General features: G+C 53.5%; 6 protein-coding genes and 1 pseudogene across 25 annotated transcripts; 3 read left to right on the top strand and 4 right to left on the bottom strand.

Annotated features, from left to right (window-relative positions):
• Nucleotides 1-18,162: 18,162 nt before the first annotated feature.
• On the bottom strand, nucleotides 18,163-30,628 carry LOC125101531 (translation initiation factor IF-2-like). Its single transcript, XM_047731955.1, has 2 exons — nucleotides 29,457-30,628; nucleotides 18,163-21,419 (listed from the first exon to the last, which is right to left on the bottom strand). The coding sequence occupies exon 1, from the start codon at nucleotides 30,527-30,529 to the stop codon at nucleotides 29,690-29,692; it is 840 nt and encodes a 279-aa protein (XP_047587911.1). The 5' UTR covers nucleotides 30,530-30,628; the 3' UTR covers nucleotides 18,163-21,419; nucleotides 29,457-29,689.
• A 44,695-nt stretch (nucleotides 30,629-75,323) lies between these two features.
• Nucleotides 75,324-87,509, bottom strand: LOC125101918 (uncharacterized; annotated as a pseudogene).
• On the bottom strand, nucleotides 81,582-103,724 carry ERMARD (ER membrane associated RNA degradation). 11 transcript variants are annotated; one of them, XM_047732490.1, is made up of 18 exons: nucleotides 103,588-103,724; nucleotides 102,071-102,226; nucleotides 100,498-100,637; nucleotides 99,211-99,312; nucleotides 98,840-98,929; nucleotides 96,641-96,738; nucleotides 96,072-96,208; nucleotides 95,008-95,122; nucleotides 94,293-94,395; nucleotides 91,428-91,457; nucleotides 90,021-90,089; nucleotides 89,345-89,518; nucleotides 86,928-87,011; nucleotides 85,176-85,240; nucleotides 84,521-84,646; nucleotides 83,939-84,157; nucleotides 82,998-83,111; nucleotides 81,582-81,770 (listed from the first exon to the last, which is right to left on the bottom strand). In XM_047732490.1, exons 2-18 carry the CDS (start codon nucleotides 102,216-102,218, stop codon nucleotides 81,587-81,589), a joined length of 1,998 nt encoding a protein of 665 aa, XP_047588446.1. In that variant the 5' UTR covers nucleotides 102,219-102,226; nucleotides 103,588-103,724; the 3' UTR covers nucleotides 81,582-81,586. The 11 variants fall into 11 exon arrangements, 10 of the variants coding, with proteins under 10 accessions (XP_047588446.1, XP_047588448.1, XP_047588442.1 ...); XM_047732492.1 differs by having other exon boundaries at nucleotides 102,101-102,226; XM_047732486.1 differs by having other exon boundaries at nucleotides 102,071-102,269; nucleotides 103,588-103,719.
• A 227-nt stretch (nucleotides 103,725-103,951) lies between these two features.
• On the top strand, nucleotides 103,952-122,234 carry DYNLT2 (dynein light chain Tctex-type 2). Of its 4 annotated transcripts, none has more exons than XM_047732505.1 (5): nucleotides 103,952-104,229; nucleotides 112,994-113,200; nucleotides 115,751-115,909; nucleotides 117,815-117,935; nucleotides 119,898-122,234. In XM_047732505.1, the coding sequence occupies exons 1-4, from the start codon at nucleotides 103,993-103,995 to the stop codon at nucleotides 117,923-117,925; spliced, it is 714 nt and encodes a 237-aa protein (XP_047588461.1). In that variant the 5' UTR covers nucleotides 103,952-103,992; the 3' UTR covers nucleotides 117,926-117,935; nucleotides 119,898-122,234. The 4 variants fall into 4 exon arrangements, with proteins under 4 accessions (XP_047588461.1, XP_047588460.1, XP_047588462.1 ...); XM_047732504.1 differs by lacking the exon at nucleotides 119,898-122,234 and adding an exon at nucleotides 119,791-119,874; XM_047732506.1 differs by lacking the exon at nucleotides 119,898-122,234 and adding an exon at nucleotides 119,624-119,760.
• Nucleotides 122,235-126,883: 4,649 nt separating this feature from the next.
• PHF10 (PHD finger protein 10) lies at nucleotides 126,884-144,665 on the top strand. 6 transcript variants are annotated; one of them, XM_047732497.1, is made up of 12 exons: nucleotides 126,885-127,050; nucleotides 128,938-129,044; nucleotides 131,352-131,482; nucleotides 132,095-132,172; nucleotides 133,336-133,469; nucleotides 133,567-133,716; nucleotides 134,335-134,444; nucleotides 135,561-135,714; nucleotides 138,377-138,532; nucleotides 142,876-142,984; nucleotides 143,269-143,457; nucleotides 144,461-144,665. In XM_047732497.1, exons 1-12 carry the CDS (start codon nucleotides 126,964-126,966, stop codon nucleotides 144,544-144,546), a joined length of 1,491 nt encoding a protein of 496 aa, XP_047588453.1. In that variant the 5' UTR covers nucleotides 126,885-126,963; the 3' UTR covers nucleotides 144,547-144,665. The 6 variants fall into 6 exon arrangements, with proteins under 6 accessions (XP_047588454.1, XP_047588453.1, XP_047588452.1 ...); XM_047732496.1 differs by having other exon boundaries at nucleotides 132,089-132,172; XM_047732498.1 differs by lacking the exons at nucleotides 142,876-142,984; nucleotides 143,269-143,457; nucleotides 144,461-144,665 and adding exons at nucleotides 140,878-140,891; nucleotides 141,217-141,656 and having other exon boundaries at nucleotides 126,884-127,050; nucleotides 132,089-132,172.
• Nucleotides 143,701-146,535, bottom strand: C6H6orf120 (chromosome 6 C6orf120 homolog). 2 transcript variants are annotated; one of them, XM_047732507.1, is made up of 2 exons: nucleotides 146,406-146,535; nucleotides 143,701-146,023 (listed from the first exon to the last, which is right to left on the bottom strand). In XM_047732507.1, the coding sequence occupies exon 2, from the start codon at nucleotides 145,984-145,986 to the stop codon at nucleotides 145,432-145,434; it is 555 nt and encodes a 184-aa protein (XP_047588463.1). In that variant the 5' UTR covers nucleotides 145,987-146,023; nucleotides 146,406-146,535; the 3' UTR covers nucleotides 143,701-145,431. The 2 variants fall into 2 exon arrangements, with proteins under 2 accessions (XP_047588463.1, XP_047588464.1); XM_047732508.1 differs by having other exon boundaries at nucleotides 143,701-146,037; nucleotides 146,408-146,509.
• Nucleotides 145,985-254,985, top strand: WDR27 (WD repeat domain 27). The gene is given in 29 exon segments (XM_047732035.1): nucleotides 145,985-146,213; nucleotides 146,535-146,615; nucleotides 155,921-155,971; nucleotides 155,974-155,998; nucleotides 156,173-156,368; nucleotides 165,471-165,612; nucleotides 168,902-169,026; nucleotides 170,510-170,623; nucleotides 171,618-171,669; nucleotides 173,070-173,140; nucleotides 174,529-174,646; nucleotides 175,650-175,770; nucleotides 176,847-176,950; nucleotides 177,879-177,946; nucleotides 178,161-178,282; nucleotides 178,696-178,752; nucleotides 178,754-178,779; nucleotides 181,205-181,283; nucleotides 182,040-182,112; nucleotides 183,924-184,026; nucleotides 185,251-185,340; nucleotides 188,486-188,607; nucleotides 189,527-189,657; nucleotides 193,298-193,395; nucleotides 194,713-194,834; nucleotides 203,551-203,648; nucleotides 204,531-204,633; nucleotides 221,277-221,375; nucleotides 254,626-254,985. Coding segments are annotated over 29 exon segments (3,006 nt in total). The 3' UTR covers nucleotides 254,812-254,985.
• The last annotated feature ends 26,895 nt before the right edge of the window (nucleotides 254,986-281,880 follow it).

Genomic DNA, 281,880 nt, shown 5'->3' with positions numbered 1-281,880 from the left:
AACACCCAGAAAGACCCAAGAAGACTCAGCAGCTGCTTGTCCCTTCTGTAACGTAGGTGTTCTGGGGAGAGCGCAGCAGTCATCTGAAGCGCGCCCGGCTGTGGGCGTGTGAGGGCAAACACTGTTCCGTGAAGAGCAGATCCTCTCGGGGAGGGCGTGCAGCCCGTCCTTAACCGGGGGTGACATGCCGTCAGATCGGGAACATCATACAGAGGAGCGTGGCCCTGGGCTTGGCCAGCACATGTCATTTGGGATGACTCAGGATGGGCTTTCTGAGAAGTGGTCTCATCTATGCAGCCGGTAAGCCCAGTTACAGGCAGTACCTCCCATGATCATCCACACAGCTGAGCCCGTTTAGACACAGCTGAGCCCATGTCCACGCCTGTCCATGTCTGTCCTTGTAGCTAAGCCCATGTCCATGTCTGTCCACGCAGCTGAGCCCGTGTCCACACCCGTCTACACAGCTGAGCCCGTGTCCACACCCGTCCACGCAGCTGAGCCCACGTCCACTCCTGTCCATGCAGCTGAGCCTTTGTCCACACCCATCCATGCCTGTCCAAATAGCTGAGCCAGTGTCCACACCCATCCACACAGCTTAGCTTGTGTCCACGCCCGTACATACAGCTGGCCCATGTTCACTCCTGTCCATGCAGCTGAGCCTGTGTCTACACCCGTCCACACAGCTGAGACCATGTCCACACCTGTCCATGCAGCTGAGCCTGTGTCTACACCCGTCCACACCCATCCACACAGCTGAGCCTATGTCCACGCTCATCCACACAGCTGAGCCCGTGTCCATACTTGTCAACACTGCTGAGCCCGTGTCCACACACATCGACGCAGCTGAGCCCATGTCCTTGGCCGTCCAGGCAGCTGAGCCCATGTCCACGGCTGTCCACGCCCATCCATGCAGATAAACCCGTGTCACTGCCTTTCCACAGCAGGCGTGGGCCAGCACCTTACAAGCCTCACCTCCTATATGGCTGTTTCCCCCACAGTAAAATGGCCTTATTGTTCTGTTCTGGTAACAAATTAAAAAAAAATTTTTGTATAAAAATTCTAACAAAGCTTTAAGGTATGAGAACGGAAAAATCACCAGAAATCCATAACTACGGCAAGAAGTTTGATGACCAGCGTTTACGCATCAGCGCACACGCGCACGCTCGCACCATCACGTAGACAGGATAGCGTTGACGTGGAGATGTCATCACGGCCATAGGAGTCTCCCAGAAAGCCAGTGATTGGCCTCGGGCCCACCTCCCCCCGCACCCGCACCCCAGATGTGCTCCGGGCTTTCCCTTGACTCCATGAGTCTCATGCAATGACACACGTGTGCACACGTATGTGTGTAGGTAGACAATGGCATATAGAGGCTGTTTGTACCTGGTCCGAGACAGAGAACTGCATCGTGTTACTTTTGCAGTGTCTTTGTTTTCCTCCCTTAATGTGTTCCTGTCCACTGGGACAGGTACCGTCACCAGAGCATTGGCCGGAAGCTGGCCGCGGCTGGGACAGGTCCCATCACCAGAGCGATGGCTGCACACTGGCCGCTGACACGAGCCCAGCCAACCTTCCACTTCCCTGAGGCGAACGTGCCCTGAGGAGAGGGGCAGCAGGTCTCCTGGTCTGCCCACCACTCGGGGCTCCACCTGCGCCAGGGCTGTCCTCGACATGAGGCCCCGCTGGGGGGCCCGGCGCCCTTCGGGCTGGGATTGCCCCTTGGTGGTGGCCAGACCCCGTCTTGGTTCTCACTGATGGGTGTGGGGTGATGTCTCACACTGCCTCGGTTGTGTGTTCTGAGTCTTCACGGCGTGCTCAGATCCCCCTGACAGTCGCCGTGCCGGCCTCTGTCCTTTTGTTCTTGTTGGGTGGTTCGTCCCGAGCTAATGCATTTGCTGACTCTCTTCCTAGACTGGATGTTGTCCTCTTTGCTCCCAACTTTGGCTGACTTGGGTTACGGCGCCATTTTATGGGAGTTCTATCATCTGACAACTCAGCTTTCTGGCCCCGGGCTTGGCGTCTGTGCCAAAGTTGCCCATCCTGAGACGGCCCCACATACGCCCCTAAAACCTTGTGCGCTCATGTTCACACTTCTGCCACTGTGTTGAAGGTCGTCGTGTAGGAAATTTCCATCCATCTGGGCTCTTCCTGAGACCTTTGCTTTGTCCCACTGATCTCTGGAGCAGAACACGGAGGGTAGCACCATCCTCAGACGCACACGCAGATGGGATGAGCAGTTTCAAAGCGATGAGGCCATGACAGCAGGTTTGGGGAGGGGCCCCCATGAGCAGGACGAGGCCAGGATCGCACAGGCAGACCCAGTGGGGCTCCATTCTGGTTCTGGGCTGCAGGGCCCTTGGGGTTCACTGTGTTATCACGATGTGCGCCCACGGGGAGGCCATCCACATTCATTTGTGTCGAATATTTTTTTTTTTTAAAGATTTTATTTATTTATTTGACAGAGAGAGATCACAAGCAGGCAGAGAGGCAGGCAGAGAGAGAGGGGGAAGTAGGCTCCCCGCTGTGCAGAGAGCCCCATGTGGGACTCGATCCCAGGACCCTGAGATCATGACCTGAGCCAAAGGCAGAGGCTTAACCAACTGAGCCACCCAGGCGCCCCGAATATTTTGTTTTAATAAACAGAAAAAATAACTTCTCATAATGCATAAAATCCTAGAATCTTCCCTAAACTTAAACCAGAATTTTTCTTAAAAACAGATCAACTATACGGATGAGTAGGTTCCAGGGATCTGTTGTCCAACAAAGTACCTGCGGTGACAGCCGAGTACCGCACGCGTCCTTCCCCACGTGCTCCAGATCACATGAGCGTCACTGAGGATGAAACTAGAACGTTTCTTTTGGTTTGATCGTGTGTGTGCATGTGCTGTGTGTACACGTGTGCACGTGTGTGTCTCCTGTGGCACATGTGTCCTGTTTACAAGCCTTGTGAACATGTATGTGCATGTACCCTGTGCATGTGTGCACACGTGTGTCCAGTGACGCATATGCGCACATGCTGTGTGTACACGTGTCCAAGCATGTGTGTCCCATGGCACATGTGTCCTGTGTACAAGCCCGTGTGAACACGTGGGTGCATGTACTCTATGAGCATGTGTGTACACGTGTGTGTCCTGTGGCACATGTGTGTTCACAATCCTATGTGAACAAGTGTGTCGTGTGCATGTGTGGGTGTGAATGTGGGTCTGCTTCTCCTAAATCCTGATCCGATGGCCACCTCTCCAGGTAGGAGGAGAGGACAGCACCTTCCAGGGGATCTAAAGCACTGATTCCATGCAGCTGGCCACCACATCTGGTCCCCGTGCAGGATGGCCCTTGGCCTCCTTTATGAGGACCCGATAAGACCCCATGCCATGGCCTGATTCTGCTCCACAGGATCCGCAGCCACAGGCTTCATTCTGCAGCAGAGCCCGGTCACGGGGTCCCTCACAGCAGCACAGTGGGGACAGGTTCTGCTCCGCTGGTGCCAGGCCGGGGGAGCTGGGGGGCCCGGCACCTGGGCATACTCCCATGACAAGGGCGGGGGCTCTGTCCCAGGCCCAGGTCCCTGCTCCCAAGCGAGGCAGCCTGGGGGACACAGGGCCTTGTGCACCCCGGGGGTCAGGAATAGCAGCTCCCGCTTTCCTGCCCAGAAAAGAGTCCAGACCCTGAGCCCCGAGTCAGCCTCTCCAGGGAGCCTCCAGACCCTGCGCCAATCTGCGGGTGTGCACACTGTGGTGTCCAGACCCACGCTGGCCTGCGGTCCCTGAACTCAAGCCAGCCAGGGGTTCGACTCAGTGACGCCCCTCAGCAGGTGGTTTCCCGAGGGCCAGCGCTCCAGAGCGCAGCTGAGCAGGGAGGGGTCAGCCTGCAGCCAACCATCTGCGATGCTTGGGGAGGCCGGCCTGGGGGAAACAAGGCTGTCTGGCCCTGGCGTCCACCAAGGTACGAAGACGCAACCCACCAGTCTCTCGTGGGCTGTGGGTCCAAGCCACAGGTCTCAGGAGGCCTGTTCTTACTATAGATCCTGGAAGGGGCTTAGAGACGGTCTTCGATTCCTCGAGGATGTCGATCCCTACCGTCCCCCTGCATGAGAGAAAGAGGCACCACTCCACCCCACTCCACATATCACAGATAGTCTGCAAGCCCTGGGGCTCTCCTGCCCCCTGGCTACCTGGGACTTCAGGAGGGAGGAGGCTGGGGGCTCCTGTGTCTAACGAGCATTGGCTGGGCTCCCACCCAGACCCAGAAAGCCTCTCCAGTGCCTTTCCCCTTCCACCCACCCAGCAGGACCATGGGGGCAGCCCTGCTCCTTCCAGTGCGACCCAGAGCTCTGGCCTTGCAGGGGCCGGGGGGACTCCCCCTGGAGCAGGGCCTATGGGAGCCCGTGGGTCCCCTGGTCCTGGCTACACTCCTAACAAGGCTGGCTCCCAGCTGTGAGCAGGGCCATCATCTGTCCCTCCTACAGATGCCACCCGGAAAGACCTCTCTTCACGCAGACCATGACCTGAGCCTCACCCGCCTTCTTCCTGGTCACGGGTCGGGACCCAAGCATTGGGGGATGCCAAGCGCTCAGTCACTGTTGTAGGCTCAGGACACGATGATAACACCTTCAGGATAGGGGATTAGGCAAACCCATTTCTGAGGCAAAACCCTTTCCGTGCGGTGCTTTGAGCAGCAGACCATTCCTCCAGCGGTTCAAGCTCAGGAAAGTTACTCTGTCTGGAAACCTCAGCTCTCTCTGGTTGACGATGGACCATCCAGCTGGGCAGAGCCCCCGTTTCCTGGGTTCCGCTCCGACGCTGCCCTCGGCCCCTGGGCTTCGAAGGTGCCGGTGACACCCTACTCTGTGGCTTCTTCTTCTCTCTGTTATGTGAGACGGACACTAGCCAAGCAGGCAAGCTGCTCGCCAGTGCCCATCCTGGCCAACACGTAAATGACCTGTGTGTCCATGGGGCTCACGTCTGTGTCTCCAGCTGGATGCTTGCTCCGGGAAGAAAGGTGCTGCTTGTCGACCACGACATGCCTGATGCTCAGAAAGTTCCTGGCACTGGGAAAGCTCTGGAAGGCAAGCGTGGACTCTCGGCTGAACTGAGAATTGGAGCCGCCGCTGGTGGCCCCAGGGACCGTCACTCCAGCATCCTTGTGGGCTGGACTTCCAAAGGAATGACCAGGGTGGGGGGTGGGAACAGACGCATCCCGACGGATCATCCGCCTCAGAGCCCACCCCACAGAGGTGACGCCCCTCAGCCTCACGCAGGCGTCCTCCGAGGGTTTCAGCGTCCCAGGCGGCGGGGTCTGCGCTGGAGGAGAAACGACTTGGCCAAGCTCCCACAGACCCCAGACACCACAAACCTTCGGGGGTTTCACACTACTCGGCCTGCACAGGAAGAAAGCAATGTCCAGTCACTAGAATGAAGAAGTCTGTAAGAATGGCCTCGGGATGGAGGACAGCGGGACTGGGGCCACGGGGACGAGGGGCATGTGAGGCCACGCCACCTGGGAGGCTCCAGTGTCACGTCCCAGGGGCTCCCACCTGGCTCCAACCCGCTTCGTGGACCGTGAGTGTGTAAGCTTCAGGTGATATGTGGGTGCCGACCACTTCCTGACCACAGAGTGACCGACACAGACAGCCTCCCTATAACCCGGGGAGGACACAAACGTACACACCATGGGCTGCCCCGAGAGGACATGGACGTCCACACTGCAGGCTGCCCTGGGAGGACGCAGAGGTGTACACCGCGGGCTGCCCGCGGGAGGACATGGACGTCCACACCATGGGCTGCCCCGGGAGGACGCAGATGTCCACACTGCAGGCTACCCGGGGCAGGGTGTGGAGACCTTCGGCTGTGACACACGCTTTTCCACTGGCCGCTTTTCAAGGCCTCTTTTTGTTCCGTCAGCACAGGAACCGTCCTGCAAAGGGCCTGAGTCACACATTGATTCCATCAAAGGGTGTTTGTGTTGGTCGGTCGCCCGGTTGGGTCGACACCAAGATCAACGGCGATCTGGCTGAAGCTGCTCCCCAACACGCACGTTTGCAGGGGCTCCTGGTGAGGCATGTGTGGTGTGCCCAGGGCTTCCCGCCCCCTCCTGCCGTTACTCAGCGAGGGGTGACCGACAGCCCAGTGGAAGGCTGTGTGGCGGCTCCCTGCGGGGTCCACGGCGGTCCTGCCATCTGCTGGCGCTCAGCACACCCTGGGCCGTGCGGGACATGCAGTGTCACCCTCCAAAGCCAGAGGACGGAGGGGCAGCCAAGCCACCCAGGGCCCCCGCCATCTGCCCCAGGCTGCCCCGTGGGACCAGAGCCAGCACCGTGGTCATCGGGGCGGGCGAGCCAGCAGTCAGGGCTCCCCACAGGGTGACTCCACACCAGGCTCTCAGCAGGCTGAGACCACGCTGCTCCCTCGTGCTGGGGGGACTCCCCGCCCCAGAGCACGGGGCTGGGGCCCCCTCTGCCCCAGGCTCCTGATCTCCACGGGGATGGCCCTCAGCTTTCAGCCTTGCTCAGCTGCCCACAAGCAGACGTGTGCAGGGAGGTCCTGGCCTCTGTGGCAGCCACCTGCCCGGGACGACGCTGCTCCTGGGATGCCAGGCCACCCGGGGAACCTCCCTGTCTCGGTTCAGCTGCCTGGGACCCCTCCAGCCGCACCTGCGCCGGTGTCTGGGGAGCTGGAGCAGGACAGCAGCTGCAGGGCCACAGAGCTCAGTCCCCACGCCCTCCAGGGAGCCGCTCTGCGAGCTCACATGCCCCAGGGCCCGGGTGAGCAGGGCCTGCATCACTCTGGGGACCAGACTGGGGGGCGAGCGTGTGCAGGGCGCCGGCTCCCACGCCCCCGCGTGTGGGTCTGCTCTTCGGTAGGGAGCTCTGTTGCTCGTCCGGTCCTTCTCCTGTTCCAGGCCAGGGTCACGACAGCCCTCGCCATCCCAGAGGAGAGCGTGCTGCCCGGGGGCCATGGCCCTCGCCTTCACTGGGGACGCTGCAGCATGGGCTGTGACGCCAGCTCAGTGACCCGCCACCGTGCCCCTGGCTCCCAGCCCAACCAAACCACCACCCGGTCGGCGACCCCACTCAGGCTGCGCAGGGACCAGGACTTCCCGTGGCAGGGGGAGGTCAGGGGTCATTCCATGGCAGAGAGGGGTCAGAGGTCACCCCTCCACCCACCTCCTCCCACCACATCAGCCCCAAAACTCCAGACCCCCAAACACGCCCAATCACCAGCTCCTCCTGCGAGACGTGTACCGTGGCTGTGGTCAGGGTTCGGGACAGAGCAGGACACCAGGCCTCAGAGGTGCCTCCCCTGCCGAGTCTGGCCGGCACGTCCCTGCATGGGCCGATGAAGAAGTGGCGCGAGGGCCGGGACCCTGATGGAGCCCTGTCAGGAACCATAGGGCAGGAGGGTTTCCACCAAGACCGGGGTGGGACGAGCTTGGAGTCCGGGCCAGAGACGAGGCCAGGTGGCTGGATCCTCGGCTGGAAACGGAGCCGGCGTGGCCTCAGCACTTCGCAGCCTGACAGGAGCCCGGTTTTATCCAAGGGGCCCATCCTGCCAGGCAGAGAAAGGAGTCTGAGCCCCTCCAGCTCCCACCCATCGCCACGGCCACGGGCACACACCCCGTAGCAGCCGCCACAGCCCCCCTGGGCATCCACACTGGCAGAGGGGTGAGCACAGGGCCCCTGGGAGCCTGGCGCCCGGAGGATCCACGCCCAAGGCTGGGAGGTGTGCCAGCCCCAGGGCAGTGGCTCCGGGCCCCCAACACTCCAGGCAGACAGCTCCAGAGAGACAGAAGAGCCAGTCCGCCTGGTGTGGGGGCTCAGGGTGCAGGATGTACACTGCCCCAGGCCCAGCGGGACCACACGTGTGGTCAGAGGGAGGGAGGAGAGGGGAGCACGTCGGACATGTGTGGCCCCCAGGGTCCTGAGAGAGGGCAGGATCACCCCATCCTGGGGCCCGGGGCACATTAAGTGGGGCCCTAGGAGGCTGCCTGGACGGGAGAACCCAGATGTGAGGAAAACCGTTTTCACGGAGCATCGTGGAGCTAAAACCAGAGTCTTCCCGCCTGGGGCCACGTGGGGGCTCGGAGCACAGAGCAAGGAGGCCTGGGGCACGCGGCGTCCCCGGAGTGCATGGTGTCCCCAGCCCACCAGTCCTCCTCCGCACCGTGGCCTCCCCGGGCGTACCCCGCGGGCGTGCAGTGATAACTAAGAAAGAAGGCAGGTCAGTGGGCACTTCCCCCCATTGTATGTCCTTTTTATCGTCGGCCGAACAACCACAGCTGTGCCCCCCAGGCCGGCCGGGCGGCTGAAGGCAGGAAGCCGGCTCTCGGAACCAGCTCTCGGCGAAGGCCCCAAACACAGCCAGAACCTATGACCGCCCTGACCTGACAGACCTTGTACCCTCCTGGTCTGGAAAGGTCAGGCTGGGGCGCGAGGTGCAGGGGCAGGGCGTGGGGGCCACCCCTCGTGCCGCCCGAGGGCGACCCGGGGCCCCCGATGCCTGGGTCCCCCCGGCCCGCACTCTTCCGGCAGCTGACGCCTCTCTGAGCTTGTGTCTCAGCGGAAACCGTGCCAAGTGTCCCACGTGCCCTCGGGCGCAGGGCCGCAGGGAGCCACACAAACTATGAAGTGGGCGTCAGCCATGAGGCGGCCACCAGCAGGCGGGGTCCTGAGCGCTTGGGCACACCGGGAGGCCACGGCTAGGACGCCAGGAGGGACTGTCGTGGCTGGCCCCGGGGCGGCGGGGACACTCCTCTTTCTGATGAGCCAAGCGCGCGACCCCATTTTGCAGGGCATCCCAGTGCCACCTGGTCATTCCTCCGCCGCATTCCGGGCTGTGTCCACAGGGCCCCGCGGTCCTGGCGCGATGCTCGCCTGGAAGGGCTTTCTCTTTCTGGAGACGGCGCACGGCCATTCGCTCCTGCGCCCCACCTGCGGGCGTCATCAGGCCTCTCGGGGGCACGTGCGGACAGTGCCAGGCCTCTGACTCGCCAGCCCCTGCGGGTTCAGGGTCGGCAGACACGGCAGACAGATGACGCCCGTGAGCTGCTCTTGTGAGACACTGGCAGTTCCGAACGAGCGCCGCGCCATCCTGTGTCCCCAAGGGCTCTCCAAGAGGAGCGCAGCATCATATAGATCGACGGCGGATTTGTAATAGCAGGAACGGGACTGACAATGGTGGCAGACAGACACACAGACAGGGATCCCTGACGGAGTCCTGTCTCCAAGACAGCTTGGGCTGCGTCGAGGGTGAGAGGCCCCGGGAAGCGGGGCAGGGAGCTGAGTCCAGGAGTCCAGGAAAGCCCTTGGAGGAGGAGAGACACATGCTGGGCGCCCGAGCAGGCTCTTCTCAAAGCCGAGCGAGATGAGACCAAGAGCCTTCGCTCCCCCAAGAATCGTGGATGGAATCCTCCTCACAGCCCTGGTCTCTTCCTCCCACACGCTGATTTCCCAGGTCAACGTTCAGAACGGCTCACTGCCCGCTGCGGCCCACCTGCACTGGGTGCAGAGGCAGGGCCTCAGGAGCCGAGAGCCGCCCACGGCTGCCACGGCACACTGGTGTGGCAGGGTATATGGCCACTTAGGGACGTGGGTCACCCCGTGCCGGGTGTCCACACAGAAGGACACGCCCAGAGCTGGGGGCCCAGAATTCCTTGTGGGAAGAGATTTCTGGGCACAGACAGGTGTGGAGGGTTAGCCAACCAGCACCAGGGTCAGCAGGGACCTCAGATAAAGACGCAAGGGCCAGAGCCAGCACAGCTGGGTCGAGGAGCTGGGAGGTGCTCGGTGTGGCTGGAGTGTAGACACAAGGGCACCTTCGGGCGAGGAGTCATGGCCAGCAGTGTCTACCCCCACAGGTCAGGTTCACCTGGAGACCCAGGACGTGGCCGCGGGGGTGTTCTCAGCGAAGGAGTGACATGATGGCATTTGGGGCACAGCTGGCCACGGCCTGGACATGGGGGACATCAGGACGGGCCAGGAGGGTAGGGCCAGCCCCCAAAGGAGCCCATGCTGGCAGGCAGGTCTGCATCTGTGCAGGGCAAGCTGGAGAGAGCTACAGGCTCACGGATTCAGGACTATAAAGGAGGGAGGGGAGTGGAGAAGCCAGAGGCAGGAATGGGGCCCCTGCTCCTGTTGGTCCGCAGGGCTCAGGGCGCTTGGAAAAGGCACAGTCCCAGCGAGAAGGACCTTTGATTCTATTGGCCTGAGATGTGTGGAGACACTGCCAGAGTCAGAGCAAATGCTGCAAACACAGGCCTCCCTGAAGGGGGAGAGCAGGGGACCTTAGGATCCCAGAGTCCCCTCAGGGAGCTGTGCAGGGGAAGGAGGGGACTTGTCCGCTGCCGCCACAGTCACACACACCACACTCCAGGCCCCGGTCACAGGGTCAGACCCTGGAAGTGACTCTTCCTCAGCCCTCTCCTGGCAGCCAGCCAGTGCAGACACCACACAAGGTCAGAATGTGGACGGCCTCCAGCATGCAGCCCACTCGGGGCACAGTAATCCTGTGGGGTTCCCAGCCTCTGGGGGCATCTGTGGACTGGGTCCCTGGGAGGAGGGGTTCCTGGAGTGGGCTCCTGGGGGTGCTGGGTTCTGGAGGTGGGCTCCTTGGGGTGATGTGTCCTTGGGGGCAGGCACCTGAAACGGGCCCCTAGGTCTGGGAGGCCCACCAAGAGCACGAGGGCTCCCCACCGTTGCCCGTGCCTGGACCCACGACCTTCTGCAGCAGTCCCAGTTCTGCTAAGAGTTCTGTAATCCCCATAAAGGGAGTCTCTAAACACCCAGGGTGGCATCTGTTGTCCTGATGGCCACACGGGGAAGGGTGGGGGGGGGTTGTATGAACATAGCTGGGGCGAGAATTGAGCCACAGGGCTGGCAACAAGGGGCCGTGGGCAGTTTAACCCAAGCGGCTTTGGTGGATGGCACAGAAGGAGCTCACAGTTACACATGGAGGAGAGTCCCAGGGAAGTGGGACCACTGCCTGGACACCGCGGTTTGTTTTCTGCAAAGGTGAGGAAATAGGTATGACACAGGGATCAGAGGAAAGGCCTGTTTGGTCCTGTGCTCAAGCAGTAGCCCTGAGCTCTGGAGTGCACAGGGCTGGATAGGGCTGGGGCCACCAGAGGGACGGGAAGGATCTGCTGGAGCCGGGTCCCAGGACCTGCTGAGCCCAGGAGCCAGGGACCAGGGTGTCCAGCGCTGGGGTCCCACGGGATGGAGTGGGGCTGTTCTCTGCAGCAAGGACGGGTGCCTGGGGCCTGGGGCTGAGACCACAGTGACCACCCAGGGCCACCACACCGCTGGCAGAAGGGGCGAGGGGCCGGCCTGTGCCGTCATCCATCCACAGGGTCAGCAGAGCTGACCGCAGGCCCGGCCCTTGGCAGCTCAGGCCCCAGCTACACAGGCATCTGGGTTTGCCCAGCCCAGGAACAGGGCCCGTGGCCGCCTGAGCACTGGTGCTCAGACCCCCAAGCTCGAGCTCACGCCTGGAGGCTCCCAGACCCTGGCCATGCCCAGTCAGGGTCCCCACAGCCTGGGGGCCCCCTGGTCTGTATTTGGGCTAACCCACCCTGCTCTCCGGCGAGCCCATGGATAGCACCCTCCCTCCCCCCGAACAAGATCCTGCAAGAGACGCTAGACCCAGCCCAGCTTCCCCAGGGAGGATGAGTGCGTCTGACAGGGCGGGGAGGCGTCCAGACCTCTGCTCTGGCCACCCTGTTCCCACCGTGGCGGGATCAGCGCAGCCCAGGCCAGAGCACAGCCCACTGAGAGGACCCGCAGACCCCGGGAAAGCCCCCTTGAAAGTGTCCTGCCACCCACCGCGACATGTGTCCATGCTGCACGGGCGCTGACCCTGGACCGCCAGGGAGACCGGGACTGGGGAGAGGCGGTGAAGGAGGGGTGCACCGCACTGCGGCCCTGAGTGTCTCGGGGGGTCCCTCTCCTCCTGAGTCCCTCTGCCATTGTCACAAGACAAGACTCCACATTCGGAGCAGGTATCTGGAGGGACACTGCCTCTGGGACTCTGTCCACGGCCCCATCCGTCCTCCTCTTCTGGACACCAGGCCACGCCAGGCCCCGTCCAGCCTGACTCTCACGGCCTGAGCGGCCTCTGCTCACCAAGGTTCCTCTACCGCCTCCACTCTAAAGCCCAGGGGAAGTTTTTACAAATAATGCAGAACCACTCCCAGACCCTGCAGGTCCTGTCACCAGCTGCTCTCAGACACTCGGAGCTCCCTGAACCACACAATCTCCGCTCCTGGCCCACTTTAATACCTGGACACACACGAAACAAGTCTGGTCCTTCCATGTAGCTGACTACTGTAATCTTACTAATAAGCTCTTACAACCTGGGGTCGGTTAATTCATGTGTCCACTTGGCTAGGCCACAGCACACAGGGTTTGGTCAAATCCCTGTCTAGATGTCCCTGTGAGGGTATTTTCAGGTGAGATTAATATTTAAATCAGTCAACTCTGAGCAAGCTCATGACCCACTGTCATGTGGTGGGCCACATCTAAGCAGTTGAAGATACCAAGGGGGAAAAAAAAAGGAGGCCTTGGGAGGAAAAGGAACTCCCCTCCCGAAGGCCACACTCAAGCATCTACTCTTCCTGGGTCTCCAGCCTCCTGGCACACCCTGTAAATTTCAGGCCTGATAGACTCCACAATTTTATGAGCTGTTCCTTAAGATAAATTTCTGTCTATCTCTCTGAACATGCTCCTATGTTCACTCAACGAATCACTGTCAGTCTTTTCTCCGTGATTGTTATCTCAGGACCTGTAACATTACCTCATCCATAGCTCATGATCAAAAACCTACTTTGGATAGATTTCATCAATAAAAGAGTGAGGGACTGAGTGAATGAGTGAGTATCCCTTTGCCGACACTACACCAGGTATAGGAGACACTTTGATGTATGAGAACGACTAGGTCTGGTCTCCAGGAAACTGACTGTGTCCTTCGTCTGTATTGACCACAGCCGAGCACAATGCTCCAGAAGTTGCCTGAGTGTAGAAAAAAATGGTTCTCTCACCTCCTTTCTTTGGGACCCTATACATTTGCTAATATGACCTAACATATTCCCCAGGGCTGGAGGCTGTTGTTGACCTACCCCACTGCTTCTCTAGGTTTCATTTCCAGCTGCACTCAGGGAAGGGAGCAGCAGAGGACATGGGGAAGGAATAATGGCAGGGCTGGGTGGGCCAGCAGTCCCAAGCACGTTCTCTCCCCAGCACTGAGTCTCTGGTCCTGTGTCTCACGAGCATTTTGTCCTCTTTGTGTGTCAGGGCACGATTTTCAGTCTTAAGTACAGAAGGTTTGGAGGAGACAGGGTAAGGTGGGAGGCAACCCTTCAAGTGACAGCCCAGCTCCTCGAATGTCTGCATGGGACGGGGTGTGGCCTGCTCCTGGGGTGATCTCCCGCGTCCTCCCACTGCCCATCCACCTGAGGCCTCCAAGTCCAGCTGCCTGAAGGTGGCACAGCAGCTGATTATTTAAAGAGCAAAGAAGAAATTGTCCAGTGGAAAGGAAGCCTGTATCTTTTCCTACCCAAACATTCACGATACGACAGAAATAAAGCCAGAAGGTTCAGCCTTGGGACATTGTGAAGCCGCTTCCCGTGAACCTGGCAGGGCAGCAAGACCTCGGGTTGCCAGTGCTGACCCAGGCAGGGTACAGAGACCACCAGCCCAGGGGCTTTGTCCTGCCCACGCCTTCCCGCTGGGCCACTACGGACCCGCTGGCAGGCTAGAGGGCCCCCACGCCCCGACCTCCAGCCGTGGCAGGAGGATACACTGGCTGGTGTGGGGCCACATCCAGGGAGGGGCAGGAGGCAGGGAAAGGAGGGCGTCTCCGGCTCCAAGCAGCCCCCACACACTTCTTTCCTGACCCCTGCCCCGACTCCCGGATTCCTGGCCTTCATGCCGGGCCACAGGGGGGGACCCGCCATCTCTTTTGGTGGTTTTAAGACACTAGACCACAATGTGATGGAACCAGGCCCCTGGGTGACACTTCCGGAAGGTCACCATGCCACACTGATGCCTTCAGGACTCAGCCCCCAGGGTCCCCGCACAACGCCAGGGACAGAGAGACCCGCCAGGAGCGCAGCCTGTCCAGGACCTCAGCAACAGGGGGCCCTGAGGACAGGGAAAGAACATGTTCAGGGAGGACCCAAGGGAGGCCAGCAGGGTCACGGAGACCAGTGGGACAAGAGCTGGGGCAGGGGACTGGGTCAGGGGTGGGTAGATAGGGGCTGGTAGGGTGGACAGGGGTTGGGGGGAGTGGACAGGGGCGGGGCCCTGGGACAGGATTTGGGGGTGGACAGAGACCTGGGGGTGATAGGGGCTGGGGATGGACAGAAGTCAGGCTCAGGACAAAGGTTGGGGGGTGGACAGGGGCTGGGCTCAGGACAGGGACCAGGCTGTGGGGTAGGGGCCGGCCGGCAGAACACTGTAACCCCCGACAGTGAAATCGAAAGTGGCTGAAAGGGGACAGGGCGTCGCGGCTTCCTCCCGGCCCCCTCTGTGCACCCAGCTCCCCCGGACGCTGTGACTGGCAGGCCCAGCTGTGGCGGCTGCCGCGGGCCGGGCCCCTCTAGGCCCTGCTGACAGATGTTTTAATCTACTGTTTGAAGAACGACTTCTGTGCAGTTCCGCCGCTGAGACATCTGCTTCTGTTTAGAACTAACGACGGAGGCGTTTCAAACGGTGCTGCCTGTGCCCCCCCAGCCCCAGCCCTGTCTAAATGGCAGCCGCATTGCTTACATTACCCATTACGGCTGGGGAAGGATTTACTGCGGGAGGGCTGGACATCCTTTGCAGCTCTGTAAAATAGATCACTCATTTCAAAAAAGCGAAGTTTAACTTCCTAAACACATCCTTTTTTGAACGGAGGAGTCACTTTATTAGCCCATAAAAAGCATCTGGGAACATAAAGCTTCCAGAAATGGTCATACTTCAGCCCCTTGGAGCTGCTGAAAGGGGGCAGCCTTTGGCTCCATGCACTATCACGCCCCTTCACGCTGCTCACAGTCCCACGCTCCTGGTCGCGTGGTCACCCCGAGGGGCCCCACAAGAGGACGGTTCCCTCAGGAGAGATGCCGGGGGCAGGGAGCCATGGCATCTGACCAGCCCTCCCGCGGGCATTGGACGTTTCTGCGCAGCCCGGTTCTTACTTGTCTTCATACCCAGGCCTTAGCACGCACTAGGCACAAATGAGCAGGTATTAAAGTAATGCAGAATGGCTTTCCACATACATTTCAGCACAGGAACCCGAGAGGCGTGTGTAGGTCGTAAGGAATTGCAGGTTAGTCCTGAGAGCATCAGGCGGGGGCACCCCCAGCTGTAAATCGGGCCTTTAACCAGGGCGCAGAGAAAGGGGAGAACTTCTGCGTGAGTGCTGTGTGCTCGGCCTCCCTGTCACCAAGGAGACTCTCGGGTCTTCCTTCCCCTCCTCCATCAGGCCCTTGACCCTGTGTCGGGGTCCCATTCCGTGCACGTTTCCATATAGAATCCTCCAGCTACTGTGCGGTGGAATGACCCCCTTCAGCAGGGAAAACCCAGAGTGAAGTGTCCAGGCTGCGGTCCCTAAGCTCGTCAGCCGGGGCAGAGAACTGCGTGCAAAGCCCCATCGCCCCCACCCACTGCACAGCAGCTACAGACCAGCCTGGCCCAGGACCGAGGACCTAAAACAAGTGGTCCCCAAGGTCACAGCACTGGCCCGGGCCCGAGCACCCGAAAGGCATGATCCCCAATTTCACATTCCAGCCTGGGACCGAGGACCCGAAATGCATGGTCCCCAAAGTCATGCCCTGGCGCGAGACTGCTGTGGGCTTCGAACCAGAGCCCAAGCTTGAATTCAGGACGCACACCTGGGGACAAGCTGAAAACACGTCATGGGTATCTGTGCCTCTGGGCAATGGCATTTCAGTGTTTTTTCCCCAGTTCCGAGAAGAAATGCTTCTTTTTTCCTAAACACGAGCTTCATCTTTCATCTTTCCACGGGCACATACACAAAGATGCCAACGCGGACATGCGGCTCCTCGGCTCTCTGTGGCACCTCTTGTGCGGCGTGCGGCGGGGGCAGGACTTCCTCAGGCCACTCGCGGGCAGACGGCAGGCGTGGATCCTGAGCAGGGCCGATGAGCAGAGGCGACGAGGGGCTGGGGGGGCCTCGGACTCACAGCGTAGGTGGCGGGGCGTGGTGCTGGACGAGGACAGTCTCCTCCTCACTGTCTGCCCCTCCTCAGCCAGAGACGACAGGTGCCTGCCGATATCTGGCCCCAGCCACGTGCTGCGGTCCACCAATACATGCCCCACAGAAGCTGTCGCCTCTGCTGGGTTTGTCACAAGCCGGACCCAGACGCCACCCCAACCAGTGTCCACTCCAGAGATGAAGTTCTCCACGCCACTCTCGGAGGCTCTACTTTCCAGACCCATCCGTGCGGGCACTCCGGGTGTTTTGGTGCAAACGGTGTGTGCCGTTCACGCCCCGGAAACGAGAGTGCCCACTCCCTACGAGGCACAGGCAAACACGTACTCACACTCCCAGAAGGAAAAGCGTGTTTTATAAGGAGTGATGGCACATCCTGGCTTTCTCGCTTTGAACCACCGTGCAGGAGAGCAGGTTTCCCACCGAGGGCTGTCCGCCGAAGTGAAAAGGTAACGCCAGCTTGGAGTGACCCAGAGGACCCAGCGCTGGGGGGGACACGGTCCCACTTCCTGGGAAGGCACGGACAGCTGGGGAAGGTGGCTCAGAGAGGGTGTCTCCCCTGCCTTGAGAAGCCCAAGGCCAGCATGGTGGAGGGCAGCCCGGCTGTGAACGAGCCGCGCATCCCTCTCACCCCGTGTGGGGCCCTGTGGGGTGCAGTCCTGTGTGTCAGAGCTTCCAACACACCGTGGGCTTCCGCGGGACACAGGGAAGCCAGAGGCCAAGGTCTAGAGAGGGGCAGGGAAAGCCGATGGGAACATGGGATGCTGGCGTGGGGAGGAGGAGACTGCCCCGTGGATGGGGGTCCACGGATCACGAACTTGGGACGGGACATCCCCGAGTGGAGTAGACGTGGCCGCCTGTGTCACTGCGGGTCGAGTCCAGCACCACCCAAGCCCTGCACACCCACTCCCTCACGAACTGGCCACAGTCCCAGCACGGCTGCTGCGAGTCCCCGTCCTGCGGCCGGCAGGAAGGCGGCTGTGTCCCACCGCAGGGAGGACACGTCCCACTGGGCCACCATACAGAAGCACGGACACTGAAAGGAGGCCCTGGGGAGCGGCTTTGGGCTTCGGAAGGCAACGTTAGGTCTGTCAATGCCAACAGATATAGGAGCTTGCCTCTTCTTTAGGAACTTCTCTTTACTGTACTTTTCAAAAGTGAACAACAAATAGAAAGTAAGATTTTGAAATCTCTGGTCTTCACCCCACGTGGCTGGGGAGGTTTTGATTGAAGCCACAGGAGTCGTCAGGTGTAAGAAAAGAAGGTGAAGGTGTTCGGTCCATTCACTTAGGTGTCAGAGACCCAGTGGGTCCTACCTCAGCAGAACCAGAATCTTCTTTGTCAGTTGCTCCCAGAATCCATGTCCTCACCTTTTGGGTTCCGTTCTCGGTTCCAGAAGGACCTACTCGGGAATGGGCTCGGCGTTTACTGACTCTGTGGGGCAGGCAGCAGTGGGAGGTGGTACGAACCCGATACTCGAACCTGGGGTTCCAGAGGCCCACGGAGGACGCGTGGGACCAGCACTCTGGCTAACTAGGAAGCTTTATTTTCCGAATATTTAATAAGATCCACTTGAAATTTTTAAAAATTAAATTAAAATGTAGCTTTAGTCAGATAAATTTGAACCTAGATTTTGATATTAATTAAATATGATTAATTTGCATTGCCTCTTTTACAATATAATTTTGCATATTTGGAAGAAATATGTATTTTAAGGCAAAATTTTTAAAATGTTTTGTTTGTTTATATTCAATCTTTTTTTTTGATGTTTATGCATTCAATTTTGGACATGATACTTGAAAGTAATTTTTTATCATAAATTAGATCTTTAATGGTAATAGACTGTACATAGGAGGGAAATCTTGATTTTTACAGCAGTGACAAACTGTATGACTTTACGAATTTCATATGCCTCTGGTTTTACGTAATCGAAACATTATCGAGCCATCAACAGAAAACCCAAGCATACATGATAATCGAATTCAGTTGTCTTTGATATTTTGCCATTTTTATGAAATAATCACCACAATTTTACACATTTAATTCGCTCTGTGAACTTCTCATCAGGGCGGACAGACGGACGGATGCACTTTATCGCACACCTTGTTGATTCAGTTCACAACCTTCCAGGATTAAGGCCTGCGCCACACACTCCTCCTTATGTCCTTACCCTGGGCCCACACGTAGGGCCCCCTTGACGTTAAACACATCCTCCCAAGGCTGTTTCTGTCTTTCCCAGGGTCATTCAACTTCGGAGCCCAAGGAGCCTTTCCAGCCTGCCCAGTGTGGGTCCCGTCCGTTCGCGGGGGAAGGCGGTGCTGCTCCGTGGGCGGGAGACTCTTTCTGGAACTGGGGCGTGTAGCGCCGGCCACAGCTCATACTCACCCCCTCCCACCCAGCAAGTCCCTAGCTTTGCAGGACAGCTTGGGGCCTGGCTCACTGAGGCTCGGTGGGTGAGGTTCTCCCAAACCTGAGACAATGCTCCAAGGGATCCCCAGGAGCAGGGAGAGAGCCTGGAGCAGGTCGCAGGCACTAACCGTGCCGCAGAGGCTCTCGTGTCCCCGTCCCGAAGCCCAGCAGGCCTCCCTCTCCCAGGGCTGCGCACTCTGGCCCCGCCGAACTCGCCACTGCGCAGTGAGAGCACAGACGTCTGGGCTGGCAGCTGGCCAGGCCGGCTACGTGAGTGGGTGGCCAGGCCCAGACCCCACACGTACCGCCGGACCCCAGACGTGCGTGAGCGTGCACATTCCGTCCACGAACTAGGACTTGAATGCTTCGACACGACGGCCTGGGGAGAGTTCACGGGCAAGCCCCACCCGCGCGGATGGGGCAGCTGTGAATACACGGGAGGGCACATCCTCGTGGTCAGGGGACCCAGCTCTGGGCACCGTCCACCCGCGTCCCGTGTCGGTTTCTGCCCCGCGGGAGAAGCAGCCGGGCCGGGAGGGCGGGTGGGGGTGACGATGAGACAGAAGAGCCGGTGGCCGTGCGGGAGGGAGAGCGAGCCCCGCTTTACATCTCCCCGGCGCTTCCGAGCTGCGAGTGACCCCAACCCCGCCAGGCCGGGCCGCACTCTGTGCACGGTGGGGCCGGGGACCAGGCGCAGCGCCCGCGGTCAGACGGTGACAGGTGGGGACAGGGACATGCTCATGAGCAGCAGGCTTGAGGCCACCTGGAAAGCGCAGGGCAGGTCTGGAGCCCTCCTGGGGCGCCTGGGTGTGGTCAAGCACGTCCCCCACCCCGGCCACCCTGCCGTCTCCCGGTGGCAGGCGCGCATCCTCATGCTCAGGAGCAGGACTGGAGAGGCCGGCTGTCCCCAGCCTTCCGACGCGGGCGCTTCCCTCTGCGCACCGCACCTCCTCCTGCCCCCATCCTTCACAGACGCACGTGGCTGTCGCCAGCTCGCCGTTGTCCGGAGCCTGCTGTGTGGCCGCCCCGCGTGGACGTCCTGCCCAACACACAGCCAGAGAAGCCTGTGGCCGGGTGCCCCGAGCCGGCGTGCGTGAGGCTTCTGGAAGCCGCTCCTTGGGGCTGAGTGCGGGAGACGCTGCTGCTTCTCTGGGCTCATCGGGCTCTTCCTCGCTCCCGGAGACAAACAATCTTAAAATGCAACACGCACTCGGAAATATCTAAACTGTTTTGTGGGAAGAAGCGAAACTGTGTTTGCTTTCCTTCTGTCGCTAAAGATAGCGGAAACCGACAGGGACGTGGCCTGGGGGCGGCGGGGCCTAGAATGCCGAGCCCAGAGGAGGAAGCATTGTCTCCCGGTTCTCTCTGTGGGGAGCCCAGGAAGTCGCTGATGGGGGACATGTGGGAAGTGGTGCTTCAGGGACCCTCCGTGGCCCCAGGGCACAAGGCGAGTCCCACCGCAGAACAGGACGCAGCAGCCACAGGCGCAAGGCTGGGCTGCTCCCCGTCCAGCTGCGTGGGGAGGCCGGGTCCCCGTTGTCTGCCGTCTGCACCCCGAGACTAACAGTGCCAAGAGCATCCCCCTTGCCGCGGCCCGCCGTTTCGAACTCTGGGTCTGGCAGTCTTGGCCTTCAGATGTCACCGTCCCGTAATCAGTAACTTGTCATGCATGACCAAGACAAACACTACCTAATGGCCCCATGTTTATTAAGTCACTATATGGCTGGAGGGAATTCCTCGGCCTTGTTTGCGCGCCGCGTAAATATTTAGGGCTGCGCCAGGAACAGGACTTTCTGTGTACATTACAGCGCTCGCCAGTCCGAAGAGGCTGTACGAGGCAGCGGATGCCGACTGTGCAAACAAACATTGTTTCTTCCTCCAGCTGGCGGGGGGCCACCACCCCCTCCTGGGAGCCCTGGTGGTCCCAGCACGTCCTCACAGGTCGTGCACTGCTGCGCTGCGGTTGGAGGAGCACAGGGTGGGGGCCGTGCGTTGTGTGGCGAGGTGTGCTCTGGTACTGAGTGCGGTGCTGTGTGGTGAGGTGTGAGGTGTGGAGAGGTGTGGTATGTCATCTGAGGTCTGGGGCGGCGTTGTGTGCTATGGTGAGGTACGTTGTCCTGCGTTGTGGGTACCCTGTCGTTGGACAGCTGGAGGAATGGAGAGGTCTGGCTGGTGCCCTGGGAACGTCCAGAGTCCCTGGAGAAAGGGGAAGCACTGAGCTGTGAGAAGAGGCTGGCTCAGCTGCTGCTGGTGACAGGCTCGTGTCCTCAGCCTCCCTGAGAAACCGGAGCCGGGGCAGCAAAGAATGCGTTTTGACCGCAGAGAACCAGTCCTCACTTCAGTTCTCTGGGTTTCCTCATCCTTATGTCCCAATAACCCAGAGGACACCAAATTCTTGCCTGAGCCAACTAACAGTCAGTGACTTCTCCACACTTGATCTTAGCCAAAAGGCCGAGAAGCGATTCAGTGACTTCTCTAGAACGGAAGGTTGGGCTGATCGGGGCGGGCTCAGGGTCTCTTGTCAGAACTCAGCGTGACACACGTCGTTAGGAAGCCCTTTCTCCACACAGATCGTCGCTCTACGTGCAGCAGGAGGTGGTCACCCTTCACTCGGCTACTACCGAGGGTGTGGGACACATGACGCACGGGGGGAGGCCGTGTCCAAGGGGGAGGCCTCACCGGCGGAATCCAGTGGGTCCTCTCCTGGCACCGTTCGACGGGCAAGGGCCACATGGAAAGTCCCAGCAAGTACGTCTCAGCCATGCCTGGCTTTGTCCCACAGTCTCGTCACCTCCCTCTTGTTCTCTAAGGAAAAAGGAAAATGGAATAGATGAGTTACCAAATGCGGGACCTCGAGAGTCCCCTGCGGGGGGACCGGCCACCGCTGGGCAGGGTCCGCGCATCTCCCGAAACTCACGCCTGAGGCCTCACCACCACCACCGGGTCTCCGTCCTTGGGCCCGACCGCCGCGCACAGGCCGCACACGAGCCGCCCGTCGGACGTGGGGTCCGGCCCAGGCCGCATGCCCGGGGCAGTGCGTGAGGCAGTAAGGGACAGCGGCCTCTTCTGCGCAGCGAATGAGCAAGCGGCAGCCCTCAGTGCCCGGCCCTCGGCTCTCACAGGCCCCGTGTCCAGCCCTGCACAGAGAGAGACCCGTGGTTCACACACCAAGTACTAGGCCTAGAGCGTGGAGGGCAGGAGCTCCTCACCCAGACCTGTCGCCCAAGGTAGCTGCTCTCTCCACACAGGGCACCCCACCCCTGGCTCAGCTGTCTCCCCTGTACAATGACAGCACCCGTGCTCCTGTCCCCCAGTGCTGCAGGGATGCGGAGAAGCAGGGTAGCTGCACCACGCTGGGGCGGAGACTGGGGTGAATGCAAACCCCACTTCCAGGGTGTGTGTGGAGGTAGGGAGGGAGAAGGGGAGGTTAAGGGGCCGGCTCCCCTGAAATCTGCAGGGTGGGCTGCTGGCCACTCCAGGGAGCCCATCGGGAGAATCCCCTCCACACCCGGCCTCAGGCTTCGCACTGGGCATCTTCAGCTGATTGGGTGAGGCCCACCCACACATGGAGGATAACGTGTGACTCGGTCTGGTGATTTAAATGTGAGTCTCATCCTCACACACCCGCAATACGACATCCACAATAATGTGTCGTCATGTGTCTTGTTGCCGTGGCCCAGCCAAGTGGACACGGAGAGTCCGTCACATGTAGGCAGCTTGCTGTGCGGTCTGTCCTCCTGAGGGAAGGTGGACACGGTGCACTCGTCTGACCCCATCCCCTGCTGCACCCCATCAACCGCTAAGAAAGCCTCCAGGAGAGGGTGTCACGGTTACTCTGTGGTCCGCTCGGCCAGCCGTGGTGCCCGTTAGGTTAACACTGGTCTGGGTGTTGCTGGGACAGGGTTTACAGACATGATCGACGCACTCAGTCGACTTCGAGTAGAGCCGACGGCGCTCGCTGCTGTGGGGTCTCCTCTAGTCGCTGAAGGTCTTAGGCGTGAAAACAGGTCTCCTTCTGCCACACAGGTGTCACCCCGAGATCCTGCAGGGCTTGGGCAGGCCAGCCCCACGGTTGCGTGCGCCTGTCCCTCGCAGTAGCTCCCGCACCGTGTGTCCCGTTGCTGTTCTTCTGATCAACATGGCGGGTAAGGTGGCTCTCCAGGGGTCAGGCTTCCAAAAGGCCCATGACCCAAGACCCAAGGAGAGGCCACGTGGAGACACAGCGAAGGCAGAGCTGACGCCGTTCCTGCCTGGAGGATATTGAGACCAGGTATACCAGGTGCCACGCTGGCCACGCAGGGCCTGCCCCATACTGACAGCCAGAGAGCACCGCTGCACATGCACTTCTGGACAGCCGGGCGCACTGACCTACCACCACCTAACTGAACAGCACCTGCTCCCAGAGACGGTGATTCCAGCATTGCTAGGATTTCGGTCGTGCTGTTTTCCTGCCAAGGACAGCTCTCTGAGGACGGTGCCCTGACCACAGAGAGAAGCAGCTCTGTGCGTGAGACCGGACAGCGCGCCAGCACTGGCTTGGCCTCCACACAGTGTGGCCGGTGTCCAGGCCATGCCAGGCCCTAACTTAAAAGATTTTTCAACATCACCTCCTGTTGCCATGGTAAAGGTAGAGAATGGACGTGTCTGTTCCAAAAGCAGTATCGTTGAATTCTGTGGTTTCCATTCCGTCCATTTGCTCATTTGCTTTTAGCTCGTCGGAGCAGGTGTAAGGCAAGCCTGGTCCGGTCATCAGGACCGCCTGAACATGTGCCCGGCGCCGTCGCCATCATGGAGCGCACTGACAAACGGTGCTGCCAGAAGTGCGTCCTCCGTTCACGTGGGGCTGCAGTGGCGGCCTACTCCCCACATGCCTCCGACTGTTCTGTGTACAGACCTGATTTCCATGGGAACAGAGGGGCTCCCTTGGGAAAGCTGCCTGCTAGTCCATAGTTAGCATTCAGACACACGATCCGGGAAGATGTCAAGAACAGGATTCAAAATGGCGTGAAGGGACCTGGAAGCAGGAGGGACGCTGCCCACCGGGTCGGATGACGGCATGGTGCCAAGAGGTCTGGGGCATTCAACGAGGGCCCCACACCTGCCCAGAGACGAGCACTCCAGAGCATGCACGTGTGTGCATGCACATGCAGACTCGTGTGCGCACATGTGCACATATATGTGTGCGCACAAATGCACACGTGTGCACATGCATGTGCACTCCAGACCCATGTGCACATGTGTGTATCCACACAAAGAAATGTGTGTGTGCACGTGCAGACCCATGTGCACGTGTGTATACATACAAAGACAAGTGTGCACATATGCACAGGCACATTCACGTGCAGACCCGTGTGTGCACAAGCACAAGAGCACACACAGGCTTGCACACATGCACGTGTACCCCAGGTGAGTGTGCACATGCACACATACATTCATACACGTGCAGACCCGCACGTGCCCAGGCCATGTGTACACTCACACTCGCACAAACACGTGCACACATCCACAGGACGCACACATGACTGTGCGTGTGCTGCAGGAGTCATTTCTGTAAAGCCTGCAGCCCTCCTGTGGGGTGCCCCTACCTGACGAGCCTCCGGTTTTGGAAGAGACGGTCAAGGAGTTCGTCCTGACTCGTGAGAGCATCAGCACCAGCAGGAAGTCTCAGGGGAACGGGGACTGGACCGCAAACCCAAGGAATAGCTGAACACCAAAGCGAGGGCTCCTCGGGGCGCTCGGCTGGGGGGGGGGTGGCCCCGGGCAGGGCCGCAGCGGACAGCAGGAGTCACTGAGATGCGGCCTCATTCCTGTGCGGCCGCACTGGGAGACGCAGGTGCACAGATTTGCTCCCACACCTCCGCTCCTCGATGCCGGTGTCTGCCGGGAAATTAAAGTGACTTTCAAGGAATCCCAGAAGGAAAGGGGAGCTGTGGCCATGTGAGGCTGAAGAAGACAGTGCAGGACGAAGAGCTGGGGGCTCTGTGGACAGCGCAGGAGAGACAAGAGAGATGTCCCCACCTGCACGCGCAGGGGGCAGAGGGCCAGCCAGGCGTGCCCGGCAGAGGCAGTGGGCGGTCCTGGGCCATGCAAGCTACGGGGGAGCTCCTGGGCACCAAGAGCAGCCTCCTTGGCCGTGGGGTGCTGAGCATTTAGACCAAGGCCCCAAAGTCCTTCTGCAACAACTGTGTGCAGACCAGCTCCGTGGGGGACGCAGGCACACAAGCAGGAGAAGCCAGAAACCGGGTGGGTGATCAAGGGAAAGCAGAGTCTGCAGCAAGGGAAGTATGAAGAAGCCAGAGCAGGTGGAGCCCAGCCCGTTAAGGCCGAGGTATTACTGAAGAGGTGTGAAGTCACAGAGCTGGTCTTTACTGCATTTGATAACTGTGGTGGGCTGAGCAGTAGCCCCTCCCCCGGGTCTGTCCCAGTCCAAATCCCCAGAACCTACGATCGTGTTGGCGCATGTGGCAGAGGGCGGTAAGTAAAGGGTCCTGCAGTCGGGAGGTGATGGGTCCTCTGTCCAACCCATAGGAACCAGGCAGGAGGGTCCTGTCAGAGAGGGCCAGGTCCCCCTGGAAGCAGAGGTGGGGTGAGGGGCCACAAGCAGAGAGCACAGGTGCCTCCAGATGTCAGAAAAGCAAAGACGCAGACGCCCCCCCCCCCCGAGCTTCTGGAAGGATCCAGCCCCTCCGACCCCTGAGATGACCTCAGCCGTCTCATGTCTGCTGTGTTAACCCACGTGTGGCATTTATGAAGCATCAGGCCCGAAGCTGACTGTTGTATCGAACAGTGAGAAAAACGAAGATTAAAACAATCAGTAAGGACTTTGATGGGCCACATTGAACCTGAGACGCTAACCAGAAGCGCCGTGTCTCCAACTACAAGTGCTCCTGTCGTGAGGGTCTGCAGACACATGACCGCAGACTCAGGAAGCGGTCAGTTCACGGGACAGTTTTCAGTCTCTGCGTTTCATCCATGGGACCATCCTCTACCTTCACAAGATCCTGGTTCTGCACCACAAAGAGCGGACAGTATGGGTCCAACGAAATCCAGCAGCATCGTGGGCCAGATTCCCGGAGGGACATGCGGAGCCCTATGGCTTCACGGACTTACAACCCACACGCAGCAAACTCAGGTTCCAAAACCAGCGGGGAGTGAGACTTCCACGCAGGTCCCCCATCTTGGGCCACGGCATCTTGTTTTTTGCAAATGGGAGGGATGCTGTTCTCTCCGCGCATTTCCTCCTTGGCACCACGCCCCGGCCAGCGAGGGAGTTGGAGCGGACGGGAGTCCTCGGGACCTGTTACAGCGTGGCTGCCCTCTGCCAGGCCAGCCTAGACGCGGTCTCCACGGGCACACGTCCTGGAGGACAGACCATAGCCAGGCTCTCGGCTCCTAGCCACACCTGTGGGGCACGTTTGCAAGGACCACAAGCCCAGCGGTGACCGAAATACCGACGTGTGCTCACTGTAGGTGGGACCCAGCAAAGGGCCAGGCTCGAGGGGGAAGCTGGTGAGTTCAGAAACGGGATTTTAAGTTCAAGATGCCTGGTGCTATCCAAGCAGCAACATCCAGCACTCTTGAAGACCTCAGACCTCGAGAGAGAGACCTGGGGCAGGAACGCGCACTTGGGAACCACTGGAGTATAGATCTCAGTCAGAACTCCAGGAACGGATGGGAAGGATGTGCGGGCAGGAGGGAAGGTGGCCGAGAACGGAATCTGGGGAAACGGCAGCATGAGGACCCGTGAGGAACAGCGTCTGGTCACAGAGAGGAGTGTCTCGGAAGCCAAGAGGAGAGCTTCAGAAGAGAGAGCGTGGGCCCCACACCACTGTCCCCAACACCCTGTCGGATTATCCGCTAGGGCTCCCCGTGGCCATGGTGGCAGCAGCTACAGGGCTGGAGCCAGACAGAGGGCCAGGCGGTGGTGTCCCCCCCTAGTTCAGGGGGACATGAGAACACAGGCTGCTTGATCGATGGGGTCCACAGCCCGCCGGGCGCCTGAACAAAGGTGATCCTTGATGTCCAATCTATGCCAGCTGAAGGAATACAAGCGAGTAAATGTCTTTGTCTCTAGAATCCTCAGCCACGGCAGGGAGAGCGGTCCAGCCTGTCCGCTGCAAGGGGGAAAGCCAGCCGGCCGGGGCGACGGGGGGGCAGATGGAGAGGGCAGCTCTGGTGGAGGCGGAAATGGAGTCGGGGAGACGGCTTTAGCGTGTTGCTGTGGATGGAGGGCCTCGGGCGCTGTGCCCGTGTGCGAACACACGCACCTCCCACGCGTGCGAGCAGCAGCGTCCGACTGGTGTCTCATTCAGAAACCACCTCCCGCCGATTGTCCACATGACATCCTGTCCTGGCACGAGGGGGAGCAGAGGGCACCCCCTGAGGGCTTCCTGCCGGAGACAGAGCCCGGGTCACACCAGATGAGTGTCGCGCCAACTACCCAGTTATAGGAAGCGGAGAAGAGAGAAAACGGGGGATCCTATCAGCCACGTCCAGAACGGGGAGACTTCTTCAGGAAGAATAACCGAGTTTCTTCAGCAGGAACACTGTTGACGGGGAGGGATGAGGGCCATGTGGCCGACGGGCTCCGTGTGGGCATGTTCCTACAGCGTTACGCTTGTGTTTCCGACGACCTAGTGACATTGGGGGCTCCTTACAAAGAACTCACTTGTCAAGGAGACGAAAGGAGTGGTGGCGGTATATGCCGGGATCGATTTAAAATCCGCCCCTCAGAAACCACGTGGGGCACGGCCCAAGCCCAAACAGCATCGCCAAGTCCGGACCCGGTGACGGCGTTCCCCGTGCTTCTGGCTCTACGTGGGGTACGTTCGAAAAGTGAAAGGCTTGGAGATAAAGGGTTTGGGAGGAAAAGGGGCTACCGTCGCTGCCGCACCAGACCTCCGTGTGACCTCTGTGTCCGCCTGTTCTGAGCTCCGTGTCCACGCGGACGACCTTCCGGTTTCCCCAGCAGCCTCCAGGGGCCCCCACAGGGACCCGGCTGTGAGACACAGGAAGGAAGGAAGGACGTCCCTGCACAGACACGCCCCTCCATGCGCAGCCCCTGCCCTGCGCCCAACAGATGGCAGGATGAGGTCAAGCCTGCCCAGGGGAGGGTGCTGCAGGGACCGGACTGTGCCCCGTGAGCCCAGGGCCCTGCCCACTGGGGCAGCTTACAGAAGGCTGAGCCGCGCTCTGTGGGAGGTTTGCCAGGGGAAGCGAGTCGGAGGGGACGGGAGGGCTGGGACGGGAAGGAGGAAGGAACCTGGGCGGGAGGGTCAGGATGGAAACTGCGGCTCCTGACCGCTCCCATGAGCTTCCTGTGCCTTTTTGTGCCCGAGACCAACTGACAGAGTCCGGACGGCCTCGACGCGCGAAGGCAACGCCGTCAAACGCAACAGGTTCGGGGCTGCGGCTCACTCTTCTTGGGGGCTTGGTTACATGCGACCAAGTGACATCACAGGCCCCATGGGGCACGTGGGCGGGGCAGGAGCGTGGCGGTGCCTGTCCTGAACGTGCCCGAGGGGCTCCGAGTGCCACAAAGCGCCAACGCCAGCGGCTGAGCTCGGCTCTCATGGTGTCGGGAAGGCCAGGGAGGGTCCGCCAGAAGGAGGAGCAAAGCCAAGGGCTCGCGAAGACTGGGGCTCCGGGGAGCCTCATTTCGTCAAAGCAGGAACTCCCAGAAAACGTGAGGGTCGTCTGTGACCTGTGAAGTGTGTATCTCCTTGGCTCATTCTTCAAGAAAAAACACATTTTAATTATTTTTATTTTTAACTGACGTTGGCCTGTGCACTCCGTGGATACCGGCGTGGTCCCTGCTGCATCCCTGCACTCCTCCCTGGAGAAGCCCTGCCCTGGGGGCATGACCACAGGGACACCCCAACCGTGAGGAGGGGGCACGGGCAGATGCAAGACAGACCACCTCACCTCTCCTGACAAGCACCCAGGGAGACAGGGTCATGGGACACAGGATCCCACCGGAGCTGTGGCTTCTCCCGCCCAGATCCTGCCACCCCACCACAGGGCACTGTTCCACGGTCGGCGCTGGCCACCAGGCTCGCGGGCTGGGAGTGGAACCACCTGCCGGAGGCCTGGCCCAGTGTCCTGGGGTCTGAGAGAATGACCCGACACTCCCACAGTGAGTGGAGGGACGAGCCATTCCAGACGAAACGGGAGACGGGAAAGTGGACCGCGGAGGCCTTCCGGAGAGATGAGGAGATACACCACGGCCCTGGCAAGAGACAGAGCGTGTCCCGAGCGCCCTCGGGACAGGTCCTAGACTATGTCGGCCTCCGCTCTGACCACTGGAAGAACCGTGGGCACTTTGCACAAGCACAGGGACGGTGTGAGAAAGCCAGCAGGGCCCCCGCGAGTTCGGAAGCAGTCGGCTCTGCCACAGCCTCCGTGGGCCCACAGAATGACTAGAGGGAAACCGGGCAGGGCCAAGCCTGGGAGGGACAGCAACCAGCCCCAGTGCGGGTCTTTCCAGAGCGAGGACAAGGAGAGGTGCCCACCGCTGCCTCCCCCGAAGACCAGACTGGCCCTGGGGGGTCCTCCCTCCCCTTTCCTGCGGCCTCGTGACTGCTCTCCGCACCCGGCCCGTCGCTTGTGCTGGAAATGGATTTCGAATTCGTCCTCCTCCCTATCCCGGCTCAGCCTCGGGCTCTGCTGGTCCCGACAGCGACGGGTCCCCAGAGGGACCCAGAACGGGCGTGAGGTTTCCGGAGCCGAGGGGCCTCGTTCGAGCCGCGGGAGAGCAGGCCTCCACCCGGGGATGTGGTGGCACCTCCTCTTCCACTTCATGGGAGGGACACATGGGGGCCCCCACCCAGCAGCTTCCCTTACCTGACCTATTGTCCCCCGTGGCCAGCTCGCCCCTCTGCCCTCTCCTCCCTGGGGACGAGCAGGGCCCTTCCTTCGGGGTCTGTGGGGCCTTGTGTCCGGACAGTCCCTCCGGGAGAGTCAGCCACGCTTGCCTCCGTGAGCACCTGGGAATCTGCGGCCCCAACAGCTCAAGGGGCCGACAGCTGGGGGCCCTGAGCCCGGCCTTCTCTGGGTTACCGGCAACACTGGGAAGGTCAGGACAGAGTCGGAGGACGGCCTGTTTCTTCCCAGTGGCGGCCGCCGGCCCCACATCCTGGAGCAGCGACCCGCGGGGGCCGTGCTGGGTGGCAGGACCCTGCAGCCCGGGCCAGGTCCAGGTGGCCAGCCGCCCGCAACAGGAGCCGGCCGCGAACTCGAGTGTACGCAGACAGGGCGACAGAAGACCAGCGCCGCGCCCACACCTGGGACGGAGTCACTAAGGGCTCAGGGCGCGGGGGCGGGGCGTGCCCTGGTACCCTCCCCCGGGGCCACCGCCAGGAGCACGGAGAGGCCACAGTCTCTGGTCTCCTGTGGCGTCCACGCCGGCTCATTCGGGAGGACTCGGGGGAGCAGGAGACCGCAACACCGCGGGCCCCGGAGTTCAGCGAGATGGTCCCGAAGCTTCCGCACCCACGGACCCGCCGGAGAGGCGAGAGGAGCGGCGATTCCAGGAACGGAAGTCGACCCTTTCCGGAAGACCGGGGCGCGGGCGCGGGTGCGAAGCCCGGGAGACAGGCGGGAGGGGCGGCGGGGCCGCGGCGCAGCGCCCGGACTTCTACGAGGCGCCCCGCGGGGGGCCGTCGCTGCAGAGGCGAGGCGGGCGGGGCCCTCGCGGGGTCCCAGGACGGGGGCGTCTGAGGGCTGCAGAGCGCGCAGGCGGCGGCGCGGGGACGCCGGGGCAGAGCCGGGCCGAGGGGGCCTGTCCGCCGGCGCCACCGTAAACTCCGATCCGAGGCGCCGAGGACCACGGCCCCCGCGCAGGTCCGCACACGCGGCCGATCCGGGAGCCTCGCCGTCCCGCTCTGGGAGAAGCAGCGCGGGGGCGCGGCCGGCATCTGCGGGTTTCGGAGGCTCTGGGCGGGGCCGTGCCAGAGACAGGGCGCCGGGAGGGACGGACGGCTCACCGCTGAGGGCGCGCTGGGGGCCGGGCAGCCGCCATCTTCGCTCCTGGCCTGCAGCGGTACGGAAAGCGCTGCGGGAACAAAAGCTGCGAGCGCGAACCCCAGCGGGCTCCCAGCGCGGCCGCGAGGACTCGCTCTTGGGCCCTGGAGCCGCTGCAGCGGCCCCTGCCCCAGAAGACCCGCAAGGACGCGGACCAGGACCTGCTCGCGGCCGGGCGAGAGCTGCGGACCCAGAGAGGGGAAGCACCACGGAGAATTCATGGCTTTTTCCACCTGATCCTTTAGTCTTGCAAAGTTCAATTTTTTTAATTTTATTTTTTTTATTCTATTTTTTAAAATTTTCCTCTTTCCTATTTTAACTTTTCTAAACTATTTTGTCTTATCTATACCTTTTAAAAAAATCTTTTTAAATTTTCATCGTCATAGTCATATTCTATCCCTTCATTGTATTTAATCTTATTTTTTGTATACATAGAGGTTTTTCTTTCTTTAAAACTTTGGGATATAGTTTCTTCTAATAGATCAAAATATACCCTAAATCTAGCACACGCTTTAGTTCTAGTCTCCAGCCTGATCACATTCTTTCCTCTTTTTTTTTTTTGAGCCAACTTCTTATCAATTCCTTTTTTAGCATCTTTTAAAATTTTCATCTTTACAGTCATATTCCATTCCTTCGCATGATTACCCTTATTTTTGTGTATATATAAAGTTTTTCTTTCTTTAAAATTTTGGGAAGCAGTCTCTTCTAACAGGCCAAAATACACCCAAAATCAAGTGTGTGGCTCTATTCTATTCACCAGTCTAACATATATATATAATATAAATAATTTTTAGATATATATATATTTAATATATATTTATTTAAGTATATATTATATAGATTTAATATATTTATTTATATATTTATTTAATTTATATAAATATGTTTTTACGTATATGATGTATAATTATATGATATATGATATATATTTAATTTGATATATATTTATATATTATATTATATTATATATTTAATATAAACATTTAATTTATATATGAGTTAAATATATATTTAATAAATTAAAAGTATATATGTATGTATAATTTTTTTTCCTCCTCTCTTTTTCCCCCCAGTTTTGGGTCTCTTCTGATTTGGTTAGTGTATACTTTTCCGGAGTCATTGCTACCTTTTAGTATTTTGTTCTCTCATTCATCTATGCTTATCTGGATAAAATGACAAGGAGGAAAAACTAACCTCGATGAAAAGAACAAGAGGCAGTACCAACAGGTAGGGAACTACCAATACAGACATTAGTAAGATGTCAGAACTAGAGTTCAGAATGATGATTATCAAGGTGCTAGCTGGGCTTGAAAAAAGCATGGAAGATATTAAAGAATCCCTTTCAGGAGAAATAAAATCCCGTTCTGGAGAAATAAAAGAACCAAAATCTAATGAAGTTGAAATAAAAAAGCTATTAATGAAGGGCAATAGAAAATGGAGGCTCTTTCTGCTAGGATAAATGAGGCAGAAGAGAGAATTAGTGATCTCGAAGACCAAATGATGGAGAATAAAGAAGTTGAGCAAAAGAGAGACAAACTAGTGGGCCATGGGGGGAGGATTCAAGAGATAAGTGATACCATAAGAGGAAACAATATTAGAAAATTGGGATCCCAGAAGAAGAAAAGTGGGGGAAAGAAGCTATATTGGAGCAAATTATAACAGAGAATTTCCCTAATTTGGTGAAGGGAACAATCATCAAAATCTAGGAGACACAGAGAACCACCCTCAAAATCAATAAAAATAGGCCCACACCTCATCATCTAATAGTAAAACGTACAAGTCTCAGTGACAAAGAGAAAATCCTGAAAACAGCTTGGGACAAGAGGTCTATGACATACAATGTTAGAAATATTAGATTGAGGACATATCCATCCACAGAGACCTGGCAGGCCAGAAAGGACTGGCATAATATACTCAAAGCACTAAAGGAGAAAAATATGCAGCCAAGAATACTATCTCCAGCTAGGCTGTCATTGAAAATAAAAGGAGAGATTAAAAAGCTTCCAGGACAAATAAAAATTAAAAGAACTTGTAAACACAAAACCAATACTACAGGAAATATTGAAAGGGGTCCTCTAGGCAAAGAGAGAGCCAGAAAGGAACAGAGACAATATACAGTAAAAGTCATCTTACATGCAATACAACGGCACTAAATTCATATCTTTCAATAGTTACCCTGAATGTACATGGGCTAAATGCCCCCAATCAAAAGACACAGGGTATCAGAATGTATTAAAAAAAAAAAAAAAAAAAACCATCAGGGTGCCTGGGTGGCTCAGTGGGTTAAGCCACTGCCTTTGGCTCAGGTCATGATCCCAGCATCCTGGGATTCAATCCCGCATTGGGCTCCTTGCTCGGCGGGGAGCCTGCTTCTCCCTCCACCTCTGCCTGCTTCTCTGCCTGATTGTGTGCTCTTTCTCTCTTTCTGATAAATAAATAGAAGCTTTAAAAATAAATAAATAATAAATTTAAAAAACCAATAGTCTACAAAAAACTCATTTTAGACCGAAAGACACCCCAGATTTAAAGTGAGGGGGTGGAAAACAATTTACCATGCTAATGGACGTCAAAAGAAAGCTGGGGTGGCAATCCTTATATCAGATCAATTAGATGTTAAGCCAAAGACTATAATAAGAGATGAGGAAGGACACTAGATCATACTCAAATGATCTGTCCAACAAGAAGATCTAACAATTTTAAATATCTATGCCCCTAGCACAGGAGCAGCCAACTATATAAACCAATTAATAACAAAATCAAAGAAACACATGGACGATAATACAATAATAGTAGGGGAATTTAACACCCCCCTCACTGAAATGGACAGATCAAGCAAAAGATCAACAAGGAAATAAAGGCTTTAAGTAACACACTGGACCACATGGACATCACAGATATATTCAGAATATTCCATCCCAAAGCAACAAAATACACATTCTACGCTAGTGCACATGGAACATTCTCCACAACAGATCACATCCTGGGTCACAAATCAGGTTCCAACCGGTACCAAAAGATTAGGATCATTCCCTGCATATTTTCAGACCACAATGCTCTGAAGCTAGAACTCAATCACAAGAGGAAAGTTGGAAAGAACTCAAATACATGGATGCTAAAGAGCATCCTATTAAAGAATGAATGGGTCAACCAGGAAATTAAAGAAGAATGTTAAAAGTTTATGGAAACAGATGAAAATGAAAACACAACTGTTCAAAATCTTTGGGACAGAGCAAAGGTGGTCCTGAGAGGAAAGTACATAGCAATGCAAACCTTTCTCAAGAAACAAGAAAGATCTCAAGTACACAACATAACCCTACACCTAAAGGGGCCTGAGAAAGAACCTAAGCCCAGCAGGAGAAGAGAAAAAGTAAAGATCAGAGCAGAAATCAATGAAACAGAAACCAAAAGAACAGTAGAACAAATCAATGAAACTAGGAGCTGGTTCTTTGAAAGAATTAAGATTGATAAACCGTTGGCCAGACTTATCCAAAAGAAAACAGAAAGGACCCAAATAATAAAATCGTAAAATCAGGAGCAATCACAGCCAACACCAAAGAAATACAAACAATTATAAGAACATATTATGAACAACTATATGCCAGCAAGTTTGACAACCTTGAAGAAATGCATGCATTCCTAGAGACACATAAACTACCACAACTGAACCAGGAAGAAACAGAAAACCTGAACAGACCCAAAACCAGTAAGGAGATTGAAGCAGTCATCAAAAATTTCCAAACAAACAAGAGCCCAGGGCCAGCCGGCTTCCCAGGGGAATTCTACCAAATATTTAAAGAAGAATTAATACCTATTCTCCTGAAACTGTTCCCAAAAAATAGGAATGGAAGGAAAATTTCTGAACTCATTGTATGAGGCCAGCATTTCCTTGATCCCAAATCCAGACAAAGACTCCATCAAAAAGGAGAATTACAGACCAACATCCTTAATGAACATGGATGCAAAAATACTCACCTAAATACTAGCCAATAGGATCCAACAGTACATTAAAAGGATTATCCACCACGACCAAGTAGGATTTATTCCTGGGCTGCAAGTTTGATTCAACATCTGCAAATCAATCAATGTGATACAATACATTAATAAAAGAAAGAACAAAGACCATATGATACTCTCAACAGATGCTGAAAAAGCATCTGACAAAGTATAGCATCCTTTCTTGATCAAAACTCTTCAAAGTGTAGGGATAGAGGGTACACACCTCAATACCATCAAAGCCATCTATGAAAAATCCACAGTGAATATCATTCTCAATGGCAAAAAACTGAGAGCTTTTCCCCTAAGGTCAGGAACACAAGGCTGTCCACTATCACCACTGCTACTCAACACAGTACTAGAAGTCCTAGCCTCAGCAATCAGACAACAAAAAGAAATGAAAGTTGTCTGATGGCTGATTCAGACTGCTGGAGCTCATACAGGAATTCAGTAAAGTGTCAGGATATAAAATCAATGTACACCCCGCTCAAATAAATAAAATAAAATCCTTTAAAAAGAAAAAAAATCAATGCACAGATACAGTTGCATTTCTATTCACCAACAGCAAGACAGAAGAAAGAGAAATTAAGGACTTGATTCCATTCACAATTGCACCCAAAACCATAAGATACCTAGGAACAAACCTAACCAAAGAGACAAAGAATCTGTACTCAAAAAATTATAAAGTACTTATGAAAGAAACCAAAGAAGACACAAATAAATGGAAAAATGTTCCATGCTCATGCACTGGAAGAACAAAGATTGTGGGGGAAAAAAAGTCTATGCTAACCTAGAGCAATCTACACATTTAATGCAATCCTTATCAGAACAACATTAATTTTTTTTTCAAAGAAATGCAACAATAAATCCTAAAGTTTATATGGAACCAGAAAAGACCCCAAATAGCCAGAGGAATGTTGAAAAAGAAAGCCAAAGTTGGCAGCATCACAATTCTAGACTTCCAGCTCTATTACAAAGCTGTCATCATCAAGACAGCATGGTACTGGTACAAAAACAGACATATAGATCCATGGAACAGAATAGAGAGCCCAGAAATAGACCCTCAGCTCTATGGTCAACTAATCTTCGACAAAGCAGGAAAGAATGTCCAATGGAAAAAGACAGTCTCTTTGCCAAATGGTGTTGGGGAAACTGCACAGCCACATGCAGAAAAATGAAACATTTCCTTACACCACACACAAAAATAGACTCAAAATGGATGAAAGACCTCAGTGTGAGGCAGGAATCCATTGAAATCCTTGAGGAGAACACAGGAAGCAACCTCTTTGACCTCTGTCTCACAAACTGCTTCCTAGGAACATCGCCAAAGGCAAGGGAAACAAGGGCAAAAATGAACTCTTGGGATTTCATCAAGATCAAAAGCTTTTTGCACAGCAAAGGAAACAGTTAACAAAACCAAAAGACAACTGACAGAATGGAAGAAGATATTTGCAACGACATATCAGATAAAGAGCTAGTGTCCAAAATCTATAAAGAATTTATCAAACTCAACACCCAAAGAACAAATAATCCAATCAGGAAATGGGCAGAGGACATGAACAGACATTTCTGCAAAGAAGACATCCAGATGGCCAACAGACACATGAAAAAGTGCTCCACATCACTCAGCATCAGGGAAATACAAATCAAAGCCACAATGAGATATCACCTCACACCAGTCAGAATGGCTAAAATTAACAAGTCAGGAAATGACAGATGCTGGCGAGGATGCGGAGAAAGGGGAACCCTCCTACACTGTTGGTGGGAATGCAAGCTGGTGCAGCCACTCTGGAAAACAGCATGGAGGGTCCTCAAAAAGTTGAAACTAGAGGGGCACCTGGGTGGCTCAGTGGGTTAAGCCGCTGCCTTCGGCTCAGGTCATGGTCTCAGAGTCCTGGGATCAAGCCCCGCATCGGGCTCTCTGCTCAGCGGGGAGCCTGCTTCCTCCTCTCTCTCTGCCTGCCTCTCTGCCTGCTTGTGATCTCTCTGTCAAATAAATAAATAAAATCTTAAAAAAAAAAAAAAAAGTTGAAACTAGAGCTACCGTACGACCCAGCAATCACACTACTGGATATTTACCCTAAAGATACAAATGTAGTGATATGAAGGGGCACGTGCACCCGAATGTTTATAGCAGCAATGTCCACAATAGCCAAACTACGGAAGGAGCCTAGATGTCCATTAGCAGATGAATGGATAAAGTAGATGTGGTATATATACACAATGGAATACTATGCAGCCATTAAAAGAAATGAAATCTTGCCATTTGCAATGACTTGGAGGGAACTAGAGAGTATTATGCTGAGTGAAATAAGTCAATCAGAGAAAGACAATTATCATATGATCTCTCTGATATGAGGAATTTGAGAGGCAGGGTGGGGGGTGGGTGTTGTAGAGGTAGGGAGGGGGAAAATGAAATAAGATGGGACCAGGGAGGAAAATAAACCATAAAACACTCTTCATCTCAGGAAAGAAACTGAGGGTTGCTGGAGGGGAGGTGGGTGGGAAAGATGGGGTGGCTGGGTGATGGACATTGGGGAGGGTATGTGCTATGGTGAGCGCTGTGAATTGGGTAAGACTGATGATTCACAGACCTGTACCCCTGGGACAAATAATACATTGTATGTTAATTTTTTAAAAAAAGAAGGACTTGAGGGCAGCTATGCAAACCACGAGCTGCCCTGAGCCCCAGCGTGGGCCTCATCCTCTCTCCTCTATGTGCTCCGATGCCTCACTCAAATCTGACCCAACACATATCACTCCCCTCCTACTTCATTTCTCTCTGAATTTATCCCTAGATTTTCACTCACGTTATACTTGTTGAGCCCCATCGCATTCTCCATGTGCACGGGGACAACGGAGCGCTCACTCAGCGGCACAGGGGTAGCCAGCAGCTGAGCAAAGATGTGTGTACCTGAGTTGAATGGTGGAAGCAATGATCCCACCCAAAACTCTATTCTGTCCTGGATGCTGGAACCAGGGAAGACGTGTGTGACAACATAGTAAGTTCCTCTTCACGCTGTCCTTACAGAACTCTCTGAACAGCCCTAATGGCATCCCAAACACCTGTCATCTTCTCTCACCACAGATTCTGAAACCTGGGTTATCACCAAATTACACACTGCTGCTATACCATAGTGTTTGGAACCACTTCCTAAAGTCAATATTACTTTCTCGAGGTTACCTCACTTACTAGTTATTCATTCGTTCAGAGCAGGTGTTTCATGGGTGTCTACGACACTTTGACACTGTGCCAGCCATCTTGGAGCGCACACCTGAGATGAGCTGGAGGTGCTGGAGCCCTGCTATCCCAAACACCCGTCCCAGGGCATCATGTGGGAGCTTTGGGGCCTCACTCCAGACACACCGAAGCTTTCTTCATTTTAACAAGATTCCCAGATGACCTGTTGCCCACCAAAGTTTGAGGAATGCTGCCCTAGGGAAGAGATGATCTGTCATCTGTGTGGAACTCGTCAGTGACCTTTCCTAGACTCTCACAAGGAAACTGTGACTGTGGAGACTGACTGGGCCCATGAAGGAATGAGAAAAGCAGAGGCTTCATGAGCAGAGCGGTTTGCTCAGTCCGCTTAGCTTGTAAGTAGCACAATGGGCAATCGAGCCCGGGTTTGTCCAAGCCTGACGCATGCCAGGAGCTGCCGTTTGGTGACCACGTCACCACTGGTGTGGCCATAGTTTACAGGAGGCTCTGTCAGCCTGGCTAGGTGACGTGCTTTCTTGACACGTGCTCCTGTCTGGCTTGTTCCAGCCACTGGAAAGCTATCTCCAAAGCACTTTCTTCATGTTCAGTCCTGACCAATATGACCACTGTCCATTCACTTCCTCCCAGATCCCTCTGGGGTTGCCGAGGCCACGGTGATGGCTGTGATTTCATGTCCTCAGCAAAGCCACCTCCCAACAAGTGAGGCTCAGGAGGACCAAAGAACCAGAGAAAGGAGGATGTTTTGAACAGGCCTTCAACTTCTGCAGAAAATCAGACACTTTCCCGCATCCTTCAAATGACCTTGCTGAAGCGAGTCTGAGAGCTCTCATTCCCCTCTGAGCTAATCGAACATGGGGTAAACATTTTCAGCTCTCTGGCTACAAGGAGAAGAAAAGAATGGTCAACAAAGAGAAATTGGGACCTACGCAGACAGAATTGGTGTTCAGGGAGGGGGTGGCTGCAAGAGAGACAACGCTCGTCCACAGAGTGACCTTTGAATGCCAACCTCCAGCCAGGCAGGTGTCCCCTCCTAGAGGCTCACACGTGGCCCTGCCACTCTGGACCCTGGCCGTGCCACCCGCCAGATAAGGGTATTCACTCAAGGGAAAGAGCAACTTGCCCCACCTTTGGGGGATCCGTCGCTGACTGCCCCCGCGGAAGTCCGCTGCCTTGGAGAGTGAGCATCTGTGTGTGGGCATAGCTGGTCCCTTGAGGGCTCGTCTCTGCCACAAAGTCTTACTGACACAGAATCTCCCACAGGGGGTGGGGCCACTCGTGACTTCCCGCCCTCAGGGGACAGGGTCTCTGAACAGAGGGCAGGGGGGTGGCAGGGGCCTTACGTCTCGGCTGGCTCCTCAAACGGCCACATTTCCCACAAGCGGGAAGCGTTCCAGAGGCGATGCCCGAGGTTGGGGGTGGGGTCCTGGGATTGCTTCCCCAGAGGCGGGTGAGACCCCTAGGATGGGCACATTCCCGGAAGGGAGTCTTGTGGCTTAGGAAGGAGAGGACAGGGACACGTGCAGCCAGAAGCCGCGTGCAGGGAGCGGTGTCGCTCTGTCCAAAAAGAATAGGGTGAAATGAAGCCAAATTCAGAGCAGGTGCAGTATTCTGAAAGGAGGGAGGGCAGTGGCTACTGAGTTGAATGGATCCTATCAGATCCTTGCCCTTGGCGCTGAGGGTGCCGCGTGGTGGTGGTAAACTTCAGGGAGTCGGCCGCCACCGCCAGAATGACCAGGGGCCGCGTGAATGGCAGGAGAACGACATAATGAAAATACGAAAAATCATACCAAAATGTTGGGATGATAAGACGGGCTGAATGCCCATCCCCGAGGACCGGGAGGTCGCGGGGAACTTGGTGTATTTGACACAGAGGCTACACCAGGCGAGGAAACAGAATCTGATCAGCGCGGGCTAAGACACAGCGGTGTCAACCAAGTCGCTGATGCACAGAGACAAGAGAAAGAAATGGTCCCTAAAAACAGGAGAGAGACAAAGATGATTCTTTGCAGACGAGGTGATGAGTCTGGTGTGAAACCCTGTCATAGCCGAAAATGCAGGAGAGGAGCTCCCGTGAATCGGCGTGTGCAGACCCCCTGACGCGTGTGAGGTGGGCTCCCCCAGGGCCAGCAGCGGAGCGGTGGGGACAGGCTCCAGAAGAGGGGCCGTGGGCCCTGTGGACGCTCCAAGCTGGAAGGCAGCACGACCGACTCACATCTCTCAAAGTTCACTCCAGCTCACATTCCAGCTCCTTCGACAGACAGGAAGGTGCAGGATGAAAGCCTGATGTGGAGAGGGACATCTGCCAGCCCAGCCGGGGGTGGGCGGGTGGGGGGCCGACGGGGTCATTGACCGTGGTTGGGGAGGGCGAGCACCCCATCTTCCTCTCCCGGGGCCTGAAGGGAGCTCATGCCTCTCCAGCAGCGTGGGGTCCTGAGGTCCACAGTAAAGCCTGCATCCTCCCTCTCAGGACACAAAGCTTCCTCGGCCCTCCGCTCCTCAACCGTCATTCCGTCCCTGCCACGTGACCCCACCTGGTTCTCCTCTCCCTGTCTCTGCCCACACCTGCCGCAGCCTCAGCGTCTGCAGGTGTCTGGCCGCCACACCTGTCTCGGTGCTGTCTTTCCATTTCAGTGAATTTAGACACTGAGTCCCCCACCAGGACGCCCCCCCCACCGCAGGCCCCTACTGACCTTTCCAGGGAGAAGTGGTCCCTCTGGTGGGAGGTGCTGGATGCTCCCCAGCCCACAGATTCCAGAAGGTTCCCTGCTCGGTTGGGGGTCCACGCACACTGCAGTAACCCACTGGGGCCGTCCTGCCAGCCTGGCGCTTAATTAACGAATTACCCGCTCACAGGAGCGTGCAGAACATGGTGTTCAGAGCTCAGCATTACCTTCCAGCTCCTTCGTTAGAGCTCCGGAACACATCTGATAGGCTCTCCCGAGGGGATGGAGTGGTAATTGGTCCCTCCATCTGGCAGCGAGGCTCTGCACCCCATCAGCCCTGCACGCCGCATCAGGGACACGCGAGAGGGAAGGCAGCGGTGGCCGAAGGGCACAGGTGGGACCGGGACGTCCGGGACGTGACTGGCGCTCCGTCTCTGTGAGCTGCCGGGGGGACCCTCTCAGGCTGTGACTGCAGGGCGGGGAAGATGTCCTCTCGCAGGCAGACGTGCTCCGTGGTGACTGTGTCTTCGGCTCACGGGCAAGCCTACACCTTCACCACCATTAGGGCGGGTGAGCTGTGGACCTGGTCACAGGCGGCATCCTGGCCCTGGACTGAGGCTGGTTTTCTCATCATCTCACAGGAAACCAACACTGCTGTGGGTCATTTGTTCCGGATCCCAGAGATGTGGGCCTGGAGAGCTCCCGGGGGTGGCCTGGGTCCCCATCCACGCCCCTCCTCCTGGGTGGGCCAGAAACCATCCTGCCTCTCTGGGCCCTGGGCCTTGAGCTTCTGAACCCCCACCCCAAGTCTGCACCGGGCTGGAGCCCTTCGTTTCTCTTCACAGCTGAGGGTGCCAAGGATGGGGCTCGAGGCCAGACCCGGAGAAGCCGGGAGCCGGTAGGATGCCATGTCAAGTCACAGCAACTCCGTGGCTCACAACAAGGCAAAGGTCGTGTCTTTGTTTGGCAGCCAGAAGTCCTACCTGGGCCTCACTAGGTTCACACCTAGGGCCGGCAGCTCTGGGCTCCTCTGCTGGAGCACGACCTTCCTTAGATCTTCTCCAGCTGCTGGACGCTGCCCACGGGGCTTGTCTCCAGTCCTTCTCCACCTGCAAAGCCTGAAGAGCTATGGAGCCTGTCTCCCATCCCACCCCTCAGACCCCCCCCACCCCCACACACACATTTGAGGATGCTGGTAATGGCCTTGCATCCACCCAGATATTGGGGGACTGTCTCCCTAAGGCCAGCTGATGGACAGCATTAGCACAATCCATTCTCCCCTGTCGTGCAGACTAACAACCGCAGGATCTGGGGATTCATACGAGAGCCTCTCCAGGGGACACTTACTCTCCCATCACACACCCTAAGGACATTTGAAGACCAAAGTTTGAAAATTGCAGGGAAGAAACTCCATCAGAGGCTGGTAAGAGCGGCCCCATTTTTCTGTGCGGCTGATCTAGAAATCTGTGCCTCACGCGGTGTGAGCTCCAACACATCGTTGTGCTGGAAAACAGAATTCGCCAACGAAACCAGTGGCTCATGTTTTGGGAGATTTCTAACAACAAAATCAGTTTCCTTAATAGATTTCAGGTCTTTCAAATTTATCACAGTTTGCTACAACCCCAGGTGGCTTACTTCGTGGACATTTCACGCACCCCTGAGAGCGGTCCGTGCTAAGGCTGCTGCTGTAGGTACAGAGCTGTCCGAGTCTCAGAGGTGCAGCTGCTGGTCTGTTCTGCTCTTCTTGGCGCTGGTCCTGGTGGATCTTCTCTCTGCTAGTTCTCCCAGTTACCGACAAAGGAGTGTTTACGTCTCCATCTGTGCTCACGGACTCCTCTTGCTCTTTTCAGGCCAATCAGGTTGTGGTCCATGTATCTCGTACACGTAAGTGTGTATTCGTTTAGGATTTTAAATTGGTAAATGGACCGTTTATCGTTATGTCATCGCCCTCTTTACTGACGGTTTCCTTGCTCCGACGCCTACTTGTCGATATCAGTGTAACGCCCTGCGGTTTTCCTTCCCTTTTACTGATGCTTGCATGGTACAGCGTTATGTGTAAAGGAGGCTTCCTGTAGGCAAGATAGCTGGGTCTTTTTTAATACAATCTGATAATCTGCCTTTTTCAATTAATATGCTTAAGCCATGTACGTTTAAGTACTAATATGTTTGGATATGTTTACTACTTTATTATTTGTTTTGTTTGTCCCTATATTTTTATGGCTTTATTTCCCCCTTTCTGTCTTTTTTAGAATTATTAGAATATTTTTTCCTATTCCATGTTAATTTTTCTGCTGGAGTCTGGTCTAGGTCACTCTGTAAAGGTGTGTGACTATGTTGTTGCTGGAGTTAATAAATCAATTCACAAGTTTAACTTTCCTAAGTCTCTACTTAGAAGCAAGACTGTTTTGCAAAGAGGCTGGGCTCAGGGAGTAACATACCCAGGGAGTCCATGCTTAGGGGATCCTTGCTCAAGGGGACCATGCTTCTGGGCAGGGAGGATCCATGCTCAAAGGGTGTTCATGCTCATGGGGTCCATACTCGTCAGGGGACCACACTTAAGAGGAAAACTGTGCTGGGGGTTGTCCATACTCAGGGGGACCATGCTCGGATGAGAAAAACTGACATGCACAAATCCCAGCATTTACAGGGTCTTGTCCCGGGATTTAGGAGATCCTGGAAATGTCTAGATTTTGCATAGCTGGGTTTGGTTTTACCAGTGGGATCAAGGTCAGGACCTGTGACCCACCCTGTGACCCACTGGCATTTCTACCAAATGTGTTTGAATTCCAGGGATCTTACAAGAAAACTCATGGCACATAAAAGAAAATACTGTTTTGATGTGTATTTACTTTGTGTCTTTTCACATGTAAAATTCTACATTTTTCTATATAATGTAGATACGTTAGAACAGTTACTTACGGATACCATTTATGCATAAACAGGCCTCGCGTAGCAGTGCTCGGTCAGAGTACTAACGGGGTGGGTAGTCAAAGAGGCGGGAGGCCACGCAATGTCTCTGAGCCGCTACATCCCAGAGGCCGCTACTACATTTGGGGGTTGCCTAAAGTCTCTTGGCATACCCTTGGCAAACATCCAAGATGCATGGTTAATAAATAGATGTTTCTTTAAAACAAAACAAAACAAAAAAGTGAAACAGAGCACTATACAGCACAGACACCCACAGACACACACGTGGGTAGAGAGCACGACAGCCTCGTGGGATAGGAGGCTTCTCTCTAGCTGGAGAGGACAGTGTCCTGGGTGGGGCCAGTCAGGGGAACAAGGGCTTGGGGGTCCTGGCATCCTCAGGCCAGCGGTGGCCCTCAGGGCTGGAGTCTAGATGACGGGGCTGGACGGTGAATCCCCCACACCTTATAGCCTAGAGCGAGGCCGGAGGCCACTTGAGTGTAGGGGGAGGGGCCCTCAGGGCCCATTACACTTGTTTTAACATGGCCATTGCCTGTGAGAGGCGCAGTCCCAGCCCAGGGGACCACCTGGCAGTTCTGGAACCAACCGCTCAGTGAGTACATCAAGCGTGTGCTCAGACACCAGCAGAAGAGGTGTGTCAAAAAATCAAAAACATGGAAAGATGAAGAAAAGTTGGCTTTGGACAAACCAAGAATTTCACAATCAGAAGACACAGGAGGATTTATTTTTTAATTTTGTCATACTTAAAAGTATGCTTTGCTCCAAAACACAGTTTGCATTTGAATTACATGAGGGAGAGCCCTGAGTGCCCCCAGGGGCCCTGCACAGGAGGATTGGGACCAGGTCACCACCCTTCACCCACTGTGCCCCCCAGACGCCAGGCCCCGCAGGACAACCCCTCTTCCCGGGTTCTCAGCTCTCTCTCCCTACAAGCTGGTTCCTTGGGGGCCTTCCAGGGGCCTACCCCCCCCACCTCAGGTGTCTGGCCAGTTCCCACTGTGGGGCTAAGGTGAGCGGGCCAGGTCTGCCCCACTGTCATGGTGGGCCAGCCCCCCACCACCCTCAGCCTCCCTTTCCCCTGCACTCACTAAAACGGGCTGAGGTCATGGTTGATTGTTTGTGAGACCCGGGGAGTGGAGCCTTTTGCCACCTTGTCCCCAGACAAATTCTGAGAGCTACCAGGACTGCCTGGTGCTCAGCAGTGCTGAAAACATCGTGCTGACTTTGGGACGGGGGGCGGGGGACGGGGGTAAGGGCAAGGGGCAGATTTGGGCCAATGACCGTAAGCTGGGCTGTAGATGTACTTTATTTGGACTCTGTTTCTTTGGGGGGGGAAAGTGTACATTAACATCAGGAGATGTCAGGCTGGAACCCAGATTTTCAGATCCTTGTGCAAACTTTGCTGGCAGCCTAGTCTGCTCCCCCAGCACAGACCCTCCACACCCTCGGGGCCCCTTCTCCTGCCCACAGTCTCCTGCCCATGGTCCCCACCCATGGCTCCTGTGCAGAGGCCAGGAGAGGTCCCAGGATGCCCTGTGGAGGCCACTCCCCCTTCTTTTCTAAAGATGAAGGCCCTGAGGAGACATCGGGCAGGGAGGAAAATCCTGGACTCTGCCATGGGAGCCACCTGGGCGGCAGGAAGCAGACCCCTGGGGTCCAGGACAAGTCCATGCAACCCAAGCAGTGGCCGGACTCAGAGTCGCCACTAGGACACAGCCTGGCAGGGGTGGGCCCCCTTCTCCTCTGCCAAGAGCTTGGGGCCAAGGTGGTGGTGCCTTCTGCAGGCCTCACACAGCCACGAGAAGCCAAACCTCCCCACAGTCCTGAGAACCAGGCCCAAGTGCCCCACGAGCAGCCCGTAACCACGCGTCACAGGAGAGTCATGGGTGACGTTTTCATGGCTCTGGTTTCGGAACAAAACAAGCACCGCCAACACCAGGACCTCAGATGAGGTCAGGTCATTCATCTTTTTTTCGTTTTGTTAATTTAAATTCAATTAATTAGCATATATTGTATTATTCGTTTCGGAGGTAAAGTTCAGCGACCACCCGACTTACACACCCAGTGCTCATCACATCTCGGGCCCCCCTTAATGCCCATCCCCCGGTGACCCCGTCCCCCCCTTCCCTCCAGCGACCCTCAGTGCGTTTCCTGGAGTTAAGAGTCCGTCACGCTTTGTGTCCCTCTCTGATTTCTTCTCATTCCATTTTCCCTCCCGTCCTCTGTGGTCCTCCGCACTATTCCTTACATTCCACATGTGATTGAAATCACTTGGTGACTGTCCTCTGGCTTCTTCGTCAGCAACTTTCAGCTCCAACTACGTTGTTGTAAAGGCAAGATTTCATCCCTTCTGATGGCCGAGTCATCTTCAAATTGTGTGTACGGACCGCATCATCTTTATCCACTCATCTGCTGAAGGGCATCTCGACTCCTTCCACAGTTTGGCTATTACAGACCTTGCTGCTATGAAGGTGCACATGTACCTTCTTTTCACTTTATCTTTGAGATAAATACCCAGTAGCGTGATTGCTGGGTCATAGGGCAGCTCTAGTTTCAACATTTTGAGGAACCTCCGTGCTGTTTTCCAGAGTGGTTGCACCAGCTTGCATTCCCACCAACAGTGTAGGAGGGTTCCCCTTTCTCATCCTCGCCAGCATCTGTCATTTCCTGACTTGTTAATTTTAGCCATTCTGACTGGTGTGAGGTGATATCTCATGGTGGTTTTGATTTGTATTTCCCTGATGCCGAGTGATATGGAGCACTTTTTCATGTGTCTGTTGGCCATCAAGATGTCTTCTTTGCATAAATGTCTGTTCATGTCCTCTGCCCATTTCTTGATTGGATTATTTGTTCTTTGGGTGTTGAGTTGGATAAGTTCTTTATAGATTTTGGACACTAGCCCTCTATCTGATATGTCATTTGCAAATATCTTCTCCCATTCTGGTGGTTGCCATTTGGTTTTGTTCACTGTTTCCTTTGCTGTGCAAAAGCTTTTGATCTTGATTAAGTCCCAATAGTTCATTTTTGCCCTTGCTTCCCTTGCCTTTGGTGATGTTTCTAGGAAGAAGTTGCTGTGTCTGAGGTCGAAGATGTTGCTGCCTGTGTTCTCCTCAAGGATTTTGATGGATTCCTTTCTCACATTGAGGTCCTTCAACCATTTTGAGTCTGTTTTTGTGTGTGGTGTAAGGAAATGGTCCAGTTTCATTTTTCTGCATGTGGCTGTCCCGTGTTCCCAGCACCATGTGTTGAAGAGACTGTCTTCTTTCCATTGGACATTCTTTCCTGCTTTGTCAAAGATTCATTGACCCTAGAGTTGAGGGTCCACTTCTGGGCTCTCTATTCTGTTCCATTGATCTATGCATCTGTTTCTGTGCCAGGACCATGCTGTCTTGGTGATTGCAGCTCTATAGTAGAACTTGAAGTCCAGAACTGTGATGTTGCCAGTCTTGCGTTGTTGTTTTTTTTTTTTTTTAAGTTGTTTTGGCTATTCGGGGTCTTTTGTGATTCTATACAATTTTAGGATTGTTTGTTCCAGCTCTGTGAAAAATGCTGGTGGAATTTTAATAGGGATTGCCTTAAATGTGTTGATTGCTCAAGATAGCATAGACATTTTAACAATATTTGTTCTTCTAATCCATGAGCATGCAACGTTTTTCCATTTCGTTGTGTCTTCCTCGGTTTCTTTCATGAGTACTGTATAGTTTTCTGAGCACAGACTCTTTGCCTCTTTGGTTTGGTTCATTCCTAGGCATCTTATGGATTTCAATGCAATTGCACCAAAAACCATGAGGTCAGGTCATTTAACTCACCTTCTGGAAGCAGGGTCTTGATGCAGGGGTCTGGGAACTCCTGGTGATTCTGAGGTACACTGGGACTAAAATGCCCCTGGCTACAGGTGAGGGGTGACAGGAAGACAGTCTCCCTACCAAACCAGGAAGGGGGCACAGGAGGAGGCCAGCTATGAGGGCTGGCAGGGACTGTGTAAGGGCCACAGACCACCTGGAGCCTGGGGAGAAGGTAGGGGGCCTGATTACATGGGGTCCCTCAACCCCTTCCAGCTCTGTCCCCCAAGGCTCTCCACTGTGAGACCCTCCCCTTCCCTCCGCCCGCCATTGAGGCTCAGGAGGAGCAGAAACCCAGCGACCCTGTCATGAGGGGTCCTTTCCCAGGGCTCTTGTCGTCTGCCCAAGCTGCCAATGTGCATGTCCCACTGCCCTGTTCCAGCGGGACAGGGGCGAGCCCGGGTGCCGGACCAGAGTCTAAAACTCCCTCCAGTTCTGTAGTTTCTGCCTTAGCCGGTCAGCAGCACCGAGGGCCCTGTGCCGTTGCCCCTGTCGGCCCCTGGATGGGGTGCAGGCCACCTGCCCACTCGCGCTGCAAATAGGTGGGCTGTCACCGGTGGGTGCACAGAGCTCCAACATATGGGTATGGCTTGCACCAGCATCCGACACGTGGGTGTGGCTCACACGGAAGCCAGTGTGAGTGCGGCTTCTGGGGCCACAAGCAAACGTTCATCCTGGAGCCCGGAGGCCCCATTACAGCCTTCGAGCATGGTTCCCCAGAGCTCCTGTGTGCAGACTGAAATGGCCATGGACAGAAACACGGTCTGGTCCCACAGGCTCCCCCCGCCCTCCTCCTGGGTGTGAACTGGGATCACATATGTGCTAACAAACTCCAAGAAAATTCGGGTTCAGAATTTCAGGGGATAATGAAGGTTTGCACTCCTCACTACACGTCATCCAGGCTTATTCAGACAAGAATAAGTAAATAAGAGAGACAGCTTGAAAGACGGTAAATCTCAGAGACGGTGCCTTCAAGCAGTGTTAATCAGAAGACATCTCGGGGACACACAGTGGCTGCCAGTGCCCGGGCCGGTCCACGTCCAAGGAGGCAGGAGGCAGTAGGGAGGAGGTGAGCAGGGCCTGGTGCACAGCGGAGCTCCTCGTAAGAGACGAAAGTCCAGGAGGAGCACAGCCAACCTTCACGCGAGTGAGGAGACCACCCGTCTTCCTCAGATAGCACCGGTGACATCAGGATGCCATGGGAACAAGGACATCCCAAAGATGCCACGGCCAGTGTCCCTCCTTCAGCCATGGACCCATCAGGACAAGGAGGGTCAATGTGTTCCGTAAGGGCTCTGACCTGAAGACCCCAGAGCCTCTCTCATCTGTGTCACCAGTGTGCTCGATGGGGACCCCTACACAGCCTCAAACACGCAGGGCCATGGAAAGGACTCTGTACCTGTGACGGGTCTGATGGGCCACATGTGCTGGAAAACTTGCCTGCCCGGCCCCAGGCCGGCCAGCAGCTCCCGGGTCCCTGGCAGAATCCCAGCAGCTTTATCTGGTGGTATACAAGTCAGCGTCCTCAACAGGAGGACCACCGACATCGGGAGCCCCTCTCCCGGAGAGACAGGCTGAAAAAGCTTGCACGTTTGTGTTGCGTGGCTGACTCAGAAGGTCACAGACACGTGTGTGTACACGCCACATTCCCCAGCTCTGCGAGGACAGGGTGCCGGCTACCAGTGCAGGCCCAGGCTGTCCCGCGGCCGGCCAGGCCCCTTCTCGAAACCAGCCTGCATTCCTGACAGGCCTGGAGCTGCCCGTGGTGCCTGTCAAGACATGGGGCCCCTCACAGTCCTTGTCAAGATATACATCCCCAGGCAGAGCTCACGGGAAAGCACAGGACCCCGCGGTCAGTTCACACATGACGCTGACCCAGTCCCGGGCCGTGTCCTGCTCTGAAGGTGTGAGCTGGGGTTACGTCCCGCGCCAGCGGCTCGTGAAGGCACATCCCAGGGACGAGTCCGTCTGCAGGAAATCACGTAACTGGGGATACACACACTCTCCACCGTCGGTGAAAAATCAGAATTCACGCCCAGTTCTCGCATTCAGCCGTGATGTCATCACCAGTCAGCGGACCATGACCCTCCGTGGGTCCACACCCTGCCTGGCCCCACGCCTGTGCAGGCCTCAGGGGGTGGGGACAGCGGCCCAGGACCACAGCCTGGAGCCCACGTGTGGGGATGAGCCATGGGGCCCGGGTTCGGAGTCTCAGAGCTGGGAGGATGCCAGAATGGAGCCCTCTGTTCTGCGGAGGGGTCACATCCAGGCAAGGGGAGAGCCCCCAGCCCCTGAGGGCCCAGCCAAAGTGGGGGAGCCCTCCCTGCTTCGCCCCGGCCTGGCTCCCACGTGGCCACTGGCACAGCGCCTAGAAGCCCCAGACAACTCTCCTTGCAGGTGGACAGACAGACAGAGGGGAGCTGATGGCAGCCGTGCCCAGGTGACCACCCGCAGGTCCAGGATCTGCGTTCCGCTCGTTTTCCCGGAAAGCGGGAGCCTCGTGCCCGAGGGCCGGGCTGCCCCGCCTCCCTCAAGCGTCTGGAGCCCGCGCCGTCCACCAGCAGGGAGCAGCTCTGCCCGAGGGTCCCCGGAGCGGCCCCCACCAGCTGCCCCCACGGGCTTGGCGAAGAACGAGGTGGAGAAAGCATCACGCAAGCTCCCGGCTGCAGAGAGGCTCCCAGCACCCTGACTGGAGCCCAGCGGCACTGTCAGGGCCAGTCTTTGTGCTGAAAATGCGGACGGGGTCAGTGGGGGTCGGGGCCCCTGTGCGCTTGTTGAAAGTGAGGCCACGGGACAGGCCACAGGGGAGGGGGTCTGTGAGCCTGAGTCTGAGCCTCGAGCGGGCAGCACCGCACACCCAGGAAGGTGAGGGCAGCACCGGGTGCTGGGGAGGCTGGAGGGGGGCCACGCGGGAAAGACGTGGCCTGTGCGTCTTGGCCTCACAACTTTGCTGCTCAAGTGACAGCAACTCTCATGCTGTTTCCCACTCGGAACAGGAAGGTCACCAGCCCGTCCACCATGTCTCATCCTGATTTCTTGCCTTGTCTTTCTTTCTTCTTTGAATCAAAGCACCTTGCAGTTTCATGTCTTGTGCTGGCTCCCATTCTCAGAGGCCCTGGGGACCCTGCCCACGGGGTCAAGAGGAGGGGGACAGGGCAGGGGCAGCAGCCCTGGGCAGGGGGCGTCCCAGGCACACAGGCAGGGAGGGCGCTGGAGGTCCCTGTGTCGGGACCGGGTCGGCTGTGAGCCGGGAAGGGACAGGCGGGTGGCAGGGGGGACGGAAAGCTCACGGCGAGGACAGGACCCCGACGGGAGGCTGGTCAAACCCGCGCTTCGAGATGAAGGAAGACTGTGGAGGGGCGGCCGTGGCCCCTGTGTCCGCAGGGACAGAGGCTGCTCAGGACACGGGCAGGCAGGACGCCAGGCACGGGGAGCGCTCACGAGGCCGAGTTCTGTGCACAGGGACCGACAGCACCGTGGCAGTTCATGGCCGTTCGTGCCGCCACGGCTTCCTCCAGGCCCGTTCCCACCCGGGAAGCCTCCGTCTGCGGCAACAGGCCCGCCACGTGCGCACACGCACACACGCACACGTGCGCACACGCGCCGGCCTTCGGGGAGCAGACCTGAGGCCACACTTCACAGGGAAGGGGTTTGAGGCTCCGCAGGCAGAGGATGGGTCCCCGGTCACGTGGAGACGGGGGCAGCGCGTGAGCCCCAGGATGGGCCTCACTGCCTGCTGCCACCCCGTCTAAGCAGACCCCGGGGGCTCTGAGCGTGAGGTGGGGGGCACAAACACCTGAGGGCATCTGAGGGTCCCTGCCAGCCCTCAGACCCCTGCTCCACCCTCGGTGCCCCCTGGGGATGCCAGAGCAGCGAGCCCCAGATTTCACTCATTTGTCACCTGACAAATCCCATTGTCTGGCCACGTCGTGGGCAAAGCTGTGAGAATGCCCCCGAAGCCGCCGGAGGATCTGGGTCCAAAGGCGCAAAGCCCACCCCCAGCCCCCAGCCACATGGCCAGGGCGGCCCCAGACAATGCAACCTCCCGTCCCCGGACCGAACCACAGGCCTCCGCTGCTAGATTAACACGCTAATCCGTGCTCCGTCTCCGGTTCTTTGAGGCCGTTTTTGAAGGTAATTCAGGGCTACCCATTCGGGGACTTAGACAAAACCGTGGCCAAGAGTGACCTTTGATTCCCTTGGAGGCGCTAACGAAGGCTTCCACAGGTGAAGGCTTTCTGTTCCCTCCGGGACAACGGACAACACTGACTGATAACACAGAGCTAATCTCTCGCCTTTGTTCCCGGGGGCAAAGGTTCCAGCCGCCCCCTTTGAATCTGGGCCTTTCAACTATCCAGTGAGTAAATCGTAACAGGACCGGAGGCCCGGGATTAATGGCCTGCAGGAAAGGCTCTCCTGGGTGCCTAATGACCACGGCCTCACTGGGAGGGAGGACGGGTCTCCCTTACCTTGGAAATGGGGGAAATGTCGCGTCTTGTGGCCAGTACACTGTGAGTGAGGGATGGAAAGTCAGAGACTAATTATCTGCAGTGTCATGCGACTGATGTGGACCGGGTTGATGACAGGAGAGGACAGAGGCCTGACGTGTGTGACCTGCAGCAGGCTCAGCGCCCTGACCTCCTCATAGAGCAGGTGCACAGCCTGCCGGGAGGACGGACGGATGGAAGGACAGACAGACCGACAGCCAGCGGGGGAGCTGAGCTCCCCTGAAGCGCTGCCTCCAACTCTTGGGGACGCATGCAGTCCAGCTGTGTGTCCCAGGTGGCCCCAAACGCTGCCTCCCTGAGCTTCTCACTCCGACGGGGGCCCTCCGGGGACACCAATCCTAGCACCATACTTCTTGAAACCAACACATCCAAAATCTGTCCTTTCCACAGGCAATTGATAGAAAGTGATGATTAATGAGATATTTCACTGCCTTTTTTCACATTATGTCTTCAAAATCTGGTGTGCGTTTTCTGCGTACAGCCCATTTCCACTCCGATGAGTTGCGTGGCGGGCGGCCACCAGATCGCCAGGCCTGCTGTTCCCCGTGTCGGCGTCCCCTGTCCACGCGGTGCCCACAGAACCCCATGTGCGTGTGACAGAGGTGCTCTCGCAATGCGGCGAGAGACCTTTCAGAGCTCACGGCGTATGAAGAATGACCTCCGACGCGTATGCCACAGGAATGGCGGACGGTGGCGGGGTGCCAGCAGCCCGTGGGGACGCTCAGAGGGGAGGGAGTGAGTTTCGGAAGCCCGCGTGCGCCGCCATACCATTCCCGCGTGGGGGACACTCCCAGACACCGGCTGGGGGCCCCACAGCGCCACTCAGCTCTGACACAATGTGCCTGGACACACGCCCCACAGGTCAGGGGCTCCGTCCCACCGGACTGTCTGCCCTGGAGAAGCCAGCCTCGAGTCCCGGGGGCCGTCTGTGCGTCTGACCCAGCAGTCCGGATCCCAAGCTCCCATGACCTTCTTCTCTGGCGGTTTGCGAGCGCTGCTCGCAGGACTCGGGGAAGTGCTGGAGCTCGTGGACGCGCAGGACTCACGACCAGCCCCGTGGGAGACACAAGTGGGACAGGTACGAGGACGGGGTGTCCTCACCCCTCCAGCAGCGTCTCTCTCCCCAGATCCCCACGTGTTCCCGGACCAGAAGCTCTCCCCACCCCATTCTCGTGGGTTTGCACGGAGGCTGCATTACAGGGGCCTGACGGATGAAACCCTTCTCCTCGCTGATGGAACCCAACCTCCAGCCCCTCCCGTCCCCAAGGTCGGAGGCTGGGACTGAAGGGTCTGCACCTCTAATCACCGGATTGGTTCCTCTGACAACCTGCCCCCACCCTCCGGGGCTTTCCAAAAGTCTCCTTGTTAACAGAACAAAAGACACCTTTGTCACTCTCATAACAGAGACCTTGCCGACTTCCTATATCACAGCATCACAGGAACCAAAGCTGTGAACTGTGGAGCCTGAAGATCCCGGAGGACACGAGAGCTTGTGACCCGAGTGACCGAGGATCCCCTGAGGAGAGAAATGAATAGATGGGGACAGACCAGGAAACCTCTCCCTCGCAGAAGCGTCCCCCAGTGGGCGACAGAGGAGATGTGCCACCCCCGGGAAGGAGAGGCTCTGGCTGGGACGGGCCCTGTCGCTGAGGCTCGTGGGGGCAGAAGACCCCCCCCATGGGCCCGGCTTAGCCACACAAACGTCTCTGAGCCCCAGGGTGGCAAATGTCCTTACTTCCACGGTCAACAGTGAGGCCACCAGACAGATATCCCCAACGTCCTCATGCCTGGGGGCCGGGCCGGGGGCAGGGACTCCCTGGGAGGAGGAGCCACAGACCCCAGAACTGCGTGGTCGGATGACCCCCAAGGCAGGAAAGGGAGAAACCCCGCTGCAGACCGTCCCCCATCGACATTCCTGGTGACGCGGAGAACGGAACACTGGGGACGGCCGACAGCGGCGGGCAAGGTCTCTCCTGGCAAAGCGACCGGAGGCAAGGTCTGGGCGACTGTGGAAAAGTCGGGAAGGACATGAATGAAGAGACAGCATGCACTCTGCAAACGCCCGTGTGTCGAATGAAAACACACGAGGTTTAAAACGCAGGCGGGTACGAAGGAGCCACCATTGGAAATCTCTGAACCAGACTGGGGCCGCGGACGCTTCCCAAGGCTCCGCAGATGGAAGAACCCTGGACGGGACACGAGAGCCTCCGCGGTTTGAAGGACGGTTCCGAGGCACGAAGAGCATCCAGTTTGATTTCAGCAGCCACAGAAGCACAGTTCACGGGCGGAGGGGACACAGTGAGTGGCTCCAGAGTGCGTCCTGACAGTGACAAAGTGTCCTCCGTGAATCAGAGGCACCTTCAGGCAGGTGGGCCTGAGTGTGCAGAAGGAAGCGTGGCACCCCCGTCCGTGGGCGGGAACTCGAGGGCGAGAGGACGGGACTTGGACCCTCCACACACTCGCCACCGTCGTGAGGGCACCGGGACTCGGGGGACGAGCACGAGCCTCCCTTTGAGTCTTGGCCAAATGCCGTCTAGAACGAGAGAAAACGAAGACATTTTCAGAAACAAAGGACTACGGGTGTTTTCCACTTGCAAACCTCCCAAAAAGGAACATTAAAGGATTATTTAGAAGAAATAAAGCAAAAGGCAAGTAAATGCCGTAAGGACCATGGGGAGCAGTCACGGAGAGTCAATGACTCTGCCACGAAAATTGGACAACAAACCTGGTGTTTAACTGTAGGTAGTTAAAAATGCTAAAATCTTTTTCCTGTTTGGAAGGATAGGAAGACCGCGCAGATTCCGACTTGTTAAAAGTGAAGTTACAGTGAGATATGCAGTGTTAAGGGTTAGGGTGAATTTCAAAAGAAGAGAAATTAAAAACAAAACAGAGAAAATGAGGAAGTTATTACGATGTACTGACCAAAACTAGTAGCATTCCTATACCCACTAGTTACCAATTACTCGATGTAGCAGGAAAAAATAGATCGTGAACAATAACACAGAAGCTATTTTTAAAATATCAGTAAGTCTGAGAAAGACGTGCCGGTCTTTGGGGAGGTGATTTGCAGACACTGAGGGGATTGGAACAACGGAGTGTCCGCTGCGCTGCGCCGTGTTTGTGGACATGAGGACTCACTCTGCAAATAGGGCGATTCTCCACCTTAGGGGACTGGAAGGTGAACGGCTCGAGGGGCCCTGGGGGCTCAGTCGGTGGAGCCGCCAATCCTTGACTTCGGCTCAGGCCGTGATCTCGGGGTCATGAGACGGAGCCTGTGCTGGGCTCTGTGCTCCTGGGGTCTGCTCCTCCTCACTCTCCCGCAGCCTCTAAGTAAATGCCTTTCCAGCCGGAGCTTCCGTGAGGCTTGTTAGGGAACTTGACAAGCTGGTCCTTGATTTCATTAGTGCGAAACTGAAGACTAGCGAAGGGCAGGCATGTGAGGAGGGAGGCCAGGGAAGGAGGGTGCGGCCCCGGTCAGGCCCGCGCTCCAGCCACGGCATGTGCTGCGGGGCTGCAGCAGGGACCCGGGGACAGGTGCGCATGTTTCTGGGATTTTGGTGAATGACAGAGCAAGGCACAGGACAAAGGGAAATAGGCGCTGTTCAAAGGTAATGTTGATATGACAATAAAAGGAAAAACTAATTTAAATTACATAAAAAATAATCACTTTGGGGGCGCCTGGGTGACTCAGTCCGTTAAATGACTGCCTTCGGCTCAGGTCATGGTCTCAGGGTCCTGGGATCGAGCCCCGCATCGGGCTCTCTGCTCAGCGGGAGCCTGCTTCTCCCTCTCACTGTCTCCCTGCTTGTGCTCACGCTCTCGCTCTCTCTCTGTCAAATAAATAAAATCTTAAAAAAAAAAAAAAAGCAATTACTTCTGTGCATCCAAGGACACCAAGAAAGCAAAGAGACAACCTACAAAATGGGAGAAAACATCTACAAGTCATGTATTTGATAAGGAATCACTATCTAGAATATATAAAGAACTCTGTAAACTTGACGAAAACAAACAAAAAGAATTTAAAAATGGGCAGAGAACTTGAAGACAAAGGGCCAACAAGCACATGAATGACAGTCACCAGGGCACCGCCGACGAAGCCACGTGACACTCTGCTCCATGCCTCCCGGATGGCTGGTGTGCGTGTGTCTGTGCGCGAGGACCAGGTGTTGGCGAGGATGTGCGGAAACCGGAACGTGTATGCGCTGGGGGCAGCGTGCAAAACCGTGTGGCTGCCGCTGAAAACAGCCCGTTGCTCCGGCAAAAGTTGGACGTGGAACTGCCTCCCTCCCAGTTCCAGGAATCCCACCTCCCGGTTCCGCCCAGAACACGAGGACACACACAGGTGCTTGCACGCCCATGTTCACAGCGGTTCACAAGATCCCAGCGAAGGAAGCAGCCCAGGGTCCACCCACAGGCGAGCAGGTGAACGGAACGTGACCGTGACATGAGCGAAGCGGCGGACCCCGGAGCTAGGCCTGGAAAACGAGTCGCTCACCAAAGCCAGCAGATACAGAAGGACCGCATGTGCGAGGCGTCAGGAGCAGCAAATTCGCCGAGACGGAAGGTGGACAAGAGAATGGGGTCGGTGTTTAATGGGGACAGTGGGTGGGGCACGAGGAAAAGTTCTGGGTGAAGACAGTGAAGGCATTTACGCCCGTGCAGGCAAACACTTACCGGGGATAACGGGATGAGTCTGTTTGTAATAAAATATGGCGCTGGGGACATTGGCTGTGCTAGAGGCATGCTCCTACCCCAAACTTTCCTTGTATATGCACTCCTGGGGGATTAAAGCCATAAAAGTAAGAAGCAAAGCGTTAAGGTTTTGCAAGTTAATATAGGAAAATACCTCTACGATCATGGGGGGAAACTTATTTTAAAATACACAGAAACAGGCCCCCCACAGGTGAATAGGTTTTACCACATCAAAATGAGCAATTTCTGTGCCAGCACTGGCTTCCCAGGTTGGTGAGAGCAGGAGGACGGTGAGATGTAAGCAGGGAGGGGCACACAGCACGTCATTGCCACCGTTTCTGTGACTCGAACAGAAGATACTCACACACGCCGACAAGCACAAACACATGTGAGCTGACCGCATTCCTACAGACCTCTTGAAAAGTAAACTGGGGAGGAGAGTGGCCCCAGAGGGCCGAGGCTCACCTGTCACTCGTCCCGGCCTCGCTGTAAATCGGAAAGTGTGGGTTTAGAGAACAGGAGCCCTGTCGCCTCCTTTAGAACCAGAAGCCACACAGTTCGGGCTCGCTGGTGTTTGTGGAGGGGCGGGGGAGGGCTGGGCCCGACTGGAGGCACTGGGGTCGTGCCGCCGTGTCGACGCAGACGTGCCCCAGGATCGGGGCTGCCTGTAACCCTGAGTTCGCACAGGAGCACCCGCCGGAATGAGCCTGAAGGTCCGTGCAGGGAACCACATACCCCAAACCAGCAACGGAGTGAGCTGTCGGCTGCCACGGGAGCGACGGAAGACGGACCAGGCCCAGGGTGACAGTCACAGCGTCTAACGGCCTGCACGCAGGGCCCCAGGTCGCCCCGCAGCGTGCACAGGTCAACAGCAGCCTGGGCGAGGCTTGCAATCACCGGCGTGAACTTCTCCCGACAGTTCGGACCACGTGGGGGGCAGCGCCGGACTCTCTTCCTGCCCCCCGGGCCGCGCTTCCAGACGCCCCATGCTCGCAGGTGGTTCCCCAGCCCTGTTCCACAGAGTGGCAGAGCCCGCAGCCTGGAAGACAGTCCTCTGCGGGACGCGGGGGCCGGGGCCACAGAACGGGGACTCCAAGCTGTTGTTCTGAGCTGCCTGTCCCCACGACCTGTGTGCCCCTCATCCCGGCTGTGGCTGCTGATGCCCACGCCTCCTGCTTCCCTGACACTGTGGTGTCTCACTCGTGGCGGGTTCCAGGTTCAGTTCCCAGAGCACACCCCTCATCGGTCGGAGTCACATTTCTGGGCCCACCGCAAAGACCACCAGGATGTTGTGGTCTGTGGTCTGGCCTCCCGCAGCTCTGGCCCCAACCGGGTTCCACACAGAGGTTTGCTGGAGGGACTGGCATCTGGCACAGGAGGGTGCGGTTTGCAGGAGGGAGAGGACACACATGGGCAGCTAGGGGTCTGGACTGGGCACAGAGTGGCAGAGAGAGGGTCTGGGCTCTGAGCACAAGCTGTGCAGAGTCAGAGCTGTGTTTTGAGGACAAGAATGCCACAAAGGGCCATATGACAACTTCATGCCCATCATCTTGTAGGGAAGGAACATGCAGCTTGGGCACCAAGGAACATGTCTGGGGATACAGGCCCAGCCCCCACCCAGACCCTGGGCTCCACTGCCCAACCTCACAGCCCAACCCAATGGTGACCTCACAGCTGGTGCCTGGGCATCCTCAGGAAGGGCGCAGGGAGACATGGCCTCCTGTCCACGTCCCCGCCGGAGGACGCGCGGCCGCCCGTGCATGTTCCCAGCAGGCACCTGCAGATGTTTCAGCATTAGAAGACGAGCCGGACAGACATGTTTCTGGGCATAAAGAGCTGTCCACGGAGAGGACGTGGACACTTGGAAGGTGGTACAGTTTGGGGGACGGGACTTACCTTCAGGCTCCGCAGAAAGAGCGTCTTCTGTGAGGTGGGACAGACCCAGGGTCCGTTCTGAGCCCCACTCGAGCCTCCTCATGGATGCCACTGGGCTAACTGTCTGAACCGTAGAATAGAGAATGTAAACCTGGGCAGAGGCGGCTGGCGGTCGCCAAAGGCTCACGCTCCCCATGGCAAAGGGCAAGATCACCCCGGGGCTACCAGTGCAGGCCTTGCTTCTCCCCCATTCCTGCCTCTGAGCAGCATGTTCCCTCGGGAGCCCCCACCCGTGGAAGGGTCCGCCGTGACGCTGCGTCAGGGGAGTCAGGTACAAGACCGGCCAGCAGCTTCGGAAGGGCAACCGGCAGGCGTGAGCAGCCGCGGCTGGTGAGGGCCAAGGGCGAGGTTATGCAAGTCGAGGGGCGGGCATGGCTGCGCCCCTGCGAGAAGACGGACTGCGGGAGGGAAAGGCAAGCGGCAGGCAGCAGCACCACGATGCCCATGCGGACGGCTGGGCCAGCGCCCTGTGCCAGGAAAGTGCTGGACAGGCAGGAGCGGGCCCCGGGGGAAGTCTGCGCGGTCGGGAGATCGCATGGAGCACAGCCAAAGCTGGTAACCTACAGACGACCAGAGTGGGCGTCTTGCTAACGGAGATGCTGGCCTCAGGGGCGCCTCAGCCCTCCTGCCGTCTGGCATGTGTCTCTGGGACGGCTGTTCAGTCCCATCCCTAGGCAGTGAGGTCTGGGGGCCAGCGATGCAGGCTCCTAAGCTTCCTTCCTGCTGGCTGAGCGGGCTGGTCTGCCAGGGGGACAGTGACGCTGCTTCTGAGCTGCTGGGATGCCGGACAGGAGGCACAGCCCCTTCCCAGCCTCGGAGAAGGCAGCAGACGCACGGGCGTGGGCTGACGACTGAGGCCCACGTGGGTATGGGAGGTGCAGACGTCCCCTCCCTACGGACAATGGCCTTTCCACCTGAGGCCTGGCCCAGAAGCAGGCTGGAGGCCGGTCCCCTCCGCCCGGCACAGACCTGTCTGCACACGGACCTGCTGGGCAGCCTCGTGGGAAGGGCCAGGACCCCGTGCTCTCAGTGCAAGGCCATCCTGGGGAGCGAGCGAGCGGCCCCCCACCCTGTGCCAGATCGACCTCTCGCCGCCAGCCGGCTGCCCCGGCTCTGCTCCTCGCTGGCCCCGTGTGCTCCTGTGCCCACCTTCCGTCTGCTGCGCACGCCGCCGGCGCGGAGACGCTCCCCGGCGGGGCCACGTGTTTGCGTCCGGCCGAGAAGCCAGCTTTCCAGAACATGGCTCAGAGCGGGAGGCGGGGGAGGCACAGGAAACACTGACCTCCCCTGCCCAGAAACCCTGCCGACCCCTTTGCTGGGGCAGAAGTGCGGTAGGATCTGGGGGGCCGTGGCCTGCGTCTACGGTCAGAGCGGCCCGGGCCCCGCCTGGCACCAGCCGCCGCTGCCACGAGCCGGAGGACAAAAGCTCGAGGCTTGGAAGAATTCCCCCTTGGAAGGAGGAGCGGATTAAGGGCCCCCTCGGGGCTGCCAAACTCCAGCCCCAGACCTGGTGGCAGCTCAGGGAGGGGGGGCTGGGCAGGCGGGCGCCTGGCTGAGGGACATCAGGACAGACTGTGTTTTGGCAGCTGAGGTAACGGCTGGCAGGAAGGGGGGCGCGCGCGTGACGGCCCAGACTAATGATGTGTGATGATCGCAGGCGCTTGGCCGGGACGCCAGGTGAGAGCGGGACACGGGCACGCGCGTCCGCCGCCAGCCGAGGGCGCGGTGCACACAGGAGCCGCCTAACTCACTCGTGTCCCTGCGGAACGGCCGCCCTGGGGGCGGGTCCACCTGCGCTGCACGCTGGGCTGTCTGCGGCCCCACGGGGGCTGCTCTCTTGCTCAGACCCTCTGAGGCCGAGCCTGGCCGGAGGGAGGGGCGGGCGTGGGCTGTGTCCCTCTCCCCTCCCGGAGACGGGGCTGGGCGTGGGAGGGACCGCCCTGCCGGCTCCCCCTGGCATCTTCCGAGGGATCCCTGGCTGCGTCCCTGTGTTGGGCACATATCTGTCAAGAAGATTAGTTTCAATTTGCCGTGAATGTTTTCAAACTCCTTCCTTGTACATGGAAGTGTCACCACCTCATCTCAGCCTCTGCCAAATTGAATGGCAAGTGTGTAAGAGTGAGTTTTCTGTTTTCCGGGAGAGAGAAATAAACGGCGCTCACTTTACATAATCCCTTGGCCCGCCAGTGAGCCCTTCCCTGCCGGGAGCTACGTGGGGTCCACACGGGTCCTCTGTTGGGAGCGTGTACGCGCTGGTCCAGGCTGTCCTTGAGGAAATCCAGGCCACAGCAAAGACGGACAGTTTAGCCTGGAGTGGCAGATCATACTCAGCAGCTGGGCTCGCACCACAGTCTGGGATGCTTTCTGCTTAACCGATGTTTGGTCGTTTATGTAAAATAAATCCTACTGAGACCTGACCTTCCAGAGAGCAGAAAAGAAAGGGATGAAAATGGACGGCATGCTGGTCCCACCGGCGAGCACCGGGCCATGCAGCTGGGTGGGAGGCCCCCGTGTGTGCCCCAGGCCTTCCCGGAGGCGAGGGAGGCCCTGGAGAGCACAGGGATGTGGCCGTGCCGTGGGCTGCTCCTCGGACAGAGCTGAGCCCACGGTGGAGCGCGACGCCGACAGGTCCACAAGGCCCAGTGGTTCTCGCCGCCGCTGCTTTGAAGCCGTCCAAGAGACTGTGTCCTGGGCTGTCTCGTTCCCGAGCCCACCCGCCCTGGAAATGGCTCGGGCAGCGCCTGCCTGGTTTTCCCACTTCGCACGGTTCAGCTGGACGTGCGGCCTCAGAACGGGATCCAGTCTCACTGCCACCAAGGTCGCCCCCGCCACCCGCGGCCGGCTGCCTCCCGGCCGTCCTGCTGCTTGGCCGGTGGCCACACGCACATGTGAAGCCCTTCGAGGACAGACCAAGGAGCAGCCGATGGACAGTCAGCCAGAGAGACCCCGGAAGACCAGAGAACAAGGTCGGATCCACGTCGTTGCCGGGCTCACAGGTTCTGTGACTCTTGTTGGTGACACTTTGCCCTTTGGGGGACATAACCGGGTCAAAGTTTCAAAACTCACGCCATCGTAGGACATCACTGAGGAGTTCAGGGAGCCCTGCCCTGGGAGACGTGGGCCAGAACGCAGGTGCTGAGCCCCAGCTGCTGAACGCAGTCCCGCCGCTGTCCCCGTTGGCGCCAGAGGCAAGCCCTGGGCTGTGGTCCTACGCAAGGCCCCTCAGGAGGGAGGAGACGTGTCATCAGGGTACGAGCTCTCGGTTCTGTCCTCCTCTCACCCCCGCATTGCTGAGGTGATCTATTTATTGCCAGCCTCCCCGCAGAGGACACAAATGAATGACCCAGATGTCCACCTTGTAGACCATTTAAGACACGGCCATGACGCACATCATATCGGACACTGGGTACTGGGCGTGACGCTGGAGATTTAGGAGTCCGGACACAGGGACCGATCTCCTCGGGCCCCCACGCAAGTTCCAGGAGATACACGTATTTTCTCTAAAGCCAGAAGATTGGTGAGCGCGCTCTACCTCGGAGGCAGGAATGTTTTTCCACGCTCGGTTCCCAATCGCCACAAAACCATAATGGGATTCTGCAGAATTCCACTGCACAGCAAGCTCAGGACAGAGCGGTGTTTTAAGGATTGAAACGGGTGCACGGGCATCGCCACGGCCCTGTCCTTCCTCCACTGTCGCCACGGAGACCAGGGCTCAGGCAGGTCCTTCTTAACAGTGGGCATCTGTGTACCCGAATTTCCTACACACTGGCTCTCTTGCTTCCGATTTTACTTGTACAAAGGGTTTTAAATGTGTGCATCATGTCGATTTAAACGTACTGACTCCGCGTTGAGATCGTCCACCCACCTACGCACCGGCCGCCCACGCCCGCTTCATGCTGGACTTTATTTGTTTGAGTCCACGTGCATATTCTCTGTTTCAAACCCAGAGGAAAATGTAAGCTTTTAAATAATGGCTGCACTAGCTCTCAGCTTTTCCTGCTCGGGTATTTTGTTAAATTAATTCGAGATGCTGTTGAACTCCAAGTGCATAAGAAAGCAATATGTCTTCATGGAAAATTGGGTTTTCAGTGATACGTGCTGCAGCTACACATAATTACATGTCAAAATTCAAACACTTGGCTTCGAAAGCTGGTTACGGGTACTTGGTTTTATCTTGTAATAGATACAAGGATTTTTTAAAAATTGGATCATCTTTGTCAAAGCTGAAAAAGTATTTGTTAAAATTAAGCATTAAAAAGTTAATAAAGTTGGGGCGCCTGGGTGGCTCAGTGGGTTAAGCCGCTGCCTTCGGCTCAGGTCATGATCTCAGGGTCCTGGGATAGCGTCCCGCATAGGGCTCTCTGCTCGGTAGGGAGTCTGCTTCCCTCTCTCTCTCTCTCTCTGCCTGCTTCTCTGCCTACTTGTGATCTCTCTCTGTCAAATAAATAAATAAAAAATCTAAAAAAAAAAAGTTAATAAAGTAGAATTAGACATTTTCTTAACATATTAAGATACATCTATTTCAACCCAAAGACAATATCAAGTGAAAACCAAATAATGAGAAAATTTAGTAAGATATCAAAGTATCTATGTTAAAATTAACATAAAGAAACCAACCGCTTTATAAACACCCCTAATTAGCCAACAAACAACGATAGAGCATCAGGAGTGACCTTAAGAGAGTTACGTTCAGATAAAAATTCATATAAGAAAATCTGAACCAGTGGGAAGAACATCCACCTTCCCCAACTTAATTTATAAATCAATGCACAAAGGAATAAAAATAAAGAGGGAGTCGGGTTTTTCTGGATCTTTGCATTGCATTTTTTAGTGCAGGGAGAGGAGTAAACAGTCTGATCCTAAAGTTTACATAGAAAAAGAAGCCAACAAGAATAGGCAGGAAAACCCTGAAAGAAAGTTAAGAACCATCAGTAACCCTACCAGCACCGCAACCATACAATTGCCTCAGTAATTAAAACCCTGCTGCTGGTCTCATGAACAGACACACACAACATAAAACCACGAAAGTACAGGTAAACACAAAAACATGTGAGAAACTAACATACAGTACAGGTGATATCTCAAATTAGTAGTGAAACATTGATGGATAAATGGCATCGGGAGGATGGAGTAGCTATCTAAATTAATAATAAATAAATAAAAGACAAATAAATAATAAAAGACAAAAGCCACACCCATGTCTCATGTTGTACATCAAAATAAATTCTTTACAAGTCAAATACATAAGTGTTAAAAATACAACCAGAAAAGGATTGATAGAAATCATGGGCAGATTTCTTTTTAACTTTGTAGTCAAGGGAAGACTTTTCTAATTCAAACTAAAAATCCAAATGCAGTAAAAGAAGAATTTATAAATTCAACTACATAAAAATAAAATTTCTCCATGAAAAACTGCAATCAGCATATTGAGGAGTCAAGAAAGACAATGAGGAAAATAGATATTTCATCTCCTATCACAACCTATATCCTCAATATATAAAGAGCTCCTAGAAAGCAATAAGAAAGACAAAGATTAGCAACCCAGCAGATAAATGGGACATAACTTTAACTGGACAGTTCAGTGAAAAGAAAACTCAAAAGATTCTCAACCTTACTAATAATAGAAAACCTACTGGATTAGTAAAATACTCAGTTAATGAGATTTTGAAGATAGAGGTGCTTTCATACATTGAGAGTAAATCTTACAACCATATGGAGAATGATTGGGAAACAGCTATAAAATTACAAAGGCACATATCTTTGAGTAATTTTTCTTATAGGAATTGACTCTAATGTTGTGTGCAAAATGACATATATGCAATGATCTTAGTCCAGCATTATTTATTATAACAAAAGATTAAAAACAACTTAAGTGTACATCAATAGGAAACATCCATATAATGGAACACTATGCAGCTTTAAAAACTGGAGAATTTCTCCATTTCTAATATGGGAGATTCTCCAATATGTACTGTTAAGCAAAGGGCAGGGTATAGTATAGTAAATATGCTACTCTTTGTATATAAAAAAAAAAAACAGGGAGAGTGGAAGTGGGCATACATATTCATAATTGTTTGTACATATGTTAGGAAACTGTAAGAGTACACAATAACCACAACTCATACCTTTAACATATAAAGAGTTCCAAGAAATCAATAAGAAAGAATGTGTGACACAGAAGAATGTGGAGAAACTGGGCAGAGGGGGACAGGGGTGGAAAGCAGACATTACACTGAATACCATTCCATGGTTTTATATTTCTAAACCATGTGAATTTTTACCCATTCATAAATTCAAAATAAACAAATTTTAGGGATTAAATGATCTTTTTTATTTAAGGAACACCCTCTTTAATGTTTGAGACTCATATAATATATATTACTATTTCCTAACTGGACAGACTGCCACTGACCTTGTAGACCAGTTTTTTCAGCACGAGAGTCAACAAAAAATTTAAGTATTATGTGGTTCGTGTTCACTAACCAGTTGAGGCAACATAGTCTTTGCTTACATTATGATTTTCTGTCTTCTCTTTTTCTCTGTACTAACTATGGACTCTGCGGCATCCCATTATCAGCTAGCTCCTTTGAACTCTGGTCATATCCTACAGAAGCTAAAACAACTCTGTCAACTGTCCCCATCGTGCTGAGGGCCAGGTTCTGCGTGTGACAGGTCAAGTCCGGCATTTCTAGTTAGTACCCTCGAGGAGTGACAGAATTACAGCCACATGGTTCTGTGGGAGACTCCTGGACCTGCACAAATTCAGTGTCAGACACAAGTCTGCTCTCTGGCCGGGCAGGGGTGGGTCTCTGCAGATTTCTGCTGGGGGTGGTTTCCTTCTCTGGCCTGCTGTCTGTCCGTCTCTGTCCCGCTGTCCCAGCAGTGCTGTTTAACCCAGACCTTTGCAGCCTGCCAGTCTTTTCCTGGAACCAGTAAGCGGCCAGCCAGGAAGAAGACAAGAGCCATCAGTCAGACCCAGGGGATTTTGGAAATTTATGTTATTCCCACGGAGGCCGAGGTTCCACATCCTGCCATGCTGATGAAGGCGCATCCCAGCAGCCCGGCCACCCTCTGCCTGCGTCCCAGGCTGTCGGATTTCTTCGTCCCCTGCGGACCTGTGGCCTTGGTCCAGTCCAGGGGTCCTGCTGACCACCTAGCCGGCTCACTTTCCCTCTCAGATGGTGGCCAGCCCCTTGGCCCCTCGGTAGCTCTGTGGCCTCACCAGGAGCTGACCGCTGTGGGGACAGCAGCTGCCTCGCAGGGTGATCGTCAGGGTTGATGACGACATCGAGAGGCAGGTGTCCGCGGTCACAAGAGCATTGCTGCTTGGCCTCTCTGTCCGCGTCCCTCACTTCCATCATGGGCCAAGCCCCTCTGACCCTTGCCCACAGTGGCCTAGACCTGTCCTTTCTTGTGACATGTGCTCAGCCTGGCCCCGGGCTGGCTTTTCCCAGTCTGTTCCGGGCTGTCCCCGACCCTGCGCCCGGCGGGCTCTCCCTCTTGCCCCTCGCCCTCCGCTGTGGCCTGGCAGCCTCACGGCCCCAACACAGCTGGAGACTGAGCTGTTCCTCCCACCGATTCCACGGGCACGTGAAGAACACGGGAGAAACCGCGCGTGACTCTTGGGGCAGGTGACCGTGGGGAGAAGGCTCATCCTCTGTGGTGCGGGAGAGGTGCCCTCAGCAAGCTGCTGGTTTGGGGTAACCCAAAGCAGGACTGACGAGAGGACGGCGCCGCCCGCTGTGTCCCTGAGGAGCAGACGCACCGTGGCACAGGCGGCCGGAGGAGCCAGGACCCTTCGCCTCTGATCCGGCGCCCCGTGGGGTCCTGGGGGCCGCAGCCGAGCCGCCGTGCCGCGGGGCCCACAACTACTCTGGGAGCAGCGATGCGGTGAGAATCTGGGGAACGTGGGACACGGAAGTCGGGCGGGAGCGGCCGGGACGCTCGCCGGGACGTGGGCTGGGACCGGAGATGCGGCGCTGGGGGCGCCGTCTGCGAGGCGGGGCCGGGAACAAGTGTCTGTCGCAGGTGCTGAAGCTCGCGGCCGCCGCGCTCAGATGCCGGGGTATTTCGGGACTGCTCATTAGGCACCGGGCCCCGTGCCAAGCAGAAGCTGGCACAGGCGGGCCTTCGGCAGCAAGACGTGTGCTCCCAAACCGGGCGGGGGAGACGCGGCGCCATGGCTGGACGTCCCAGTCACCATCTGGACGTGACCCGTTTACGCGAGGCCATACCCACACCATTTGTCTGCCGGCTGGATGTCACACCTCTGGGGTCCCCGCGTAGGTGTCTGCGGCAATCACACCTCCTTGTTGTGGGTTCCCTGGTGGGACAAACATGGGGCAAATGGGCTTCTAGTGATGTGTCAGGTGCGGCCATTAAGCCGTCCTCCTTCCCAGGCCTGGGGGTGTCGGGCGGGCCCCGGCCTCCCGCCGTATGCAAGTGAGGGGAGCCTCACCCACCATCCCTGGGGACCTGCACCTGCTCTCACACACTCCGAGGTGAGTGAACACACATTTCTCTCTGCGAGGGCAGCGGGACCCATTTGTCTCCCTCACTGAGCTCCTGACCTCGTCCTGGCGGCCGGGCCTCCTCTGCCCCTCCTCCTGGGGAAGTCTGTGAGTCTCGCTCCTTCGCCTACCAGCGCTCTTCAGACCCCTTCTCCCCGGCCCTGCTGGTCTGTGCTCCGCGTCCCCTCCCACTCCAGGCGCCCCTGCTCCCTCCGCTTCTTGTTCAGATCATCCCGGCAACGCCCCCAACTCTCCCCAAACCGTCCTCCGCACCCCTGAGCCTCATGGCCAAACCCCAGGGTGCCGTGCATGGTGGCCGCCCGTCACTCTGTGGCCGCCGTGGGGAACCCCGTGGTGCTCAGCGTCGTCACCCGGGCCTCACTCCCTGTCCCATCTCTGGGGCCGTCTCTTTCTCAAGCCCCCAGGCATCCCACACCCCGACGAGGTTCTTCTCGGCCTTCTTGCTTGTGTTTTGTGGGCTCTGCGTCTGCCCAACTCGCCTCCATCGTGGGCCTGGCCCCTCTGACCCCCACCCGCAATGGCCTTGCCCTGTCCTTTCTTGGGAAGTGTGCTCAGCCTAGCCCTGGGCTGGCTATCCCCAGGTCTCTCCAGACTGTCCCTGTGCCCAGTGGTCAGGCTGCTCCTGGGGCTCTTCCCCAGGCCCAGTGCTCATCTCCCTCCTCACTCTGCAGACCCCAGGTCCAACCAGACGAGGCTCTGAGCACGAGACAAGCTCGCCGCCGACCGTGGACGGAGAAGGCCGTGACGGTCCCGTGTCTCAGCCCACGGCTCCCTGCTGACCAGACCCGAGGACTGCACGCATGCCTCCCGCACCCTCTCCCTCCGCCGCCATGGCCCACCTACCGCTGATGTCTGCCTCCTCCGCGTCAGGCCAAGGGACACGTCTTAAATGTTCAGGGACCCCTTGGCCCTCTGGCAGAAATAAATATCCCACAATAACAATATACTCGGTTTCTGACGAGTTACGTCAACTTAGCATGTAACTCTCAACCACGGCCGAGAAATGTGACTTACCAACTACAGAGGGAGGAACGAGAACCCAGTCCCGGCAAGACACGGGGCTCCAGGGCCCCCAGCCCTAGGACGCTGGTTCGCGCGGAGGGAGGCCCACGAGACTGTCGGGAACGGTATCAGGTCTGAAGTGCGGGCAGTGCGGGAGTGAAGACACCGCGGGGAGGTTTGGTGGAGGGACACACTGACAGGCAGGAGCCGCCCCGAGCCCAGGGGAGAGTCCCAGCCCGTCCCTCGAGTCCTGCCAACGACACAGGGACAGACCCACGGGGGCTGAAGGGATGGGAGACGGCCCACTGTGCTGCGCACCAGCCACAGGGCACCTGACAGGCTCTGTTCTCGGTTTGGCGGCTCCTGGACACCTTCCTGCCCTCGTGTCCCCACGTCTCAGGCCCGCCCTCTTCCCCTCAGAATGGGCGAATGTGCTTCCTTCTCGGGGTGGCTCCGAGGTCTGTTCGCGCATGATGAGCAGCAGGACAACAGCCTGACAAGTGTCCCCCGCGGGTGCAGAGGACACGGAGCAGAGCCCCACAGGTGAGGCGCGTGGCCAGCTCTTCCACTGGGACCCACCGTGTGGGGCAGCCGGGGGCAGGGCCCGCACAGCACTCCTGCCTGGAAAGGAAAAGCTCACATTCCCACTCGTCCTCGTCCCTCTCGGGCTTCCTGGGCCTCCGTTCCCTCGCCCTGGAATGGAGTTAATAACACCATCTGGCGCAGGGGTGTGCACAGACGTGAGCAATTAGTGGGAGCAACGCACTTTGAAAGCGAATGAGCTCGCTCGCCCGGACGGCATTTAACATTTCCAGCAGCAAGTCGGGGCCTGCAGGCCTCCCAAGCCGCACCACCGCCGCAGGCCCGAGTTTCACGACCTTGACCCCAACTGCTCTCACTTTAAAGTAACTGCGTGTCGGAAGCACCCCCTGCGTCATCTTTGGGTGACTCCGCGCTCCCACAGTCACCCACGGCCCCAGGGAACCCAGCGGCATGTGCCGGAGGTGGCCGGGGTCCTCCGAGCGCCCAGAGCCCCCCCTTGAGCCCTCCCAGCCGCCTTCGCAGCCTCTGGGAACAGCCTGGTGGGAACTGCCTCTGCCCCACCTGCGAGAAGGTCAGTACCAGTCCCTCAGCCCCTCCCCCGCGGGAAAGCCGCCACGGTCCTGGAACAAAGGGCTCTGGCTGCGGCTGGCTGTGCGTGGCCGAGGGCTGCGCGGGCAGACCCGGCTGACACGGGGACACCCGCCCTCACGGTCCCCAGGTGGGTGGGTTCGCCGGAGGGCCCGTGGCTGAGAGCCACCCTGACGGGCTGCCAGCCTCGCTCCTCATCCCCGCCCGGGATGGCCTGAGGACCCCCCTGCGTGTGCGAGCAGGGCGGGACGGGGGACGCGTGGTGGCCTGACCTGCGGCCACGCACTCGGGAGGCCCCTGGTGCTCGGCGGAACAGCGCCACCACGCGGCCTGCGGGGGAAACGCAACGCCAGGAAGTCCCGCGGGCTCTGGGACACCTGAGGGTCACTCCGAACCAGCTCCCTAACCGGACCCAAGGTCACCAACACACGACCGACACCCTGTCTGGCGTGACCCCGGGTGAACGCCAGGACGCCGGCGGTGAGCAGGGCGTAGCCGGGAGAGGCAGCTCCGTCCACCGGCCGCGGGCAGGTGCGGTTCTCGGGCTGAACCTGCCCAGATCAGCTCTGATGCGAGGCCCAGGACCCAGAGCGGATGTGCCCCCCCAGCTCCTTTACCTAAACCTCTGCAGACACCCCAACACCAGCAGCCAGAGAGGGGGCACCCACGGCTGTCCTGCCGGCAAGGTGGCCGTTTGGGAGGTCGAGTGAGGGGGCCTCTTCTCCTTGCCGGAGAACTCCGCAGCGGTCCAGTGGCGAGAAGTCTGGCTTGGGGACAGGTGGCTGACCCCGCGGGAAGGCAGGGCCACATCCCTGCTGGCGAGGGTGCTCCAGAAGCCAGGGGCCAGTGGGGTACGAGCTCAGAGGAGGGGAAAAGCCGAGGGGATGTGCCCGAGCATCTGCGAGGAGAAGAGCGTCCCCTCACGACAGCCGGGCCTCACTGACGAGGGGGCCGTGGCCCCGCACCTGGGGTGCCCCTGCCGCGGGTGGTGTGACGGCTGCCACTGCACGCGGAGAAAGGAACGGCAGGCAGGTTGAGCCCAGCACCCAGAGAGCCCACACTGCCCGCTCTGGGAGGCAGCCCTGGGTCTCGCTCGGGGTTCCCAGGACTCCGCGCAGATACCTGGGGGGAGGGACAGTCTCCTTGGTGCCTGCTGTGTTGGGGACACTGTTCTCCCACCTGAGCCGAGCCCAGGTCAGCTGAGGATGCGGGGCCGGCTGCGACATGCTGGAGCCCGGCACAGACCGAAAATCGGGGGCCCTTGTGCATAAAACAGGACGTGCAGTCCAAGGTCTGAACTGGAAGGCTCTTCCCGTTCTTCCAGGGACTGGATGGGGTCACCCCAAATCTGTATGCTAAAGCCCTAACTCCCAGGACCTCGGAAAGAGACTGTGTGTGGAAGTGGGGTCTTAACAAGATCATTAGGTTAAAATGCGGCCCTTAGCTCCTGCTCCGCCCGACGGAGGTCCCTGTGAGAGGAGCAGATGGAGACAGATGCACCCGGCCCAGCATGCGCGGCGGACGACCTGTGGGGAGGCCACAGAGGGCGGTGTCTGTGCACAGAGACACAGAGGCCAGGGACAAACCAGCACAGGTGTGGGGACGTCTCCACTCCGTCCTGGCCGCACGCTGGCACCTCGCGCCCGGGGAGAGTTAACTCAGTGACTCCATCCTGATGGGCTCACCTCCCACCAGCCTCTCGCTGCCCCTGGCCACCTGGTGAGCCGGCCTGACCGCAGAGGGGCCCCTGCCTGCTCCCTCCGCCTCACCCTCCCCAGCTGGAGCGGTGTCTACACAGGTAAGGAGCCCGTCGTTTCCCATTTCTGCTCAAGCAAAGCACCAGAATCTTCGTGGCTTTAAACAACAGAAATTCACAGTTTTAGGGTCCGCAGGCCCCGAGTCTACAACTGGTCTCACTGGGCTAACATCGAGGTGTTGGGGGGGGCTGTGCACCTTCTGGAGGCTCGGGGACCACCTGCCCCCAGCTTCTAGCATCTGCCTTCTCCCCGCCGCGTGCTTAGGGCCCCAGGCTCCACCGGCAGGGCCAGCAGCCCCCCGCTCGCATGCTCCGCATCTCCCCGGCCCGGACGTCAGGCCCACGTGTACCAGCCAGTGTTGTCACCCTGCGGTGGGCCCCCGGTGCACCGGTGCAGCCGTCCTGCACTCACCGGCCGAGATGCTACCGAGTATTGGGAAGATGCGACCAACACCTCAGTCGGTGGCTGTGAGGAGCGCGGACGACCGTCTGTGGCGCGAGTGGTCCTCGTCCCCCCGTTGAGGCCTGAGAGCCGCGGCGGAGCTTCCACAGAGACAAGGGGTCTCCCCGCGGCTGGAACACAGATCCTGGCACGTGGCCAGCCTGCCCTGCGCACTTTGGACGCCGCAGCCTTTGCACCGAGCGAGACAAGTCCAGCTCCTCCCGAGGCCAGACCGTCCCACCGTCCTGTAGGTTGTGTCCCCGGGAGCCCCGGCTGATGCTGGCCACGGCCAGGTCCGAGGATGGACCACATCTGTGCGGTCCCTTCCACCACGGAGGGTGACACGTTCCCAGGTTCCGGGCAGGAAGACACGGCCGCGTTGGTATCCTGCGTCCTGCAGGGATGCCACCAGCAAAGGAGACGCTGGAGCTCCGCGCTTGGGTTTCAGAGAACACCATTTTCTCCTTTTTTGTATGCCGGGTCAGACTGAACGCGGGGCTCCTGGAGCCGTGGCCGCCTGCGGTGCCTTCCCGAGCCCTCGCGTGGTGCCTGCCTGCACTCGGTTGTGGCTGTCTCCCTGCCACCTCTGGTCGTCTGCTGTCGGCCTTAGGAAGCTCTGCGTTCGGGTGTCCACTGTAACATCTCCCTTTCCTTTATTTGGGTCTTCTCTCCCTCTTTGTTACTCTAGCTAAAGCTTTGCCAATTTTATGTTTTCCAAAAACGAACTCTGAATTTTGTTGTTTCTGTGTCACCTTGGCCCCCATTTATCTGTCTTATCTGCATCATTTCTCTCATTCCGCTAAGTTTAGACTCAGTTTATTCTAGCTCCTTGGGACGTACGGGGAGGTTGTCTACAGGAGATCCTGCCTTTGTCGCTGCAAACGTCCCCTCGGACCTGCGTTGGCAGCCTCCGGAGAGCTCGGGGCCCACGTGCTCCCTTTCAGTCTCAAGGCTGGTTTGCGGCCCTCGCTGGCGTCTTCGGTGGCGGTGGGAAGTGTGCTGTGCTTGTTCCCGTTCGCTCCCCAGTGTCCCTCCTGCCACTGGTTGCTAGTGTCACACCGTGGGGATGGGAGAGACTCGCGATGTGCTCTCGCTCTTCCGAGATGCGCTGAGAATTCTCCCTCCTGGAGGGAGGGGGAGCGGCTGCGTGGGCGTGCGACAGGAGTGTGTGCTCTGCGGCCTCTGGGAGAAACGGTCCCTGTCAGGGGCCTGTGGTCGATCGTCTCACCCAATCTGCGGCTCCCCTACGGACTCCATCTGGATGACGCGTCTCCCTAGGACCACGGCATGGCTCTTCTATCGGTTTCTCCATTCTGTTAATACGTTGTGTATTTACAGGCTCTGACGCTGGGTGCAAATATAGTCACAATTATTTGGTCCTCCTGATGGCTCGACCCCTTTGTCACTACGTGATGACCTTCTCTATCTCTGATGACAGATCTCGTCTGAAAGTCCCTGTTGTCGGACTTGAGTACGACCACCCCTGCTCTGGTTTGGTTCCCTTCCACGAACACCGCGTTCCACTCCCTCTCAGCCTGCGTGTGTCCTTAGAGCCAACCTACTCTGCAGGCAGCATACTGTTGGGTCTTGTCTCTGCTCTTTAAAAATCCACTCACTCTTTGTCTTCTGACTGGAAAGTTTAATCCTTTTACACCTGAAGTAACTAGTGATAGGTAGGGACTTACCGTTGCCGTTTTGTTCACTGTTTTCTCTTTCACAGTTCTTTTTACATTTTTTTCTTCCTTTCTCACTGTCTTCGTGATTGTTAATTTTATAGTGGCATGTTTTGATTCATTTCTAACTTTTGTGTATCCACTAGAGAGGATATTTTTGTGGTTACCGTGAGACTTACGTAAAACATCGGGTTGTTATCAAGCTGATAACAACCTCAACCGTTAGATCACATACAAACCTCTACACCTTGATTCCCATTTTATGCTGACATCTCATTTTGCATTTTGGGTGTCCATTAACCAGTAATTGTAGTTATAGTTATTTTTATTACTTTTGTAACTTTTATAATAGAGCTAAGAGAGATTTCTGCGCCGCTGCTCAGACCACAGTGATCTGAACGTACTCCGTATTTACCTTCACCAGTGCGTTTTTAAGTTCATGCTTTCAGGTTGTCATTTTACCAGGTTCCAAAGGAACTCCCTTCAGTATTTCTTGCGAGGGAGGACCAGTGCTAACGAACCCCTCCAGCCTCTGTTTGTCCACAGAATCTGTATTTCTTCTTCATTTCCAGAGTATTCTTGGCTCAGTTCTTCCTTGCAGCATTTTGGGTCAAGGATCTACTTCCGGATCTGCAGATGGTGGGCCTGTGCCCAGGTGCGCACACCAGTTTGGTTCTCACTGGGTCCCCGGGCAAGGCCCTAGGCAGGCCGTGCCCACCCCAGACAGCAGCTGAGAGGGGTCGGAGCCAAGTCCCAGGGCGACTCCAGGTCCTCGGCCAGGACAGGTCTGTGGGCTTGCCTCTGGGGGCACAGAGGAGCAGTGACACCCCCATCCCATCCCCATGCTGACTCTCACTGAACGCCCACACATCACGGACCCACACGGGCCTTCGTGAACAGTCTGTGTTCAGACGGCAAGGAGTGGTAGACATGTGTCTCCTCCGCTCACACAGACCCCACTGTCCCATCAGATTTCACTCACAAAGTGCAAGTTTGGAGACAAAACTAATGCGTGTCAGAAGGGGACAGCACAGAGCAGCAAGCCCCCCTCCTGAGCACAGGGTCCCACGTGACTGCAGGTGTCACAGCTGTGAGGCAAGCCGTGTGTCCTTTGTCACAGTCTTCTCAGAGTCCGCCTTTCCGTAGAGGAACGAAGGACCCGGCTTCTCAGGGCTCGCATCTCCCCACCAGGGGCGGCCGGAGACCTCCTCTCCTCCCCCTGCACAGGCTTCCACACACAAGCCTCTTACGGAGACCAGCGAGCACCGCTCTTACCTTGGGGTCCTCGCTCTTCCTTTCATCCCACACGGACTTTCTGGCCCCTCAGTTTGGCAATTCAGGCCTTTTCAGACGGGACTGTTTCGAACACATTGATCACACTTGCAAAAGCAGATGTCCAAAGAAATCTTCCTTAATTAGTAGATCTCTGTAAGAAGTCAACAAAGAAGGGCACCTGGGGGGCTCAGCTGGTTGGCATCTGTTGGTCTCAGCTCAGGTCATGATCTCAGGGTTGTGGGATCAGGCCCTGCATCGGGCTCCATGCTCCGTGGGGAGTCTGCTTGGGACTCTCCCCACTCCCTCTGTCCCTCCCCTTTGTGCTCTAAAGTGAACAGATCCTAAAAGAAGTCAGCAAGGAGCGCGCAGCTCCGGGACTGGACACTAGAAGCAGGAACGAGACGAAGCTGCTTCGCGTGGTGCTGACTCTCATCCTCACTTGCAGAAACTCCTGTGCACAGAGTCATGTGGGAGGTACAGTCCCACATTTGCTGGGACTGGGGGGGGGGGGGTTGGACACTGTGCAAAGAGACCAGTGTGCTGTGCACGGAAGGTGTTTATTTACAGGAATGACCCCATCTGACCGGTGGTTGGGGAGCGTAGTTCTCTGGCTCAGAGGACGGGCTGGAGAGACGAGAAGTTGGGGTCTCCACAGTCCTCAGACGCAACAAGGACGGGCTTGGGCAGTACTTGAGGAGGCGGGACGGGTGGGAAATTCTGAGGTGAGTGCAGGCGTGTGCCCCTCGAGTTTCTAGCCCCGGAATCTGGGCTCATGGTGTTGCCTTTCATCGAGAGAGAGCGCACACAGGAAGGGTGAGCCGGAGAGGACGCTAAGTGAGGGGATGTGGCCTGTGGGCTGCTGGTGCTCAACTGTCCAGGAGGCAGAAGGTGGAGTCTCAAGGTCAGGGCTTGAGAGAGCTGGGAATCTTCAGCATAAAACTACGCGGGGAAGAAAATCTGAAATTTAAAGCGAAATCCTATTGCGCCTTTTTTTTTTTTTAAGATTTTATTGATTTATTTGACAGAGAGAGACCACAAGTAGGCAGAGAGGCAGGCAGAGAGGGAGGGAGAAGCAGGCTCCCCGCTGAGCAGAGAGCCCGATGCGGGGCTCGATCCCAGGACCCTGAGATCATGACCTGAGCCGAAGGCAGAGGCTTAACCCACTGAGCCACCCAGTTGCCCCGCAATGCACCTTTTTGTGACTCGTCAGTGTTGGGTCGCTCATCTCCTGCGTAGAGAACGCTTTTATTTGGGAAAGAAATTTGGTCGGACATCTAGTTTAAAGAAAGTAAGATTTCTCCCTGGAATTCCTTAATGGGAGATAAGAACGAGGAAAATTAAGTACTTGGTGTAATTGAGAGAGTCTGAATCCCCTTGGACAGCTTTGGAGAGAGCCAGGAAAAGCCAGACAAGTGGGAGAAAACGGGGATTTGAGGAGCACTAGGGAAGCACAGGGTCAAGGCCCTACGGGAGACACGGCCAGCAAGGAGCCCGGCGATGAACACTGGATGTTTTCCAGGAGTGAGGACCAAGAATCAGAGGCGATTGGCTTCCTTCTCTGCCACCTCACAGGCCCACCTCTGGGCCTTCCACAGAAAGTGGCCCCACAGTCAGCCTCGTGCTCGGCAGCCCCCCAGGGATCAGCACGGGGAGGGCCGGCTCGGGGGCATGCCACCTCCAGGCCACCCTGACCCGGCGTGCCTCAACGACTCTGGTTTTGTATCCAGTGTGCATGATCTGCTGAAATCCTCTTCTCCCAGACCATGGCAAATACCACGGGTGTGGAGCACCGCAGACCTCCCCTAGCGGGACATGCGCTGCGTGGGCGCACGGATCCACTTCAGCAATCACCCGCCTCGCTGGTCTCTGCTGGTCCTGCTGCGGCCGCTCGTCTGTGGCCGGCTGCTCCCAAGCACTTCTGGGCGACTGTGTGCTTGCTCCCGGCACGAGGGCTTCCAGCCTCTCCGCACAGGGACACGGTCGAGGCTCCTGCAAGCCTGAGCTGTCCGGTTTTGTGAACAGTGTTTCTAATGGCCAACTCACCCATCAGCGTGGTCGGTGTTAGTGCCGTGAACTCGAACTCGGTGAATGGGAAAGAGGGCTCTGCTTCTGGTGCCCGACAGAGGCCATACACAGGTCCAAACCCACAGCGCGGGAAAGGACCGGATACCCAGGTCTCATTCTGCCGGGTCGGCTCGGAGAAACTGACCTCCTCCTGCTGCTTCCCAGGTAACATCTGGGAATGTGTCTTCCAGGCGGTCTGCCCGGAGCCCGGCCCCTGAGGAGTGGACAGGCCCACGGCCAGTGTCCAGACACCAGCCAGGAGGGGAGGCGGGCTGGGGGAGACATCCTGTGGACGTGAAGGATGCCTGCCATCCAGGGGCAGCTCTGGTATGCGCAGAGCACTAGGGGACTGGCAGGGGTCTGGCAAACTCACCTGCCGTCTCTGCCAAGACACAGAGCAGAGCAGGCCTGGGAGCCAGCACGGGCGTCCGGGGTGGGCTCTGCTGACCCCTAACCCTGAGTCCCAGAGAGTCCCCCGCCCTGGCCAAAGGGATGTCCCCCTGCACTGCCCGAAGCCACTCCTGTGGGGAGACATGGACGCAGCACTCAGGGCGGCCAGGAACCCGAGACGCAACACCCCCGCCTCTTCCTGCTTCCAGCTCGGGAACGGGGTCAGCCCTGCAGGCGCGGAGTCAGGAGCACAGTCTCACCCAAGAAAACACCTGCTAACTTTCTCAGAATCACACGGCAGAATCCTGGGGAGGACCGACCCTGCTCCGGGGCTGCACGGTGCAGTTGACACGGTACTGGCTCAGGTCAAACGTTCTGACCCCAGACCCCCCGACGGCCACAGCGCATGTGCACTGCCCCGGCCGGGCTTCCTGGGCACCTCAGAGGAAGAGAACCAAAAGCTCTGGAAGGTACGAGTATCTGAGTTTCATTGTTATTTACAATTTTATTTGAGCGAGCGCACACGAGCAGGGGAGCGGCAGGCAGAGGGAGAAGCAGACTCCCTGCTGAGCAAGGAGCACCTCCCCCCCATCTGCTGCCCCAGACGTGGGGCTCGATCCCAGGACCACGGGATGATGACCTGAGCTAAAGGCAGACGCTCAGCCAACTTGAGCCGCCAGGTGCCCCGACTTTAGTTGGGTTTTTAACGAGTGGCTTACTTGGTGCCCAATGTCTACAAGCAGCGTCCAGTCACAGAGAAAATACACCGGTAAGGGGACCCCGGCAAACCTGGCCGGTCTGTGGTGACTGTCGTTCCCTACCAGCGAGGGTGACACAGGGAACTGCCACCATCTACACTAGTTACCCAGTCTCACTGGCAAGGACGGGACCTGGTGTCGGGTCCTGGGAGGATGCCCATCGACAGGCTGCAGGGTCGGAGTGCGCAGCAGGACCAGCCCCTAGTGACCGGAAGCAGCCGGCTCATCAGGGAGCCCTGCGGACGGGAATATGTGGGCAGCCACTGAGGACGTCACCCACGGCTGAGTAAGCCAACAGTCCCCATGGCTGGTCGACAGAGATGTCACTACACAACCACATCCCTCCCCCAAATTCCCAGGACCAGCCAGCTCACAGACCCAGAACCTCTTTCCTAGGGGGCTGGCTGGGTCCCCTGAACCTCAAACAAGGTCTAATACAGTGGGGAGGGCAGAGTGGAGACCTACAGACTGACTTCTTTCCTCCGAGATGGTAAAAGCCCAAAAGCAGTAGTTTTAGTGGGAATCCCAGACGTGAGACGCAGGACCTGTGCCCAATGGACTGAGGAGAAAGGCAGGTGGGCGTGTGGGCAGCCACGGGCAGTGACACATCGAATCACATCAGAACCCAGTGGCCGACGCTGCCCCAGATGTGGTTGCTTCACGGGCACAGACGGCCGCACGGACCGCTCCGGCACACATTCTCGTCCACCAGCTGCAGGACCCACCACAAGCAGTGTGCCCCGGGGTCATGTGGAAGGGCTGGGCCACCTCGCCGGGGCGCGAGTACACTGGAGGACCCGCAGCCCCTGACAGTCCCATCCTGCAGGACGTGCCGACAGCTCAGCCACCGATGGCGTGTGTGGACGGGAAACGTGCCCTGGACGCCGGGACAAAATACAGGGACGCCGGGGGTGGGGGGCAGGGAGAGGATCGGTCTTGAAGGGTCCAGGGATCCAGCGATCGGGGACTGTTCACAACCACAGCCACGAGGAAAGACACCAGTGGGACCCCCGGCTTCTGGAAGCAACATGTACCAGACGTGGGCGCGCGCAGACGTGCACCAACTGACCCACGAGACACCGGTTCTGTGTGAGGTCCTGGATGAGACCGTGCCCTGGCCCTCGGTCCGCAGTACTGACACAGGCCTCCGGCGGGCCCCGGCACCAGGGGACAGAACCGTGAGGCTTCTCCTGCACGGGACTGTCCCCCGCCCCCAAGCTCTGGGCTGCCTTCTAGACGCTGGGACAGACTCAGACGCCGCATATCACCAGGGACACCTGTTCCATGATTGGAGCTTGTCATGCGCCGTCTGACCCCTCGTGGCCTTGGGCTGGACAGTCGCGTGAGCACGCGGTCATTAAACCGAAGTGATGTACACACGAGCCTGGGCTCGAGAGTGTCCTGAAGGCACAGCAGGGCTCAAACCCCACGGCAGGTCTGCTGCTACAGCAACGAGGCCCGGAGTCAGGTGCCCACGGCCCTCTGGAGTTTCCTCTGAGTTGCTGCCAGTGAAAAAGGGGGTTCGCTCTCCAAGATGTTATTTTAGAGACGAGGGAGAGAGAATCTCAAGCAGGCGCCACACGGAGCACAGAGGCCGACACGGGGCTCGATCTCACAATCCTGACGTCACACCCTGAGCCGAAACCCGGCATCGACACTTAACCACCAAAGCCAGCCAGGAGCCCCACTGGAAAAAGGCCTGTCTCATTTCTGAAGAACGACGCTGGTAGCACCGGAAGGTGAAGGCCGTAGCACAAGAGCCTCAGGGCTGATCCAGAGAGCAGCACGGGAGGGGACCACAGGTCAAGCACTGCGTGTCAGTGTCCGCGTGACCTGGCGCACGCAACGGCCCTGGGGATGGTCCTCCAGGAAAGCAGGCGGTGACGGACAGGATCTCGCAAGGAACAGGAGCGGATTCAGTGGCAGGTGGGATCTCGTTGTGGACAAGGGCCGAGGGACAGGAAGCAGCTAGAGCTCCTGAACGGAGCAACCCACAGGTGTCCTCTCCCGTGTGGGAGCTCTCCCCGGGCGTTCAGGGACACCATGACCCATCTGTGGACGTCCGTGACCTTTCCCTGCCTGGCAGTGGCTCGCAGAAAGCCTGACTCCCTGCTGTAGTTCTGACAGCGCTGCTTCCGAGAGGTCCCTCTCCCACGGAAGCCTGGCATGAGGTCCGTGGGCTCCCCACCTCAGCACAGGCTCTGCACCCCCGAGCAGCAGCCGGACAGCATGGCAGGGGCTCCGATGGAGATGCCGGCTTGCGGCGGAGCCCTGTGCCCTGAATTGCCGGCGATGCCTCCCACCACGGTCTTCCCCACAACACACAGCTGCAGGAAGCACGCAACGCGGGGACGGTCCCTCCCACTACGCCAGCCACTAGCGCGTCTCAGAATCTGGGGCCCTGCTGGTGTGAGTATCTGGGCATATCTGTTCCTGAGGAAGGTCTGCTCCACAGACGGACACAGGTGTCCCGGTGGCCTGCAGGCTGAGAGGCCATCTGGCTGCATGGGACGCCTCATGCCAATGAACCAAAAGCAAAGCCGGCCAACTCTGACAAGCTTGGGTCACTGCTCCCCACTCCCTTGGGGACAAGCCGGCTGCCAGACGGGGGCAGGCAGGAGTGTGTCTGGAATTCAGAAGATCCTCTGGGAAGCCTCTCAGAATTCCCATTTCGCACTATCAGAGCCAATGGAAGACGAGTTGCCCTCACAGGAAGGCTTCTTGGAGGGCACCTCTCAGGAACGGAGTCTGCGCCAACCCAGCAGGTGAGGACACCACCACCAGAAGCCAGCAGCTGAGGGCAGAGGAGCACGGGGTGAGCTGCAGAAACGGGATTTCTAATAGCAACATCGGCAGCGCACCAGATGCGGACGCGAGACACACTGGCGCTCCGGCCGCTCCTAACATGCTGGGTGGCGCCTCCGCACCATCACTTCCCATCGCAGCTCCAACGGCAGGAGAGTTTAGAGTTTAGGCTAATCCCATAAATTTTCCTTTAAACTAGAGTCTGTCTAAGGAACAGCGTGACCCTTGCAAAAGAACATGCCCCAAGAGCAGAAGCTTGTAGATCTGGGATCTACACCTGCAGCAGAGAAGGCTGCATCCCAGGCGGACACTTGCACCCCGTGGGATGTGGGGTCTACACCTGCAGCAGAAGGCAGGGGCAAAAGCTTGGTTCTCTCTGTCCTTACCTGGAGTTTAGTTTAAAAGGGGGTGGTGGGTGCTGAATTGGCAAAGGGATGGATGGAATGCTCCACAATGTATGCTGTCCCCCAGCACCACCCCTTCCCTTTGAGGTCTCTTCAGCACTGCTCTCCGACACCAGAGAATCCAGAAACACACAGGGTAGACACTGTTCCTTGGGCTAGAACCTGCCTGAGAGGTCTGGACCTTGGAGAAGAGGCCACGATTCGCGGTGTAAAGCCGAGGGCATATGCAGACCCGCGGTCAGGGACAGCCTCACAGCGGGTCCGAGAGCTATTGGCTTTGCTTCTGTCACCAGAGACAGATGCTCCGGACAACTGCAGTGTCCAGAGCCCTTGAGAACCACAGCCTTCAGCTCTCCAAGCAGGACTGGGCTAACTGCACCCACTCCCCTCTCTCCAGCTCTCCCCGCTCCCTACCCAGACACGTGCCAGGGCTCCCGCTCTCTCGGCCACACAGGGGCAGGCAAACCTGCAGCCTGGTGGCCATGTGCACCCACCCCGCCTCCTTCCCCAGCTCTGTTCCCTAGGATCTGGATCACCCCACCTCTCTCTCTCAGCTCCAAGGATGAGGCTGGACTGGCCCACACTCCTCCTCTGTGCCCCAGTGGGGTCTCAGGAGTGGAGCCGACCCAGCCCGGCCAGTGAGCACAGGGGACAGGGTCCTGGCCACACGGACCGTTTTCAAGAGTTTTCTGGGTGACACGTGGGTAAAAAGCTCCTCCTGGACACTGCGTCGTGGTGTGGGGACCAAAATGGTTACAGCCTAGGTTTCACACAAAGGCAGGAACAGCCATTCAGAAGCTGCAGAAAAATGAAACTTATCCCTGATCAAACAGAGCCTGCCACCCACCCTACCTACGGCTTTTCCATCTCCGCGCTGGTAAAGCCACCTCAGGCTCGGTTCTCAGACGCAGCCAAAAGCACCTTGACTTCTAAGTGTTTTCACGGGACTCCTTTACTTGCAGATTTCTCGGCTAAGTGTATCAACATTTGCTTCTTCTCAGTAAAATTCCACATCTTCAGTAGAGCGGCCCGAGTAAGACTGATAGTTTCGCTCCACTTGTTCCTCTGCTGGCTGGTGTAAACCACCAGCTTCTCCGTGTACTGCAAGACGGACTTCAAGAACCTGTTTCAATGGAAAAAAATGGATTTCTTTATTTTGTCAAAAAATGCAACAATGACTTAAATGCACTTTTCATTTCTTTCTGGAATTAAAACTGAAGTACTCTACTTAATTTTTGCCTGTAAATTCAAGACAAAGAACCACATGTGAAACGGACGTGAGAACAGAAGCTGGAGGAAGAGACGCTGACTCGCAGCAGCCCTGGAGACGCAGCCGGACCCCTGACGAGCCCCGCGCCCGACCCCTCGTCCAACTCTCACACCAGGTGCGACGGCCGCACGTGACAGAACCGAGCTCCAGAAAAGGCGTCAGAGACCGCCTGGGTTAAATGCCACGTGAGCACACGACGCACACACGGGAGCGGGCAGGCCCCGCGCCCCCACGGGGGTGCCGCGCTCTGGCCCCAGCACTCCCACGCCTGCCCTCACAATGCCGGTGCCCTGCCTCGCGGGAGACACCTTTCACTCGGACACAGCGTTCCTGAGGGGTGTGTCACACGGTTCCTGGGCTTTTTTCCGACAGGCGGGCACCATGGCCTGCTCCTATTTTCCATGTTCTCCCCCATCTGCCAAGTAGGCTAGAACGTTCCCCAACCTCTACTTCTGAATGTTTTCAAGCTCGACGTTAAAGGAGCAACATAAAGGAAGTCCACAGATCCCTCCTCTAGAGAGTGGTCCTCAGCTGCGGAGGACTTTGTATCCCGCAAGGTCTGCGTCACGGGCGGAGCTTCGGGCACGCGGTGCCAGTGGCCGGGGCGCTGCTCCCACCGCGTGTGCCCGGACGGCCCACCTCAGACCCCCCTCCCGCACTCTCAACAGGGCCAAGGGGGGGGCGGGGGTCATCCGGGGTCACCGATCCGTAACACTCTGCATGGCGGACGCCTGGTTCCCACCTGGGTCCACATCTCTTTAAGAACACACCAGTCCTTTCACACTCACTTTAGACACGAGGACGACCTGTGTCTAAAGGTCGCAGCAGCAGAGCCGGCCCGGGCGGTGGTGTGACTGAGAGTGAGGAATTCGGAGCCTCGGCAAGCGTCCCACGTGCTGCTCTGCAACGAGCCCACACGGTGCTTGTTTTAAAGGCTCACAAGGTTGCACCAAATCCACAGAGAAAAGCAGTAAAGAGCCAACCATGACGTGGGTTTAAAAAAATAAAACAACCAACATAAGTGAAAATCCCTTACATTTACTAAAACGGCTTCGTTTCTTATGCGTACGACACACTTACTTTAGATACTGTTGATATTCACAGGGACTTTTCCCACCAACCATGTGAATGTTGACCAGCTCCAGGGCAATCAGCAATAAAATCAACTGAAGCACAGGGGACAGAAGCTTAACACTAAAAAAGAGGAAGAAAGTTGGAATTTGACAAACCTGAGTATTCTGCACTTTCACCAGCGAAAACGGTTTCTCAAGGGAACTTGAACGTAGTCTTCTCAAGAGAAGGCCGCTGCTGGGTGATTTCCCCCAGGGGCCCCCCACCCCCAGGAGCGCCCACCAGCTGCCGCCCAGCCTCCCAGCAGCTGCTGCTCGGGGGCAGGAGGCCGCCGGCCCCGCGTCCAGCACTCCCTCTGGGTCTGGGTCTCTGCCTGCGTCTCCCCTACAGTCTCGTACTTGGTCAAGGGCTCTCAGAGGAAGAAACACACAAATGGTTCAAACGTGGAAATGTGGTCAGTGTCTCCAGGACACAGACATTCCAATCAAAGTAAGATACTATCTCGCTCATGAAGCCCGTGGAGATTCTGTTTTGAAATACACCATCTCGGGAAGGATGTAACCTAACGGGCATCATCGTCGAACCTGCTGGTAAGAGCGTGCTTTCAGAAGCGGCCAAGCGAAACCCATTAAAAGCTTCATAGACAGAGATGCCACTTAACCCAGAGCTCCAGGAATTTGTCCAAAATGGTAACTTCTTAAGGATGGAGAACACCCTGACATACACACCAGGTAAGGAGACCGAAGAGTCACACCCAAGGTAACCTGCTGTTGGCACGTCAGACCCAGGGGCTCACTCGGGCCAGCAGCACCCACACCCTCTAACGCCACAATCACGACAGGGTTTGAAACACCATCTGCTGTAGCGTCCTCCACAAATACGAGTCAGAGCCTCGTCCCGACAGAGCCCAGCCCAGCGGGCATCTCCAACCAGCGCAGCAAGCCACACACCTGCTCACCATGTGCAGGTAGGTCTGCCTCTGCCGAGAGCGCAGCCTCCTTTCCACCCACTGCCGGTGTCTCAGCTCTACCGAGGCGGCGACCTGGCGGGACACGCAGGCGCAGCAGGCCCCGATGCTTCGGAGCACAGTGACCACTTCCAGGACGGTTCTGGGACAGAAGAGAGTCCAGATGGGGGTGCCGCAGAGTTCCTGGATCGCCTCAGGCCACCTGGGGATTAGAGTGTGTTCTCAGAGGGGGTTCAGCTCCCGAGCCCCCCGACGGTCAGCTTCTGGGGAGCAGCAGCCAGCTCCACACGGTGCTCAGGCCTGCGGACGTCACACACACGCACACGGACGCACACGTACACGCACGTGCGCTTTGCTGCGGGGGGCAGAGCGTGTAGGAGAGCATCATCGGGCTCTGACCTCCTGCGCATGGAGGCTGGGCTCCCCGGTCTCCGGCGGCGCGACCACAGCAGGGTCAAACGCTGCCGCCAGCTCGCAAACATCACGACACCGCACACAGCGGAGCGTGGACCCCAAGGTGGCCGGTCAGCACTCTGGCTACTCTGGGCAATCCGCGGAGACTCACCTCCCAGCGGGGAGACCATCCCAGCCGCTGACAAGGCCGTCGCGCTCGGGCAGATGGCGGAGCAGCTCTCGCAGGATTTCTGTGACGAAAGCCTCGCAGGCATGTGTTTCGGAAGTAGCCACTGATCTGAAAAACAGAAGAGGCAGAGACAGGACGATGATGGGGACGCCCAGTCAGTGCCCGTGCTCACTCCTTAACGGTTCACTTAATCTGCTACTAGTTCTCCCCAAAACAAAATGAAGAGGCCACTGTCAGAGACGACGGTAAATGTAAACAATTCGATACGTTGTTGACGAAAGAGAAGCAGCAAGCTATCCAAGTTGCTGCTACGACGGACCTGCCACACCCGGTTCCAAATCTCTATCCCCACTTCTCTCCCGACCTTCAGATACTGCGTCTGATCACCCACTAAATGCTCCGAGTGGACACCTTCCTCCCCCCGACAGAGCCCGCCCCCTGTTCCTGTGTGTCTGCTCTCCCCAAATGGCCCACCACCCAGCGGGGCCCTCAGCAGGGACACTGCCCCCCCTGCCCCGCCCATGAGGCCTAGCAAGCCCCCCGTACTTGGTCTTCCCAAAGCATGGCCGAGACCCCAGGCCGAGGCTGGTGCCCACTGGGGACTGTGAGATCTGCATGACCCCAGGACAGAACTCACCGGGCGGCCTCTTCTGGCAAAGGCAGGAGGGGCCAAACCCTGATGCTCTTCTCACAGCTCAGCACCTGAGAGGAAAATGTCCTACTGCTTTTAAAGATTTTACAGTAACCGCCTGAAAAATACATTTGTAAACTATTATGAACATAACAATTGCTTTCTAGGAGATCTATATTGGTAAAATTGTTACAGATCTTACATCTTCAACTGAGGTGGTGGGTCTCAGTTACTCAGTATAACCAGATAAGCGGAGAGCAGTGAAGCTAACGGGAGCCTGGGAGGTAGTTAACATGCAGAGGAGTTATAAACCGTATCGGCCAACTCTTATAAACCGTATCGGCCAACTCTCGACACCCCCGTTGTGGAGAGCTGAGGCCTGCGTGCCCTCCCGACCTGGGACACGCTTTGGTGAGCGGCCGTCGCCCAGACAACACGGTGGAAGTGAGGATGTGTGACTCTGGAAGTCAGGTCAGAAAGGGCAGCACCTCTCCCTGGTTCCCCAGGAAGCCCTGCACCAACGTCTCGTCTTCTCGGATGGAGCAGCAAACCCGCGGAGCCCGTGCCAAATTCCTGACTCATGAAAGTGTGAGCAAACTGACCGCCGACACCTATGCCTGTGGGGACCAGCAGCAGCAGCAGCAGCAGGAGCAGCAGAAAAAGGACCTCGGAAAGATGGACGCAGTACTGCTAACAGAAAGTGCAGACATCATGGGATGGAGGGGAGGCTGCAGGGGAGGGGGACGGTCGGGAACACCCCCTATGGGGCATGGAGGGGGCCTCAACCAGGGCCGTGGAAACGGCAGTCAAGGAGCAGGGGGGCTCGTGAGGTTTCCGAGTTGGCCGCGGAGGTCTACGGGCAAAGCCTGCCTTCCTGAAGCTTCTCATTCTTCTGGGATGTTCCCCCTTCTTTGTAAGTCCCTTCCCTTCCTCCCTCCTGACTCTGCAGGTCGGGATGCTGTGGATCTCTGGTGTCTTCCCCTGCAGCCTGAAGCCTCGCTGCTAAACCCGAACCCACGCACAGGACACCAGCACCCATGGTGAATTTGTCCCTCACGTAGCACCAGGAGAGTAAAACACCTCTAGATCTCTCAGCACGTCACTGCTGACAGCCCCTGCTAACTGACGCTACTTTTCTTACGACATCATCGATGAGACTCCAGCGTCTCGGGCAGTCCCTCCAGCTGCCGCTGCAAATCACTCCCTAAACCCTTCTGTTGGGTTCCACAGCTTCGTCTAGAGGCAGGCCCACGGATGGGTGTCTGCGGCGGCAGCTACCACGACTACGCTGCTCTTGGAGACGAGCCCATCCTTGCCCCTTGCTCATTCATATCCCGCTACGAGGAGAATAAAGCACCAAGCTCATTTCCACACTGGAACTTCCTGGCAGAAATGCTCAAAAGTCTATGGCTTGCACCATCTAATTTACAAGGGCACATGCTCTGGTCCCACGTGGTGAAAGGAACACTGCCGTTCTTCGCCACGGGTACATGGGGTAGCAGTCCCCAGTTAAGGCGAGAACCTGCCGCGCACACCAGGTCTCAAGTACTCCATCGCCCGACACGAGACTGCCATTACTGCCTCTGCCGGGTGTGGGCCTGAGGCTCAGAGGGACCGAGCTGCGGGGCCAAGGCCACACTCCTGGGCGGCAGCCTCTGGTCGCGACCCTGAGGTCTGGCTTGGCAGGCTGCCTGGCCCCGTGGGCATCTCTGCCGCAGGAGCGTGCGCAGCCGTCCCGATGGCCCACGTGCGGCTCACCTGTTTTTTCAGCTGAGAAACTGGGTGGAAGTGAGCGCGGTAACCGTCTGCGAGAGCGGCCAGTGATCCGATCGCGGCTTCTTCCTGGTTCAGAAAACACAGACAAGGGTTACTGCGACTGCGGCCAGGCGCCCGGTTTCCTCCCGCGGAGTGCGAGTCACACGAGAGCCCCCGCCCAGGCTCCTTCAGCTCTGACGGAGCAGGCCTCCCACTGCAGCAGGGCTGGCGCGGTGGTCCCATGCTCACGACAGAAGTTTTTCAAATGAAGCTGATGAACAACGACAAACAAAGGCCACATCTCCTCTTTGTCCGCAATCAGTGACACTGGAAACACGTAAGAAGAACACAGACTCCAAACAACCAACTAAAAATATACAAACGTCTCCAAAAAAAAGAGAATGGGAATTTAAAAATTACAAATCAGTACCACTAAAAGAGTCATACTGCTAAACATGCAAACGCTGGAAACGAGTCAAAATAACCCGATTCGCAGCTCATGTGACAGTGTGGCCGGAAAAGCCAGGCTGGCTGAATCACGAAGTACCCGAAACAGAAAAGTCAGTGAGCCCACAGCTCGCTCACCTTAAACACAGTCCTCGACCGGTCACTTTCCTGCCGGAGTCCTCGACCGGTCACTTTCCTGCCGAGGCAGTAACGCCCCAGAATCCGCCACAGCACGAAGCGAGTCACTAAATATCCAGGCGCAAAGCTTTCGTTCGCTCAAAGACCCAAGCAAGGCAGGCAGGCCGACCTCCACACGGGGCGGCCACCACTCACAATCCTCACGAGAGGCCCCGTGGCCTGGCAGAGATGTGCGACCAGGGCGGGGAGGACCTGCGGGGGACCCCGCTGGCTGCTATGCTGACGCGCGAACAAAGGGCCATCGAAGGGAGGGCAGGTGAGGCTGGGGCAGCTCGGCCCAGGACACCGCACGGGAGTGCTGGGGACAGAGTCTACGGTGGAGGGAGGCACACACGATGTGGACAAGCAAAGAGAGGAGGATTCTGAGGACACGGAGATACCACCTTTGGGAATGATGTTCGCTATCGTAAAAACCATCAGTTCCCCAAAATGAACCCATCAAGAGCCCATTCCTGTTTGTTGCTTGGTTAGTCTTGGGCTTTGTGGACACCGGGACTATGCAAGTTTGCCTACAGTCCTACTGGGGCGGCTGCAGGGAAACTCTGAACAAGAGGGATGGGAAAGTAACCTTCAGACACCGCACTCTGACAAAGGTGAGGACGGATACACAAGGAGACCAAGCCCACCGCACACACTACAAAGACGTCCGTCTGCCAAACGCTCTGGGGCCAACCTGCAAGCCTTTTGTCAAAAAAACAAAAAACAACAAACCGACAAAAAGATAAAAATAAGTAAACCAGATTCTCTAACTCACTCCCAGACGAAATCAATTCCGGCTGGATCAAAAGATGTAAATGGAAAAACGCCTTTTAAAGGATCCCGGGGAAATGCACATTTATGTTGATAATTTTGGAAACGAAAGGGTCTTTTAAGAATGATTCCAAATGCCTAAGCCAAAATGAAAAGACCTCAAAGCTTTAAGACAAGGAAGAAGCAACACGCACACTGGAGCGGCAAGTGCAGCTAACAAAACACAGAAACGCATATAATGGAGCAAAAGACATTAACTGTTCACAAAAGAATCACGCGCTTCCAACGAACAGTAAAAGCAAGTTTTGCTTCAGAACCGCACTTGTGCAAATTCCCTCACACGTGCCCAAGTGAGCAAGGTGCCACCTCGAGACCCTGTCACCAGCAGCGCCCCACCCGCCAGAACCCACCCCGTCCACGGGGACCAGCTCATGTCGCGAGGGTGCACTGCTAACGACGCCGGCAGCGGGCAGAAACCGCGGAGCGCACGGCCACGGACCGCGCTCTCCCTCTGGCTGTACCGCGTGCTCGTGGAAGGACGGGGCAACGCCCCTCCGTGAGCAGTGCTCACCCTGCCGGAAGGCGCCCCCGAGTGCCGTCACTTTTCCTATCACGTCTTCTGCTTTGTCTGAACCTCTCAACAATCTTTACAGTAAATGAGACGTGCGTCATTTGAAAACAAGATTAAAATACCAACAACTACCCCAAATTATTTGTTGTAAGATAATAAAAGAATCCGTTTACTGATCAATGCAAATATTCCATCCAACCAATTTAACCGTGATTTGTAAAACTTCCTGACCTACTGAATTAACCCCGTCTCACACACTGGTTCTTGATCACACGGCTTACGCGCACAGCAAACGCTCGCCTGTCATCAAGTTGCCACTGTGCTTCTGAGGGAGGCACGCTACGGCTCAAATTTAAAGAAAAGCTGATTAAGGGCTAATTACATCTGGAAATACACTCTAACCTGTCCCAGCTAGGTAACAGCTCGTCTAATGGTTCTCTCCCCCGTACGCTACCTTGAAGGCTGCTGACAGATCTTCATCAACGAATCTGAGCAAAAGGACCCCAGAAAACGCAAGCAACTGATCTGCTGCTTCCTTTGGAAATTCAGGTAAGTTGATTTCCCCGTGGCTTAAACGGTCTCTTATACGAGGGCCCTCCTGATGGTTTAAGAAATCCCAAAGAAACTCCTTTCAGAATGCAAACAGAGAAAATATTTTGTTAGTTTGCTAACCGAGGGAAGAAAGAATGGGCCACGCCTGACATCTCTAGGGACAGCAGCGTCACTTACAGAGACGCAGGAACTGAGCTGCACAGTTAATCACAGTCATAAAGCTGACATAGTGCACTGGGCTCCCCCGGGAACGGTCTCTCTACCTGCCGCCACAGCTTAGGGCGGGACACCCCCTCCCCCCGGGAACTGCATCTCTACCTGCGGCCGCTGCTCGGGGTGGGAACCACCCCCGAACTCCTGCCTGAACACAGCCCCTGCTCGTCCCCATCCAGCAGCCTCTCTCTAAGTGCCCTCTCTCGGATATCTCGCGCGGCTGGAGACAGTGTGGGGTGGTTCAAAAGCGCTCTCCGTGAGCACATCCCAGGCCACGGTGGGCTTCATTTTGGAGACGTGCTAATCACATCCGTAAGCTGAAGAGTATCAGATGGGAAAAGACGGGAAAAGGCCTAGTATTTTACCATCGCAGGCTCTCCAAGGAAAAGAGGAAGCTGATTGATTTTACCGTCGTTCAAGTGTTTTGCCAATATCTGAAACACCAAAAATAAATACATTAGTTAATCAGCATCACACCCGTACACCCACAGAATCTTCAGGGTCAGAAGATGCAGCCTCTGTGCTTACAACACACCGCCGAAGCCCGAAGCAAAGGAGATAAGGGTTGTCTTAGAGTCACAGCAGCTACCTGTTCTCTTAGCCGGTATGATGACCGCAGGAATACACGTGAACACACGTATCTCATGTGTGTGTATAAAGTGTTTGTGTTCACTTACATGTGTGTGTGTGATGACGGGTAGATGCGTGTATGCATGAGTTATCTGCACAGACGTGCACGGACGTCTACTGAGAGCTGTATCCACATGTACGGGGCTGGGGTGTGTATCAGTGTGTGTGTGTGCACATATGCTGTGTGTGCCCACACCTACTTCTGTGGATTTGACTGTATCTGTGCATGTGTTTCTGTATTATACGTGTATGTTTAACACAGATGCACACGTACACACACACGTGTAGGTGTGCATGTGTGTTCATGTGTGTATGTATTCGTGTGTACTTATGTGTTTCTGTGTGTTCACACATGTGAGTGTGTGTGTGTAGAAGCACACATCAGAATTACTTTACATGTCACTTCCTAACATACCAGTTTGGAACCCAACCACCCAATCCAACCCTACAGACCCTAATTCTGTACAGATGTAACTACACTATTGTGTTCAATCCTCACAGTATCAAACACGTCATGTGTTAAATTATAGCAAATTATTTACCTAATGGGATGAACTCTACAGGTGAACACGCACACTGCTTCATCCCGCAACCCCCAACCCATTCCTAAGGGATCTAAGAGTTATCTTAACGGCAGAGGAGCCTAAACACCTAACCCTCTCCAGAGAGAGGCTCCCTTTGGCTCCTCGGGGAGGCTAGCTCTTCGGGCTGCAGAATTATTATCCAGGATTACACACACACTAGCCTCTCCACTCTTCAGTGAAAAAAGACATTTTCAATGGCAATTTTTAGTGTTCGAGATTTCCAGCTTCAGAATCACACACCCAATCCACAGATTAGGTGCATCGGCTCACACCTACAACCGCAGTCCCTGCTCATCTCGTGGGCAAAACAAGCATTAATCTAATTTCTAAAATGTAGCCTTCACATAATCACGGCGTATATATTAGTATCTCCAGGCATTTTCCAAGGTTGCTCTTTCCACACCTTCAGAAACTAGGTTAATCATACTGGATCTCAAAATTAGCCTGAAAACTACACTTAATTCCATAATAAAGTGGGTTTTTTTTGCATATATGACTATTGATATTTCCTATGTAGTAAAAAACATTTTGTTTCTAGAAACTCCGTAAGTTACTTACTTCATCAAAGGTGGTATAAAGAGCCGTGGGCTTCAGACAAGGAGAGAAAACAAACAAAACAAAATGTAAGTAGAGTGACGTTACTCAAAAGAGAAAAAACAATTCTAGTAAACGGACACAAGTATGAAGCCTTGGTTTGAAAGTCAGCCTCGACCTGGCCGACTCTGCGAAGAACGTCGCTGGCATCACAGCACGTCACCAGACGGGAACCTACGGTGAACGTGGCAGTGGGGCCCGTGCAAACTGCCCTCCCACGCGCTTCAGCTCAGGCTCTTCCCGTCACGCAGCAGGACTCACACACACACACAGGTGCGTGCAAGTGAGCACGGCTGGACACGCTCTCCCACAAAGGGCCCGTCCTGCACGCTTCCTCGTGTAATCAGTCCCACCTACAGACACAGGCTCGGAGCCGGCTGCCTCAACACCCATTCCCGGCTTCCAAGCTCCCCGGAGGTGAGACCCCGGGCACCCCCCCAGGTTTCTCTGCAAACGGGACATGAGCAGTGCCCGTCTCGACCAGCTGCTGGGGAATGCAGCAAGATCGTACACACACTGACGAAGCCAGCATTCCGTGGACGCCAGCTCTCAAAACAGTGTCTTGTTTACTCATGCTTACTAACATGTTTTCAATTTAACGTTAAATTCCCGTCACCACCTGCTGCGACGTAAGATACTGTGAGGCCTGTATCTTTAGCCCCCAAGCCTCTACGGCTGACCCTGGAGCCTTCCCGCGCTCTGAACAGCCGACTGCCTACTAAATACTGAGCTTCTCACGGACCTCCGTAAACCGCGTGCATTAACTTCTACCTTATGTTAAGGAACTGATGGAAAAGCCCTATCTCTCACCCTCATACATAAGCTTCTTAAAGTCACGGGGTCTCATTTATTTATTATTATTATTATTTTTAAACACTTTATTTATTTGACAGACAGAGATCACAGGGAGGCAGAGAGGCAGACAGAGAGAGGGGGAAGCAGGCTCCCTGCTGAGCAGAGAGCCCGATGCGGGACTCGATCCCAGGACCCTGAGATCACGACCTGAGCCGAAGGCAGAGGCTTTAACCCACTGAGCCACCCAGGCGCCCCTAAAGTCACAGTCTTACTCCTCCTCCGACCTTCCACTGACCTCGGAAAGCTCCGGCTGGAAGCACTCAGCCAACAGTACCCATGGGCACAGCACTTCACAGCCTGGTGCGCAGAGCGTCTGCACGTGTGTGTCGCCTTATGAATGAACTGATGCCACGCTCATCCTGAACAAGAGCCGGGCCTACAGTCTAAGAGACTGTGGTAGAAAGTCATGCCACTTACTTGTGTGGTCAAATAGCGCGCAAGTAACCGAGTCTGTTTATGCCACCGTGAAGTCATCCCAAGCACATGCGAGGGACAGCTGGGACTGCCGGGGGCTCTGCTCTCTCTGCGGGGAGACAGATGCTGCACAGCACTGCCGGTCTCTGCCTGGGGCCGACAAGAAAGCACCAGGCGAGGGCACTGGGCGACACAAACCTGAGTGCCGCACTCTCATGGGCCTGCACAGAAGCCCACACGAACACACACGGAGGCAGAGCAGAAGTGCCCCAAGAGAAAAGCAGGATGAGGGGGAGAGAAGTGGCCGCAATGGAGTTGAGGCTCTGGGAGGTCATTCACGTGGCCTCCAGTGGTCAAGTGCGGACAGTGGGCAAAGCCTGCGGACAGACCTTCGGGAACCAGCGAAGGGTCTCAGTGATGCTGGAGGAATCCAAAAGGAGACTGATTGGAGGAAGGCGGGACCACACGGGGTCCCCGGCACGCGGCCGCCCCCCCAACACGTGCGGAGCGTGCTGCAGGCGTTGGGGAGCTGCTACGGTTTTAAGCAATGAGGCCTTAAGAGATGTAGGGATACTCATCGCTGGGAGAGGAGCTGGGGGACGCCCAGCACTGAGAGCGGGCAGGTGGGGCTGGACACTGAGTGGACGAAGGGGACACAGCACAAGGGGGTGTGGGTGGCTGGGGCCCAGCGCCCGAGTGGACGAGGGTAATCAGGAACTCTGGAGAACAAATTTGTGGGAGGAAAAGTGAGATTTTTAGAAATAAAGTAGTTTGAGACCTGGGGAAAACTCCTGAAAATGTCTGAGAACGTCCGGCGACTGGGGACCTAACTCGGGAACTGGATGAGCGGAGTCAGAGGCGGCGAAGGCCGGGGCGGCGGCGGCCTTTCACGCTCTGATCGGCTGTCCCGCCGCCGCTCTGGCGCCTCCACAGCTCTGCGTGCGTCGGGCCTTCATTTCATTAGGTTCAAACTATTTTCCAGTCCTTGTGCCCATGCAAGTGAGGTGGCTAAGACGTGGGAGGGAGTGAGATCTCCCAGCGGCAGATCCGGGGGGCACAGGGCCGAGAACGGAATTCTGAGGGACGCCGCCGGACAGGGGTGGAAAGTGGAAGCTGACCAAGCGAAAGTAACGAGTTCCAGGGAGGGCGGCCACCGCTGCTCACCCCGACCACGCGCCCCGCGGCACACGGCTGCCCAGAGGCTCCGCCTAGACTCCCTGGCAGCTCTGGGCCCAGAGCAAGGGGTGTCCTTCAACAGGGCCACCTCCTGGGGCTCCCAGGCTATGTGACAGTAACGGCTACAGACAGGAAACACGTGGTTTCTATTTTTATGACGAGTTTGAGATACGTGGAAATACAGAACCATCAGAAACAATCACAGATACTTATGTCCTATAAAACGTAACAGGAAGCCATAAAAAATGACACTTAAGTCTTCCAAAGAATATTCTTAGCTTAAAAATCCATTAAAGAGTAAACAAAACAAGGCATTAAAAACCTAATTCAGCAGAGAAAACTCAGTACAGCGACAACCTCCGGCAACCCCCTCAGCACGTGTACCTCAGCGGTCAGAAGTCTTCTCGGACACTGGTTAACGGCGGCAAAAACTCTCCTAAGTCCCGCCTCCAGCTGCGTCAGTAACAACACGGCACAGTCAGCAAACCTGTGAAATTGAAGGAAAATGGGCAAACCGCAAGCTTCCAAAGTAAACACCAGCACCAACCCCAAGTAACGGTCCTTGTTCCAGACATTACCAGTGAGTGGCCGGGGCAAGGTGGGGCAGCAGAGCTCGCCAACACGAGAGCGCGGAGTCACCATCTCCTTAAACCGTGAGTTTAAATCTATTTTCCACTGTTCTGACGTGAGAGGAAACACGCCAAGACTCTCTACGATAAGATACCATCAGAGATCTGCCCGTTCTTCCCACTTGTAAGAAACACTCCAATTCCAGCATTTGGGCGGGTTTCCAAGGTACGAATGAACGTCCAGACCGCGGAACCCGAAGGGAGGCAAAGGCTGTGGACCTCACGACGCCCACAGGCATCTACGTTGCTCCCCAGGAGAGAGCAGAACTTCCTCCTCCTCCGTGCAGGATTCTCTCACACGGGACGCACGGTTCTGTCATAGTAACAACTCGCCTGACATCGAAAAGTTGATTCCAAACGATGATTATCAGTATCGACTGCACCAAAAGGCGGACGTGCAGGGCCTTAGTCAACGCTGTGAAGGTATTTAAGCGCAGCCCTCCCAGAGAGGGACCAGCCTCGTCACTTACCTGTGTGACCGGAAGCTGAGGAACGCAGCTTCCCAGTACGGCATCATGACCTTCCGGATGAAGGTGGAGTTCCTCATCACGTCTTCTAACACGCCAAGTACCTCGGGCGTAACGTCTGTGAAGTAACCATCACACTCACCCACTGAAGCATGACGTGAGCGGGCGCAGGGCAGGTACCCAGAGTCTTAGGTGAGCCTGGCACCCGGGGGGCAGAGGGACATGCACCACCGCCTCTTTAGTGACTCAGGCCACAGCTGTGAGGAGGACGTCAGGGCTGACCAGCTGACCATGCTGGCCAAGGAAAGACACGTCTCCAGAAGACAGAGGAACAAGACCCAACCCTGAGGTGAACTGCGGGCTCTGCCTGATGATGGCGCGTCCGTGCGGGTTCCTCCCGCACAACGGGGCCCTGCGGATCCATTTTGTTCCAAACAAAAAACTGCTCTAAGAAGTAAAGTCTTAAAAAGTATACATTATTGGCAGTCACCAGACTACCCAAGGGTCCGAGGCACAAATGGGCATAGCCTGCTGGGACTCAAGCGAGCTGGGCTGCTCCTACCATGACTTACACCAGACACACAGCTCCTACGGCTCCGCTGCCCACTGGGAAAGGAAGAGGCTCGGAAAGGTCGTGTCCCCCGCACCCACTAATTTGGTCAATGGCTTTGTCACAGAAGGTAACAAAGAGGACAGAGGAGGAGACCACCTAGGTTGTTGGCCTCTTTGGCATCATGATGGCACACATAAAAGTAGGAGAGCTCAAAGCAGAAGGGACTGTACGTTGCCAAACGGTCCCAAGGCGTCTGGATGTCCACACCCCTGCAGGACGGACCACATCTGGCACGACTAATGGATTCACGCAGCCACGACTCGCAGACTCCCCAGCACAACCCAGGGGCGCGGTGGGAAGAGGTGAGGTTTTACGTAACGAAGTTTAAGCAGCTTCGAAACGTCACGTTCTCCAGCCTCTGGAGAGCACGGAGTCTACCTAAAGGGTCAAGTCCCCACGCTGCTTCCTGACTTTACCCCTTTCTTCAAGGGAAACCGTGCGGCGCAGCACTTGCCAGGGAAAACAGCCGCCTCCTCCAGGTGTGGGAGAGCTACGCGAGGTCGGTGCGCCAGCACACGTCTCGTTTGCTCCAAGTACCTCTTCAGCAGCTGGCCCAGCCCCGCGGTCAAGAGCATCATCATTGAACAGTACCTAGAGCAAAACAGCACAGGATCGGTCAGAAAAACAGACGGTCACGCAGAGATTTCCTTTCAAAGGAGCAAGTTTAAAACTAAGACAGTACACCGCCGTTCAACGGCAGGAAACTCCCCCTGCCGGTGGGAATTCAGGTACGCGAGGGCTGGGAGGCTCACGAGCACAGTCCTCGGGGTCTCCCACTCCCCAGCAGGCGGTGGCTCTTGTCACCTCCGCGAGGCTCAGCCTACAGCTGCCCCTGGGCTGGAATTCAGCGGGGCCCAACCCTGTCACCCGCCACGTGTCCAGTGGCCTCAGTCTGATCTCACCAAGTTCCTGCGTCAAAACGCTCATCGTTCCCAAACCACACCTTTCCCTGATGTAAGACTCAAGATAAGACAAACTCGAGTGTCTCACAGGACAGAGAAAATTACTTTTGCAGCAACGTACTTCGGGGGGATCTCGCGAGGGGAGGCAAACCCGTGCCACAGCACGTTACGCAAGTTGAGTCCACACGGGGATCCGACGAAGACCTTCAGCACGTCCATCTGAGCAGGTTAAGAACAGGTTACCGGAGAGCTCGAAGTCAGGAACCACGGGACAGACCGACGGAGCAGCGGAGAACGTCCACAGACCCGGCGCCCCGGCTGCGCTACAGCACTGGCAGGAGGAGGAGCAGCATTCCAACGTCTCTGGGCGCACAACACGCCGAACACATTTTGTGTATCTGCTACTCCTTCCTCCTCAGAATAACCTACGAGGAGGCCACTACCATTCACCCCACCGTGCAGACGAGGAATGCACGCATGGAGAGCTAAACGCGAGGTCTTGGGGGCCACGAGCCATCGAGGGGAACAAGGTCCGTCCCAGGCTAGGCCGCTCTCATCCTGCACCTCCCGTGTGCCTACTACGAGGTGAACAGATCACAAAGCAGGGAACAGAGAATCCACAGACGGCAGGCCCTGGGGAGCGGCTGGCCCACGGATGCTCCGAGCCCAGGCCTCCCCTACTTGGCCGCTGGCTGGAGGCTCAGCAGTCACCTGCTCCTGTCCCTTCACTGACAAAGACGCCAATGATGGGGATCCTGGCTACTGGACGGCAAGGCTCGTGCACCTCCGGGGGCTCACTCTCGGTGTGGAGCACCACACTTTGGAACAGATTCGGGAAAGATGGAGGATATGCAGAGACTAAGAGAACTCAAAACCAAGTCACACGATAAGGAAGAGGGAGGCCCCAGAAGATGCGGGGAAGGAAGGAAAGCTGTCCGCAGACGCTGAAGGACCCTTGCTGAGTGAGAGGAGGACACAGATGCAGAAATCCTGAATCTCTCTCAAGCGGCAGGCCAAGCCAGAGCGGAAGCTACAAAGAGGCGTTCCAAGTCGGCATCAGAACCCTTGGCAACCAGCCCCTCCCTCCAAGCAACTCCAGAAACTCTTCACGCTCACATCAACTTTTAATACTTGAATAGTAACGCCTACTACTAGTAATCGTAATAATACTCTCTTAGCTAAGGGCACCTGCGTGGCTCAGTGGGTTCAGCCTCTGCCTTCGGCTCGGGTCATGATCCCAGGTCCTGGGATCGAGCCCCACATCGGGCTCTCTGCTCGGCAGGGAGCCTGCTTCCTCCTCTCTCTCTCTCTCTGCCTGCTTGTGATCTCTGTCTGTCAAATAAATAACTAACATCTTTTTAAAAGGGCTTTTAAGTACTCTTTTAGCTTTATTTATTAATTTAACTTACCACTAACTTGAACGGCTCATAGCACCTGCGCACTGAGAAACGCACGAGCCTGCGCATGAGTGGAAGGATCTGGGGCCGCGAGTGGCTACGGGTCGGCGAGAGGCTAACGGCACCCAGGCAGGCGACAAGCAGCAGGTCGGAACATCTGGACATGTGTCAGAGCCCCGGGTACTACAGGAACCTTGTACTTGAGCTTCACTCTGTACTCTCCCCGAAACACAGCGCTCTCTAAGCTGACAAGGAACCACTGTAAGGTGGGAGGGCTTTACTGAAAAGAATTTCTTATTCAAAAATGAGTCTAGCTGGGAACACGTGACAGCAGTATTTCAAGCGTCATTCTGGCTCAAAGGCTGGGCTTTGTGCAGGACGCTATCCCGGCGTTCTCCTGCACCGGGACCAAAGCTTACTCATTAAACAGCCTCAGTCATGTGTCCCGAGGAAGGTTCTGACGAAGTAAACAGCTCTGCGTGTTTTTAAATTGACGTCTAGCATTTTTTCACTCTAAGTATGAGCAGTCGCAAAAGGACATAAATTCCTGCAGGTTAAAATAAATGGATACTTTAGGATAAAACCTTAGTATCACTCCCTCAATGATTAAAATTTTATCCTGGAATGTTATTATGATAATTATCAATGCATAATTAATGAAGGCAACAGAGTCCAAATTGTTCCCCCGGCTGGCCCCCGGCCGTCCCACCACAAGCTAGTAGAGCACACGGAGACTCAAGAAAAGAGACACGTGTCTTGCGGCGGGAAAGCCGCAATGCTGAAAGGGGCGGTGGGAAAGGAGAATGCGCCCGAACCACAGCTCTCACGAACGCTTTCCCGTAGGCATCCGTTTCTGAGAAACCCGGGTCGAGCTACCACGAGCGGCTCTGTGCTGTCCTGTCAGGTTCAGGCGAACAACTCACCACAGGCCGCCCGAAGACCGCAGCGAGCTCCTCAGACGCAAGCAGGTCTCGCAGAAGGAAGGGGCAGTCCTTCCCGAGCAGGACGAGCACCTGCGGAGCAGACAGGAGCGCGTCCGAGCTGCGCGGCGAGCAGCCAGTCGACGCGCGGAGACACGCACGCATAAAGCCACTGTTTGCACAAATGAGTGAGAAAAGCAACAAAGACACCGATGTTTTGATTTCATAATCATTCAAAAAGAAAAATACCAAACACCTGTGCCAAATGATTACCTTTCATAGGGAAACAGTAACTGAAATCAAGAAATCCGCGGACAGCTGGAAGAGCTTTATGTTTTTCGCATACTTGAGTGAAAGAAAGTTCTCACACTTACATCTCCCAAAGCCCGTTCTAGACACGCCGTCAGTTTCATTAAGCCAAGAGAGATGGCGGGACCCTGGAGGCTTTCCAAAGCAGCAAATATTTCAGGAAATAACTGTGCAGAGGAAGACATACGTTAGAATCTGTGATCAGCAGGAAACATTGCTCAATCCCATCTACGAAATTCAAACTTCTAAAGGTTTCAACTGGTACATTTTCATGACCTTTCTGGTGCAAGTAGACATTTTCTACACACATACACAGCTGACCCCTGAACACGGGTCTGGACCCCACAAACACAGTGTGGTATTGTAAGTGTATTTTTCTCTTCCTCATGATTTTCTTAGTCGCTTCTCTCCAGCTGACTTCACTGTACGAACACAGTAATGAGCACAGAACACACAGAATACGTGTGGACCGACTATGTGCATCATCAGTAAGGCCTGCGGTCAGGGAGGCTAAGAGCAGTTCGGTTCCGAGGGAGTCCTGAGTCACGTGCAGATCTGCCACTGCACAAGGGCTGGGCACCCTAGCCCTGCATTGTTCAAGACTCAACTGTAACAATAACTAAAGAATCAAAAACTGCTTAATATCTAAGGAGTTCTGAACATTTTTTCCCCTTCATTTAAATGTTCACTGAAAGCAGTAAATCTGGCAGGACTATAAATGGGAAAGTCAGCTGTTTTGATCTAAATCTTTTTTCCCATTTTGATTAGTTCTAAGCCGATAAACGGAGGCAGCTCAGCCTGTCGGGTAAGAGCCTTACAAGGGGGAGAAGCAACGACCCTTCCACCTACATCAAGAAATCCGAAGTACTTTAGAGGAAGACCCTCCAGAGTCACCGAGCTGTTGTGCTCATTACAGGTGCCAAGTGCAATGGCGGGACCCAAACAAGGTCTGGGCTTGGGCCCACACTCACCTCCTCCCTGCGATTCCCCTCCACAAACCACCTGGCTTCCCTGTCCGCTATCTAAAGAACGCCTTACGGTCTGCCCGTGAGGTCTTTGCTCTTTCCCTGGGGCGGTCCATTCTCGGTGTCCCAGGACTGACACCCGCATACCCAGCTACTCCCCAACCCCCTCCACGGATAACGCCTCCCAAACCTTCCTTGGTTCCAAGGATGTTTCTTAGCTTGGGCCATGGCTACTGAATAATAGTCCAAGTTTCCCTCAAAACCCTCCAGCCTTTTCACAGGTGGTGGGCTTCGCAGATGGAGGAGACGAAAGATGAGCAGGTAACCAGGGCCTCTACGCAAACTCTGCAAAGTCTTGTATTTCTAAAGGTTGTTCACAAGCCAAACCTCTGGAAAAGCTGTCCACTGCAGCCACGGCGCGTATCGGGTCTCAAACTGTCCCTTGGTCAGAGATAACAAATGTGAGTGGACGGCCTCACACACAGGGCCCAGCAGCCGCACGCTGCCCCGGTAATCCAGACTCTGGGCTGCGGGGGTAAAAAAACCAGTGTTAGTGCCACAGCTCGGCCACAGCTCCGTGTTAGGTGACGAAAGTGCCTAGAGCATCAGAGAACACGTACTTCAATCAGGAAGTTTCCATGAAATCGACAACCGGTTTCTAGGAGCCTATAATAAAGCTACCCTGATACTGTGGGAGTAAGTTACATAGCACTCATCTGACAATAAAACAAAATTACACTATTAGCAGGGTTTGGAAAATACACAAAGGTTAGTCAAGACAAAATATCTTCTTCACTTTACTTGTATGTAAGTTTATACAAAATCAGGTTTATAGGGGCGCCTGGGTGGCTCAGTGGGTTAAAGCCTCTGCCTTCGGCTCAGGTCATGATCCCAGGGTCCTGGGATCGAGCCCCGCATCGGGCTCTCTGCTCAGCAGGGAGCCTGCTTCCTCCTCTCTCTCTCTGTCTGCCTCTCTGCCTACTTGTGATCTCTGTCTGTCAAATAAATAAATAAAATCTTTAAAAAAAAAAATCAGGTTTATACTGTACAATCTTTTAACCTGATTTTTTTACTTGACATTATTAGACCATGAGATTTCCAATGACGTTATTTTAGAACATACGAATTTTTTGTTTTAATTTTTTGGTAAGTTTGAAACAACATTCACCCGGTTCACACCCAAAAAGTGTAAAGCGGGTGAAGGTCTCCCTTCTGGCCACCCAGTTCTCCTTCCAATAGCAACTACAGTTACTAATTTCTTGGGTACGTTTAGAAATATTTATACATACACAAGCAAAAACAATTATAAGCCCCCCCCCATTTTCTCACTTAGCCACACGGTTCAGCGATGGGCTTCTCAATCCTTCGTACTACGGCATAACGCTCTCTTGTGTGCCTCTGTCGGAGTGACCCTGTACATTTGGCTGTTTCCAATGTCTGGGTTTTGTTGTTTTTTTTTTTTTTTCCTCCAATTTTTGCTTATAATCAGCACCAAGAGTAGACTCTTTTACACCTGCAAGTGCGCCCATCTTACAAATTCCTGGGATGAAACTGCTGGGCCAGGGAATGTTCATTTGAAATTTTTCTATTATTAAATTTCCCAACCCACTTCCCTGCTCTAAACAATGAACAATGAAGCCTGGATCATTTAAGACAGCCGTGGAACATCCTGCGGGTCCCTTCCTCCCAGAATTCCCAGCACTCCGACTTCCTTCTCTCTTCCATCGACTGTTGGCCTGGAGTGAGACTGTGCCACCCGCGGCCGCCTCCTCACCCAGGGCTTCCTGGGCTCGGCACTCCCATCTCTCTGCTGTGCTCCTCTGGCCTCACTCCCTCTCGTGTCACCTGACCTTCTCCTGTGCTGAGCTAGGTCCGTGTTATAACAAGTTCTAACTAAGAGAAACAATGGACAGAAAGGAAGGTTTTAGAGTCAAGACGTTTTAAACGGACCAGCACTGACATGCGCTCGGGGAGCTGAGAGCACACAGACCTGACCGTGTATACATCACACAGGCTGTGATGGTCGGCCAGCACACGTCTCCCCTCTGGGTTACAATGCGATCGATATCCCAATTTTCTCTGACTTCGAAGCCCAGTTTACAGATCATATCATAGACTGGGGGAGACAGACAAGTGGCAGTCGGATCCTCCATTAGCATCTGAAATAAGAAACATAGAAGACACTATTAAAAAGAAGTAAAAACAGTAATATCCGTTATATATTCAAGTAACGAGAAAATCCCATTCCATCTTAAGCACGGAATGTACTCAGGTGCAGCTGCTGCGAACACACTTGCCGGCTCTCGTGAGCTGTGTGATTAAAACGCTATGATTAAATGTTAAAGACAGTTTACATAAATTTTTCAAATAGATGTTGAAGATGTTTTAATACTGTCTGCGAAGGTACGAGATTACAGAAGTACATCTTACAGACAGTGCTTTGTTCCTTTCAGCGCTCCTACCTGTCCCGGAAGTTATCAAAATGAGCGGTTTTTCAAAATGGGAAACGGAAAAGCAGAAAATCAAGCACAATGAGAAAAAAAGCAAGTAAAGAGCCTCCGCCTCCTTGTGTGGTATGAGCAGCAGCAAACCGCGCTTTTACGTGAAGGATTCAGTAATACCCAAATCCTAATTATCCCCGCGTAACCCTAACGGCATCTTATAAACCCGCAAAGGAGTCACACTCTGGGACTAAAGTCCCCACGGGGTCTTCACCTGATGGGTCACGTCCGCGTCCCGACGGGAGGGACGAAGCCCGGGCAGCTCCCCGTTCTGGAAGCCGGTCACCTCGAGTTCCTCGCCCGCCTCGGCATCCCCGTCCCCAGCGGCCTCACCTGCCGGTGTCCGCAGCCCCCCGGCCGCCGACCAACCGTCCACAGACCCGGCGATAGCGCAGAACCGTCAGTGACGCTGTGGCCGACCAGGAACCACGGACACCGCAGGACCCGCTCCCGCTGCCGCCTGTCCCCCTCCCGCCTCTGTCCCTTGGGGCTTCTCGCCCGCAGCGGCCGAGCCGTCCGCACTCTTCCCGGCACCTGGAAGCTCCGCTTCGTCCCCCGCGCCCCCGGAGACCCGGCACCAGCCGTCCCACGCCTGCTCCTCCAGGTCCGCCTCCCGGAACCGCCGGGCCCACCCCCCAGGGAGACGCCGGTCCCGGCGGGGCGGGTCGGAGCCTCCCGAAAGCCCCTCAGCGTAAAGCTCCCAGCGCTGGGCCGGTTCTGACGCCGGGGTCGGCCGCTCGCGGGCGGCTCCCCGGTGCCCTCACGGAGCCCGCTCCTTCCCCCACGATCCGCACCGCCGTGACCCTGCTGAAGTCCGCCCGACCTAGCGCGCTGTCCCCGACCCACGCGGCACCGCACCCTGAGGGCCCCCGCGCTCCGGCAGCATTTCGGCTCCAGGCGCGCGCGCCGGTTCCGGAGCGACCCGGGCCGAACACCACAGCCCGGAGGTCGCTCCGCCGCGGGGTCGGACACTCACCCCCGCAAGAGCCGCCCCACGGCCTGCACCAAGGCGGGTCTCACACGGGACGGACCCGGACACGGCGCGGCCCCGGGACGCAGGCAGCGGCCGCTGCGGAGCGACGCTCATCCCACCCGGGAGGAAGGGAACGCGCTTCACCGGGTCCCCGCAGCCTTCAGCTCCCGGAGAAACGACATCCCGTCCGCTCCCACGGGGCGCGTCTCCGGGGTCAGGGTCGGGGGCCCGGCCGCGCCGGCGCAGACTCGACGGAGGTGCAGAGCCGGCGGGGCCAGCCGGGAGCGGCCGGCACCTGCCCCCGCCGGTACCGAAGCGCGCGCCGCGCTCTCCCAGCGCGCGCCCAACCGCGCCTTCCGGGCCGCTCCGCCTCCGTCACTTCCGATTCCGGGCGGCAGGCGCGGCGGGATGACGCACGCCTCGCCCCGCCCCTCCTTCCCGGCCGCACTTTCGGCCCGCACGGCGCACGCGCGCGACTTGAGCTGTCGCGGGAAGCCGCCGAGGACTTCGGGACGGGTGGAGGCGGGCGGCATGGAGAAACGCGGGCGAGGCGCGAAGCCGTCCCCGAGCCCGGCACCGCAGCTGCAGCCGACACCGCCGCCGCCTCGGAGGGAGAGGAAGCCCAGCATGTTCGAGAGGGAGGCAGTGAGTGCGGGGGAGGGGCGGGAGCGCGGTGGCCGGCGGCGCATGGCGGCGTGTCGGTGAGCGGCCCTCGGTCCTCGCGCTCCCTGAACTCGTGCTTCCCGGGCTCGCGCTCCCCGGACTTACCAGCCCTCGCGCTCCCCCGCCTCGCGCTGTCTGAACTCGCGCTCCCCGGACTCGCGTTCTCCTCCCTCGTGCCCCTCTGATGTGCTCCCCGGACTCGCGCTCCCCTCCCCGGTCCTCTCTGGGCTCGCTCCGCTCCCTTGTGCTCCGCTCCGTCGTGCTCCTGGGCTGCGCCGGGCTGGGCTGCGCTTCGGGCCACACGCGTGCTGCGTTGACGAGGACGCGCGTCCCGTGTGCTGAGTGTTCGGGAGCAGCTGCGGTCTTGGGAATTGAGGGCTCGCGGGAGGGACAAACCAGCGGGCACTGGTTGCCTGGATTCACGGAAGGTGCTGCTCGCTCTTACGGGTGCGGTAACGCCGGGACCACAGCCCGGACAGCGGTCCTGAGACCGAGACCTCTTCTTCAGACCTTCAGTGAGGACGCGACCTGTCCGAGCGTGGGGAGCTGTAGAGCCCGTGCTGAGACGGGCGTCTGCTCCGGGACTGCAGGTCTGCTCGACTCAGGTCTCCTCCCCCCGCTTCATGGGACCCGCCGTTCCTGCCGTGCAGGACGGAGAGCAAAGTGCTAACTCGGCAGATCCTGCAAGGTTTCAAGGAACAAAGCGCCTCGGAGCATGTCGGCTCTGAGACAGCGCCGCGATGTCCCGTTTTCCAAAGGAAGAACAGAGCGGCTTCCCGCCCGCGGAAGGAAGAGCAGAGCGAGGCTGCAGACCTTCGTCTGCTGAAGGTGGAGTTGGTGCCCCCAGAAGCTGTGCTGAGCAGCTCGGCCCTTAGCAACAGGAGCCCCACCACGCAGATGCCCGTACACGCGGACTGTCTTTGAGGAACAGGTCGGAAAAACACTTGGACGTTTGTAACGGTTTGAAAAGACCTTTCTTTAGAATCCAGTATATAACGTGCAAAACACGTGCTTGTTGGCTCTTTGTATTATTGGTTTCTGGTCAACAGACTAGTTAAGTTTCGGGAGACTCAGAAATCACACACAGTTGTTTTGTTTTTTCTTTTTTACTGGAGGGGGTGATCAGTGCCTCTAACTTTACTGTTCTTTAAGGATCAACAGTGTTGGTAATAAGTCTGTTTTATAGACATACCACCAGCAGTCAGGAAAGATTTATGTGTTTTGAATACACACGCACGCTTGGTGTATAGACCTAGTCTGGGAATAAAGGGACATGGACCAAGGCCATTTTTGCTTAGTTGACATGGATGTGATCAGTCACAGCTGTCTTTAAGATCTAGACTTCTAGGGACACCTGGGGGGTCTCAGCTGGTGAAACGTCTGTCTTTGGCCCAGGTCATGATCCCAGGGTCCTGGGATTGAGCCCTGCATTGAGCTCCCTGCTGGGTGGGAAGGCTGCTTCTCCCTCTCCCACTCCCCCTGCTTGTGCTCCTTCTAAATAAATAAAATCTTAAAAAAAAAAGACCTAGGCTTCTAGGAGTAAGAACTTTGAGTGGACCAGAAATTGGGAAGAGACTGAGAATGCACTCTACATACGCTCACTAAACGTATCTGAGGACAGTAAGTGCACTAAAGGGTAATTTCTAACTCTTGGGCAATAGAGAATTCCTCTGTTCTTGAGCAAAGGAAACATGAAGACACATAACACAATTTAATCAGTTTAAATGTCTTTTAATTTTATACATGGTGCATTCATTTTTGTCTTCTAGTAATAGCATCTCCATTTTTCTTGGGAGGATTAATTCATTTCCCATATGACAGAGTTTTGATGGGACTGTCACTTTCCTTAACTTTGTGGTATAGATGAAACCCAGAAGCTTCCAGAATTGTGAGCAAATAAAAAATTGTTTAAACTACCTGGTCTGTGGTATTTTATTACAGCAGCTCTAGAAAAACTAATATATAGAAACAAACGACTGTAGTCCATTCAAGAAGCAATAGATACCCTGAACAGCCTGTGTATCTATTAAAGTTAAGTTTAAAACTGTAGTTTAAAACTTTTCCATATAGAAAGTTCCAGTCCCAAATGGATTTTCTGGTGAGTTTCTGCCAAATATTACAGTGTTCTGCAAAATTGAAGAAAAGGGAATTCTTCCCAATTCATCCAATGAAGTCAGCATTCCTCTATTCCTCATAAACATAGATGCAAAAATTCTTAACAAAACTACAGCAAATTAAATCCAACATGTGAGAAAAATAAAATACAACTGCACCCAACGTAGGAACACCTAAATACATCAAGCAAGACATAAAGGGAGAAAGCGACGGCAGCGCAATAAAATGGGACTTCAATACCCGACTTGTATAATGAATAGGTCATTCAGTCGAAAAGTAAAACATCAGCCTTCAGTGACCCATTCTACCAGATGGACTTAACAGATACATCTAGAACATTCCATCTGAGGGCAGCAGAATACATTCTGCAGTGCACATGAAATGTTCCCTGGCACCGATCATGTTAGGCCACAAAACAAGTCTTCATAAGTTTAAGAAGAGTAAAATACCAAGAATCTTTACCAACCACGATGGTATGGACCTGGAAATTATAAGAAGAAAACGGAAAAATTCAAAAATATTAAGGTTAAAAACATTGTATGGGACAACTAATGTGTCAATGTAGAAATCAAAAGAAAAACTTTAAAATTCCTTAAATGAAAATGGAAATACAACATACCAAAATATATAGAATGCAGAAAAGCATTTCCAAGAGGGAATTTCATGACAATAAATACTTACCTCAAGAAACAAAAAATAAATAAGCAACCTAACTTTACATATCAAAGACTAGAAAAAGAACAAATGAGACCCGAAGTCAAAAAGACCATAGAAACGTGAAATTAAGAGCTGGCTTAAAGAAAAGAAACAAAATTGACAAACCTTTATGTACATTCGCCTAAGAAAAAAGGGAGAGGGCTCAAAGTTAAAAATGAGAGAGGATAAAAAATGAAAGGAGATGTTACAGCTGATGCCATAGAAATACGAAGTATCATAAGATACTACTAGCAGTTTTATGCCACCAATTGGACAACCCAGAAAAAAATGTATGAATTCCTGAAATTGAAAACTTGAACAGACCAATTGCTAATGAGGAGATTGACTCAGTGATGAAAACCTCCCAACAAACAAAAGTCCAGACCATATGTCTTCATTGGTGAATTTTACCAAACATTCAAAGAATCAATACCAGTCTTTCTCAAGTTTTTCAAAAAATAGAAGAGGAAGGAATACTTCCAAACTAATTTTATGAGGCCAACACTACCCTGATACCAAAACCGTACAAGGACACCAGAGAAAAGAAAACTACAGGCTAATAAACCTGATGAATATAGTTGTAAAAAATACACAAAATATTGGGCCAACTTTTACAATACATTAAAAAGATCATATACCATGGTCAAGTGGGACTTATTCTATGATGCAGGGGTGGTCAGCATCCCCAACAATCAGTGTGAGATTGCATTATCCTAATGAAGGATAAAAATCATATCATCCTGGGTGCCTGGGTGGGTCAGTCGGTTGAGCGTCTGCTTTCAGCTCAGGTTATAATCCTGGAGTCCCAGGAACAAGCCCCACATCAGGCTCCATGCTCAGTGGGGAGTCTGCTTCTCCCTCTGCCCTTCACCCCACTCATGCTCTCTCTCCCTCTCTCAAATAATTATCTTTAAAAAAAAAATTGTGTCATCTCAATAGAGACAGTAAAAGCATTTGATAAAATTCAATATCCATTTATCCTAAAAACTCAACAAAGTGGGTTTAGAGGGAACATACCTTAGCATACTAAAGACCACATATGACAGACTTACAGTGAACATACGCAATGGTGAAGAGCTGAAAGCTTTAAGTTTAGGAACAAGACAAGGATGCCCACTCCCACCACTTCTATTCAACATTGTATTGGAATCCTAACCAGAGAAACTAGGCAAGAGAAAGGAAAAAAAGGCATCCAAATTGGAAAGAAAAAAGTATAACTGTCGCTATTTGTGTATGACATGATGTTATATATGGTAAATCCTAAAGCTTCTACCAAGATACTATTTGATTCAATAAGCATAAATATTGCAGACAACAAAATCAATATGAAAAAATCTATTGCAGTTCTATACACAAGCTATCAGAAATTAAGGGAAAAAAATCCCATTTCACAATTGCATTAAAAAGAATAAAATAGGAACAAATTTAACCCAGGAGGTGAAAGTCCTCCAGGGTCTTACAGTGAAAACTGTAAGACATTGATGAAAGAAATTGGAGACAACACAAATGAATGGAAAGATACTCAATGTTCCTGGGTTGGAAGAATTAATATTGTTAAAATGTATACACTACTCAAAACAATCTACAGATTCACTGTAATCCCTAATAAAATTCCAGTGGCATTTTTCACAGAACAATCCTAAACTTTCTATGACATCACAAAAGACCCCAAATATCCAAAGCAGTGTGGAGAAAGAACAACAAAGCTAGAAGCATCTCTCTTTAGGACTTCAAATTGTATTTCAGAGCTTTAGTGATCAAAAGAGTATGGCATTGTCATAAACACAGATGTCAATAGGGCAGTAGAATCCAGAAATAAACACACATTTATGGTGAATTATAACAAAGGAGCCAAGAATATACAATATGTAAAGGACAGTCTTTTCAATGGTTATTGGGAAAACTGGACCAGCATTTTACATGTACACAAAAATAAACTCAAAATAGATTGAAGACTTGAATGTAAGACCTGAAACCATAAAATTTCAAAAAGAAAACATAGGTAATAGACACCTTAACATCAGTCTTGGTGATGATTTTTTGATCCAGCCCCAAAAGCAAAGGCAACAAAAGCAAAAATCAAGAGATGGAACTACATTAAACTAGAAAGTTTTGGCACCGCAAAGGAAATCAACAAAGTGCAAAGGCAGCCTACTGAGTGGGAAAGATTATTTGCAAATCATTTAAGTGGTAAGGGGTTAATATCCAAGATACGTAAAGAACTCCTATAACTCAACAGCAAAAAACAAAACAAATGAACAAACCAAAAAACCTTAGCAATTGGATTATAAAATGACCAGAATTCGTGAATAGGTATTTTTCCAAAGAAGATGTGCAGATGGACTTCAGGTATAAGGGAAGGTGCTCAACATCCTTAATCATCAGGGAAGTGCAGAGTGAGTACACCTGGATGGCTCAGTCAGCTAAGTGGCTGCCTTCAGCTTGGGTTTTGATCCCAGGGTTGTGGGATTGAGCCCCACATCCGGATCTCTGCTCAGCAAAGAGCCTGCCTCCTTCTTCCTCTGCCTGTCACTCTGCCTACTTGTGCTTTCTCTCTCTGTCAAATAAATAATCTTAAAAAAAAAAAAAAAAAGATACTGGGGCGCCTGAGTGGCTCAGTGGGTTAAGCCTCTGCTTTCATGATCCCAGGGTCCTGGGATCGAGCCCCGCGTCGGGCTCTCTGCTCAGCAGGGAGCCTGCTTCATCCTCTCCCTCTGCCTGCCTCTCTGCCTGCTTGTGATCTCCATCGGTCAAATAAATAAATAAGTAAATAAAAACGGATATTACCTCACACCTATTTGATTCACTATTATTGAAAAGACTAAAGATGACAAGTGTTGGCAAGGATGTAGAGAAAAGGCAGCCCTTGTGCATTGTTGGTGGTAACATAAGTGGGTACAGCTACTACTGTGGGTAGTACAACAAAACAATACGGAGGCTCATCAAAAAATTAAAAGTAGAACTACCATACAATTCAGCAACTCCATTCTGGGTATTTCTTCAAAGAAAATGAAAACACTGATTTGAAAAGATATATGCATCCCTGTGTTTATTGCAGCATTATTTACAATAAATAGCCGAGATATGAAAACATCCTAGATATCACTTATTTCATCATTAAAAAGAATGAAATCTTGCCATTTGCAATAACATGTGGACCTTGAGAACAGGCTAAGTGAAATAAGACAGATACTGTGTGATTTCACTTCTGTGTGAAATCTGAAAAGAAAAATATGTGGAGGGGGGCGCCTGGGGGGCTCAGTGGGTTAAGCCTCTGCCTTCGGCTCAGGTCATGATCTCAGGATCCTGGGATCGAGCCCCACATCGGGCTCTCTGCTCGGCGGGGAGCCTGCTTCCCCCCCGCCCTCTCTCTCTGCCTGCCTCTCTGCCTTCTTGTGATCTCTGTCTCTCTGTCAGATAGATAAATAAAATCTTAAAAAAAAAAAAAAAACAGAAAAAAATATGTGGAGGTCAAAAGATACAAACATTCAGTCAAATAACGATAGAAATATTATATTTGAGTGGGGTTTGTTCTAGGAATGCAAGTTTGGTTAAACATTCAGAAATCATCTAACCATATTAACAAACTATTAGTGATGAAAAACAGGCTGGTAACATTTCGACTCACGCTCAAGCAGGTCACCAAACGGTCACGGCCGTGACTGGACACTGATACTGTCTGAGACAACGGCCCGTCTCTGGGAACCATCTGCAGAGTTTGGACAGATGATACGTACTTGTCCTGATCAGCTGCCAAGAGAAGAGCTGGGAGATTCTGCACTTAATCGTGTTCTTTCTCTTGCCAACCTGCCTATCAGATGAACCCCTCAGAGGGAGCAGAGAAAGGGACGTGTTGCCCAGTGCCAGTTTCTGCCACACAGATCCATCGGTGGTGGAGAATAAATACTCTCACAATACTCGAGGACCATGAGTCTGATATTTACGTTTTAAACTACTGGCCTCTGCAGTAAAATATGGAAAGGGTTGAAGGAGGGATGATAGAAATATGTAGACCTGTATTATATAGTTAGAAAAATCTAGAGGTAACAAACATTGAAATTAATAAAAGTTTAATAGGTGGGTGCAATTTAAATTTTTTTTTAAAGATTTTATTTATTTATTTGACAGAGACAGATCACAAGTAGGCAGAGAGGCAGGCAGAGAGAGAGGGGGAAGCAGGCTTCTTGCTGAGCAGAGAGCCTGATGTGGGGCTCGATCCCAGGACCCTGAGATCATAACCCTGGCAGAAGGCAGAGGCTTAACCTACTGAGCCACCCAGGTGCCCCAGGTGGGTGCAGTTTAAATCACCTTAAAGCCTCACTGGAAAAGTAGCAGAAGAATAAATGCTTCAGAGTAAATTGAAAGATTTATGTCAAAATAAATTACTTAGAAATAAAAATTCTTACATAATTACCAAAGTAAATCATGTTCCTGGTTAGAAAGCTATTATAAAGTTACAGAATTACTTAGTTAACGTTATTCATAAAAAGTGTTACAAAGTATAAAGCTATGTTCATCAGAGCCCTGCTATCCCTCTAAACCATTTGCCACATCAGCCAGAGTGCACTTCTAAAACTAATGTGGAACCTATCACTAACGTCCTTGAACTTTTCCAGCGGTTCCCACTGTTCTGAGAATAAAATCCAAAGTGTTCATCGCATCCTACTCAGTGCTTCACGAACTGCTCCTTGGTTGCCTTCCTAGCTCCCATGCTGTCACCACTCTGCCTCACTCAGGACACTCAAGCCACACTGACCACAAACCTGCTCCTAGAACATGCTGTTTGCCCCGAAGACTGTGTATGTGCTTTTGGGGCTTCAGCCCAAATACAACTTCATTCATAGGGGCCTTCTCTGATCACTCTTAAATTCGCCCTTCCCAGTGAGTTCCTCCCAAGTTGTGTGGTTTTGTTTTTATAGCAATTACTACTATTTAAATCCACTAATTCATTTTCGTGTGTGCTTTCAATGGTCAGTCGGCCCTTCTGTCCATTAGAGTGACCCCCGTGTGAGTGCAGACTGCTTGATTATGAATTCGCATAAGCCCAACAACGAATCCCTCTAGTACAATGGAGCTCACCCCTGTAACTTCAGAGCCTACAACATTTATCTGGACCGTATTAGGCACCACATAACTATTTCTTGAAAGAATGTTGAATGTCGGGGCGCCTGGGTGGCTCAGTGGTTAAAGCCTCTGGCTTCGGCTCAGGTCATGATCTCAGGGTCCTGGGATTGAGCCCCACATCGGGCTCTCCGCTCAGAAGGGAGCCTGCTTCCCCTCTCTCTCTGCCTGCCTCTCTGCCTGCTTGTGATCTCTGTCTGTCAAATAAATAAAATTAAAAAAAAAAAAAGAATATTGAATGTCAAAGAGTGAATGCATGTCAAAAGCATAAAATAATCTATGTACCAAATCAGTATACTTTTGTTATCTTTCAACTTAAGACTGTTATTTATGTAAATATTATGTAAAGACCTTGGTAAATAATGGTATTATTTATTCAAGGAGAATTAAATAAAAGTAAATAATTAAAATGGTAAGAAGACAATGAAGGATAGTACTTTCATAACCTCAGCGTAGAGAACTGGCAAGTTCTCTTTACACACGTCTCCTAGCCACCCAGTTGCCCTCTCTGGAGGCCTGTCTTGTTTCTGGTTCTTTTGTATCTTCCATAGATATTGTAAATATACGTGTGCAAATTCGTGTTTATAGAGAGATGATAGCTAGCCAGTTAGGTTAGTTTTTCTTTTACCCAATTGATAGCCAGGAGGGAATCAGTGAATCTAGGATTCAGCAATTACTCTGTCACAGTAGTCAATTAGAATGGATTTCCAAACTTTGTGTCAGCTCTGTCCCATTGTATTAGGGTCTTAAATCTAAAATTTCATTTTATAATTAAAAAAATAATCTCTTTCTCATTTCCTTCCCCCTCTTTCAGTACACACAGATTTTGAAAGAAAGACTGAGAGACTCGATTCATGATGTTCAGTATGTAGAGCCTCCATTCGATGATTCAATTGTTGACTTGGGTAAAGAGTGGAAGAGTGCCCTGGCAAAATTAAAGTTCGCTAATTCATACAGAATGGAGCCACTGAAAAAATTCCAAGCTCATTCAGTAGAAACTAAAGTCCAGCAGATACTAACAGTAGGTTGATAAATATGTGTGATAGCAATATCTTAGCTTTGCACATTTGATCAGCGTATTAAGATTTATGGCCATATATTTCATTGACTTTTTTTGTAGCATTTGTCTCTGAAAATATGAAAGTACTTTGTAGTCACCCTCAAGAATCTTCCCATTGATGCCATGAGCTAGATTTAATTCTTTAGTTATTTCAACTCTTAATTATCCATAAATTATTTATCCCTCAGGTTTCATGTTTTCCAGTATTTGGAGGAATGAGTTAAAACACACTGCATGTGTGTTTGGGTGTGAGATGCGGTTCCTGGACCCTAAACCCTGTAAGGACAGGCAGCTGCTGACACATATGTCACCAACATGATGATAAAGTGTTCTCTCGTTTGTCACATCACTGGTCCCTTCTTTAAACCGACTGGAATCTAAAGGCCGGTTAGGACAGTTATTTCCAGGCTAGTCCAAAAAAGCTTTTCCAATTTTATAAAGTACTGTAAGACTAATATTAATACCAACATTATGTATACTAGTGTTGGTATCTGAAGGCTATGTTGTTCGGATGGAAAGGATTCCTCCATCATCTTTCTTAAAGGACCAAATTAAAATTTTTTATTTATAGAAAGTTTGAAGGATGACTTTTTCTTTCTTTTTTTTTTTTTAAGATTTTATTTATTATGTATTTATTTGACACAGAAGGACTGCGGGAGAGGGAACACAAGCAGGAGGAGTGGGAGACTAAGAAGCAGCCTTCCTGCCAAGCAGGGAGCCCAAAGCAGGGTTCCATCCCAAGACCCTGGGAACATGAGCTGAGCTTAAGGCAGGTGCTTATCCGACTGAGCCACCCAGGTGCCCCGGGACTACCTTTTCTGAATCACCTTTTCATCTGTGGTCTCGAGTGCTGGGCACCAGGCACCCAGGCGTTTTCCGATGGCCAGATTCCCCTGTGGACTCCACCAAGCCTGCGTCTACCCCAGACATGTTCCTTGTTTCAAAGTTCCCTCTCCCTTCAGTTTGCAAGGTGCATTCCTTCAGTAACAACTTATGTGAGCTAGCTGTTGGGAAGAAAGCACCTCTTCATTTTGTATAAATGATTAATACTATTTTAATAATATCAAAGTTAATTATTTAAATGAATTAACTTTCATTATTACAGAAGAATTTTTAGGAGGCCTACTCTAGCCTCTACTGCCATAGACAGATAAATTTCTAAGCTGAACTAATCTTTGTCAGATGGCTCATGGCTTCAGGAAATAAAGAAATTCAACTCAGTTTGCTACAATGAAATAATTATTACCTTCTTCTCTTATTTAAGCACTAATAGCAAGCATTTGTGACATGAGAAGACACGTTTTGGTGTGTCTCTTGCTTGGCCTTACCGCATAGACTGAGTTCAGATTTATTGGCTATAATAGGATTTCAAGTTGTATTTACATACGATAATTTACAGAATTGCATGGAGCATGGTGGGGCCTGGAACAGCTGATTGGCTGTGTGGGGGGATGGCAAGGGGTCATAAAGAGGCCAGGGGTTTCCCCTTGGGTTCACAGAAAATTCATCACAGTTCTAGATGCAGGAATAGGATATACTGCTGGAGACTGGGCCTCTTCCTAGAGCAAGCACTCGCCATTTGTTAAACAAGAGCGTATAGGTGGGCGAAGCCCAGGGTTTGTTAGGCAGATCGGAAGAGAGAATGGATGTTGCTAAGCTTCTGAAAGACGGAGCCACAGCCAATGCCTGAGGGAAACGAATGCTTCTAGACCCAGTTTTAGGTCCAGCACCATTCTAGAAGGGAATCAAAACCAATAAAACAAAACAATATATTTGGTTTTACATGCATATAAAATTAGCTGTTAAGAGTTCGTTTGTTATCACAGGATCCAGAACCATGTTAAGTCATCATTGTCAGGTCATTCAAAGGCACATGCATTCTGCTCACTAGGTCGTCCAGTCTGCTTACAGGCTGTGGGAATGCCTAGTGCTTCTGACGCCCATCTGTCTCCGCAGCTGTGATTAATCCACAGCAGACATGGCAGAAAATCTTGGATCTCAGTGTCCTGGCGTCCACAGAGAGAGCAGCAGAGTGCAACACCATGGAGAGAGGGCTAGAGAAGTGGCTTTGAGTCAGGGAGACTGGGGAAGACAGTAGTCACGTAACACAGGCTCCCGTCCAGGAAACCCAGGCTTTAGGAAAACTCAAGTCTGAATTTTAGCAAATACGGAAATTATAGAAAGATTTCCTTCATCTACCTAAGCATTCCCAGAAGCACTGTTTTAAAATTCCCGTGTCTCCCGACTAGCTTTTGATGGAGTGACCAAGTAAAAGAAAACTTACGGGTTAAGGGTTGGTAATGAAGAGGAATTGAATGTAATTAAAAATGAAAATCAACTTTATTCAACATTGTTATTGAAATAAATTGGCAAGCACAACATTCATTTAATGTTATTTGGTTAGAAGGAATGCTTGTATTTTTTTAAAGTTCTGTGGATTAGACACGTTTTCTTCAGTTTTTATATAGAAAATGGTTTGAAAATTAAAATATCTTTCCCATTTTTTTAAAGGAAAATCTTAAAGATGTCAAATACGATGATAAAGTCTTCTCTCGCTTGTCACTTGACTTAGCAGACCGCATCTTGTCAGCAGTGAAAGAATTTGGGTACCACCGTTACAAGTTCATTATAAAAGTATTATTTATCCAGAAGACTGGTCAGGCAATACATGTAAGTACCGCACTGACCCAGCATCTATCGGCCGGTGCTCCAAGCTGTCCCCTCTAGTGAGCTGAGAGGTCCCGTGCCACCACCACCACGTGCCTCCGGGACCCCCAGGCGCCTCTCTGACAAAGGCTGATTTTGTTGGCCGTATCTTCCTTCACTGCCTCTTACTGGAAAAGTCCTCACCCAGAAATGGCAACTTTGTATTGATAATTTATTAAACTATATGGCTATCCTATTCCTTGATCACACTAATTTTGGCAATTTAATGTCATTTGATAATTAACCAGTAAATTTATTTTGAGCACTAATGGGAGTCGGGTTAGTTACTGAGAAAAGAGACAGAAAATGGGGAGATGCGGTCCATGATTCTCCAAGAGATTTTCCTGTACTCAAGGAAAGAAAACAATGCAGGTCAGAGTTTAAGAAAGGGAATGGGATGGACAGTGGGACCGCCTTGGTTTCCGAGTCCGGTTGACCTAGAAATGAACATGGGCAGCAACAGTCGGAGCCTGCGGCCTGGGCTCAGGTGCTCCCATCTGTGAAAGGGAGATGGGCGGTGCACCTATAGGCAGCGGCTGCCCTCAGGGTTCAGTGAGCTGGTCTGTAAGGGGCCCTCACATGGTCTCCGGCCAGAGGCCTTGGTAAGCAGCAAGGCAGTCGTTGTCATTTACCATAACGTCATTTACCACACCTGTCCACGTGTGGCCGCTGGCAGTCTGCAGTCTTCACGGAAGCCGGCGGAGGGATGCTGATCACATGAGAGTCAGCAGGACAGACATGGCCTTGGCTCCCAGGGAGAAGAGAACACAGCACACACTTCTCACGTGGAGAGGAGGAGGGCAGTGTGACGGAGTGGCAGAGTGGCCACTAGGACTGTCTGGAGACAGGGCAGACCCTCTGGTATCCGAATGTCAAGGCGAAACCAGCTGTGCTGGAGACCAAGGACGTGCTAGCAGAGCTCGCCAGATGCCATGATGCCGGGGCGGCCGTGTGCTCTTAACAACCCATGTGCTTGCGTGTGTTCCGCGGTGGACACGGGCGCGCTGTCTGTGGGCAACAGTACCAGACGGCAAACCACCCCAGAATGCAGAAGCTTGAAACGAGCCATTTATCTGCTCATCATTCTGTGGGTCAGCCTGACTGCCGCGGCTGCTTTTCCTGCTGGTTTCCCTGACACACTCACTGTGGTCAGACATGGCCTCACTCACGTGTTGGGGGACGGAGCTGGCTGTTGGCTCGGGCTCCTGGGTTCTGCATGTGAGCCGCCGTCCTGTGGGCTGAGTGGCTTTCCTTATGCGGGGGGTCTCCTCGCAGAGTTCGGAGCAGGTGGGAGCAGAAGACCTCTGAAGGCTTTGCTTGAAGTCACACAATGTCCCAGTCTTTTGCTCAGAGCAAGTCCTAAGGCCAGTTCATACTCAAGGGTTGGAGGAACAGACTCACCCTCTTGGGAGAAGCCACAGAAGGTTTGTGGCCATTTACATCCACCACGGAAAAGTAGGCTGTAGTTAGAAAACATGGGGCTTTGTGAGTGAAGCAAAGGATTTAGAATTTTCCCTAACAGCGTTCTTGGATAATCAGTGCTATTTCTTTATTTCCGAACAAGGTTCTAATACACTTTCCCTTGAACATATTTGAAGGATGTTAAGGGAAATTCCGTATCAGAGAGTGTAATGCAGCGGAGTAGTACTGTATGCAGAGCTCTTAAACCCGGTTTCGGAGGGCTCCCGTGCCTGCCCCCAGACAGTGCTGAAGGTCTAGTCACCGTGTCAGAGAAGGACCGCTTTCCGGAAAGGGGAAATGGGACAAACTAGTGCTTAAATATCACTTTCTAAGACACCATATAGACTTAAAGTTTACTTCTTAACATGTTCAATTTATAGTTGGTTTTTTGAAATTTGTGTATCACAGATTGCCAGCAGATGGATCTGGGATGTCGCATGGGACAGCTGGGTTGCGGCGAAACACGAAACGGAAACGTACGTCGCCTTGGCCCTGGTGTTTGCTCTCTTCTGTGAATAGCTTGTCACAGGTACGGGAACGCAGGCTTCTCAGCTTCCGAGACCCGTGGCTTTGAGGATTTGCCCTTGGTAGGGTCAGCTGTGCTTTCGCTTGCAGCTGAAGCTTCGTTGTAATCTTCTAACAACAAACAAGTAAAAGCCAAGTTTTTACCTTCATACTTAATAGTTATCATATTTATTGACATTCTATTACCCGGAAGCATAAAGATACGAGCAACACACACAGGGATAGAGATGAGTACGGAAGTGCTTGTAGAGGTGCCGTATGCTAATACAGGGAATTACTTATCATTCTTTTTAGAGTTAAGACAATTAGAATTTGCTGTGGGAAATTATGACACAACTTTCTAAAGTGTCAAGTAAATGTTAAAATAGATTTTGGAAAACTTCTAAGGGCAGTTATATTCTAAATGGCATTTTAATATGTTGTAGGTATTCTTTAGAAAGGAATTAGCAAGTTTGGATAAAGACAATGTACTTAACACATTCTTCAGGAATCAAAATGCTTAATGTGTGGCCGCTCCGTTTGTTGCTCTGTTAGTTAAATTCTTTAATGGTGCCAGAAGTGAAAAGCCTAATCCAGGTTTTGTTTTCTTTTTTTAGAGAGGAGAATTCATTTTCCTGGCATTTGATCAGGGACACGGGTGGTTGCTGTCTTTCCCCCTCCCCCAGACTTTGACATTTGTTTAACTTGATACAATCTGATCATGTTCCTGTCTATGACTAGATGGGTCAGAGTTCACTCCTTGGGGCTGAGGGCGCATTTCCCTTTGCAGGAGCGCAGGGCCCCACGAAAAGAGTAGACAGAGCGCCAGCGCGGAAGAAGGGGACGGGCTTGGAGGAGGCAACCCGTCATGCCTGTCAGCTTTCAGGCTGTAATTAGGGCTTGCAAAACCATGTCAAACTTAAGGGTTGGTTGAAATAGCCATTCGTTGAATAGTCCAAAGACTGGAAAGTGAACGGTGGGGAGAGTTTTCTGTTCACTTACGTGTCCTCCTGAGCTGGAGAATCCAGGACCAACAGTTCTGGGCTATGCAGCAGAAACATGGGTCATCGCTGCCCCAAATCTTCAGCACGGGAGTTGTCCGCTGTGAGCCACGGCCGCAGAAGTGGTGACAAGCCCGTGCAGCGGGTAGGTTAAAGCCGTGCACCTTCCTGCGGAACTTGCAGGATGTAGCTGTAAAGCCTGTGGCCTCCTGTTTGTAAAGAGTGATGTAGGTGGCGTGGGGACCATGTGAGGTAATGAATCACTGAGCGCTTGGCCCAGCCCTTCAGAGAGCCCTGGAGCTTCCTCATCCTCAAATGTCACCTGCCGATATTGCCTGATGGGAGGTCTTAAAAGGACCTTCCTGGCCCCATACACACCTCGTTGAATTCCATACGAGCGACTCTGACCCTCCTGTCTCCTCCACCTCCCTTGCTTCAGTGGGCTCATTGCTCACTGTTTGCACAGCCACGCTCTGTGTGCAGTGTCCCAGGCACCGTGCGAGGCGCGGGCCACGAGCAGGGCCCCTGCCTCAGCAGGCTTCCAGGGCGGCCAGTGCACCTCAGGAGGAGTGGGGAGCACGCTGGGGCGCAGCCACCTGGAAGGCACGGCCCGGGTCCTGTCACCTCCTGACCTGGGGCCCCTCAGTCATCCTTGGTCGCCTCTGAGTTAAAACAAACTCTTCTGCCTATGCTTATGGGTCTGATTCTCCAGGGAAGAGAACTGCCATTTCCTGAGGTTTGATGGATTCCAGGTGCACGTGAAGGTCTCTAACCTAGCAGGACTTCTCGCTGCTGCCCCGACTTGACCTCCGCTATCATCCGGCACCTTCCATGCCCTCCTTTGTCCTTCATCCTGTGTCATGCACATTTCTGTTCCAGCCCCCCTCTCACCACAAAGACCCCTTCCCACCTCTCCTCCTCCAAGCCACATGGAGCTGTGTACCAAGAGAGCCTCTGCACAGCCATGTCTTCCTGCTCTGCTGCAGTGGCCGCTTCCCCGGGAGCCTGCAGAAGCCACTGGAATGCCCTTCTGAACCAATTTGCCAGTGACTCAAGGACGAATCACATCAGCCATGACGGAGATGTTTGCTTCAGCTGCTAGAGAAAGCTGCGCATCCGCGATGGGACATCTGAGAGAGCTCCATGTCCATCTGACTTCTCGAAGCTTTTCACAGCGAGTTAGTGACCTTCCTCTGCAGGCCTCACAGCACTCCTCTCTTTCCCCAGCTTCTCCTCCAGGTGCATTTTGAGTCTCTTAAGAAGGACTTGGCTTGTCCCCACAGAAGAGTCCCTGTTCTCTGAAAGGGAGGTACACGCAGAACATCCCCCCAAAGGAGCCGTAAGACCAAAGAAAGAGGCTAAGTCCAGCTTGAGGAGAAATGGCTGGTTAAGGGGACCTGCGGACAGAAGCGCATCTTGGGCAGCAGTGAAGGCTAGATCTCTACACGCCCACCTTCCTTAAGACCCACTTTTTTGGCCCTGGAGGGTAGGCGTACCTGCGGGGGACCGGCGATGGGGGAGAATGGATAGGAATCATTGTGTGTCAGAGTCCGAGCTCCAGGGCAGGGCAAGCAGGTGAGGCCCCGAGTGTATGCCTCATTAAGGGTGCACTCAAGCAGAAGGATGGCCACAGAGTGGCCACCGTGGTGGGTTTGTCCAAGATGACCTGGTCTGGTCCCCACACACCCTACCTACCACAGCCCCTCGAGCAGACGCTATTCTTCCTCTCTGTCCCGGACACAGCCAGTCTGGCCTTCAGTGCCCCAGCAACTGGCAAAGCCTCTGTGTGCATTCATGCCTCTTCACGCCCGCGTGCCGCTGCTGCCCACGGCCCCTGGCTGGTTCCTTCTCCTCACCTGAAGACAAGAGCTAGGGGACCCCAGGCCCCATCTCTACTGACTCCTGCCACCATTCTTTGTGCCTTCAATGTGCACACAGAAAGCTGTCCAGTGAGGCAGTCCCTACGCGGGCACTGCTCTGTTATGAACAAACTTGGATGGCCACAGTCTTGTCTCGAAACACCAGTCCCCCAGAAGCAGGACTCAAATTTCAGCTGTTCTGTTGCACTGACTGAGGAAGTACATCGAACGCAGACCTCACAGCTAGTGCCCAACCAGCCACAGCTCGTCGCACCGATGGCCCTCACGCAGCCTGGGCCTCCTCGCCAAGCCCGTCAGTGACAGGTTGCTGCACCTGGTTACTCCTGCCTTGGGCCTCAGCACAGACAGCAAGGAGTGTAACTGTATTGCCTCCTTGCCTCCCAGCGACAGACCCACAGGGTGTTTTACAAAAATGGACCGTAAAAAGAGCGTTCCTTTTTACATTAAAATTTTGTTTTATAAAATGTGCCAAAAAAGTTGAAAGTGCATCAGAGAAATAAATGAGGAGCTGACAATGAAATTGGATGTGATTAGGAAATTTGAAAATGACGAGAGTGAAGCCCAGACGATGACCTCAGCCTGCATGAAGGTCCTGCCCAACAAGGAGAGGAAGCACGGTAACGCTGGGTCCACATCTAACTGTTTGCGTTGACAAGACTTTCTTCAACTGTGGATAGAAGATGGTACTAATAATGACAGATCCCAGTGGGTCTGGCTAGCATTCAGGCCAAGTGTTGGCATCACTTGTCACTTCGAAAGAAAACTGTTATTACAGAGAGAATGAAAACCAAGTTCACTGCAATCAAGTCTGGTTGTGTCCTTTTGAAGGCCCACAGAGCTGGTTAGTGTCGAGCTCTGGTTAAGGTGCTGGGCCAGGCCAGGGCACTGCTGGGAACCCTGCATCCGGGTCACACAGATCAGTTTGAGCAGGTGACTGACAAAGGGTGAAGGGACACTGATAACAACTTCACGTTAAGGACACTTGGAGGTATTGTATGACATTGAAAATACAAAACATCAGATGTTGGGAGGAGGAGGACAATTTATCAAGGCACAAAAGGTGAGTGATGGCAGGAGAAAGCAAGTTCAAACTACTCCTGGCAAAGTGTTTACACAGAAATAAAGCACGAATTCTCATGTTTTTCGTATTTATAGTTTACTAAATATTAGTTTTACAATTTAAAAAATTCTCTATACATTTACAATTGGCAGTAAGGGAGTTTTATACGTTTTACCAAAAGTTTTGGGTGATGAGGGAGCAGGAGGCTGGTTGAAAACAAAGCAAAAGCTGGCACCTTGCACCCCTCTCCACTGGCTCCCCTTGGTAATATGTGTCACATTCCTCAGGCACCCCCGACTGCCAGAAACAAATAGTTAACTTGCAGAGATCACAATCCTGCAAGGCAGGAGTCTCTCTTGGTTTACAAATGTCCTTGAGATTTACCACAAAGAAGTTACCTTATCAATAGCCCAATTTCCAGAGACACATAACTCAGTTCCTCAAGCCCTAATGTCACCCTCCCCTCCATAAAAACTGAAGGAGGCTGAGGTAGAAGGAAAAGTAAATAAAGTTAAATTTCTTCTAAACCCAAATCTCACTAACAAGGACGCTTGATAGCAGGAAGGTAACAGTCCACCAGGAGACTCCCCAATTGTCTTTATGTTAGTGCCTCATTAGAGGGAAAGCGGCCTTGGCTTGATAGTAACCAGGCCTTCAATATCCTGACAGTCTTCTTTACCCCAATAGCCCTTCTGAACACCCCTTTGTCCTCACCTACCCAACTCCTGTGTATATAACCAGCCACTCCTCACATGCCCGGCACAGCATCTCCATGTGCCCATGGGTCCTGTCCCCGTGCTTTAATAAACCACCATTTTGCACCAAAGATGTCTCAAGAATTCTTTCTTGGTCATCGGTTCCGAGCCTCACCCGACCGAACCTTACCTAGGCTCTAGAACTCCATCATGGGCAATTATAAATTTTCTCTCTATCACTAAGATCACTGTGCAGTCTCAGTTCCTGTGGTCGTTTTTACAGTCCTGTGCGCTCCTGAAAACTGGGGACTCTGTCCTCTAGCTTCCTGACTCCTTGACCAGCTCCCGTTTGGTGACCTCTTGCCCTGGCTCACCTGGCTCCTCGGTTCGCCCTGTGGACTCTGCTACCATCCATAGCTGTATGACCTCTGAAATCCCGGATGCCGGCAGGTTATTTTTATACAATCCTTTTCTGTCCTTAGGACTCAGCACTGTAGAATCCTACTGGAATCTCCATTTGATGTCATAACCCCCCATTATAATTGCTCCCTTACAAACACACTCGAGTTCCTTTGCCTCTCTCAACGGTCTGGGAAAACCCTTCCTGAAGGAAACGCATATTCACAGCCTGAATTCAAGTAGCTCAGTTTGACTGAGAACTTGGAAAAACCAGACGGACAGGTTTCCCTTGAAGCTCCCCACCTTGGCACCCTGGGAACTTTGCTCTCCTCCTTCTCCCTCTCCTCTTGTCACTTCCATGGGTGGTTTCACCTCCTGTTTCAATCAGAAGAGAAAAAGCATCAGAGGAAAATCTTTCAGGTTTTCCACCAGCAAATCTCAAGCCTCCCTGCACCTGCAGCCACGTTCTGTTTTCCATCTTGTCGCAGTGGGTGGACTGTGTTCTTTCTGCCGAGGGGTCACCCAGGCCCTGTGCTGGCCGCAGGCCTTCCCGAAGCGGTCTCCCCTAGCCCCTGCACCTGGTGTCCCCTCTGCTCCCCCTCGCCAGCATCCAAGCTCGCTCGCCTCTGTCCCACCTTAGAGACGACCGCCCTCTTCTCTCTCTGGTGCTGGCGCAAACATCCTCACACGTTAACCTCCTCTTCCCACCTCGAGGGACTTCAGTCTAGCTTCTGAAGTCGCCACGCCTTAGAAACAGCTCAAAATAATTAAGTTTGCTTTTTGGCCCCAATTTGCTAAATACAATGGACATTTCTCTGTCCTCATCTTATTCAGCCTCTCAGTTGAGACAGTTGACTGTTCCACTTTATGAAACACTCTCTCCTCTGAGTTTACAGTATCTGTCACTTAGCTTTCTGCTTCTAGCTTGGTGCATAGTAAGGTGGTGTTGAAGAATGACTGAATGATTCCTTACGGTCTCTATCACCTAACGTAATTCTTAGTTCATAGTTGCTTTTCATAAAATATTTGTGGAATAATTGGATGGACATTATTATTTTAATCCTACAAATGAGGAAACGGAGAGAGAGTAACAATTCACCCATTCGATATGGACCAGGCAGCTATTACATGACAAGGCTGGTACTGACCACAATCTTATCGCATTTTATTTAAGAGAGGGAGTTGCAAAGGGAGAGGGAGAGAGAGAATCCCAGGCAGGCTCCACGCTGAGCAGGGAGCCCCACGCGGTGCTCGATCTCACCACCCTGAGGTCAAGACCTGAGCCAAGATCAAGAGTCAGGTATTCAGTTGACTGAGCCACCCAGGTGCCCCCCAAATCTTAACTCTTTTTTTTTTTTTTTAAGATTTTATTTATTTATTTGACAGAGATCACAAGCAGGCAGAGAGGCAGACAGAGAGAGAGGAGGAAGCAGGCTCCCTGCCGAGCAGAGAGCCCGATGTGGGACTCGATTCCAGGACCCTGAGATCATGACCTGAGCCGAAGGCAGCGGCTCAACCCACTGAGCCACCCAGGCTCCCCAAATCTTAACTCTTAATCTTACTTCTCAGCATTCCCTCATGCCAGTACCGTGTATATTTCCCCCAACGCCTGGCATCTGCCTTCGTTCGCCCTACTCTCAACCCACGCTGGCACGGCTGACGGGCCTTCTTCCACCTCTCAGCCCTTCTCAGGCTTGAAACCCTATTTCCTCTTCCGATTGTATATTCACCTGGAATTGTCCTATTCCAATCTCTTAAGATACTTTTCAAATTCTATGTCAACCTTAAAATCTTAGCTTTTGTACTTGCGAAAGTTAAACTGCCTTTAAATACATTTACATGTTTGTGTCCTGGTCTTTCAGAGTGGAAACTGCCCATGGGCAGGGATTGTCATCCACAGAGGGTCTCCTTAATATCCTGGCTGTAGGGGCGCCTGGGTGGCTCAGTGGGTTAGGCCTTTGCCTTGAGCTCAGGTTATGGTCTCTGGGTCCTGGGATGGAGCCCCGCATCAGGCTCTCTTCTCAGCTGGGAGCCTGCTTCCTCCTCTCTCTCTCTCTCTGCCTGCTTGTGATCTCTCTGTCAAATAAACAAAATCTTAAAAAAAAAATATTCTGGCTGTAATAGTATCTATTGACTTGGAATGACGAGTTTTGAACTTGTGTCTGATCTAGAGACAGAACACCCGAGGGAAGAGAGTGGACCAAAATACAGGAATATATCCAGTTATATACTTAATGCTAAATTCTCTCCAGAGGATCTGAGTGGGGCCCTGACCAGTAAGAGAATTTGGGAGAAAGCTGTTGATCTTTCTTGGTGGACTCAGGCCGTTTTCTTCAGTGGGTAGGGAAGGAGCTGGTCCGGGGTTGTGAGTGCGAGCAGAGTTGAGGTTCCGAGAGTTTTGGGAGTGTGCAGGCCTGGTGCCATTTTTGAGCCGACTGGGACAGGGTCAGGGTCAGGAACCGGCGGGCTGGGAGTCAAAGCGGGTCCCTGGTCTTGTCGCACCTTTCCAAGGTGCGTTCGCCGAGTGTAACCAAAAACCAAGCGAAAGGGGTCCTGGGCCACTGCCCTGAAGGAAGTCCGCTCTCGGACCACGACGTGTCCGCTGCGAGGTCCGCCCGGCAGATCTCTGTTCCCTCATCGTCGCCACGGTCCGCCGTGTTCCTGGAAGGTTCGGTCCCGCCGTGCGCGGGTCGCCCTGCAAGGGCCCAGGTGAGGCCCAGGAACCGATCCGTCCAGCCCAGAGAAAACTCTCCCCGCGTGTCGTGTGACCAGCGGCCGTCGCCTGGGACCTCCGCACCGCGCGGGCCACACAGGAGGCCCGCAGAGTCCGGAGGCCCCCCCCCCCCGCATAGCCCCCCCGGGGTCCCCCCCACCCCCCGCTGCCTCCCGGGTTCCCCGCGGCCGGCCGCGGCCCGGAGCAGAGTTCGCGTTCGAGCCGCGTTTCAGCTGCGCTGGCCCGGGGGGGCAGGCGCGGAGCCGGGGCAGAGCCGCCCGGGACGCCCGGGCAGTGCACCGGCCCCCGCGCAGGTGCCCGGGAGCGGCGGGGAGCGCGAGCCGCCGGCGGAGAACAAAGACGGCCCAGGGCGGTGGCCAAGGCCGCCTCGCGAGGAAACGGGCAGAGGCCCTCACCGCCCCCCGGACTCAGCCCACGGGGGCGGGGCCGGGACTGGGGACCCCCGGGGGAGGGCGGGGACCCCCGCAGGGAGGGTCCCTCGGGAGACCGGGTTAGGAGGACGGGGACCCTCGGGAGAAGGGGGCAGGGAGGAGAGTCCCTCGGCGAGGGGGGAGGGGCGGCGGGGACCCCCAGGGGCAGGCGGCGGAGGGTCCCGGGGGAGGGGGAGGGGGAGGGGGGGGGGGGGGGGCGGCGGGGACCCCCGGGCGGGGCGGCGCGGCGCGGGCGCGGTGGGAAGAGAGGGCGGGCGCGCTGCGGGGCCGGGCCGGGGGCCGCGGGGAGGGGGCGGCTGCGAGCGCGCCGAGGGGCGGCGGGTCGGGGCGGGGCTGGGGGCTGGGGCGCCGGCGGGAGGTGGGGCCGCGGAGCGCGCCGGACTGCGGCGGGCTGGGAGGCGGCGGCGGCGGCGGCCGGAGGATCGCGCGGGGCCGCGGGGCGAGCGGGGCGGGAGCAGCTGAGGGCCGCGGGGCGAGCGGGGCGGCGGCGGCGCGGGGTCGGGGGCGCGGGCCGAGGGGCGCCGGCGCGGCGGGAACAGCCGGGGCCGGCGGCGGAGCGGGCTGACGCGCGCGGGCCGCCGGCGGCCTCCTTCCGCCCCCTCAGCCGCGGCGGCCGGGCGGCGCGCTGGCGGCGGCCATGGCGGTGGCGGCGGCGCTGGCGGGCCGCGGGGCGCGCGGCGGCAGGGGCCGGCCCCCGGGCGGCGGCGGCGGCGGCGGCGGCGGGCGGGCGGAGGGGGCGGGGCCCGGGCGGAGAGCGGCCCGCGCGGCGGCGGCGGCGGCGGCGGCAGCGGCGGCGGCGGCCGGGACGAGGCGGCGGCGGCGGCGGAGGCGGCGGCGCGGGGCGCTCGGGCTGATGGCGGCGGCGGCCGGCCCCGGGACGGCGCTGTCTCCGCGGCCGTGCGACAGTGACCCGGCCACCCCCGGAGCGCCGTCCCCGAAGGTGAGAAGCGGCGGCCGGCGCGGCGGGGCGGGGACGGGACGGGGCCGCGGGGCGGGGTTGGGGGGGCGGCGGCGAGGCCTGGCCGCGGAGGATCCCCCGCCCGGAAGAGCCGGAGGCCGCGGTTCCCCCACTGCCCCAGGCCGCCCTCCGCCGGCGGCCCGGCCCCTGAGGCGGCGGGGGCGGCCTGGCCGCGAGCGCGGGGCGGGGTGCGCGTCGCCGGGGTTCGGAGCGCGCCGGGCGGAAGCGGCTCCCGGGGTGCGGCGTCCCAGCCGCGATCGGGGAAAGCGGCCCGGAGGCTGCGGGGCGGCGCGGGACTGCGTTGGCTCGGCGGGAGCCCCCGTCGCCCGCGAACTTTGCTCGGGAACTGGCGCCGCACGCAGCAGCCCCGCGCCCCCCCCCCCGCCGCCCTTCCGGGCGCTAAAGCGCGGGAGGCGCCGTGTGTCCGGCCGGAGGCGCCCGAGAGCAGCGGGGCCGCGCGGTCTGGGCCGCGGAGCCGAAGGTGGAGCCCCCGGGAAGCGGCCGCGAGTGGGGGCTGGGCAGGGCGCCGGGGCGGGGGGAGGCCCCGGTCCCCGCAGGCCCCTGCACCAGGCACCCGTGCGGGACGCGGTCTCTGAGCACACGCGGGGCGCCGCCGGCGAAACTGCTGCCGCGTGTGCGGGGACTTTGCTTTTTTAACTTTTTCTGAGCGATTCAACTTTTAGGCGGGGCGCGTGCGCTCACGGCGACGCGAAGCCCTTGAAATGCTCAGACGTGAGTCAGACGAGCAAGATCCCGCGTTCGCGTAAAGCGAGGCGCCCCGCCGTGGCCCGCGCGGTCGCGGTGGATCCTGGAGCCGCAGGTCCGGGTCCGCCCGGCTGCCCCCGCCTTGTCCGTGCGGGACCGAGCCGGAGGCGCGCTGGGCATTCGCCGTCTGAGCTCCTGGGGCGCAGCCGCTGCGGACGTCGCGGTCACGTCGCGGCCAACTTTACGGGGCGCCGGATGGTCCGCTGGGCCTTGCGGGGCGCGCTTCCCCGCAGGGAGTTGCCCGCACCCGCACCCGCGTCCGCCGCGCCGCGTCTCCGTCTTCCGACAGGCGCAGTGCCCGTGGGGACCCCGCCGGAGCGTCCAGTCGCTCCTGTTGTGCGGGACCAGACCCGCGGCGGGCGGCAGGAGGACCCGGCCCTGAACACCTGTGTCCTCGTCGCGCGGGGCTGCGTGTCCTGGCGTGTCTCAGGGACTTTGTGAGCGCTGCAGCCGCCGACTCTCAGCGGCGGGGCCGAGGCCGTTTCCCAGACGTGTGGGCCTCGCGGATGCGGGGTCCGGCGTGCGGTCTCGGGGGTCACGCCTCCCCTTGGGCGGGTGTGTTGCTGCACGCGTGGATGACGCTGGTTAGGGGCTGTGTTTGCTAACGTTCTGCGCTGCGAGCACGAGCCCGTCAGCAGGACGGGCGGTGCCGTTCGGTCCTGTTTCCACAGAGGTCACGTCTGTACGGCCGCTCGGACCGTCCGCCCCGCAGCTCCGGGCCGGGCCCCAGGGCGAGCGGGCCGCAGCCGCAGGGGGGTCGCGGGGGCGCTGGGGTCCAGCGACGCCGCGTGTGTGTTTGCAGCACCGGCGCTGTAACTGCGGTCGGCAAGAAACCGAAAGGAGAGTGAGGTGTACAGGTTAATTAAAAATGTTCTCATGTTGATTGTACTGGACATCGCTTTTATTTTTTTAGTTTTCTTCCAGGTCTTGCCATACCAAATTCTTGACTCGTGTTAATTATAATGGAAAGTAAACATTTGTAAAATCCGTTGTCCTTAAAAAGCCTTTAAGTGGAGCCTTTTAGCAAGTCTGGGAAGATATATACTCACTCTTTCCTTATTTTTTTTACTGTTTCTCTTACTTTTTGAATTTTTAAATGTATAGGATGATACTGAAGATAATTCAAATGATGGGACCCAACCACCCAAAAGGAGGCGAACGGGCTCAGGAGACAGCTGCAGGAGCTGTGAGACTTCAAGTCAAGACCTTGGGTACCGTCATTTCATTGCTCACTAGTAGTTTTTGTGGCGCGTTTCACTGCGGCACCCCTCCTCCCCGCCCCGCACGGGCAAAGGTAGTTATTAGAAACTGTACAGTTGGGGCGCCTGGGTGGCTCAGTGGGGTAAGCCGCTGCCTTCGGCTCAGGTCATGATCCCCAGGTCCTGGGTTCGAGCCCCACATCGGGCTTTCTGCTCAGCAGGGAGCCTGCTTCCTCCTCTCTCTCTGCCTGCCTCTCTGCCTACTTGTGATTTCTCTCTGTCAAATAAATAAATAAAATCTTTAAAAAAAAAAAAAAAAAAAAAAAAAAAAGAAACTGTACAGTATTTCTGTCATGGTCTGTATATGACGCAACATTACTTTTGCTACTCAGTGCAATTTAAACTTGCTTTTATTGTGACGAATACGTGTATAAAACTCACCATTGTAGTGATGTTTGGGTGTGTCACTCAGTGGCACGGGTTGCGTCCAGCGTCCTTCAGCTGCCACCTGCGCCCCCTCATGCTTCTCTGCTGTGCGGAAATGTGCTGGCCATGAAGCAGTGACCGTTGCCACTTCCTCTTTCCCCAGCGCCTGGCAGCCACCATCTTCCTCGCTGGCACGCGGGGTGTGCCTGTCGCAGGCACCTCGTGTAGATGGAACCCCACAGTATTTGTCCTTCTGTGTCTGGCTTCTTTTAGCATCATTTCGTAAAAGTTCATGTTGGAGGATGTGTCAGCATCTTCTTTCTCTTTAGGGCTGAACTGAGCTCCTTTGTGTGGACAGACCCCTCTTGTCTGTCCTTTCATCTGCGACGGACAGTGGGGTGGCTTCCCGCTCGGACTGCTGTGAACTGTGCTGCGGTGAACGTTGGGGTGTAAATATGTATTCGGTCCCTGTTTTCAGTTCCTTTGGGTGTATCCCTTGGAGAGGAGCGCTGGATCGTACGGTAATTCTGTGTCTAGGACCCACCAAGCAGCTTTCCACAGTGGACACCTCATTTTCTGTTCCCAGCAGGGGTGCAGTCTCCAGTGCTGTTGGTTCTGTCCCACTTCTGTTAATGGCCATCCTATGGGGTGTGAGGTGGCAGCCCAGTGTCATTTGCATTTGAATTTCTGTAATGGCCAGTGAAGTTGACCATCCCGTCAGTACTTATTTGTGGCTCTTTGGGGTAGGGGGGGGTAGGAAATGCAGAAAAGCATTTCTGAGTTGGGTTCTTTGTTCTGTTGGTGTTGCACAGCGGGAGGTTTGTATGCGTTCTGGGTGTTAATCTTACCGGATCTGCAATTCTTATTCTGCTAGTTGCCTTTTCACTTTGTTGGAAGAGTCCTTTGATGCACAAAATTTTTAATTTTGCTGAAGTTTAAATCATTTTTCTTTTGTTGCTCATGGTTTTGATATCATATCTAGAACCCGTTGCCAAATCTGAGATCAGGGAGAGCTACTGCTGTGTTTTCTAAGAGTTTTCTGGTCTGGTTCTTCTGTTGAGGTTGTTGATCTATTTTTGAATGTGATTGGAGGTAAGGGTCCAATTTCACACTTTTGCATTTGGATATCGGATTTCCCAGCACTGTTTTTGAGAAGACTACTATTTGGTCGTTACTTCTAATTGGATGCATAAAATAGTGTCCTGTTCTTGCCGCTGTGCCCCTGGTGAGATTTAGAGGTTGGGTTGGCCAGGTCCGGAGCTCTGTCGCTGGCTGGTCAGGACTGGGGCCGGTCCGCAGGGTTGGGACTGGGCACCTTCACACCGGGTCTGTTCTGTGTTTCTGGCCTTGTGGAATTCAGGAGAACAAACAGTTATGGTTTATAGTTCAGCTCTTTGAGAAACAGGTTTCTGGAGTTCTGCTTTCTTAACTGTTTGACTCGCTGAGCAGCATGTGGGAAACAAGGGGGGACTTTGTGCCTTGGGCAGGTGAAATAGCGGTGTAGGTGTGGAGCCCAGGAGAGGGAATTCGGGAGGAACGTCGCCGCCGTTTTGGCTGTGTGGCTGTGTAGACCTCTTAGGCCACAGAATTCCTCTACAGCGGGCAGTGCTGAGCCTTGGTTCTTTGGGGTGTGGACGTGTGCCGTGCACTCTTGTTCGGTTTCGCACGCCGCTTGCTTCCTCTCTCTCTGCCTGTTCTGTTGTGTTCTTGGACGCACAAGACTGGGGGATCGTGTATGTATGGCAGAGTCAGAACACTGAAAGAGAATTTAAATAATTAAAGTAGTTCTCTAAAATTCCTAAAAATAAAATTCAAAAATAGATCCTTAAAATAAAAATGAATAAAACCTAATAAAAGCCACATTTAAGGCATAATACATATTTCTGTGCTTAGCTTTAGCTACTACCCAGCAGAAAATCTGATAGAGTACAAGTGGCCGCCCGACGAAACCGGAGAATACTATATGCTTCAGGAGCAAGTCAGTGAATATCTGGGTGTGACCTCCTTCAAACGGAAATATCCAGGTATTACGTCTTAGTTTATGTAACAGATTAAGCCTGACTTTGAACTACTAGTAATTGTTTTTGATAAGTTGTCAGCTTCTGAATCTGTGAGTGTGGATTATAGGAAACACACCGCACGCTCCTCTGCTGGCTGATTTTCCTTTCTCCTGTTGCCCAGTGGTGCTCTCCGCTCTCAGTTTGCTCTTACGCCTTATAAATGGACTTAAAAGCACAATGTGGAAGGTGAATTTCCTGGGGAAGAGTCTTAGAAATAAGTCCTATTACGGCCGAAAGCAGCAGGACTTGGGTTCTTTCCCATTGCTGAGGGAGGCTGCTACATGGGGCTGTGTCTGAATCTGAGAAAAGCTGTCTGTGCTGTTCTTGCTTTGGGTTACTCTGTTTTCAACTTTATTTTAGCTTTAATTCCTTGTATTTGTAACATTATTTGCGTGGTCTCTTTAGTAACCTTTGGAATATATAACGCACAGTACTTTTTTAAGTCTATAAAGAATTTAACTTTTTTAAAAAATCTTAAAAAGGTTTTTAAGTTTTTAAAAGTTTTAAAAATGCATAATGTTACAAATGCAAAAGACTATTTTTCATAGTCTTTTGTTCTTTTCTTTGGAGATTTAGAGCGACGAGATTTGTCCCATAAGGAGAAACTCTACCTGCGGGAGCTGAATGTCATCACGGAGACACAGTGTACTCTAGGTAACAGAGGCTCTGAACGGGGATTCTGAAAACTGGGTGTTTATGAGGAGACACTGGATGGGAGTTTGTCCTCTTTGCTAAAGTGTTTTACAAAATTAATGGCATAGATTGAACTATTTAAGTGCTAACTTGTTTATATTTGGTTTTTGTTAAGAACAAGAAAAAGAGAATGATACAACATTTCATAGAAGTGTGCGGGGGTGTGTAAAATTCGTATGGTAGTTTTTACAAGTCTTGGTCTTTATCTCTTATGATGCACATTTTGCTCTGTTTTTTGTTCCGTGTGATTATCTCCATGCTTTGTTGCCAGTTTTTCTTTCATAAACATTTTAATGCACCATGGCTACTTTTTTTTTTTTTTTAAAGATTTATTTATTTATTTGACAGAGAGAGATCACAAGTAGACAGAGAGGCAGGCAGAGAGAGAGAGAGGGAAGCAGGCTCCCTGCCGAGCAGAGAGCCCGATGTAGGGCTCGATCCCAGGACCCTGAGATCATGACCTGAGCCGAAGGCAGCGGCTTAACCCACTGAGCCACCCAGGTGCCCACCGTGGCTACTTTTTAACGTAAAGCCATGGTTGTTCATCACAGCAGTTGGTCTGACGCGATGCTCTGACTTTTGAAAATAGCCTGTATGACTTGCGTGTGTGCTGATGCTTCTCGTGGAGTATGAATGGACTCCTTGTAATATTCCTAGTGTACTGAGTTTGAAGACTAAGTACTGCAAAACTAAGTACAAAAGACTACTGAAAAACTCTTGTTTTCTTCTAATATTCTTCCTTAGTTAAGGATATTAGATTAAGGATAATCCTTAATCTTCAATGGCCTGTAGTTAGTATGCATCATTATTTAGCCATTGTTTTTAATAAAGGGTATATGTTTGTAGTATGTTGAATCTTAAAAAAAATGTGGTTGAAAATTGATTTATTTTCCTTTACAACTTCATGAGTTTCCTTTTTTATGTGTTTGACTTTATATTATGAATCCTGGTTTTTTTTTGAATGTATTACAGTATTTTCCCTTGACTACTGGAAAACTTTAAATGTAGAGTAGATTAAAGAAAAAGCAAATTTTGAAAAGTAGTTTTGCTCACAGCCTTAAAAGAGCTTTTTTTTTTTTTTTTTTTTTTTTTTTTTTTTTTTACCTTTTTTGGGTCTAAAATAGGTTTAACAGCATTGCGCAGTGATGAAGTGATTGATTTAATGATAAAAGAATACCCAGCCAAACATGCTGAGTACTCTGTTATTTTGCAAGAAAAAGAGCGTCAGCGAATTACAGACCATTACAAAGAGTATTCTGTAAGTACTGAGGTGACTGGCATCTCTTACTTGGTTTGGGGAGAGTGACATTTTGTAAAGTCATATGTGGCTTCCAACTGTCATATTTTTATTCCAGCAAATGCAACAACAGAACACTCAGAAAGTTGAAGCCAGCAAAGTGCCTGAGTACATTAAGAAAGCTGCCAAAAAAGCAGCCGAATTTAACAGCAACTTAAACCGGGAGCGCATGGAAGAGCGAAGAGCTTACTTCGACCTGCAGACTCACGTAGGGCTGCTTCCCTCTATGAGTTCCTGAGCCTCCCTAGTGCTCGCTGTGGCAGGACGCACGGGGCCTGCTTTGTGGAACCGTTGTTGTTCTGTACCGGCAGCGCGTCCTTTTCTGCCCCAGCACTTAAGACAGAACTTCTTACGATATGCCTGTAATACTCTGCTTGCTTCTCTGTGTGAGTGAGTGTGTGTGTGTGTGTGTGAGAGGGAGAGAGAGGGGAGGGAGGGACGTGTCTTTTGCTCTGAGGTTGATATTCTGCTGCTTGTTCCAAAGGTTCTTTTAAGAAATTTCCATCTCCCTTCACTTAAGACTCAGTTGCCACGTGAGGTTGAAGCTCGCGTTCTTCTCCTTCTGTAGATGAGGACGTGCGTGTGCGTTGCCCAGGCCCCCTTGCTCTCTCCCCGGGGGCGGAAGCACACCGCGTGTCCCTCACACTGCGATGAGCCAGATACAACTTCCCTGTATAGCGAGAAACACTGTCCTGTCCCCTTGGGGTCTGGTTCCTAATGTCTCCTGTGGGGGAGGGGGGCGCAGCGGAGAACGGGTGGGACTGTGCTCTAAAACCTTGATTCCTAGGGGGCAGTCAGTGTTGCATTTCTCTTCACCTTAACCCAGGTCATCCAGGTGCCTCAAGGGAAGTACAGAGTGTTGCCGACAGAGCGCACCAAGGTCAGCTCCTACCCGGTGGCCCTCATCCCCGGACAGTTTCAGGAATACTACAAAAGGTACTCATTGGTTTTATGACCGTTACTGTTGCGTATTGCGGGGGACTTCAGAGTCTGGTGTCCTTGCCTCCAAAACGCTGGGCGCGGGTCATACTCTTTGCCGTGATCTGCAGGGGAGACGAAGGAAGGAGCAGAGTGGCCGCCCGACGGGCGCAAGCACCTGCTTGTCCCCGACGCACGGCCGCCCCAGCTACTGCTGCGTGCACGCAGCGAGGGAGAGTGCTGCTCGTCGGGTGTTCCCGACGGGACGTCGCCGAAACCCAGGCTAGCAGGGGCATGTCGTTTGAGAAGCTCAGCTTTTACGTCAGCCTTAAACCTTATGTTCTTGAGGAAAGAAACTGTTCTTTAAAGGCTAGTGTGTGAAATAGACTCTAGAAAGCCAAATGTAAGTCATGGGTTAGCAGACTTTAATTTCACTTTTGGGCCAGCAGACTTTTAAAAGCGATTTGCCAGGGTGCCAGGGTTTGCTTTTTGCTGTGTCTGCTGAGGCGGTGCTGAACGCAGATTTCAGGGTTTGGACAGGGGGTGATGTTGGCAAGGGTGACCTGTGGGTGGGAGTGACACCGATGTGTCCTCTGGTGTGGCTGCTGCTGACCTCTAGTGCCAGACACAAAGGGTTCATTTGTTTCTCCAGTAATGTCGTGGACCGCGTACTGGCCTGCGGCAGTGCATCCGCTGATGGGGCCCTCGTCGGCCGGGGAGGCGGCCACGTCGTCAGATTCTCCGCACACGCGGAGCAGCAGCCATAACTTGGGGAGGAGGGCTGGGGTGCTCGGGCCGCGTGGCTTCTGGGCAGGGTCCTTAATTGCCACAGTTCCCGCTTTAGTCTGCTGACTTCTTTCCCTTCTCTTTGGGTTGAGGATGAAGGAGAGAGACATGATCTTTTGATAGGAAGAATCAAATATGTATATTACACTCTTAGCCTGGTGCAAAAACGTTTAAGCTTTTTATTACTTTTCTTACTTGGTCAAATGAAAACTTCCTTGTTACATCTGTAATCTTTTTCCAGAAGTAGCTGGGCTAGCGGGGACAGTTGGGGCTGTGTTTGAAGCGCGTGGGTTAGAGCAGTCCTGTTCCTCACAGACGGCAACTGACGGTCACCTCTCTGAGCCGCAGGTACTCCCCGGATGAGCTGCGATATCTGCCACTCAACACCGCGCTCTACGAGCCCCCCCTGGACCCCGAGCTGCCGGCCCTCGACAGCGATGGCGACTCGGACGATGCTGAGGACGGTCGAGGCGATGAGAAACGGAAACACAAAGGGACTTCGGTAGGAGTGCTGGTCTTCACCAGCAGGTGCCCCTTCCCCTAGAGGGTTTGCTGATTGCTTTCCCAGATGTCGAATGGAACGAGTATTACCACCCTCTTTTCGAAAAGGGACAGTTGCGTGGGATTTCCTGAACGCTTTCATCAAGAAAATTATTTATTGTGTGCATTGGTAGAGGCAGGCTATGGATGGCCTTTGGTAAGTTTTATTTTTAAAGTTGCCTTTCAGGTTATCACAGGCAGGTTACAAAAGGGCACCGGACATGAGTTTACAATCCTGTATTGAACTGTCCTGGTTTTGGGAGCACATTAACTTGTGTTCCTATTGCTTAATTTAAAAAAAAAAAATATTTTTCGTATTTATTTGAGAGAGAGACAGATGCAGTGACAGAGAGCACAAGCAGGGAGGGGAGGGACGATCAGGCTCCTTGCCGAGTCAGGATTCCCCACGCCGGGCTTCGTCCCAGGACCTCGGGATCTTAGTCAAAGGCAGACGCTTAGCCCACTGAGGCACCCCATCCTACTGCTTAATTAATAATTTAGATTACCTATAGGAAAATTTGAAGGTGTTGTCATGTAGGTTTTCTTGTACGACTTTTTTTTTTTTTTTTTTTTTCTTTTTAAAGCAAAACGAGGTTGCATGACTGGGGAAAGTTGGTGTGCTTGGTGGAAGGTGAAGGAGAGCAGAGGATTTTTTTTTTTTTTTTTTAAAGATTTTATTTATTTATTTGACAGAGAGAAATCACAAGTAAGCAGAGAGGCAGGCAGAGAGAGAGGAGGAAGCAGGCTCCCTGCCGAGCAGAAAGCCCGACGCGGGGCTCGAACCCAGGACCTGGGATCATGACCTGAGCTGAAGGCAGCGGCTTAACCCACTGAGCCACCCAGGTGCCCCGAGAGCAGAGGATTTTGATTTGATGGGGCGCGGTGCGCCGAGCGGCTCTGGCCATTTTAAACCCTCGTTATAGCCAGCCTGCACCCGAGAGTGTGCTCCGTTAAATGGCCAGTACATTTTTTTGTCAGCAACAACTTCTAAAACGTTTGATGATACACGTTACATAAAATGAGATGCTCTTCAAGTATTAAAGTGATGGGACCACTTTTTTCCTGTCTTATTGGTAAAAGGGGAGCTGCGGTGGGAGCAGGATATATTGAGGTTGACTTTTCCTCACTCTGCCTGTCGTAGTCTGTGGGGCGCTTGGGTGGCTCAGTGGGTTAAGCCTCTGCCTTCGGCTCAGGTCATTATCTCAGGGTCCTGGGATCGAGCCCCGCATTGGGCTCTCTGCTCAGCGGGAACCTGCTTCCCTCTCTCTCTCTGCCTGCCTCTCTGCCTACTTGTGATCTCTGTCTGTCAAATAAATAAATAAAATCTTTAACCCACTGAGCCACCCAGGCGCCCCAAATAAATAAAATCTTTAAAAAAAAAAGTAATCCAACATTTCAGAGAGCATTTAACAGTTTACCAAGATTTTTAACTTCCACAGAATTTGACCTAGCAAATATCCTAACAGAGTTTACCTGAAGGACAAAATTTAATTAGGAAAACCATGGCCATTGTAGTGTTAACAGTATTTTTTATAATGGAAATTACGAATAAATTTAATGTCCATAAATTTAAGGTGATATATTACATTTACATGACAGAAGTGAAATTCAAAGAATGTGTAGTGATGTGGTAAAATGCACATAATACTTAAAACAGTTGAAAAACCCATGCACACGTGCTCAGTGGAATCCAGTGTGTGTGTGTGTGTTTAAGATCATATTTAAAGACTTATTTATTTTAGCGGAGTGGGGGAGGGGCAGAAGGAGAGGTAGAGAGAGAAGCTTGAACAGACTCCACACTGAGTGTGGAGCCTGATGTGGGGCTCGATCTCACGACTCGGACCTCAGCCGAAACCAAGAGTCAGTCGCTTAACTGACTGAGCCACCCAGGTGCCCCACCAGTTTTGTGTCCTAATAAAATGAGGGATACGTGTAGATGGGGTATATGTTTGAGTGTGTGAATGTGTGAATCTGGGTATTTGTATGCAGACACACACCTGAAAAGAGATGCATTCATGTTTCCAGTGGTTGTCTCAGAATGTTTATCAGAGTAGTTATGCATAACCTAATTTTCTCACTTAAAATTTTCATAATTTACACGAACATAGCATTTTTATTTAACTAGAAAATTTTAAATTAATAGATGAAGAATTCAGTGATGAGTTAGCAAAGTGCTAAACTTTGAACATAAAAAGTATGTCAGATACTGTCATAAGGACTCGGTGACACTGGTGCTTGTGTGGGATACAAGACGGAGGTCGAAGGACCCGTGACACTACTCAGGAAGAATACCCACACTTATCTAAGACAGTGTATTTTTTAAGCAGTTTTTGTCTGAAACCATGCCCGCGTGGTTGAAGCACCAAAGCCGACAGTCCTGTCGTGTCATGTCAGGAGACGGTGCGTTAAGGCACTGGCCGGCGGGAGTGGAGGGAGCTCTGTGCCCTCACAAATTCTTAAGGCAGGTGGGTGACTTTGAACACGACTTTTCAGTCTGTGCTGGAAAAGCTCTATCTACTAAGCTATCTTTTTATTTTTAGGTTGATGGAACTTTAAAACTTTTTACAAATCACAGTCCAGTCTGTGAATTCCAAGGAGTCTCTGTTTGTGTTTCCGACCTCCAGGACAGCTCCTCCGGCAACGTGTCCGAGGGGGAAGGCCTTCCCGATGGCCAGGAGGAGCCTTTCCAGGGAAGACAGAGATCCAAGGACAAAGCTGCTACTCCAAGAAAAGACGCTTCCAAACGTTCTGTTCTGTCCAAGTCAGTCCCTGGGTACAAGGTAGAAGAAAAAAGCCCCTGACTCTGCTTCCTTCCTGACCAGCCTCTTTCCCCGACATAGTTTTAACTCTGACCTCCAGCGCGGGGAGCTCTGCCTGCCGCCCCCCACCCGCTGTTCTGTGGTGTGTGCCCTCTGCCGGCTGCCTTCTCTTCTGCTTTCTTTTCTTGGTGGCTTTGCTGTCTCTTTGGCCTCTGGTTCAGCTTCTGTTTCTGGAGATGTACAATTTATAAGAAAATCTTTTTTTGACTTTTAAACAATAACCAGGCAAGTATGGGTTTTTAAAAAAATTTATTTTGTAGGCAGAACTTTATAGTTTGTTTCCTTGGAGTAAAGATCGTAATTTTCTGACATCTAAAACGTCCTAGTGTTGAGTGGAGCTGAGCTGTGAGGGATGGGTGGATGGGCTCTTAGAATAAGCTGCGTCTTCTGGAAAGAGATCTGGGTTTTATCCAATGATTATTTGATCCGTTGACCAAATTTAGCTGACTCTGCGATGGAAAGTAGTACAGCCTGTTATTTACCTTGTGGTGATTTTTAGCCTGGCCTTGGCAAATAGCGTCTCCAACTCTAGGACCGGGAGGTAGGCTTCATTTAGTGACGTAGCCTGGCTCAGAGTAAGGCCGTGTGCTCTCAGCCATGTTTCTGTCAGCGTCTTCCCCTTCAGAAGGCTAGGTGAGAGGTGAGTAGCCTTACCCCTGCGTGGGGGTTTTGGAACGTCCTGGAAGAGGTGACATCAGCTGCACGGTTTTATGTTCTGGACAGTAATGGTAAGACAGACCATTCATACAGTCCGGATTCTATCAGATTATGCCTTTTATTGTGGTTATGAAGGTGTTTGGAAGGAGCGTCTTAGAGTAAGGCGAGGGAGCAGCTTGCTGAGTGGGACTGTTGACCCATCTCGTCGTGTGTCAGGATTGGGGTCGCGGTGGATGATCTCGAGGAACAGGTGCGCGCGGGCTGCCGGCCAACTTCCCTTCCCCAGCCGGACCCTGCTTGCAGTCCGCTTGCCTTTCTTTTCCTGAAGTAAATAAAGCAACTTAGCAAATTAGTGTATTTAATCCATATTCAGTTTGAAGATGCCTTTATATAATCAGATTAAAAATACATGTTTCTTCAGTCTGTGGCAGGCCAGTCTTAAGCTTCGTTTGGCCAAGGCCGGCTTCCAGGGATGGCTTCAATAGGCCGCAGCCGTGCGATTTTGTACTTGTTTGTACATGGATAGCTTACCTAGTTTTTTAAATGTAAAAGCTGTAAATTAATGCTTCATAATTGAAAGCAAATGAAGTCCAAAGAGTCAGTCTTGGAAAGCTAGCCTGCCGTGCGCCGCGGAGGGCACTGCCCGTCTTCAGCCGGGAGCGGCAGCTCGAGCACTGAGCACGGAGGAGACTTCGCCACCAGCCTGGGTTCATCCTGGGTTCGGAGGGGAGAGTGGTGAGGTAGATGTTTTAATAGAGGCTGAAAATGAAGAATTATTCCACGGTATCATTGATTTAATCTAGAAGAAATCCTATAGCTTAACCTAAATTGCTGTTACTCAAGGGAGTGTAATATGCAAAATACACATTTTATAATTTCTGTGAACATTTTTAGCACCTAAAAATGTTTCAGGTGTTTCAAAGTTTGGAACAACCAGTATCGAGACTTAATACATTAATATGAACATGTTTGTTAAAAGTAACCTCTCTATGAAAAATATTAATAAGCCAAGATGTGCCTAGATATCCGGGTGCTGACAAGCTGAAGGTCATATACATAAATACGTCGGAGTTACCAGAAACGATGGCGTATCCAATGTCTTGCTTAATAAGATTCACTAGTGCTTGCCCTTCATTTGTAGGACAGTATTGTTTAGGTTACATTAACCTGCAGCGAAAGCATAATTGTTAGGATTCAGGCCTATGCGACAAGTTTGTAATTAAAATCTATACTATATTAGTGTTACCGTGAAAGTCTCCCTTATCTTCGGTGCTTTCCCGAGCAGGAAAGTCAGTGTATTGTGAGCCTTTTATTTGAGATGCTGAGAACCATTAGGATGAGCATTTTAATTTTCTTGTCAATAGTGAAGCTTTGATGTTGTTGCAGTTACTAGAGGTAGAACAGTCAGACACAGGGTCTGTTCCATCAGTCACCGCGGGAGCTCTGTGCGCGGTTCCCTTCCTCCTCCATCGGAGGAGTCTCCGTCAGAGACGAGCTTCCCGGCTGGCTGCCCTGGCTGTGAGCAGCGTGGCTTCTTAGAGAGCTCGGAGTGCTTGAGTGAGCAAGGAATTGCCATAGGAAATGCTACAAAGCTCTTTCTCTCTTTCTCTCTCCCTTCTCCACCCCTGTCACTCCCTCTTTTCATCAAGATGAAGACTATTGGGTAAGAAAAATTTTAAGTGGCTTAACAAAATATTATGATTTTAAGCTTAGAAGTAAACCTAGAATTTTCTTGGTGTCCTTTTTTTATCCTAGGTGTTTAATGTATATTTTAATGGCTGTAGAACTTGAATTGCTCTAGAATGTGAATGACTAGCTTGTGTTCGATTCCTTTTTGACATTTGTAAAGGATCTCCTATAAGGAGTTCTTTTAGAATTTAATACTGTGTAGTTACGTCCCTGACTTTAGTGAGAGATATTCAAATACTTGGTATGCCAGTATCTAGCTTCAACTACAAGTATTAAATAAGTCTGTCTTTTACATTCAGTGCAGGTGCCATAGCCAAAAGAGAGTTCTTATTTTGGTGCATCGAGCGAGCTTTCTACTGTGTATTATGGCAGTTACAGGTGTGGTCATCACCGGATCAGAACTTGGATCATAGAAGTGCACTTCTGGGTGTTTTGTATTTAGGTGTAGGAAACACAGAGAGAACCTCCTGCTTAGAATGTAGCGGCAGCAATGGAGGGTAACTGCTCTGCGAGACGCACACGGTGTGAGCATGGGACACGATCCTTTTGTTGGGGGAGCAGGGTATACGGACACACATATAGGAGATGTAGAATAGTTAATGGTAAAGTTCTATATGTATGTTTTAACTTCCATGATATTTATTATTTTGTAGAGACATTTGTGATTGTTTAGAGTTATTGTTTTTATTATATTTATGTATAAGGTTGACTTTTTTTTAAATAAATAAGCCAAAAATTATTTTTGAATGCCTCTGTCATCTTTTGCAAAGAAAGACAATTTAAAACATAAAAAATTTAAAGAATTAAGAACAAATTGTTTAGGCCTGACAGGTTTGGAAGATGGCAGGGAGACATTTCAAAGCTGGAATGCTGTATACGAAGTTGGAGTTTCCTTGAGGCTCCTCTTTGTTTTAGTAACTTAGGAGAGGGACATAGAAGATGCGTTTGGCAGGGTTGGAATAAAACATACCACCGTCCTGCTGAAGAGCATCTCCCCGCAGGTCATGTGCGCACATCGGCCGGCCCGTCTCCTACTTGGCCCACGCGTACTCTTCTTTCTCTGCCTCCGTCACTTATGTGTTCAAGTAGCGTGAATGAACGTCATCTCGCTGTGGTCAGAGCTGTGAAGTTTGTATGTTCTCCCTCCCCAACGACTGTAGATGCCCTGCATCTTTTCTTCTTCGTCCTTTCCAGTGTGTTGCTCAGCGTTTTTTTAAAGCCCAAGTACTTTCATCGGATTGAGCAAGGCTTTAAGCTGCACAGTGAATGGTACTCAAGGATATGAGGGTGTCTGTAATTTTTTTTAAGTGTGTGGTTTTTTTTTTTTGTGTGGCTTGTCTGAAAACTTACTTTCCTCTTTTATGTTTTGTATCTCATGTGGAATGCTTTCTCCTTAAGCATAGGCTCTTTTATTATTAGATATGCAAAGGAAATAATCATAGCTTGGTTTCCAGAAACATTTATGCACATGACAATGTATGGATGAGACATCTTTCAATTAAAAATGTTAAAACATTGATTCTTGTAACTTAGATTTCATAGATTTCGGAAAATAGTCCGTTTTTAAACAAGACCAGTATGTAAGCTGCTTCACACAGAGCCTTCCGTTTTCCAGTAAGCCTGACTATACACATAATGGTTGTTTGGTACCTGGATTTCCTCTTCCCGTTAATAGAGCAATTTTTCATTGTAGGCGTCCCTTCTAGTTCACGTAGGGAGTGTAGAATGCTATATTTAATCCTAAAACCAGATCACGTTGTTGACAGAATTTTTTAAAAGAAATCTGAGGCTTTAGTCAGTAGGCCATTGTATGTTGAAAGCTGGCTCTCGAGTCAGGCCCTTCCGAAAGGACCTCGCTAGCAAGTTAGCCAAGAGTAAAGACAAGGCAGTAACAATTCCTTATGAACCCACAGTAAGTTCTTCTGGCATGAATTTATAGCCCTCTTCTACCCTTCCAGCCAAAGGTCATTCCAAATGCTCTATGTGGAATTTGTCTGAAGGGTAAGGAGTCCAACAAGAAAGGGAAGGCTGAATCACTCATACACTGCTCCCAGTGTGACAATAGTGGTGAGTACCGACCTGTCTTCTTCACATTGTAACCACCCTATTCGTTGCTTCGAAAACCAGGATTTTTAGTTGTCAGCTAGACCTGAATCAAAGAATCATCATATAGGGTAACTTGTGAGGCATAGAGAAGAAGCCCATGTATTTTTCTCTACTTCTTGTATTTTCATTTCTTTGGGGATTAAACGTTGTAGCCATACTTCTGCACTTGAAGCAAACTAGCATTTTATTGTGCCATATTAAGTTCAAAATTCTCTTGTGAAATACTAATGTTGGTTTTGGTTTAGGCCATCCTTCTTGCCTGGATATGACCATGGAGCTTGTTTCTATGATTAAGACCTACCCATGGCAATGTATGGAATGTAAAACTTGCATTATATGTGGACAACCCCACCATGAAGAAGAAATGATGTTCTGTGATGTGTGTGACAGAGGTTATCATACTTTTTGTGTGGGCCTTGGTGCTATTCCATCAGGTAAAGACTGAAAAGAGGAGGAACATTATCTTTGAGTGGAGGGCTTCTCCCAGCCTTTTTTTAAAGGCTCCGCATAAGCACCATAAAGATCCTTCTGTTCGTAAGAAGTGACCAAAGCTGTGATTATCCAGATAACATCCACCCGCTTTTCTTTGCTAGGTGACCCGAGTAAAAAACGGGATGTCCCATCCAGGTGCTGGAAGCATGTCTTTCTACTGAAAGAACTAAAAGCAAGAGCATCAATTTGTTTCAAAGCCTTGATTTTATTTTTAGCTCATCTATTCAGAAACTTAACAAAAACGACCGCTATGCCTTTATAAATATTAAACCAGATTTCTATAAAATGAGGCAGCATGACAATTCCAGATAACTTTGGAATGAACACAGAGCTGGAGAATAAATCACAGTAATTGGACTAAAATGTTACACATAATTGTGTAAATCTAGAACTTATTTGCATAGTTAACACTGTAGAGTACTTTTATAACATACATGCCTAGAGCTAAGTTTCCTGGGAACCATTAAGAAGCAGGTGACTTGAAGTTCTGTAGTGACTCGGACAGGAGTACGCGGCACAGCTCATCCCTGGTCAGCTTAAAGCGCTGTGTCTGGTGCGTGCCCGGCCTCGGGGCTGCCACTGGGCAGCAGAGAGAAAGGCTGAAGACAAGCCAAACTCTGTAACAGGTTTTATCTGAGGATTTCTGTATTGAACTCTGAAGGAGGATAGTGTTGGATTTCAGAAAGGATTGTAGAAACTTTTTAAAATCAGTATCACTGTAGAGAATCCCCCCCACCCCGGCACTGAATTTCACATGGTACTGATTACACTAATGAAGGGAAGTCTACAGTTTTCTCCTTAGGAAACTCGTTAGTGTCCTTCATGTCACAGATCCCACAGAGAAGTATCGTTAGTGATAGCTAAGAAAGGAGAGCCAAATGGGTTTAAAATTCAGTCCTAAAAAATTAAATTTCATACTATATTAACTAACAATTTTTCTCCTAGGTCGCTGGATTTGTGACTGTTGTCAGCGAGCCCCCCCAACACCCAGGAAAGTGGGCAGAAGGGGGAAAAACAGCAAAGAGGGATAAAATAGTTTTTTGACCCCAATATTGTAATATGGATTTAAATGAAATATGTGGTGCCAACTTATTTCCATTCTCAATTTTATGCCAATAAAAGATTTCTGAAATTAACTACGCGCTTAAAATCTGCCGGTTGATTTATTTATGAGCCACTTTTACCCTTGAAGCCAACTTCAAGTAGAGAAATAATCATTTTCCCAAAGTGTTTTTTAATCTCGTTGGTACTTCGGCTCTATCCAGAAGCTCGGTGGGAAATATTAGAGAACTTAATCGAAATCTCAACTCCTCCTCCTCGGACCGAAAGGGACTGTCTCTGCGCGCCACTGTCCGAACCTGCGTTGTTTCTGGCCTGTTGTACGTCATGACGGGAGACCTGGAACGACGGGCGCCCGCGCTGAGGCCACACGAGGCCGGATGACAGTCGGCGAGCAGGTACAGGCAGGACCTGGGTCAGCCTGGAAACCTGTCAGGACGGGCTGCTCCCCTGACCTCGGGAGCAAGCGGAGCCCCGGAAATTATCACCTTCCGGACTTGCTTTCAGAGGGTCCCGCCGCGGGAGTCTCGGGCCAGGGCACGGCTCTCGCTGCCCCGCCTCCCGCCGGACGCCGACGCCGCGCTCGATGCCCTGCTCCGCTCCCACGCGCTTCCCGCGCTTCCCGTGCACGCGGTTTCTGCAGTCGCGTCGGTCGCCCGGCGAGCGGACCAAAGCGGGTTTGAACGTTTCATTGCGCGCACGCCCGTCGCAGGAGCTTAGACACGTGGAGCAAACACCGTTCGTGCTCTTCTCCCTCCTTGTGGGGCGCGCGCGGGAACAACCCTATGGCTTTATTTTCCGCCCTCCGAGAGAAGTCGCCCAGCGCCCGCCAGGCTGGACTCCCGGGCCGCCCGGGCTCAGAACAGGATCTCCAGCACCAGCTTCAGGACGCTGATCAGGACGGTCCAGAGCACCGACTCCTCCTCCTGCGGCGCGTCCTCGGGGGCCTGCGCGTGCCTGTACCCCGGGTCCCTGCCGTCCGGGGTCGCGACCTCGGCGAACGGGGACTGCTCCACGCTGCGGTCGAAGTACACCTTCATCTCGAACTCGCTCTCGTGGTGCGACGGGTGCCCGTAGATGCCGATGCCCACGGGCCGCCGGAAGTGCGCGGGGATGGACACCTCGTCCGGGCCGCAGGTGACGGACTGCAGCGCGTAGTCGTCGAAGCTGGGGTGCAGGGTGCTGTCCGACACGTACAGGTCCGCGTCCCCTCTCAAGCTCTGCATCCGGAGAACGATCTTCCCCTCGTGGTTCAGCCTCAAGTAGCTGTAATTGCCGGCTCCGATCTGGCCCTGCACCACGTGCAGCAGGACCCACTCCCCGGGGACCTCGTCCTCCTCCGAGGAGCCCGCCGAGGACGCCACCTGCGAGGCCAGCAGGACCAGCAGCGCGCGCTTCCAGGCCGCGGCCATGCCCGCCGCCTCAGTCACCCGCTCCCCCGCGGACGTCCTGCCGGAGGACCGGAGCGCGCTCAGCGCCGGGCCAGCAGGGCCAGGCCGCCGCTCGGGGGCGGGTCCCCGGAGGCCAGGGGAAGAAGACGGGAGGGGGAGGGGAGAGGCAGGGGAGGGGGAGCGCGACACCGTGGGACGGGGGCGGGATAGGACGGGGGAGGGGAGACGGGGAGGGCGAGCGGGGCGAGGTGAGCAGGGGGAGCGACGGGGGAGCGAGCAGGGAGGGGGCGGGGAAGCCGCGGGGGAGGGTGGGAAAGGGGAGGCGGGAAGACAGGGATGGCAAGGGGGAGCCCGAGCGCGAGGCCGGGCGGAGGGGCAGCGCTGGGGGCGACGGCCCTGCCCGGAGCGAGGGGTCGCGGGAGCCCTGGCCCTGTACTTACCGCCGCTCCCGGAGGGGTGCCGGGTCTGGAGCATCCGGGCCTGGTCTGGGCCGCCGCGCCCGAGCAGCCGGAAATGAAGCGGCGCCCGGAAGTGAGGCGGCGCCCGGAAATGAGGAGACGCCGGGAAGTGAGGCACGACCCGGAAGCGGAAGCGTCCTGGGCCTCTGGAGGAAATGACGAGAAGTTGTGGGTGCGGCGCGGGGGCGGCTGGTAACCAGGGCGACGGGGAGGGACGGGGCGCGGAGGGCGTGTCCCTCGCGGGCCTGGGTGAGAGGCAGGTGGCCCCAGACGCGAGCTTGTCGTGGCGCCCGTCCCCTGTCCTCGGTGCCCGTAGGAACCCGGAGGCCTTCCGAGCGGATTCGGGAGGCGCCGTGCGTTTGGGACGCGGCGGGAAGGGGTCCCGGCCAGGCCTTGGACCGGGTCCGCACGAGCCTCTGTGCGCTAGGGTCCCCGTCCTTGCGCGGCCGCGGGCGTCCGTGCAGTCCCGCCCCGAAAGCATGGGGCCGGGGCGGCGGGTCTCGGGCCGCTGCGGGAGACGGCACCCGCCGGGGCGTCTGCCCGCACGTGCGGTGCCCCAGCCGGCCGCGCGCAGCCCGGGAAGCCGGTCGGCCGGGGGGACGCGAGCCGTGGCGCCGAGCGGCGGCCGCAGCGTCTGCGAGGAAGCGGGGGTGTCGTCCTTTTCTTTCACAAACAGTTTTTTTTGTTTCGATACTAAAGCAGCCGAGCGCGGAGAGTAACAGCACCTTCGTGCACGTGTAGTGACGGGAAAGGGCAGCAGTGGGGACGAGTGTGTCGGGTTGGGCGGCCCCGCCCCTGCCCGCCCGCCTCCGCCACGCCCAGTCCGAGCCCCGGGGCAGCTGCCGTCGGGACGCGCCCTTCGGCGTCACGGGCTCCACTTCGTGGTTTCTTTGGCCGCAAAGTCGACCCTCAAGGACACGTCCGTTGCGATCCCGTTTGCCGTGTCTGGGACGAGCTCGCTCTCGGAGCATCTTGTGGAGGGACAAGCGCTCCAGCGGCCTTGCCACGCTTGACCTGTGCCCACGGGGTTTCCAGCGTCGTGGGCTTCCCAGATCCCCTGGAGCCACAAAATTTTATTCTCCCGAGGCCTAGTCGGGCCTAGTCCAGCTTAACTTGGGCCCAGTTCGATCCAGGATCCAGTCTGATAACCACCGCAGTCCGCGGTATGGAGTCTGGGCAGCGTGGGGGCTGGACGCGGGGACAGGACGTGGGGAGGGATTGCAACCAAGGGGCAGCTGGAAATCCGGGGCGCCGGGAGCTCAGGGCCGAGAGGCGCTCACCCGGGGCCCCTGGAAGCAGGGACAGAGAGAACCCGGAGTGCTTTCGGGGTACCACGCCGGTGTTTGTCCTGGTCCCGAGGCTGCTGGAGACGGTTCACATCCCGCCGCGGCCGCTGAACCTGTTAAGTCACAGAAACCCAAGTGAATAAACTTAAAGATCCCGTTGGACCCATCATGTTGGGTGATGCGTGCGTGGGCAGCGTCCCCATCGAGCCTAGCAAGGAGCGTTGCTGAGCTGTCGGAAAGGAGGCTTCTAGTGCGGGGAAGGCTGGAGAAGGACAGCCATCGACCGTGCGCTCCTTCGGGCAAGGCCGCCTTCCTCAGGGAGCAGAAGGGGTCTGTGGGCCCGACGACCACACTGGTGTGACCGGGACATTCCCAGTCGAGTGTGAGAAGTTGCATTCCTGGGGACGGAGACTGCAGTGAGATCCGGTATGAGGTCTCGGTGTGCTGCTACGGGGTTTAGCCCCGTGGCTGCACGCGGCTCCTGCTCTCTCTGTAACGACTCAGATACCTGTGGGATGCCTACCTCGGATCCCGCCAGGGTACGATAGGGAGACACGTTTTTCCCTTTCCCAGAGCTACACGTTAATCAGTTATACGACTGCGTGTGTATCTACATACACGACCTCTGAACAACGTGGGGGCTCGTGCGCCGCCCTCCCCTCCCCCCATACGGTGGGAGATCTGTGTGTAACATTGGACCCCCCGGAAACCTGACAGCTGATAGCCTGCTGTGGAGGGGAGGCCTTCCCCACAGCGTGAGCAGTTGGCTGGCGCACTTCGTACGGTGTATGTGCTGCGTCCTGTGTTCTTGCAACAAGATCCGTGAGAGGAGCGGTGAGGAAGGTTGTTTCCTGCACCGAACTGTGCTGACGGACTGCGTGTGAGTGGACCTGCTCAGCTCCCACCTGCGTTGCTGAGGGACAAGCAGATCTGAGGAGTGAGCTGGGTCCCAACAGGAGGACAGCGAACGGGGCCAGGCACATGGGGCGGGGATGTGGTGTAGGATGAGCTCCAGCAGCTGTGCGGGGCCGCAGGTTTGGTCTTTATCTTCAGAAAGACGGGCAGCTGTGGGCAGCATGTAATCGGGACATTGCGTTCATACCTCAGAGTTCAGTCATTCCTTGATGGTGGGTCCAGAAGGAGCTCCTTACGGACCTGAATCCCCCGCAGGCTGCTTACGGACAAGTAACAAGGACTGGCCTGGGAACAGGTGCCTCAGAGAGAACTTCCTGTAACCCAGCAGCACCCTACGGGGACGGTGGAGCCCAGACAGTGAGGGTGGTGCCCCAGGTGCAATGCATAGTGCACGAAAACGCCCGGCTACAAACCTGGGAAACCTCCACCAGGCTTGGGAATTGCCCCCGAGTAAATGCAAGCGATCATGCTGCAGGTCTGGGAACATGAGGCGTCGGCGTCCCACGGCCCTGTGGACCTGCAGTCATCACTCCCTGCCTCCTTCCCAGAGGCGTCTGAGTGCAGCCCCGCCGGCCGCCAGACCGCTGCTGAGCAGACACTGCTGTGCTCATGCTGTCGTGAATATACCCCTCTTTCCCCCAGGCTGTGGCACGTGGGCGTTGGGCTGTGCCCATTCCGGACTCCCGGACAGTGCTGCTTTGAGCTTCCTGGGGGACGTTCTGTGGTCTTCACTTCTTGCTGCATGTGTCCGTGGTTCAGTGTGTCCTTGGCAGGGAATTGCCCCTAGGTCTGTGCTGGTTCCAGCTTACCTGACCCCTCCCGCGGGGTTCGGAAGCTCGTCTGTACTCAGTGTTCTTTTCTTAGTCTTTTTGGTGCTAACCATTCTGGCGCACGTGCGGTTTTCGCCTCTCGTTTGAGTTTGCATTTCTCTGGTCGCTGATACGGAAGAGCATCTCCTCCGGGTAGCTGGCCGTTTGGAGATCTTTTCCTGAAGTGCCTTTTGCACATTGTTCTGTTGGCGTCTCTGCCATGAGATCTGTGGGGATTCTTTGTACGTTCTGGATGTCTTTGTCAGCTTTCTGTGTTGTTCATCGTTCCTGCTTTGTGGCTGGCCTTTTCATTCCCCGAATGCTGTCTCTGAAGAATATACGTTCTGTGTTTGTGGATTTGTGTACTATGATATGATATTATCGTGGATGTATTTCATTGAAGTTTCTGCGCTCCTTGAACATCTAACTGGTAATACAGACTTAGACAAACATGGATTTTTTTTTTCTTTCTCAGTATCTGTTCCTTTTATGGCAATAGTACTTGCATTTCCTTGAGAGGCCTGTCTTTTCCCTCTCCTGGCCAGACCCCAGGGATCACAGTTCATGACATGTGGGGCTGACTCGTCAGCACAGTTTTATCCTTCTGATCACATGGTAAATTCAAAGATGAGAAATGGCCCAAACTGGCCCAAACTCATAGAGAATGTTCAGGCTTTGGCAGGAAGAGATGGTCACTCTTCCCAGTCCACCAGAGCATGAGAGAGTGGCTGTGGGAGCTGCTGGCCAGCAAATGGCAACAGAAAGGAGAAAGGAGAGCCAGACACAGACAGTCACAGCTCAGAGATGGAGAGGCCAGGCCTGGCTGGCTCGGGCTGCTGCACGGAGCCCTGCACACACCCTGCAGTTAAAGGCCTGCCCCTCCAGACATGCCCTTTCTTTAAGGCCCCTTAGGCTGAGCTTTCTCTAATTTGCACTGAGAAGGTTCTCACTGACAGGCAGAGTAACTGTCATGATGTCTACACTGTGTCCCACTGAAGTAAGGACGACCATTGCATTTTATGTTCTAATTAGTGCTATCTTGGACATCCTGAAGAAATGGATTTTGGGAAATGTATAATGATTTGCTTGTTTTAAGTTTATAGGATGAACATTTATGAATCAATATCTAGTTCTTTTTTTTTTTTTTAATTTGACAGACAGAGATCACACGCAGGCAGAGAGGCAGGCAGAGAGAGAGGAGGAAGCAGGCTCCCTGCGGAGCAGAGAGCCCGATGCGGGGCTCGATCCCAGGACCCTGAGATCATGACCTGAGCTGAAGGCAGAGGCTTAACCCACTGAGCCACCCAGGCGCCCCCAATATCTAGTTCTTAAAATATTTTGGTACACATTACCAAATAGCCATAGCTTATGTGTGTTTATTTTCTTACCAGTGGAAAAAGTCTGCACAGGATATTTTTGTTTTATAATTTTAGTTACTGCCAAGTAAGTTTTTGTCTTACGTTGTGTTTCTCGTTGGGACCTGGTATTAATCCCCTTGTGAATTTACTGCTCCTGTTTATTTTTTTATTTCTAAAAGTCTTTTTTATTTTGTGTTTTTTTTCATCATGATACACGTACTCCTTCATCCACATCACCCATCTCCCCCAGTCCCCAACCCATCTCCCCTCTGGTGACCAGCAGTACGTTCTCTGTAGCTGAAAGTCTTTCTTGGTTTGTTTCTCTCTTTCTCTTTTTTCCCCTTTGTTCATTTGTTTTGTTTCTTAAATTCCACCTGAGTAAGATCATCGGGTATTGGGAGAAACCATATTGTGCTCAGCGTAATACTCTCTGGGCCCATCCATGTTGTTGCAAACGGCGAGTTTCCATTCCTTCTGGTGACCGAGTGCCACTCCTTTGTGTGTGTGTGAGTCGTCTTCTGTAGCCGTTCATCAGTCTCTGGGCACTTGGGCTGCGGCCGTGATTTGGCTGTTGTAGATGTGCTGCTATAAACAGAGGTGCGCGTCTCCTTTTGAATTAGTGTTTCTGTGTTCATTAGGACGAATTCCCAGTAGTGTGATTATTGGACCAGAGGGCAGGTGTTTTTGTTTGTTTGTTTATTTGAGAGAGAGAGAGAGAAGGAGAGTGAGCGGGCGAAGCCTCCCCGCTGAGTGGAGAGCCCGATACAGAGCTCCATCCCAGGACCCTGAGATGATGACCTGCCCAGGCAGATGCATAACCAACTGAGCCGCCCAGGAGCCCTCATAACAGGGCAGTTCTATTTTTAACTTTTTGAGGAACTTCCATATTGTTTTCCAGAGTGGCTGCATCTGTTTGCATTCCCACCAGCAGTGCACGAGGGTTCCCCTTCCTCTGCGTCCTCCGTGACACCGCTGGTTCCTTGTGGTGTTAATTTTAGCCGTTCTGACCAGTGGTGACCCCTCACATCTTCCTCGTCCAGTCACCAGTCGATGGACACGTGGGCTGTTTCTGTAGTGTGGCTGTTGTAGAGGTGCTGCTGTAAACAGGGGTGCACATATCCCTTTGAATTAGTACTTGTGTACCTAGTGCTGCAATGCTGGGTCATAGGGAAATTCTATTTTTAACTTTTTTTTTTTTTTAAGATTTTATTTATTTATTTGACAGAGATCACAAGCAGGCAGAGAGGCAGGCAGAGAGAGAGAGAGGGAAGCAGGCTCCCTGCTAAGCAGAGAGCCCGATGCGGGGCTCGATCCCAGGACCCTGAGATCATGACCTGAGCCAAAGGCAGCGGCTTAACCCACTGAGCCACCCAGGCGCCCCTATTTTTAACTTTTTGAGGAACCTTCTTACTGTTTTCCAGAGTGGCTACACCAGCTTGCATTCCCACCAACAGCATAAGAGGGTTCCCCTTTCTCTGAGTCCTTGCCAACACCTGCTCTTTTTTGTGTTGTTAATTTTAGCCGTTCTGACAGTGCGAGGGGTACCTCGTTGTAGTTTTGATTTGTATTTCTCTGATGTTGAGTGATGTTGAGCTCCTTTTCACGTGTCTGTTGGCTGTTTGTATGTCTTCTTTGGAGAAGTGTCTGTTCATGTCTCCCACCCATTTTTAATTGGATTATTCATTTTTGGGGTGTTCAGTCAAAACAGTTCTTCATAGATTTTGGATACCAGCCCTTTATCTGACATGTCATTCACAAATATCTTCTCCCATTCTGTTGGTTAACTTTAAGTTTTGTTGACTGTTTCCTTTGCTGTGCAGAAGCTTTTTATCCTGATGAAGTCCCAATAGTTCATTTTTGCTTTTGTTCCCTTTGCCTTTGGAGACAGGTCTTGAAAGCAGTTGCCGCGGCTGAGGTCGAAGAGGTCGCTGCCTGTGTTCTCTAGGATTTTCGTGGATTCCTGTCTCACACTGAGGTCTTTCATCCGTTTTGAGTTTATCTCGGTGTGAGGTGTGAGAGAACGGTGGAGTTTCAGTCTTCTGCCTGTGGCTGTCCCGTGTTCCCAGCACCATGTGTTGAAGAGACTGTCTTCTTTCCATTGGACGTTTTTTCCTGCTTTGTCGAAGATTTGTTGACCGTAGAGTTGAGGGTCCACTTCTGGGCTCTCTCTTCTGTTCCACTGATCTACGTGTCTGTTTCTGTGCCAGGACCATGCTGTCTTGGTGATCGCACTCTGTAGTAGGGCTTGAAGTCCGGAATTAGGACGCCCTCTTCATCCATTTCCCCCACCCTCTACTGCCCCACCCCCACCAGTTTCCTCTCTGTATTTTTTTTTTTTTAAGATTTTTATTTATTTATTTATTTGACAGAGAGAGAGATCACAAGTAGACGGAGAGGCAGGCAGAGGGAGAGAGAGAGAGGGAAGCAGGCCTCTCGCTGAGCAGAGAGCCCGATGCGGGACTCGATCCCAGGACCCTGAGATCATGACCTGAGCCGAAGGCAGCGGCTTAACCCACTGAGCCACCCAGGCGCCCCTCCTCTCTGTATTTAAGAGTCTTTTTTTTCCGGGGGAGTCTCTCTCTCTCTTTTTTTTTTCTTTGTTTTTCTCACACGTAAGTGAAATCATGTAATACTTGTCTTTCTCTGGCTCATTTCACTCAGCGTAATACCCACTAGTTCCAACCACATCATTGCAAATGGCAAGATTTCATTCCTCTTGGTGGCTAGTGATGCTCTCTTTACACATATGCCACATCTTCCTCATCTCTTCAGTGGGGATTTTTTTTTTTAAGATTTTATTTATTTGACAGATCACAAGTAGGCAGAGAGAGAGGGGGAAGCAGGCTCCCTGCTGAGCAGGGACCGTGATGTGGGGGTTGATCCCAGGACCTTGGGATCATGACCTGAGCTGAAGGCAGAGGCTTTAACCCACTGAGCCCCTGGGCGCCCCAATGGGGAGATTCTTAAAAATTTTTTAAACAGTTATAATTATTTATATATTCTCACACGTTTCTTACAATATTTTATGTTTGGGAAGCTCTTGGAGGAGCCACACAGTCATTTCACTGTGTCCGTCGGGGTCCCTCCCCTCATCACCAGCTACATGCTGGCCCCGGTCCTGGGCACTGGTTCCTTTAAAATGATCAAACCTACACAGCAAATCGTGGTACCCTTAAAACATTTAGCTATTTTTTTTTTATATGAAACTCCGTGTCTCAGCTGTTGCAAGAGTAACAAGCAAAACCAAGTTTATGAATTGGAGAAGATTGTGCATTAAAATATCGAGAATGTTTTTATTTTTTTCTCCCAAGTTCTCACACAATTTTCAAGTCTATGACAGTTGCGTCTTGTTTGTTTTAACAGACTCTCTGTCCTGCGGGAGCGCGCCAGCACAGGCCCCGACTGACGACTTTACCGCTCAGGTCTCTCCGCTCGCCTGGTCCGGCGGCCTCACAGAAGCTGCGGTCAGGGTTTCCCGTCAGGTCTCCGGCTGGCGTGCTAGCTGCCTGCTTCTGGGCGCTTCTCAGTAGCGTAGCTCGGGTGCACAGTCTCGTTGGTCTCCTTTGTGCTGTTCAGTCGTGACCGCTGCCCCCGCGCTTGAAGGTGCCTGTGGCCGACTGCCAGCGCCTGGGTGCCGTGTCCTGCGGGCCCAGCCCCCCATCAGGTGTCCTGGAGGCTTTCCGTGGGAAGGCCCACCCCGTCCGCGGTCCTGGAAACTCTTGGGACCATCTGAGCCGGCACTGCGGAGCTGCAGGATTGCAGTCTGGTGCCCTGACCCCGGCCCCGTATTTTGCCTCTGAAGGGGTCACTTGGGTCAGGGTGTGTGAAGGCCAAGGAGGTGCCAGGGGCACATAGAGGGTGTTTGTGGCACTCAGCTGAGACCTGAAGGGGGAGAGGCCAGCAGGTGGACAGCTTGAGGGGAAATCTTGAGACGGAAGAGACATTCGCGGTGAGGAGAAACCGCTCTTTCCTGAGAGCCAGGAACAAGGCAGCATGGTGGGCGCGGAGTTGAAATTTGTTGGCCTTGAGGGCCGTGGTGCTGACGGGCCTGGGGGAGGCTGCCCTTCAGGAAAGAGGCGGTGTGGGCAGTCTGTGGTGTCCTCACCACTGTTGGTGGGGGGGTTGGTTTCTAGATTGTTTTGTAGATTTGTGTGATCTTTCTTTTGGGTATTGAGGCCAAAGTCCTCTTGAAGAAGGACAGGCCTAGGTGTAGATTGGATGCGAGAGAACGGGGGGGAAGGGACTGACATTCGTGTGGCCTCTTGTCCCTGGAAACTAGAACACGCTTCTGCCATGAAGAGAGATCTGGATGTAGAAAGGGTCGAACTGAGTCATCTGCTGTCCAGGCTCCCTGAGCCAGAGCCCTGTGCGTGGAGCGGGGACTGGGCCTCTCTCTTTCCCACCCCGTCCCTCCTGATCCTGACACCTGTCCGTTGTGCCAGATTGAAATGTGCATTTTCCCGAATAGCTTCGTTCGGCAGCCTTCACCAGCCCTCCGGTTCTGACCTGAGCCGGAGTGGAAGCCTCTGTCTGCTCCGTTGCCGAGCACAGCAGGCTGTCCGCACTGGACGACGTCCCCTCTTGTAACCTCATCCCGTCTCCGCTGGGCACTGCCACCTGGTTTTCTTCTGCCTGGACAACCCCTTTCCCCATGAAGCCAGCGTGTGACGCACAGCTGGTCCTGTGAGTCCACTCGGCCACCATGGTGACCAGATGGTTAAACCCTTTGTCCATAACACGTTCTGTGGGGCAGCTTTTCAGGCCTAGTGCCTGGAGTGAGGCACGGCAGAGCGGGATCAGGACGCCTCGAGGACAGGAAGAGAGCGCGTGCGAAGTCCTTAACTGGGAGGTGGGCGGACTGAAGCGGTTTGTTAGTTTTGTCAACGTTTCATTCATTTATGCTTTTGTAAGACGGAGTCAGGGAGTCTCAGTGATTATATAACCTGAGGCAGTCGACTTAAAGGACACGATGTTGTGCCGCCGTTGAACACACGCAAGGGAGGCGGCAGGGGTCTCGGTGAATGTCGCACTTCACGACCAGCTTGCGTGGAGACCTGGGAAATGATTCGTCTCTCGAGGTCCTTGCAGTGGTGATCGATGTCAGTAATGACTTTCCGTTCACTCCTCAGTGCTGGAGCCGGGCTCGTGCGCTGAGGACCAGCCTCGTCGGCGTCTCCGGGAGGCAGGAAGAGGGGCCGCGAGTCAAGGTCTGTTGTAAAGCCCGCGGGACGAGTAGCCGTCGTGTGTGTGTGTGTGTGACCTCCGGGACCTTCAGTGATGTCTTGGGAGTGGGGGGGGGTGGTGAGTAAGTGGGTGCGACGAGCTGTGGTGTCTGCCTCAGGGCTGTCCCGTACTTGTCCTCCGCACGCCTGTGCCCTCAGATCGCAGCTGGAAGACGCACAAGGGATTCTCTGCGCTGATGCCAGCTGCCTCGGTGACGTGGTCACAGAGAAGGGGCTGGTGGCCTCGAAGGAGCCCGTGGCCCACGTCCAGCTTGCTTGTCGTGCTCAGTACTGCGCTTTCGCTGCAGATGGGAACACGCTTTGTGTGTGGAGCACCGAGGACCCTTCGTACCAGGTATCTAGAAAGTCGTGTGTGTGTTTTCTTGGATCCGATAACTCAGGCAGCCTCGCGCTTACTGCCCGCTGCTCGGACGCTGTCGGGGTGACAGCGCCCTGGGGGACTCCAGGTCCGGCTGCAGGAGACATGCAAACACTGTGCCAGTGGTGGCGTTCCAGAAAGTAAACCGCCTGGAATCACCTCGTTAAAGAAAGTTCTTCGGTAATAGACGCCAGAAGCGTTCATGTGAATGTAACCGAGACAAGTTCAGTTTTAGTCGGTTTTAAATATAACACATTTAAGGAAGTTTATTACATCTGTTGCAGAATCTTTTACATCAAACTGACAGTTTTAAAGATACTATTAGTTTTCATTCAAAAAGGTTTCATGACCAGTATCATCATCGGAACGCTCTTCAAAACAGGTTTCATTGTGCAAAATGAGAAGAGTAAATTCCGTCCGCATTCTTGATGTTGGGATCCTCTTTCTCCTCACTTTGGGCTTCGGGAGTCTAGGGCCAGTGATGACAGCACCGGGAGCCAGGGCCGTGTTTGCCTGGAAGTTTCCTTTCATTTCGATGTCATGGGCGCTCCCTTCAGTGATGGGAGGAGCTGTTGAGGTCCTTCTCGGGAGTCTAGTTCGATGCCTCCCCATCGAGTTACTCAACACCGCTTGACACCAACGGGTTGGCTCCTGTGCCCTTTTTTTTTTTTTTAAAGCAAGAATCAAACAAAGCTTTCCCGTGCAGCGCGGCTCTGGCTGCGGATTCGTTTCGCATCGTCCTTGGACGGCTACGGGCCGTGTGTGTTTTGGTGCAGACGTGAGTACAGCTGCCGAGTCACAGGGACGCGTCCGTCCCGGTTGGCAGGTAACGCCGAGAGGGTTTCCAGAGCGCTGTGGTGTCGTGTGATCTGTGCTTGTTCGAAGGCTACGTGAGACGCCCGCGCGGTCCGCGTCCGTCTGTCCTCAGCTCCCCCGTCGGGGCCTCCCGGCACGTGCGGGTTGCCGGCCGGTGAGCGCTCACCCGCGCTGAACTTGCTTTCCGATTTGCTGGCCGTTTGGACGCTCTCCTTTGTGACCCGCGTTCAGTGGCGTGCTGCTGGTTCTGGACAGATCGTCTGTCTGTCCCTCTCCGTGCGAGGGAGCTCTTTGTTTTCTACAGGCGAGCTCTCCGCCGTCCGCGCTTTCTCGCCGGCTGCCGTGGAAGGAGCCGGTGCTTCCTCTTCGTGTCCGCCCTCTTCCACAGAACAATTGCTTCGGAGGTGACCCGCACCGTGTACCTGCTGGTGCCGTGTTTGTGGTCAACATCGAGGAGTTTCCCGGTGCGAGAAGGCACGATCGCGTGTGCGTCCTTCCCGCCGTTGGTGAACGTTCTGGTTGTTTTCAGTTTTGACGCCTGCAGATAAAGTGTGACAGACGTCCGCACACCTTCGCTCTCTAAGGCCGGGTCGCGCCGCTCCGTAGTGCCCTCCCGTCTGTCAGCTTTGCTCCGTGTTTTGGAAACCGCATTCTTCAGCACAGAGACGTTTGGTGTCTTCGTGTTCTCTGCGTGAAGGTTAAGGTTACAAATTAACATTTCTTTATCTCTGGTAATATTTCTTGCTCTGATATTTTGGCTCCATTTTTTGTTTTGGGGCTACTCTTTACCTTTTTTTAAAATTGTAAGACTTTGTTATTTTTTTATTTTTTTATTTTTTAAAGATGACTTATTTGTTTGAGAGAGAGCACAGTGAGTAAGAGATGATATGCGTGCAGTGGGGGGGGCAGAGGCAGAGAGGGACGCGGGGTCCCCGCGGAGCAGGGATTCGATCCCAGGACCTGGAGACCATGTCTTGAGCTGAAGGCAGACACTTAACGACTGAGCCACCCAGGCGCCCCAAGACTTTATTAATTTTTTAAAAGCAGTTTTAGGTTCACAGCAAAATTGAGGGGTTGGTGCCGAGATTTCCTGTGTAGCCTGTGTGCTACCCGTGACACACGGCCACCCCGTTGTCAACACCCAGCGCCAGAATCCTGCGTTGTTACAGCTGATGAAGCTCCGTGGGCACGTCCTCGCCACCCAGAGTCCACAGTGACCTCAGGGGTCACTCCAGGCGCTGCGCAGTCTGTGGGTTCGGACCAATGTACAGTGACATGTGTCCACTGTTACGATACCATTCAGAGAGTTTTCACTGCCCTAAACTCCTGTGCTCGGCCCCCTTCATCCCTCCCTCCCCCACCCCGGCAGCCGCCGATCTTTCCCTGTCCTTACGGCTGTGCCTTCTCCACGGAGTCGTGTAGTGGGGTCGCACAGGGTGTGGGTTCACACCACCTTCTTTCACTGGGTGACACGTGCGAAGGCTCCTGTGTCTTCTCATGCTGCGGCGGCTCGTCTCGCTCTCGTCGTCTGGACGCAGCACGTCTGTTTCCCTGCGGCTTCCGAGTTGCGGCCCTTACGAACAAAACTGCTGTAGACATCCGTGCTGGGCTTGGAGTGGCCATAAATTTTCAGCTCCTTTGGGTAAATACTGAGGAGCACGATTGCTGTGTCATCATATGGTAAGAGGTGATTTATTTTTGTAAGAAACTGCCAAACTGGCTGTCACAGTGGCTGTACCGTTTCGTTCCCCCGCCGGCTGTGAATGAGACTCCCGTCCCTCCGCACCCAAGTGGCATGTGCAGTTGTCGGAGTCCTGGGTGTTGTTACTCTGGGCGGTGTGGAGTGGTGACATTGTCGTCTTCCCCCGTATGTCCCTGATGACTCATGACGTGCACTTTGCTTACTTGTCACCTCTGTCTCTTTTTTTTGTTTTTTAAAGATGTTTTTTTTTTTTTAATTTGACAGATCACAAGCAGGCAGAGAGGCAGGCAGAGAGAGAGGAGGAAGCAGGCTCCCAGCTGAGCAGAGAGCCCGATGCGGGGCTCGATCCCAGGACCCTGAGATCATGACCTGAGACAAAGGCAGAGGCTTTAACCCACTGAGCCACCCAGGTGACCCGTCACCTGTGTATCTTCTTTAGTGAGGTGTCTGTCGTGGTCTTTGGCTCATTTTTTAACTTGGTTATTTTCTTATTGTTGCCTTCTAAGAGTTCTTTGTATATTTTGGGAAATAGTCCTTTATCAGATATGTCTTAAGCAAATACTTTATCCCAGTCCGTGGTTTGCTCATTCTCTTGATGGCGTCTTTGATGGAGCAGGAATTTTTATTTATTATTTTTTTGAGGGTAGTTGCCTGTTTATTGTTCCCTTTATAAGGTGGAAACTAACATTTACTTTCTCTTTTTAATTTTTTTTTATTGTGTTAGGTTAGTCACCATAAAGTACATCATTACTTTTTGATGCAGTGATCCAAGATTCATTGTTTATGCACCACATCCAGTGCTCCATGCAGTCCGTGCCCTCCTTAGTACCCACCACCAGACTCACCCAACCTCCCACCCGCCTCCCCTCCCAAACTCTCAGATTGTTTCTCAGAGTCCACAGTCTCTTGTAGCTCACCTTCCCGTCCGATTTCCCCCAACTCCCTTCTCCTCTCCATCTTCCCATGTCTTCTGTGTTATTCCTTTGCTCCACAAGGAAGCAAAACCATAGGATACTTGACTCTCTCTGCTTGACTTACTTCACTCAGCATAATCTCCTCCAGTCCCGTCCATGTTGCTACAAAAGTTGGGTATTCATCCTTTCTGATGGAGGCATCAGACTCCATAGTGTATATGGACCACATCTTCCTTATCCATTCGTCCGTTGAAGGGCATCTTGGCTCTTTCCACAGTTTGGTGACTGTGGCCATTGCTGCTATAAACATTGGGGTACAGATGGCCCTTCTGTTCACTACATCTGTATCTTTGGGGTCAATACCCAGCAGTGCAATGGCAGGGTCATAGGGAAGCTCTGTTTTTAATTTCTTGAGGAATCGCCACACTGTTCTCCAAAGAGGCTGCACCAACTCGCATTCCCACCAACAGTGTAAGAGGGTTCCCCTTTCTCCACATCCTCTCCAACACATGTTGTTTCCTGTCCTGTTAATTTTGGCCATTCTAAGTGGTATAAGGTGGTATCTCAGTGTGGTTTTAATTTGAATCTCCCTGATGGCTAGTGATGATGAACATTTTTTCATGTGTCTGATAGCCATTTGTATGTCTTCTTTGGAGAAGTGTCTGTTCATATCTTCTGCCCATTTTTTGATGTGATTATCTGTTTTTTGAGTGTTGAGTTTGTGGAGTTCTTTATAGATCTCGGATATCAGCCCGTTGTCTGTAGTGTCATTTGTGAAGATCTTCTCCTATTCTGTGGGTTGCCTCTTTGTTTTGTTGACTGTTTCCTTTGCTGTGCACAGGAATTTTTAATTAGTTGACTGTTTTTTTGTTGACTGTTCCCTTTGCAGAAGCATAGGAAGCTTCTGCACAGGAATTTTTAATTTTAATGGGAAGTCTAGCCTATCGGTTCTTACTTTCATGGATCGTGCCTTTGGTGTCTTATCTGAAAAGTTATCACCAAACGTAAGTCATCTGTGTTTTCTCCCATGTATGTATGTATGTATTTAAAAGATTATATTTATTTGACAGAGAGAGAGACAGCGAGAGAGAGCACAAGCACGGGGAGTGGGACAGGGAGAAGCAGGCTTCCCACTGAGCAGGGAGCCTGATGTCGGGCTCGATCCCAGGACCCTGAGATCATGACCTGAGCTGAAGGCAGACAGTTAACAACTGAGCCACCCAAGCACCTCCTCCCATGTTATTTTTAAGGAGTTTATAGTTTTCTCCATTGTATCACCTTTGTTCCTTAGTCAAAGTTCATTTGACTGTGTTTCTGACTCTCTTCCTTCCCATTGATCTGTTTGTCCTTTCTTTTCCCAGTACCATCCAGTTCCGATTAGTGTAGCTTCATAGTAAGTCTTGAAGGTGGGTAGTGTCAGTCTTCCAACCTGATTGTTGTTCTTCAGTATTATGTGGCCATTCTGGGTCTTTTGCCTCTGTATAAACTTTAAAATCAGTTTGTTGATTTTTTTTTCCAAAATTAAGCTTTATTTCCCCTACATGCATATAATTCTTAAAGGTCATTACATTTGTCTTACAAAGTTCCATAACAAAGTTTACCCCATACCTAAGGAATAGTGCAAGTTAAAAGGAATCACATTCAGTATCTCCCACCCATCTTCTGTCAGAACTTTGGTTTTTATCTTGTGATGTTTCCTTCTGTACTCAAATATGGTCCACATTTGAGTCTAAAAAATAGTTATGTTTTAATGGGTTAACTATCCACTGTAACTTCTTTTGTTTTGTTTTGTCTTTTTATTGTAGAACATTTCAGCCATCACAAAAATAAGATAGTAAAATGAATGCCATGTACCTGTCACACATTTTTATTTTTTAACTTTAACTCCAGTATCGATAACATACAGTATTACATATTTTTAATAGTCATTCCTATTTACCTTTCTTGTTAATCTTCCAAATGTTTTTGACTGGGATATTTTAAGGCCAAGTCAGTATATTTTAGCATTTCCCCCTACATATTTCAGTATGTTTCTTGAATAGGTAAGGGCTTAATATCTAGTAACTTTTCAGATATTAATGATTATAGTTGGTTTATTCGAGTCAGGATTTAAAAGACATCTGCTCATTGCATTTTGTTGGTATGTCTCTTACATGCTTGCTTTTCTGACTTAAAATGCCTACAAAACGAAACACGGACATAGTGACAGCAATGCCATGATACAGTCTTCCTGGTCCCCCAAACTGAGTGTTCAGGTTATTTCTCTGCTGCTGCAGACCACCGCAGTGAGCGTCCTTATGTGCGTTTTCTTGTACATTTGTGTCTTTACTCCTACAGATGAGACAAGTCCAATTGTCTGTACATTTTAGATTTTTAAGATTATGCCAAATTTTGAAATAGTTTACATTCTCATCATTAATGTATGGGCGTGCTCATTCCCCGTACCACCACCAGGAGCAAGAAATGAGGACTTCCTTTCAGCCCTGACGGAATGACAAGTTGAAACAGGGACTGTTGTCCCCAACAAAAGAGATACAAATTAAATGAGCACTATGATTGTGCCAGCTTTCTACTGGAGACACCTAAACTACCAAAACTGAAAAAGGAGGAAATAGAAAAACAGACTGATAACCAGCAAATAAATTGAATCAGTAATCGAAGAAACTACCAGCAAACAAAAGTCCAGGACCAGATGGCTTCACCGGGTAATTCTACCAAACATTTATTTTTTAAAAAATAAAAATTTAATTTTTATTTAAATTTAATTTTAAATTTAGTTATTTAATTTACATATATAAATCATATATATATACATATATGATTTATCACTATACTTTCTATTTCTTTTTATTGTGTTAGTATATGAGCTCAGATTCCCAGTATAATGTTGGAGAGGAGCGGTGAGAGGGGACGTCCTTGCCTTGTTCCTAATCTTGGCAGGATAGTTTGTAGTTTCTTACCTGTTCACATATTAGCTTTGGGTATTTTGTAGATACTCTTGGAAGGTTGAGGAAGTTCCCCTCATTCCTAGTATATGTATGGGTAGTTTTTTCGTGAATTGCTGTTGGATTTTGTTAAATGCTTTTTCCCCACATTTCTTGCATGAACTGTACTGTGAAGCAGCTACTACTTCTATTCATTTGTTCATTTGTTTACTTGTTAGAGTGGGAGCACATGTGAATGTGGGGGCAGAGAGAGAGGGAGGGAGAGAGTCTTAAACAGGCTCCCAGCCCAGCTGGAGCCTAACACAGGGCTCAGTCTCATGACCCTGAGATCATGACCTGAACCAAAATCAAGAGCTGGATGCTTCCCTGACTGAGCCACCCAGGCACCTCAACATTTTTTGTTATTTTCATGTGACACAGAGATCACAAGCAGGCAGAGAGGCAGGCAGAGAGAGAGAGGGAAGCAGGCTCCCCGCTGAGCAGAGAGCCCGATGGAGCTCCATCCCAGGACCCTGAGATCATGACCTGAGCCGAAGGCAGAGGCTTAACCCGCTGAGCCACCCAGGCGCCCCGAGATATGGTTTTTAATTTTCTTTTCTTGCGATGTCTTTGTCTGGTTTTGGTATTAGGGTAATCCTGGCCTTATAAGATGAGTAAGGAAATATTTTCTCTGCTGCTTTTGAAAATAATGTTTCCCTCCATTTTCTTTCTTCAGTTTTTTGAAAGAGATTGTGGAGAATTAGTAAAGTCTCTTCCTTAAGTATTGGGTAGAATTCACCAGTGGATCCGTCTCAGTCTGGTGCTTTTTGTTTCAGAGGATTATTAATTATTGACTTTTTTATGCTTCCATTTAACTTTTTGAACATATGGAATAGAAGTATAATGATTGCTCTAATGTCCTTGTCTAGTAATTCTGTGGCCTGGATCAGTTCTGGTTTGGTTTCAAGGCCTGCTGGATCCGGATGGCCCATGGGAGGGTGTTTTCCGCGGTTACGATTTCTCTTGGTTTTTGACTCCTTGAGTACCTGATTGGTCTTGATTGACTGCTGGACGTTAGGTCTGATCAAATGCAAGCTAGTTGGGGCTCTGGGTGATCTGAACTCCTTTCAGAGAAAATTTACGCTTGCTTCTCGTAGCTGGCTGGCTGAGGACACTGGCAGTCCCAGGTCACTAATCCAGCTGGACTGAGAGAACCCGAAGGTGGGCCTGTGAGCATCTTCTGTTGCCCGTTCACTTTCCTTCCTGGGGCCTGGCCCTTCGGGTCACTGCTCTAGGCCTGGGCATTTGAAAACATGCCCTTCTCCCCTACCTTAGTAGGCGGTATAATTTTTTAAGGGGAAATTTATTAAAATCCATTTGTAGTGTTTTAAAGGCAAAGCAACTCGTGGAGGCCTCAACCTGAAGGCCGCCAGCCCTGTTCTCTGAAGTCCTTTGTCCGGCTGTGGAATTCTTTGCCCTTTTCCCAATAAGATAGTTCTGTTTGTGCCTGAAAAGGATGCATTTAATGACACCATTTTGGGGCTCCTACTCGAGTAAGTGTCTCAGGTTTCAACTGCCTTTACTGGGATTGTCAGAAATCTGCCGTTCGACAGAAGTCTTCCTGGGTGAATGGCCTCCCGTGTTGGGTCCCTCCTCTGTTTCCTTCTTCTCTGTTCTCTTTGTTGCGTTCATCGTTCTCTCACGTCTTAAAGTGTATCTGTATGTTCTTGGCAATTTTCCGCACTTTCTTGTTCTCATCAGGAGCTTGGTGCAGACAAACTGGCCGCCGTGACCAGAGATGGAGCTCTCCTCGTTCCCGTGTTTGAGCGATGGCTTCACATCCAAGTGCCTACTGTCTGCTGACCTTCAGCTTAAAAGTCCCTACTTCACACCGCCCTGATGACCTGTGTTCTCTCCTGGTTCTGCTCCCCCTGCTCATGCCGCATTCACCCAGGGTTTCCGCCTGGGGCGCTGATTATCGTTGCTTCTGCCCCTCCGCCGTCCCTCGGTGCCCACGGGTCTGGGTCTTCGGTTCTCTGTCTCCTCTCGTCTCCGTCCCTGCCACCCTAGTTCAGGCCTTTACTGTGCTTGCTTGGCACGTTTGGTCCCACTGTCCCCACTGCGTCCCTCTTCCGTACTTGCAGCAGCGTTGAAAGTTTGCTTGTCTGAAGGCGAGTTTGCCGTCTCCTGCTTCTGCTCGTACCGTCGCTGCCGGCTTCCCGTTGCCTACTGTGCTGGCGGCAGCCCGCACACCGCACCTGGCCTTCTGTGGCACCGTGGTGTCCCGCGCTTGTCCCAGCACCCTCTGACATGCGCCCTGTCGGCCAGCAGCCCGGCACTGCCTTCCTCTTGGGGATTTGTCGTCATTGCTGTGTCCTTCACTGTCCTGCGCAGCCTTTCTTCTCGGGCGGCCGGCAGGGATGGGGTAAGCCTTCGCCTAATTAGCGACTCTCGAGGAGGTGGGAGAGCGAGGTGACCTGTGCCGTTTTACTCGTGTTTTACCGAAACACTGTCGGTGTTTCGTTGTGGTGAGAGGGCTCACTCGAGGGAATGACCGAGTAGAACAGTGACAGGAATTTTAATAAATGGGTATGTGAACTAAGTGTATTTGAAAAACCCAATCCGTTTGATTTATTAGGTTTGAGATCATGCTGTTACGTTTTTGTTCTTTAGGTGTCGTGTGTTTAGGTGTCTGAGAGTTTCGTGTCTGTTCCCTCCGCAGCCTCTGACCCTCGGAGGCCACCACGAGCCGGTTACTGCCGTGGCGTGTGGAAACGCAGCGAGTCTGCTTCTCCTCTGTTCTGCCTCACGAGATCACGTTATCATGTGGAGACTAGATGAGTGCAGACAGAAACCACTTCAAGGTAGATGAACATTGAAAATATATTATAAAAATGTACAAAGGGAATAACTCCTCCTTCAACAGACTTGGTTTTATCACGGGGCTCCTCCGACCCGGAGACAGCCAGGTGTCCGAGGTGGGTGTTCTGTGCGGAAAGCGCATCAGACGTTCAGATCTCGGACCCAGGCTGTGTGTGCAGCTGACACGGTAGGCTCATTGGTTTAGGCTTACGTGTTTTGTTATTTTGAAGCCTGTGGTTTTTGTGGGACTCTGAAAGCATGCAGGCCAGGGGAAATATTCTTTCCTTCCAGGCAGTGGGGAGAGGCAGACCTGTATCAGACAGGCAGGTGAGTGGTTATGAGTTGTGGGGAGCACAGGAGAGGGGGCAGGTGAGGGGCAGAGGACGTGGCCAGATGCTCTCACATGCTGCCGTCTCTGGGGAGGCGGCTTCTGTGCCGGAGGAGGGAGGGGAGCCGGATGGCAGGGCTGGCGCCGGGCAGGGGCACCATGCCGGGCGTGCTCGGGCCCTCTGTCCCGAGAGCTCTACCTGCAGGCCAAGCCGAGGAGGGGCCCCGTGGTAGCAGCACGGGGGTGTCGGAGAGTGTTGTCAGGTGAGGTGAGAAGTGAGGCAAGGACCGTGTGGCGGGTTTGAGCTTTAGGTCACTGAGCACACAGAGAACTCCCAGGATGGCTCCAGAAGGCGAGCGTGGGGGGTCTGAGGCAGCAGCATACGGAATAGTTGATGCCTCGTCTCGGGTACTTGGCAGTTGAGTGTCCCCGTGTCAGTGTGTTAGCACAGCTGCACACACATGCATTGCTGCACACACGTGTGCAAGCCACACACAAGCATACCGCACAGCCACACACGCACCACGTGCACAGCTGCACAGACACACCAGTGCACAGACACATGTGCACAGCCGCACACACACGTGCATAGCCACACACGCACATGTGCAAGCCACACAGAAGCACACATGCACAGCAACACACATGCACACACAGCACAGCACACACACACGTACACAGTGCAGAGCACACACGCACTGCACATGTACATACACATGTGCACACACAAGTGTAGTAAACATACGGCACACCTGTAAATGCATCTAGCAATGTATACATGTAGTAACTCACTCTTGGGTGTGTATAGTACACACGTGCACATGTACGCCACACACACGCATACAGTAAGTGCACACACATGCACGCAAAGACGCACGATTCAGAAGCGTGTCCATGTGCATACAGCGCAGGCACACCCGTGAACATTGGTACACGTGTCCGTGTGTACAGTGAAGCACGTGTTCATTATCTGCTCCCGCGGAGGTCTTTGTACGCAAGTACCCTTCCATGTGGGAATGGGCTGTGCTCTTTGGAACTCACGTGCCCTTGGGTGCAGGTGGTCTGGTCCGTGGACGGGGGTGCAAGCCGTCCCCAAGCCCAGCCTGGCGCTTCCGTCGGTGCAGTGGGAGGCAGCTGCTCCTGTGTCCCGGAGCTCCAGCAGTGGGGCTGGGTGGGGTGAGCTCCCCATTCTTCCTCCAGGGAGGCTCCTGGGCAGGATGCAGCCTCACCAGGCTTGGTTTCCAGGCCTGTGGTGGGTGTGGGCAGGTGTGTTAGATTATAGCACCTTCGTGTCCAACATGATTGTGTTTGCACTTGGACTAGAAAGGACGGACGTTGTGACCTGGGGCTGTCATCGGTCACTTGTCCCCAGTCTCCTTTGCTGGCTCTGTGTCATTCTCCTACCTCTTCACATCAGAATATGGGCTTTTCCTCTTTCCCATCAAAAATTACTCCTTTAGTGATGACAGCAGGCTCTGACAGCTGCCCCCTCTGCTCTCGCCGAGTCCTCCCTCCTGCCTGTGGTCTTCCATGTGAACTGCGCCTGGACCCCTGCACGCGGACGTCTGATCGCCTGTCCCAATCGGCTTCCCCCGACCCGCCACCCGCTTCCCCGCAGCAGCTCAGGTCACAGACTGTGGCACTGTGCTTCCTCCCTGCACACCTCCACGTCTGACCGACCCCAAGTTCTGTCTGCTTTACGTTCAGACTGTAACCAAACCTGCACACTCCTCACCCTGTCCACTGCTGCCCCGCAGTCTGGTCGCAGCGGTCACTCAGCGGGTTATCATGTCCGGTCCTCCTGCTCATCTTGCCCAGGGCTCTGCTCTCCACTCAGCAGTCAGGGGTCTCTGGAAGACTGCAGTCTTGAGCACGCTACACTTTTGCCCAAGCCTTCCAGTGCCTTCCCACCTCAGGCAGACTAGGGACTGACAGAGCTATGGGACCCCCAGCCAAAACCCCAGTCTCAAGGAACAGCCCACAGTTAGTCCTGCCCCTGGGCCTTTGCACCTGCTGCTCCATCTTAGGATCACGGTGGATTCTGCCACATCCTTTAGGATCTACTCAAGTGTCTCTATTGCCGTGGGCCCTTCTGACCACTGCCCTGGACCCCAGTCCCTTTGTGCGCTTTGCTTTTTCTGACGGTATTCACTTCCTTCTATCGTTGTACGTTGCTTGTTTACTAATTTTGTTTATTGGTGTCTAAATGTCCCCACCCTCTACTCCGGGTAAGCTTTCCACAAAGACAGGACTTTGTCTCCGTGTTCACCGATCTGTCCCAGGTGCCGAGGGAGATGCCTGGGGTAGCACAGGTGCCTGTTGGACACTCACGGAACGAGACCATGGGATTTTACCAAGATAGAACTCCAGTGACGTGTGCACATCTCCCCTTCTGTAGTCCGTGGGCTCACTGTGACGTGACCGTGCTGGTCAGGGCCCCCCCACAGTTGTGCTGAGTCCTGCTGTGTGGTGGCGCGTTGGTTGAGGGATGCTGTGTGAGGCTGCGGGTTGGCACGTGTTGTTACCTCAGGCCTGCAGGCGTGCCTGGAGACATCCTCCTAGGGGTAGAGAGGCCCCGGAGGCTCAGGTGGGCACCCAGTGCCTTCCGCCTGTCTGACACGGACCTGAGCAGCTCACACGACCGAGCCGGGAGCTGGTGTGGTCACGGAGGAGCAAGGGTTGGGACCACGCGTGATTCTCTATGACCCCCGCGTCTTTGCACACGCAGCCTTCCCAGATACCCATTATCTGTGACGACGTGGAGTCATTTTCTGACGGTTGATCCCTGCGTTCCTCAAATTTCCAGAACTGTTTACACTTGATGTTTTTAATACTGTCAAGGAGCCAAAGTCGCACCCAAGCTCGTGGTCACTCTGCGTGCGATGTTAGGGGAGAGAGCCACATTGTCAGCGCTTCCCCGTGGCCTCCCGGTAACCTGCCACTATCGCTGAACCTCCGTCTAGGGCTGACTCCTCGGGGGCTGGTTGTGGGCACCCTGCTGGGAAAGGTGCTGTGTTTGCGGTTGAGCCCAGACGACCGCGCGGCTGCCGTGTGCTCTGGAAAGAAGATATTTGTGCCGGATACCGAGGTAAGGTTTGGCACCTGCCTCGTGTGGGTGAGCACGGCCGCCCCCTCTCAGCAGCGGTACTGCTTCCTGGCGGTGGGGGAAGGTGTCCGGACCCTGCCCTCGGAGAGTCGCCCGGATCCCATACGGCTGTTGTGTCCGTCGTGACGCCGGTCCTTGAGGTCAGGCCATCGGCACGCTTAGCAGGCGCGTTCGGGCGAACATTCACTGCTCTGATTTCTCCTCCTTCGGTGATTGTCCAAGCCCTCCCAGCTCAGTGCTTTGTTCATCGCTTTTCTCAAAGCTCGCTTCCTGTCCAGAGCTGGACTTCCCTCACGTTTCTCTTACCGGTTGGTTTAAGGAAATGTGTCTCCTCTTCCAGGCTCCGCGACTTCTACGTCTTGCATCTGACTAGCAAATGGGAGCCTGTTGGGCTCTGCCGGGCGGGCGTGAGAGAGCAGGGGTAGGGCGTGAGGGCGACCTCCTTTTTGCTCAGAGTGCACCCTGTGCTTGAGACCCGCTCCGGAGACAGAACCCAAGCAAGGCCTGGCCTTGGCTTCGGTTTGCCAAGTGAATGCAGTTGACCAAGCTGTTTGCCCGCGGGGAATTTCTGCTCTATCTACTTAAAAAAATCTCGGTTAGGGAAGATGTTAGGCATAAAATCTTAATTGGGGATTAACTGATGGTGGGCTTACTGTGTGCTAGGCAGTTTGGGGCACAGAGTGTGCCTTTCTGTGTTCATGTGATTCTCAGCTAAATTGTGCAACTGAGGCTCACGCGTGACACAGTGCTCACGTTGTAAGTGAAGTCGCAGCCGATGGGACGCGTTGTAGGGTTCAGTGATTCCATTAAGGCACCCGCCACATGTAGCAAAGCTCACCAGCCTCGTGTTGGGAGAAGGAACACAGATGAGCTCAGGGTACAGCAAGCATGTCAGGGTGGGAAGGAAGCTGAGCTGTCCTGGAAAGAGAAGGTGAGGAGCCTGAGTCAGGCCTCGACCACGCGGACGGAGAGCGAGGGGCAGGTGCCTGTTCCAGACTGTACGGCCCTTAGTGACCAGCTTAAGAACTTCGCTTTGAGAGATGTCAACTGATCACAGAGCACATACACTGATGTCACACGTGACCATAAGTACAGAAGGGAAACCGGTATTTTCCGGGATACGATGTTATCACAGACAAGGACTATTTCATACTGTAGACATTGGAATGCACATTTCCTAACATCCAACCAGGAAAGTATCCGTATTCTGATGCACATGATGACCCCCCCCTTTTATTTTTAGTTGTCTGGTGATAAGAGGCGTAAGGGGCAGCCTGTGCCCCCTCAGCTCAGCCCTCTGAATTTTCACTTCTCGGTTTATCTACAAGTAGCTTCACATTTGGAAAGGGGAGTTATGCAAAGTAGAGCTTAACAGAAACTGTTTTCTGTGAGATGTGCGTAACTTCTTAATAACCACAATTGCCAGAACATTCAGTTACTGATCTTCCTTCACAAATCCTGCCAGAGCCAGTCTACGCTAGCCGAGCTGGAGGGTCACCGGGGCGCCGTGACCGCAGCCGAGTTCTGTCCGTGGCAAACACGTATCATCGTCTCAGTGTCTGAAGACAGGAGCTTTAAGGTCAGGCCGTGGGTACTGGAGTGCTTTGTCCGCTGCCACCGCACACCTGTGATTTTATTTCTGCCACACTTCTGTCCTGAACTTGGCCCGAGGTGTCAGCTGGGCGTGTCCCAGCATTCCCAGGGGGGCTTGGGTCAGCTGTGGGACCGTCCCCCTCAAATCCAGGGCCCAGGGGAGTTTGAACATTAATGGACTCCACAGTATTTCCCCGGGGGCCCAGAGCAAAAAAGCCATTTTCCAAAATCAGAGGCTTCAATCAGAACTAAATCGAGCTGAAGAAGAAAATAATTTAAGACGCCAGCTCTGTTCTCCACCAGCTCCCAGCCAGCTAGTGTTAGGCTTATTATGCTGCTGACCCAGTGAGGACGTGTACAGCGTAACTGGAAGAAGAGGTGTGAGTGGTTTACACCGGCAGGGTGGGGGAGGAGAGAGACCGAAACTCCTCCTCGGTCATCTGGCCCATGGGTGCTGCTTCCCTGTTCGGCCCGCCCCAGCCCCTCCAGCTGCCGCAAACACCTGGGCTGTGCCTAGATGGATGTGAGGGTGCCCATCGTTTCGTGGGGCTTTTGAGAATGGGAGCTGAGTTTGGAAATCACTAAAGTGGGTCCAAAAACATGCACTGGTACCTTACAGACAGCAGGGAGCATGGCCGGCCCCCCTCTCCCGGGCAGGCACCTGACAGTCGGACGGCGGAGACTCTGGCCGGCCCCTCTCTCTGGGTGCTGGAGATGTCTGCAGCCCTGTCTTGGGTCTTCCAGACCCACAGATGCTTACTTCTGGAAATGTTCGCTTTTTTCCATATGATTCTGAAATCTTTTATGGTGTTTCTACAGTTTTATTATTTATATACCTATTTTATGATCTTCTCCTTCAGGTAATCGCTCACACAAATTAATCTGTAGCTGAGTAGACGTATCAGTTCAAGCTACATCAGCAATGTGGATCAAAACAAAATTTATGTGTATCTTCTGAAGAAATGTGTGTCTTTCCGAAGGTTTGGGATCATCACATGGGATCACTGATCTACAACTCATCAGTGCTGACAGGTGCCTTAAAACTCATGTGTCTGTTTTGCCGGTGGGCTTCGTGGAGTCGTTATTTCCACGTGTGTTTATAAGCTGGAGGTGTCCTACTCAAGGGGGTCTGAGAGTTTCCCTTCCCTCTACACCTTGTAAGGATTCACTGAACAGGTGTATTTCTTGACGTTTTTAACTTAAAAGTAAGCATATGCTTGCAGACTGAGAGGCGTACTAGTGGGTGGGAGAAGCGTGCAGCCTGCCTCTGCTGTCGCCAGAAAGAGGCGGCCAGGCCAGCAAGGGCGCGTCTGCCTCGTGGAGCGGAGGCTGTGCTCAGGCGGGAAGTTCTGTCCAGCCCTGAGCTCTCAGTCTGTCTGGCGGTGAGTCCCCCAGTATAGGCCACTAGGTCTTCACACACGTCCTGGCCGGTGTTCCCGTGCTCCTGGCGTTCGTCCTGCTGCCCAAGGAGTCCCTTTCTCGGGATGAATCACACAAAAATGCAGCTTAGCACACGGGCCATGCCTTGTTACCCAGGGCCTTTCCAGAGACTCCGTGTCCTTCCTGGCATCACAGCTGTGCATGGAGGAGGAAGCTTTATCAGCTGGGATGCATTGTCAGTCTCAGGGACAAAACACATTTCTTGGAATTCCGTTCGCTTTATTTTCCTGAAATTAACTTGTGGAATTATTATTGGACTGTCAAGAAAATAGTTACTAACTCGATTTTGATGTCATTGTTTATTTAGGACATGTTTTAAAATGTCCATTTGTCTTAATTTTCCTCCTGAATTCTTTTCTTTTTCTTCTTTTAAAGATTTTATTTATTTATTTGACAGAGATGATCACAAGCAGGCAGAGAGGGAGGGGGAAGCAGGCTCCCCACTGAGCAGGGACCCCCCCCCCCGCCCCAATGCACGGCTCGATCCCAGGACCCTGGGACCATGACCAGAGCCGAAGGCGAGGCTTAACCCACTGAGCCACCCAGGGGCCCCAGTTTTCCTCCTGAATTCTTGACAGTGTAGATTCAGAATGACTTAAATGGCATGCGAGGCAACGGTTCAAGCAGTCAGCATCACTTAATTGCTGCTTTCCTGACTGATTCCATAAACGTGTTACTTCTGTTGCAAGTTTCATGGGTATTGGGTGCAGCGTGGGTGATGGCGCTCCCGGGCCTGGGGGCGCCGAGCAGCGGGAATGGCCTGTGCCAGTAGGGCCGGGCCTCCGCAGGGAGCTGCCGTGGGCTGTGTGTGGGGGCGGCGTCGCTCCCTCCCCACGCCCGCACCTTCTCGAATGTGTATGCTCTTAGGGTTTCTGCTTCCTGCTGCGGGAATTACTTCAGGAGCGTTCAGACTGACGACAAACAGAGTAGAAGTAAAACTCATACTTTGAGTGGGAGTTTTTACAGATACGTGTCGTGTGTCCCGTTCGTAGCCTCCCCTCTCCTGAGTCTCCTCATCCATGCGGGGAGCTGACAGCTGGTGACAGGATGTGCGTGTGGCCAGGTGAGGGAAGCAGGACCTCCAGCGCCGTGGCCAGACGCCGTGGTGACCGCCAAGAGGTCTGTGCTCGCTCCCCTGTGCTGCTCCTGCTGGGAGGGACTGTGGGTCCAGGGTCGCAGCAGCACTCATACTTACATGCGCCCACACGCGGCCGGCACAGAGCCAGCTTTTTGTCCCTGTGCACGGGTTGCGTCCCACACGCCGGCCGGGTGTCCCGCAGTGTCAGCCAGTTGTGACACTGTCTGCCTGGAGCCCCGGGAGACGGGCCCGTTCACGCACCGCCCACGGCAATGTGGCCTCGGGCTCCGCGTGACCTGGCCACTTTGGGACGGGCCTGCAGCCCCTGCTCGGTTCCACGGACCTGCCGGAGCGACCTGCGGACCTCAGGGGACGCCTCTTGCTGGGGCAGCAGCCCCGTGCGCGAAGACTCGGGTGTGGATTGGAGGGCGCGGCGGGGCGGGAGGGCAGAGGCAGCGGGAGAGAGAACCTCGGCGACCCCCCACCCAGCAGAGCAGGGAGCCAGACGGTTCGGTCCTGGGACCCTGAGACCCCGACCCGTGCTGAAACCCAAGAGGGACGCCTCAGCCACCCAGCACCCGGCCTCCCGCCGCTGACTGGTCTGGTAAAGGAGGCGGCAGAGGACGGAGACGAGCCCCAGACGGAGGTGCACGGGGTGAGGTTGGGGAGGGCCACCCTCCGGCGCGGACTGTGCACAGAGTGCTCACCGACCTGGAAGCTGGCATTCCCTGGAGGCCTCAGTATGCAGGCCTGATTCATGAAACTGGTGGCCATTGGTGACGGAACCCATCCTCCAGCCCTCACCCCTCCCCAGGGTGAGGCTGAAAGGTACCAGCCTCTAATCTCGGGATTCGTTCTCCTGGCAGCCTGCCCCCACCCTCGGGTCTTCTCAACAAAAAATACCTTTGTCACTCAATGCTTGGGAAGTTCTTAGGGTTTTAAGAGGTCTGTGCTGGAAACAGGAAGTCCAAAAACGTGTATTTCTTGTTCTAAATCACAACATCACAGATGTATTTTTGGAAACTGAGACGTGTTATTTTTCCTTTTGACAAAGGTGACTGCTGTTACTATGCGTTTTTGCCAGTGACGTGCCCACCGGACTTGTGGCTGTGTTCCTGGTGTTGGGTTCTGAGAGACTGGCCTGGACCAGCGGGGATCAGAGTGGTTTATAAACTCAACGTCTGCGGAACGGATGTGCGGGGCTAGGAAGGGGAAGGGAGGGGTCAGACTGGCAGAGGGGGGTTCAGCAGGCTCTCAGGCTGCGTGGCGCTTGTCTCTGGCTCCACACCCACCCTTCTCCGGGGGCTGGTCCGCGTGTTCACCGGTGCCCTGTGATGGCGGACCTGCGGTCTCTGCCTCCTTGGCTTTTCCAGCTTTGGATCTTTAGTTTGGCTGAAGGACATCATTACCGTTGTGTGACACGAGTTGACCTGAAGAAGAAGAGAGAGAGTTTCTCCAGGAGGATTGAGTCCAGGCTGTGCAACCTGCCAGGTAATGCCACTGAGACTCTCCCACGGGAACCCCCCACGGGGTCCCCGTGCAGCCTGCCAGTTAGGTGGTTTGAAGGGAGCACCGAGCAGGGACAGTTCTTAGTGGGCGAAGTCTAGCGTCTGACCTCAGACGTGCCCCAGCACCAGGGACAGCACGGCACTTCCTGTGCGCGGGGGTGAGGTCCGCTGATGAGAGCACGCGTCCCCCCCGCCCCGACCCAGGCAGCCTCTTCCCACCTTCTGGTGGTTGTCCTGTGCCGAGGTCCCCCGGCCCACCTGGGCCATGCCCCATCTCTGCAGGAGTCCCCTCCTTCTGCCCACGGTTGCTTCCACGTGGCCATGCCTTTCCCCCCCACCATTTGTCGGCTGCCTGCGGAGCGTCACCGTCACGGGAGGATGGGGAGGCGCTGGGGGTCTTCCCTCCCTGGGCCGCGCTGTCATGCTTCACCTTCCAGCAAAGGCGTCTTTTCCCTGCTGCCCTCAGGCTTCTCATCACCGTTCTTCCTTTCGGTTTAGTTCTTTGTGTGTGTGCGCGCGCGTGTGTGTGCGCGTGTGTGTGTGTGCGCGCGCGTGTGTGTGTGCGTGTGTGTGTGTGTGTGCGCGTGTGTGGCTTTAAGCAATTTCTTTTGAAAGAAGGTCAGAGATTACCTTTATGTGTGGTACCTGTTTTCTTCCTCACGCTTTCAGTCTTGGCTTTCGTTGTTTCCTGTGTAAGTGCCGTTTATTTGGAGGTGGATGTGATCCTGCTTTAGGAACAGAGCTAAACTCTGCTGTGCCTGGAACGCCCCTTTCCTCCTGACAGGCCTCACGTACGGGGTGTGCTCGGCGTTTATAATCTCAGTCTCAGTCGTGTGCAAGCGTGGCTGTTTTCCTTGACTCGAGAACCGATCTGAGTTGCTCGGACCCACATGTGTTTCCTCCAGCAACCCGTGCGGCCAGCTGTCTGCCTGCCACTCGGTGGACCGCTTGAGTCCCGTAACTCAGGTGATCAATTCTGTTCCTAGAAGACAGCGCGCATCCCTGCGCAGACGGCTTGGAGGAGGGAGAGGAGGTGGAAGCAAGCCTCCCGGTCCTGAGTCTGCCGTCGTGTGATCTGTCTGCCATCCTCCCTGCCGGGTGTGGGGAGTGAGTGTGACGAGCTGCCCCAGTGCCCCTGGGGAAAGCCTCTGAAGTGTGAGGTTCACTTTTTAGGAATGATTAAAATAAAGCCAAAGTATCTTTGTCTTTTTAAGTCATAATGTTAAGTGTTTTTAGGATTGCATATTCTAAGTCTTAAAGCTGGTAAACTTGCGCAGTTGTTTTTAAGTCTGTTTAATAAATGAAATTGTCGTTAATTTTGCTCACCAAAGTCTAGGCACATCTTGTTCGTAACAAGGTACAGGGGGACGTAGTCCTAAGTCATTTTGAACCTCCCCCGTCTGAGACGCAGACATTTCAGAATGTGCTGCGATGGCTTTCGCTACGGAGTACCGAGAGCTCTAGGGACAAGGAGGGACAAGCCTCTGTCTTCCCGGACCAGGTGGGGCTTAACGGGGTGGGGAGCTGGCCGTGCTGCGGGCCAGTCTGTGCACAGGCGCCCTGCTGGGTCTGCCGCCGACGCAGGTGGTGCAGGAAGCCTGTGCCGAGGCTCCGTGAGGGTCAGCTGGGCTTCCTGCCCTGGATGCACACGGACTGGTTTGGTCGACCCGGGGATGGCCGCGGGAGCACGAAGGCCTGAGAGCGTGCACAGGATGTCAGGGTGGTCAGAGACTCCAAGGGACCGAGAGGCCGGCGGCAGAGAGGGCGCCTACAGTGGTTCCGGGTCCCAGGTCTGGCCCAGCCAGAGGAGGCGTATCCATTGAAAACTAGAAGAGGAGGCAGGGCTGTGTTTGCCCTCCCCGGGGCTCTGCGACCTCGTCTGCTGCTGCCTCTCGTGGCAGGACCCGCTGTGCCGCGCTGCGCCTCTCGCGGGGACGCCCCCTGGGCAGAGAGTCCGTGGCCTCAGAGAAGGGAAAACTGTGCGCATCGTGATCGAGTTGGGATCCACTGTGGCTCTTTAGTACTTGTCTGCATCGGACGGCGGTGTCCCCGGAACCTGAGATACAGCCGAGCGCAGGACGCGGAGGGCCGAGGGCCAAGGGCCGTCACCTGCAGCAGCCGCTCGGGGTGGGGGATGGGAGCCTGAGGAGGGAGGTGAGCGGCGTTTTCTCTTTATCCTTTAGTCTTTCTTCTGCGAATGCCGTGTGCTTATGGATCGGAAGCTCCGTGGGCCTGTTCTTACTTAGCTTGGCAAGCTTTGAACTGGAAGCCGCCTAACATTACAAGGGTAAGATCAAGTTCAGATCCTCTTTTTCTCTGGCATCTGGGAGGGTGACCCTCTCGGTGTAGGATGCGTGGCCATCAGAACGTGCAGACGGCCACGGGCAGCCTCTGTGCAAGGGTCCCAAGGACACACTTCGAGTCTGCTCCCAGCTCTTGGTGGGTCTCCCTGCCCTTGGTCCCCAGTCCTCCCGTCCTCCAGGTGCGTGCAGGGCTGCGAGGGACACTTGTTTTCTTCAGCACTCCTGTGTGCGTCCCAGCCTCCTGCCCAGGATTCTGAAGTCCACACCATCAGTGTTTCCCCTGGAGACTTAACACCATGACCAGGTGACTGGAGGGCCTCACGAGCTTGTCAGACTCAACTTGTCTGAACTGAGCTGGGCGCCCTCCTGTCCAGCCCTGGTTCCGGCCCTCAGGTTGTGTGACCACCATGCACGGAGTCGTCCCTCTGTGTGCCTGCAGCCAAGGTCACCTGTGGATACAAGCTCCCTCCCTTCTCTTTTAAGGCCCTCGTGCTTTGGGGACAGAGTCTGAGTTCTTAGCTTCGGCCAGCCCATCCCCCCTCCTGGTGGGAAGTCACTGTCCCTTTCCTCACCTTTGGGACTTTGCTAGAACCCTCCAAACCTCTGCTGGCCTGAGCTCCTGTCTCTCCTCCGCTCGCCCTGGAAGGTTCACCTGAACCTGCTCCAGGAACCGCGTTCTTCCTGGCTCCGGTGGCTACGGTGTGCGCAGCATCTGTGGTCTCTCTGTGGGCGCCTGTGTCCCCATGACTCTGGCTGCTCGGGGCCGGCAGGGGTCAGGGCTCTCGTAAGGGCCTTGCTCCTCGCGCCCAAGCAGCCCCAGCACAGGCCTGTGAGCACAGCTGTGTCAGCGAGGGGCCGGTCCCCTGCTTACCGCCAGCGTTGCTGATCTGTTTCTCTTTGCTGGCAACGAAGACTTCAGGAGCCTCAGCATTCGGGTTACTGGGTCCTGCGCAGTGGAGAGCGGAGCGGGCGGTGACAAGGTGAGTCCTGCCCGACGCACGTCTCTGGGCTCAGCTGCATGCTCGCTCGGACCCACAGAGGACCATGGGGCTGGCTGGCAGGTCGCGGTCTCCTAGGCCGCAGTTGAGGACGCACATGGGGCCACGTGCAGTGGACGGTGACTGCTGATGTCATCGCGGCCGTGCTCACGATGGGCGTCGCGAACGTGTGCTCCGTGTTGACTGTCCCGTGCAGGCCGTCTGCTTACTCACGTCCTTGTTTGGCCATAAGATCGCCTTGCTGGAAATCCACGTGGCCGCTCTGGTGACGTCGCAGCGGAGGCACGCCGTGGGAAGGGGTCTGTCCGTGCTGCCTCGGTACGTTCTTCCTGTGCAGGCTGCACGTGTGCCCCTGCAGCTGCTCCTAGAGTTTCCGTCCCTTTTGATCTTAAGAGAGAAAAGTAAAGCTTAGTGAACTCCAGGTGTGCTAACCCTGTGTGGAAGAGGTGATTGCTCGTGGCTCTACTTCTGTCTTGTGTAGGACTAAATGGTGCCTAGTTTCTCTCACTGTAATCCAGGATAGAGTGGAAATTAGGAAATACCACTCTTACTAAAAATACTAAAATGTATTTCTTAGAAGGGTAAGGACAAGATTGATGGGTTGCAAACCTTGCACGCCCCTATGTACGCAAGTTACTAGCTGCTTGTGACTGTCCCGAAATGCAGGTGTCCTTGCCACGAGCCCGGTGTGTGAGTTTGCTCTCCGGGTGCTGTTTCTGTTTCTCCCTTAGTGCCCACGTCCTGTCCACATCCCCGCTGCGCTTCAGACCCGCGGAGGACAGGGTGCAGCGGCTCGCAGGCGCCGTCCGGTTCTGGTAGTGTACTCGGGCGCTGCACAGCAAGCTCAGGGTGCTCTCCAGCCCCGCGCGTGTTGGCGCCTTTCTGTTGCTTTGTGAATTCCTGTTGGGCAACAAGAAAGTTCCGGGTTTCCTCCCTTCTGGCGTTCCTCATTTCTCCGCCTCTCGCATGGGCACTACCGTTTGTGGTAGGGAATGTGCTCCATGTTTCTTTTCCCGAATTACGTAGAAGTCTTAGGACTTCAGAAACATTTAAAAACGCTGATGGCTCTTGTGGCCAGAAGAGCAGTGGTACCTGCGGCTGCTCGTTTGTCGCGGGAGCGATCTTTCCTTGCCCCTCTTTGCCGAAGGGTTTTCAAGCCCATCACAGACATCATGCTGTCGCCCCGTGTGCGGCAGCACGCACTTCTAAGACACGTGCACGTTTGCTCACCTCGTCGTGATGCTATTACGTGGAAACTAGGGCTGATTCTCTGGTGTCTTATGTTAGCCAGCCCATATAAATTATTTCCCACTGTCTCCAAAATTTTTCTCATTGTTTTATTACAAGCATAAAACAAATTCACATGTTGCTTTTTACAAAGAAATGATTTTAAAATTAACTTCTGTTTTAAGATGATCGACTTCATTACATCCCATTTGTTTTCATTGTAATAATCATTGATAATGATTGTTTTTTCCTTCAGTGACCAACCCAGCGTCCTAATCAGCCTTGTTAATAAGCCCCTATTGACCTAATTAAAAGCCAGTAGAACGGTAGCTCTAAGCAATAGCTCAGTCGGTCTGCTTTTATCTCTGTCTCTGGTGAGGGACTCAGCTCCTGGAGGCCGAAGGGCTGGGCGGGCTGGGCAGGCTGGGCCCCACTGCTCGGACCTCCAGGCTCTCTGCTTATGGGGATCCTGTCCCGCCCAAGTGGGCCCCTGTGTCAGCCGTCCCCTCCCTTCTCCGGGAGACCTTCTGACATCCTTGACTGTCGTCCTGAGAAAGACCGTGCAGAGCCCCCGAAGGCCACCCTCACAGGTCCCTGCCCACCAGGTCCCCTGGGGATTGGATCCCCCCCCCCCCCACTCTTCTGACCCTTCCTGCTCTCTCTGCTCCCCCTCCCTCCCGCTGGGTCTGGAGCCGAGAGCACTGCTCAGCCGGAAGTTGGGAAGTCCGCTGCCGTTCCTTATTTAAGTAGCAGCTTCCTCAAGGAATTATCCGTTCCTATGTCCTTGTGTTACTCAGAGTGGAAGTAGTGTTTTACTTTAATGCTTTGGGCATTTATTAAAATAGTATGCATTTACATATTCATGAGCTTTCTTCTAGTAATTTCAAGACTTTCTCCTGATCAAGTATACTAATGCCTCTGTGAGCTCATTTTCTGATCCTGAAAATACTTTCCTGTTGGCTTAATTTTCGTGGAGACTTTTTCTTTCCCTCAACACTGATGTGGAGAGGTTTTCTGGGTCCCCCCTAGGGTGTATTTGTCTCCAGGTGTCCCCTGAGGCACCGGCTACTCGCCCAGGGGGGTGGGGCTCTGCCTTGTGTGAGCCGGAATGTGTCCTCACCTCCTGTCACATACCTGTCTTGTTAACGGTTTGCTCCGTGGCTTCGCTCGGCTTCGGAAGGGAGCACGGTCCAGGTGGTCAGGTTTGAAACAGGGCCAGAAACAGAACGAAATCTGTTTTTTTTTTTTTTAAAAAGAGAACTATTTTAAAAATAACTCAATGTTATTCAATTATCCATTTTTCTAAAGTTATTTTTCTACTCTTGTACAGAATGCTCCTTTTCGATACCAAGTATTAAACGTATGTAAAAATAAATAATTCTGGCAGAATTTTATCTCCTCTGAGAGAATTTTAAGATTTATAAGTATTTGTGGTAAGTTCACACAGTGTCAGAGTTTTTATGGGTCTGCAGTGTTATGGGAGACTAATGTTAAAATAGGATAATAGGTTTTATTGCCATTGTGTTTTAGTGGCTTTTTTTTCTTATTCTGTCTTATGGTAAATAAGAGCATAAATGAGAAATTTGAGTTCACTTATGATCATTGCCATTATTGTTTGGAGAAACAATGGCTTTGCCACAGATTGCTGGAGCGAACTGTTCCTGAGGGTTGATCTGTATCGTCCTGTGGACAGAATTTCACAGACCGGGCGAGGATGTGGGCCTGTGTGGTTACAGCGCGAGCTGACGTGTTCCTCCACAGTATTTGGGATATGTGATAATGAACATACATTCAGTATCAGTTGAGGAACGAGAAAAACACGTTCTTGTTTTCTTACGCTTTTAATGCCCTTGATGTAACCTTCGTTGCTGGTAGTGGTGGGTTTGGTGTCAAGTATGAAGCCTCTGAAGTTTTTAGGTCATAGCCTCGTTCCACTTGTGCACGCTTTCTGTTCTCCAGGCGCTCTGTTCTCGTCATGTTCAACGGCTGCTACCTCTGGCGCTTGTCTTACAGCGGTGCGGAGCGCCGTTAAGGACCGGCCCCTGGTTTTCCACAGCAAAGTGAGGTCGTCTGGGTACGCGTCCACACCGCAGTGAGTAAATGGCTCAGAGGCTGCTCGTGCTGGGACGTGGATGCAGGGTTCAGGATGCCTGAGCCCTCTTCTCCCATCCTCCTGGGGCTGGTGTCCTCCCTTGTCTGTGCCCCAGCCCCTCCTCAGCCCCAGGGGACCTGTGGCTCCTGCGGCAGATGCAGAGCCTGTGGCACTGGCCCGGGGCCAGGCCGCCTCTCCTGCGCCCCCCATCCTGATGGCTCTGGGCACAGCCCGATGCAGAGTGTGCTGCCTGCTCTGGGCAGCTTGGAGGTGGGTGTGGGCTGGGGCTGTGGCTGTGCCCCGTGCAACCCTGAGGCTCAGCACCCTGTGTCCCAGCATCTCTAGGGTCTCGTTTCTTCATCTGAGGAACAGGCCAGTACCAGGCGACTGTTCAGCTACTGCCAATATGTGATAATCCGATTTTATTAAAGGGGGGATTCAGCATGACTTCCCAGTGATGTCGCTTCTGTTTCTGAGTAGGTTCGCAAGTAATGTCCACAAATGCAGCTCAGTTTCTGATGTGAGTCTGTAGCTTCGTTCTCCGGAAGGAGACCGTGTCGCCAGGATGCTTCCGCAGGTGTCTGAGCGGAAGGAGAGTTTTTAGGATGAAAGTAATTGAATGTTCAGAGTATTTCTAGTGTGGGACACAGAAAGCATCAATGTATTTAAATATGTATGTACATTTTGCTGCAAAATACAGGTCTCTTAAGAAGCTTGAACTGTAATCTTTGAGAGTAACCCGGTTTCTTTCCACAGCACGACTGTGTTCTTGCCAAAGACGAACACCCGGAGCAGGGGTGGCCGCTCTTCACCACGGAGCGACGGTCCCTGAGGGTGCGCAGCTCGTTTCCCAAAGTAAATGTGACGGAATTTGGGGAGGCCTTTTGAGTACTTCAGGAGACTTTGTTTCCGGCAGGAGTACGGCCGAGGCCGTGTTTGGGGACGCGTTCTTACTTGGCTGTACGTGGCCTGTGGTCACATTCGGTTCTTCCTTGTTAACCCTTTTTCGGACAGTCTGCTCTCTTTACCACCTTAACAACTTAGGAATTTCAATTTTGGTTAAAATTCTATTTTAGAAAGCATTGTGGTCGGTGAAGGATGCTTCTGGATAAGTTTGTTAGGTAGTAACTGGATGGAAGACCGTGAGCGCTTACAGGGCTGTCGGCCCGAGATGAGCGCGGGGGCCTGGACTTGCTTCCTGTCTAGCGGGCACTGCACCTGCAGGACCTCGGCCAGCCCTGCCGGTCCCCGGGCCCCGTGTGCCTGCACAGGGAGGTGTGGGGGGACCCCCAGGATGCTCCCGGTCGCACACATGGAGGTGTCCACATCTGGACAGAGATTCCGGGCGGTGGTGCTGGCTGAAATGTGACTTGCTCTCGTCCCCGGCACATCTGTGCTTGGGCGGTCACTGGCAGAATGCTGGTTTTACCCCATTTTGTGATGTTTCCTGTGCCCTGAGGCTCTTCCTGCCCTACTCTGCTGCTCCTATCTCAGCATCGATGGCGAGCACGTGACCCCAGCAGGTGCCCTCAGACCCTGTGATACCCAGATTGGTGGTTGGGGACAAAACACAGCACCAAAAGCTATGCTCAACTCTGATCTTCTTGGTGACTTTTTCCTACGAGAGCCCAGCTCTCCAGACGGAACCAGTGGCCTTGGTGCGTTTCTGGCCCGGGGCGGGGGGCATTCCGCTGAGGGGTTTCGGTGAGGGGAGGACCCCAGACAACGTCCTGGGCACAGGCCAGTGTTCCTCTGGGAATGGCTCCTCTGCACACCTACCGAGTTTCACTCCAGAGGGATGGCGCTGCCGGGCTGTGGGGCGGGCTTGCACGGTCAGGCTTTCCAGCTCGTGCGTCCTCCGAAGGTGTGACAAATGTGACTTGTCACCAGTAACTTCGAGCTTTGACAACAACCTCTGCTGTGCGCCTGGCGCCTTTCCATGTTCCCGAAGCACATAGAACACTGTGATGGGTGGCTCTGGACTGAGGTGGAGTGGCTGGTGGGGGCCACGGGGGTGTCAGGCAGGAGTCTGGCCTCCAGTGCCCCGGCTGGCCCCCGTGCTCGTGGCCTTGCTGCTGCTCAGAGGCTGCCAAACCACTTGCTGGAAATGAACCCTGAGGAGACTTTGCCTTAAGTTCCAACTGTCTTCAGTGGGCTGCGCTGCCTGTTCCCCGGTCCTGTGGGACCCGCCCCACCCAGGCCACCCCAGCGCGTGTCCTGGCCGTCGGTCCTTTTCTCCAAGCCATCCGTGGTCTCTTCCACAGACTGGGAATGTGGTCATTTTCATGGCAGATGCAGGCCGTGTGCAGAGGACGTGAGCAATCACTGTCATGACCCACAGAGAGTAGGAAATGGGGAAGGGCAGTGTCTGTCTCGCCAAGTCCTTGCCCAGTTGCCTCAGTGCACGTCACCCATGAGAAACCCTTCACGGTTTGCCCTTAGAGTGCATGTGTTTTGGCTCCCTGGGACGGAAGTGCACTTTGCGGAGCTGCGTCATGGGTTCGCACGCGTTTACGGGCGTTCAGTGGGAGAGAATGAAGTTGCACGGGTGGACGGGGGAGAGGCCAGCATTTCCAACCCCTCGTTTTGTTTCTTATCTCACTCGGAACTCTTGATCTTCATGGTCCTGCTGTTTCTTCAAGTGAGGAGTACCCTCTGGAGCTTTCTGTACCAACCAGAGTCCAGAAGCAGCTTGTCCTCGCGCACGGGCCGCCCGCTGCCGCCACCTGCGTCCAGTACTCAGGTACGCCGCGCCTAGGCTGCCCTCCGCTGTATTTTCAAGGATCTCTGAACTGCCACTGTTCTGTCGTAAATAGAGCTTTAAAAATTCTGGTGGCATGAAGTTCTCTGGCATTGTTGGAGTCTGGATGAAAATCAAAGGTCATGTTGCCCTTGAGTGGCCTGGTGTTTAGGGCCTTCGCGCCGGCTGCCACCACAGCGAGGGAGCTCCTGCGTTTGGAATTAGGGGCTCACCTGGGTTTGTGCCCTGTGTATGACCCTCCCTCTGTAGTGCTGGAGGGAGCTGCAAGGGGGGTGAGGGGCTGGTTTGCGGAGGGTGGAGGAGACCGCTCAGGGCGGGTGAACCTTGATGTCCTCTCTGGTCGCCATCCCTCCTCAGATGGAGCCTTTCCTGCAGGGTCCAGTGCGTCTTGGGCTGCTGGCGGCCGTGTCACTCTCAAGTGCATTGAAATGCCTCTGCCAGAGTCTTCTCTGGTGTTCCTCAGGAGAGGAAGTGGGGAGCAGCTCCTGTCTGGGTGACTCTGTGATCTGAGCTCTGTCTTCAGAAGCACACGCTGTTTCTGGTTTCTAGACTCACCTCGACGTGAGAAGATGTATTTGCCCTCAGTCCAGGTGGCTGGAAGACCACCCCTCAGCATTTTGAGGGCAGTCCTATAGTTTTCACTCCTTCCAACCATGCTGAGTTCCCTGCATTTTTCTGTGAACGTAGCCCACGCATGTTTGAAGGATGTGAGGAGATAAGATACGTGGGTGGTCGGTGAAGTAGCTTCGTGGTGCGAGATAAGAGGTAAGGTCTTATCTCTGCTCCTGTGACTGTGTGATAGGGGTTGGCAATAAGGCTGCAGAATCGTGGGGGCCTCTGGCTTAGTTCTGCCCCGTGTTAGGGGTAGGGTTGGATATTCCTGCGTGGCTGAGCACTGGGTGTCTCTACTGTTGACGGGAGGCAGGGTGCCTTGGGGTCAGGGTTCTCTGGGTTCAGAACCCCGTGCTGACTCTGACTAGCCCTGCGGCTCCTGACTCCCAGATCCTCTCTCTAAAGGACGTCCTGGGTGACGCCACCTGATGGCCCTGCAGAGGGTGGTTGGCCACTGAGCACGTGCTGTTGTAGGATCTCTTATTCTCTGACAAAACGAGCATTGGGTTAGCTGCGATTCTGCATTTACCTGCTGCAAGCGCGACTCCTGGGAGCTCTGACTTTACAGGGATGTCCCTTACCTTGTTTAAGCAGGAGATGGACGGTGGCTCGCCTGCGGCTTAGCCAACCACTTGTCACTGGTCCTCCACGCTGATCTCACTGGGACGCCTACTGTTCCTTCAGGTGTGATGTGTGTTACGTTTGGTTACTGTGAATTGTGGTGAGTCTCCTTGTCTGGGTATGGGTTGCTCTCCTCTCCAAGATCAGACTGGCCTGCAAGGAAGGCTTGCGTGGAGGTTCGGTGAGCTACACAGGTCCTGCTGAGCCGGGCAGAAGGGTGGAACCGGGGGGCCAGGCTGCAGGGAACACAGCTTCTCCAAAGTTCTGTGGGGGCAAAGTCTGATCTTTCTGACATGACTGAAGCACATTTGGAAAATTAGGAGCGTCTGTACACAGGCATTTTTTTTTTAAAGATTTTATTTATTTATTTGACAGAGATCACAAGTAGATAGGCAGAGGGAGAGGAGGAAGCAGGCTCCCCGGTGAGCAGAGAGCCCGATGCGGGACTCGATCCCAGGACCCCGAGATCCTGACCTGAGCCGAAGGCAGAGGCTTAACCCACTGAGCCCCCCATGCATCCCATAAAAACCAATTCTTAAAAAAGGGCGACCTTGAGTGAGAACATGTTGCTTCCTGTGTTAGGTCTCTGGCTGCTGTTGCCGTCCTGCGTTCCTTCTCCGTGGCATGGGGCCACACATCTCAGGCAAGGCCCTGGCCCCAGGGAAGGAGAGGACTTGGATGTGTCTCGTTCCTGTTCCTTCTGTTCCTGAGGTTTTTCACCCCAGTGTGCACGCCGCAGGGGCACCTGCCGTCCGAGGTGGGAGGCCGCTGGTGTGGCTGGGTGGGCAGGCAGGGCGTGCAGCAGGGGAGCCGAGCTGAGGGGAGGAAGGACGAGCCCAGCCCGGGTCCCTGCTGGGCACGCCGGCCTGCTCGAACCGGGGTCCCTTTGCCAGGCCTTGAGGTCAGAGCTGCTGTGTGCAGGGCGGAGCGGGGAGCAGTTCGTGTGGGTTCCCGGTGTTCTCATTCACGGTCAACCCTGTCCCTGCCCTCCCGGCTCACGCCCCGGCAGGGTCGCCCTCACAGTTTGGTGACGAGAGCACGTCGGCCGTCCTTGGTAACTCCGTGGACCTTGTGTGGGCGCCCGGGCTTGGAACACGAGTGAGCAGGGAGGGATGGGAGGAGGAGGGTGTCCCCGCTCTGCCGTGGATGACCGCTTCATTGGCTGAATGGTGGTGACTTCGCTGCGCGTGTCCCTCTGACGTGCGGGTCGTCGGCCTCGCCGCTGCCCAGTGAGGTGGTGCCGGTCCGCGCTGCGCTCTGCGGCGTGGAGGAAAGGCCGAGAGCTTGTGGGCTCTCAGACACACTGACCGTCCGTGAAACCTCCCAGGTGCCGTTCCTGGGACAGTGACCACGTGGTGGCCCTGTCCCAGGCAGCTGTGGGCGCCACAGGGCCTAGGTCCTTCTGGGTAAAGCTCAGAACGGACGCCAGAGGGCAGCAGAGCTGTGTCGGGGTCTCGACCACTGTGGGCTTGGTCCCGCACAGCACTCAGCGCTCTCCCCGGCTGGCTCTCCCGGGCTGGTGCAGCTCGGTCTCTTCTGCGGGTCTCCAGACGCAGCGTGACTGTCCTTGCGGGGCGCTGGCTTCTGTGAGCGGTCAGGCGTAGGCTGCTGCAGCCAGAGGCTGGCGAGTTCCCGGCCAGACGTGGGGGCCGCAGAGAAAGGCGGCTTCGCCGTGGCGCTGGGGTGGCTGGGCCTGTCCCGTGTGCCCTGTGTGGCACAGCGCTGTCCAGAGTCCCCAGCTGTGCCGTGGCTGGGGCACTTGCACCCCAGCCTGTCCTCTCAGCCCCTCTCTGGTGCAGAAAGCCCAAAGTTTCATGTCCCCAATGGCCTGTGTCTGCCTTTCCGTGGGCACCTCTGCTTCTCCGAGCAGCAGGTGGCAGCAGCCTCGGGACCCCTGGGAGATCGCCTCCTGGCTAGTGACCCGTCCACGTGGCCTCTGACGGAGGCGGGATGCAGAGTTGGTCTGCGTGAGCGAAGGCAGGTGCCTAGTGAGAAGGAGCAAGGCTGGTGGGGCGCTGGCGAAGGGGTTGTGGGTCCGGCTCCCACAGGGGCGCATCTGCGTGCTCCCTTCCACGTCCTCAGGACTGCGTGGACTGCTGGGCAGCATGGAGCTGAGGCCCATGGGGACAGGGAACCCACTTGCAAGGACAGGCTGTCCCACTGACCCCGTGTGCGATGGGGTAGTTGACAGACTGCGTTGGGTGCCCAGCCCCCAGCAACGCACACGCCCTTGAACCGAAGGAGACGGGCCCGTCCCCGGGCGCTTAGGGATCTGACGTCCTGTTGGATGGACTGGAGGAGGGGTCACATCCGGAGGCGTGCTTTCGCTGTCTGCCAGGCCAGGGCCAGTGGTGGCGGCAGCAGAGGTCATGGGGTCATAACAGCTCAAAGGACAGACCACGGTTGGCATGGTGGAGCTTCTCTCCAGGGGTCTCGAGAGGGAGTGAGAAGTGAGTAACCAGGGAGTTCTCGAGCCCCTGGAGGGGTTCCTTCTCATCTCACGCCTGCACGTCCCCGTCTGGTGCCAACGCCACTGTGGGGTGCGACCCTCGCCCTGTCGCTGGCAGGCGGCCTGTGGGCGGCCGTCCCAGCGCTGAGCTCCGCCGCGGCCCGGGGCCCAGACCCCGACAGCCCTACAGTCATCTGACCGCCTGTGGCCGCGCTCAGCAAGTCCGCTGACCTTCTCCACCAGCGTCACGGGAATGACGCTCCTTGAAGACGCGTTACTGGGAAGCCTGCAGCTTTTGGAACATCTTGTGATGCTAACGTCTGTGTGTTTCTGCAGCTTATGCTCTTTTTTTTTTTTTTTAAGATTTTATTTATGTATTGACAGAGATCACAAGTAGGCAGAGAGGCAGGCAGTGGGGGGGGAGCAGGCTCCCCGCCGAGCATGGAGCTCGATGCGGGGCTCGATCCCAGGACCCTGAGACCATGACCTGAGCGGAAGGCAGAGGCTCAACCCACGGAGCCCCCCAGGCGCCCCTGCAGCTTATGCGATTTTAAAGACACGTGACTCTGAGTGCGTTTTAAACATATGCTTTTTACTCAGCCTTTAAATGGAGTGGAATTCACCTCCTTGGGCTTCGGTGTCCCTGGTGCCACCAGAGCTCGGAAGTGCCCCCAGCCCTGTGCTCTGTTGGACGTCTGGTGGGACTGTGCTCTGCCAGACGGTGGTCCTAGCAGCCCCCTTGTCTCTGACCTCTGTTAGGTCACGACGGGCCGGTGAGCACCGTGTGCTGGAGCATGGACGGCAGGTGGCTGCTGTTTGCTTCCCGGGACGGGACGCTGCCGCTGTGGTCGCTCCGCCGGGCGGAACACGTGTTGTGTGTGGTAACGTTCTGGGCTTCACTGGCCAGCCCTGTGGTCCCCAGACCGGTGGTCCCAGAGGCACGCTGGCACCGTCTCAGGGCCCCAGGCTTGTACCCTCTCCGGGAGTGTGGGATGCGGGGTGAGAGGGTTGCTGTGGTGCACCCACCGTGCTCGCTGACTCAGCACTTTCACGTGTGTGTGTGTGTGTGTGTGTGTGGTGTACACTTGTGACCGCCATGCACACACACGGGCATGTGTACACTTGGACGTGTGCACAGTTACCCGTGAGTGTTCGCACTTAGAGGAGACCATTTGGAGACCATAGGAGCGGCGAGAAGGGCCAGTGGTGATGATGTTGCGGCTGAGACAGGGAGGGGAGGGGATCCTGGGGCCGTGTCCCCACGAGTCCGAGCAGGGCTGGTGAGCGGCAGGTTCTCAGAGCTGGGGTTACCGTGGGCTCCCTACGGGTCTCAGTGGGAAAGGGGGACTCACCTCCAGGAAGACCAGCAGGAAGGGAAGCCGTCAGAGCGGGGGCTCCAGCCCGAGGTGTGTGGGAGCAACTGCAAGGGCACGGGTCTGCTTCGTCGCCGTGGATGCTGTTGTTTCCCACGCGTGACACTGGGGGTTCTGAAGGACACACCTGAGGGCTGACGCCTCAGAGCTGTGTCCCACGGTTAGAATTTGTCCTTAGCAAGCTCCAGCACTGACTATGTCACTGCTAAGTATCAACTTTGTTTTAAAGTTTTTAAGTAGCTGGGATTCAAATACTCGTTACAGGAACATTTAGTCACGTGACATCTTTCAGAAGTGGTCAGAGGAAGACACCCGGGTGAACTAGTGTCTACGTCCGGAGTGGGTGTGTGGGTTGGTGGGAAACCGTCTCCGCGTGTCTGTCCTCTGCCTCTGTTACGGTGGCTGTGATTCCCGATTTCTGTTCCAGGGCGGGGACATGTTTTCCAAGCCCGTTGGGTCCGCACAGTTTTACTACCTGGACGCTTTCATCTTGTCTTCTGGCCCCGAGCTCCAGCTCCTCAGGCACCACATCGACGACAGCAAGGACGAGATCCGCAGGTGTGCGGCCGGCTCTTCTGTCCCTGCCCCTGTGCGCGGGAGGCCGTGGCTCATGCTGGGGCAGGTGGTGTTGCACCAGACTGAGTCGCCTCACCGCAGGCTGCTGGGAGAGCTGAGCGGCGGGCTTGTCCCTCCTCGGAGCTCGTCAGTGCTGCGTGCGGGGGCCTCGGTGTGACCAGAAGCTCCGGGCTTCGGAACGTGGAGCTCTTGGCTTGGCTCCGCACTGTCTCCGATTGATGTTACGCGGGACGATTCCTGCTGTGTTTGTAGTGAAGCTACACCATGAACCGTTTCCTGCACACACACACACTAAATGCACAGATCAAACATGTTCGCACCTCCCTGTGCAAGTACTAACACTTGTTTTGCTTTCAGACTCTTTAAAGGAATAAAGCACTGGAGGGCTATTCCGCGGCCTGCCTTCCCCGGCCGGCTCCTGCCCCTTCTTTCCTGTCTTTTTCCTACTGTGGCAAGTGAAGCTGCCGTGCGTCACCATGCACGTTACCCATTTCTCTTCACCGGGTCCCTGTGCTGCACTCCCAGCCCCAGGACCTGTATGTCATCATCCCTTTCCCACCCGTCCCCCACCGCCCCCCCTCCGCCAGCCACCGGGTCGTTCTCTGTAAGGATGAAGCTTTGCTGTTCTGTCCCTGGTGTTCTTTGTTTCTTAGATCCCATGTGTAAGTGAGGTCGTGGGGCATCTGCTTTTCTCTTACTTTGCTTAGCGTCCCACTGTCCAGGCCCATCCTTGCTGCACGCGGCAAGGTCTCCCCTCTCTGATGTCTGAGTCGTGTTCCTCGGGGCGTAGGTGTGGCTCATCTTCATCCACTCATCTGCCCCGGGACACCTGGCTGCTTCCAGTCTTGGCTGTTGTAACTTTCCTCTTGTCGAGATTGCCGTGTTTGCTCCCGAGCCCGCAGCACACCTGTCACCGTAATCCGAATTCTGTTTCTGAGATTTAACCACACTTGTCAGTTTGACTTAAGTCTCTTTGCAGCAGCTGTTAGGAAATTTTATGCAACAAGAACGTGCTGCGGCTTCCTCTCCCGTCCTCTTGTTGCCGGAGATCAGCTTCTTCCGACTCACCCTTGCGCTCGAACCAGTGCGGTGCTGGATGCCTTGTGCCCGTGTGCACATGGGCTCTGGGGGGGTGATTTCACTCTGATCTGATCTGCTCTGCCAGCAGCGAGCTGTGTGTGGCACACACAGTGAGGGCACGTTTTGTCTTTCTCTGGAGGCTGTCTGTCCTCCCCTCTCTGCAGGGGATGCCGTCCTCCTTCCTGTAACTAAGCAGCTGACTGTGGTGCTTCACTCAGCCTGGACTGGAGCCGTCTGGAGGGAGGAGGCTCACAGGCTTGAGGACTGTGTGCTGTTCTGTTCTGCTGCTCTCACTGTATGATTCCAAGGTGGCAGCTGTGGCTGCAGGCATCACAGCCATGTTCTTACAGGAGCACGATGGGGGAGTCCGTGCCAAAGCCAGCAGGCTGCAGACCCTGGGAGCATCCCAGGCCTTTGGGGCTGGGACTTGTCTCAGGAACTCGTGGGCAGGGATGATTGGGTTTATAGACTGGCGGTTGCTGGAGACTTCCCTCTTCCATCAGGGCGTCGGTGGTCTTACCGTGGGGTGTATGAGTTTGAACAGGCTCGCACTTCTGGAGTTTGAGCTCAGGGTCTGTCTCGTGTCACTGTGGGTTCTTTTTCACTCCAGTTGCTTGTGCCTGTCGGGAGACCTGTGGGCAAGTTTTTGGCTTAGTAGCCTTGTTAGGTAGCTTTTCAGCTGCGGAGGAGTTGCACACCTGGCAGGTGCCCCGGATCTCAGCTGGGAGGTTCGCCGCCTCCTGGGTCAGCCGCTTGGCTAAGAGCTGTGCGCTGAGGCCAGGATGGGTTTGGCTCAGGTGTGGTGTATCCACGGGTCACAGCTGCCTGTGAGCCGGGCGCGGGCGGCGTGGCCCGCAGACGGCAGAGAGTGCTGTGGGCTCCCTGCCGCATTTCCCCCGCAGCTCCTGGCCCCTGGGCTCTCGAGGCTGTGGCGTGTCGTTCTGTGTCTGCCCCTTCCTGGCCTGAGTCTGGGGCAGGTTAGGGTCTGAGTGTTATGAGCCGGGTGTTTCTGACGTCTTCACGGTTTTGATAGTGCGGTTCCCTGGAAGGAAGTACTGTGTTTGCAGACTGCCTGCTTCCAGTCCAGCAGTCAGAGCTGCGGCGCGGGGACGGCCTTCATGCCTCAGTCCTTCCGCGCCGGCCTCCCACGCACTCGCGGGGTTCCTTGTGAACCGGGGGACCCTCCAGTGTGGTCGTGTGTGGCCCGGACAGCCTCACCGCCTCTGTCTGGGGAGACACGCACGGAGCTTGCTTGAGAAGGGCCCTTCCCAGGCCTGCTGCTCGCCTGGGCTGTGGCTGCTTTCCCGCTTCAGCGCCAGCGTCCACCGGGGCGGGTGACTCTCGGGAACCGGCCAGGAGGCGGCTTCAAACGATGGGACGCCAGACCTCACACGGCCGCAGGCATGAGCGCCCCTCAGCCCCGCTGTCTGCTCCTCGGGCAGGGCTCCGGCTGGCCCCTCAGTGTGCCGTCACCCCTCTCGTGGAGCAGAGCCTCCCCGCCCACCCGCGTGGCCTGCTCTGCCACAGCAGTACGTGGGCCTTAAATGTGGACGGTCCCTTCCCTGTTCCCACCCCCCCCAACGCCACCTGATTTCAGACACGTGTGTTCTCCCTTGGCTCACAGGATCTTTCTGACATGCCTCTCCTGGTCTGTGGTGTCTGCAGAGCTTTCCCACGACCCTCCCCATGAAGCAGTGGCTTTCTACCCCATTCACCACCGACTGTATGATCCCGTGCATTTTTTCAGCAGGGATGCGCAGTGATTTGTGGGATCTTTGTGTCGTCACTGGGCTTCCTGTCAAACCTCTCCTGTGACTCTGTTTGCCCTTGAGTCTGTGTGGCTGACCCCTGCATATGTGTTGGCCCCAGGACCTGCTCCCTGAGTCACTGTCCCTGTGCCTAGCCTGCATATATGGCCTCGGGCCCCGATGCAGCTCTCACCGCCTTGTGGAAGGTACAGGCTGATGGCCCGTTCACCCCCCCGCCCCAGCAGGCTCGGATACCAGCCGTACTGGTGCTTTGCCTCACCCCCTACCTGCTCCTGCCCCGCTGGGCCATCCCCAGAGATCTCCCCTGGCCCTGCCTGGGCCACAATCACATCGAAATATTGCTAGCAGGTTCCTTTCCTTTACAAAATTGTTAGGGGTCCTTGAGGTCATATGTTTGTTAAACTGATACTAAGTGCATACATTGTCCTTTAGAAATATTAACAACATGCGTTCATGGAAATACAGATAATTTATAACAAGTTGGAAGTCTTCTTAAGTATACATGATTATTTTAGAATTAGGAGAAAAATTTACTTTCTCACAGACAATAATGAATTATTTGGAGCTTTATATGATATTTTTTCATGAAGTTTTCCTAAAGGAAAAGTTAGAGTTTCCTAAAAGAAAATTAAGGCAGCCAACTTATTCCTTTGATGTTATAAAATAGAATTACTAAGTAATATGAAAACTTTCTTCATATTCACCTTTTTAATGGTAGAATGCTCATTTGTGGGAGAGAAACAGAAAGACCGATTATCTTTATTTTTTTTCAGATACAGACAGAAGAGCTGGTGCAGATGTGTCTTCAGGCTCCGTACAACCGGTGTGACGGGGATTACCAGTTTATCAGACATAAACGACTTCTACTCCTGTATCCTTGCCTCTGTTCTTGGTGGTTCCCACGCCCTGAGCATCAGCGTCCCAGCAGGAGTGTCTGCTGAGGGTCCCGGCTCCAGGCGCCGGCCGGGGCAGTGGGACTCAGGGCACTCACGTCTTCTGCGTAATTACGTGCATAGCGATTCCATCTCCGTGGTGAGGAGAATTTCACAGGAAAACCGGGCATGCGTGCAACAGAGCACATGACCCACAGCAGGGTGATGTAACCCGGCATTTCTGGTCTGTCGTTTGTTGTACAATATGTAGTAAGTTTGTGCTTTTAAAAAATGAGCTGGTACACTTGCGATGGGCATCCTTCCATTAACAGAAGTCTGCCCCAGCCCTTGGAGCCCAGCAGAAGTTACAGCAGGGACACCGAGTAGGAAATTGAGTCTACAAGTTTAATTTTTTACTTTTTTTGTCTGGCATCATCCCTTTCAGTTAAAAACATTGATTTTGATTTATTTAGAAGAAAAGCTCTGATGTTTAGGAATTTGTTTTATAAAATCTGAAGTTATTCGGAGGTCTAAGTTATGTTCTTTTAAGAGTTTTATAGTTGAAATTTCAGAAGAACTGAGATAAGGTGTTAGAGGTTTTAGAGTATTTTAATTAGAAATGTGCTGCTAGCGCCCTTTGGTACACACACAGCACAACACCTAGCAGAAATGTGTCCTTCCGAGTACTCTGGCCTTAAACGGTGCTTTCTGCATATTTTAGCATGAGTGCTGGGCTGGATACTGAACCTGGCGCTCTTTCTCCCACATGTGCCACTGATGACAGTGTTCTGAGCGGCCACCGGATGCGGGGTCATTCTGGTGCTGACACAGACCCTGAGTCCATGTGCTGCCGCTCCTGCCCCGAGTGTGGACGTGGGCAAGGCGTGGCTGGCGGCTCGCCGCGCTGGGAGGTGCGTGCTCTCGTGCGGCGGGCTCCAGGCGGCACCGTCCACGTTTACGCTTGCACTGCCTGATTTTACCCTTAGACCTGTCCTCTGAACTCAGTCCCCAGCGATGCAGCTGCCATTCTGGCTCTTGATTTGGGCATTTCCTGGATACCTCAAACCTCATTGCACTGAAGTTAGACCTCTGTGCCTCCCGCCTCGAGACGTGTATCACTGGGTCTGCCCTCATCCATGGCTCAGCACCTGCTGCTGGATGCCCAGCAGCAGAAGGGGGGAGTGGGGCTGTGAGTGCAGACAGTTGTAGCCGTCATCCTTTGTGTGTCTTCTGGTGCCCCGAAGTGCTCACCGCATATGCGGGGCCGCCCCTCCCTGGTGGATCATTGAGAGGAGTTCCCTAACTGCGTCGTGCAGATCTGGTCCTTGCGGCTGGCAGGAACAGGACTCTTGAGGTTTTCGACCTCAATGCAGCTCGCAGTGCAGCCATGATAGTGGAAGCCCATTCCCGGCCTGTCCACCAAATCTGCCAGAATACAGTGAGTAAGCTGTTGACAGCGCATATCATTTATGAAACGTATCTTGAAGTGTTGGGCTCGTACAGATGTCTGATGCAGGTTTCTAACAGTTTGCTACCATATATCCAATGCTATTTTTGGTCATCGTTCAGTTTTCTAGGCCTTGATGTTTGACCTTAGAAGATGGTTTAATATCATATGGAATGTGAAACTTTGTATTTTTGTCTTTGATTATTTTATGGGCCTATTTTTCAACTTTACTAGTGATGTATTCACACTTAAAACTTGGTGGAGGGTTTGGGTGTTTCAGACTGAACGACCAAGTGAGTCACGTAGCTCCTGCTGGAATGTGAAGCCACCTTCAGGAACCAAGTTTCCCTCTTGAAGGTGCACCTGCTCTGTCTGGACAGGGTAGTGGTTTACGACCACCTCTAGCTGAGGCGTATAGCCTGGAGACGAGAAGGGGTGCTGTTTTGATGAATTCATTGTCTCATACTTTAGTTTAAAAGACACTTTGCAGGGGCACCTGGGTGGCTCAGTGGGTTAAGCCACTGCCTTCGGCTCAGGTCATGATCTCCAGGTCCTGGGATCAGCCCCGCATCGGGCTCTCTGCTCAGCGGGGAGCCTGCTTCCCCTCCCCTCTCTCTCTGCCTGCCTCTCTGCCTCCTTGTGGTCTCTGTCTGTCAAATAAATAAAATCTTTAAAAAAGGAAAAAAAAGACTTTGCAAACCAGAGACATCTAAGATTTGTAAACAAAACTTCTCTTTTTAAGACTACAACTACAATTTTGTTTTTTGATATATTTGGAATGACTTTAATTTATAACGCCTTCTGAAATCTGCGTTGTGATTTCAAGGGTGTCATTGTTCTTCGATTTCGGGGGTTTTTTAGAGGGAGGAAGAAGGAGAAAGAATCCCAAGACTCCACCCCCACTATCACCACCATCACCACCACCAACATCACCACCACCACCACCATCACCATCAAAACCATCATCACCACCACCATCACCCTCACCACCACCACCACCAACATCACCACCACCACCATCACCATTACCACCATCAAAACCATCATCACCACCACCATCAACATCACCACCACCACCATCACCCTCACCACCAACACAGTCACCACCACCACCATCACCATCACCACATTCACCACCATCACCACCATCAACACCACCACCACCAACATCACCATCACCACCACCACCATCACCACCACCATCACATCACCATCATCACCATCACCACCATCAACACCACCACCATCACCACCACCATCATCACCATCACCACCACCACCATCATCACCAACATCACCACCATCATCACCATCACCACCATCACCACCATCATCACCACCACCACCACCATCATCACCAACATCACCATCATCACCATCACCACCATCACCACCATCATCACCACCACCATCATCACCACCATCACCACTGTCACCATTATCACCATCACCACCATCACTACTACCACCATCACCATCACCACCATCATATCATCACCATCACTACCGTCACCATCATCACCATCATCATCATCACCATCACCACCACCATCATTTTTTGTGTATGGAAAGTGGTTTGCCAACATTTCCATTAAAAGCCCTATTTTCTTTTTCTTTTACTTGTTCTGTTCTTTATCTCTCTCTGGTACTTATTGCTGAGCCATGAAAACTTTCTCTAGATGAAACTTATTATGAAAATCTGAAAATGTCAGTCTGAGATTTATTTTTTCCATTTGGTTCTAAATTCGTTTTAATTGTTTCAGCTGATTAAATTGGAAATACAAAATATAGTTTTGGAGTTTGAAATGCTTTTTACTTATAAAAAATATAACCCTAGTTTTAAGATGATGGTAAGGATAATTCTTTTTTTTTTTTTTTAAAGATTTTATTTATTTATTTGTCCTAGAGAGAGAAGCGAGAGCGAGCACAGGCAGACAGAGTGGCAGGCAGAGGCAGAGGGAGTAGCAGGCTCGCTGCCAAGCAAGGAGCCCGATGTGGGACTGATCCCAGGACGCTGGGATCATGACCTGAGCCGAAGGCAGCTGCTTAACCAACTGAGCCACCCTGGCGTCCCAAAGATAATTCTTTTAAAGTAAACAATTTTCTCATATTTTCAAAAGAAGTTATTTCATTTTGAAAAATAATGTGGTGCTATTTTGTCTGACATCTTAGGGTTTTCTTTCCATTCCTCTGTTCCCATTTCATGGTAGAAGACTTTTAAATCTTTTGCATTCATTACTTTTCTCTGTTGTAGGGGTTAAGTGAGATGATGCAGGTAAATGTCTTAACGTATTCCTAGTTCATTAAATGACAACCATTCTTCCTGTAATTTTTAAATATAAATTTATGAAGGTTGATGGGCATTGCCTTAAAAACTCTCACTTCTCAAATCCACCTAATTTCACACAATCCCTTTGTTCCTGTCAGTGTTAAGGCTCAGGAATTTGCTACTTGCAGTGGAAGGTCAGAATCTGAACTAAGAAATCGTTTTCAAAGAAATTATAACACAGAAGGTGGTGGGTGGGGACAAGGGTCATTTTACACAAAGCTGACTGTGCGAGTGCCATGATGTGAGATGACGGAGTGTGCCGGTGGTAATGAGGACATTTCCTGGGCCCTGGGAAGACTGGAGAAGGCTGCACTTGACTGGGACTCTCCCTTGTCACATACTGTCAGGCAGAACTTGATTTTAGGAGGAATTTGAAGGCACATAAACTAGGTTGCCTTAGCCCACACAGTTAGTCTGGGCTAAAAGCCAGGAGGTTCCCTGTGTTCCGCGTGTCCTCACAGCCTGACTCCCATACGTAAACCCACACGTGAACGCCACAAGCGCGCCCAGTGCTGCCTAGTTAGCCGCTGCCTGTGTAGTCTGTGTGTCTGTCCTCTACCCCAGGCGCCACCTGCTGCCACCCCACTCGCTGTCTCCGCAAGGCTCTTCCTCAACGTAGTCGCACTCCCATTGCTAACTACAAGTGACCGTGTCAGTGTCTTCCTTGAAATTCCTCAAGGTTCCCAGGAACTCTTTAGACAGAGTTGGACTTGGACTGCAGGCCCTTGCTGCCCTCCTGTCTCATCCCTCTGTGGACTTAGGTCTCAGGCTGGGCTTGTGAGGGAACCTAGGGGTTGCTGGGCGCAGGCCCTCATCTTGTACCAGAGATGGCTTCAGTGGGATGTGTCGTGCTCAGGTAACTTTTAGCTCCTGGCAGGGGGCACTCACCAGGACAGGAGGAGGCAAGTGCCCAGTATTTGCCTGTGACACTCTTACAGGTGCACACGCCGTAGCTCACGTGTATGGACATGGCAGGCTGAGCGTGCACGAGCTCTGTCCTCCGAGACCCTGATGCATGCACACGGACGCTGAGACACTTTCTGCCAGTTCCCTGAGCTGCATCAGTGGCGAGTGCACCCTCGGCCGAAGTGCCGTGGGGTGCTGTGGTCTCGGGGCCTCTGTGCCGTGTCTCCATGTCCAGGCTTGGGCCTTCCCCACAGCCTGGTCATGAGCCTGAGGAGCAGAGCTGGGGTCCGGTCCCTCCACGACTGCTGCACTCACCATGGCGGGGTCGTAGGGGATGGTGGAGGCCAAATGTGCCAGAGCCTGCCCCTTGTCCCCACCACCCTCGTGGCCTGCACCGGATCGGGACATGCAGATGCACACATGAACACGTGTACTGGCATGCACATGTGTGTGTGCACATGTACCACGCTAGTGACCGACTCCTCTAGATGTGTCTCGGTGGGTCTGCACCTGCCGTGCTAGTGAGCCCTGGGGTGCACGTGTGTAGGAGAGAGTGGGGTCCTCACAGCTGACGGATGAACTGCAGGGGGGGCGGGTTCACACAGCCACGCACACGCTGTGCCGAGGCCCCTCTGTGTGCCCTCTCTGAGGAGGTGAGGTGGGCACAGGGCCAGGCGGTACGGGAGTGTCCGCGTGTGCGTCAGGAGAGCCACATGCAGGCCCACATGGGGAGCCCGAGGTGGAGCTTGTGGGGTCTGGGCACGGGGTGGGCTTTGTTGTGGGTCCAGGGCAGCTGCTGTGGAGGCCGAGCAGGAAGGCGAGGGTCCGCGCTGATGCTTGCGTGGGTGTGCGTGAGCGAGCTGCACGGACATGGAGACAGTGACCTTGCGCCGCTGGCTCTGGCTGGAAGGGCTTGTGCTGCGCTCTGTCTTCTCCCCCACGGGCAGGGCGTGGTGCTGCGCAAGTCCCCCTCCGTGGAGCGGCGGTGGGGGACGAAAGAAGGGATGGGATGGAGCAGCAGGTGGGGGATGGGATCCCGAGCGGCCGCACCAGCTTGCGCCCCTGCACCTGGTGGCTTCCCGGCCCCCGGCCGCTGGCGTCCCTCGCTGCTGCGTGGGCGCTCACCCTGCTCCCTCTGCAGCAGCCGGCGTCACAGGACGCTCCGTAGATGGAGCTCCCCCTGCCCGGGTAGCCGCCTGGGGCCGCTCCTGCCCACATGCCGGCTCCCTGGCTGGTGTGGAGCGGTTGAGGCTGCAGCAGTCCCTGGGGCGGCGGGCTTAGGGTGGAGCCCATGTTCAGGGTGTGGTGTCAGGCTGGACGGAGGGGCCCCTTCCTGATGGACATGGGGTCTCTGGGACAGTGTCTCGGCAGAACCCTAGGGAACTCCGCTCTAGGCGCACCGGCATCCTGTGCAGAACCACTGCTGTGAAGAGACAGCTGTCCTTCCTCCTCGGAGACAGGGTGACTGCTCTGTCCCTCTCACGAAACCTCTTGTCGTTCTGAGTTTTCATGCATTTGCTGTAGGAAACTGCTTAACATTTCTTCTCCATTAAGTAGCAGCTTATGCAATGACCCAACAGTAGACTGGTGTTTCGGGCATCGTGGTGTGCTCTTGGATGGGAGGTGTGCTATGAGGAAAAATAGTCCTGAGGTTTTTACTCACTGGGGACAAATAACTGGTCTGACTTCCTGAAAATACCCGTCTGAGTGGTATGTGACGGGAGGGTAGGGATGGAGTGTAAGGTTACAGACGCTCACACTGTACTCTAATAGCTTGTTTTCCTTTTCTAAGCTTCTCTTAAATTTTTGTTCAGTTACACAATATGCATTCAAGTGTTCTGACTAACCGCAGCCGTGTGGGGGCTGCTGCCCAGCAGTGCTCATGGAGCACAGATCCTAACTGGCCCAAATGCCCTATTTCCAGTAAAACGTGAACGAGATCATTCGAATTTCTCTTGAGCTCAGGAAGAGCATAGCCATGTTCGTCACGCAGCAGAACGCTCTTGTGCAAGCGCGCCGGCGCGCAGCCTGAAACCCCTCTCCTGGGGATTGCCTCGCGATCGTGGCTGCAGAAGCAGACTGTTCCCTTTTATCACGTTCACAAGAGTACCACAGCGAAACATGAGCGCCATGTTTCCTATTTTTAAATGGTGTGATAATATTAAGTGATTTATTTTTACAATGAAAATACACAAATCTTTTATGATTTATTGATCTCTTTAAAAATTATAGCTATTTTTCCCTTATATATAATAAAAACTTGACTGTTACTTCTTTTCAATGCTTGAATAAGATATACACATTTTTGTGATTTGGATACACAATGCTATACAGCTAATTTGATGTAAAAAATTAAATAATTAAATATGTAATGGCTGAAGTCGTTTTCTTATGGAAAATCGTATCACACAGAGAACTTTTTTTCTGCAGGAGTGGTCAGTAAAACCCTATGATCCCCTTGAAATGTATTACTTTATTATCTTTTTTTCTTTTCTTAAAGAAATGAAGTGCTTGTGGGGACAGACACAGTCTGCTCTGTATCTTTCTGCCTTGTTCTTCTTTGATGACCGCAAGTGGATTTGGTGCGGCTCTTCCCCAGGACACATCAAACTGCGTCCTGGGCCGTGTGCGCTGTTGTTGTTGCCCACGACGGCAGCAGAGCGCGTGTCCCTGGGCCGCGTGACGCTGGTTCCCCATTAGAGAGTTGCTAATTCCCAGTATGACTTTTTTTTTAAACCTAGACTTTATTTAGATGTGCGCTTTTAGATTTCTACACATACGAGCTTGTTTTCGGTAAACTTTTTGTGACTGGTTTCTGATTTCATGGCGTGGTGTTCTATGCACGTGACCCATATGCCCCTGGTTCTCCTCTGCTGCTGGGATTTTTGCATTTATTGAGAAACCGGCTCCCTGGTGGATTTTTATGGCTATCACGTGTGTGTGTATGAAAAGAAGATGTTCTCACCCGCCACGGTGCATAGATGTCTGTTGGCCCAACTTTATTAGTTGTACTCAAGTTATTCATGTTCCTAATTTTTTGTACTCTCAATTGTTTTTTTTTATTAGAGAAATGTATTAACATCTCTTCCTATGATTGTAATCTTGTCTATTTTTCTTACAATTCTATTACTTTTTGCCCCATATAGTTACAGGCTGTGTCATTCGGGTTCTCGTGCTTCCATTGCAGTGCTCCTTTTATAACATCTACAGACTATTTTAATGAGGTCTTATTTGCCTGGTAACTACTTTCTCGAGTACTTATGCAATCTATCTTGCCTTGTTTTCTTTAGTATATGCTATTTTTCCCTCACCCTTCACATTCAGCCTTCAAAAATAATATTTTAAGAGTTTTTCTTGAAATCCAATTAAGAATCTCTTCTTTTTTTTAACTTGTTTAGTGTGCAATTGGTATGATTACTCATACATTTTATGCTTTCTACATTAAAGAGAAAAAAAAAACTTCTTTATTTCCTATTTATTGTGCATTTTCTTTGCTTCTTCATTTCTTCTTCCTTAGTCTCAATTGGATTGATTGAAAAAAGATTTTAATTCTCTTTTTATCCCTGTGAATGCTTTTGGTTTTTTACTGGTTAGCTTCAAGAAACTGGCAGTATTGTAAGGTATCATAACTCTGCCTTCTGTTGAACTAGGTCTGGACTTGTTCTCAGACTCAGGGCCTTGCGCAGTGACCAGTGTCAGTGCATGAGCTCTGGATGTGTGCTGGACGGCTGTTGAACTGTCTGGGTGTTAGCGTTACAAGGTGTCTTGACCTTGTGATTGTTAGTGGACAGTTAAGCTCTCTTGAGAGGCGTAGCTGGGTGGCCATGAGCGGATTCCTCTGTGTCATGTTTCTCACTTGAAATGGGGTAAAATAGTTTACGTCTCATAAGTTTGTTAAGAGGATGAAATGTTCAGTGTTTAGAATGCTGTTGGCACAGAGTTAAGACTCTCTGTTAGTTTGTTGTTGGGTTTATGTAAACCTTCATTTCCTATTTGTAACTGAAGAATGACCTTGACGTATGTGCACACTGCAAGGATAAATGCTTTCAGATGTACTTTATTACATTTTTCTCTCTTTTTTAAAGATTTTATGTATTTATTTGACAGAGATCACAAGTAGGCAGAGAGGCAGGCAGAGAGAGAGAGGAAGGGAAGCAGGCTCTCCACTGAGCAGAGAGCCCGATGCGGGACTCGATCCCGAGACCCTGGGGTCATGACCTGAGCTGAAGGCAGAGGCTTTAACCCACTGAGGCACCCATGCAGCACTTTATTACATTTTTCTTAATAATATGTATATTTTTGGCATGGAAGGAAGATGGACATTTTTTTCTTGTGTTATGTTAGTCACCATACAGTAGGTCATTACTTTTTGATGCAGTGTCCCAAGATTCATTGTTCGTGTGTAACACCCAGTGCTCCATGCACTATGTGTCCTCCTCAATACCCACCACCAGGCTCACCCAACCTCCCACCCGCCTCCCCTCCAAAACCCTCAGTTAGTTTCTCAGCGTCCACAGTCTCTCATGGTTTGTCTCCCCCTCCGATTCCCCCCAACTCACTTCCTTCTCTCCGTGTTATTCCTTATGCTCCACAAATAACTGAAACCATATGATAACTGACTCTCTCTGCTTGACTTACTTCACTCAGCATCATCTCCTCCAGTCCCGTCCATGTTGCTACAAAAGTTGGGGATTCATCCTTTCTGATGGAGGCATCATACTCCATCGTGTATATGGACCACATCTTCCTTATCCATTTGTCTGTTGAAGGGCATCTTGGTTCTTTCCACAGTTTGGCGACCGTGGCCATTGCTGCTATGAACATTGGGGTACAGATGGCCCTTCTTTTCAGTACATCTGTATCTTTGGGGTCAATACCCAGTAGTGCAATGGCAGGGTCATAGGGAAGCTCAGTTTTTAATTTCTTGAGGAATCTCCTCACTGTTCTCCAAAGTGGCTGCACCAACTTCTGCATCAACATGGACGGGACTGGAGGAGATGATGCTGAGTGAGATAAGTCAAGCAGAGAGAGTCAAGTATCATATGGTTTCACTTCCTTGTGGAGCATAAGGAATAACACGGAGGACATGGGGAGACGGAGAGGAGAAGGGAGTTGGGGGGAATTGGAGGGGGAGATGAACCAGAGAGGGGAGACTGTGGACTCTGAGAAACAAACTGAGGGTTTTGGAGGGGAGGGAGTGGGGGGATGGGGGAGTCTGGCGGTGGGTACTAAGGAGGGCACGGACTGCGTGGAGCACTGGGTGTGGTGCGTAAACAATGGATCTTGGATCACTGAAAAAATAAAAAAAGGCAAAAAAACCCCAGAATTATTCAGAAGGATGTTTTTGGAGGCCAGTTTTTTTTTTTTTTTTGTCCGTTTCTTACCTGACATTCACTGTCGTTAGGCATCATTGCATGGTTTATGAATTCAGCCTCTAAAGAGCACGTCTCGTTTCCTCCCCTTCGACCCTAGGGATCGTCATTCACGACTCAGCAGCCGCTGCTGTGTAACCTGTTTGCCACCACAGCCGCTGGGGACGGCGTGAAGCTGTGGGACGTGAGAACCCTGAGGTGAGGCCCGTCCCGTCCTGCAGGCCGCAGTTTGGGGCACACCGGGGCACACGGGCTCAGTGCCTGTGAACTCAGTTTGACGTCTTTTTTCCAAATACGGCGTGATTGTGGTGAACCCGTTCCCGCTGACGCATCTAAGAGAAGTCTGACTTATACACAGAACAGGTCACAGCAGTTTGGAATGCTAACGGGAGCGGTGCTGGTCTTTCCGGTCTGTGCATGTGCCCTGTGCCCTGAGGGTCAGAGACGCACAGGGGTCATGAGATGCTCCGGAGCAACAGTTGGCGAGCGCACCTATCGGGCTGTCCTGTTCCGTTACGGGGGCTGATCACTAAACAGCCTATGTAGCCCAGTGTCAGCAATGCTCGTGTGTGTGACTGCACATGGCTGGGTCACACGGGCAGCGTGAGCAGTGTCCCTGCTCTCCTCTGTAATGGTGAGGTGGGATAAAAGGCCCTGTGACGTGGTGGGGGGCTCCCAGGGGCTGTCTCTGGCGGCAGCTCAGTGTGGCACCCTGGAGCCCCCAGAGCCCAGCCCTGTGCTGGCCCACGCTGGCGCAGGCTTTCCTGGAACCGGCCCAGGTCCCCCCACATCTGTAACACTTCGGAGGTGGTTGGCGGGAGCACCTGACCTGCTCGAGAGAGCACTGCACCTGCCCAAGTCTTCGATCACTGATCCAAGTAATCTGTGGTTTGGAAACGGTTGTTTTTCTATTTTGCATGTCCAGGATGGCCTGCTGGCCTTTAATGACTCGTGAGTGCAAGTCTCAGCGCTGGTTCGTTCATTGTTGGGAAGACGGGCTGCGTGTCAGCGTCCTTTGCCCCCTTTGTGTTAATATTAAAGAATCATATTTTTCTCCTGGTGTTTCTCTTTTTCCTATAGATGCAAGCGCTGTTTTGAGGGACATCCAAACCACGGATACCCCTGTGGGATTGCCTTCAGCCCGTGCGGACGCTACGTGGCTTCTGGTGCGGAGGACAGACACGTAAGTGCCACCATGGCGTGTCGCTTCAACTTCAGTCCTGACCCCCTCTGCTCATTCTTGTGGAGACAGTTTATAAGCACGAACACCTTTAATTAGCGTGACGTGAGAGCTGTGACCGGCCCTCCTGTGTTAGTATTGGTGAGGCCTGATTTTTTAAGCCTAGTCACACGTTAATTTATTTCTTTATTCATTTATCAGTCACGGCACAAGTTGTCTTCCGCGTGAAAGGGGTTGCTACACGCTGCTCTCCTGCGGATCACCAGATAACAACAGTAATAAGTAAAAGATCAGATCCGAGGTTTTTACCAGGAGTGCTTCTTTTGGATATCTTTGGGAACAATGTACTGATTTTATTGTTCGTTTTTCTGACTTTCCAGAGAAGCGCTTTTATTGATTCGTAGGGCTTGGGAAGGGGAAGGACGCAGGGAAAGGGGCTTTCAGAATCGGCCCTGGCACGGCGAGGACTAGGCAGGGTCCGGGCCGCAGTCTCCCATGCGTCCTGGCGGTCACTGCCTGTCATGAGGATGTCCTGCGTCTCCCAGTCGGCCACTTTGGGTCTTAGGCACAGGCACTGGCGACGTCTCAGCCCCGGGCTGGCTCCCTCACGCTGTGGCAGCTCTGCCCCCTTCAGACTGTCGCGGTACCAGGGGTTCCCTCGGGGCCGATCTGTTCGCAGATGTGCGGTGTCGTCGCGAGGAGCCTCCACGTGGGGGGCGTCACTGATCAGCCCACACCACAGGATCTGGTCTCAGGTGGTGCCAGAGGGAGAGCCGGGCGCCCCCACCTCCGCTGGCCGGTGGTCCCGCTCGCTGTCTGACGGGGCCGTCACCGTGGCGCCGCGGCCACTGCTGGGCATCGTTCTTGTTCACCCGGTGGCCCAGCGGACCCCGTCGGCAGCGCTCTCGGGCTGCTCACGGCCCCTCCCCCACAGAGGTGGTTGTGTGGCTGCGTGGGGGTGTGAGAGGAGCGGACACACACGGGGTCCGGCTCGCTTGGCTGTGTTTCCCTGAGCAAAAGCGATGCCACCTGGTTCAGCCGTGCTCACCGAGCCACTCCGTGGGCGGCCCTGAGACCCCAGAGCCACACGGGCAGCTCGGACCCCCTCCCACCGCTCGGTCTCGGGGTGCGGCTGCTCAGACAGAGCACGGGGCCTCTTTACTGGACGGGGTCACGGGCGGGAACGTTCTGCTGTCCTGGGCCACGTTCCGCTCTGCCGGCACCTGCTGATCAGAAGGACCCCCGTCCCTGGGCTCGGCCATGCGGTTGCGTGACCCTGGAGGGGCCGCTCCTGGACGCCTCCCAGAGAGCTTGCGGCCGCGGCGTCGTTCAGGTGGTTCCTGTTTCCATCGTTTTCTGCCGGAGGACCCGCTTTTCTCTCTGCTTCCCGCCTATGGCTTCTCATATCCTTCACCATCAGGTCCTTCTGGGTCAGTTTGTCGTGGTTCAGAAATGTGTGTGATTGTCCGAGAGTCAGACGCCAGTTCCGACACCATGAATGCGGTTGGTCGCACACTCCTCCAGCAGAAATCCCAGCCCTCATTTTCTGTCACTTGGATCTGTCCACACGTCAAAGTTTTCTATCATGCTGATCTCTCACTATCAGTGTCCCAGTCCCCAGGCACTGACGGTGCCAGCAGGAGTGCCTACATCTCTGAGCGCCAGACTCCTGCCTCCGGTTCTTACCTGATGGCCATTGGTTGTCTGCTGCTTCCTCCTGTGGGGACGCAGCGTGGAGGGCACCGAGGGGCCGCACCCCAGCTGGGACACCACCCGCTGCCCCGCCAGCTGGCTCAGTGTATATTTTATTTCATTGTTGAATTGATTTTTTAAAATGCAATACTACTTTTTTTAGAGAGAGAGGTTGGAGAGGAGCACAGGGAGGGCGGGAATCTCAAGCGGGTTCCGTACCCAGCGTGCGGCGCAACTTGGCGCTTGATCCCACAACCCTGAGATCATGACCCGAGCCGAAGTCCACAGTCAGACCTTCAGCTGATGGAGCCCCGCAGGCGCCCCTCAGTGTACTTATTTTAGTGATGACAATCCCTTCCTCTGCCCAACATACATTACATGTGAGACTCACATGTCTTATGGTGGATTTGGAATAGAAACTAGTACATTCCCATTTGTCCTCAACATATTTAAAAACATTTTGTGTCCGTTTCCTAGGGCTGTTGCAGCAAGTCACCATGAATTTGGCAGCTTGAAACGAGAAGTCTATTCTCTCTCACTTCTGGAGCCTGCAAGTCTGAAGTCAAGGTATTGGAGGGTTGGGTCCTCCTGGAGGCCCTGAGGGACCGTCTGCCCTCCCCTCCCCTCTGACATTCGCGTGTTGGTGGGCATCTTGGTTCCTTCCACAGTTTGGCTCCGGTAGATAATGCTGCTATAGACATGGGCTGCACGTCTCCCTTCAAATTGGTGTTTTTATATTCTTTGGGTGGTGCAATTACTGATCCATAGAGTAGTTCTACTTTTGACTTTTTGAGGAACCTCCACACTTTGCACCAACTTGCATTCCCACTAACAGTACATGAGGCTCCCCTTTCTCCCCGTCCTCACCAACACCTGTTGTCTCTTGTGTTGTTGATTGCCGTTCTGACAGTGTGAGGTGGGATCTCACTGTGGTTTCATTTCCCTGGTGGTGAGTGATGTGGAGCATCTTTTCATGTGTCTGTTGGCCATCTGGATGTCTTCTTTGCAGAAATGTCTGTTCATGTCCTCTGCCAACTTTTTAATCGGACTGTTTGGCTTTTGGGTGTTGACCTGTATGGGTTCTTTATAGACCGTGGACACCAGCCCTTTATCAGAGACGTCGTTTGCAGACATCTTCTCCCATTCCGTAAGTTGTCTTTTAGTTCTGTTGATGGTTTCCTTTGCTGTGCAGAAGCTTTTGATCTTGATTTTCCCCCACTAGTTTCATTTGGGCTTTCCTTCAGGAGACCTATCAGGAAAAATTTTCTATGATTGATGTCAAAGAGATAACTGCCTATGTTTTCTTCTAGGAGTTTAATGGCTTCAGGTCTCACATTGAGGTCTTTCATCCATTTTGAGTTTATCTTGGGGTGAGGTATAAGAGAATGGTCCAGTTTCAGTCTTCTGCATGTGGCTGTCCCGTGTTCCCAGCACCATTTATGGAAGAGACTGTCTTCTTTCCATTGGACATTCTATCCTGCTTCATCAAAGATTAATTGACCATATAATCGTGGGTTTATTCCTGGGCTCTCTGTTCTGTTCCACTGATCTGGGTGTCTGTGTTTGTGCCCATACCATCCTGTTGTGTTCGTTCCAGCCTTGTAGTAGATCTTAGGATCTGGGATTGTGATATTTCCAGTGTCATTTTTCTTTTTCAAAATTGCTTTGATTTTTTTTTTATTAATTTCAATTAGCCAGCATATAGTACATCATTACTTTGATGTAGTGTTCAATGATTCATGAGTTGCGCATAACACCCTGTGCTCGCTCATCACACACTCAAATACTCATCGCACACCTCATTGCACACATCAAGTGCCCTCCTTTATGCCCATCACCTGGTTACCCCATCGCTCCACCCCTCCCTTCTGTAATCCTCAGTGTGTTTTCTGGAGTCAAGAGTCTCTCATGGTTTGTCTATCTCTGATTTCTTCCCATTCAGGTTTCCCTCCCTGCCTCTGTGGGCCTCCAGGCTATTCCTTATGTTCCACATATGAGTGAAACCATGTGATTGTCTTTCTCTGCTTGACTTATTTCACTTAGTGTAATCCCTTCCAGAGCAATCTACAGATTCAGTGCATTTCCTATCAAAATACCAACATCATTTTTCACAGAACTAGAATAATTCTAAAATTTGTATGGAACCACAAAAGACCCCAAATTTCCAATGCAATGATTTTTAAGAAGGAAAAGACACTTAAAAAAAATGAACAGAGAGAGCACAAGTGGTGGGAGCAGCAAACAGAGGGGGAGAGAGAAGCAGGCTTCCTGTCTTATTAATTGTGGCCATTCTAACTGGTGTAAGGTGGTATCTCAATGTGGTTTTGATTTGAATCTCCCTGATGGCTAGTGATGATGAACATTTTTTCATGTGTCTGATAGCCATTTGTATGTCTTCATCGGAGAAGTGTCTGTTCATATCTTCTGCCCATTTTTTGATGTGATTATCTGTTTTGTGTGTGTTGAGTTTGAGGAGTTCTTTATAGATCCTGGAATCAACCTTTTGTCTGTACTGTCATTTGCAAATATCTTCTCCCATTCCGTGGGTTGCCTCTTTGTTTTGTTGACTGTTTCCTTTGCTGTGCAGAAGCTTTTGATCTTGATGAAGTCCCAAAACTTAATTTTCACTTTTGTTTCCTTTGCCTTTGGAGACATATCTTGAAAGAAGTTGCTGTGGCTGATATCGAAGAGGTTCCTGCCTATGTTCTCCTCTAGGATTCTGATGGATTCCTGCCTCACGTTGAGGTCTTTTATCCATCTTGAGTTTATCTTTGTGTATGGTGTAAGAGAATGGTCGAGTTTCATTCTTCTGCATATAGCTGTCCAGTTTTCCCAGCACCATTTATTGAAGAGACTGTCTTTTTTCCACTGTATGTTTTTTCCTGTTTTGTCGAAGATTATTTGACCGTAGAGTTGAGGGTCCATATCTGGGATCTCTACTCTGTTCCGCTGGTCTATGTGTCTGTTTTTATGCCAGTACCATGCTGTCTTGGTGATCACAGCTTTGTAGTAAAGCTTGAAATCAGGTAACGTGATACCCCCTGTTTTATTTTTGTTTTTCAACATTTCCTTAGCGATTCGGGGTCTCTTCTGGTTCCATACAAATTTTTGGATTATTTGCTCCAGCTCTATGAAAAACACCGGTGGAATTTTGATCGGAATGGCATTAAAAGTATAGATTGCTCTAGGCAGTATAGACATTTTAACAATGTTTATTCTTCTGATCCATGAGCATGGAATGGTCTTCCATCTTTTTGTGTCTTCTTCAGTTTCTTTCATGAGTGTTCTGTAGTTCCTCGAGTACAGATCCTTTACCTCTTCGGTTAGGTTTATTCCCAGGTATCTTATGGTTCTTGTGCTATAGTAAATGGAATCGATTCTCTAATTTCCCTTTCTGTATTTTCATTGTTAGTGTATAAGAAAGCCACTGATTTCTGTACATTGACTTTGTATCCTGCCACGTTACTGAATTGCTGTATGAGTTCTAGTAGTTTGGGGGTGGAGTCTTTTGGGTTTTCCATATAAAGTTTCATGTCGTCTGCGAAGAGAGAGAGTTTGACTTCTTCATTGCCAATATGAATACCTTTTATTTCTCTTTGCTGTCTGATTGCTCTTGCTAGGACTTCTAATACTCTGTTGAACAAGAGTGGTGAGAGTGGGCATCCTTGTGTTCCTGATCTCAACGGGAAGGCTGCAAGCTTTTTCCCATGGGGGATGATATTTGCTGTGGGTTTTTCATAGATAGATTTTATGAAGTTCAGGAATGTTCCCTCTATCCCTATATTTTGAAGCATTTTAATCAGGAATGGATGCTGGATTTTGTCAAATGCTTTTTCTGCATCAATTGAGAGGACCATGTGGTTCTTCTCTCTTCTCATATTAATTTGTTCTATCACATTGATTGATTTGCAAATGTTGAACCATCCTTGTAGCCCAGGAATGAATCCCACCTGGTTATGGTGGATAATCTTTTTAATGTGCTGTTGGAATGCAAGTTGGTGCAGCCACTTTGGAGAACAGTGTGGAGATTCCTCAAGAAATTAAAAACAGAGCTTCCCTGTGACCCTGCCATTGCACTACTGGGTAATTACCCCAAAGATACAGATGTAGTGAAAAGAAGGGCCATCTTTACCCCAATGTTCATAGCAGCAATGGCCACAGTCGCCAAACTGTGGAAAGAACCAAGATGCCCTTCACCGGACGAATGGATAAGGAAGATGTGGTCCATATACACGATGGAGTATGATGCCTCCATCAGAAAGGATGAAAACCCAACTTTTGTAGCAACATGGACGGGACTGGAAGAGATGATGCTGAGTGAAATAAGTCAAGCAGAGAGAGTCAATTATCATATGATTTCACTTATTTGTGGAGCATAACAAATAGCATGGAGGAAAGGGGAGTTAGGGAGGAGAAGGGAGTTGAGGGAAATTGGAAGGGGAGGTGAACCACGAGAGACTATGGACTCTGAAAAACAATCTGAGGGGTTCGAAGTGGCGGGGGGTGGGAGGTTGGGGGAACCAGGTGGTGGGTATTAGGGACGGCACGGACTGCATGGAGCACTGGGTGTGGTGTGAAAACAAGGAATGCTGTTATGTTGAAAATTAAAAAAAAACGATTTACACAAATAAAGAACATGACCCATAAAATTAAAAAAAAAAAAAAAATAAAGCCAAGCACAGACTTTGGAAACAGAAGCAGACACGAGACCTGGGTTTTTCCATTGTGCAAGCCCTGCTGTGCCAGAAGGAGGACCCTCAGGTTTGAAGGAGGCGGGCTCTGTGTCCCAGGCCCAGACCTGTGGGATTTCCTCTGCAGCGGTGCACAGTGATGGCTGCTGTAGGTTGATGTGGGCTCTGGAGCTGCGTTCCGGGACACTTGCTTAAATCTCACCTTCTAGACAGCTGCAGTCAGACTGTGATGACTCCGTCAGGGTGTTGCCAATGGTACAGGGATCCTAGCGGCGTTTTTGCCAGATCCTCTGCCCCAGCCTGTCACTATATGATCACATTTTTGAAGAATGAACAACGGGTCCCTAGAGATGACTTGTTATGTAAGTGGTCTTAGGTCCAAGGACACTGGAAGAGTTAGAAAGAACGCGAATGACAACTCATGCAGGATTCTGCTGGGTGGGTGTCCGGCGGTCCACACCATGCCAGGGACCCCCTGCATGGCTCTGCCAGACCATGGTGAGGTCTCTCCGAACCTGAGGGCAAGCCCAGAGTCCCATCAGTAACGTCCATTGTTCACGTGCTGGTGGCTCCATGTGCCCAAAATCCGGGGCTTCCTGACGAGTCTTGGCCTCTGCTGAAGTGGGCAGCAATTCTGTCCTCGTGGGATTAAAGAAGGCTCTGGGCTGAAGCTGGGACCCTTGGGCCTTCTGAGAAAACTCTGTAATTTGTGTGTGTGTGGGAACCAGAAAGGCAGTGATCTGAAGCAGCACTCACAGTTCTGAGAAACATCGTTTCTGAAAATACTTAAAAAAAAAAACAAAAAAAACAAAAAACCAAAGTGAATGAGCGTCTTCCCCCGTGGACAGCATCACCGCTGTCGGGAAGCTTCCGGAGTACGCGTTAACTCGCATTTGCAGTTCCTTTCCCTACCTCTGTGGACAAAGTCCAGGCAGTGGGCGGCGAAGGACATGGTCAGAGTAACGTGAGACGAGAAAGTGAAAGAAGGTTCATCTTCGAGGACACGGTTCAACAGAACGACAAAATGCTTGCACTGAACTGGTCAGAGCAGTGCTCAGCCTGAAACACGCGGCCCTTCTGCTTGTGACTTTAGTTGCACAGTGACTGACTTCCTAAGGGATATGTCAAGTTTTATTCATTTCACAGTACATTTAACTGGGGCTGGTTTCCCTTGGGTGGGGAGGACTAGCTTCATGAATTTTTTTTTAAAAGATTTTATTTGACAGAAAGAGAACACAAGCAGGAGGAGGGGCAGAGGCAGAGGGAGAAGCAGGCTCCCCACTGAGCAGGGAGCCCGATGCGGGGCTCGATCCCAGGACCCTGAGATCATGACCTGAGCTAAAGGCAGAGGCTTCTCCGACAGATCCCGCCAGGCCCACCGGACTTAAGGAAGCTAATTTAGACCTTGTGTTGTGCACAGGGACTATAGTGGGCTGAGGTGTTTGCGCATTACTCCTGTGTCCTCAGCATCAAACAGGTGCATCTTGTGCATTGCCAGGAGACTCTGACCACTGAAAGGGCAGCTGGTGGCAAGGATGTGTCTAAGTAAGGATACTCTGACATTTACAGCTGCCCACGGCTGCTTTTGTGTTGAAACCTGGCCACGTGCAGAAAGATTGAGTGGATTGAGGAAACTTCCAGGCAAAAAGATGTTTCATTTAAAAGTGTTTCCGTATGGAAAATGAAGGGCTGTTTCATAAATGACCCTTATCTAGACCCCTGTCATGATATCACAGCATCATTTTATCTGCTTTGTGAGATCCATGCAAATGCAGGGCCATGCTGATTCCCACTCAAAATTCGGTAAAGACATAAGGAGTCTCAGGAAGGACTTTGCAGACGCTGCTCTGAGAAGAAAGCACATTGACCTCCAGTCCCCGTGCTCTCAGAGCCCGCCCACACCTGTCGGCTTCCCTGCCCTGGCCTCCCTGGGGAGGGAGGGAGAGGCAGCCCTCTCTCTGCCCGTCCTCTCCAGCCGGCCCCCCAGGTGCATGGGGGCCACTCTGTCCGGGCCCCCTCCATGCCTGCTGTTCTCCCATCACCTGGACGTGCGTCCCCTGCGGTCTGGCTGTCTTAACCAGAGCCATCATCGGCTTGTACTTGGCTGGCTGCTGTAACTGGAGTTATGTCCCATGCTGTACAAACCACGAAGCTGGTTCCTGAAGCGTTAGCCCCGCCAGCCCGATTTCCTCACCTCCCAGCCTCTTTCCCTCTTCGTCTCGTTTCTTGAAACCCGGCTTCTGACCCTCGTGCTTCCCTACCCCTTTGCTTCTTCCTCACCCTTCCTACTCCTCTCTCATCTCTGTCGTAAGTTCATGACCTAGGTCACAGGTCACCTCGATGTTGCACACTGGCAGTCACCTAACTCTGGAGCGTGCAGAACTGGCTTCTTGGGCATCGGCTTCTCAGAGCACGGCGACCCTTCCAGGGTGGTTTTCCCTGTGGAGACACCCCCGTGCTGAGATGTTTGCTCCTTGTTACTCTCTACGCTTTGGGATCCAGAGAGATTCAGGTGTGTGTGACCAGTGCATGCCTCCAAGAGTCCCATTTTGTACTGGCACATGGTTTACATAGAGGGCATTAAGTTGTGGTCGGTTCGCTCGTTTGAGGAGTTCTATGCAGGTGTTTCTGTGGACACTGTGTTCCCGTGGGCTGCCATGGAGGAGCGAGGCCTGGTGTGGGTTTAAGTTCCCTGGAAACTGCCAGCAGGCGCCTGCACTGGCTGTACCACTGGCCAGAATGGCATCAAGGCTTCAGCACCCACACATGTGCATGGATGGCGGTGATGGAAACATGCCAAGCATGGCAGGGTTCCGGTGAGGCGGCCACGGTGCACCAGTGAGGGGCTTGGACTATGACTCGAGCAGCTGTGTGTCCTGGTGTCCTCGTGTGCAGGGCAGGGTTGGTGATGGCTGTGGCTTTGGAGGTGGAGAGGATGACACCAGGATGCCATCCCTGTATAGTCGGTGCATGTGTCTGTGTGCAGGAGCCTGGGCTGTCCTTGTTAACCTTGTTAACCTCGCTATTTGATGATCACATGTGATGGGTGCGGAAGAGCTGTTGCCTTTGTGGGTCTCCTGAGCTGTGACGCTGAACGGCAGATGTGGGGAGAGTCCAGAGTCCCAAAAAGCCCTCCAGCATTATTCACCAGGGCGTCCCACCTGAGTGTGTCCTGCAGGGAGGCAGGTGCAGCGGCGAGGCTAGTGCTGAGTTGTTGCTGGCATGGGAGCAAGTCCGAAGAGGCCCTGAGCCCTCTGTGGACAGTCGAGGTCACAGGCAGCCCACAGAACAACAAAGGTTTAGAGTCAGAAAAAGCCAGTAGAACATCGTGTTGCATTGGATCAGATGGCCTTCATCGATATACACAGAACATTCCACCCTAAAACAACAGAATTCTCATTCTTCTCGAGTGCACATGGAACCTTCTCCAGAATAGACCACATACTGGGTCACAAATCATGGCTCAACTGATACCAAAAGATTGAGATTATTCCCGGTATATTCTCAGATCACAATGCTTTGAAACTGGAACCTAACCACAAGAAAAAGTTTGGAAGGAATTTAAACCTGGAAGCTAAAGATCACCTTGCTTAAGAATGCTTGGATCAGGTAACGTGATGCCCCCAGTTTTATTTTTGTTTTTCAACATTTCTTTAGCGATTCGGGGTCTCTTCTGGTTCCATACAAACTTTTGGATTATTTGCTCAAGCTCTTTGAAGAATACAAGTGGAATTTTTATTGGAATAGCATTAAAAGTATAGATTGCTCTAGGCAGTGTAGACATTTTAGCAATGTTTATTCTTCTGATCCAAGAGCATGGAATGGTCTTCCATCTTTTTGTGTCTTCTTCAGTTTCTTTCATGAGTGTTCTGTAGTTCCTCGAGTACAGATCCTTTACCTCTTCGGTTAGGTTTATTCCCAGGTATCTTATGGTTCTTGTGCTATAGTAAATGGAATCGATTCTCTAATTTCCCTTTCTGTATTTTCATTGTTAGTGTATAAGAAAGCCACTGATTTCTGTACATTGACTTTGTATCCTGCCACGTTACTGAATTGCTGTATGAGTTCTAGTAGTTTGGGGGTGGAGTCTTTTGGGTTTTCCATATAAAGTTTCATGTTGTCTGTGAAGAGAGAGAGTTTGACTTCTTCATTGCCAATATGAATACCTTTTCTTTCTCTTTGTTGTCTGATTGCTATTGCTAGGACTTCTAATACTATGTTGAACAAGAGTGGCAAGAGTGGGCATCCTTGTCGTGCTCCTGATCTCAATGGGAAGGCTGCAAGCTTTTTCCCATGGGGGATGATATTTGCTGTGGGTTTTTCATAGATAGATTTTATGAAGTTCAGGAATGTTCCCTCTATCCCTATATTTTGAAGCGTTTTAATCAGGAATGGATGCTGGATTTTGTCAAATGCTTTTTCTGCATCAATTGAGAGGACTGGGGGCATCATGTTACCTGATTTCAAGCTTTACTACAAAGCTGTGATCACCAAGACAGCATGGTACTGGCATAAAAACAGACACATAGACCAGTGGAACAGAGTAGAGAGCCCAGATATGGACCCTCAACTCTATGGTCAGTTAATCTTCGACAAAACAGGAAAAAATATACAGTGGAAAAAAGTCAGTCTCTTCAATAAATGGTGCTGGGAAAATAGGACAGCTATATGTAGAAGAATGAAACTCGACCATTCTCTTATACCGTACACAAAGATAAACTCAAAATGGATAAAAGACCTCAACGTGAGACAGGAATCCATCAGAATCCTAGAGGAGAGTATAGGCAGTAACCTCTTCGATATCAGCCACAGCAACGTCTAACTTGGAGATAGGTCTCCAAAGGCAAAGGAAACAAAAGCGAAAATAAATTTTGGGACTTCATCAAGATCAAAAGCTTCTGCACAGCAAAGGAAACAGTCAACAAAACAAAGAGGCAACCCATGGAATGGGAGAAGATATTTGCAAATGACAGTACAGACAAAAGGCTGATATCCAGGATCTATGAAGAACTCCTCAAACTCAACACACACAAAACAGATAATCATATCAAAAAAGGGGCAGAAGATATGAACAGATACTTCTCCAATGAAGACATACAAATGGCTATCAGACACATGAAAAAATGTTCATCATCACTAGCCATTAGGGAGATTCAAATTAAAACCACATTGAGATATCACCTTACACCAGTTAGAATGGCCAAAATTAGCAAGACAGGAAACAACATGTGTTGGAGAGGATGTGGAGAAAGGGGAACCCTCTTAGACTGTTGGTGGGAATGCAAGTTGGTGCAGCCACTTTGGAGAACAGTGTGGAGATTCCTCAAGAAATTTAAAATAGAGCTTCCCTATGACCCTGCCATTGCACTACTGGGTAATTACCCCAAAGATACAGATGTAGTGACAAGAAGGGCCACCTGTACCCCAATGTTTATAGTGGCAATGGCCATGGTTGCCAAACTGTGGAAAGAGCCAAGATGCCCTTCACCGGACGAATGGATAAGGAAGATGTGGTCCATATACACTATGGAGTCTGATGCCTCCATCAGAAAGGATGAATACCCAACTTTTGTAGCAACATGGACAGGACTGGAAGAGATTATGCTGAGTGAAATAAGTCAAGCAGAGAGAGTCAGTTATCATATGGTTTCACTTATTTGTGGAACATAACAAATAGCACGGAGGACATGGGGAGTTAGGAGAAGGCAGTTGAGGGAAATTGGAAGGGGAGGTGAACAGTGAGAGACTATGGACTCTGAAAAACAATCTGAAGGGTTTGAAGAGGTGGGAGGGGTGGGAGGTTGGGGGAACCAGGTGGTGGGTATTAGGGCACAGACTGCATGGAGCACTGGGTGTTGTACAAAAACAATGAATACTGTTATGCTGAAAATAAATTAAAAAATGATTAAAAGATGAATGTATATACCAAGCCAAATAAATAAATAAATAAATAAATAAATAAATAAATAAATAAACATAGTAGAGGTAAGAAAAAAAAAAAAAAAAAGAATGCTTGGATCAACCAGGAAATCAAAGAAGAACTTAAACAATTCATGGAAACCAATGAGAATTAAGACACATCGGTCCAAAACCTATGGGATACAGCAAAAGCAGTCCAAAGGGGGAAATACATAGCCATCCAAGCCTCCCTCAGAAAAATTGAAAAATCCAGAATACACCAGCTCTCTTTATACCTTAAAGAACTAGAGAATCAACAATAAATTAAGCCAACACAAGAAGGGAAATTATCAAGATTAGAGTAGAGATCAATGAGATAGAAACTAGACATACAGTAGAACTCATCAATGAAACTAGAAGCTTTTATTTTTGAAAGAATTAATAAGATTGATAAACATTGGTCAAACGAATCCTAAAGAAAGGAGAGAAGACCCAAATTAATAAAATTATGAATGAAACGGGAGAGATCACGACTAACGCCAAGGAAATAGAAACAATCATCAGAAATTATTATCAACAGTTACATGCCAGTAAGTTAAGCAACCTAGATGAAATGGATGCATTCCTGGAAACCTATAAACTTCCAAAACTGAATCAGGAAGAAATTGACAACATGAATAGACCAATATCTCATAACGAGATTGAAGCGGTGATCAAAAACCTCCCAAAAAACCAAAAAGAGCCCAGGACCTGATGGATTCCCTGGGGATTTCTACCAAACTTTCAAAGAAGAAACAATACCTATTTTTCCTGAAACTTTTTCAAAAAATAGAAACAGAAGCCAAACTTCCAGACTCTTTTTATGAAGCCAGCATTACCCTGATCCCCAATCCAGGCAAAGACCCTACCAAAAAGGAGAATTTCAGACCAATATCCCTGATGAACATGGATGCCAAGATTCTCAAGAAGATCCTAGCTAATAGGATCCAACAGCACATTAAAAAGATTATCCATTATGACCAGGCAGGATTTATCCCTGGGATATAAGTGTGTTTCAACATTCACAAATCAATCAGTGTGATAGAACAAATCAGTAACAGAAGAGAGAAGAATCACATGGTCCTCTCAATTGATGCAGAAAAAAGCATTTGACAAGATACAGCATCTGTTCCTGATTAGAACTCTTCAGAGTATAGGGATAGAGGGAACATTCCTGAACTTCATAAAATCTATGAAAAACTACAACAAATATCATCCTTAATGGGGAAAAGCTGACAGCCTTCTTGTTGAGATCAGGAACACGACAAGGATGCCCACTCTTGCCACTCTTGTTCAACATAGTATTAGAAGTCCTAGCAACAGCAATCAGACAGCAAAGAGAAAGAAAAGGTATTCATATTGGCAATGAAGAAGTCAAACTCTCTCTCTTCACAGATGACATGATACTTTATATGGAAAACCCAAAAGACTCCACCCCCAAACTCCTAGAACTCATACAGCAATTCAGTAATGTGGCAGAATACAAAGTCAATGTACAGAAATCAGTGGCTTTCTTATACACTAACAATGAAAATACAGAAAGGGAAATTAGAGAATCGATTCCATTTACTATAGCACCAAGAACCATAAGATACCTGGGAATAAACCTAACCAAAGAGGTAAAGGATCTGTACTCGAGGAACTACAGAACACTCATGAAAGAAGTTGAAGACACAAAAAGAAGAGCATTTCATGCTCACGGATCGAAAGAATAAACATTGTTAAAATGTCTACATTGCCCAGAGCAATCTATACTTTCAAGGCCATTCTGATAAAAATTCCACAGGCATTTTTCAAAGAGCTGGAACAAGCAACTTAAAATTTGTGTGGAATCAGAAGAGACCCAAATTGCTAAGGAAGTGTTGAAAAAGAAAAAACTGGGGGCAACATAATGCCTGATTTCAAGCTTTACTACAAAGCTTTGATCACCCAGACAGCATGGTACTGGCACAGAAACAGACACATAGACCAGTGGAATAGAGTAAAGAGCCCAGATATGGACCCTCAACTCTATGGTCAAGTAATCTTTGGCAAAGCAGGAAAAAATATACCATGGAGAAAAGACAGTCTCTTCAATAAATGGTGCTGGGAAAATTGGACAACCATGTTTAGAAGAATGAAACTCGACCATTCTCTTAGACCACACACAACGATAAACTCGAAATGGATGAAAGACCTCAATGTGAGGCAGGAATCCATTAGAATCCTAGAGGAGAACACAGGTAGTAACCTCTTTGACATCAGCCACAGCAACTTCTTTCAAGATATGTCTCCAAAGGCAAAGGAAACAAAAGCGAAAATGAACTTTTGGGACTTCATCAAGATCCAAAGCTTCTGCACAGCAAAGGAAACAGTCAACAAAACAAAGAGGCAACCCACGGGATGGGAGAAGATATTTGCAAATGACAATACAGACAAAGGGCTGATGTCCAAGATCTATAAAGAACTCCTCAAACTCAGCACTCAAAAAACAGATAATCATGTCAAAAAATGGGCAGAAGACATGAACAGGCACTTCTCCAAAGAAAACATACGAATGACTAACAAACACATGAAAAAATGTTCATCATCATTAGCCATCAGGGAGATTCAAATCAAAACCACATAGAGATTCCACCTTACACCAGTTAGAATGGCCAAAATTGACAAGAGCATAAACAACATGTGTTGGAGAGGATGTTTAGAAAGGGGAACCCTCTTACACTGCTGATGGGAATGCAAGTTGGTGCAGCCAATTTGGAGAACAGTGTGGAGATTCCTTCAGAAATTAAAAATAGAGCTACCCTATGACCCGGCAATTGCATTATTGGGTGTTTACCCCAAAGATACAGATGGAGTGAAAAGAAGGACTATCTGTACCCCAATGTTCATAGCAGCAATGGCCACGGTCGCCAAACTGTGGAAGGAGCCAAGATACCCTTCAACAGATGAATGGATAAGGAAGATGTGGTCCATATATACTATGGAGTATGATGCCTCCATCAGAAAGGATGAAACCCAACTTTTGTATCAACATGGATGGGTCTGGAGGCGATTTTGCTGATTGAAATAAGTGAAGCAGAGAGAGTCAAGTCTCATATGGTTTCACTTACTTGTGGAGCATAAGGAATAACATGGAGGACATGGGAGATGGAGAGGAGAAGTGAGTTGGGGGAAATCGGAGGGAGAGACAAGCCATGAGAGACTGTGGACTCTGAGAAACAAACTGAAGGTTTTGGAGGGGAGGGGAGTGTTGGTTGGGTGAGCCTGGTGGTGGGTATTGTGGAGGGCACGGATTGCATGGAGCACGGTGTGGTGCATAAACAATGAATTTGGAACACTGAAAATAAAATAAAATGGGGAAAAAAGAAAGAACGCCAGTGTTGACACCCAGTGTCTATACCGGTCATTGATTCTCTGTATGTGCTGCTTCCCCAGCCTGAATATGAAGGTTCCTGACATTTGTGGCAGCTGTGAAATGTCCCGTAGGTGGTGATGAACTGCACAGTGTGACCGCAGCTGGGCCAGGGGTTCTCAAAGCGGGGTCCCGGGGCAACAACGGCCCACTTCAGGAATTATTAGGAGCTTCTACACTTCTGACCTCTCTGGGATGCACACGGTATCTGTTCGTAGACTTTATTTCAGAAACCACCATTTAGCCGACAACAGGATCATCTGGAGGTTCTAAATTTGAAGGGCTCATTTGTACATCAAAATAGGTTTATTATTATTTTTTTCATGGAAAAAGGAATATTTTAGAGGTTTTGCTTCTGCTACAATGTGGCATTTCTCTTTATTGCCAGTAGACTCCACAAAATACTTGTTTGCACATGTTGTTATTTAAAAATTCGAGTGGATCTCTCATCTCTTACATCACTTCAGAATGGTATCCAGTCCCAGACTTCATCTGTAAAATGGAGTGTCTGATGGCATCTATGTGTGTATTTACACACATACATATCTTTTCACATAGTAATACAACTAGAGAGGAATGTACATTTTTACCTTTAATTTTATCAGCATCCACACAAAAAGTTCAAAATACTTGAATTGCTCAAATTCCAGACTAATTAGCCAGAAGCAAAGAGTAGAAGGTTTTGTCAAGTTTATGGGAAAGGACAGCAAAACCCCACTTTGGGATTGCAGGCAAGGTTGGACTGTGGAGGCTTGAGGGGCTGCGGGTCCATTAATCCGACCAGGCGATGAGGGGAAGGCATGCATTGTGGGGTCACTGGTCTGTCCGGGGACCTGTGATCGCAATGTCACCCAGCCACGGGGGTGCTGCCGCCATGCGCCTTCCCGACCATTGGCCCTTTCAGCATGGAATCCTGTGTGTTTGTCTTGCAGGTGTACATATATGACATGGGCTCGAGCACATTTTCTCACAGACTGGCTGGACACATGGACACTGTCACTGGAGTGGCCTTCAGCCCGTCAGTCCCACAGGTATATCTGCTCGTCCACGCCATATGAGGCTTTCCTCACATTTTCTGTATCTGCTGGCCTTTGTTTGGGTGAAATCCTGTCATGTGTAGGGTGATGTGCCCCTTTTCATTGCGTGCAGGAAGACCGGCATGTGCGTCGTCATTGGGCGCACTTGCTCGTGGCTGTAGAGGACATGGGTGTGTCCACGGGCACTAGTGTGAACGCTGTCGTTGGCAGCCCCAGAGCAGCTGAGAAAAGGGTGTAGAGAATTCAGGTGGAGGAGGAGGACCACAGAATTTAAAGGCATTCGTGGAGTTAGGAGAAATGATGGGAAGAGAGTGGCATGAGCTGCGGGTCAGTCACACGGGAGTGTGTGGTCCTGCATTAAAATCCTAACTTCACGTTAGGATTCACCTTGAGGTGTGGTGAATATTTGGGGACGTCGATTCAGAGGATAGCGTTACCGTGTGATTGGGTCACCTGGCGGTGTGTACACAGGTCCACACGAGAAAGAAGTGGGACTGCCCTTCCCCCTCCCTTTACCCCCCAACCCCCGCTCTGCCCACCGCTTCCGTCAGAGGCACCTTAGACGCCTGGGCACATCTGGATTTCACTGACAGTGATGTCAGAGGCACGGATGCAACAGGCTGGCCACGTCACTGACCACAGAGCCCCTGTCCGTGCCACGGAGGTCCTCACATGGCTCGTCCTGGCATCAACCATGACGTAACCGTGTGGTGCACTGCTGGGGAGTGTTCAGGTTCAAGTGTTCTCTGCACGTGTCAGGATACAAGGCCGTGCTGTGCCGACCACAGGGGCCCGCTTTTCTGATGGGTCACACGTGTTGTCGTTAGCTGTCGGAGCGCTTGGGTTGGTGCTTGAATCCTCTGACTGACCTGGCACTGGGCAGGTGAGCGAGGGTCCGGGAGGAAAGGGGCGCAGACAGTAGCTGGGGTGAGAGGTCAGTGAGGCATGTGGCAGAGGGCAGGGTGCGGGGACCCGCAGGCAGGGGGTGATGTCTGTGGTCCTGAAAATTCAGTATTGGCATAAAAATGTCTGCATAACGGAATGAGAAGCTGCTCTGAACACCTCACCGTTTCCCCGCACAGTTAGCGGAAGCACGGGAGGCGGGAGGAGCAGGCTGTCCCCTGAGTGCTGATTCCTGACACGGCGGGAGGGGAGGTCGGTGCCCAAGCTGGTTTTCTGGCACTTCATGTCGGGGAACTGGGTGGGCACACGGAACACGAATGAGCTTTTTCAAACGTTAACGTGCGACACCGCAATTCACTTTATACAATTGCTGTTGAGTTTCCGGACCGGTGATACAGCCACCCAGCGCTCATTATCTTTGCACATGTGAGTTCGTAACAAAGAGCCTCATTGTTCAAAAGTTTTGCATTTTGTCTGATCACAGTTCTCAGAAAGATCTCTGTGAATGCTCTTCAACAGTGTCCTCAAGATGTTTAAAGGTCTCTGTTTTTTAGTGTATTTGTTTGATTTTAAGATACACATTATCCCTTCACTAACATTTCCAAAACTAAAGCAAAACTCAGACTCCTGCTTCCTCTCAAGTGCATGTCCTTCTATTTACAAACTTGCTGGTATCCACCGACCGAAGTACCTAACTCAACTTCTGTTCTAACATATCAGTTAAATGGTGCATCAAAACCACAATTTGATATTTTTATTTGTCAAAAAAGACTCCTCTGAGTTCTAATCACATCAACATTCAACTTTTAACGTATTAACATGTTAACATTTCAAGCACATGCGTAGGCGCAGAGATGCCCGAGCATGGTTGGAAGGCGGGGGTTCGAGTCTGCAGGCCGGGGAGCCCCAGTCAGTGGGGAGGGCGGGTCTGTGTCTCTGGGAGAGGGTGCCTCCTCCGTGTCCTGTCGGGCAGGACGGTGGGACTTGTGCGGCATGCTGCGTTCCTGGTGGGTACCTGTAATCATCCTCGCTCCTCACAAGAGGAGAGGAAAGAAACACCACCCCAGGTACATGACGGGGGACACCACATGTCTGGGTTGGTGGCATGGGTGCGGTGGGGCCTGACAGCCCTGAACCTCGCAGACCACAGCAGCTCACGTGGCTGCCTTCCCTCCACCCACTGCCTCACCTTCCTACGTTTCTCCGTTGCGCGAATGCCGGGTGACTACCCTCGACTTGAATCATGCTTGTGCCGATCAGCCATTTATTAACCTTTAAGCTTTTTCTCCTGGATGTGCGGTCAGTCCCTGCCCTCCACAGTGGCTGCTAGTGCTGGGTCATGCTGGGGACGGTGCTGGACCTGCAGGTCCAGGGAGGAAACCCAGATGTGCCTGCACGGCCTAGGGCTGGGTGCCACGACCCCAGCGTCATGAGCTCGTTAGGGCAGGGATCACGAAAGCCCTGCAGAGTCTGCTCTGGTGTGTCTGTGTTGCGTCTGGGAACTTAATTTAAGGGCCTTGTCCCAAGTGGCCGGATAGTGCAGCGGAGGATGCAGACCTTATGCCAGGGACTCAGCATGACTCTTGGAAAGGCAGGAGATGGATTGCTTGACTAGGTTTTTGTTAAATACATTTAATTATGAGAAATATTATTCTTTCAAAATTAAAGTTTGGTTTTCTCAGAATACTGCTAGATATGGTTCAGGAAGTTGTGTTTTTCACCAGTGCTGTTGCTCAGTTATCAAAATAAGACTGGTGAGTCTTTTGGAAGAAGATTGTACTTGTACTGATGAAATTATTCTCACAAAGCGTGTGGCTAAGAGAGGACTCGAAAATGAGCAGGAACCCTGGCAGCTCACAGGGAGTGTGGGCTCAGGCCCCAGAGACCGTGGCAGCATCTCACATCCTGCTGGGAAGAGCAGCCGAGTCCCCACGGCCCATGCTTGTCTCGAAGGCTGTGCCATCAGCTTGTGGTCACTGTGCACACAGAGGCCACTGGTGTACTTGTCCTAAGACACATCCATTCAGATATTGAGCTGTTTAGGGTGGGAACGTACATCCATCCCCAGTGATGTCCCTGGCTGGGACTGTGGCTGAGAGGTATGAGGAATCCAAACTCGGTGCTACAGAAGAGAGAGGACAGGCGTGTGAGCTGATGGTTTCTGATTGGAAGGGATGGGGCCACCAGTGACATGGGAAGTTCAGGAAGAAATATAGGGAAACTGTGGTTTAGCCGTGGCAGAAAGCTGCTCCGTGTGCAGACGAGTAGGTGGAATTTGTTGGAGTGTGTGACCAGAAGTCACAGATGTGCTTGTCATCATGTTACCAAACTTACTGTGTCAGTACTGTAATCATCAACTTCACCTTGTGTCCAGTATGAAATTATAAGAGCACTGATGTAAGAGAATATGAAAGCTCTTTTTTTGGTCTGTAAGTCATACATTTACCTATCTGTTTATTTAATTATTGTGTTACGTTAGTCACCATAAAATACATCATTACTTTTTGATGCAGTGATCCAAGATTCATTGTTTATGCACCACACCCAGTGCTTCATGCAGTCCGTGCCCTCCTTAATCCCCACCACCAGACTCACCCAACCTCCCACCCCCCTCCCCTCCAAAACCCTCAGTTTGTTTCTCAGAGTCCATAGTCTCTCATGGTTCGTCTCCCCCTCCCATTTCCCCCAACTCCCTTCTCCTCTCCATCTCCCCATGTCTTCTATGTTATTCCTTATGCTCCACAGTAAGTGAAACCATATGATAACTGACTCTCTCTACTTGACTTACTTCACTCAGCATCATCGCCTCCAGTCCCGTCCATGTTGCTACAAAAGTTGGGTATTCATCCTTTCTGATGGAGGCATCGTACTCCGTAGTGTATATGGACCACATCTTCCTTATCCATTCGTCCGCTGAAGGGCATCTTGGTTCTTTCCACAGTTTGGCGACCGTGGCCATTGCTGCTATGAACATTGGGGTGCAGATGGCCTTTCTTTTCATTACATCTATATCTTTGGGGAAACAAAAGCAAAAATGAACTTTTTGGACTTCATCAAGATCAAAAGTTTCTGCTCAAGTGCCCATCAACATAATGCTGATAGATCGTTACATACTTAAAATGTTATATATAACTTCATGCTAACCTCAAATCAAACTTATAACAGATACACAAAAAATAAAAAGAAAAAATCAAGGATACTACTAAAGAAGGTAATCAATCACAAGCAAAAAGAGCAAAAGAAGAAAGGAAGAGAAAAGAATACAAAAACAATGATGAAACAATTAACAATAAGGCAGTATCCGTGTACAAACCTGTGTATCTCGTGTATCTCCTTTGTGCTTTTAACTTGGATTAAAAAATGAAAATTGTTTGTATTTTCATATGACTCAGTATGATCAGTGATCACAGTTGAACCTCTGTTTGTGTATCAGTCCGAACAGACTGAGCCTCCCAGTGATGATATTAATGATAGTAAATATTTACAGTATGTGTTTCAGAAAATCAACCAAATAGGAATAGGTTTATTTTGTGGGAACAGGGACATCTTCTGAGAGTTCCACCTGCCACAGAGAGGAGGTTCTTTCAAGACCTAGCCTTTGTACTCAAAGTATCAATCAGTTCATAAAAAGAAAAGGAAAATGGAAAATAATAGCATAGTAATGCCCACTTGGAAAAAAGAAAGCATATATATCATCATGCAGTTACTGGAAAAAGTTCAAAGCTCTGGACCTAACTTGAGGGAATCCTGATTTCCCTATGACTTCTGACTTTGTGACTGATCTTTCCCCATATGGTCCAAAATTTCTCCTCTACTTCCTTCATTATAGCAGATGGCTTAGCAAATGTAAGAATAGAGCATATTCATATGAACAGAATTAATGTTAAAGTTAATGGTGAGAAAAAGAGCAAAAAATTAGAAATTACAGCATAAGAAATTTTATCTCCAAGTATCATGTAGGGATATCATGTAAGTTTGTCGTTTTTGCCTTTGCATTAATAATTTTAGATGTCACTTTTTATTTGATATTACAGTTTTGAGACCAAATAAACTTTTTTTTGGCAAAAAAAAAAAAAAAAAAACCTTGTGCACAGCAAAGGAAACATCCAGCAAAACAAAGAGGCAACCCATGGAATTGGAGAAGATATTTGCAAATGACCCTACAGACAAAGGGCTAATATCCAAGATCTATAAAGAACTCCTCAAACCCAGCACTCAAAAAACAGATAATCATGTCAAAAAATGGGCAGAAGACCTGAACAGGCACTTCTCCAAAGAAGACATACAAATGGCTATCAGACACATGAAAAAATGTCCATCATCACTGGCCATCAGGGAGATTCAAATCAAAACCACATTGAGATACCACCTTACACCAGTCAGAATGGCCAAAATTAGCAAGACAGGAAACAACATGTGTTGGAGGGGATGTGGAGAAAGGGGAACCCTCTTACACTGTTGGTGGGAATGCACGTTGGTGCAGCCACTTTGGAGAACAGTGTGGAGATTCCTCAAGAAATTAAAAATAGAGCTTCCCTATGACCTGGAAATTGCAGCATTTGAATTTTTAAGAGAAGTTGAGATTCAGCATATTTTAAGTCTACTTTCTTAGATTTTTGAGAATTGGGAGCATTTTGCTTTTTAAGTTTTTTTTTTCATTTAAAGTATTATACATTCATATATATTATATATATCTTGAATGTATTTGAAATGAATCTTGACAATTTTATTTTTTTATTTTTTAATTTAATTTAATTTTTTCAGTGTTCCAAGATTTATTGTTTATGCACCCACCCAGTGCTCCATGCTATACATGCCCTCCTTAATACCCACCACCAGGCCCTCCCATCCCCCACCCCACTGCACTCCAAAACCCTCATAAACTTAATTCATTGCCTGAAGATTTTTAATCTGTTCATCATGAGTAGCTTTAACACAAAAGGAAGGTATTTTGCTTGTGAATATTAACATTTACTCGATTTCCAAATATAATAAATAGATATTAAATCGAATGAGCTTAAGGAAACTAGATCTTAATATCAGAGTCTTTAATAAATTGAATTGTAATTTTAAAGAGTCAGAATGAACCACCAATCTCAGCATTGCTGTGGAGATGAGAGTGAAAAGGCATGACGCTGAGTCCTTCCTTCCCGTGGCCCCTCTGGAGAGTCTGCAGTTGTGGGGGCGCGAGGACGTGGTCCAGGTAAAGGCGGGGGGGCTCTGGGCGCTGCGTGGGGTCAAGCCTGCCGTGCGGGGGCTGCCTGCGGGGCGCACGCAGAGCTGAGACCGCGGTAGCTGGTGGAGCTCTTCTGCCGCCACAGTTGACACAAAAGCCCAACAACGGTCCCGCCTGGCGTTAACCGTAGCTCAGTCTTGAGAAAGTGGCGTGCATGGTGGCTTCTGGGAGTTCGTGGCCTACACTCGGTTCAGGATTTGAAGGTCACTAAAGCGGTGCTGAAGACATCTGCCATTCATTAAACGGAACACATCTTCCCCTTTTCCGTGGTGACGTCATTCTGCGTTTGGTCACAGACATCGCTGCCTTTTACGAGGAAGCTTCCTGAGCCCTGCAAGGCACAGTGGTGGGGTGTGGGCTTGAGGTCATGACCCCGGCACTGTGTGGACTACTCCCTCTCTCAGCTGTGTCGGGAGAAGGACAGCCATCTGGCAGAGCTATTTGTCCTCTGGACGGGAGGTGTGTGCAGTTCCACACCGCTCTAACTCAGGGCGAAGCCCTGACCCCCAAGCCCATTGCTGTGTGAGGTGAACCTACAGAGTCACGTCTGTAAGTCCCGGCGGGGTGCACGCACTCGTCTCGGCAAATGGCAGGACGGAGTGGTCATCATCGAAACCGTTCTGGATTTTCTTCTTGTGTAGCCTGTTCAAAGGCCGGGAGTGCAGGGAGGATCCGCTCAGGGGCCACGAGCATGGACGTGGCAGGTGCCTTCTCTGGGGAGGCAGGAGGTCACGGTGGAGCACGGACACCTGCTGGGGCCCCCCCGCCCAGAGGAGACACCTGTGCTCCCCTGGCGGTCGGTTCTGCCCAGACAGAGCTGGGTGTTCTCCAGCGGTCTCCCGATGACGCTGAGCGTTGTAGTGTGATTGGGGTCTTACTGTGGTTATTACAGAACGTTTCTTCCGTTTGTCACTGATGAAAGGGTCCCTCTCCGTGTGCGGTCGGTCTCGGACAGAACCAGGCTATTGAAGAAAGATCAGTAATAGAAGTAACAACGGAACTGATGCCGTCAGCAAATGGGAAAATGGTGCTAGGTCTGCAGAACTCGCTTCTTAACGCTGAGGTCCTTGGCGACGGCTCTGTTCCAGGAAGTGGATGGCTTCTAGTGGTTGTCCCCAGAACGTTCTAGCGGTTGTGCAATTCGTGAACACATACCGTGGAGGGAAATTGTTTCTTCACCGTTTAAAGTCAGGAAGGAAATAAATACATATTTTAGACTTTTAATATCCGGTGAGATGTTTTTAGTCGATGAAAGTTAGTGACCGACCCCCTTAAAATAAACAGAAGTAGACCAGGGTCCCCAGTGTTCTGTCTTACTTAGAGTATCGATTCACGCCAGTGTTTCTAATTTAGGACATCACATGGAACTGAATATTAAAGGTCCGTCTCCTTGATGACTGATGGAGAGCGAAGTTTCATCTTAGTATAAAATTTTACTAAAAAAAAAAAAAAATAGACCTTGCCTTTAGGAATCGGCCTTCATGTCCCGGTAGAAACGGAGCAGTCAGTGTTGGCGCTGTGCTCATGGGGACGCGCGCATCTCTGCTGGCCGCTGACACCTGCTGCTGGGGACACCGGCTGGCTTTCTCTTCTCCAAGCAGAGCACCTCTCTGGGATTGTTGCCTTATGAATGCTTCGTGGAGAATGGCCTTTCCTCTTATGTTTTTGAGCATGGAACTCAAATAGACTGTTCATTAACACGCCCGTGATTGTTGCAGAAAACACTCCAGCAGCTCATGCGGGCTTCGAGTGAGCAGGAGAGAGCGCGGGCCGCGGCAGTTGCGGGCCGGACTGCAGTGCCGTCAGGGGCTCTTCCACGTGTGGGAGTCCTTGGGTACCCTCCCGCCTCCCCAGCCTCCTCTCTGCGTCTTGGGCTGTGAGGCACGACGTGGACTGTGGCGAGAGTCAGGACCGGAGAACCAGGCTGGGGAGCAGGCGGCAGCCGTGGTGTCCTCAGGCTGGGGGGCTGCATGCGCTCCGGCCACGCGCAGGACACCAGGCTCCAGCTGTGTGCACTGTGTTGACACGCAGGCCGGAGTGCAGGCGTCACGCCGGCTGCCCTCTGCCTTCTCATCCGCGTGTCTGGTCCTCGTGGCACCCCCCATGACCGCCCGGGACAGGAAGAGCTAGTCACCTGTCCAGCACCGGGTGCCCTGTGGACAGGAGTGGACACAGGGGCCCTGGGCTGCGGAGGCCTCGTGGTCTTTGCAGTGAGCTGCGAAGTCGTGTCTCACGCGTGGCTCTTCTGAAGTTCTCCGGCAAGCGGGTTCTCTCTCAACCCCTCCCCCCATGCCCCAGCCCCCCGCCCTGCCCCCACCCTGCCCCCACCCCCACTTTGGCCTGGGTGACTCCTTCAAACTCCTTCACATGTGGACTCAGGGATCACCAAATTAAGCCAAACAGTGAGCTTGATAAATCTTATCTTCATGGTTTGGACTTTAAATTTTAAAATAAGAAAATAATGTATTTTGATTATGCTCAGTCCTTAAAAACCATATTGAAAGGAAAAAAGGTTTTGTTTCTCTGCTGCTTTTAACAGTCTCTCTCCGTCTCTCTCCCTTTGCTCTGTCGTGAAGAAGCAGGTCTGTGCTCGCCCCTTCCACTCTTGACTATGATGGTTTGTTTTTAAATCGTGCTTGACGTTTTCAGTGGAAAATCAGTTTGGTCAGCTGGTGCTGTGTCCCCGTCAGCAGAGGCTGGTTTGTGTGGGAGAAGCCCATGGGGTCCCCTCGGTGCAGAGAGACTGACCGACCTCCCCCTCCCCCAGCACCTGCCACTCCTCAGACTCTGTTCCGGTTTCTGTTTTGAGTCTGTGACGGTCCCCACGCTGCCCTCCGGAATGGACGGAGTCATGGCCACTCTGGTGGCTGTGGTGGACCGCGCGGTGAGTGCAGGTTTTCCACAGGAAACTTCATTGTCATCTCAGCGCGTGCAGCCTTTCCTGCCCTCTGACCCCCCTTCCGCAGACAGCCCTGCCACATGCACTCTCCCCCTTCAGGTCCCCAGTCCACACGCGCCTGCCATGCGCAGGGCTGTCCTCCACCCACACGGTGCTCACCGCCACCACCCGTGGTCCAGTCCATCCCACACCGCCTCGTGTCTTCTCTGGTGCCCTCCCTGCCTTCCTTCGCCTCTAGCAGATGGCACGGATGCTTCCTTCTGGGGCCCTTGTCTCCAGGCCTGCCCTGCCAGTGCCCCCCCCAACCCCTGTCACCCGCCCTCGCCAGCCCACAGGCCATGGTGGAGGCAGGCCACCGTCTGTGCCGCACGGGGCAGGGTGCTATGCGCTCCCTCCAGATCCCGCCGTGCACGCGTCCCCCTGTTTGGATGCGCTCATTTAGTTCAAGACACTTTCTAGTCTCCTTTGATTTCCACACTCGTCTGTGGGTTATCCAAACATGTTCTGTTCTGTCCCCAAGTGTGTGGGGACTTTCCTGAGATCTGTCCTTTTTTTTTTTTTCTAAAGATTTTATTTATTTATTTGACAGACAGAGATCACAAGCAGGCAGAGGCAGGCAGAGAGAGACGGGGGGAAGCAGGCTCCCCACTGAGCAGAGAGCCCGATGTGGGGCTCGATCCCAGGACCCTGCGGCTTAACCCACTGAGCCAGCCAGGTGCCCCTGAGATCTGTCCTTTAATGACATGTGGAGACCAGGCACGGCGTGGCCTGAAGCCACCGAACCGGGGTTCACGGCCCAAGTCTGCTGTGGCGGGTGGCCGTCACTCGTGTCTTTATCAGCCGGCAAGGGCGGTCTCGCGGTCCGTCCGTCCAGAACTGTGGGTTCCCTCCTCCTCGCCGTGATGCCGGCTTGTTTGCCGTGAGCGTGTGGAAGCTTGTTAGGGCAGGACGGCTCTGCTCTCTGGCTGTCTTCGCTTGTGAAGTGTGCTTTGGTCTGAAGGGAGCCACTCCAGCTCTCTCGTGATTACTGTTAGGAAGGTGTTTTCTGTTCGGTTTCCTTTTAACCCACTTGGGTCATTTATTTTCAGTGCATTTCTCATAGATACTAAGTTTTGTTTCATTCTCTTAACCCATTTGACTGTCTCTGCCTTTCAGTTGGTGTGTTCTGTGGTTCCATTTGATGAGATTATTAATTTTTTGAAAGATTTTATTTATTTATTTGAGTGAGAGTGAGAGAGAGAGGGAGCACGAGCACGGGAAGGGGCCACTCAGGTCCGACGCAGGGCTCCATCCCTGGATCCTGGGATCACGACCTGAGCCGAAGGCAGACGCTTCACCGATGGAGCCACCCAGATGCCCCCCATTAGATGAGATTATTGATAAGATCACGTTTAAACCTCTGTCTTATCTGTTCTGGATTGGCCCATTTGAGTCATCTCCATTTCCTGCCTCCCTCCTGTGCAAGTAAATCCATTTTGTTTGGTTTTTCCACGTCTTCACTTTTCCTGGCTTTTGTGTGCAAGTCCCTGTTCTGTTAACTTTGGGGGGCTGCACAGGGGCCTGGAGCGCGGTCACCGCACGCGTGCAGCTGGGCGTTCGGGGCGGCGAGTCACGCGTCCTCGCAGTGCACGTCCCTTGTCCGTACAGAACTTGGTAGTTACCTCCTGCAGAGACCTAATAACGCCAAAGCCTGTGTGTTCGCCACGTCATCCCACGTGACACTGCTGGAGCCCTGGTTTTCTTCTCTCTAAAATTCGGTGGTTGAACTTGGTGATCCTGAGGTTCTGCAGTCACTTTCTTCTGCACAGACAGGCCTGGGACAGCGCAGGACTCCGAGTGCGCGTGAGTGTGCATGTGTGTGCGCGAGCATGGTGGTTTCTGTGACTGTGTGTACATGGCCTTCATTTTGTGTCACACGAAGTGCGCGTATACGAGACGTGTGTGCAGCTGCGAGGCTGCCTTGGTGATCCCGTGTGCGCTGGACGGGTGGCTGAGGGCTGCAGGGCTACCTCTGGATTCAAACCCACAAGGCGTTGACTCAGTGATCATCTGGCCTCTGATGCCACATGCTGCTCCCCACATGCGCGCTGCGGTGGAGCTCGTTTAGAACGTCCTTTCTTGGCTACACAGCTGCAACCATCTTTTACCTGGAGCCAAAAAAAAAAAAAAAAAAGGTTTGAGTTCATCGTAAGCATTTACTTGTACTTTAATCACATTCTTAGGAAGTGGGAACTGAGTTCTCTTCATGGTGCAGATGGGGAAACTGAGGCATGAAGACGCTGACAAGCCAACATTCTTGAGCGGATGCTGTGCTGTGTGGTCTGCGCTCCGTGGAGCTGACGTCAGCCCAGCGTGCCCCGCACGACACAACCATGGTTCTGTGTGCAGACGCAGATGGAGGTCAGGGTGCCCCCACGGAGGGTCCCGGGAGAGACGAGAGGCTGGGCTGCGGCCGCAGACGTGGGAGCGGAGGCCGCGCTCTCCTGCCTGGGGAGGCTCGGGCACGAGCAGCGTTTTCCGTCCGGGATTCGTGCACCAGAACTGAGTTCTACCACGAGACTTTGTTCCGTGGTGGGCACCATGTTCTGTTTTTGTCGATACGGCGATCACGCTCTTTTCTTTCGCCGCAAGCTTTCAACTTCGCTTTCACATACAAGGTTCTAGTTCTGAAGCCGTGTCCTTCCCAGACGTTTCCTGCCCACCTCATCAGGCCACATCACGAAAGCTCCTTTCGTTCCTAAGAACCTAAGAGTCCCAGTACCTTCCTTTTGGAAATCGTTCTGCAGAATCTACGAGAGTCAACAGCAAAGCTGTAAGTTTAAATTTAACACAGACTTGAAGATGAAGCCGGCTTTTGTCATATTACTTGTTTAGCGTTCAAGTAATTTTCTCTAAGAGCCAAATACTGTACCAGAACTCGACCTTCCACTGTAACACAGGCATAACCTGTGCAGGCGATGCTTAAGATGAAACCCAGGTAAGGCATTGGTTCTGTTCGGGCTGCTGACAGAGTGTTGAGCAGCAGGGGAAGGAGGCTGAGCTGTGAAGGCCTCTGGGTCTGTCAGGGCTCCCCCAGCACATCGAGAGCGCCTCGCCGTCTGTGCGCCACATGGAAGACGGCCAGGGTGCACCGTCGGTGCAGGGTTTACTCTAGGACTCAGAGGCGAGTGACTTCCCTCTGGCCAGCGAGGGTCCAGACGAACAGCCTGTCGGCTGTACACTGACAGCTCGCGCACTCTGCACGAGTACGATGTTCGGGAATGCCGTGTGCAAAATGTGCTTGCGCCAAGGTCTGCTGGAGTGTTTCTGGAAATACCAGGGTATTTTGGCCCCTGTCCTGGATGTTCCATTTTCACTGATGCATGGAAGAGGCTGGAAAGTGAACGTTCACAAGGTCGTCGGATTTTGGTGCAGCTGGGTCTCGGGTCATGCCTGGAGAATCTGCTCTGGGTTACCTGGGAGCTGGTGTACTGGGTGTCTGCGGCTGAGCTAGCCTCCTGACTTGAGACCCTCTGCACACAGAGGCTCATACCCCGGGTTGCAGCCACTGGCTTCCACCCACTTCCCCCAAAGACCCATGTCCGTCATTCAGTGGCAAGGCCTCGCCGGACCCAGCCAGACCAGTTCTTAGGTTCAGCGGTGCACCTGTCTCTCTGCCTCTCTGCCTTTCTGCCTACCTGTGATCTCTGTCAAATAAATAAATAAAATCTTTAAAAAAGAATTAAAATGGCAAGACTGAAGGTGGAGGCAGCCGGTGTGGACCATGCTGTCACAATTGCGCTGATAGTGTGCTCAGAGTCACGTCGGAGGCTGGCTCTGCCCCTCTCGTAGGTGGGTGGTGGTCACAGTCAACTGTGTCCCAGTGCACGTGTCCCTGGGACCCATGCTACTCCAGACACAGGACATCCCCTTCACTGGCACCTTCCATGGCCCAGAGCAAAGAGTATCCCAGCATCTGCCCCAGAGCCTGGTCTGTCTTTTCTGGAGTGCCAGGCAGGGGGACCCTTTCTATGCTGCTGGGTGTCCTGGTGGTCCCTCCTATACGTGATGGAGAGCTTTTCTGTTGGGTCAGCCAAGGAGGTTCTGGTGTTTCCAGTTTGGGCGTTCAGGACTAAAGCTGCTTCTGGTGCAGGTGTTGTCTGTGTGGAGACATGTTCCCTTTTCTCCTGAGCAAGCAGATGGGGGCATGGCTGTGGGGCAGGTGCAGGTTCAGAACCTTCTAGAGTACGTGCCATTCACACCCCCCAGGATCCCTGCATTTCCTTAACAATGCCTGATATCTAACACTATGTCCTGTGATTATAGGCCTGTTTTTAACTGTTCATTGTTACTGTTGAGTAGTAGAACTTTTTACTTATTATTTTTAAAGGTTTACTTATTTGCGAGAGAGAGCATGTGTGTCCGTGAGGTGGGGAGGGGCAGAGGCAGAGACCGCCTCAAGCAGGCCCCCGCCGAGCACGGAGCCCGATGGGGGCTGGATCCCACCATCCCGAGATCCTGACCCGAGCCAAAACGAAGAGTCAGGTGCCGCGCAGAGCCAGCCAGGGGTCCCCGTTGAAGAACTTTAGGAAGTGCGTTCCGGATACTCAGAGGTGTATGTGTTGCCCGTGTTTCCCCTAATCTGTGGTTTGTCTATTTGTGTTGTAACATCCCTCAAGAAATGTTAAGTGTGGGATTTTTATGACGAGTGAATTTTACCTTCTGGCCTGTCTGGAAATTCTTGCTGGGCCAAAGCCTGCCGGGACATTCGCCGTGTTTTCTTAGGGGTCGTTCATTGTTCGTGTTCATACTTAGCGGTTCGTTCGGTGCCGTCAGCCTCCTATTCCCCGACGGCGCGCTGAGCCACGCAATGCGGGGCGAGCTGTGTGGGTCCCCCTGGAGGCGGGTTTCCCGATCACGACAGTGTGTCCCGTAAACACACGTTCTCTTCCACGTGGCTGTGGCCGTGACGGTCCTTTTCGCCAGCTGACTCTGTCGTGAACGCTCAGGTATGAGGTGTGTGGTGCAGACTGTGCGCCAGGAGGGCTTCTGCCCGATGGCAGGCTCTCTGTTGTTACGGTTTCGAGGCGCCAAAGGTCACGTGTGGCGTTCTGACATGCACGGCTTGGCGTCCCTAAGCCCCACGTTGTTTGAGGAGCAAGTGCAAGTGAAAACACAGCATCCCAAAACGTCTGTTCTCACTCTCTGGGCATGGCCAGCTGTGTCCTCGGGTCAGGTCCTGACGGTTGTGGCCGAGGTGCTGACCAGGGCTCCTGCTCGTCCTGTCACGGAACCTGGACTGGTTCTTCCAGTCCTGACGGAAGAGGCAAGCCGCCCTGGGAGACCCTGGAGGATGGAGGTTTGTGTAACGCTGGCCGGCTCAGAGGAGTCATCTCCCAAGGTCTGAGCCCCGAGCACAGACAAAGGAGGGAGTTTATACACTTTTACTCCATATCTGTGCCATTTCTTGGTGGCCGTGGCCGGGGGGCAGGAGGGACAACCTAGAATGGCCCTGGCACCGGGACTGGGATCTCCCTGCTGTATTGGCCGGCCACCTTAGAAGGCAGATTTCCCTTCTCATCTCCTTTGAGTCCCCTCCAGACACCGAGTTTAAGGTCGTCGTCTTCATTTCCTTGGGGTGACAGTAAGGAAGGACCGAGGCGTCTGGTCTCAGCAGTCTGTGTGGTCATTACCTGGTCAGGGCGTTCTGAGTACGAGGACCACGTGCTGCTGTGAGGAGGGGCCGGACTGGGGGGATTCCCACCCAGTTGTCTGCCACAGTGCTTCCCACCACGACCGACTCCCTCCTGCCGCTGGGTTAGGGCTCCTTGGACACCCCCGGCCGGTCAGCGCAGAGACAAGGTTCCCGCTACGCGGCCGCCAGCCGGTTTCAGAGGAGTGGGAAGCCGGCGGATCGGGCTGGCGCTGTCAGGCCAGGCCGGGCTCAGGGAGGGCCGAACGTCCGCTGTGCGCTGTCACATTAGCCCCGGCACCGGACCAGGGACTGATGTCGGCGGTGCCCAGGGAGCTCCTGACACAGCCTCAGGCTCACGAAAAGGGGAGTGGCTGTGAGGGAGCGTCGGAGGCGACCAGGAGGTCTTGCATGTAAGTGGGACGTCGCTTCCAGGGAGGACAGAGACTGGGGGAGAGACTGACGAGCTTGCAGGGTTGTCATTGGGGGTGTCTGCCCTCTGCTGGGTCGGGCAAGCTGAGGCCATGAGGAGGACCAGCGCACCGGGTCACGGAAGGCCAGGACTGCCCGGGGTCGGGAAGACCGTGCTGCAGTGTGCCCGGGAGCAGACAGCAGGCGGCCGGCCGTGGTGGGTCCACAGCCTTAGAGGGTGCCATCGTGGCAGCCCGACAGCAGGTAAAGCCTGTGGACAGGTAAGGGCAGTAGAGCGCCGTAGGGTCACCCAATAAACAGTAACAATGGCAAGTCTCTGGGGAAAAGTCCAGTCAAAGGTGCAAGTGTAGAGTCCGACCCCCAGGAGGAGGGGTGCTGTGGCGGTGGGAACCGGGCACCGCAGCGCACAGGTGTCCGTCCATCGTGAGGTCTCACTGAAGGCGAAGCCAGAGCGGGTCTGCGGGGTTTGGTGGGACTTTCACTGGTGTGGCTCCTCGTCCAGGTGACGGGCTTTGTTTGCTCTGGAGTGGAGGACCCGTGGGGGGACACTGGAGACCTTCAGGGCAGTGGGAGTGGTTAGAAAACAGTGTGGGGCCCTGTCCACTGTGGTTTGCCGGGGTCCCTTTTCCAGTCTTTGACCTGGACTGAGTCTCCAGCTGGAAGGAGTGCACCTGGGGCCCTGAGGAGATCGGGGCTCTCGGTGGTCACCTTTGTCATTTATTCAGAGTGGCCCCAGGGCCTAAAGTTGCCTTTTTTTTTTTTATCCCCAGTCTGATGTACGTTTCCAGGAAGGCTCTCTAGGCATGGGGGAGGCCGTCCACACACTAATCTGAAAGGGGAGAAACCTAGCATCCCAGGGGTGCAGTGGGCACGCAGGGTGGCGGGTCTGGTCATGGGAGGTTAGTCCCCCGAGCAGACTTTGCCAGGGTCCCCTTGAGGGTGTGGTTCCTTTGCTTTCCTTTCCCTGAGTGTCCGGGCCGGTGGGCGATGCGGAGCCTCCAGGTGATGCTGAGAGATGGTCAAGACCTGGACATCGTCTCCTATACATGCAGGCCTGTCGTCACTGTGCGTGGTCAACGGCAGGCCGAACCGGGGCACGACCTCCCACACGAGGACTTTGGCTACTTCCAGCTTTGCTCCGTTCTGGTCAGGAAGGTCTGGACCCGTCCAGAGTACGTGCACGTTATCACCAGGTGATGTCAGGGCCCCTCCTCGGCTGCCCGTCTGCGTCTATGTCCAGATCTCCGAGCGGGGCTGCTCCCCTCCTCCTCTGGACTCCTGGTGGGGCCGTGGCGCAGGCCGAGCGTCATGTCTAGCGCAGGTTGTGCATTGCGTGCTGGTTGCTCGGCACAGTGCCGGCTGCTGGCGGCTGGCGGATGCAGGAGAGCTCCTCGGCGGGGTGGGGGTGGGGGCTGCTGCCATTTTCCCCAGGTGGGTGAGCCGGTGGTGTTCCTTGACTAGATGCCCTCCTGTTGTTGGGATGAATATGTGCCCGTCTGGCATCACCCATCATCCCTTTTTAGTCAGGGTGGGCCCCTAAGCCGTGGCCCATTTTTGTCAGTGTAACTGGGTGGAAGGACTTCTCCCAGGGCTGTCAGTGCCATCGCCAAGGAGGGGCTCTGTGTCCTCACCGGCTGGAGTGTTGGCAGCCTCATCTGCCAGATGATTTCCCCGCACTACGGGGTCGTCTCCTTTCTGGGGTCCCTTACTGTGCAGAATTGCTACTTCCCTTGGGAGCCAGATGGCTTCGAGGAGTTTTAGTATCTTCCTTGTCGTTGATAGTTTTCCCGCGGCAGTAAGGAGGCCCCTCTCCTTGCGGACGGCCCCGTGTATGTGCCCAGGAGCAAAGGCGCACTCAGAGGCCTGTGGAGGTTGACTCGCATGTCTTCGCTGAGGGTGAGGGCTTGGACGAGGGCATATAGTTCAGCCGTTGTGCTGGCCGTCCTGCCGGTAATGCCTCAACCTCCAGGACTTGAGTGGTCACGGTCACCGCGTAACCTGCTTTCCGGGCACCCTCTTGTAGGTCACGGCTGCCAGCGCTGGACAGCGTGAGCTCCGGATCCTTCACGGCTCGGTCCCCAGTCTGGACACTTGTGTGGGCTTCGTCAGTCGCCTCGGAGCAGTCAAGGTCTGGTTCCCCCTCTTCTGTGAGGAGAACGGCTGCTGGGATAATGTTCTAGCCTCAGGTGCATGGACTGGGCTGTGGAATTTCTGAGATTCCCTTAGCTGGGAAAGAGCGTTCCTCTCGGTGATTGGTTTGTGGGTTCAGAGGATTAGGATTTGTTTGTTCCTGTTCCATTTTAGTGGGACTGGAACGACAGTGTTTGGAGCTAGAGGGGTGTCAGGAAGCTGGTTTTTCTGTTCCTGGACCCAGAGTGTGGCGAGGCTCATAGCACGTTCCGGCATCTGCCCTGTCACCAAGACCCGGACTTCCTGTCTGGCCCACTTCTGGGCTCTGTGGTGCCACTCCTGGTGCCAGGACCACACACCCCAGGACGGGCTCTCATCGGCAGGCTCCCCGCTCACAGCAGTGCCTCCGTCCCCAAGAGCACAGCCACATCCTGCCATCTGGGGAGCTTGGGCCGGAGCAGGTGTGGAGGCTCCCATGGCAGTCAAGGCTCCGATCACGTGTCGTCCCCAGAGGCTGACGGCTTTCTGTTTGAGTTTGCATGTGTCGAGCTGGGGGGGGTACTGGTTATTTGCCATTGAAGATACTCATCTGCTGAATATTGACAATTCTGTATCAGAAGTGGGGACGCAGTCAGTTCTCAGGAATGGATTCTAAAGGGACTCGAGGCGCTCTGTGTACAACATCTGTCCCGGCAAACTCCCCGCCTGCCAGTTACTCTCATGCACTGATGCCTGGTGGCAGGTGGCGGGAAGGTATCCAGGATCAGGCAGGAGAAACAGGGAGGGAAGATCGTATCAGTGAAGAAAAATGCAGAAAGGGGCTCTGGTGAGAAGTACCAGAGGACGAGGCAGGGATCCTTAAGTGAGAATTTAATACTTTCCAGTGAAACGTGACTGTTGGCATTTATGCAGGCCGGGTGCTGGGGTGCGCACCACCTGCAAGGAGTTTCCGTGTGCCCAGGCTGGCCCTCTGTCCTGTGTCCTGTCCCCACCCACTGACAGTCACGCGGATGTGTTCAGAGGTGAACCGAGGCCGGTGTCTTAACCATGTGGCCCAGCCAGGCGAGGCCTACACGTGGGTCCCACCCACCACCCGCCCTCGGGAGCCCTGCATGGCCACTTCCACGTGTGTGTGTCAAGGCTCCTAAGGCCGCGTGGTGCTCAGGCAACACGGGAGCCTCCCTTGGGATCTCCAGGACAAGCACGTCAGACTCGGAGGCAGAAGCCCCACGCTTGCTCGGCGCCGGCTTTCCATGACTCCTGTCTGTGAGGAGGAAATGCCCGAGCCAGCTGCTGCCCTGCACTCTCAGAGGGGAAGCCCCAAACAACCCGATTTTCACGGGCCGTGGGCATTCAGAAAATGAAATAAACAGTAGAATAAACTACAGCAAATTGAAGTAGAATTGCAACATGATTTTACTGTAACATAAGAACTAGAGACAGCTGAAGAAGCCACGTATCATGACCCCAACTCTGTCCTCTCTTGACATGTGACAGCAGACGCACAGAACTGTTAGTGGAACCTGGTGTCAGTTCAGACGAGCCAGCTCGTCCGGCCGCGGCACGCGGAGAAGGTTAGACTCGGCCAGAGGATGTTGTAAAGAACTAGTTAGGTGTTTCCAACGAAGGCTCAGCATCACTGTTAAAGAAGAAAAGAGGCCTGAAATGGAAACTGAAGTCCCTCCTTCCAGGGGAAGGAAGGGAGGAGGGAAGGGAGGGAGGAAGGAAGGCAGAGAAGGAGGGAGTAGAGGGAAAGAACGAAGAAAAGGAAGAGAGGAAGGAAGGAAAGGGAAGGAGGAAGGAGGGAGTGAGGTGGGGAGGGAAGAAGTACGCAACCACCACAGTGGCCCAGAGACCCAACTTCAAAGTGCTTTTCCTAAAACCACGACTGGAGAAAAGAACAGCAGAGGGTCCTGTGTTTAGATGTCACATGAGCCCAGATGACAGTTCTGGCCTCTGCTCACATGTTTCAACAGTGAATCACATTTAAAATAAGGATTTGCCAGTGCGCTCTCATCACCGAGGGCTGAACTGCTTGGATGTGGACGGGAGCCTGTGACCACAGGCTGATCCCGAGTGGGGAAGCACACGGAGCAGGGTGTCAAGGATGGGTTGTTCACGGGCCGGTCCCCAGGGGGGTTGCACATGGGGGCGGGGGTGTCGACGTGTTCCCCACGGCGTGCACAGCCCGTGCTCTGGTGGTCTCTGTGGTGCTGTCCTCAGGTCCTCCGCGGCCACTACACGGTTTGCTAAGGGACCCTTTTGCTTGAGGCAACCCCGGGGCAGAGGGATCTGCAGGCCTGGACCGGTTCCCTTTCAGAAATCACCAGTGGACCTTCTGCCGGTCTACAAGACACTTAGTGTAGGTGTAACTCATGGGGGACATCAGACACTCTTCTAGAAGCAATAGTTCACGTTTTAAAGTCTCTTTTAAGTTTCTTCTTGATAATTGCTCTGAAATTAGTTCCAGTGCACAGACCGAACTTTCGGAATAAGGTGCTTGTGAGTTGGAACCTGTGCTGGGCTCACTGGGGCCCCAGGGCTGCTGCGGGCTCTGAATCCCAGGCAAGGCTCCCCAAGCGCCGTGCCTTGATGTCATCGGGCCACGACTTCAGGACTCAGCGCCGCTTCGGATCACTGTGTTCTGGAATTGCTTTCTTGAAAATTTTAAGCAATCATCATGACAACAGTGTTTATTTCTAACAAAAATATAGGCCCTTGCCTGCTTCTGGAGCTGATTAGCTGGAGCTCTGTTCTCCACTGAGATGAGATGTTGACTTTGCAAAACCGCTCCGTGGGCTGGAAGCAGTGCCCCAGGTCCCCCGGGAAGGCAGTTTCATGAGTCGGGTATGTGTGCCACGTGACTAGACTGCGCTGTGCATGCCCAGGGGTCACCTCGGCCTTAGAGCCGTGCCGGAGCCCATGAGAGGCCACGAGACGGGACGTCCTAAAGAACATTCAGCTACTGATTTCAGCCTGAAAGTTGCTGTTGTGAACTCCTTCACTCACTTCTGCAAGAGATTGACAATTCCTTGTATCTAAGATTCTTTAAATTCTTTGTATTTTAAATTCCAGTAAATTCTTCCACTTGCCCTGAAATTAGCAATTAACACAAAATGTTAAGCATGTTCTTTATTACCTGTGATACTGGATGACTCCTGTCAGCTGCCCGCTGAGGGCTCACTGTACATGCTCTGTGCCCCTGTGCTCCCCGCCGGATGAGGACGTCAGAGCTTCTGTACCGATGAAGGGAGCATCCGGCTAGACAGAGACACGTTGGCCTCATGCTCATAAGGGTCTCACCTTCATGCTCTCGTGTCCTCTGCCGCTTCGGATGGGAAAACTCTGTACACCTGTTAATTCAGGGGGAAGAATTCACAAACGGGATTTCAATGAGTCAGTGCCAACTCTGGCCATTTGGGAGCAGGATAGAAACATGTCCTAGGATGACCTTCCCACTGCGCACGGTTACCCGTCTGCTCACCTTGGCGCACGAGGAACAGCCAAGAGCTGGAGGTCAATGCTGGCCATCTCGGGGCAGAGGCAGTGCACATCATGAGGTCTCGGCACTCGGGGCACACGGCGGCAGGGATTCGTCTGAAAACTGTCCTCAGGATGTGGCAGCTCCTGACCCGGGGACCCATAGAAGCTCCGCTCTGATGCTCATGGAAAGCAGGAGGGCGTGGGGCGGGGGCGGCAGGGGCTACGTGTGGCACCGGGTCCCCATGATGAGTCTGCCAACGCGTGGATAGGTGTGTCCTTCTCCCTATGCTGGCGTTCGGTTGCCTTTGTCTGCGTGGTGTCGTTCGCACTGCACGGGCTTTTGAAAGGTGTATCTGGTATATAATTTTCTTTAGTTGTAAATGATGCCGTTTCTGACATTGGTTTCCTCAAGTGTCCGTGTACGAGATGAGGTGGGATTCTGTATGATGTGACTTTGGTCACGTGCTAGGGGTTGCTTTTTGTGGCTTGTTTTTGTGGATTTTGTTGTGTTTTTTTTGTTTTTTGGTAGTCCTCGGGGTTTTCTCCGTAGAGAGTCGTGTCATCTGCAGAGACGGAGCGTTTTCTTCCCCGGCAACACGCACATCATTGGGTCCCACTCTTGCCGTATTGCTGTCGTCGGGGCTTTGGGCACTGGGCCGAGTAGGTGTGGACAGCGCCCCGGTGTCCCCAGGCTGGAGCGCTCAGTCCCCCACGTTACCCGTGATGCTCGCTGTCACCATTTTGCCGGCGCCGTGGAGTCTTCATTCATCACTTTCGTCACGATGCGCGGTGGCTTTTGCCAAAAGCTTTCTCAGCGACAGCCGATGTCCTGGGGCGTCCCTGCGGCCTGCGGCTGGGGCGGGCCACGCAGCTCTGACGCCGCGCAGTGTCCCGTGTCGGTGCTGGAGGCCGGCGGCGCCGAGCATGCGGCGTTCTCCGTGTGACGACCGTGGTTGTGCGGGAGCGGGCACCGGGGGGGCGGGCCGCGGCCCCGCGGGAGAGAACACGCGGGCGGTCCAGGACACACGCTCCCCCAGTCCGGAGCAGCGTCCGACAGGGTTAGTGCGGGCGCCGGAAGGACAGTGATGGACGGTCCTTGCCCAGGTGGGCACCGCCCAGAGCGACACGGGGCCTGAGCGCGGGAGGACCCGCTGCCTCCCCCCCGCCCCCCGCCCCCAGGCGAGACACTGATGAGGTCACCGTGCTCGTCTCATGGGACTTACTATTGTTTTGGAAAATAGAGTTATTTTCCGTAGAACAGGTTATTTATGTAAAAACGTAATGGACTTACCACTGTTGGATGGATTCGGGTATAAATGTGTTTTTAAATTCTCAGTTTTAATGATAATTTGCTAAATATTGGTGGATATAACCCCGTAAACAAAAGGTCTTTGTGGTTCTCAGTAGTAAATTTTAAGAGCATGAAGGGGTACGGAGAGCAAAAAGCTTAGGAACTGCTACCACATGGAAGGATTTTTCTGGCTTTAAATAATGTTTTAGATTCATTTTGGGAAGATTCCTTTCTAGAATTTGTTCATTCACTAAGACTTAAAATGTATTGGCATGAAATTGTATTCTTTAACCATAATTTATTGTTACTTAATTTTTATTATAATTTTAAAATTGTGATGTTGTTTGAAACTTATAGGAAAACTATAAGAATAATGCTTGAACATTCTTTATAGTTTTTACCAAGATTAATAACAACTTTATTTTACATTATTATTATTATATTTTTTTGATGAGGTATGAAACATTTACTTTATTGTCTGGAACAGTACAGTGATCCCCATTTTATTTTTTATTTATTTTTAAAAAAATTTTATTTCTTTTCAGCGTATTTTATATTATTTTTAATTAACTTGCTGTTTATCCCTCTCTTCTCTCTTAATCTCTCTGCATGTAGCTAGTCAGCACTTGAAATTTGGCTCGTCCAAATTGAGACGATCTATAAATGTAAAACACATCAGATTTTAAAGGCTTGGTACAGTGATATAAATTCTTTCATTAATTTTATATTGATTACATGCTGAAATAATATTTTTATATACTGGGTTAAGTGAAATATCAAAATTAAATCATCTGTTTTTATTTTTAGTGTGGCTTCTAGAAAATTTTAAATTATACATATGGCTTGCATATGTTTCTGTTGGATTGTGTGTATATAAATTTGTTTTTCGAAACCATGACTGGTGTGTTGGAGAAATTTCCCCTTTATGTCTGAACACATTGGGATGCATTTCCTAAGAACAGTGACCTCCTCTTACGAACACGGACCGTGGTTATAAAGGTCAGGGAATGTAACGTGGACACATCCCATCCGTGGTTCGCGCCCAGCTCACATTCCAAATCCCTCATGACCGCTCCCATCCCAGGATGATGATTTCACGTGTTTGCTTGTCTTCCCAGCTTCTCCTAACTGGACCGTTCCCCCGGCTTTCTTTGTGCTCCTTGACACCCTGTCCTTTCTTAGGGCCACAGGTCAGTTCTCGCCTGACGTCTGTTCTCTGCGATCGGTCGCTGTCTCGTCTGGACGGCCGCAGGGGTGGGGCCTCCCATCAGCAGCAGCGTGACTGCGGCTCGTTCGGGTCATCTTGTGGATGTTTCTAACTTGGCCAAGATACCGTAAATCAGGCTTCTTTTTTGTAAAGTCGGTATTTTTCCTTTCATAACTCATAAGCAGTTTGGGATATAAATAAGTATCCTGTTTATTATCAGACTTTTACCCACGAACTTTGGCATTCATCGAAGAACTCTGGCATTTTTGTGTAACTGGTTTTTAAAGAAGACGACAGACTTGAAGAGGAAAATGGATCGAGGGGGATCCCTGCGCACCAGCAGGGCTCACACGTGGTTTTCAGTGTGTGGGAGCTGGGCTGTGTGTAGGGGCAGGCGTGTGCGGACCGGAAACTAGGAGCCCCTCACGGAGCGGCAGAGCCCTGCAGCCAAGCTAAATAAACCTGGACGTGGGGACAGAGAACGGTTGGGAAAAGACCTCGTTTTAGGGAAAATCTCTCCTTGTGGTTTCAGAAGGACCCAAAGGCCTGGAACCTTCGCTTGTGGAAGGCGGGATGGCTGTCCTGAGGCCTGTAGAGCAGGACCCGGCAGAGGAGCCCACCTCTCTCCTCGGCCTGCATGTCACTGCGTTGGGCCCAGTGTTGGAAGTTCCAGAAAGAATGATTTCAGCCCAGTGTTGTAGAGAGCTTCACACAGAGAGCATCACGTGGCTTGAAGGAGAGCGTTCTGTTTACGAGGCATTTCTAGCCTGGGCTGGACAGGAGGGTGACCCGTCCCTGGGGACCTGCCTGCACGCTTCCCAACTCCCAGTGCTTGGTTCCAGAGAAGTTCGCGCCTCCCTTCGGCATCGCATGGGTCCCGTGGGACTCCTGGCTTCAGCAGCCGTTGCTCGTGCCCTGTCTGCTCCCTCTCCCCACCCCCAGCACACACCCTGTTCTGGGGGAGCCCCTGGGAAGGGGCACGTGGGGCTGCATCTATTTCCGTGTATAGTAATCCCTTCAACAGAAGGACTCTTGGCCGTGCACTTGGAAACAGCTTGTGGAGATGGGGCTGCGTCCTCATGGCCGTAGTTTTGGTGGTGAGGCCGGTCCCCCCGCCTCTCACCAAGCTTTCTAACACCTTAGTCCCCTCCCCCACCTCTCACCTGGACCCCCTCTTCCCCACCCTGCACCCGATGCCCTTCCTAGAACACAACCCAGATGTCGCTCTTACCACGATGGTGTCGCCTTCTCCTGCAGGGAGCAGAGCTCCAACCCTGCCCGCTTCCCAGCCTCCTCCAGCCTCCTCTCCGTGCGGCAGGCCCCGTCCGCAAGGGCACGTCTTTCCACTCTCTCCTTGTTTCTGTTTCACACCAGGCTTTCCCACGTAGGACATTCTCCTGACGAGTCACAGTGGTTTTCCAGAAACCTCGTGAATGGTTGCTGCAGCTTCAGATCCAGGCTCAAAACTGTGTCCTCAGAGGGAACTCTGAGCGGTTTCAGGCAGCGCCCCACTAGCTCCCGTCTGTGCCCCGCCCCCCATCGCGGTCCTTCATGGCACAAAGGTCTCAAAATGCGTCACCTGCTGGTTGGCTGCTTCTCCAGTGGAACGTCTGCCACAGGAGACGAGTTTAATGCCGGGAAGGAGGGTGTTCAGGCCTGTTTCTCTCGCAGTTACCAGGAGCACCAGGGGACACTCCAGGGAAAGGGACGATGGCAGGCAACCCGGACTGCTCCCTGTCAGTGTGGCGGTGCCCACGGCCTGCTGGGCGGGCTCATGGTGTTTCCTGGAGAGACAGTCTTGGCGTCAGTGCTGCTGTCCGCAGGATGCCTTCGGTTAGAGCTGCACGTGGTGACAGGTCTGCGGCCCGTGGTTCTGTGAGTCCCAGCCCCCTAGAGCACGCCACGTAAGCTTGGCATCTAGCTGAGGTCGAAGGTGGGTTGCCTCCTGATGGGACTGCTTGCCCCGGGGGTCTGAGCCTGGGCCTGACTCTGAGACCGCGGGGAGGAGGCGCTGCTGGGGTGTCTCAGGCCTCCCAGCCCCCCTGTGCGTCTGGACGGCTGTGTCCTGAGAGCCGCTGGGAGCGCGTGGTCCTGGGTGAGAGCTCTGGCTTGTGCGGGTCTGAGTTGCCTTCCGATGAGTTTGGTAGCTCAGCTGCCCGACCCGCAGAGCCCTGCAGCAGTGCTGAGCATTTAATTAACTAAAGAGCATTTAATTCGTGTTCGTCGCATCAATGAACTTGATCGTACATTTTGCGGAGGAGTAATGAGTTAAAGGAGCCATATTTTTTGTAGTGTTCTCCATCATTTTTAAGCAATCTGTCAGAATAAGCTGGTTTTACTCGTTCCATACTTTAGCTGGGATCCTCAGCTATCTAGAAATATACCCAGCTGTGTAGGGACGGAAGCTAGAATCACAGTTCATAAAGATAACTGACACAATTCGGAAACGTGCTGTGGCTGTGTGTGGCAGTGGGTGGCCCACGTGGGGTCAGTGTGTGCTGACGTCACACGGGCTCGCAGTAGACGTGTTGTCAGCAGCTTCTCCTTCAGAGGACAAGGTCCTCAAGTCGGAAAACCGCCGCAGATTTCTGTGGTTGGAACAGTGAGTACAGTGTTCCGCCTTTACCCTTTGGAACCCGTTTGGTTATCGGCACAGAAGATGGTTTCCTGTTTTCCAGAGGTGGTGGCTTTCAGGCGTGCTGGCAGCTGTAAGGTGACCCCTTGGTCTCGGTCCCTTTTTGGGGCCGGAGGGACACGGTCTGGACCTGCTGGGAGCCCTGCTCCAGGGCAGGTGTGTTGGGTGCGAGCACTTGCATTTTTTTTTTTTTTTAATTTCTTTTCAGCATAACAGAATTCATTGTGCACCACACCCAGTGCTCCGTGCAGTCTGTGCCTCCATAATACCCACCACCAGGCTCCCCTAACCTCCCACCCCCGCCCCTTCATAACCTCAGATTGTTTTTCAGAGTCCACAGTCTCTCATGGTTCACCTCCCCTTCCAATTTCCCTCAGCTCCCTTCTCCTCTCCATCTCCCCTTGTCCTCCGTGCTATTTGTTCTGCTGCACAGATACGAGCACTTGCATTTTTACACCGTTAGCAGTTTACACATGTCTGGATTCACCCTTGACCTGCTGTCTTGTCCCTCCCGGGCCTGCCCGGCTCCGCGTCCTGCCCGTTCCACCACAGACGGGGAGCTCAGGTGGGGTCTTGGTTCAGGCAGGTAGCACACCGTTAGGCTCGCGCACATTCTAAGCCAGAGCGTAGTTGTTTCACGCTGTGTTCAGTACATCTGGGTGACACTGACCCTCATTTCCCAGGACACCTCATCGTCATTTCTCCTACACGTCTGGTTCTGGTGGGTGCTTGACACCCATGAGCAGATACAGCCCTTCTCACTCTGGGAAGGTAATGTCACCCTAGTACATCTCCCGGACGGAGGTAGAGGAACGTGACTTACTCCACACTGTACAGCAGATACGTGGTAGAAAATGTCTGACTCCAAGTCTGTGTTTGTGATCTGCACCCGGAAAGTCTGGAATGGGTCTACCATCGTAATCCGGTCATGGAATCCGAGATGCCTGTGCTCGGGTCTTCCGAGGCAGGGTGTCCGTGTCAACCCAATATCACTGTCTGTATCCATAGAGACATGCGCCACACGGCATGGTGCTGTGCTAGAAACACTCAGAAATGGTGCTTTTGTTATTTCTGCATTTCTCATGTTTGATTTGCTGAATCGCTTAGGATAGCAAAGACCCATCCATGTCAATCAATGTAAACACGTCACCCAAGAAGTTGTTGATAGGTTGATGATCACTTAAGATATTATTGGGACGTCTTGAACCTGTCAATATCTAAGAAAAGAAGAAAAACGATGGTGTTAGGAAAGCCGAGGTGATCTGGGAATAGGTTTCCCGAGGGAGCACAAGGTGCGGACACCTGGGGAGCCACGGGCACAGCACCCGCCGCCATGTGTGGGCCAAGCCCGTGCGTCGCTGGGGGACACAGAGCCCGGCTGGTACGCGCTCACGGGGACGGCCGAGCGGATGTCTGTGGCAAGCGTCGGTCTCTGCACGCACTCTCAGGTGCGTTGCTTTCTCCTGCGTGCCTCACTGGCTAGCGGTCAGTGTGATTCCTCGCCACCCCAAACCCTGACTGGTCTCTGCAACGGACAGGATGCGTTGGTGTGAGGAGGGGGGCCTTTGGCAGGTGACCCAGTCATGATGTGGAACCCTCAGGGACCGGCTTTGTGCCCCAGAAAGAGCTTCAGAATGCCGCCTTCCCCAGGTGAGGATGGAGCCCTGGAACCCGCTGTGCCTGCTGCCTTGGTCTCCTGGGTCCCAGCCTGTGAGCAACACACCTCGGTGGTTCACCAGCCGTCCGATCTGGTGCTTTGTCTTACAGCCCAGGCTAGACGGGCTCCCAGGGTTGCTGGGATGTGTCTGGAGCTCAGGATGAGCCAGACAACAGTGAGGCCCTCATCGGGGCAGCCTGGGCTGTGTCCGTGCAGCATCTCCGCTGGGCCCCGGTCTGCGCAGCTCCCCCACCGCACCGTGCAGTGCCAGCTGCCCCCTGGACTGTGCTCTGGGATGGATGGATGGGTGGGATGCAGCCTCCACAGCTGTCTGATGTCTGTCACCTGCTTCTCCAGGTGTGACCTGGGGAATGATCCCAGGAAAGGGTTGCACCCCTGGAGTCGGGGATCTGTGTCCTGCTGTCCTGTCTTCCTCTTGGCCCGCGGTTTTTAGAACATCTAGCTCTGTGGACAGAAGCAGTGAGGTCATTGCCTACTGACTATTTTCCTATGGATCTTCTACCTTTTCTAAGGCAGAGGCTCTTAAAAATCAAATGTACACATTGCTGCTTGCGATGTCATCTCCTTCTTTACCCGGCCAGTGGGCTCAGTGGGCCCCCGTCTCCCTGATGGAGGGCGCTACAGCGACGTGTGGCTGAAGAGAAGGAGGCGGCCTCGGCTCAGGCGTCACACGGGTACTGAGTCGCAGTACCGTAGCAGCAAGAACCACGGAGAGGGGAGGGCGGGAGGGGCGGGAGGGAAGGACTAGCTTCGGGAGCACCCTGCCCCTCACGCCCTCAAGGCAACTGTGCCTGGTGGTGGCATGGACTCCGAGAGCATTTCCAGGCCCACAGGGGCACAGATGTGGGGGGAGCACCCCGCAAGACCACAGGCCTCTGACCTCGTGGGTCTCGTCCAGATTCCTGATGGTAACACTGGATTGCTGACGTTTGCAAGGGGGATGAGGGGCTACGGGGGTGAGGTCATGCAGCTCCAGGAGGGTGTGAGGCCCCAGGTGTGGTGGCCGTGGGCACATGGTAGGAAGGTCACGCTGGGAGGTGGCCCCGCAGGGCGAAGCCACGGCAGCGTGAGGCCCTGGGGCCGATTATGCATCTGGACGAACAGCAGATTCAAAGAGCCATCCGGGTTTTGGACCATTGGACAGGTCAGGGTCGCGATGGCTTCTTCGGGCAAGAAGAGGATAATTGATGGGGTTTGAAGTCACAGTGGCCAACGTCCAAGTGGAGATACGTGTAATGTTTCAAAACGCAGAACGCGAGGCAGTGTCGCTGTGGCCAGCCAGCGTTCGGTGCACGTGCGGCAGACAGCTGAGGCCACCTGACATGTGGCGTGAGAGCGCGTGGGCCACAGTCCACGTTCCCTCCTGAGCTCAGAGGGGGGCTTTGCCAACTGGCCCTCGGGGACAAAGGAGCAGGGAAGGGGCCTGGCTCCTTGTCTGAGGAGCCCCCACCTCAGCCCAGTGAGCGAGGTGCCCTCCGCCCGGGGAAGGGAGTGGGGTGGCGGGAAGCCGGAGGGCTGGGGCTCCGTGGCTCCCGCGCGTGGCTGAGAGCTGGCAGAGGCTTACGCAGGCCATCATGTGGTCTTCCGGGCACGTGGCACTCACTGGCCTTAGAACAGCCATGACACGTGGTTTGCAGTCATCAGCCATCGGCGTGGTGCTGCCACTCTTGCTAATGCACTCTGTTCTGTGCTCTAGAAAGTCCCCAGCGAGCGGAACCACACCGGAAGTGTGCAGGGCTCTCCCCTCCGGAGCAGGACGGGGAGACGTCCTGCTTTCGACTGCAGCTTGCCGCAGTCAGCCTGGACGGAAACCTGCAGCTGTCGGAGCTGGGGACTGACCGCGGACGTGAGGGGCTGCGCGGGCAGCCAGGGGTCCTGCTCCCAGCCCCACCGGGATTTGCGTCCCTTCCTCCACAGCTCTGCTCTGCCACACGCACGCCTGGGAGTTCCCTGCACCTCCCAAGGGTCCCCTTGCTGGACGACCGGAGTCGGCGTCCCGCACTTCTGCACACAACGTGGTAAAGCTGAAACAATGTTCTTCAATAAAAAGTAACCTGGGGTTCGTTTCCTAACCGACTTTGTGGGGTGGACACAGAGCAGTGGCAGCGTGGCCCACCAGCCTCCTGACGACATGCCCTGGTTTTGCTTGGTGACTGGGGCGCTCTGCCCACAAGTTGGCTTCTGGGCCTTTCCTCCCAGCAGAGGGTGGATCCCCAGGGTCCCCCACGAATTCCACAGACACAATGGCTGTCCTGGGGGTGGACAGCAGGTGTCTTTCCTCCAACGTTCCAGAACCAGGTCTTTCTGGGACCCCAGGAAAGTGAGGATACTTCCAGGACGGTTCCAGACAGTGAATGTCTGACCACACGCAATCCCCCCGGGGCTGAGCCTCTCGGGCCGACCTGGACAGGCCCTGGGAAATTCTACGCGAGCCATCCCATCCCCTGGTCCTCTCCTGCCGAGAGATGTAGTGCTGAGGACTGGGCTGGGCTCTGGGCTCCACGTGGGGATGTCCACGCACCGACCACAGATTCACATCCTTTTCCCAGCACAGTGTTGGAGGAGCAAAATTTTAGAAAACTCATTTTTATTTTTCCTAACACTTGGGAGTTATTTTATCCATTTATAGCAATTCTGTTGTTTCCCTTTGTTAAAACTAGGTTATTTTGAAACTGGTTAAAAATGAGTAAGTGAACGTAATTAACAAGGCAAGTAAACCCGTAGAATCTTACTTCACAGTCTTGATCCCAGTTACTGCGTTCGCCGTCTCTTTCCGTATTACTCTCGGTTCTGGGGAGACGCACGTAGGCGGCCGTCCGAGCCCGCCTGAGGGCACGGTTCTGGGGTGCTTGTGGCTGTCACTCTGCTGTGCGGTTGCCACGGCCTAGGCCTCCAGAACCTTCTCCTTGGGCAGCCCCGCAGCCCGCCCGGCCCTCCCTCCCCCCGCCCCGTCCATGGATTCCGCTGGGGGGTCCCGCTTTCTGGCTGGCTCACGTCACTGACGGTGGCATCCCGGAGGTCCCTCGGCGGTGCAGCAGGTGCCGGGCTCTGCGGGGCGACAGACGTTCATTCTGCCCGTCCCTCCGCGGCCGCTGCTTCCCCGGCGCGGCCGCCCCTGCATGCTCCTGCTGTGAGCGTGGGCGTGTAGGGTCGGTTCAGGGCCTGCTGCCGCTCTGGGAGAACATCCGAGTGCACTGGCCGGGCAACGTGGTCGTTCTCCTGCATGTTCTGCTGCTGCAGACGGGCTTGCACCGTCCCTGCGCGGGTGCCGTCCCCACAGCAGGTCTCCGGTCTTCTGTCCCTGACGCGCCTGTCCCGTGTGCGATTCACGGACACACTTCCTCCGGAGAGAAGTCCTGATGCCAGCTGTGTCCCTTGTGACTTTGGGAAAAAATTTTTAATTATTTAATGTCAATAACAACCAAATAATATTTAAAAGAAGAAAAACTAATGTTTAAAAAAAGCCAAGCATTACAAAGCTTTACCAGGGAAAAGGCAGGACGAAGTAAACTTGGAAAAGTGGCTGCTGAGAGGAGAGGCAGGGAGCAGTGGAACATGGGTGGCCTCTGCCGTGGGAGCCTGTGGGCTGCGGGCGTTGGTGCTGCGGGAGCCCGACTTGCGGTCGTGGGCCACCGTGCTGGGTACCTGCGTTAGACAGCGGTTCCACCACTCTCGCCGGAAGCAGGTCACACTGGCTAGCTCTGCCTTCACGGGGGGACACTGATAAAAACAACGTATTAGGGGCGCCTGGGTGGCTCAGTGGGTTAAGCCTCTGCCTTCGGCTCAGGTCATGATCTCAGGGTCCTGGGTTCGAGCCCCGCATCGGGCTCTCTGCTCAGCAGGGAGCCTGCTTCCTCCTCTCTCTCTGCCTGCCTCTCTGCCTGCGTGTGATCTCTCTGTCAAATAAATAAATAAAATCTTTAAAAAAAATAACGTATTAAATAGAACGTCTCATTTTTGACTTGATTTTGATTCATTACCCAGTTTTTATGATAATGCTATGAGTTTGGTAGAAATTATTATTAGTTTTATTTTATTTTCCAAATAGCCAACAAAACTACATCATAGGGAGGTCGTGATGGCATCTTGTCCTGGGAAACCAGCAGGAAGGCGTTCTGTATACACACAACGTTGACAGGTGGAAGACGAATGGGCCCTCTCGGGGGTGGATGGAAGAGGAGGGCTGCCCGGCTTGGGGCCAAGATGTCTCCAGGACAGAGGAGGGGAGGGTGGGGGGGATGCGTAGGGGCGGGGTCCAGAGGCAGCGTGCCGGAGGGCCATGGGAAGACACCGCGTAGATGCCCGCGATCTCACGGCGCCGTGGGCTGTGAAGGCACGTCAGCCTGTAGGCTTCCTGGTCCCCCAGGGTTTCTCAGGGACTGACCTTCATGTCACAGGACAGGAGCCTGAGGCTCAGCGCGGCTTCCTGGGGTGGCCCTGTTGGGTGCCCTGCCCGCAGCAGGTGGACAAGGGAGCAGGGACAGGATGGCGGGTGAGTGCCCCGGGGAAGGGACGCTGGCCTCCCGGTGATGCCGACGTCTGGTGGAAGAGTGGGACGGGGCATGGGTCTGTCCCGCCTGCCGCCGTTTCAGGAATCTGGCCGCTGTGAAGATTCCGTCCTGGGATGTGGGTGACCAACGATTCGTATCAGGTGGTGTATGTCCTGGGGTTTACACACTCCCGGCACACCCACGTTTCTGTGGACAAGAACACGAGGTTGTGACCGCAGGCTGCCCATGCCGGGTGTGGAGCGGTGGGCTAGACGGATTCCGGAGTAAACAGTGTCTCTTCATTTCTGACGTTCTCTTCTGATGTGGGACTTGGCTTTCCTGGCCTGAGCTGAGCCGACTGCACGTCTCAGACCAGGGTCGGTAGGAAAGGTTACTCAGGTTTTGCAGACGCTGGCCGGTCAGCTGGAGACGCTGACGCAGTCTGTGACTGGACCTGTCGACCCATCGGCCCCGAAGAGTGGCTGCGCGCGGGGTCCAGGCAGCCCGCTGTCCTGGGAGGTGTCTTCCTCGGAGACCCACAGGCTCTTGGCTTCAGAGTTATTAGATTAAACTGTGTAAAGTGACCAGTGACCTGCTGGTTTCGATCTGCAAGGAAGTAACTTCGTGTGGTTCCACCAGGTATGTTTGTCAAAGGAGGGATTTCCTGCTGACGCTGACCCTGCCTGCCTGGCCTCAGTTTCCCCTTGCCTTCTTCCCGTCATCTTTCCCACAATGGCCACAAGTGCCAACTTCGTTCCAGGCCCTAATTACAAGTGACCTGTTGACTCGTTTCCTCTGTGTGTCCCCAGCTTGATTTTCGCTTTGTGGCTCTTAGCAGCTTCATGGTACCTTCCGAGCCTGGGACGCGAGCCCACGGTCAGGTGCACAGCCCGCAGGACACGGGTCAGAGCCCCGGTCAGCGTCCGTGCAGGGGCGTGTTCTGGAGGAAGAAAGTCACCGACATGGTCATGAGCGGAAACTGCTCTGCTCTTCCGTAGAGAGAGCCTCAGATTTGGGGCCTCGGCCCTCACGGGCTGACACGGTGCTCGTCCACGGCCTCTGCTCCTCAGCCCTGGACCGTCACCATGTACTGTCGCGTGGGACTCCCCGGTTCTCAGTGGCTTCCCGAAGACACCGCCCGTGACTCAGCCCCTCAGGTCCCCTTCTGCTCCCATTCTCGTCCCCGCAGCCGGCCCTGTGGGACCCCCTCCATGGAGTGGCAGCGGCCGTCCGTGGTCCAGAGCACCATGTTTCTGTGAGTCTTGGGCATTTGCCAGCCATTGGGAAAACACTGGTTTCCACCAAAGCCCCCGAAGCTGCGCTTCCAGACCTGCTCCGGAAGCGGCCGGCGCACCACGCTCTTGCTGGTGGTTAGCCGGGGCCGTCCAAGTGCGTTACAGGTGGATGAGAAGGTGAGAAAATCAAAGCCTTCCTAAGTGAAACCAAACTCATTTTTCTTCTACTGTGAAATAAAACAGCGTTTTTCTTTCATGGATATGGAATGAATCTGTGCAGTTTTCTGTTGTTCTTTTATGGCTAAAGTTTTACTTTTTCTACAAATTTTGTATATTTATTTATTTTTTTAATTTTATTTTTTCAGTGTTCCAAGATTCATTATTTACGCATCACACCCAGTGCTCCATGCAGTCCGTGTCCTCCTTAGTACCCTCCACCAGGCTCACCCATCCGCGCCTCCCACCCTGCAAAACCCTCAGTTTGTTTCTCAGAGTCCGCAGTCTCTCATGGTTCGTCTCCCCCTCTGATTTCCCCCACACTCCTGGGTATTTACCCCAAAGATACAGATGGAGTGAAAAGGGCCATCTGTACCCCAAGGTTTATAGCAGCAATGGCCACGGTCGACAAACTGTGGAAAGAGCCAAGATGCCCTTCAACGGACGAATGGATAAGGAAGATGTGGTCCATATACACGATGGAGTATGATGCCTCCATCAGAAAGGATGAATCCCCAACTTTTGTAGCAACATGGACGGGACTGGAGGAGATGATGCTGAGTGAAGTAAGTCAAGCAGAGAGAGTCAATTATCGTATGGTTTTGCTTCCTTGTGGAGCATAAGGAATAACACGGAGGACAAGGGGAGATGGAGAGGAGAAGTGCTTTAAAGTGCTTTCTTTTAAAGGAGGCTGTACTTTTAAAAATTTGGGGTAGGGATAACTGAATTAGCCATTTTTATTTCTGAATGAAGAAAATATATTTTTTCCTTCAAAAGGCAGCGTTGGAAAGATCGATAAGCAGACCACAGGGCAGAGGGACAGACTCTGTGCGGGACACTACGGACACCACACCAGACAAACGCCTGTTTCCACGTAACTCTAGGGGCGCCTGGGGCTCAGCTGGTTAAGCGTCTGCCTTCGGCTCAGGTCATGATCTCAGGGTCCTGGGATCGAGTCCCGCATCGGGCTCTCTGCTCAGCGGGGCGTCTGCTTCTTCTCCGCCTCTGCCAACCCCCCGCTTGTGCTCTCCACACCCACGTCAAATAAATAAATCTTTAAAAAAAAAAAAACAAGATTCTGTGAGGGAGTTTTACTTTGCAGATTTGTTTAGAATAGTATTTAATTTCCAAAAATTGTGTAATTAAATGACATGTTTGAGAACCAAAGTGCATATGATTGGGATATATTCACGTGTAATGAGAACGTACACAGATTTAAAGCAAAAATCCAACTTCGGAAAAGACATGTGAAGGACGGCTTTCTGGTCCTGTGTCGTCAGTGTGATAATTTGGATCCTGAAGAACAAAATCAGCAGAGAAGGTGCATGTTCTCATGGGAGGGCTCAGTGTTTTGAAACACAAATTTAATAGTCCCACTTCTGCATTATCCTAAGAAATTTCAGCCTGTGTCAATGAGAGAAAATCAAACATTAGGTTTGTGAAATTTTCACACAGCTGAGGTCTGTTTTAGTGAAGTCGGTTTTGTTTTAATGACAAGACAGCCCGTCAGCGAGAGGAGGAAGGGAGTCCTTGTCCGCATAGGGGAGCTGTTTCTCAGGCCTCGGTGACTGTCGGAACGAGTCTCTGAAAATCCCAATCAGGAGATTCTTGTAGCTGATTTATTTATAAAGCCTGATGCAAAAGAATGAGGTTTGCAAGAAAATGCTTAAGTTTTCACTTAAAATTTGACAAGATTTTGGAGCGCCTGGGTGGCTCAGTGGGTTAAAGCCTCTGCCATGGGCTCAGGTCTTGATCCCAGGGTCCTGGGCTCAGGGCCACCCCCTCTCCAGCCTTCACGGCACTCGGGTCCCTCTGCCTGTTAAACGTCCCGGGACCCCCTGTCCTCCTGCAGAGTCAGGCTGGGCGTCCCCTCCCCACAGCCCGAGCTCCCTGGAAGCCAGGCTGTGGGCCACAACGAGCTCACCCGTCTTCTGTTTTCCTTTGAGGGACAATGCCCTTGCTTTACAGAAAGTGCGTCTCACTGTGAAAGCAGATTCGGGGGCGGAGGGACTTGCGGGGTGGGGGAGCCCACACTGGGGTGAGGCCCTGGGGAGTGGACTCAGGTGTGGGGAAGATCTGAGTCTGGGGATGAGGCTCAGGAAGGATATGCAGGTGTGCGAGCTTGCACGCGTGTGCGAGGTTGCAGGAGTATCTGAGCTCATGTGGGGTGTGAGCTTGCGTGCGTGTGAACTTGCATCTTTATGAGTGTGTGAGCCTGCACAAGTGTGTAAGCTCACACAAGTACCTGAGCTCGCACGGGCATGCACGCTTGCATGGTTGTGGGAGACTGGGACTCTCCTCAGCAGGACTTATTTGCCCGGCTGTGCTGTGCACACATGCTCACGTGACAGCTGGCTTGCCGCGGGGGCACACTCCCATTAAACCTGTGCTCTGCTGGGGTTCCCCATCCCCCCTCGCCCCTTCTCTCCTCAGCCCAGAGGACTGCAGGAATTTCACTCCTGGCTCAAGAGCTTGGCCCCATAGGACCACGCGGAGCCTTCCCTCCTTCCCGCCTTCCTTGTTTCTGCAGGTCCCAAGCGGCCCCGTTGGTGGGCCTGCGGCTGGTCTCCCTGGGTGTCGCTGTTAGCTTTGGGAAACTGGTGGTCTTGGAGAAGTCCCGCCAGTGCTCTGGGGTGATGAGCCAAGTGCATGGGCACTGCAGCAGGTGACCCACGCCAGCCCCCGGGACCCTCTCACGTGACCCCAGGGAGAAACCCCGAGCAGGTCGCACCGGGGAGCCAGTCGCATGGAGAGAGGTGTGCAGACCCTCCTCTCCAACAATCAGCCACGACAGACACGTAACGTGCGGAGCTGATTCATGGTCTTCTGTGTGCCTCCTGCAGATCAGGAAACCGGCCGACGGCACCTCGGGACGCACGCGTGTCGCTTGGGAGCCGCCTGCAGGCCCTCAGACCCTGCCCCTGCTGCAGGGTCCCCGTGCGGACGAGCCCTGGCAGCTCCACGCACCTGTCTGCAGGTGTCCCATCTGCAGGTGTCCCGTCTGCAGGTGTCTCTTGCAGATGTCTCGTCTGCAGGTGTCCTGTCTGTCTGCAGGTGTCTTGTGCAGGTGTCTCATGCAGGTGTCTTGTCTGCAGGTGTCTCTTGCAGGTGTCTCATCTGTGTTAGGGTCCGTGATCAAAGAACGAGACTGATTAAAGCAAAAATCAAACAAAGCTTTATTTCACACCAAGCATCAAAAATCAAACTGACCGGTCAGGGCTGTCTCTTACGAAAAGGTGACGACGATGACCCTGGCAAGTCCGCTCCCAACGTGGCTGGTCTGGACAAGGCCTTTCTGTAGATGAGGCCACTCTGGACGAAGCCACTCCCAGGACGAGGCCGCAGCTGATGAGGTCGCTCCTCAGGGCTGCTCCCCGGAAAGGCTGCTCCCCGGACAAGGGCTGCTCCGGCGAGGCCGCTCCTCAGACAAGGCTGCTCACAAAAAGAGGCCGCTCTGGAGGAAGCCTCTATCCTGACGATGCTGCCTCCCACAGGGCTGCTCACCGAGGAAGCCTCTTTCCAGATGAAGCCGCTCCCCAGAATGGCGCAGCTCCAGCGAGGCTGCGGCTCAGGGTATCAAGGCTGCTCCTGGCAGCGAGGCCGTTCGCAGCGAGGTTGCTGGCATCTAGGCCGTTCCCCGCTGTGTGTCAGCTGTGGGGCCGCTGGTGTCGGGACTGCTGGTGTCAGGACCGCTGGCGTTCAGCTGCTGCTGGAGTGCTGGGACCACTGGCGTGCTGGGACAGCTGGTGTCAGGACCGCTGGCGTCTGGACCGCTGGTGTTTCTGCTGCTGGAGTGCTGGGACTGCTGGCGTGCTGGGACAGCTGGCGTCGGGACCACTGGTGTCGGGACCACTGGCGTCTCGGCTGCAGGTGGCTCCGCTGCTCCCCGCCACGCCACTGCTGAAGCTGCAGTGTGGGCGGGGCTGTGGGCGTTGGGGTGCCGGTGGCTCAGGGCCGCTGGCGGCTCGTCTAGCTCTGACAAGAGCTGTCACACACTCACAGCTCTTAACGAGAGCTGCGACAGCTCCTATAGCTATTACAAGGGCTGTCACAGCTCTCTTTCTTCTGCTCCTGCCGACTCTCCTTCTGCTCCCACCGACTCTTCTCTCTGCTGCTCCCACCGCTCCCCTCTCTGCTGCTCCCGCCGACTCTTCTGCTGCTGCTTCTTCCTTCTTCTTCTTCTGACCGCTCTCCTTCCACCCCTCTCGCCAGCCTCGCAGACCAACCTTATGGGGGTGGTTGAGCCCCGCCCCTACACAGGTAGCCAATTGAATCCTAATTCACCCAGTGGATATACCCACACCACACCGATTGGATGTCTTCACCCGGCCTGCCCCGCCCCTACTTCTGGGGTCCACAAGCTAGTTACTCTGGGAGGGGCAGGCCCTTACAGTCTACAGGTGTCTCCTCTGCAGGTGTCTCGTCTGCAAGTGTCTCGTGCAGGTGTCTCGTGCAGCTCCTAGTGAGCCAGGTTCTCCCCGACAATGTCTGCACAGAAACATTCCCAGTGTTGTGCTTTCAAGTGCAGCGGGAGACTCATTGGAAGTGAGTGTTTTCTTTGAGTGGCCCCTTCCCTGGGCATCTGCTTCATGGGGGCCTGAGCGGGTGGCCCCCCTGCAGCCCACGCTAGGGTTGCTCTGGTGCTTGCGGGCACAGCTTCCCTCCTCCGCTTCCCCTGAAGCTGACCCTGTCCTGACCTCTGCCTTCCACCACGAGCTCCCCGCAGGAACCCCTGGGCGGATGCAGAAGGACTCCAGTTCTTGGGCCTGGCCCAGGGTGAGTGGCCGAGCAGCCCAGGCCTGCAGGGCAGTGGGCAGAGAGAGCTCTGCCTCCGTTCCCACACTCCAGTGATGTTCTCATGTCGTCTGACTTCACGTCAGGCTCGCAGTAGCCAGTGTGCCTTTCTAAGCCTTGGCCAGACCCCACACTGTATCCCTGACAGCTGTCTGTCACCTTCTCTGTCCCTGCGTGTGGCCCGTTGTGCTCTAGATGACGTCCCACACGGTGCCGCCAGCCCCAGCCGGATCCACCAGCTGCTTGGAGCTCCTTCGTCCTACTTGCTAGAACCCTGCCCTTCCTGGAGTCTGCTGCAGCCTCAGACCCGCTCAGGGAGCCGAGGGATGATCTGGTGGCTCCAGGCCTCCCGGCACTCCCATGGTGTCCCATGCGTGTGTGGCCAAGGCTGAGGTTCATGTCCTTTGCCGGGGCCAGAGCCAGGAGCCGGGCAGACACACTCTGGCCCGGGCCCTGCTCCTTGTTTCTTCCTCACTGGCGGGAGATGCCCTCGGCCCCTCCTTGGAAGATAATGACGTCCTCCCAGGGGCACAGCAGCTGCCTGGGGCCAGCCCACGTGGCGTGAGCCACCTCCTTCCCCTTCGTTACCCCCAACACCTGAGTCTGCCGCTGTTCTCCTGCCTTCGGGGGCCCGTGTCACCTACCCACAGGGGCCAGCCCCGGAGCTCCTTCCTCAGCACGAACCCTCCTGCCATCTCCCCGGCGCACCCTGCTGCACGAGCTCCGAGCCGCCCCTGCCTTTCCTGCCCTTTGCCCCAGGTCTTTGCCTGTCCCTGGTCTTCACCCGGAATATTCTACAGCTGCCAACTGGCCAGGACGAGACCACAGCAGGAGGGGGGTTTCCTGGCTGCCCTTGTTGCCTGTGCCCGTGGGACCCTCCCTGTAAGTCCTCCTCCGGCTTCACAAGTCCATGACCACGACCAGGACAGCCGCTTCCCTCCTCAGCCACAGGACCGTTACCCGAATGGGCGGGCGCCTCGGGGAGCAGCGAGACAGTGTCACTGCACTGAGCATGCTGCCAGCTCCTGTCCTCATCCTCCTGTTTTCCTTCCGCTCCGCGCCCACCCCCGTCTCGCCCTCCGGCCGGCTCTCCTGCACCTCCGGCCCTCCCTGCCGTGATCGCACAGGCTCCCGAAGCTCCTGCTCCTGGAGTGTGTGTCCTCGGGCTCAGCCGCGAGCCCTGCTGCCTAAGCGGCCACGGCTCTCCCGGTTCAGCCGCTTCCGGGCGCTGCCAGCTGCGGGCCTCCTGTTGTCTTGCCGAGACCCCGCGTGCCCGTGGCCCGTTCAGAGCACATCACGGCACAGACTTCCCTCCCCTCTCCGTGGATCTGACTCCTCTTTCCCGCTCCGAGTCCGCGGGCGGGCCTCGTGGCCGGCCGCACACTGTGCTCTCCTTCCACACCAGCCCCATGAGCCCGCAGGAGCCTCTCCTGAAACTTCCCTCACATCAGCCCTTCCTTTTCTCTCTCTCGGGGAGCGCAGCGCAGCGTTTTCTGGAGCGATCACACCCATTTGCCTGGAAACAGACTTCTGTTTCTCCGCATTTGTGCAGAGGGAGAGCACGTTGGCGTTGGTGGGGGGAGGTTCCTGGCCTTTTCTTTTCTGCCCCCTCTGTGGCAGAGGAGATGCTGGGACGCAGACAGAAGTGAGTTCAACACTGGGCTGTGGAATTCGGTGTCTATAGACACGGGGACGTGGGGACATGGGGAGGTTGGGCGGGATCTGAAACCCCGCTGTGTCCGAGCGCACTAACGTGCCTTTTCTTGTGGGATGGAGTTTCCAGAACTGAGGGGTTACCAAAGGGAGCGGAAGACCCGGGGCCTTTGGAGCAGGGTGGCTGGGGGTGTGGGATGGACAGCAGCCTACGGCCAGGACTTCCGGAAAGCGATGCCGTGCCCTGCCCAGCTGACCCCTGCGTCCTGAGTGCCCTTCACGTGTGGAGCTCCGGAGAACCGTGGTCCCTGCCTGGGCTGGTGTGGAGCAGAGACAGCACAGGCCGGGTGGGCAGGGGACGGACCGCCTGTGAAACAGCAGCACCCAGAGATGGGGAGACCCCGTGGGATCCCACCCTGAGCGAGGGAGGACTCCAGCTCCGACAGACAGAGCCACAGACCTCCGCCGGCCTTGGCAGTGTGCGTGAGGAATCCCAAGCACGGCTCACGGCCACAGAGGAGAGGCGTTGCTGGGTGTGTGCAGGGCGGCCTTGGGGCGGGCTCTGGGCCACATGCCGGAGGGCCCGATCCTGCAGGGGAGGAAGGGCACGCTGGGCTGTGTCCCCAGGAAGTGGCCATGAGCACATCAACCTGAGTGGAAGGTCACCAGATAAACGGAGCCCACTCTGCCCACGGACGGGGAGGGGCTGTGCATGGCCCTTCTCCACCGGGTCCTCAGAGGAGGGCAGCACAAGGAGTGGCTGCTCTGACCTAGCCCAGTTCTGTGACCGGGTCACCACCCCTCGGGCTCCCTCGGGGGCTCTGGCCTCCCACCCTCGTGCATTGCCGCCAACCTCCCTGCCGTGTCCGCCCCTGGAACAGCCCCTATGCTCAGTGCCTGCAGCCGCCCAGCGTCAACGAAGCCCCTGTGTTGCGGGGACGTGGGCGCCACCATTCCTGTCCACCTGCCCCCAAGCGTCCACGCTCCTGGGGAGCAGGCACCTGCTGGGGAAGCACAGGGGGGACGCCTGGACCCCAGTGCACTGCAGTTGTGTGGGCCACGGCGTGGGGTGGACTCGAGGACGGCTCCCAGGCGGCCAGCGCCGGTCGCAGGCGGGGAGACGCCCGTGAGGAGAAGCCTCTTCCCGCAGCGGCAGCTGGCCAGGATCTCATGTGGCGGGAACAGACTCGGACGCCGGCAGGACCTGGCAGGTGCGCTGTGTGCGGCTGTGGTCTCAGGAAACGGACCCGGCCGCCCCGCGCAGCAGAACACCGGACTCTGGGGCCAAGGTCATTGTCTCCTCGTATGTTGCCAGAAAAATCTCGGTTGCTGGTGCGACACTTCTTTTTTGCTCTAATGGATTTTTTCCCCAAGATGAGGTTAGTGATGAGACTGGCTAATTTGCATATTTGCAGGAAGTAAAGATTGAGCCAAATTTTTTTCATTGGGTTCACTTTGACAACTTCTTAAAAAACTCCACTGAGAGGCGTCTGATGCGTCTCCATGTGATTACAGAGACCTTCACCATTTTTCCAAAAATTGTGCCTTTTCTATCACATCAGATTCTCGTGCGAATGGGGTCTTCAAGAAGCCTCGTCCCCCTTCTGCTTAAACTGGGTGTGGCGGTCTGTGGAGCAGCCCCAGGGGCCAGGCCGGCCAGCCCTACCCTCCCCCCTGCTCCCTGTTGACCCCAAGTGACTTTTCCCACAAGGATCCCTCCCACCCAGCCCTCTGATTCAGGCCATTCATCTGCTTTTCGTTTTTCTAAGGTCAGAAGACGGCCTCTGAGAGCAGCAAACTTTTTTAAAAAGGATGTACTGCACCAGAAACTGATGATGTCTTTTATGGCGACTAACGTAACACAATAAAAAGAAATTGGTTTTTTAGAGAGGGGGAGGGGCAGGGGCAGGGGAGAGTCTCCCGCAGGCTCCTCCCCGAGCACAGAGCCCGACGCGGGGCTCCATCCACAACTCCTGAGATCATGACCTGAGCTGAAGCCAGGAGTCAGACGCTTAACCGACAGCTGCCCAGGTGCCCCTGGGTTTGCTGAACACTTAGAGCCCCACCCCCCCACCCCCCCACCCCCCGCCCTGCCCCCAGCCCCTGTGTTCTCGCACACTTTCTCGTGGCCCACGTCCGCCTGCCTCCCAGGTGTGTCTGCACGTCTGCCGGCTGGTCAGGTTAGGGTGACTACAGGCAAGCAACCCCATCAGGTCCTTCTCTCCATCCGAAAGGCCCTGCAGCCCTTCCACACGCGTGTGCCCGGTCCTGCCATGTTCTGTGCTGGAGCTGGCCCTCCATGCCCACAGAGCTCGCAGGCTGCGTCCTTGTGGATGGGCACAGCACATACAAGTGTGGACGTGTGGAGGTGAGAGCCTCAGATCGGGGGTCGGTGTGATGTAGCAGCATCAGGAAAGAGCAGGAAGGCCCAGGCCTGAGCAGGTGACGGGGAAGGTGGGAGGGGCTGACCTCAGAGGCCACCCGTGTGTGGGGGTGGAGGACACTGAGTGGACTTATGGGACACGGGATCCTGGAGGATTTCGACAAGTGATAGGTTTGACTTGATTTTCCAAAACTTTGTCCTGATGCCAAAAATGTGTTCTTATTAACGCAGGAGGACGGGCCCATGGGCAGAAAGGGATGCTGTCCAGGGATTGTGAGGAGGGACTGTTACAGACTTGGGGGTTGGGGAGGGAAAGACAAAGGGAAGTTCCAAAAGGACTTCGATCCGGTAGAGACTCACGGCGTCTGGGGGCCTGGTTGTGGTCAGGTGGACGTGGTTTTTCTCTCCAGCAAAGTATGAGCATGAGGACAGTTGGGGGCTTCCCGGAGGAGGGTCACTCGGATCCCATGGGGCGGGGCTGAGGGCTGCATCCCCTGCAGCCAGTCACGGAGCCGTTAGAGCGCATGGCCTCCAAGGCCACCCTCACTCTTGAGGCCAAGTGCAAGGTCAGAGGTTTCCTGCGCAGCCTCAGATCCGGAAATCTGTGGGAAGGACCACAGGGATGAGGGAGCAGAAGGCGAGCTGAGGGCAAAGCCCAACTCCCATAGGTGGGGGACGCGGGACCCTCCTCCGACCTTCCCGGGCCTCGAGCTGAGGGAAGGAGAAACGGACCGTTACTTAATGGAGATGCCAGCCCTGTGGGACGGGGCCTCCTTCCGTTCACGAATGTGGCTGTGATTTAAGGAAAAGCACATTCTTACGGATCTGGAAGCCCAACTTCCAGAAGGAGACTCCCACCTGTCTTCACGTTAATGCCTCACTAGAGGGAAAAGCCACCTTGACAAAGGCAAGGCGTCCAGGATCCCGTAGGCCCCCTTTCACGTCTGACCGTCCTTTTGAAAGCCTCCCTTTTCCTTCCCGCCCCGACTCCCCGGTATGTGATCCGTCACCCCGACAACCCCGGGACAGCCGCTCTTTCTGCCCACCGGTCCCGTCCCTGGGCTTTAATAAAACCACCGTTTCGCACTGAAGATTCTCAAGAATTCTTTCTTGGCCGTTGGCTCCGGACCCCACAGACATTCAGAACCTCCATCAATAGGACGCAGGGAAACGGATCTCCTGGCGGCCGCGGAGCACGCAGGGAAGGACGCAGATGACACTGAGCTAAGGGATGGCACCCAGAGAAGGTGGGGTCCCCAGTGCCCTCTCCTGAGGACTCCAGACCCTGTCCACATCCCTGTATGGGACACACAGGTCAACCGTGCTCAGACTGGGGCATGCTTGGCCGTCTGCGTGGTTGACGTGCACCCAGGTGCTCCGGGGGCCCAGACCCCGCCCTGCGTCCCACTGCTACTGGCCAGCCCAGGGCCCCAAGCACAGGCCGCCTGCTTGGACCTGAGGACCTGCATCTCCGCCTGTCGGCCACTGTGCGAATGAGCAACCAGCCGACCTCAGGGAATGCTTCAACTTTGACCTAAATACATCTTCTTCGTGAGGGGAGGAATTACAGAGCATAAAGATTGTTTGCGCCTTTCTGGGAGAAAAATGAATTCTTATAGATTGACACCATGTCGTCGACTCTAATTGGAGAAACATGTTAATGAGGAAGTGTGGTAAAAGCAGCCGGGCCTTGTCCCGCTCGTCCTGCAGCGGCACGGCTCACTGCGACGCGTCCTGCGGGCGAGCAGCTCTGCTGACCTCAGCAGCACGTTCCCCGCGTGTAAAGCCAGAGGAGGACCAATGCTTTCGGCTGGAAGGCGCAGCTCACAGGAGCGCCGGGCAGGACCCTCCGCGGCCCCGGAGAACACGCACACGTTCTGGACATGGGACTCGGGGCCGACAGCCCAGAAAGAATTCTCAAGATGTCTTCGGTGCAAAAAGGTGATTTCATTGAAGCTCGGGGACAGGACCCGCGGGCGTAAAGAGCTGCCCCGGGAGCGAGCAGTGGCCCGTCCTACACCCTCCAGCTGGGAGGGGTCGGGGAGTGTCCATCTCTACGGAATCTGGAAGCAAAAGGGTTTCCAGGACCTTGAGGCGCAGCTCTTGTGGGGAAAAGGTCACTCGTTGCCGTTTAATAAAACGCGAGTTGTGAGACCCTACAGATGTGTATCAGGCCATATGCTTTGGGAGTGACTGCAAACATGTGTCTTGGGGGTTTTAGAGATAAATGACGTTTCCAGGGGAATTTGTGTACGTTGAAGTAGACTTACAGGTCCGGGGGAGGGCCTGTGGCCCTCAGCAGAGGAAGAACATCGAGGCAGCTGAGTCCCTAGAGGAACGTCACTCTGCCTCCTTCAGGGACTCGTCGATGGCTGTAGGTTGTAAGGACGTTTAATAGTTTTTCCTCTTCCTTTGTTTCCCGCATCAATTCTCTGAGCCCGGACGCCGGGGCACTGGTGGCTCTTGGCTTCCGGGTCCTGCCGAAGCCTTCCGAGCTGCCGTGTGGGGACAGAGGCTGCGGGGACAGAGGCTGCGGGGCCTGGCCCAGCCCGGCCTGCAGTGTGACGGCAGAAGCCCGCAAGGCCTGGGAAAGCGCACGCCGGTCGGGAGGCTTCAGAGCACAGCCATCCGGCTCGGAGGCCCCGGAGGAAGCCGTCCTCACGTCCTGTGCACAGTGGTTTGTTTCTTGGTCTCCAGGTGCTACCGGTCATGCTTCGGAAGTGGGGGAATGCGCTTGTTCCTTAGCCGTCGGTCCTCAGAGCTCATCAGTCCAAGCACGGGCCTCGCCTTCAGACGGCCGGTCAGTCCCGCGAGCCTTTCTCCGTGCTGCTCTCCTAACGCTTGAGGATTGAATGTGTCCGTGACCTCGTTCCGTCACTTCTCACGGCCGCGTTCTTACACTCTCTGAGCAGAGAAGTGTCCACACTGCTCCGCGCTTTCTGCGCAGCTGCTGTTTCCACGCGGGGTCGCGCGCCCGTTCTCCTCCGACAGCCTGACCCAGGCCTGGAACTGCGCTCTGTTCCGAGAGCAGAGGTTTGGCTCCTGTCGCTCCAGGGCGAGCGACCCAGAACAACGCCTGCGTTTGTCGTTATCTCCCCTGGATCTTTTGCAGCTGGCGGCAACACACACGAGCTCTGCGGAAGGAAGCAGAGCCCAGAGTCCGTGTGGTCACATTCGGCGGGAGACCAGGAGGCTCCCACACCCCAGGCCGCTCACTCCGTCTCGTGTGAAAATCACTTGAATTCTCTTTTTGTGCTTCGTTTCCTCGCAGGCTGAGCTAGAGAACACGTAACCATACCCTGCCGGGACACGGGTTCTCTCTCAGGACCCAGGACCTTTCGTCAAAGTGACATCTGTATCCTATAATTTGTTTACACTTGAACACACAACTCTTACGATCCTTCCCAGGGAAGAGGAATCTTCTGTAATTTTTTCCTCCCAAAATGAGAACCCACAGCAACACTACAAAAGGACGTTCAGTAGAGGCGGGTGGGATGGGGGCTGGTGGGCGTCCGATCCCGCCGGGGCAGCCGGCCTCTGGGGGTGCCCGGGCCGGCTTTCCCAACAGTACGGTCCGGACGCAGCCGAGAGAGGAGCACGGCCCCTCCTCGAGGCCGCCCGGGACGGAGCTGACCTCCCGCTCCGCAGACCACACTGCCCGCTCCTGGCACCCTCCGTCTTCCTTGTTTCTGAATAGAAAATTCTCCTTCCACGAGTTTCTAAACATTCTTTTGTTATTTGAAGTCTATGTACACAAAAGGGAACACAGGTTTAATTCGTGACATTTCCCTTCGTGTCAGACAGATGAAAGGACGTGGATTTTCGGTCAGTTTACTGCGTCCTTTCTTAGTAATTCTTAATTTCTGACCTTGAGACATAACTCAACTTCACATGTTCTTCCTGGGGGGTTCTTAAGGCTGGGCGCCGGCTGACCTCGCCGGCTCCGTGCTGCCCGCTCCCGCCTGACCTCATCTCGGGTGGTGCTCCCGGTGGTGCTGATGCAGGTGCGGCAGGAAGCCCCCAGCGGGAAGGGAGCCCAGGCGCTGTCAGGAAAGACGGATTTAAACCAAACCTAAGGGAGGCACCTGTGCAGCCGAGGCCCCCCAGCTTCCCAGCAGCAGGTGCTTCTCTCTGTGCCTCCCCTCGCCGGGAGGCAGGGTCCTGACATCTCCCCACCTCCGACGTTGTACCCGGGGCCTGGGGAAGCTACACCTGCAGTTGCGAATCCTTGACGGCCTCCCCACGAGCCCACAGCTGGCTGCCCCACGACCCCGTTCAGTGACTGCGTCCCCGTCTCTCCGTCGCTCCGGAGGGTTTTCTTTGTCCCTCTCACCGTGAGTCACCATCTGCCACGCGTCTGCATTCTCACGGCCCATCTCCAGCCCTGCACGTGCCCACGCATGTCCATCTACACCGCCCGCAGGGCCCTCTGCCTTCTCTTGCTCTCTCTGCTTTCCTCCCGGCCCCACACTCGGTGTGTAGACGTAGCCCGAACAGCGCGTGAAGAACCGTCAGGGCAGCCCTGCGGGGGACCCGACTGTCCACCCAGTCCCCCTGACTCGTGCCCAGAGTGCTCTGGAGGCTGGATCCAATGAGGCAAAAGCCACCAGGATCCCACAGAGCGTGTGGGTGACAGATGGCAGGACGGCAGGCGGGAGCCGAGGGCCAGACGCCAGGATAGAGGAGGTGCCAGTGAGCCTCCCCCAGCTCTTGCTTGGGACTCAGAGAATGGGGCTGCGCAGGAGCCAGTGAACCCAGCTGGACGGGGAGGACGCGCGCTGAGGCTGAGGGGCGCTCACGCGGCCAGGGCATGAGTGGGAAATGAGAAATGCCCAAGTTCATGCCCAAAATTGTGCGTGCACCTTTCCCCCGAGCATTGGGTGGGTCCTGAGCACGAGAGACTGCCAGAAACCAACGTTAAACGGGGCCCAGAAGGTGGAGAGTGCAAGCGGTTCTGGGGCTCTTCGGGGAGAGGTCAGAGCCAGGACCCGACAGAGGAAGGGTGGGTGGACACGCCAGGGTCTGTGGGATTCTGAGGGGCCATGCCTCGGGCACATGGGCCGCAGATGGAAAGAGGCCAGGCCCTTCAAAAGTGGGTCAAGATGACCTGACGAGGTCCTGTCCCCATGACTCAGAACGTCTGTGATCCCACAGTGATGTCCAGCGTTCGAGTAAAGAACGCCAGACACGCAGACAAAACGGAGACCAAAATGACGGAAAGCCAGACCACGGAGACAGATCTACAGGTGACCTTACTGTGGACATTAGAGTAAGTTAGACCAGGTGCCCGTATGGCTCAGTCTGTTGAGCATCTGACTGATTTCGGCTCAGGTCATGATCTCAGGTCATGGGATCGAGCCCCGCTTCCGGCTCAGTGGGAATCAGCTTGAAGTGCACTTTCCCTCTCCCTCTGCCCCTCCTTCCCTACCCAAAGAGAATTCAAAGGCTGTCCTAGAATTTAAGCCAGAGAAGCTGACCTGTAACACTCAGTAGGTGGCTGTGAGCAGGTCACACACGTGCCAGGGGAGGGCAGACGGGTCCTTAGGAAGGATCCGGCTGCGGCACTACGAGAAGGGTGGGTGGAGTCTGATGCTGGGGTGTAGACGGGTGTGTAACCTGAGCTCCAGACCCAGAGGAGACACAGTGAAGGAGCAGCGAAACCAGAAGCAAGAAACACTGGCCAGGACTTTTCCTAAATTAAAAAAAAATGGCATCAATCCATAGTTGAGTCTGCATAAAAGGACGGGCAGGAAGAAAGGTCATAGCCGCTTCACCCTCAATCCACGGCAAACCGCAGACGGAGAGAAGATCTCGGAAGCAGAGAAAAGAAATCTACTAACCTCAAAGGGATGAGGGCAGGGATGAGCACAAAACATGACAAGCAGAAGAAACGGAGGTGACTTTGGGCACCAGCCTGTCCAGAAGCCGCTGCCCCCGAAGGTGTCCTCGGAAACAGATGCTTTTCCAAAGAAAGGACTGGCGGGAGCTGTCACCAGCCACTCTGCACCGAGATCAGGAGGGGGTTCTCAGGGAGACAGAGAATGGTCCCCACGGGGCAGAGTGACCTTCAGAAGTACAGGGCGCCAGCAAGGTCGCCGATGCTGGTACATCTGGAGCAGTATTTAAGACAAACGAGTGTGGTTCAGAGTTTAGAATCTTTGTGGCGTTCAAGTGTATGGAAGCCCCTGCAGGGTCGCGGAGGCAGAGGACGGAGCGGAGGACAGAGCAGAGGTCCGAAGGGCCGGGCCGCGGTTCTGGTCTGCCAGCTGTCATGTCCGCCTGCGGCTGGGACCGCACTGTCTGGGTTCCCGGAGTTTTGTCTCAAGTTTTGAAATCAGGATGTTTGGTGCTCCGAGTGGCTTTGGCTATTTGGGTTTTGTTTTTTGTTTTTTGTTTTTTTTTTGTGTGTGTGTGTGTTTTTGTGGTTTCCTTTGAATTTCGGGATGGTTCTTCCTAATTCTGTGAGTCTTCTCTCTTTTCTAATTGGCTAGCCTGGCTAAGGGTTTGGTGATTTTATCTTTTCAAAAAAGGTAACTTTCAATTTAATAGATTTTTTCTGTTGTTTCTCTTTCACATATTTCATTTATTTCTGCTCTGATCTTTTTTTTTTTTTTCAAATTTTGTTTTATTTTTCCCGTGTTCCAAGATTCACTGTTTCTGCGGAGCTCTGCTCTGACCTTTACTCCCTCCTTCTGCTCACTTAGGGCTCCGTTCCTCTGTTTCTAGGTCTTTGAGGGGTAAAGTTAAGCTATTTATGTGAGATCTTTCTTCTTCTCTGTGGGCATTTATCCGAACTTCCTTTCGCCGCACCGGCGCGTTCGGGACGGAGCGTGCTCTGTCCCGCCTGTCCTGCCGCCTCACCGTCCTGGCGGTTTCCGCTTTGACTCAGTGGTTGCTCAGGAGTTTAATTTCCACCTGTCCTTGAGCGTTCCCGCTTCCCTTAGTTTCACCCCTTGTGTTTGGACAAGATCCTGGAATGATTTAACCTCGTCGGCTTTGGTAGGACTTGTTTTCTGAGCTCTCGTGGGACGCGTCCTGGAGAACGTTCCGGGCTTGTGCTCTGCGGCTAGGTGGGCTCTGCATTGTCTGCCGGTGGCTGGCAGCCGGTTCCCGCTGCTGCTTGGAAGGGAGAACAGAGCAGGAGTCCGGGAGTCTGACCTCCCTGGCCACGTGGACCAGACACCGTCTCCCCCCTGAACAAAACGAGCGGAAATGCTCCAGACAGCGGCTGATCTGAGGGTCAGAGCCGGTACCCGGGGAGAATCCATGAGCTCAAAGTGCACAGAGACTTGCGTTAGTGACGCTAGAGAACGAACACAGAGAACGTATTTCGCACCTTCGCTAGCAGCAAGTAACTAGACTCGGTTTACCAAGACGGGAGTCTGATCTTCCTCACACCACTGAGAACAACTTGAGTTCCAGCGCCAGGAGTTCTGCGTAGTATGTGTTTGATTTAAAAATGTTGAGATCAACTTCTAGAAGTCTTGGAGATTCATTTGTTTCTAAGTTTTGGCATCCCAAGGAGATGGGACTTCATAGGCTGAATTATTTCCTTTCCTGGGCTCACCTGCCCAGCTGACTGCGTGCGGCTCACATACATTGGATTACGGACCTGGACCAAATGCCTCTTCCGGAAAGTATCTTGGGATGTAAACATGAGTGTTACTTGAACAGATGTCGTAAGATTGGGTGGGTGGAAAGATACATTTTCCGGTTCTGTACTCCTCACTAAGCAGGCTCAAATCGTTTTCCCTAGAAAACACATTCTAGTTTGCAGCTTACCTCTAGCAAAATTGCTTTTGGTGGACTTTTCCTTCGCCCCTACCTTGATCCGACCCAATCTACCGCAGCCTGCCGTGCCCGGCGAAGGCATCGAAAATGGCTACATCTCAACTCAAACCTTCCTAGACAGCACACACCCCTCAAAGTAAAGTAGTATCAATAAAAGTGGAGTCAAAACCCAAGTTAATGTGCCGTTCTCGCGGATGCCTCTGATCTGGTGTCCGTGTCGCACACCGTAAAGTCAGGGGAGCGACCGCCAGAAAACAGGCTTCCCACTTTCACCGGCCAAGGGTAGACTAGACAAAATAAAACGCATCGTGGTGAAATGAGTTCTAGTGTGGTTGGACAACAGCTGAGCATCAAGAGCACTGCGTGTCAACCGAGGGTTTAAACACGTCCTTAGGGTCACCGAACCCGCCGCGTGGGCCGTCCTTAGCTGCGCTACTCCCTTGCGCGAGACCGACAGGAAAACCTGTGGGAGTCATGAAGTTTAACCTGGAGAGTTTTGATGTTCTTTGTTTTTGCTGAGGAAGAACGCAGGAGGCGGCCTGGGGGAGACCCTCACTCGGGGTGTCCCTCAGGGGAGACCCTCACTTGGGGAAGACCCTCACTCGGGGGTGTCCCTCACTCGCGGGGTGTCCCTCACTCGGGGGTATCCCTCACTCGGGGTGACCCTCGGGGGAGACCCTCACTCGCGGGGTGTCCCTCACTCGCGGGGTGTCCCGCACTCGGGGGTGTCCCTCACTCTGGGGGTGTCCCTCACTTGGGGGTGCCCCTCACTCTGGGGGTGACCCTCATGCTGGGGGTGTCCCTCTGGGGTGTCCCTCACTCTGGGGGTGTCCCTCACTTGGGGGTGTCCCTCACTTGGGGGTGCCCCTCACTCGGGGGGTGTCCCTCACTCTGGGGGTGTCACTCGGGGGTGTCCCTCCCTCGGGGGTGCCCGTCACAGTCCTTCGTTTTCTGGGCGGGAAGAAGCACTGACTTGTTTACGTCCTCACTTCTGCGGAGAACAGGCTACGTTTGGGGAAGAGGATGAAATCAGAGAAGTAGGTGTCACGGTGGTGGGAAGGACAGTGGGATGGTGCTTCAGTGCCATCCGTGAGGGACGCACACCCATGTCTGCTGGCACACGCAGCGTCGTTCCTTCCCTCTGCTTGACAGTCCACGGAAGCGAGAGAGTTGCCACGCCACAAGGTTTGCGAGGCAGCGTGGAGACGGGCCGGCCTCCTGGGTGCTGGCGACAGGGAGCCTCGGCTGAGCGCACGGAGGAAGCGTGGAGCCCAGATCCTTCCGGGGTCTGGCTGCCCGCACCGGCCGGCAAGCTGGGGCGGCCGACGAGGGCGAAGAGGGCTCCCTTCGGACACATGGAGCTCCTGTTTGCTCCTAAGCGCCCTGCTCCGTCCCCCCCCACCCCCCGCTTCTCCCACACCCCACCCCTCCCCGCGGACCAGCAGGGCGGTCTCTGTAGTTACGAGTCCGCTTCTTGGTTTCTCTCTCTCGTTTTCCTTCCCCACTTGTTTGTTCTGAATTGCACACGCGAGTGAGACCATCTCGTGTGGTGTGTCTGCGACATTTCACTCAGCATAATACCCGCCCACGTGGTGGCCGGTGGGGCGTTGTCGCCCTGTTTGAGGGCGACTGACATCCATTGTGTGTCTACAGCACACCTCATCCGTTCACGTCCACTACGCTCTGCCCACCGTTTGGGGACTGTGGACATGGCGCTGCAGGCACAGGTGCACGTGGGTCTTTTGCTTCATGTTTTTGATTCTTTGGGTAAATCCCCATTGGTCCTAAAGGAGGCTCTTGCCGAGACCCACGGCTTTGTTAAAACGAGAACGCACAGGGTGAAGACCGTCACCCAATGGAGGTGCCACTATTCCAAACAACGTTTCTCTCTGTTCCGTGATCCTGTAATTTATTTTATCCGTATCAACCACAGTATATATTCTGGCTGAAATGAAAACTCTAAACACACTTGCGTCCTGTTTTTAACCCAGCAGAGTGTCTGGAAATACCCCACTTACTGTATTCGGGATTCTTCTACATATGCGATCATGCATGAGTAAATGAAAATGACTTTCTAAGTTACGCGAATGCTTTTTACCATCCGTGGAGCTCTTCCCATCCCCGGGACGGCACGTATGCATCTCCGTTCTACGCATTCCCTTTGTTCCCCAGAAAGCACCTTTATTTCAAAGGCGCGGTTTAACCTGGAAGGACTGTTGGAGAGCGGCCCTTCCTATCCAGCTTCACAATGAACACGAAGACAGAAATTCTTGAAATTAGACATTCTGACCAACAGAAAACTCTAGTGTCAGATGCTTCAGTGGCGAAAAGCCCAGTCCTCTGCCCCCTCCGGGAACGTCCCCAACGAGATCTCACAGCGGCCCAGAGCGCCGGGGGACCCGTAGGACGCAGCAGCTCAAGGCGCGCAGGAGGCCAGTTGGATGAGCGAGGGGAACGTGCCGGTGACGGCAAGGAGCGAGGGTCTCCGCGCCCTCCCGCCACACCGGAAAGATGTGTGAAGAGGCCCCACGTGGGCTCAGTCGGGCGCCAGTGCCCACAAGCTCACACGTCACCTCCATCTCAGGCTGTGTCCTTGGGTAGCTTCTGGGGTCAAACAAGGGCAGAACCCGCATGGCGGGACAGGAGCGGGGTGGTGGCCGGGGTCCGGCTCACGGGTCCCGCTGCTTCACTGCCTCTCCATGATCTCCTCCGACGCTCCACCCCTCACGACCGGATCTTACACCCTTGTGTGTCCTTCTCTTGCACGGGTCCCGAGGGCTGCACAAGGCGTGACGGCGGCATGGCGGTGGCTCCCTGGGTGGCTCTCCCTGTGTCGGAGGCAGAGACCATGGCATCAAGCAAGCGCGTCCAGCAGGAAACAGGGAGGAAGACAGTGACTCCCAAAACCAGGGACAGCCCCACAGTCCGACCGTTGATTTTGTATTAGCCGCCCTAGGTTGGCGGTCGTGTCATTCAGGGCCTTCACTCATGTCCTGTGTGTCTTCATAAAGGTGGTCCATCAGCAGACCCAGCAGGTACACACGTACACGCGTGGTTTGGGAAACCACACAGGGGCCTTCTTGTGACATGGTGATGATGTCCAAGGCCATCCTATTCTCACCAGAGACCTTTCAGGTTCAGGGAGGATGGGCTTTGCTGGTGATCATTCAAGGCTCCTACGTGTGCTATGCCTTCCTCCAGGGTGACGAGGGACCAAGACACTGGTGGTGGCTGGTGGTATCAGTGGAGGACAGAATGTGCCCGCCTGGCCTGGAGGAGAGGGAGGCTGGGCAGGAGGAGAAGGAGGCTGGGGAGGAGGAGAGGGAGGCTGGGGTTATTGTTACTATGGGGCAGGTTCTCCCCATCCCCACGTCCCACAGCCCAGCCAGCGGTGGGAAACCATGACCAGAGATTTGTCCCACACATGCCCTGGGTCTCTTGGGGCCACCCGGTACGTACGTAGGCAGTGTGACCCCATACTGCCGGTGCAGTTGCGCAGCTTCTGTTTACTTCTGTTCTTAGGAGCTCTAGTGTCTATACCCTGGGATAAGCCACATAAACCCTTCCTAAATCTAAGTGCAGCCGCCACTGGCTCTGATGGCATTTCTAGCAGGAACCCTGGTCCACGGTTTGATGGGCTGCCTGTGTAGTGTGATTGACAGAGAAAGAACACCCATGCCCAGGGTCACTGGCGGTATGTGCACAGATTTTGGATCAATATTCATGATATCAGATGAACTAAGAGTTCGAAGAACTAAGAAGATGTGGTGGTGCATCTACAATGGAAAATTATGCAGCCATCAAAAATGAAAGCTTGCCATTTGCAACAACGTGGATGGAACGAGAGGGTATCATGCTTAGCGAAATAAGTCAGTCGGAGAAAGACAATTATCACATGATCTCCCTGACATGAGGAATTTGAGAAACCAGACAGAGGATCATAGGGGAAGAGAAGAAAAAATGAAACAAGACGAAACCAGAGAGGGAGACAAACCATAGAGGCTCCTAATCTCAGGAAACAAACCGAGGGCTGCTGGGGGCAGGGGCTGGGAGGATGGGGTGGCTGGGGGATGGGCATTGGGGGAGTGTGTTGTGAGTGCTGTGTGTTAACATCACATCTTTATCCATTCATTGTGGACATTGCTGCTATAAACACTGAGGTGCATGTGCTCTTCAAACCTAGTGCAAGTGCTGGGTCACAAGGTTGTTCTATTTTCAACATTTTGAGGAACCTCCATGCTGTTTTCCAGAGTGGCCGCACCAGCTTGCATTCCCACCAGCGGTGTACAAGGGTTCCCCTTACTCTGCATCCTCACCAGCATCTGTCGTTTCCTGACGTTAATTTTAGCCATTCTGACTGGTGTGAGGTGGGATCTCAGTGTGGTTTTGATTTGTATTTCTCTGATACTGAGTGTGTTGAGCACTTTTTCATGTGTCTGTTGGCCATCTGGATGTCTTCTTTGCAGAAGTGTCTGTTCATGTCCTCTGCCCATTTCTTGATTGGATTATTTGTTCTTTGGGTGTTGAGTTTGATACGTTCCTTATAGAGTTTGGATATTAGCCCTTTATCCGTTATGTTGTTTGCAAATATCTTCTCCCATTCTGTCTTTTAGTTTCATTGACTGTTTCCTTCACTGTGCAAAAGCTTTTGATCTTGAAGTCCCAGTAGTCCATTTTGCCCTCGCTTCCCTCACCTTTGGGGATGTGTCTTGAAAGAAGTTGCTCTGTCTGAGGTCGAAGAGGTCGCTGCCTGTGTTCTCAAGGATTCTGATGGATTCCTGTCTCACATTGAGGTCTTTCATCTTTTGAGAAGATGAAAGTTGAGTCTGTTTTCATGTGCGGTGTAAGGAAATGGTCCTGTTTCATTCTTCTGCATGTGACTCTCCAATTTTCCCAGCACCATTTGTTGAAGAGACTGTCTTCTTTCCATGGGACATTCTTTCCTGCTTTGTCGAAGATGAGTTGACCATAGAGTTGAGGGTCTGTTTCTGGGCTCTCTATTCTGTTCCATTGATCTGTGTGTCCGTTTTTGTGCCAGTACCATGCTGTCTTGATGATGACAGCTTTGTAATAGAGCTTGAAGTCTGGAATTGTGATGCTCCCAGTTTTGGCTTTCTTTTTCAATATTCCTCTGGCTATTAGGGGTCTTTTCTGGTTACTGTAAATTTTAGGATTATTTGTTCAATTTCTTTGAAAAAAGTTGATGGTATTTTGAAAAGGATTGCATTAAATGTGCAGATGACTCTAGGTAGTAGAGACATTTTAACAATATTTGTTCTTCCAATCTGTGAGCATGGAATGTTTTTCCATTTTTTTGGTGTCATCTTCAATTTCTTTCATAAGCATTATACAGTTTTCAGAGTAAAGACCTTTTACCTCTTTGGCTAGGTTTATTCCTAGGTATCTCATGGTTTGGGGGGCCATTGTGAATGGGACTGACTCGTTGGCTTCTCTTTCCGCTGCTTCATTATTGATGTCAGGACTAATACATGAATTCAGCAAAGTTACAGGATGCGATGCCAATATATAGGAATCTGTTGCATTTCTAGCAAAATACTTTAAAATGAAAAAAGAAAATTTTCAACATTCTGATAGAAAACGAACTAATTAAAAGCAGATTACAAAAATCTGGCTGGCCTCTGTGACGATGACGTCCAGAAGATAAGGGGCTGACGTGGGTGGACCACGTGAGCAGGGGGCCCCGCGGAGCGGCTCAGGTGTGGAGGCCACAGAAAGCTTTGGGATAATGCGAGCTGACTCAGAAAACAAACTATTCTTGAATTGAGATTCCTTGAGGAGGTCATTTCACACTGTGGACGACATAACTGAAAGAGAAGGCATGTGAACAGGTATGGAACCTCCCGACGGGCGCAGACACTGGTCCCGGGAGCCCCGGCTGACACCCAACAGCTGTGCCTCCAAAACTGCGAGATTTTTACTCTCGGTCACATCTGGGCCGGGCAGTGGGACCCGTGAATCGTGAAGCCAGAGCGATGACGTTCTGGGCCAGTCAGCAGAGCCTCCAGGTGAGCGGGAGACAGAACACACAGACAGCAGAGCTTTCGAGTTTAGGGACTGGCAGCAAGGCGGCGCTCAGGGATGTCAGTGACTCGGGTCGAGCCACCGACAGAGGCAGTGCAGTTCCGGGCAGCGGCCAGTCCGGGTCTGTCTGGGTCAGGAAGAAAGCGGTACTGGCTTCTGGGAGCACGCTTCTGCAGACAAGCGAGTTGGGGTGCCTGTAGATACGGTCATTGTCTTCTTGTCCTCACCACAAATGTGTTTCCCGTCCGGTGTCGTTGGGCGTGGAAGGGCTTTGCACCTGTCCCTGCTCCCGGGAGGGGTGGCATCGCCTGACCCACGCGCCTTCTTCTCCTCATTCCACAGGGTCTCTGTGCCAGGAGACCCCTGCGTTCCCACCTGCGGACGGTCCCTGCTCTCCACCTGGCGCTCCTTAGTCTGTCTCATCCCTGGACTCCGGGACCCTCCGTCCCTCTTGCCTGATGCGTGTGTGAGCACAGGCAACCCCGCTCAAGCTCTGCGCCAAGTCACAAGTGTGTGTGCCCCTTGGGTGGCATGCCCCTTGGGTGGCGTGCCCCTCTGGGAGCGCTCTTAATTCTGCGGTTCTAATGGGGAAAGGGAGGCCTGGCTTCCAGGAAGGGCGAGTCACACGGAAAAGCGCATCATGAGTCGTGCACAGAGCAAAGTTCCCTTATGTCTGTCCTTCCTGAGGTAACTTTCCAGGGATATTTCCTGGAATCCCCGCTCGCAAGTTTGCAAGGAGTGTCGCTGCCATATAAGAAGAGAAGTGAGCTCGGAGAGGCGGCAACTCAGTCAGGACTGGAGGCTGCGGAGGGCACGCGCGCTGTTCCGAAGGACCGGCCACAGCCCTGCAGCTCCGCACCGTGCCTCTGCGCAGACGACCCTGCAGGTGACGTGTGTGATATTTGCCGGGCGTGGGCGTACGGCAAACGTTGAACTGAATCATTACTTTCCATTAACTGTTGAAAGGGAATGTGACTTAGAAGACGCTGTCAGGGAAAGAACACCCATGCCTTCATGGTTTGGGCAATGTTTTGGGAAGGTATGTTTTTGGAAAATGTAGATTTCATAATTAAATAATACATTTTTTATGACCGAAGAAGAAATAGTGAATTCGAGGAGTTCTGAGAGCAAACTAACAGTCTGAACGGAAAGGACGCGCGGAGTGTGCTGGCATCACCTCGCACCTCAAACAACATTCTCTAGAGCCCATGAGGGAGCTAGACCCAGAAAACGGAGTTTATTATGGAAAGAGCAGGTATCGGACGTGACTTACAAACGCAGACTTTCTTTGGCTCCGCAGTCATAACCGAGCCACAGGCAGAAAGTCTCTGAAATGCAGCAAGAATGGATATCGGACTGTGGATTTTCCGAACTTCACTGGGTTGAGGAGAAGTCAGGAGTGTTTCGGGGCAGGGAGCAGCCCCCAGCAGGGGAAGGCCCGAGGATGGGGTGTCGTGCCGCAGCGGGCTGCAGAGCCCCAGTGCCTCGCCCGGAAGCGGGGCGGCCGGCGCATGTGTGTGCGGGCTTGGCACCTGCGGACCCCGTCCGACTGCTGACCGTGGGGAGCAAGCCTTCCTGCGGGGCGCAGTGTGGCTCGGAGTGAGATCCAGACAGTGGCCACGGTGACCTCTTCTCGAACACGGAAGGAAGCCCGGTTCCCCGCAGGAGCTCCATGCACATCTGTGGGGAGCGAACAGCAGCTCCCCTTGCAGAGAGCAGGGCGGGCAGTGCGCTTCCGCTGGGTTCTGCGGAGCGAGGTCTGCATGGCTGAGCTCCTTAAGGGGATGCTGGGCACGGAGCAGAGAGGCCGACCGCCCAGGCAGAGAAGGGCCTTGGGGAAGTGTAGATTTGTAAGGGGAGAATCAGTGAAGAACTTACTGCGGGGCAGGGAGCATGAGCTCCTTCCCTCCGTTTCCCCCTGACGCCCGCAGTCCCGTGACCCATTCCCCCGCTGTCGTGTGAAGCTGTCCTTTCTGTCAGGACACAATGCGGCCGGAAGTGCGGCCTGACCTGGATGTGTGCTGGGGCGGGCGAGTCTGCCACTGCTCTGGGGACCTGCTGATCCTCCTCGAAGCGCCGACCGCCGTCTCGCGTCTTGTGTTACAGGGTTTCCCGCTGGGGGCTGGCGCTTCCACGTGAGGAGACGGGCCACTGTGGACACGAAGGCCGCGAAGTGCTCGACGGGACAAGACTAACGATGGACAACGAGAGACTCATTTGTTCATTAAAACTTCCATCCAGACGTTCATGAAATTAACGCCGCGGGCCGGCAAGTACCGGAAGGTATTAGGAAAGTGCCCAGGCCGGACCTGAGGCTGAGAAGGCGAACTATGAACAGTGTTTTATAAACAGATAACGCACTTTTGGAATGGCTGCTTCAAACATTTTGGGTACAGAGTCTCCTGGAGTACTGTTTCTAGACGTGTGGTTTCTCCTACTTATTCTGATTTCCTGGAGGAAGAAGAATAATTTCTAAGGGGAAAGGTTTTTTTAGAAAACAACTGTAAGTTTTCCCCTTAAGAGTAAAACACTGTCTGCTCCTCAGCCCACATGGTGGCCACGTGCAGGCGGACCTTCGGGGCTCTCTGGAGCGGAGAAGTTTGGGACCGTCCCATGCTGCGTGCGGGACGGTCCCTCTCCCGCTCCTGGGCTATGAGCACCAGACCTAGAAGGCCCGACTGTCACATCACGTGTCCTGGAGGCTGGGAACTGGAGTGTGAGCTGCGGCATGGCTCTGTCTACACCCAGCGAGAGGACCCCAGAGAGGTCACGTGTGCAAGATGAGCTGCCCTTTGGGTGTTCTCAGTCCCCCGAGCACCTCGTAGTAAGTGCCCATGTGGCTTTTATTCCAGCACGAGGGGCTCCTGTTTCTCAGAACCCAATGGCCTGACCCGACACCTTTCAGGCTCTTTGGTACTTACTTGGTGTTAGAAATTTGCAGACCACACAGTCTTGGCGTCTCGACGCGTCTGCAGCCCCCGGTCAGCACGGTGAGCTCCTCTGCTTCGTTCTGGGGGGTCGGCGGAGCGAGGCCCCGGGGGAGCGTCTCCTCACCTCACACGCAGACTCGGCAAGAGCTCACACCCCAAGCCCACATCTGGGGACAGGGTAGGTGCCAGCGTGTTGCTTCTCTGTCTTTCTTTCAGAAATAAAGAATGTGAAGCTGGATCCTGTCTCTCGCTTCAGAAGCTCTCGGGGGTTTGAAGCAGAACCCGCAGGTGGGGGCTTCGCCAGCCGCAGGCTTGCCCTGTTGTGCCACGTCTCCCGACGCGGCGACTCCCCCCGGGACCTCCTGTTCACAGCTGGCGGTCTGAGAGGCGCCGTCCTGGTGAAATGCTCAGTGGAGAGTCTGGAGCCGCGAGACCTGGGGCTCAGGTGCACCAGCCTGTGCATCTGAGACAAGGAAGCCGAGGCTTCGGACGGATGAGTGAATCCCCCGCATTGGAGAACTAATTAAAAGCAGATTCTGGGACTAAAACTCAGTTTTCTCCAACTTCCAGTCCAAGCACTCTTCATGGTCTTAACTAATTGAAATTACTTTTGTTTTTAATTTTTTTAAACTTTATTTTATTTCTTCAGCGTTCCAAGCATTGTTAATGCGTTTGCTTTCGGATCCCATGTTCTGGCCTTCGTGCACCCCTTTCAACCATCCCGAATCGCCACCTTGTGTGGCACAGGTGCCCGGATCGCTCTGCGCTTGGGACGTCTCAGGACTCGATGCCCTGATGCGTGGGATAAATCCACAGTTTTCACGAGCTTCTTGTCGGCCCGGCCACAGGTGACCTCTTTCTCTTGGACTGTGCGAAATAACGAGCGTTTCCCTGTTGCTTTTGTCTTGTGTTTTTTTCTTTTCTTTTTTTTTTGGGGGGGGGTTAAAGCAAAAAAAGCAGAATTTCTTTTTCTTTTTTTTTTTTTTATTTTTTATAAACATATATTTTTATCCCCAGGGGTACAGGTCTGCGAATCGCCAGGTTTACACACTTCACAGCACTCACCATAGCACATACCCTCCCCAATATCCATAACCCCACCCCCCTTCTCCCAACCCCCCTCCCCCCATCAACCCTCAGTTTGTTTTGTGAGATTAAGAGTCACTTATGTTTTTTTCTTTCTGACCTAAAGAAAAGCACTAAAGATATTGTATCTGATCATGACTGGAAGCAGGTGTTTCTACACTAGGCACATGTCTCCTGGAAGAAACCGTCCTGACCTTTACTGTTCACGTGCGTGTGCAGGTGTTGTCTTTGGCTTATTGGGCACAGGCTGGCTTCCACACCGAGAAAGCACTGAATTTGCCCCAATATGCTGTGCTGCTTCACATGCCTTTGAT

The sequence above is a fragment of the Lutra lutra genome, chromosome 6 (assembly GCF_902655055.1).
Source record: "Lutra lutra chromosome 6, mLutLut1.2, whole genome shotgun sequence".
Classification (NCBI taxonomy): Eukaryota; Metazoa; Chordata; class Mammalia; order Carnivora; family Mustelidae; genus Lutra; species Lutra lutra.
The sequence above is the reverse complement of the archived record's forward strand: the minus strand, read 5'-3'. Positions and strand labels throughout refer to the sequence as shown.

Excerpts from the sequence above, each read along its gene's own strand:
- C6H6orf120 (XM_047732507.1), bottom strand. The coding sequence starts at position 145,986 with ATGGCCGCGGCCTGGAAGCGCGCGCTGCTGGTCCTGCTGGCCTCGCAG.
- PHF10 (XM_047732496.1), top strand. The coding sequence starts at position 126,964 with ATGGCGGCGGCGGCCGGCCCCGGGACGGCGCTGTCTCCGCGGCCGTGC. Across the intron at positions 133,470-133,566 it reads ACCATTACAAAGAGTATTCT|CAAATGCAACAACAGAACAC; the intron begins GTAAGTACTGAG and ends TTTTTATTCCAG. Across the intron at positions 135,715-138,376 it reads GGAAACACAAAGGGACTTCG|GACAGCTCCTCCGGCAACGT; the intron begins GTAGGAGTGCTG and ends TCCGACCTCCAG.
- ERMARD (XM_047732486.1), bottom strand. The coding sequence starts at position 103,698 with ATGAGCGTCGCTCCGCAGCGGCCGCTGCCTGCGTCCCGGGGCCGCGCC. Across the intron at positions 95,123-96,071 it reads GGAGGCGGCTGTTTTCCCTG|ACGTTACGCCCGAGGTACTT; the intron begins GCAAGTGCTGCG and ends GTTACTTCACAG. Across the intron at positions 94,396-95,007 it reads CTCAGCTTCCGGTCACACAG|GTTTGCTGACTGTGCCGTGT; the intron begins GTAAGTGACGAG and ends TCAATTTCACAG.
- LOC125101531 (XM_047731955.1), bottom strand. The coding sequence starts at position 30,529 with ATGCCGGCCGCGCCCCCGCGCTGCTTCTCCCAGAGCGGGACGGCGAGG.
- DYNLT2 (XM_047732505.1), top strand. The coding sequence starts at position 103,993 with ATGACGCACGCCTCGCCCCGCCCCTCCTTCCCGGCCGCACTTTCGGCC. Across the intron at positions 104,230-112,993 it reads GCATGTTCGAGAGGGAGGCA|TACACACAGATTTTGAAAGA; the intron begins GTGAGTGCGGGG and ends CCCCTCTTTCAG. Across the intron at positions 115,910-117,814 it reads AGACTGGTCAGGCAATACAT|ATTGCCAGCAGATGGATCTG; the intron begins GTAAGTACCGCA and ends TGTGTATCACAG.